This window comes from Mytilus edulis, chromosome 4, assembly GCF_963676685.1.
Source record: "Mytilus edulis chromosome 4, xbMytEdul2.2, whole genome shotgun sequence".
Taxonomy (NCBI): domain Eukaryota; kingdom Metazoa; phylum Mollusca; class Bivalvia; order Mytilida; family Mytilidae; genus Mytilus; species Mytilus edulis.
The window spans coordinates 89,337,756-89,600,609 of NC_092347.1; the positions used below are offsets into that span (position 1 = coordinate 89,337,756).

A 262,854-nucleotide genomic window follows, 5' to 3' on the forward strand; every position below is an offset into this window, starting at 1 on the left:
GTCTATGGTTTTCTCTGGTCACTCCGGCCTCCTCTGCCAATAATAACTGGCCGCCATGAAATAGCCTTAATGCGGTGCTTAAAAGTGGCGTTAAACCACCAAAAATCAAATCAAAACAGATTCTTTTTTAAGGTTCATGTGGACTCTTTCGCTAAAATGACCGCATTTTCACCTTAAAATTTACTCTGAGTGCAGACAAACCAGTGCATCTGGAACAGTTTTAAGGCATAGCATGCCCTAGATGAATAAATTTCAAATAGTTTTATTGTTTAAAAAAAATAAAAACTTGACAGGATTTTGCAGTGCACTTTTTTCATTCCTCCAGAAGGTACCAACAAAAACTAAGTTGGGAAAGAGGTTTGAGATCTTCCCCACAGGTAATAATTGAAGTGAACTGTATTAATTGACATGGACAATAGATGGACTGTGGATACCTGACAATGGTTGGTGATTTAAACTGTGTACTTGAGTGGACCATATCAAGCGAAACTCAACTGTTTGTTTATTTTTTCATCTTCTGAAGTTTTGAAAAAAAGTGAACTGCAAAATCTAGGTTAAGTTTTGAATTTTCTAAATCATACAATGCATTTGAATTTTATTTATCTAGGGTATGCTATGCCTTGAAACTTTTCCAGATGCACATGTTTGTCTGTACTCAGAGTAAATTTTGAGGTAAAAAAGCAGCCATTTTAGCCAAAGAGTCCAAATGAACCTTAATTGTGAACATTCATACGTCTATTACCTTCCTATTTGTGTCACTTCTATAATCCTTTGACTGTCCTTACTCCTATTATCTCCCTTTATTTCTGTAGATCGAGAATGATCATGCTATTATACTCTTCTGATATCACCTCTCGTTTTATTTAAAAAAAAAAAAAGTCACTCATTTCTGATCTGTGAAATCTCTCCCTTGTCCACATGTTAATGCTCTTCAACTTTGTACTTGTTCGGCTTTATAAATATTTTGATTTTAGCGTCTCTGATGAGTCTTATGTAGACGAAACGCCCGTCTGGCGTACTAAATTATAATCCTGGTACCTTTGATAACTATTATGACCCTTTTCCTTGTCTCCTCTTTTATAAACCTGAACACTTCTCTCTTTAATCGTGGTTATACTCATTCTTCTTTTCATAGAGCAAATGTACTACAAGCTTCTTCGTTTAAGGTAGCACAATACAAAGATTTTGCCACTCCTAATCAGACAACTTTAAACTGATGTAATTCATTTTATCCGTCTTTATATTTTATAAATGAGGTACCAAAAGAAGGAAGAAAGATTAATCTTTCAAATTGTGATAATTTCATTATGAAATAATTATTACATAATTAATTATTATGTAATTAGTTGCTATATTGTGATGTCCACACTTGAATGAATTTAGCTTCTTTGTTCTTCATAGCATCCCAAAATATTTTATAGATTCTTGTACAACACAGCTTGACCTCCAAAACTGTGTCTCAGATTTCCAAAAACATCAATAGAACAAATTTTATACCCAATGGAATTTAGTGGTCTCTTATGAATTGCATGTTGCAAACTTCATTGAAGATTTATGAGAGAATGAAATACAATAGGAAAAATCTGAGACACAGTTTTGGAGGTCAAACTGTGTTGTGCAAGAATCTATAAAATATTTTGGGATGCTATGAAAAACAAAGAAGCTAAATTCATTCAAGTATAGACATCACAATATGGCAACTAATTACATAACAATTAATGATGTAATAATTATGTCATAATGAAATTATCACAATTTGAAAGATTAATCCTTCTTCTTTCTTTTGGTACCTCATTTATAAAATTCAAAGAAAGATGAGTGGAATTACATCAGTTTAAAGATGTATGATTGGGGATGAAAAATCTTTGTATTGTGCTACCTTAATATACACTATCACTATTGTTATAAGATAGATTATTAATAATAAGTCCGATTAAAAATGAATAAAAACTTAAATAATGGAATAGTTAAAAAATTTGAAAAATATATACAACACAGGATTCCGGAGTCTCAGTATTAACCAATGTTTTTGGTACCGTTATTGTTATTGTAATACAAAAGAAGAAGCCAGAAATATGAAATATTTTATCACAGGATATTGGTAGATTATTGTAAATTTGCTCTTTCGAATTAAATAGACGCAGATGTATAAACCATGAGACGACTGGTTGCAAAGCAATACTAAATAAATGCTAAGAAAGGATTAAAAAGAATTGAAATGAATCATTTGATTTTGGCAAATTATTACAATTTCATATGAAAAAACGATAATAGACGTTAAAGTTAATTCAATCAATGTTCAGCACTTAAACACCAACGGCCAAACAGTTAACAAAGCATATTGATTGATACTAAACAAAATTTAAAAGCTATTTAAGTTACAGGGCTCATTTAAAGCCATGTTTCACCTTATACAAAAATAAGAATGAAAACAAAAATAATAATACTGACATGATTGGTCAGAAATCAGAAAATATCAGATATTTCTAACAAATACATATAATAATACCGACATGAATGGTCAGAATCAAACAATACCACTGACATGAATGGTCAGATCTTTCTCACAAGATTGGCCAGAAAACAAAATGTCCCATTAAGGATATATACAAATCACCCACTACTGTAAGAACAAAACTGGCACAGAATAAGATTGCTCCTTCTGTTTAACAGTAACACGATGAGACTAAACATCCTCTTCTTTAACAATGAGCCAATACTTGAACAAAAGCAATTGTCAACTATAAATTACCAAAATAATTCAATTGTAACTTGCAGATGGGTGAATAAAGTTCAAAAACTGGCATCCAAAACTAAAGAAATTAAGTATATTAAATTAAAATGAAATCTACAGCGATTTGTGCAAAACTTTGTCAAACAAATAAAACCAAGCTGCATCATGAAAGAATATAGTGTAGAGCAATAAGTTCTCCAATAAATGGTCAAATATTCTGCATAAAACCAGTTGAATATTGATACAAAAGATGAATCTGAGATGACAACACCACTAATGTACCTTTTTGCTTTCATTATCAGATCCCTTTGGGTCCATTTATACCTCTCATTGCAAAGTTTGTACTTTTAAGGCTAATCATTAGTAATGAATCAAAATTTTGGAGTTACTATCACACATTTATAAATGAAATATGACAACAAATGAGTAATTGAATTGTTCTGAAACCTGAAAGCATAAACTATCCATACAGGTATCAAAATTCACGTAAAACTTAAGTTTAGGCAGCATATAAGAGAGGGACAATTTAATAGCACCTGAGATCACCCCTAGTTTTTGGTGAGGTTCGTGTTGCATTATTAGTAAAAAGAAACAGCATTCAACACGGAGCATTGGCTCACACCGAACAGTAAGCTATGAAGGGTTTCAAAAATTAATAGTGTTAAACAGGAAATCAGATGTGGATACTAAAACAAAAATTGAACGGTTTAGGGTAAATTCAATCTAAAGGCTCTGCAATTGTTTTTAAAATTTGACTTTTCTACACTTTACTCAAGTATTTCCCATTGCAAATTGAAGAAGCTAGTAGTTCTGCTTTGTTTCATAAAATTTCGTCTTCAAACAAAACAATTTCTGAAACCTACATTTTCAAGATTCTAGATTTCTTGATAGTGTTACTTTATGTTCTTATGTCGTTCCTATAATCCAGTCCATTTTTCACGAATGTAACCCTCCGAATTAGACTTATTATCGGGTTTGTACTAACATAAGTGACAGGACAAGTGTCATGTGTGGAGCAGGATATGTTAACCCTACAGCTGAGCACATTGTAAATTGTTGGTGGGGTTTGTGTTGCTCAGTCATTTCTATGTTGTGGTTTGTGTACTATTATTTGTCTGTTGGTCTTTATTTTTCTTAGCCATTACATTGTCAATCTTTTTCAACATTTGTGTTTGAATGTCCCTCTGGTATATTTTGCATCTCTTTATGTATTCTTTAACATTTTACACATGTAAGTTGCACTGTAATGAGAGTGAAATTATGATCAGGTTTACAATATACAAGACAATTGCTTATCATGTGACTTTTTATTGCAGTTGTTTTGCAAGGATTCAAAATATGTTGACAATATACATCTGTGCAAGATAATTATATGATCAACAAAATTAATTGCTTTTTGCAGTCTGGGTGGTCTTTGTCAAGACATGAAATGACAAGTCTTAAAGAAAAAATATATGCAAGAAAAAAATATTGAATCATAATTTCCCGCTGATATGCACATCTACATAGTATGTCCTTATCATCTTAAAAGTTTCATGGAATTCTGTTTTGTGGTTTTAGAGGAGTTGCAATGACAATCTGTTGCAGTAGTATATTGGGACAAATAAGTTCGAAAGGACATAACTCTTAGAAAAGATTGTAATCATAAATTCATGTCAATATGCACATATAAAACATCCAAGGCCACCAATGGGTCTTCAACACAGTGAGTCTCTATATATCAGTTTATTGTAATCCTTGAATGTATTAAGCTTGTAGTTTTTTTTATCATGAAGAGAAGAATATTAATTGGCAGTACAATCAGACTGGATAACTAATCTTGTTAGCCATGGTTCAACACATCAACACAAATCAGTGCTTATTTTTTTTTAATAAATAATACCTCCTGAGCTCATGATTAAAATCAATAATGTATAATTGCATCAACAAATGTTTTTTTGCAAAATAGATTCAGAATCAAATTAGACAGATTTGATTATACTTTAAAACAGTTATTGAAAATAAAAACAACATTGTTATTTTATATCATCGTGTCCTGATATAACTGATCTTCTTGATCCTGATTTTGGTAATATAGTTGTTGCTCCAATTTCCCAGTAATCCTGATGAATATTGCCAATTGTTTTTATCAGACATCATATTACTTCTATCAGCTGGGTGTACAATCAACATCTCCATCTTTTGCAGCTTTCATTTTCTTAATTTCTGTCTGAATTTGTTTCTCCATATCAATTATGGCTTTAGGTTTCTTGTACTGTGAAACAATAAACAGTGAGGTTAGATTGTTGAAAATTGTATAAATAAGACATGAAAGAACATTTGTTTCAACATGTTCAAGATGAATCATCAAGCGATCAAAATATCATAATTTTTCAAGATAGAACATTACAAAATTTAAATTATACAAGGACATCTGCTGACAAGACTTACATGTATCACATTGAACTGGAAATAAAACATGGTAAATTTTGATTTGATAATTTTAAACCATCTTATACAGTTGGAGACCAAACAATAACTCCATTTCAAAATGAATAAATGAATCAAACAAGCCAAATTTCGTTTTCTGTGTCTATAACAAGCAAGGCACCTTTGTCATTGGTTGTTTTGTCTTATATTTGTCTTGAATTGTGAGAACAGTACTAGTGCATTTCATAATCTACTATACAGTTAGAGTTTTGCACATTTATAGTGTTTTATAACTCTGTGACCATTCAAGGGTTGGGTTTTGAGGGTTGAAACAACCCAACGCCTTTTAAAATGGCTGTATTTGCGCCTGGTGTTGATGCTGTTCACTCTCTGGTCTATGGAAAGTTGTCTCATTGGCAATCACACAACAATTTGTCTATTTTAATAATTTAACAGTTAGTGAGATGTAATTCAATACTTTCATCCTCATACCACCCCCATTTCAGGAGCAAAAATTTTACAGTCCTGGTTGGCATAGTTTCATATTTGTTTACTGTGAGGTATAAATTATTTTCTGTTATGATTTTTTCCTATTATTGGATGTGATAATTTTCCTTCTTATCATATGTGCCCATGTTCAAATAAACTTGTAATACACCTTATCGTTAATCCCGGCTGAACCAGCCGTTTGAACTTTTGACGCATACAACAATCACTTTTCCATTGTGGCGTCAGACATTTTGTTTTATGACGTCAAAATTTTACGAGAACCTGTGTGATTTTCAGTAATGGCGGACAAATAGCGATAAGGTGTATATCAGCATCCTGAAACAACTCTTGTACTCAAAAATTTTGTTCTTTATCTAGTAATTTTGACCTTGCCCTTAAATATAATGACATTGAAATGGAAAGGGATATTTCTACTACATATCAAAATCGGAGTGGCTATTTGTCCGGCTAGCCAGGGAATTATAGAAAAATCTCTCAACTTTCACTCAAAATATGGATAACTTTATGTCAAGGGGTCGATAATTCTCTTTGACAGCTACAGACATAATAATTTTTTCAGCCAGACAAAATCCTTTATGTTAACTTAAAATGCACGAGTCAATCACTACCCAAGTTTGTTTTACAAGTAATTTCTTCTCTCTCCTGATATTTTTTTTTCTTCTTATATAACATGTATAAAAAATAAGGGATATATATGATTATTTTCTAATTATTCGTTATCCACATTGGACTATATACTAGTATAAAGAAAACAACAATTTCAATCACCAGTAACAACAATTTCAATAACCAGTAAGTATGTGTGTTCTTAAAATGTACACAATAATATACAATGTGTTACTTACTGACACAATTAGTGTATTACATGCAAGTGTGTTCATTAAATGTACACAATAATATACAATGTGTTACTTACTGAGACAATTAGTGTATTGTTTGCATGAGCTACTGATATACTGTTCTGGTCCAAAGGTATCTGTGCCCTCAGCATATCAGGAATGTCAAACTTTTTGTAATATCTACAACAACAAAAAATAAGCACATTCAAATTATTCAAAATTCAGATTTAACAGATAGTCTGAGGTCAAATTAAATATATATAACTAGCTCATATCAACAGACAAAAAAAATTAAAAAATTTTTCTTTATAATTTCTCTCTTTTTAATTTATGACAAGATCTGACTAGAAGCTTTTAGAATCTTGTAATACTCACCTGTGATTTTGATAATTATCACTGTTACAATGCATGCTCAACATTTCTGATACAATGTAGTTACTTGCAAAAAAAGTAAAAAATAAATGGGGAATGTGTCCTTGGGATAAAAATGATGCCCCCACTTGCAATTGCATATCATATAAAGTTATAAAGGGGCATTACTGATGAAAGGTAGAAGAGATGATACTCAAATTTGCACTGGATCTGAGTTTTATTGCTACAAGAATTGTGTATAAGTTAAGTTTCATAACATTTGAGCAAGGCAAACTGTCAAAATGTGGGGTTTTTTTTCAACTGTAGAAGGGCCTATATATTTATGAATACATCATATGACATAAATCACATATGGTGATTGGACCTAAAGATATGGCAAAATATTTGGACTTAATACTTGGACAGCGATATATAGATTCTTTTGCAAGGTTTCTGACTGAAACTATTGGTAGGATTGCATATCTGGACTATGGAAACTACATGTACAATAGCAATAAAAGTTTACACTTGACAAATAGGTAGGAGAACACATTTAGACAATGGGTACTTGGACAGCAATAAATGCTTCACTCGCAACCTAAACATATTGGTATGAATTTAGAATATAATACTTGAACAATGATAAGAATTCAACCTTGACCTATTGATATTGGTACAAATGTACAAATTTAAACTATAAGTAATAGTTAACCCACGAGGAAGTCAGTAAGATCACTCTATAGGCCGGAGGCAAGAGGGTGATCTAACATTGACACACCAAGTCCAAGTGGAATAACTATTTTTCATCCTAGCTGTGTCAGATTAGACCAAAAACAATTTACAATTCATGAAATATAGTTTAGAACGCCACAAAACCATTATGATATACTTTATATATTACTATTTAATGTATACCCTTTTTGACCCCAAAATTCAATGATTACATATGAAATCATGTAAACTGGCCGCACTGTCCAATCGGCCCACACTAGATCACCCCACTCTTGTTAGACTCGCCCCACTTTTACAAAGTGTAAATTGAACAATCAGTCTGACATTTACTCACTCATTTACAAAAAGGATTTAAACCCCACTGAATATAGGTTTGCCAACTCGCCCCACTTACAAAAAAAAATCTTGCTTCCTTTAAGTATGTTAAATTACTGATAGTTGGTATCCAGTCGTCCTGGTGTAGTGGTATGTGTCTGGGGTTTATATGCTAAAGGTCTTCGGTTCAAATCACAGCATAGACACTGGATTTTATGTAAATTTTGATAGAAAGAAAGTCTTTTCTGTATAATTAATTATAAGTTTTATAGTTGATTTGACATTCCCGCCAAAATGTTACAGAACAAAGGAAAGCATGCAAAACAAAGAAACTCAAGCTGGGGTGATCTAGTAGGGGTGATTCGGCTTAATCACCCCTGTTAGAACAAAGGAGCAGGGATGTAAATACTTGAACAGTGGTAAGTGTTCATGACTGGATCACATACTAGGGGTACACATCTGGAATAAATACTAAGACAGTAATGTTGTTTTTCAGATTTGACCTGCAGGTCAAGGTAGCCAGTAAGACTGTACCAACTTACTTTTTATTAGTTGTTCTAATCACAATATTTTTCTTATCTTCATCAACAGTTACCATGTAAGTCTCAATAGGAAAGGGTAGGTTTCTCACTCTGCCTATAAATGCTGTACTACTATCTTTTCTCACAAATATTGGCTGTAAAAAACTAAATGTGTTAAAAAAAAACAAACTTTAAGTTCAGGTACCATTAACCATTATCAAATCAGTTAATTTATCATTTAAAATCATATAAATGGAGACACAGATAATGCCCTTGATTGCATATAACATAATAAAAGGACATAACTTAAGAAAAGTGACAAAGTCTAATTTGATCTGAGTTTTGTGGTGATAAGCATTGTGTATAAGTTTCATAACATTTCAATTTAGTTGACCCAATGAAGCAAAATAAATTTAGAGAAAGAAAACTAACTTTATGATGTACATATACATATAGACACAGATGGCCAAGTATAACACTCAAGGCCCACTCTGCTGTGCAAGACGCTTAAAAATAACATTAATCATATTCATTGAAAATAAGGGGATGTGGTATGATTGCAAAAGATAAACCTATTCCAGTAGAGACCACTTGAGTATATGTAAGTAACTATTGATCACTGTGCAGCTTTCAACAATGAGCAAAACACATACCATATTAGTAAGCTATAAAAGACCAAAACATTACAAAATGTAAAATAATTCAAGAGCAGACGACCTGATTTTAACCAAATTAGAAGAAGAAAAATATGACAGACAGCAGCCTACCACACACACAGAATTACTGGCTGCACTCTTTGAACAGACATATATTTGAAGAAACAAAAACAGTAAAAGATTCCATAAAGGATATACAAATTTTAACTAGGTGAATTTATTTCATAAAAATAACCCGTTGATCTTTTTAAATTAAAAATATATTGCACTGGCTAATATTATTTTCTTATTCTTGTTAAAATTTGTATATCCTTTATGGAATCTTTAACTGGTTTTTTTTTCAAGCAGCAGAATTTCCATTATGACAGGTTTAAAAGAGTTCTATGATCTGCCAGTATTGTTGTTGCAATTTTTTTTTCTTTTTAGTTTTTATCACTTAGTTTTTTTAATCTAATAATTCATGACAGCTATTAATTAATAAAAGTATTAATAATACCAGCAGATAGATTTCTAAAATCAGCTTCATTCTCTCACCTTTAAATGAATTATCTTAAGAGTCCAGCAGATTTAAGAAATTCAACAGCTCAACCTACTTACATTAGAGAGACTTTCCATGAGGCCAGCAGATTCTAGATTCCTTGGAGCTAACTGTTCACCTATTTCATACTCCCATTGTTCAGAGGTCTGTTTAGTGGCAAAACTGTTGTTCAGCTTCTTTCTCCATTTTCTAACTGTTATGGAAAGAAAAGTTTTATTCAGGCTTATTTCTAAGAATTTATAGACATTCTATTATAGGATTAAATGCCTTTTTCAAGGAATTTATTGGTGTATAAACTAAACCAATTCACTCAAAAACAAATAAGTCCAAAGGACTTTTATGATATGTTTGTGAGTGATTTGGTACAGTTTATACACCAATGAATTCCTTTAAAAAGGCATTTTATCCTTATAATTCTTTAAAATTGGAGATAAGGAAATTATATTTACACACTCTTAATCTCAGCTATCATGCGTAAATTGTATTTTTTTGTGTCATTGGTTAGGCCTAGCGATGAATATATTTGTTGGTAAACGCAAAATATGTACTCCATGAAATTTGCAATTTGATACAAAATAAACTACAACCAGATGCTCAGCAGGGCGCAACTGTATACAACCACAGAGGTCGAAACCCTGAACAGTTGGGGCAAGTATGGACACAATATTTAAGCTTGATACAGCTCTGAATTTGGATTGTGATTAAATAGTTGACACAACGTAGGTTTCTGAATGTGGTCCAAGAACTTAAACTTAAAAACTTGAACATTATAAATTGGACATACCTACATTTTGTATTATGGTCCAATATCCAGAATCTAAATACATGGTTAGATTCAGCATATTATAGAACACCAAGAATTCAATTTTTGATGAAATCAAATAATGTTCAATTTTAGACCCTTTAGACCTCAATGTGGACCAATTTGATAACCGGGCCATAATATTAAAAATCTAAATACATGGCTAGATTCAGCATATTGAAGAACCCCATATATTCAATTTTTGTTGAAATCAAACAAAGTTTGATTTTTGACCCTTTGGGCCTTAATGTAGTCCAATCTGAAAATGGGACAATACTGTGCAATTGAATATTTCTTGCTATTGCGCAAAACTGTGCAATTGAAAATTTCTTGCTATTGCTCAATATTGTGCAATTAGATATTTCTTGCTATTGCGCAATACTGTGCAATTGAAGATTTCTTGCTATTGAGCAATACTGTGCAATTGACAATTTCTTGCTATTGCACAATACTGTGCAATTGAAGATTTCTTGCTATTGCGCAATACTGTGCAATAGAAAATTTCTTGCTATTGCACAATACTTAATATAATAATTTTGGACCCCGATTAGGACCAACTTGAAAAACACTGTGTATCATCGTACAGCGGATATAGGTACTAACCAAGCAGGCGTGAGCGGTTTTGATCTTACACGGTAACGAAAATCTTTATTTTGTTGACATAATATCAATGTGTACTTCAATCTAAACATAATTGCTGTTTTCAGAAATGATTTGGTCGTAGGTTGATGATAAGAGATGTCTCATTATTTTCCCAAAACAAGAGGGATTACTAAAACATTGTACAAGCATGTGCAAATACTTGTCAAAGAAGTTGGCCCTCGTCTCATCCAATATAATTCTATATTCATTGCAACTCTTTTTCTGATAGAAGGTCAATGTGTGTGTGTAATAAGAATAGCTGTTTCAAAAATTGGCATTGAAATCTTTCATACCTATGTTATTTTTCGATATCTTATCCCTAAAGAAGCGTTGTGTACGGTGTTTAGATGACCACATAAATCCGTATGTACGGAGCATAGTTAAGTTGTTGTACACCGTACACAAAAACTTTATTTTCATACTCGTTTATTACCCAAAAAGTTTCAAGGAATGAGAAATCACAGGTAGGTTTATGATTGGTACTATTACTTTTGCCCTGTATAATTAGGTTTCTTTCAGATAAAAGATGTAAATGTCTCAACAAACTATTTGCGCATGTTCAAGTTAATTGTTCTTATTAGAATATCAAAGTTGTTTTATGAATAGGAAAAAATCGATGCGAAAATTATTTGGGAGCAGGAATTTCAAATGTTGAGAGATGTACTTTGAATATTGATAAGGAAAAACAAAGATTTTCGTAACCGTGTAAGGTCAAAATCGATCATGCCCGCTTGGTTAGTACCTATATCCGGTGTACTGATGATACACGGTGAAAACTGGGCCCATAATCGAAAATCTAAGTACATTCAGCATATCAAAGAACCCCAAGATTTATTTTTTGTTAAAATCAAGCTAAGTTTAATTTTGGACCCTTTGGACCTCAATGTAGACCAATTTAAAAACAGGACAAGAAAAATGCTTGTTTGGGACCTGTTTTTGGCCCCTAATTCCTAAACTGTTGGGACTAAAACTCCCAAAATCAATCCCAACCTTCCTTTTGTGGTCATAGACCTAATGTTAAAATTTCATAGATTTCAGTTTACTTATACTAAAGTTAGAGTGCAAAAACCAAATGTCTTCGGACAACGACGACAAAGGACGACGCCAACGTGATACCAATATACGACCAAATGCGGTCGTATAAAAACTCTTAAAATCATTCAAACAAATGTTTCAATTAAACGATTAACGCAAAGTTGAAATAAATTTTGTTAGAGTCAATCTGTATTGTGTCATTATTGCCACAATCTTGTTTACCATGCTTACAAAAAGAAGTTTGGTCAACGTCGTCTATTGAAAAATATAAGTCAAGAACAACTTCGGGAAGTCCTTTCGACCAATAATACATGTATCAACACATTTCCTGATATGCAAATTATAAAAGAATTATTGTATGATACACAAAAGTGATAACAGGATTATGTATTTTTCTATAAATCTCCAGAAACAGTAAAACTATGCAAAACTCTTTGTTAAATGGCTATAGTTGCATGCATATAAATGTATGATTCAAATCATGAATAAAAGAAGATGTGGGGTATTTTGTTTCAAAATAACTTGACTCTTATAGTATTTTTTAGATTTTTCAGATGAATTCTAATTGTCATATTTTGTTATTTAGTTATGGGGCATTATGTTGAAGACAGATAGTCAAATTACTATGAAAAAAAACAATTAGGTCTGTGTTTTATGTTGTGGTTCATAAAAAAAATCTTTCTTTTCAATGGCCAACAACAAACATTCATAAACTATTGACACAGAGTTATGTTTGCCTTTATATAATTATTTGATAGTTAATTAATACAAATGCAGAAATTAAAATGGTAATACATTAACATGTAAACAATACAAAACATTCAAAGTCAATGATCCATGACTTAAAACAAATAACTCATTAATACCCATGCATGTGTAGGGATATTGGCTTCATTATTTTGCCAACTTTTGACCTCCAAATGATCGAAAAAAATCCTTACAAGCCAAAATGGTTCAATATAAAATCTGACATAATCATGACAAAAAAGGAAAATTTATTGTAAAGGACTATTAACGCAAGCACTTGGGAACAGGATGTGGATAAAAAAAAATCATTATCATCATGTTCAGTATACATGAACCTTTCTGTCAGAACAGGGGTACAATATAATAAGAAATAAGTTTCATGTTCCCTGCAATACATGTACCTAATAATTCATCTGTTCTGACATCATACTCCTCAGCCATCTCACCACCATCAGGAAATGTAAAATGCACCTTTTTTCTTCCTGAAATAGTTATAAAAGTATGTATACATAAATATCAGTATGCTGAAATTACATTTATATGATGATTATGTTATAAATTGTCATCCAATATTCTTTGTAGTGTAACTATATTTATATACCTTACTATAGATGACTGTACATGTCTTATACAATGTTAAAATTGAGAATGTAGAAATAAAATTGAAAGTCCTCTATTACTTGGAATGAGAAATCAAGTCACAGTGGAACACAACAGCCAAAACAAATTCACCTTTAGAGGCAAATAAAATATAAAATAAACCAATGTGTTCATATTCTTATCTATAGGTACTAACAGTCAAAAATCACGACAGCCTTTTCAGATATCATATGACTTTCAACATGTTTGACAGAAACAAACTACATGTATTTTTTTTCACTTCCCTTCTGAATTCATTTTTTTTTGCATCATAAAGCTTACAATCAACCATTTTAAAAATCAAAGTCCCCTAAAAATAGTTATTTTTTTACAAAAATATGAGTGATAAAAGGAAAAATTAAAAATCATACTCAAATCAGAAAAAATATTTGTAGACTGTAAATGATAGGATAATGTAAAACAAAGAAAGATAACTCTAAATTTTCATGATTTGTGTTCAAAATTAAGAAAATAAAATCTTTTATACATTAGGCAATTTCTGAGTTACATCAAGTCATAAAGATTGCATGATTATTCATTAGATAATATGCTCTTAAGTTGACCATAAATGGTACATGTACACATTGCAGGAGGGTCAATTTGGGTTGATATAACATGGTCCTGAAATATCATGCTCACATGATGGTTGATTCTAAATTTCAGAACGGCTTATAATGGAGTTCCTGAGAAAATGCTACATACATTTCATGTATGACCTTTATGCAAAAGAATAAGTTTTTAGTAAACAGGAAGAGGATGGGAAGGAATCTGAAAATGCATTCCACAGTATTACAACAGTGGTCAACTTTTTTACACTCAAATAAAATAATAATTGTGCTATTTTTAATTAAATAAAAATATATAATTGGCGACTGGAGATATAAGAAATAGAGCTTTATACTGTTCGAATTATTTCAGTTCTTTACATACAGCTAATGATACAACTTGTTATGAATTTTATAACATAACAATGCATTCTGATTGGTTCCTTTATATACTTGTGATTTAAAGAATTTTAAGTTTTTCATTCTACCATCGATAGCCGGAAACTAATGCATACCAATTACTTATAACCAGTTTCAGAATAAACTGAGAGAATTACTTTGTAAAATTGGGTTAAATCCAAAATTATTTTCTTCCCATAGTTTCCGAAGACTAGAGGTGGAGCAACATTGGCATCGAAAGCAGGGGTTTCTCCTAGTTTTATCCAATTGATGGGTGATTGGAAAAGCAATTGCTATACTAAATATGTTGTCAGTTCTTTGTCTGATAAAATCAATGTAGCGGAACAAATTAAAGACTTTGTTTTAAAATAAAATTTGCTCTTTATAGATTTTAGGTCTACTCTGGTGTGCAATTCCATAGCAAAGCATGTTAAAACTATTAGAAGGTGTCACTTGCAAGCCTTTCCTGGAGCAAATATTTGACATGATCAATTTGCTTAATTGTGCAACAATTCATGTAAATTATGATATAATTCTGATGCATGTAAGAACCAACAATGTTGGTACCTATAAGGTTGCTGATTTTGATATAGCCTATAATGTGCTTATATTTATCTCTACAATTGAGAAATTAGTTAAGCCACATACTGTAATAGTTATGTCAGCAATTATTCCATGTTTACTTGATTTTCAGAATACAAGTTATTGTGTCACCACTATTAATTCTAGATTAAGAAGTTTATGCTTTAAACGTGTTCAGTTTGTAGCTACTTATAAACTTTTTTTAAGTTTGGGATGCCAGTTTGTGAACTTTATTCACCCATCTGTAAGTTACATTTGATTTATTTTGTAATTTAAAGTTAACAAATTTTTTTGTTCAAGTATTGTCTAATAATTTGTTAAACAAGATGATGTTAAGTCTCATCTTGTTACTGTAAAACAGAAGGAGCAATTTTATTCTGTGCCTTACAGTAGTGGGTGATTGTATATATCCTTAAGGGAACATTTTGTGTTCTGGTCAATTTTGTGAGAAAGATCTAACCATTCATGTCAGTGGTATTGTTTGATATCTGACCATTCATGTCGGTATTATTAGGTCTTTCCACTTTTCTGTGGAAAGACCTATTGTTTTTCTTCTGATTTTTTTTTCTTTTTTTTTCTGCCTATAAATTTTGTTTTTGCGATAAATATTTGTTTTGCAATATGTCGCTTAGATATTTGGTATATGATATCGAACAGTTTATGCGCTTTTGAAATTTACCCTGCGTAACCAAATACTTTTCTTTGTAGGAGTTATCTCCCCAAACATTGTTTTCCTTGTGTCCACTACTTCTTCGCAACCGTAAAAGATTACGACAAATTTATTTATAAAATTGCTCTTTATTTCCTTCGCATGATTTGTCCTATTTTAACCGAAGCAATATGAACGCTCCATATGAGAGTTATTTCCCCTTATGCATGTGATATAAGTGATATGCATTTCTATCTTGTAAACCATAAGTAATAGAGACCTAGGATCTTTTGATTTGAGGTCCTTGGTCCAAAAAAAATGAAAATGAGGTCAAGGTCAAAGGTCAAGGTCATATTCTAAATTTTGAATTTGGCTTATTTCCACTTATTCCCCAAAACCGTATAAGATATCGACAAATTATTTTTACTAAATTGTTAGTTGCGACATGTCGTAATATGTAAATTTTGATTGCAAGGGTAAGTTGAACCTAAAAGAGTTTTCTCCCCTCTTCAGGGCTTTCCATTGAAGCCGGTAGCCGGCGGAAATCCGCCGCTTACGGTGGCTTCAAGTGCCGGCTACTTTACTGACAAAAATATAAATTCAAAAAGAAAAAAAAAATCTTTTTCAAATGTTTACAGGCAGCCGAGAGACGTATTGTCGCAAAGTCGCGGTCACGATAAACAAGGATGAAAAGTCAGTGTTTACCTTGGGCTAAATATAGTTCACATTCAGGTCCCTGATTGGTTGTCTATTTAAAGTCAGAATGCATCGTTTCTTTTCAAAGATAACAAGAGAGACGTTCCGGTGGTCATTGAATGATAACAATAGAGATGTTCCGATGGTCATTAACTCGTTGGCTTTTTTTTGGCTTGATTAAACGTGAAGACAATCAGATAGGATGACAATCTTATGTTATGGAATAATATTAGTCAAATTAAAGAAAGTGTAGTAGATCATATTGTTCAGAATCTGGAAAACAGTATCTTTTGAAGTTCATTTTTCAAAGCCCACGTGGTGTTCAGAGAATCAAGGTCAAAAACGAAAGTAGAATATTGTCGACTCGACCTCAAATAAATAACATTTCCAAATGATTTATGTATCCGACTTATTGAACAGTTTACAACAACAAAAAAGAGAAAATCAGAGGACATATAAATTTTCTGTCAATGCTTGAGAAATAATTGTATGATTTAAATACGCGTAACAGTCTTTAGAGAGAAAAGGGGGTCGATCATTTGTTTACAAATGCACGTAGTTATGCAAAATAAATCGATCAAGATTTCTAACAAACCGGATGATTATTTAAATAAAACTCCGTTAAAAGTAAATGAATTTTAAGCATAAGGTAATGAAAATAAAAAAACTAACATAAAAAAAAATGAAATTTCTTTGAGTTTTTTTTTTCTTTCTTTAATTTCATACATAAAAAAATGGTCATTTGAAAGATGAAATTAGGTGCCAGGAGATTGCGAGAATGCAGGATTTTGCTCTATTTATGCCAGAGCTTCTGGGGGCCTTGAGCGGCCCCCAGACCCCCTGCCGTAAGGCACCAAGCTTACAGCTTGGTGGGCGTCCGGCTTCGCCGAACGCATGTTACAGCCGCCTATAATTTTAATTGAGCCTTCTACTTCAATTTCAATGGAAAGCCCTGCCTCTTGTATTTTAAAATACGTGTATGGTGATATAGCTCATTAACCAAATATAATTAAGACCTATGGTCTTTTGATTTGAGGTCCTTGGTTTAAGATCTTGAAATTGATCTCACTGTCATAGCTTAATTTGACGTTCTAGATTTTGACCTTTACTTTTACCTCATATGTATACGTCATAAAGCCATGAGACTTTGGGCAAAAGGTATCAAACCATTTAACCTTGAAAAAAAACAACCGGAAGTAGCTATTTTTTGTACTTTATTAATCATGTTAATATAAAAGTATATAGAACCAGATGTTTTTGGAATCAGTGTCAAGAAAATATTCAAATATAATCAGAAGTAACATTTTTTAAACCAGAAGTAACAAATTATCTTCCTTATTTGAAAAATATTGTATAGAAACCATATATTTTTGGAATCAGTGTACAATAAGCTATCATTTGGCGATTGAAATGACATTTTAAACTTAATTTTACAACTTTCATATTAAAATTGAGAATGGAAATGGGGAATGTGTCAAAGAGACAACAACCCTACCAAATAAAAAACAACAACAGAGGGTCACCAACAGGTCTTCAATGTAGCGAGAAATTCCGCCACCCAGAGGCGTCCTTCAGCTGGCCCCTAAACAAATATATACTAGTCCAGTGATAATGAACGCCATACTAATTTCCAAATTGTACACAAGGAACTAAAATTAAAATAATACAAGACTAACAAAGGCCAGAGGCTCCTGACTTGGGACAGGCGCAAAAATGCGGCGGGGTTAAACATGTTTGTGAGATCTCAACCCTCCCCCTATACCTCTAACCAATGTAGCAAAGTAAACGCATAACAATACGCACATTAAAATTCAGTTCAAGAGAAGTCCGAGTCTGATGTCAGAAGATGTAATCAAAGAAAATAAACAAAATGACAATAATACATAAATAACAACAGACTTCTAGCAGTTAACTGACATGCCAGCTCCAGACTTCAATTAAACTGACTGAAAGATTATGATTTCATCATATGAACATCAGGCACAATCCTTCCCGTTAGGGGTTTAGTATCATACCATCATAACATATATGAGAAGAACATAACCCGTGTCATGCCAACAACTGTTTTTAGAATAAATGCGTTTAGTTCCGATGCAAAGACATTATCAGTGACTCAATATTAACGCCAAAATATGCAATCTTTAATGACTTGACAACAGTATCGTAATTATATCCCTTCTTAATAAGTCTATTCAAAGGTTTTGTAAGTTTCTGAGGTGAATACTGACACCTTTGTGCTTTATAAAGAATATTTCCATAAAAAATTGGATGTAAAATACCTGAACGTGTTAGAAGTCTGCATGTTGAGCTATATTTACGAATGATGTCTTTATACCGATGATAAAATTTAGTAAATGTTTTGACTAGTTTGTGATATCGAAAACCCTGGTGTAATAATTTTTCAGTAATACATAAATTTCTTTCGTTAAAATCTAAAACATTGTTAAATACATTGTTTTTGGTGGAAAGACCTTCAATTGTTCTGGATAAGGTTTTTAATTATATTTTGTATTTGTTAGAAATATTTGACCAATCATGTCAGTGATATTTTTTGATTTCTGACCATTCATGTCAGGGATATTTTGTGATTTCTGACCAATCATGTCAGTGATATTTTGTGATTTCTAACCATTCATGTTAGTCCTATAATATAAGACTCTGAAGGTTCATATCATTTACATTCAACGTTTTTTATTGGATATTTTTTTTTTACTATCAATGTTGAACCTCCAATAAAAAATGTTGAATGGAAATGATATGAACCTTCAGAGTCTTATATTATAGGACTACATTCATGTCAGTATTTTCATTATTTTTGTTTTCATTCTTATAAGGGTATATTAATAAAGGTGAAACATGGCTTTAGATGAGCCCTGTAACTTAAATAGCTTTTAAATTTTGTTTAGTATCAATCAATGTGCTTTGGTTACTGTTTGGCCTTTGGGGTTTTGGTGCTGAACATTGATTGAATTAACTTCAACGTCTATTATTAATTTTTCATATGAAATTGTACTAATTTGCCAAAATTAAATTAAATGTTTATTTTAATTCGTTTTAATTCTTACTGAGAATTTATTTAGTGTTGCTTTGCATCCAGTCATCTCATATATGTGTTATATATCTGCATCTATTTACTTCAAAAGATCAAATTGCGCTATTTTTAATTAAATAGACAATAATAGTGCATTGACTTGACATATCAACGATATAAGGATAAGGCTTAGAAACGGGGAAATGCGAGGCTGTGCCGAGTCCTTATATCGTTGACATGTCAAGTCAATGCACTATTATTGTCTTTATACTGCAATCTAAAAAAAAAAAAACATTTTCAATTGTTGTTTATTGTGTTAATGTTATTTTTTTTTATTTTTAAATAAAAATATTGGGAAAAATCCCCCTTTAAAAAGGCCTCATATCACACAGACGGAGAAATATAAAACACGATGAAATATACATCATTACCGCAATCAATGGTGAATGAATTCGTTGCAGACTAAAACATCAACAATAAACATAAAACATAATGATTTATAGGTTGCAAACAAAAAAATATTAAAAAGTGAAATATGTTTTTTCCGAAAATTGCAAAAGAAACAAGTTTGAGTCGTTAAACGCATCGTTGTTTACATTGAAAACAAGAACAGGTTGAAGAGGTCGTATGAATAATTAAACATAATTTCGACAATTTCTATTTAAATATTCATGAGGAAAAGTGATATCAGGTCAGTGACTGTATATGACATAGAAATATACGGTCAACGCATTTTGACTGCTCAAATAGAACGAGTGCAGCATAATTAAAAATATTTAATTGGCGACTGAAGATATAAGAAATAGACTATATACTGTTCAAATTATTTCGTTTTTTTACATACAGCTAATGATACAACTTGTTATGAATTTTATAACATAACAATGCATTTTGATTGGTTCCTTTATAATTATACTTGTGATTTAAAGAATTTTAAGTTTTTCATTCTGCTGTCGATAGCCGACAACTAACCCTCCCATTATTTATCCCACCCAATATTTATAATCAGTAGTTTCAGTCTCATTTTCTATGGAAGTTGTTTTTTTCAGCGTATGTTCCTTGCTGATGTTACCGTGGATATATACGAATTTACAATATAATTGACTGATTAAAGGACGTTGGAGCAACATAGTTTATAACCGATAATTTGGATTCGGATTAATTCACAATGCTGTAGATGTCAGATTTATGGTTACTCGCTGGATATAGACGTGCGATCAAATTGTCGTTGATGAATGGTGCTGAACATTAATTGAATTAACTTTAACATCTATTATTGTTTTTTCATATGAAATTGTAATAATTTGCCAAAATTAAATGTTTTATTTTAATTCTTTTTAATTCTTACTGAGCATTTATTTAGTGTTGCTTTGCATCCAGTCGTCTCATATGTTTTATATATCTGCGTCTTTTTACTTCGAAAGAGCAAATTTTATAATGGAACATTCAATTCTTAAAAAACCCTAAACACCAAATTACTGAAAAATTACCAAAATAAGCATGTCAGACCTTATATTTTTATTGTTGCAAAAGATAGGGCCTGCATTTGTACTTTCATCATGTTCATGAATGATATATGAAATTTTCTAATTTCTGAAGGTAAAACAGGTATAAATTTAATTCAAGACATAGATCAGCATTAAAGTCAATGGGAGAATTTTTTTTACTGAATTTACACTGAGACTTCTATAACTGTTATTACTATAACTGTTATAGTAGTCTCAGATTTACATAGATATAGGAAGATGTGGTGTGTACAGGTGTACATTTGAACACAACTGCAGGTAAACAAAAGCATTATCAAAGTGGGTCATTTCCTTATAAGTTATATTAAAATGTATGTCCTATGATATTCTTCCATGTTGCAAGTTTCCAAGCTTACCATCTTGTAGGAGACAAGTTTTTTGTGCACTTCGAAGTTTCTCGATCCATGTGTTCGCCATATTGTTTATAGTAACACGAAAGACTTATAAACAAGGGAAATAACCTACAATGATAAAATAAAAACACAAAATATTTGACAAAGTATATATATATATGGTCTTTTAACTATGCAATTCTTATTCTGCTCTAAAACTGATTGATAATTACGCATCTAACAGCTAACAGGTAACAGTTTGTTAGAGGTTTAAACATAACATGATAGGTGTTTCACAATGTTCTGTCCTTGGTCCTATACTTTTTTAATATTTTCTTAAATGATCTTTTAATAATGAGACCCACCATTGGGGGGGGGGGGGGACCATGGTGTCAAAGTAATCACATCATCATGGATAAGTTTTTAATCAATATATTCAAGTAATCAAAAACAGACCAAGATGCTTAAATAATCAAATAATCATGAAATATTTTGTCTGATAATCAAATACTAGTCAGTATCACTATAGAAACGGCAAAGTAATTACATAATCAAAAACCCTACAAGGAGGCTCTTAAATTCCGTTTAACTTTATCCAGTTCACTATACAATTATATAATGTTCTATAATGATAAAGATAACCTTGACGAATCTCAGTCTTATGGATATTAATCATAGCTAGTATTTCTAGATCTACACTTGAGATCATTTGGCTTTGATAGACTGATTTTCTTCTAACCGGGGACTATTATACTAATTGGACTGGAAACCGTTACACCAATCAGTGTATTAGTCCCAGTTCTAAACCATACTATGTTTGCACATTTCAGAAAAATAAGCTTTGGCAATTGGCCAAAAAAATAAATAACAATTGATAAAAATCTTACATCTGATAAGGCTGATAAAAGTTATCAAAGGTACCAAGATTATAATTTAGTACGCCAACAAACAAATTATCAAAACAAATGTGAAATGTGGTCAAATAGTTGAAAAGTAAAATAAGAAAAATACAAAACTCCGAGGAAAATTCAAAACGGAAAGTCCGTAAATCAAATGGTAAAATCAAAAGCTCAAACACATCAAACTGGCATATTCCTGACTGCGTACCGGCTTTTTCTTATGTAGGAAATGGAGGACTTAACCTCTCACTTGTATGACAGTCGAATTAAATTTCACAATGTTGACATCGATTTGTGAACAAAAAAAATAAACATAAAAGGTCAAAATGTCAAAAATAAGGGTACTTATGGTGTTATAATGATCATAATCAAATGTAATAAAGAAACACAAAAGGCATATATAGACAAAACACATTTATAGCAAAAACGAAAGACAAGAATACAAAAATTTACTATAGCACAATAACACAATCAATGACGGATGTATAAGTACAGAGCCCTGTCAAATGGATATTACCCAAAACAGACTAACCAGCGAAAGGAATGATTACTTTAATACCCATAAAGACAAATAAAAGAATATAATAATACGTTATTAAGATGATAGACAACGTGGTAATACTTTTAAACCGTTGCCTCTTATCTTTTGTGGTAAATAATAACCTTCCATAATTTTACAAACTCTGCCGCCTCGATCTCTGTTACATTTTAACGTTTAGTATTTTGTATAGTTTGATTATGTCACCTCCGATCCTTTTATAATAAAGGAATGATAGATTAAATTTCTGTATTTTTTCTTCGAAGTGAAGTTATTTAATCTTGGTAGTTGTTTCGTTGCCCGTCAATGCACTTTCTCAATCATATGCATGTAAATATATTTTATTGTATATGGATGCCATACTGAGTTTGCAAACTCTACATGTGTTCTTAGAGTCAAGTGTCTTGTATAGTGGTGCATATATGTATCTGTATCAAAATAAATCTTACTTTCTCTTAAAGAGTTTGTGACCATTGCGTAAAATATGTATTTGCTTAGTGTTCCTTGAAAGGTAGAAATGTCGAAGAAACATAAAATTATATTACGTGAGTGAAAATTTTAGAAACTATAAGTGGATTAAAATAGCAGATAATCATGTTGTGTTGCATGTTTGGTCTCTGATATCACTGCTGCATGGTGGACGCAGCGGGGGTCCACGAGCATATTACTTTTTCAGTTGTCAGTAGTTATCATTGGTATGGATACAATCTGTAAATTTTCTGCTCTTAATTTTCGATTTATGTATAGCAATTACTAAAGAATGTTCTGCAGTAGGCAAGGATGGCTTTGCCAGACACAGACTGTCCGATTTTATGTATGTTGGCATTGGCTTTTGTTGTAGTTCAGTGTTTATGTTGTTCTGTTGTTGTTCTTATAGTGCATGTGTTTCTTTCGGTTTTACTGTTTGTTACCCGGGTTTGTTTTTACTTAATCGAATTAAGACTTTTGGACAGCGATATACTTCTGTTGCCTTTATAAACCGTTTATGGCACATTTTCTTAAGTTTTGACTTGTAATGCTCTCAAACTTCGATTAGACCTTTCAGCTATTTTTATTCGGAGCGTCACTGGTGATGTTTTATGTAGACAAAACGATCGTCTAGAGTAAAACAATAGACCACTTTCGAGTTCATCCGTCACCGGAAAAAACTCGTCAATTATACGCGCCTTTATCATCGTCATTTGTGCGTTTAGGGGCGTCGTCACTTCCTTCCAATGTTGAGCGAGTGGTTTGGAAAACTATAATTCTATATTGTACGAATTATTCGGCAAATTGAATTCTCAAAATTGACAATCAACACTGCTGTCATTAGGGAAATGTCAGTAAGTACCTACAGAGCAACCATTATTTCTAGTTTATCCTGCACAAAGACGATCACTAAGACGCTTGATGAACGTAAATAGTGCAGGGATACAGGCGAGCCCCTCTATCTGGTAAATGACGTCATAAAGGCGTGTATAATTGACGAGTTTTTGCCGGTGACGGATGAACTCGAAAGTGGTCTATTATAAGCCTGGTACTTTTGACGAAATTTTACAACCACTGGGTCGATATCACTAGGTTGGTGTCACAGGCACTCTTCTCAGAAAAAAAAAATTCTATATAAAGGTATATTGGGAAACAAATCTGAGACGAGTGCCTGTGGTTGGTGTACATTTTTCTTCATCCAGTAGTCAGCAATTGGTATTGACATTGATAACCACAGTTAGGGACGTTTTTTGTATATTTTTAGTATTGTTTTGAAAAGTTTTGAAATCCTCCATACTAGACAATTTTTCGACCCACGGCTTGCTTTTGCCTTCATAACTTTATGCTATTCGAGTGGAACTGATGGGTCTTATGAAGACGACACGCGCTTCTAGCATAACAAATTGTAAGTCAAGTTTTCCAAAGGTGCAGTTAAATTCTTGTCTTATTGACGACAGGCCAACATCTCTTTGATGAATTTAGTTTTGTGTTCAGTGAAAAGACGTACTATAAAAAATCTTGAAAAATCTATTGAAGATGCGTCGAGAGATATTCCCATGTGAGTAAATAAAATTTGTCTCGAGAACAAAGCAGAACGCAGAAGAGCTCAAAAACTCGTTCAATGATATAAACGTTTCCCAACAAAGAAAGAAAAAAAATTGATTAATCTACGATGCAAGAGCGGTACAAACACGGTGTTTTAGTTTTAGATATACCTTCGGTTGGTTATTTTGAATGACCATTTTTTGTTGTTGTCTTTATAAATTGTAAAAGACATTAATAATTGACCTTCTATCATATATCATCATTAGATACTATACATTATATACGCAATCAAACGAATTATATAATTCAATGACTTTTTTCCTACCTATACATGACATGTACGAGAATCATGAGTCATTGGTGCAAACAATAAACTCATCATATACACCCTATTTATAATTTTGTACGCAAAATGCGTGGTTCGTCTTAAAAAAAAGTAAAATAACAAAAATACAGAACTCCGAGGAAAATTCGAAACGGCTATTCCGTCATCAAAGGGCTAAATCAAACACTCAAACACATCAAACGAATACTAAAATAAAAAATATCAACTGTCCTATTCCTGACATACATCTGGCGTTCAATATATTATTATAAGTATGGTTTATGTAATGAGTTATTCCATATTGTGCCTTTTGTAAGTCCATGAGGGTCTGGATCGAGGGCCCTATATTCTACACTATAAGCCTTTATATGTAATGCACAATATTCTCTATTCTTTATATTTTTGCACCCAAAACAAATCATTTTCTATTCATTACTACTTTGTCTGTTTTCTCTATTTTTCCTCCTACAAAAGATACAACAATGATACCAGAATAAGTAAAGTTAAAAAGACCGTATACAGTACGAAGCTGGAGAACATCGAGAACCCAGTGTTCCGAAAGATATTGCCAAACTTTTTTCTGGGGAAGAACGTTCTAAGTAATTTTAAATAAGTTGTTTTATGTGTATTATTCTTCGTAGAAATAACGATAATGTAAACTTTTCATTATTGATTTATTTCAGTCACTGCAGCCAAACATTTCACTTAAAACAAAACGTCTAAATTAAGCTTTTCTTCGTGTAAATTTTCATGACAAGGAAGTTAGCATTTTGGATTTGATTGGATATTAAACTGTATCACATGCAAGTTATTGATATACCAACATTTAAGTTTTTGTTAAAAGTGTAGGTATGACCTGACACAAACTTTACCTGTAATGTGATAACAGGTAACAACATTTGTACTTAGATTTAAATTAAACAAAACAGTCCAAGGTATATCGAAATGCTAGGATTTATACTTCCTTATACGAAAAGAATGTGGTTTTTACCCTTTAGTCAATGGTAAGAAATTTATCATTTATTTCGAAGATTTGAGAAGATTTGTTTAAAAGAAATAACTTTTACCATTTCCTTGTTGAACAAAGGTCACATATTTTCAGTCATTTCTTGTTTCTACAGTACCTAAACAAAACTATACCATACGATTTAGTAATGACTATAGGGACTTTAACAAAACAACTGTGATAACACAATGATCATACACTATAAATAGATTATAATTTTTATTTTCAATGATAATAGTAAATAATTTATTAATCTGTTTGAAATTGTATTTTTTGCTTATTTACAATATTTATGCTGGTTATTTCAACAAACAACTTCCTTATCAAGAATTAAATTTTATTTGTTCAACGTAGAAGTTGGATTCAGTCTCTCAAGTACTATTAAGATATAGTCATTAAGTATTGAAGTACTTATGCGCAATTAGTCATCTAGTTATATTTTTAGAACAGTAAAATTTGATGACCAAATGTAGGAGAGATTTACATGTACTTATTAAACAGAAGATGATTGTTGTTTACATGTTTATGTATTATTTGTGTGTATATACATATTTTGTAATTTTAATGTTCATATTTGGCAACCTTTTAAATATTGTATCGACATGATACGATATGAAAGAAGGAAGGATTATGAAAACTGATCTTTCGTCTGTTCTCACGTTTTTTTACATGTACATCCAAAAATATTTTATTCGGTCATTTACATGATTTGCTTATCCTTCTGATACACCTGAGATCATCCCCAGATTTTGATATGATTGGTTATAACCAATCTAAAGTTTCATTGGTAGTTTTTGTTGACTTATCAGTTTTTCTGCCAGTTTCATTGGTAGTTTTTGTTGACTTATCAGTTTTTCTGCCAGTTTCATTGGTAGTTTTTGTTGACTTATCAGTTTTCTGCCAGTTTCTCTTCAATTTTTGTATTCCTTAAGAAGCTCCTGTTTTGTTAACAGTTTTTTTTAATCTTTTTTCTGTGATTTCATAGGATTGACGTCGCTCCTTCTGCAACTATCTGTGTAGTAGTTATGTTATCAGTTGTTTTCTTTTCTCTTAGACTTTTTCGTATTCCCACAGTGTTTCTGATTTTCTAGTTGTGGTTTTCGATAAGCCTTGTTAATTTCAATCTAAGCTAGATACATGTGTGCTTTTGAGATAAAACTAAGTTTCACTTAACTTGATTTTTACTTAAAAAAGGGACGAAAGATACCAAAGGGACAGTCAAACTCATAAATCGAAAATAAACTGATAACGCCATGGCTAAAAATGAAAAAGACAAACAGACAAACAATAGTACACATGACACAACATAGAAAACTTAAGCGTCACTCAACATTGCAAAATATTTGTTTACTAACACAAAGTGAGAAGTTACCATTCGGGCAAACAAAAACACAAAGTCGAATAACATTAGATATAGTTCAGGTTGAAGCTAATTATATAAAATTATAATGAGTTGTCGAAACGATTATTCTTTTTATGTTTATCAATATTTTAATAAAACTTCTACTAAAGGCATGATGTTAGTGTTCTTACAAACAAAATCGTAAAACAAAAAAAAACATTAGAACATTTTAACTAGATACGAAAAAAGTAAAATAACAAAAATAACGAATTTTAAAGGAAATTCAACACAACACGGAAAGTCCTTTAAGAAATGGCATATATTGATGTTCAAAATTAATAATTATTTTTTCAATATATGTATTTGCATTAAGATAAACAATACAACACTGAAAGGAAAAACAATAGTTCAAGAAGGTATAAGTTTTTCCCTTAAATTGGAGTATGTCATGTCATTTCTTAAAACAAGTATTCGCTCTAGTGTTATGCAGGTGTATTAGTCTGTACATAGTTCCTGCATATATTCGCACTTTTCATGTGTTTATACTTTTGAAAAACGTTGGTAGCACATTTTAACCAAGGATAAATCTATTGTAAAAGATGTATAATGGCGCGAAATACCTCCTTAAACATATTTAGAAAATGTCAGTTGAAGTATTATGAAATTATTTTATAGAAGAACTTTTAAAAAACAGATATAAAACAGACACATATTGGCTGAAAAACAAACGGTGTTCTATAAAGCATATTCATCAATGGTCCAATAAAAAATGGTTGAACCCTATTTCATCAACAATTGACATTCACGCTCATTAATCAATTGTGTCTCCAAATTTGTACTTTGTAATGAACACTTTAACAGAATGAAACAAACTAATAATCTTAATATTTAAGATAAGAGTGAACATTTTATACCATACATTTTAATCTAAAAATAAATAATAAATTGAATAGAAAGCTTATCTTCATGTACATATAAAACTTAATGTAAAATAAGTCAATACAATGTCAACATTATGTTCAATTATTACATGTACTACAAAACTGAGATACAACTTTCTTGTATTCTTCACTACAAAGGGTTCCACTGTACCATTCCGTCAAAACCTAAATTATTGTAGTATTTATTCAGTCCTAAAAACAAAAACGTTTTTACTGAATGCCTTTTTTTTTTAGAAAATAAATCATTATATAATTCCTTTGTTTTTGTCTCTCTCTCTCTCTCTCTCTCTCTCTCTCTCTCTCTCTCTCTCTCTCTCTCTCTCTCTCTCTCTCTCTCTCTCTCTCTCTCTCTCTCTCTCTCTCTCTCTCTCTCTCTCTCTCTCTCTCTCTCTCTCTCTCTCTCTCTGTATATGCATGTATGTACATGAATTTGTATAAGGTGTATTTTTCTATCTTGAAGGCTTTTAGTTCTAGCACTGGATCGATACCTCTATCGTTACTTATACTAGTACTTGGTAACCAGTTTTTTAGCACTCTCGTTTGATATATAGAGATTAATACATGGCCTTTTCCATATCAGCCTGGGTATCATCCCGAGACCCCCATATCAGCCCGAGACGGTTTAGTACTTGCACCTGATATGGGTTATCAGCCCGGGTGGGAAGATATGGCTTGTGCACTTCCGCCCATTACACATATGCAAAAGCTATCATATTAATGCTAAGTATATGATAAATGCTTATATTTGCACTGTCACTTGTTAACCAAATTTGATACTCGAACTTCTCTGCATCGGGTATAGATTACATGAGCTGTATTTGGAAAAACTTTTCGGAATTTTGTGTCCTATGCTTTTCAACTTTGTACTTTATTTTGCCTTTGTAACATTCATCATTCGAGCGTCACTGGCAAGTCATTTGTCGACGACAAGCGCGTATGGCACGGATACAAAATATCAATTATGGTATCTGTGATGAGTTTATTATTTGTATATGTTGTGTACAAGTTATCATTTGGTACAAATCATAATTTGAACAAATAAATTGTACAAATTATAATTTGTATTTTGACTTTGTATAAATTATTATTTGTACAAAAAGTGCCTGTACAAATTACAATTTGTACAATATTTGACGAAAATTCACTTATAACTTGTACAACAATTTATAATATTGATTTTGGTGGGAAAAGCATTGATAACCACCACCATAGAACTGTTATTAAGTGACCATACTGTACATCTTATGTATATAGTTCTTTATCATTCATTTAAGCGGGTGAGTGAATGATAGCATCAGGAATTTCATCTTTTGACTTTCACATTTATCTCTTCTTCGACACTTTGCAATGACCAATTACTTTTGATCAATTGCTCTAATAAGTTTCCAAAGGTAAATATCCGAATTATTATTATTTACAGTTTTTCTAGTCATTTACTCAGTTGATGTAATTGTGTAAACATGCCGGCATTGTTGATCAGAGGATGAAATTTGAAACTAATATCTTACCAAGAAAACGATACAATAACTTATAATAAGAACTTGTTGTTTTGGGTTAATATCATTATACATATTCCTCAGTATTATCGTGTCCAAACCAGTTCTCTAAATATCTAAGGCGTAATTGTTGAAACTTGAAATTTGTGTACCACTTATACGAAAAGCTGTGTGAATTGTCAAAGGTTATTTATGTCTTATAGTTAATCTGAAGCTCTTAAAGGCGCATGTTAATTTACAGCATCGGTTCTTGTGCTTCAACTTTTGCTACGTAACAAAATTTAACAGCCTTAACACACAGGTTGTCCAGGGTTTCTTTCGTGTAAATGCATAGGCGGGAACAGCACTTCTGAATGTAAATGTGATTGTCAAATGATATTGTGCAATTCCCGATGCCATAATTAACTCACCTGCTCAAACGAAATCACAAAGAACTACTGAATATCATTTTATAACAATTCTGTTTTGTGTATCGAAGCTTTTTCCACCAAAATACATATAATTTATTGTACAAGCTACAAGTCAATTTTCGTTAAATTTTGTACAAATTGTAATTTGTACAGGTACTTTTTGTACAAATTACAATTTGTATAAATTCAAAATACAAATTATAATTATTTTTTTTTGTACAAATTATAACTTGTACAAAATGATAACTTGTACACAACATATACAACACAACAGAAAAGTACTGAAACTGTAAACATAGCACGAAATGTACATATAACAAATGGTATACAATACACTATGTGTTATTTCCATCACATAGTCATGTTTAGGTGGAAACATGAATACTGTTATAAAAAGTAAACAATTAAGGTCCATCAGAGGAATTGCCAAGGTCAGTTACTAGTATATGAAAATATGCAATCTTTCAAATAAAGTGACACGTTAGTTTACCGATATTCAAATCTCATAAATCTCACAAAGAGTAATACTAGCAGTGCAAGAATAAGTATGATAACGGTGTGATGATAAAAGTGATACACTTATGTGATTTTTAGTGTGCAGTTCTCTGCAATAGGCGTGTGTGCGGCAGTTTCGCATACCACTGTTCCTTCTATCACAGGATGAATACCTCTATGATTTCTGTATGAAGTATTTACTTCTATTGTTGCTGTCACGATGTAGATATCACTTTTTATATTATCACAGGGTGTATACATCTGTTGATACAGTCACTGGGTAGTTACCTCTATTGGTATTTCCACTGGAAAATACCACTATTGGTACTGTCAGAGGGTATGTAACGTGATGGAATACCAATTACATATATTTTGACGTTTTTTGTTTCACTTACGTTTATTTAAATAACAAACAAAAGTTTTCATCCTGTCTTTATTCTTTAGGTTTTCACTATAGAATTCCATATATTTAATTTTGAAATCATACTTTATTATAAAACAATTGTGTTGAGCCGACAAACGTGCGACTCAAGTTTGTTCTGTAATGAGGATTACATGCTTCACTTTACATCTGTTCAATCTAAAAAGTGATGTTTTGTACTATTTCTCAACATTTTGAAGACAATTTGAGAATAGCCCCTGCATACTGTGCATTTTGTAGAAAAATGAAATTCTCTTAGGTTTAATCAAACAAAATTTCTACATAAAAAAATGCCTGTACCAAATCAGGAATATGACAGTTTTTACGCGTTATTGTGATGTGTTTGAGCCTTTAATTTTGCCATTTGATCAGAGACTGTCAATTTTAAATTATCCTCGGTGTTCATTTTTGGGGGGATTTTACATATTTTTACATATATTAAAAATAAGTAGATTATTGTCAATAGGACAACTATTCATAAAAAAAAGTTATATAAGTACGGCTATTAATGGCATGACATGACAAATATGAAACAAATCAATTGAGAAAACTAATTAATCACAAAACAGTTTTCGAAAAACCAAATGTGACAGACATGAACCAATGACAACCACTGTACTACAGGCTCTAGGCTAAAGAGAGGCACATAAAGAATGTGGCAATGTTAAACACGTTTTTAGCGCTAAACAAATATTTGTTATAAATTGCTCAATAATATGATTAAAGGTTGATATTTTGTGGACGTCGCACGAGACTTTTCCGTAGATTATACTTGACTAGCATTTTTGGTGTATATTAAGTTACATGTATTTTGAAAGACGTGCATAATGGCAAATTATAAAAATTATACAAGTTGTTTAATTTTTAAAAGAATCTGTCAGATTTATACTGAGTTTTGTTTCTCAAAATATGTACAAATTCGGTGCTCTGTGCAATTTGGGTAGTGTGCTTATACATTTATTGGTTATATTATATGATAGAAATATTGAAATTATTCAATTATTATCTATTGACTTCTCAGTTTTCATTCAATATGTTTGATCTCAATATTCATGGGATATGCTTCAGTGTTATTAAGGACGAAAGAATGGATTTTGATCATAATTCATTAAAAAAGTAAACAAAAAAAAACTGTCTGATTTCGGTTGCATAATAATGAAAGAAAATTAACATGCTAAGTAAGCTCAAAGACTCATTTCAAGGATAAATGAATACAAATATATGTAAGAGGTATACACCAGTGACGGCACAAAACTGTATAGCTGAATTGCAGTAATTGTAAAAGATCATATGCATAGAAATTAAAGCAGACATCTAATTTGCACTTTTTAAGATGAAAATTTAATAAAAATGTACTTCTTCAGTAATTTTATGGTGAGCTGTATTTCTTGGAGTCGTCGTGATAGATTTTTGTTGATTAAGTCGCAAATTAAAAAGTACTACAATTTATAATCTGCATCTAAAGAAATAATAGGATAAAAAGATCAATATTACAACCAAGATTTAATGCAATACATTATTTTCAAACCTTATATATTGTTCCACCTAATTTGAAAATAATATGATAAAACATTTCTTTAATGCCTGGAAAAAATTTAATTAAGCTCACTCGGTGAATATACTTATCCAGTATTTTTGTAAAAACAAAAAACACTTTGTTATATGACATACTTACACCGGTTAAGTTGGTAAGCTTAACGATAAAGATACACTAAAAGCACAACGACTGTATACGTTTTTGCTGCCTAGAAACATTGTTATTGTGATTCGTTTTCATTCAATTTATTACTGCATGAATAGTTGCAGTGGCTTTTAATTGCTCGGATATTGAGTCCGCAATGCTCTACAATTTCATTCTTTATTAAGCCTTGTTAACTTTTTTTTTATTCGAGCGTCACTGTTGATTCTTTTGTATACAAAATGCGCGTATGGTGTACACAATCTTTATCCTGGTATCTATAATGAGTTTCCTTACAGTAGACATTAAGTCTTTCTTTTATATTTATATATTTATGTTACATCATTCATACAAATGTAACATTGAACTGTAGTCGACAAATTTATTTTTTATTATTGATTCAATCTTTAACGCATTATTGATCACGACTAAGTTTGATTTTTTTTGTAAATATTTTTGTTAGTCTTGAAAAAAAACATATTTACTGCATAATTTCAATGTATAAAATTGTTTTTGAAAGTAAATTTTGAACTTTGAATGTTAAAACTTAAATGATCTTCCGGTTTTTAAGCGATTCAGTGTTTTAAAGGTTGTAAATTTTAGCATCAGATAAGAAACACGATTACAACTCACTATTAAAAGAGAGTAGTTGATAAAGTCATAGAAAGTTTAAATACTCAGTGTACGATCCTTTGAAAATGAACAAAGATGTGAGTGTACCTTGAGGTAGAATGTTTAAGAATAGATGCATGCCAAAAGTGTAATGTGTTTTAATATTGCCAGTAAACGAGTATTGCTATAAAGATTGGAGGCAAATATCGAAAAGAAAGGAAGCAGTTTCAATTGATATTTAAAATAACCTTTTGTTTCAAAAACCTTTCATTATAATATTTTTAAAACGAAAAACCAAATCACGTGAAAGAAAGGAGAAGGCTATAAAAGGGACACTAAAACCAATAAATCGAAAACAAACCGACAAAGACATGGCAAAACAAACCGAAAGGGAAAATAAAATCACAAAATTTCCGGTCCAACGATTTACAGAAAAGGGCGACGACTTACAGAAAAGAACCGAAAAGAACCGAAAAGGACCAAAAAGAACCGAAAATGACCGAAAAGAACCGAAAAGAGCATACATAATTATTGATTATTATTTAAAGTTAAAACAATGTATATATCTAGTTTTATAAATTGACCATAAACCCACTTATTCATGGTATGGTATCAATATTTCTGACCTGACACTACGTACTTATTATTGCTTAATAAATTAGAACTTAATATGCAATGTTTCGGGTTCTTTCGGGAATAATCCAAGGGTTTATGGTCAATTTATAAAACTAGGTCAGAAATATTGATACCATACCATGAATAAGTGGGTTTATGGTCAATTTATAAAACTGTTTTCTATTCCATAAGATAGGCATCTGTATTGTCTATCTTCTGCCAATTTAGGCACACCTCCACAAAAAATCGACCCTACCTATAATTTTTCACATGTACAGTAAGTTATTATATGTAGTCCTGTCGCAGTATAAGGTTTCAAAACCTAAGAATAAACTTTTGTGAAAAATATCTTTTTATTTATAATAGACTTATATAATTTTGCAATTTGCTAATTTTCTTCGATTACAAAAAAAACTTCGATCTCCTTTTCGGTTCTTTTCGGTCCTTTTCGGTTCTTTTTGGTCCTTTTCGGTCCTTTTCGGTTCTTTTCTGTAAATCGTCGCTCTTTTCTGTAAGTCGTCGAACCCCAAAATTTCTGAACCCTGACAGTGGTATGATAATCAACTCATCAAATATTCCATGATTATAATTCAAAGATTATAACAACTAAAAAGTTCGCCACTTTGAGAATACCAAAACCAAAAAATATATGCGTTAAATGTCATGGAGGCAGCAAATAAACATGACTCCTACTGTTAATTATTTAATTATTTCTATTTGTGTTTTAGTTATAAATTCAAACGAACATAAGTTATTTACACAAAAAAAAAACACCAACACCTCTGTATGAGACCATTCGCCTGAAAGTGTTAGAAAAGCTTTTAAATACATTTCATTGATTCCCTTGATTGCTGCTGTAAATTACCGTGTACTGCATGCAATTCTGGTTAGCAATATAGGCTCCTTGGAGACTCTTGATATTATTACAGTCAATGAATTGTAATGTCATATATAGATATAGGAAGATGTGGTATAAGAGCCAATAAGACAACTCTCCATTCAAGTCACAATTTATAGACTGGTCATAGATAGCAGGATTAAAATGTTGTACGCTAGACGGGAGTTTTATTTGCATAATTGATTTTCTTATGTCGTAACTACAACCCCATTCCCTTTTAACGAATGTGACCTACCGAATTAGACTATTTACCAGGTTTGTAATAACATGAGAACCAAGACGGTTGCCACAGGCGGAGCAGGATCTGCTTACCCTTCCAGAGCACCTGAGATCACCCCCAGTTTTTGGTGGGGTTCGTGTTGCTTTGTCTTTAGTTTTCTATGTGTGTCTTGTGTACTGTTGTTTGTCTATTTGTCTTTTCCTTTTCAAGCCATGTAGTTGCCAGTTTGTTTTCAATTTGTGAGTTTGACTGTCCCACTGGTATCTTTTGTCCCTCTTTTATGTAATTTGTATGTATTTGTTAACCTGTGTTTTTACTTTTTTTTCGTCCCAAGTCTAGGTTAGACGCATATTTTCTTCAAACCTCAACTGCAAATAAGATTATTGTATGTTTTTCTTTTTAAGTATTCCTTTTATTTAGATACAATATAACAACATTTTTCACTCAAAGACATTTTCTTTTTTTTTTTTTCAGATAAAATAGTTATACACAACTACATTATGTAAATTCAGGCGATAGCAGTTTACTTAATTGAGCTGAGAATGAGTGATACTTACGCTAAAATCCCACAGCCATTTCAAAATATAGGTAATAAAATTTTATTTACATTTTAAAGTATAGGTAGTGGTAATAAAAATCAAAGATGATAAAGCGAAGAAAATATCTTTCAAATCAACTTTTAACATTCCAGGTTTCAGATTAATATCGTATATGAAAGACAATTGATGAGTTGATTTAAATAACGTTTTGTTCTGAAAAAAAACTTTCATGAACATTTCACTTTTTGTTGGATTTAAATCAAGAAATATTGTGTATTTTGTCTTGTATTATAGGTTGTCAAGACTTGTTGAAGGAAGCCATTTCAAATTGCGGTTGGGTACGAAAACAACATTTTGCCAGTAAACTTAAATTATTCAGATGTAAGTCTACAAATCAGTTGACATATTGGTAGTCATTTTTTTAGAATAAAAATGAACGCAATTTGTGCATTTTTATTTGCAAACTTGACAGTTTGTATGAAATAAAGCCATGTGGTATGAATGCCAGTGATACAACTATTCGATATAGTCTTAATGATTGTTTGCCCTCAGTCACGATAACATTTCAAATAAATAAAGAGTTAGGTTCATCTAAACAGTATCTGTTATAAGAAATTAAAGGATACAAAGTATTTCAAAATATATTCGAAAATACAACAGATCACGCTAATCGTATTAAAAACTTATTGTATGATATTTCTTTTGGGTTCATCACATTCCCATATGTGTCTACAAATTGTCGTTCCTTTATGATTTCCTTATTTAGTTTCTATGACTTTTCATCTAGTTTCTACGTTGTTTTCAACAACTGATTCCTTTACGGTTACATTTAGCTTTGATATGTTTTATAGGTACTTTCCATCTGGTTTCAGTTAGTGTGGATATTTATGATGCTGTATCTTTCTGGATTAATCTAGCTTTAAATATTCTCGTGCAGTTCCTTTCTGGATTCATTCAGCTTTCGAATGTTTGTATGCTGTTCCTTTCTGGACTAATTTAGCTCTAAAATGTTTTTCCTTGAGTACTTTCTGGATAACTCTACATTTAGAATGTTTTGATGCCGTTCCTTTCTGGAACCTATTTATCTTTAAAATTGTTTCATGCAGTTCCTTTCTTGTTAAGTTTAGATTCTGTAGGAGTAATTCTATGTTGATTAGGTTTTTTTTATTCATTCTGCTTGGCTAATTTTGCAAGAATAACTACATGTATATTTGTATTCACTCTAATGTGACATTCCTTCTGTGCTGTTCATTCCAGGGCCTAAAGTATATATGATCCTGAGCAGAGGGTGTATATATTACTTTCGAAATGAATACTGCAAAACTGCTTCAGGAAAGTTTTCTTTATTTGGATTCAATACGTAAGTACTGAGATATTTCTTAAAAGACTTGTAATGAAGCATATCAAACTGAAAGTCTGTATCACCAATATCGACAGAAATTTATGATTTAACTTACACAAATTTTATTATTATTAAATGGCATTCGAACAAAATAACGTAAAATTTATGGTAATACATATTTAAAAGAAATTATCAATTTATAATAATATTGTCTATTCGCCTTTGACTAACGACAGCACATTTATTCTTTGTAATAAAGAAAAGAAATAAATTGAATAATTGTGGTATCTCTGATAAATTTTTCAAATTACAATTCTGTACACGATGGTCTTAAAGTATAGATTCTGGGTACTGACATTGTTTATCATCTTAATAACGTCTTATAGTATTCTTTTATTTGTTTTTATGAATATAATTTTCACTCTTTATTCTGTTTTTGGTGATATCCATTTGACGTGGCTTTGTACTTATGGATACCGTCATTGTTTTATTGTGCTATGGTAAATTTTTGTATTGTTGTCTTTCATTTTTGATTATGTAATGTGGGTATATGCCTTTTGTGTTTCTATTACGTGTTTTTTTTTATAGTGATTAAGACTATAACACAATGTTGACTGCTGTATTCCTTTTTTGGAATTTTTACCTATTATGTTTGTTTGTTTTGTTCACACATCGTTGTCTATATATTGAATTTATGCGACTGTCATAAAAAATAAAGGTTTACCTAGCTGTAAAACCGGGTTTTATTCACCCATATCACCATATTCTACATAAGAAAATGCCTGTACTCGGTCAGGAATATAACAGTTGTTATCCATTCGTTTGATGTGTTTGAGCTTTTGATTTTTGCCATTTCTCTACGGACTTTTCGTGTTGAATTTTCCTCGGAGCTCGGTATTTTTGTTATTTTACTCTTTACACACTATGAAATATCAATTAAAAAGGCATAACTCTAACAAAAAGGAATATTACTGTAAATGTATTGTTTGTGTGAAGTACAACTAGTTAGAAAAAAACAAATTGAGTCTTACCCTGGGCAAAGACGTAGACCATGATTTTTGTTTTTCGATGCTCAACTTCGTGATTGATTTTTTTCCAACTGTTTTTGATTTGTATGTGATTAATGTGTCTTATGTAAATGAGTATTCCGCGACTTTCGAACTGAATTATAGGTCCTGTGTCTTTGTTGTTTGGATTTTTAAAAAACAAATTAGTATATAATTTCTATTTTCCAAGTTTAACTAAATTGAGCTGCAAACAAGAGATACTTACTCTAAAATTTCTCTCACATTTCAAAACATCAGCAACAAAATTGTATATATTGACAAGTAATGGTAGTAGTTATAAAAATTGATATAGCTAAGGGGAGGGTTGGACGCTTACTCGTATGTTTAAAACCGTCAGATTATTAATGGGCGTGTTCTAAATCGCGAGCCTGTAGTGCATTGGTGATCGTAGGTTGCTGTTTGTCTTTTATACTTTTAGACAGTTGTTTTATTACTGATCAGGTCAACGATCGTTTTATTTATTTCGCATTGATTTCAGGGTTGCAAGAGCTACAGAAGTTAGTGATGGGGAGGCAATGTATGCTTTCAAAATAAACCACACCCACCCTGAAGAGTTTAAATCTTACTTATTTGCCTGCTCATCGGAAAAAGAGATGAAGGTAATTATCTTATGACTTATTACTATCAGCATGTTTAGAAGAGAATAAAACAAAGCAATCTGGTAATTTTGTTCAATTAATATACACTATAGCACAGTTGCCTTTAATTGAAGTGCAAAATCATTGACATGTGAATTCGAGTTAAACAAAATTCAAATTAATTTTATTTCCAGCAAAACTTTCAACTTAGCTAATATATTTGTACGTTAAAGTAAACAACACCACTATGGTTATTGTGAGTTGTCAAACTATGCATATTTTTTCATATGCTTTCGATGATCATTTTTTGACTTAATAGTTTTACACTTTTTAACGGTTTCAAACACTTCAAGTTATACAGAAAGGACTATATTCAATATATATTAATTTTCATCAACTAGTTCTGTCAAAAAAGAGGTGGAAGATACAACATGGATGATAAAAAAAACTCATAATTCGGAAGAAAAACCGACAATACTATAGTAAAGAAAAAGAAAAAAAACATGAAAAGACCAAACATAAAGGGGCAAAAGTATACTAAAAAAATTAAAAAAATACTCTAGACTGGCGAAAACCAACTAAAAACTTAAGGGAAACTCTGAGAGTGCACCTCGTGTGGCATCCCGTCGTGTTAGTCATGAACAGATCATATTTGATAACTCGTAATTTAAGTTGCTGTTTTTATTATTTGATTTACCTTCTCTCCTCAGCGAATATTTCAAAATACTACGTTGAAAGATTACCTTTATTATATTGATGTTAATAAATTTAGAAATATTTAACCTTTGATCCAAATTAATCCGGCAAGATTTATTTTCGAAATAAAAAAGCTTTTCAGGTTTGAAATTTCTTGGAGTTCAGTATTTTTAGTTATTTTACTTTTTTTAAGAACTTATATTTGCTTTGCTTTTGAATACAAAAATGAAAAAAAAAACACTTTGTCTTGTAATGTTGTTCCCGAACTTTTTTTGAACCAACCTTTATCAGATTCAACACCTAACATTTGAAAGGCAATGATAAATCAGTGCAGAAACACATTATAAAATTGAGAATGGAAATGGGGAATATGCCAAAGAGACAACAACCCGACCATAGAAAAAAACAACAGCAGAAGGTCACCAACAGGTCTTCAATGTAGCGAGAAATTCCCGCACCCGGAGCCGTCTTTCACCTGGCCCCTAAACAAATATATGCTAGTTCAGTGATAATGAACGCCATACTAATTTCCAAATTGTACACAAGAAACTAAAATTAAAAATAAAATATCTGTATTACAATAAGCATAAAGGATTAGAGATTTAGAAATGTTCATTAGGAAAATTATAACCAAAAACAGCAGTTCGGAAGAACCAGTTTGAAACTTGGAAATTGTACCCTAAGTGTCTTAAAGCTATATATCTTTTTTATTCTTCAGGAATGGATGAAGTGTATCAAAGAAGAATTGAAAATAGCCAACGATTCAGGCAAAAGAGATGGAGATTATTATTATACGGACGGTTTTATGTAAGTTTTTTTTATTTACAACATGATGTATCAATGTTGTTAGATATCCTGCATTTCTCAATCATTGTCTTTAAAAAAAAAAGGTCCGTCTGCGAAAGACGACCCTACAACAAATTATTGAAATTTGTGATATGTCCTATTATAAGATATCATGGTGAAATTACTAATGTTTCTGATACCGGTACTTGAGGTCGATTGTCTACGTTTCTTTTCACATCATGATTTGTCTGATAGCGAATTACTACTTACAAGGAAGATACATACGGACGCATTTATGATTTTGTCAATCCATTGTGGCAAATTATGTTCGCAGTGGAACACGGATATATTACACTTGTCGTAACCACTATTCCGGTCAGTTTTCCAAGATTGTGCCATTACCGAATGCTTCATATCATTATATGTTACTGCAATATCAACGTGAGGGGTGTCATATGTCATATTTATTTTTGTCTTTCTGTCATTTTTATTTTTGATCTTAGTGTTTTCCGTCTTTGATAACCAGTCTATATAATTTTTTTTCTGTTTTCATATTGTTTTCAACAGACGCGAAGCAAACAAAACTTAACAATTAGTATCGAATTACTAATCAAGCATCACAGAAGAATCTGACCCTTTCGGACCATCTGGTTTCGGTTGGAATTGCAACAATTAAATATCACCTTCACGTTCCTATTAACCCTGTGCTTTCATAGTATTTATATTGTAGGCATAAACAAACTCCGGAAGCGCAAGGATCTTCTGCTGATAGTGGATTTGGTCCATCTGCTGATGGTGATACAACCAGTATCTCGTACAAAGATATAGAAGAAAGTATATATGATGATCCAACGTCTTTTCAACCGCCGTCAGACTATGGCTTATATGCTAAAAAGGCGGATGAAGGTAATCCTCATTCCGAACAGATTTGATAACAAGACCACAATTTCACATATTTGTTTGATGATTTATAATGCAGATTTTTTTTATTTACACCATGATGTTCAGTAGTTGTCGTTTGTTGATGTGTTTCATAAGTAATTTTTGTTTCTCATTTTTATATCGTGGAACCATCGATTTTCCCCGTTTGATTGGTTATACTAGTTATGTTTTGGGCCCTTTATAGCTTGAAGTTCGGTCTGAGCCAAGGCTCCTCGTTGAAGACCATACCTATAATGGTTTTTCTTTTATAAATTGTGACTTAGGTGGAGAGTTTTCTCAATGGCACTCATAACACATCTTCGTATATCTATCTCCCAGAAGTTTGGCGTTAACAATCAAACATAAACTTTATGTTAACGGTTTGAAGAAATTTGGTAAAACTCCGTTTTACTAAATATGTACTTAGATTTAAGCAAACAATAAAGAAATAACATTATTCAAAACATACCTTTTTTAATTGTCCAGTTTTAGATTAATACGATATCGAGTAAAGGTTTAAATTGATTTGGGCGAAGTTAAACTTTGATATCTTTTTGTTATAATATTAGATCCTTTTGGTCAAAGAGTTCTTCAACTTGTTCTGTTTTTACACAACCTAGTATTTCTAGAATTTCGGATTTGGGCGTTCTGTATGAAAGTAAATACAGGAAAAAGATTCGGGCGTATATATTTTTTTAAAGGGTCTTTTTATTAATTTATCATTTTATAATCAAATATGTTTTCATATTATACAACCTTAATAGTCAATGTACTGGTTTTACAATCTTTACCTAACCTAAAGCACCTATATGGGATAATTCATATCTTTAATCCTACTTCAATATTTATATGCTTCTTCCTCAATAAAATAATATTTTTTGATAAATAAATATGTGTTCATCCACATGCCCTATACATCAGGTTATAAAAAATCAAATGTATTCTTAGTTTGACACATTAATGATATTGAAGCTTAATGCATAAATAAACAAAATTTCTAAGAGACAGACACAGTTTCGGGGAAAATTCCTGGTAAAGGACAGGGACATATATATATATGACAGGAATAAACTTCTATGTACCGGTCCACTTTATCTGTGAATGAAATAAAACGGCTCAAGTTAGCATACACAATATGTAAATAAAATGCAACTATTAAATGAACTTATTATGTCTATTTAAGCATCCGATGATGAAGATATACCTAATGAACCACCGCCTGTGCCACCAAGATTAGCGAATGCGGAACCAAACCCAAAGACTAAGAGAAAGAAGAAGAGAAAGAAGAAAAAGGAAAAGATGGATGAACTAGACCAATTACCAGGTATAGTAGTTTTTAACCTAACAAACAAAGATAAGTAAACTAAAAATAAGATATCGGGCTATCAGAACTTCAAATTAAAAACATGTTGTTTGGTAAAAACATGGAAAAGGGAAATATTAGGGATGAACAACCATCTTTTATATTACTTAAAGTCATATGACACTTCAAATTAAGAACAAAATTATGAATAGGTTTTTTATAACTATGTGGCTAGTTGTACATATACTTTTTTTCTAAAGAAAATTCTATAATTTGTCCAAATTTTGAAAAACTTTACTTTTTTTAATTGTTTGCTTCGCCGATATGTTTTTCGTATGCAGTGAACTCAACTTGACCTTTATCGTAAAATTCTGGTGATTACAATACGACAATTTATAAGCTGCCACATTTTCACATCATAACAGACCAAGAGAAGAAAAGAATTACTATTATACGATATGGATGCGTAAAATGATAAAATCGTGCACAGAAACTACGTTTGTGATAAATACATGCATTTGTTAAGAATTGAATAAACATTATTTTGCACCAGTCACTCGTTTCATATGACTTTAAATATAAGGAAATACTATAGAAAGCCCACTTTTTGTCTAATCTCTAAAGCTATACGAATTCGTTGTTTTATCGTTAGATTGATACATTGATAAACCTTCAAGCAGGTTTTGCATTATTATGTTTCATTCTTATTTGAAACCTTCACTAAGCTGTTGGGTGCTATGTTCATGAGGAACACCTGATATATTCCATGGTTACTATGGGGCTCATGTTGTTTATCTTAGAATTGTGTAATATGATGTAGAATTCTGTTTATGTTTTCGTCGTTTGTCATAGTTTTTTCTGTCGGTTTTTCTTCAACATTTGAATTTAAATCGTTTATCTAGTTTCCTTTTGTTTTTAATATCACTCACCAAAACTGTGCTGAATAGTATTCAACTATTGAGATGTTTGAGAACCTTTTTATTGCATTAATTTTTACTGAAAATAACTGAAAGTAACAAAAAAAAGTGAAAATCATGCGTTATAAATTTCAGTTGTTCGAAGCACTTTTCTCGATTTACCTCCCTCAGAAACGCTCAAAGTCGAACCTTAAAAAGTCAAGGATTTATAAGATGAAAAAAATGGAGAGCTTTACCAAAAAGGATTTTAAAAATAGCCAAATGCGTCTAAGGTCAACTTTGCCTGAGGAAGTTGAAACCTTAGTATCATATAATTTCAAACTTATCACTGTCGGATTTACATTTTTCTTCAAACTTGCAGATATATCAAAAGTTGCAGTTTCACGCACTGAGAGTGCAGCAAAACTGCAGGCAGATGCCATCTCTGTGAGTATAATCATTATGCACGAAACGCGTTGACTGTCATCAGGTATTCTCGATAGACAGAGCTCGAGTTAGATGATGTCTAAATTTTAAAAAAAAACATCATTATAAAGAAGGACATAAATAAGAAGAAGAAAACTGACGATATATGGTCTAAAAAGAAAATGATGAAGAGAAAATGAATTGTTTAAACAACACTAAATAGACGAATAGCTGACTAAGCAACCACGAAATAAGAAGAAGAAAACTGACGATATATGGTCTAAAAAGAAAAATGATGAAGAGAAAATAAATTGTTTAAACAACACTAAATAGACAAATAGCTGACTAAGCAACCATGACCCAAACCCGACACCATGATTTATATTTTGGGTTGAAAGTGAACCCTACTCCAACTCGCCTGAAATGCCTGGACTTAGCAGCACAACTGCATAGTTTATTAACCAAAATGAAAGTGTATCAAATATATATTAGTGAAACAATGAAATTGGTGTAAAACATAACATCTTTTACGTATTCTTTGGGTATTCTGTTAACATCTAACCTCCTCACAATCCCCCTTAATGGTTACAATATTGACAGTATCAAGTTTAATGCACCAGAATCGTATTTCGACAATCAATGTATCTTCAGTGACTCTCGTGGCCAAAATATGTGAAAATCCATTGAATGGATGACACAAAAATGTAGATGCTTTGATGGGTAAGATATGAAAATAGAAAACGCTGGTCAGTTTTAAGTGAAAAATACAAGTGATATTTGAACTTAGTTACGTTGTATACCGATCGAAACTCTACTTTTACAAAACTTTGAAGGGACATAAGAAAGAGACATTCTTTAAATCACCTAATGCAAAAAACATCTTTAAGTGCAGTCAAGTCTGTCTCTAACTGTAAATGGTCAACTGTTTGGCTTTTAAACTATTTTTGTCTGAACGTCATTGATGAGTCTAATATAGACGAAACGAGCGTCTGACGTATTAATATATAAACCTGATACCTTTGATAACTAGTTAATATATTGAACTTGTCATTTTATTTTTTTAAATTGCAGGCAGAAATGAAGAATATGTTCGGAAAGGAGTAAGTCATTATTATACCTATTCAATTAATCTCCTGTAGCATATTGAATATTTTAACACCTTTTAGTTAAACATAAAATTTAGTCTGAATACTCAAAATAATGTTATCAGAATCATTTCAACAAATCTTTAAAGTGGGAAATTAAAATCAAAATACAAGAGTATGGGTTATGTATATTTATTGTGTTTTTTATTGGTATTGTACTAAATTTAAGGGAAATTGTCAAAAATTGTCCAATTTTGAATAACATCAGCACGCACTTTCGAATAAAAAGAATCTAACAGATAAACGTATAACTAGAATACCAAACTTAAATATAAATTCAAAAGGTGAAAGTCCACAAAAGCAGACAAAATCAAATGTTATTGAGCAACAGAAAAAGAACCGTCATAACACGTCTTGTTTGTTGCCAATAAACATACTTAAATGACCTATGATTTGCATTCCGGAATAAATAAAATAAACTTACAATAGCATAAATCTCAATCTTTTGTACGTTCTGTTGTAAAGTTGTTTCTGTTGCAGTCATTCTCCCTATACAATTACATTAATAATAACTCATATTGAATATCTATTCTCCAATATGTGTGTTATCAAACAAAACCACGAGACTCGTCAATAAGTTTTGACAGTTGAAATGTCAAAAAGGTGTGATTAAGCCACTAATGTAGCATGATGTGCTTATCATTCCGGGAAACAGATATCATATCTTTTGGGTGAGCTTCGTGTTGCTTAGTCTTAAATTTGTTAGGTAGTTTGTGAACTTTTGTCCTTTTTAACCGGATTTTTAGTGACAAAAATGTCGGTTAATGAATTGGGGATGTACGGCAGGCGGGCGGGCGGGCGGGCGGTCGGGCGGGCGGGCGGCAATCAAATGTTGTCCGTGTTTAACTCATGAACCGTTCAACCAAAGCTTTTAAAATTTTAATATGTTGTTACTGACAACTAAATGAAGGTCAAGTTCAATAATGGCGATTTTGACTTTTACCGTTCAGGAGTTATGGTTCTTGAAAGATTGAAAAATGGAGTTTCCAGTCGTGTCCGTGTATTTACGCATGAACTGTTCTACCAAAGCTTCCCTAATTTTAATATGTTGTTACTGATGACAAAATAGAGGTCAATTCCAATAATGACGATTTTGACTTTTACCGTTCAGGAGTTATGGTTCTTGAAAGATTGAAAAATGGTGTTTCCAGTCGTGTCCGTGCATTTTCTCATTAACCATTCAACCAAAGCTTTTAAAATTTTTATATGTTGTTACTGATGACAAAATAGAGGTCAAGTTCAATAATGACGATTTTGACTTTTACCGTTCAGGAGTTATGGTTCTTGAAGGATTGTAAAATGGCGTTTCTATTCACGTTGTTGCATTTACTCATGAACCATTCAATCTAAGCTTTTCAAATTTTAATATGTTGATACTGATGACAAAATGGAGGTCAAATTTGATATTGACGATTTTCCCTTTCACCATTCATCAGTAATGGTTCTTGTGATATTGCCAGGACACAAATAAATGTTAATAAATCCGGTTTGCTGTCGTTGTGACAGCCTCTTGTTCTGGGTTTGTGTTGCCATTTATTTCTCTTTGTTCGAGTTTGGTATGTTTCTTTGATATCTTGTGTCATTTTTAAAAAATAAATGTAGAGTTTATAATTGGTCTAATGCCACAACTAATGAACCTTATTTTCATTGTCGATAAATATAAGTTGTATTGTACTTTTTCGTAACTTTTTTCCTTTTCTCATTAATTTCTTAGTGTTGGTGCGAGTGAAATAGTAGAAGTGATTTTAGATAAATTTATGGATGTTTCATTTTTACTGTTAAGTTGCATGAAGGAGCGGTCAAGTGAGATGCCAAAAATATTTTTTCGAAACACGTCTTGATTTGAACTAACGACAAGGAAGTGTACGGACTGGCAACATTTATAAACTGTAAAACATTTGGTTTTTTTCTAAATAAAAGCAAGAGTAGTGTACCGATGTTCAAAATGTTAGTTAGATTTTGATTTTGTAAAAATAAAATGTGAAGAAAAGTTAAGTGAATTGTGGTTTATGACCAACTATCTTTAAACAAAACAAATTGTATTTAAACAGAAAACAAAAAAGCACAGAATCTGAACCCTCCTCGACGACGAGTCGAAACAAGAAACAGCCGAGTGTAGAACCACCGGAAGTTGAGGATGTTGATGAGGTAATTTTATGTTGTTTATTTACGTGATTAACTTTGGTTACATGAGCTATTTATGCAATCAAATATTTTGACTAAGTCAATTTATGAACAATAAGTGTAAAAGCTTCGTTTGTAGCAATTGTAGGAGATATAGAGCAGAATAATTTTTCAGTTATTGAGTATTCAGTTATGTATTATACAAATTGTGCTCCAATATGATATTCTGCAATATTTCGGACTTAATTAAATGTTTGGCTTTGGTTGTTAACACTACAAGTTTTGTTGTTTCTAACTTGGGTTGTCTGTATTTAAAGGGCTCAGATAGGTTAATTTCCCACAGTATCATATGGACACATATTTTCGGTTACTTTTAATTTAGTATAACTTGATATCAACAGGTCAACTGATTGCAAATAAAACACACTTGTCCGTTATCAAGCAGTTTTATTTGTTGAAAAGATATATCGCAGCCGATGTCGGCTAGGTAGTTTTACTGCATATTGTAAACTCTTCTTAAATAAATTCTTGTTTAGAATCTTTAAGAAAATCGTTAGGTATTATCCAATGAAAATGGAAGAAGTGAGCAAAGCAGACCGATACTAAATGTGAAAAAATATCGAAGTGAAATAAAGGTTAGCTTTAACAAGGTCTACTTCAAATCTGGGTTTATTACTGAATATTGATACATGTCTCAGTTGATACGTAACGTTAGTGCAAGTTCAGATTATTCAACCTTTTTTTACAAGAGGGTGTCTCTGACATAAAATGTGAACGACTGAATTCAACAATTAAGGAATGACTGTAATATGTTTTCTGTCTATGAAGAAATAGCATAAAAAAAATTGGTGCACACTGAATAACGCCCGTAGCGGGTTATTTAACAGTGCGCACCACATTTGTTATGTTATTTCGAATAGACAGAAAAAATATTACAGTCATTTTTTATAATTTAATTCTAAATTCCATTTTAAACCGTAAAAAACCATAACAACCGTTGATGATGACTATAAATTATGTATATATGGGCTGATAACAAAATAACGTCAGCCAATCAGAAGATGCGTTACATCCAAAATAAAATTATTACATATTATTACGGTCACTATCAAGACCAATACTACTACTTCTGGTGTATAACACTAATAGTAGATATACTTGTTGACAATATAAACATTGTCATATTAAAATATTATCTTTGATGATATCGTAAAGAATATTTTATTAACACAATTGTTTTCAAAATTACATTTTGTTTGTTATTTTCAATAAGGAGGAAGAGGAAGAGGATGAAGGAGATAAGTATTGGCAATCAATTCATTTTGAAGGAGAAAAGGAGAAGGCTAGCGAGTAAGTGTTAACTCGCTTTGAAAAGTAGTATGACTAGAATGAATATATGTTTCAAATACATGCAGTCTGTCACTTGTATTGCAGGAACAGCGCAGATTCTTGTTTTGTATGAACAATGATAACACCTGTTTTATTGTTTGAATTAATTACTGTTGGTATCCAAACATTTATAGTACCTACCAATAATAATCTCAGATGATTACATTTCAATGCTTATTTAAACCTTTGCTGCTTATTTCAGTATGCCAAATAAGTACCTTGTACAGATTTTAGTAGGTTAGAGAACAATGTTTAGGAAATCTAACAATTTGTGGTTCATTTCATACGTTTTCTGCATAAATTTACGGCAAGACAACCTATTATCCCAACGTTTAAATGTTCAGCTGTACTATAGATAAGGCAACCAACGATTTAATCAAACATAAGGGGTTACCGATTACGTATGAATCAGGAGTCATACTACCAACGAGATGTTCTTTTTCACTCTACCACATAAATATTTGCACAGGTTATCTTGTATCGTCTATTTTTAGAATTATTCGAGATATTGGCGAAAATGGTGTTTTCTTAGTGCGAAATGGTGATGACGGCGGAAAGGTATTTTATCAGCATTATTTCTTTTTTTGATAGGGGTGACAATCCATCTTCACGATTAAAAATTAAAAAAGGGGGAAAATTACAAAAAATATTTACAATTAATGTATCTACAGTGATGATCAATCGAGGACAAAAAAATTGAAAATTAAATTCCCAAAACAAATTTTCTAAGATTATAAATCTAAGAAGGACCAGAATAATATCCAAATCTAGATAGAATAGGAATAAGAGCTCTACGGTACTTAGGCAGGTTTAAGATTATTGTAATTTTCCAAGAACAAAAAAAAACTTTTTTATCGACCGCATGTTTATAATTGGTTTTTGGTAAATTGATATTTCATTTGACAGTCGGTATTTCGTTTGTCTGATAGCCGACATGTTCCAGTATTTAAATTGATATACAGTATAATATACAAGAAGAAAATTAATATCAAAATTAAACATTATCTGACAAAATCTATTACTTTTCCTATTTTTTTCTTAGAATTTGTTCTTATTGCAACTAAAAACCTATTTTCTATGTAACGTAGATTCTCTAGTCAAATTCCCAACAACTTTTTGCTTCTTTACTCTATTTTTATTTTTATCAAACAACATAAATATTACATTATATGTTAGTCCGTGGAGGTTCTCCACCTACTTAATATTTGTTTGACATTTTCAACACTTTGACACTTTCAGGTATTAGTAGTTTTTGCAGACAATATGCCAAAAAAGTATAAAGTTAATTGTAAGGTAAGTTTTAAAACATTGATATGTGCTAAGTTTTTGTTATTAGAAACAGTTGGTGCTGATTTTAGATTCCTGATTGCATAAAGTCTTCCGCCACAACTTTTACGATTTTCGGATCTACATATTCTTGTTATAAAATTTGATTTACCATAAACATCAGTACAAACATATCAAGCTCCAAGGCATATTCAATAAGGGGAAGTCAATAAAAACTGGAAAAAAAATTAAACGCTATGAATCAACAGATCAAATGAAAAAAATACCATATTCAGGACTCAATACAGTCATTTTTCCAATGCAATGGTGGAATAAGTAGATATAACAAGATGTGGTTTAAGTTCCAGTGAGACAACTCTCCCTCTAATACACAGTGTTTAAAAGTAAACCATAAGTTTAAAGTATGGTCTTGTTCTATAGCTAGCTAAACTTCCCACTTGTATGACAGGTGTTTATAGTTTCATTATATTGACAGCAACCCAATCAGACATACAATGTATTAGGTTAATGTGAAAATATTTGGGTTTAAGCCATATGTATCGCCAATTTTTTTAAAAACGGTAATGCATTAGTAAATCAATCATTTAAACATAAATTTGCCTAAATCATTCATATAACAAAAATTTTGTCGTAAACACTCATGTTACCGTAGATTTTTCAAAGGTCATACGGTGACATATACTTGCTTTCATTCGAATAATTTTACTCTTGTATATAGTTATTTTTATGGTGTCCCATATGTCTGATAACGTTTTAACACGTATATCTAACAAATTATATGCTAAATTCACAAAATAAATGGAACTGTTACAATACCAGATTTTTAGTAAATAAAAATTATGTATTTTCTTTTGAAGGATAATGAGTACTTCATTGCAACAGCAGGACCACATGCAGAAACTTTGGAAGAAATGTTATTTGAATATTTTACGACAGACTTGCCTAACACAACCGTAAAATTAACAACGCCTTTTCAGCTACATCCTAGCCAGCAATGACACAGCTCAGTTTGTATGAGAAAAGATACATAAACCATGTGTTGTATGCAACAAAAAGTATATAACAAACTGTATTATGGGTAGATTGATAAATTGTGCTTTGCTTGACCTAAGTTCTGATAACAGTTATTCAGAAAGATTTCATTTCCTGTCATTTCCCGAGCTTTTTATAAGTTTCTTCACATTTTCTTAGATACGCTTATAACTTGAAAAAAATAAATGAGATATAATTGATATAGTAGATATACTAGAAAGTACTCGATTTTTAAATATTTTAACCAACCTCAACGAGATTCTAAAATACTGAGCTTAGAAAATATCTTTAAAATTTCGATGATATATTTAAAATTTGTTAATGAAATAATCCTCTTATTTCCATAGATGTCATGAACACTATTTTGTAACGTATGTTATTTTAAAATCAACTTTTATCATTTGAGAAAAATATAATTGTCAAAGAGATTTCAACTGAACTACGAAAGTAAACATTAAGATAATGGTGAGCATAGCGTTTACGTCCTATCCCTATAAGTTCTGTGAATTGATACTGCAATGAAACCCTTTTTTATAAACCATTATTATTGCTTGATTTAATTATGGCTTCCTTTTGTATAACGGTCTCCACATATACTTGTAACTAAGCTTGTCATTTTACAAATATCTGTGATCATCCTTTCCATATTTTATTGATATTTGTACAAGCCAGTACATGGATAAGGATTATATGAAACACTTATCTCGTATCATTTAAATTGCAAATTTTTACTTATCTTGTCAATCATTTTAGTGTGTAATACATTTATGCCTTTGTTTATCATGCTATTATGTATTTTGTATGCCAAAGATATTCATGTTTGATAATTACTGCATTGTATATTTCATCTGTCTTATGTTTGTCTTATTTATTTCGTTTTTTGTATAAGTGCAATTGATTATTTACGAGCAGTGAGCACAAGGTACCTGTTTTGTATTACAACATCTAGATTCCGATTAAGTAAAAAATATATTGTACTTTTGTATAGGAAATCTTCACTCATTTTTTTCTATTTAATTTGTAACTTCGAAACATCTACCTTATGTAAAATACCTCTAACCAGGAACGCGGAGGGATGTCAGAAGTACTGAAAACAGCAAAAAGTGATATTGATTTATAGCTTTTGTCTCATTGCTTTGTAATCTTCAGTGCCTGTTGCACTTGTTGTGGCGTAAAATCATTATTATAATTTTTTAAATACATATTATGTACCTAGACTTTGTAATGATTTTTTTTCTTTTGATTAAAGATCCGATGTGATGCTTCAATCACTGCTTTAGCTGTTGCGAAATATTTGATTCCTCATTTTAGATCAGATTGTATCTAGTTGCAAACGTATTCGTACTTTTATACCGGTGATAAGGGGCTGTGAAGTGTTATATCTCACAAGTACCTTCAATGTAGCAGAAATAGCTTACCCTTAGGAAATACCTAAATTAACAACATGGTTGCTCAATTTGTAGGTTTCTATGATATGTTTTTCTATGTTATTTTGTTTTTTCGTGTTGTGTCTTTCTATTTGGCCGTTGCGTTATCTGTTTTTATGCTCCTGTGGGTTTATTCTCATTCGTCAAACACGAAACTCTGGTGAAGTCGTCTTTTATTTTTTAAGGGTGTGGAACGTTAAACAAACTAATATTAGACGATGTAATCACTTAAGGTAGCACAATACAAAGATTTTGTCACTCCCAATCAGACAACTTTAAACTGATGTAATTCATTTTATCCTTCTTCATATTTTATAAATGAGGTACCAAAAGAAAGAAGAAGGATTAATCTTTCAAATTGTGATAATTTCATTATGACATAATTATTACATAATTAATTATTATGTAATTAATTGCTATATTGTGATGTCCACACTTGAATGAATTTAGCTTCTTTGTTCTTCATAGCATTCCAAAATATTTTATATATTTTTGTACAACACAGCTTGACCTCTAAAACTGTGTCTCAGATTTCCAAAAACATCAATAGAACAAATTTTATACCCAATTGAATTTAGTGGTCTCTTATGAATTAATGTTGCAAACTTCATTAAAGATTTGTGAGAGAATGAAATACAATAGGAAAAATCTGAGACACAGTTTTGGAGGTCAAACTGTGTTGTGCAAGAATCTATAAAATATTTTGGGATGCTATGAATAACAAAGAAGCTAAATTCATTCAAGTATAGACATCACAATATGGCAACTATTTACATAATAATTAATGATGTAATAATTATGTTATAATGAAATTATCACAATTTGAAAGATTAATCCTTCTTCTTTCTTTTGGTACCTCAATTATAAAATTTAAAGAAAGATGAGTGGAATTACATTAGTTTAAAGATGTCTGATTGGGGATGAAAAATCTTTGTATTGTGCTACCTTAAAGATATGTGTAACTAAGAATTGCAACATTTATAACTAATTAATCTGCAAGCCCTCGTACAACATCACCAAGAGATGAAAGTAATGTCATATCAGGCCATAGTATACTTACAACTGGTGGTATATTGGTACCATTTATAAAATTATATAAATCCTAATCTGATTCTGGAAAAATCATAGTTCATTATTGTCCTTCATGAAAGGGGGCGGTTTACGAGAATAGCCCTATATGAATATGTCGTTGGGGTGAATTTCTAGGAAATAAATGAAAACGAAAAACATCAGTCTTATTAGACTTATACCGTTTTAATTTCGTTAACATTAACATGATAACACCAGTAGAGGTATTATCAATCAAATTCTTAACAAACACATATTCATTTCGTTAGAATAATCTAGATAACTGTCGGATTTACTCATCACACTACTTGATACTAATCATGACTTAGTGTTGCTTTGGTTGTTTTTTTGTTGGTACACTAATTATGAATACCAAAAGAAATCATCTTTCAATTAATCAAGATTAATCAACAACAAACATTTTCTTCTCACTTCTTTTCTTATGTTACCAGTGAGGACTTGATACCCGTATGTGTATACAATGTATTGATTGTGATAATAACTACTACAATAACATTTGGTGATTATACATATTGGAAATTTATGTTTTCATATTTAGAAAGTTTATATAAATACATATTAACTTTGTAAATACATTATTATGTTTTTTTATATATAAATATGTCAATAAAGTCTACAGATTATTTAATATGCCAAGATAATATTAGTATGTTGCTACTTTATATACTTGAAAAATCAGTTCTTTTCTTTCATAATTAATCTGATCGTTATGTTAAATATGGTAAATAAATACCAAATTTATAGAGACAAGGAATACTAAACCGACACACTCTAAAAACCCCAAGATCATTTCAAAATTGAGCCAATAAAAATGAATTTCTTTGAATATGAACTGAAGGAAATGAATACATTTAGACCTGAACTTCAAGGAGATTTAGTACGTAAATTATGAATTTTACCGGGTATCTTTGATGAATTTTTACGATCACTGTTGAACTCCATTTCATGTGGACGTTTCGATCTCAATGATTGCGTTTACATATCACTTGATCAGTAAAATGGTGAATGTTCACACTATTCTGACTTCATTAACAGCGGTGAGCACCTTAGATAGGAAAACAAGTTAGAACTTTAGTTTCGCATTACGCTATGGTGAATTTTTCAAATATGAAATTGTTTGTACTGTAACAATGAAATCGATTTGTAGATAGCTTACGAACAATATAGCATTCTTAGTTGGTTTGAATCAACATTAAGACTGGTTTTTGCATGTTTTTATAGGTCATCTTTCTGTTTGACAGTCAGTATTTTCTTATTCGTACCGCCCATTGATCTAGACATTATTGCAATGTTTTTCAACAAAGATTTGACGATCGAACTTTTCAAAACAATTTTATGGAAAAATAAGTTGAAATGCAAATGATGTTTTTACCTCTTAATAGATAAATGTCTATGCTTTCAGAAAACGTATCACTCTTATTGATTGAACTTCTCCTTTGGGACAAATTTTGGGGACCTTTTTTTAATGTTTCATCTTTCCTTTTGCAATATTTCGTATCAAATAAATGCAGATTGTTGCCATGTTTCCACACAAAAAAAGAAATAATATTTCACCAATATAGTTATTGGAAATCAAATATAACCTTATTTTTAGAAACCAAGGAAAGGATGGTGGTTAACAATCATGGGTATCAATTTAAAGTTATATTCCTAGCTGTGTATTACAACCTGACACATAAAACTGCTCCAACAGAGTTATAAAGAAAACAACTGAATTCGACTCTACACAAAGTTTAATGTCATCATCACTTATTAGTTGACTGATACGATTTGTTGGTGTCTCATCTCACTAGCGACATGTGTCTGCAGTCTTAACCAGATGCTCTGCAGGGCGCAGCTTAATACGACCGCAGAGTTCGAACCCTGAACAGTTGGGGCTAGTATGGACACAACATTCAAGTCTGATACAGCTCTGAATTTGGATTGTAATTAAATAGTTGACACAGAATGAATGTGCTCTAAGAACTTAAACTTAAAAACTTAAAAATTTTAAATTGGACATTTACCTATTATGGTGCAATATCCAACATCTAAATACATGGTTAGATTCAGCATATCAAAGAACCCCAAGCATTCAATTTTTGATGAAATCAGACAAAGTTTAATTTTGGACACCGATTTGGACCAACTTGAAAACTGGGCCTATAATCAAAACTTTAAATACATGTTTAGATTTAGCATATCAAAGAACCCCATGGATTCAATTTTTGTTAAAATCAAACAAATTTTAATTTGGGACCACGATTTTGACCAACTTGAAAACTGGCCCCATAACCATAAATCCTAATACATGTTTAGATTCAGCATATCAAAGAACCCCAAGGATTCAATTTTTGTTGAAATCAAACAAAGTTTAATTTTGGACCCCGATTGAGACCAACTTGAAAACTGGACTCATAATCAAAAATCTAAGTACATGTTTAGATTCAGCATATCAAAGAACCCCAAGAATTCAATTTTTGTTAAAATCAAACTAAGTTCAATTTTGGACCCTTTGGACCTTAATGTAAACCAATTTGATTATAGTTATCAAAGATACCAGGATTATAGTTTAGTACGCCAGATGCGCGTTTCGTCTACATAAGACTCATCAGTGACGCTCAAATCAGAATATTTATAAAACCAATCAAGTGCAAAGTTGAAGAGCATTGAGGATCCAAAATTCCAAAACGTTGTGCCAAATACGGCTAAGGTAATATATGCCTGGGGTAAGAAAATCCTTAGTCTTTCGAAAAATTCAAACTTTTGAAACAGAAAATTTATATACATGACCACATTATTGATATTCATGTCAACACCGAAGTGTTGACTACTGGGCTGGTGATACCCTCGGGGACGAAACGCCCACCAGCAGTGGCATCGACCAAGTGGTGTTAATAGTTATCAAAGGTACCAGCATTATAATTCAGTACGCCAGACTCGCGTTTCGTCTACATAAGACTCATTAGTGACGCTCAAATCAAAATATCTATAAAGCCAAACAAGTACAAAGTTGAAGAGCATTGAGGATCCAAAATTCCAAAACGTTGTGCCAAATACATACACAGTTAGATTCGGCATATCAAAGAACCCCAATTATTCATTTTTTTATGAAATCAAACAAAGTTTAATTTTGGACCCTTTGGGCCCCTAATTCCTAAACTGTTGGGACCAAAACTCCCATAATCAATCCTAACCTTCCTTTTATGGTCATAAACCTTATGTTTAAATTTCATAGATTTCTATTCACTTATACTAAAGTAATTGTGCGAAAACCGAGAAAAATGCTTATTTGGGCCCTTTTTTGTCCCTAATTCCTAAACTGTTGGGACCAAACCTCCTAAATAAAGGCAACAGTAGTATACCGCTGTTCAAAACTCATAAATCCATGGACAAAAAACAAAATCGGGGTAACAAACTTAAACCGAGGGAAACGCATTAAATATAAGAGGAGAACAACGACACAACACTAAAATGTAACACACACAGAAACGGACCAAGCATCAGACAAAATCCCACGAGAACAACAAATATAACATCAAAACCAAATACATGAATTTGGGATAGACAAGTACCGTGACACGTCTTATCGCAATGTGAAATAACACTCATAAATAAGAGAAAACAAATGACGCAACGTTAAAATGTAACACACACAGAAACGAACAAAAATATAACAATGGCCATATTCCTGACTTGGTACAGGACATTTTTAAAGGAAAAAAATGGTGGGTTGGACCTGGTTTTGTGGCATGCCAAACTTCGCACTTTAATGGCAATGTTAAATATAACATTGAAATGACACCATAATATTACAGGACTACAATGCAAACAAATAGGAGAACGTATTAGACAAAGAAACACAAGATTAATAGATAACAAAAAGCATCAGGTTTAAAATTCAATACGCCAAAAACGCGCCACGTCCACACAAGACTCACCAGTGACGCCCAGATATAAAAGATCGAAAGTTAAAAAAAGTACAAAGTTGTACAGCACTAAGATCAAAAGTTGAAAAAGGTTGTGTCAAATACGGCTATGTTTTTATGCTTGGGATAAGAACATCCTTATTATTTAAAACAATTAATGCTATTGCAAACAGTAAATTTTATCAAATGAATATAAAGATATACATTATGAAACTGAAGTATTAACTTATTACAGAAAACAAAACCCGAATACATAATGCAAAGACCAACACAGAATAGACAAACCCGACTCAGTCCAGGCCTCAACGCAATAAATCATAAAAATGACGTCACATAACCAACCTTCCTTTTGTGGTCATAAACCTTGTGTTTAAATTTCGTAGATTTCTATTCACTTATACTATAGTTCTAGTGCGAAAACCAATGTGTCTTCGGACGCGGACGAAGAGGCCAACGCCATACCAATATACGACCGCAAAATTTTTTTGCGGTCGTATAAAAAGTAAAATCATAAAAATACTGAACTCCGAGGAAAATTCAAAACGGAAAGTCCCTAATGAAATGGAAAAATCAAATGACAAAACATATCAAACGAATTGACAACAACTGTCATATTCCTGACTTGGTACAGACATTTTCAAATGAAGAAAATGGTTGATTAAACCTGGTTTTAAAGCGCTATATATCACTTGTATGACTTAAAATACCGGTCAGTCGTCTGATCTGTAATTTGACCGATTGTGTCCAATAATTGTGACATTTTGACTGAATATTAACTCGTATATCGGGTGATGTATGCATAGCTAGAGACCCTACACCGTTGACGCACCAGACCTCGTTGCTTTCGGAGTTATTTTGTATTGTTATCTTGATGTGTCTCTTCCTACTCGTGATTTGAACATCGGTAAACTTCTGTGTTTTTAGTTTTTGATTTTTTTCTGTGTTCCGTTATTTCGTTGTTTCTGTGTTCTGTTATTTCGTCGTTTTCTTCTTACAGTTGATGTGTTTCCCTCGGTTTTAGTTTGTAACCAAGATATGTTTTCTCTCAATCTATTTATGACTTTTGAACAGCGGTATACTACTGTTGCCTTTATATGTCACCAGCTCATTACTTAGCACTCTTATGTCGCTATGAGAACATTGATAAAGTAATTTTCGAATCATTCACTTGTCATGTAAATGTAAAATATTATTCGAAACAAGAAGTTGTTCTACTACCATCTATTTTTAATTCAATTTCAATAATTATGTTCTAACAGAACAATGCTATGAACAATAACAGGTTTACAAGTTTGGACACTAGACGCACATCTTGTCCTTATAAGACTCTTCATAATTAAGGGTAAAGAAAACAATTAAAATAAACATTATGACATGTGATCAAGATGCAGATATTTCACAAAAATGTGAGAAAAAAAATGTTAAGAAAACATCGATGAAACAAAAATATTTAGTTTTCTTGATGTCATCGAAAACTTAACATTTCAATTTTCTAATAGCATTTGTTTTTCATACTTTATAAACACCAGGTTTCTAATTTGTTACGCTAGACGCGCATTTATTCTACATAAGACTCATTAGATTGTCGAATAAAAAAAAGTTAAAAGGAAACGTTTCGAACATTTGTGCCAAATACCGCTTTTTTCATATGTGCCTGGCGGTAGAAAAACCTTCAGTGCTTCGAGTAATTATTATTTTTATAAACAGAAAATTTACAGAAAATGAACATCTTAAAAATAGTTCATGCCAACACAAAAGTGATAACTACTAGGCTGGTGATATGCATTGGGACGAAACGTGAACTTTCAGTCATATAGCTCCATCTGTTGTTAATACTCAACAAAGATTCCAGGATTGCAATTTGTCAAGCCAGACGCTCCGTTCGTCTACTTGTCACTCATCAGTGGAGCTTGATTAGAAGAGTTGAAAGACCAACTAGGCACGAAGTTGAAGAGTATGTCAATCAAAAATTAAAGTCGTACCGTTAAAGCGTATATGTCGGAGTGTAATAACCTTAATGTTTGGAGTAATCCATTAAAATATAGAGATCATTCTGATAATGATATTTCGTATCTACTCGACAAGTGATTCCAACTCGTACGAAACGTCCACAAGCAGTGGCATCGTGTTAACCTCATCAAGGATATCAGGCTTAAATATGATTTACAGCAGACAATTGTACCTTGTCAATATATTGGAATTTTATGCGACTGTCATACAGGTGAGATATATCTATCTATAAAACCAGGTTTAACATATCATTTTCAACATAAGGAAATGCCTGTACCAAGAAGGGAATATGACATTTGTTATCCATTCGTTTGATGTGTTTGAGCTTTTGATTTTTTCATATATAAAGGACTTCCCGTTTTGAATTTCCTTCGGAGTTCGGTATTTTTGTTATTTATTTTTTCTATCTTCATAATACTAATTAATGGCATTCTAATCAAACAGTGAAGCCCCTCATGGGGGGGGGGGGGGTCCTAGTAATCACATAATCACCATTTTTTGCCAATATAATCACATAATCATTAAATATTTGCTTATCTTTAGTAATCAAATAATCATAAACTAAAAATACAGTCCTAGGTAATCAAATAATCATGAAATATTTGGCTTAATAATCAAATAATCATTAAAAAAACGGCCAAGTAATCACATAATCAAAAACCCCATGAGGGCCCTCAACAGTAGACAGTTCATCAAACATGAACTCGAAAGAAAAAGGTATTCAAGGAATCATATCTGCTTGTCAGAAAACATAATAAAAGGCACGCCTGTGTCTGAATATCTCACCTTGTAAGAAAAAAATCACCAGTTTGCTTGCGACTTACATACACACATAGAAGCTCTTTGTGTGGCTGATCCTTTTGTTATTTAAATGTGTGACCTAGGTCTTATATGTTTTTAATTAAACAGACAAAACAACAAAAACAGTTAAAATTACAATTTAAGGGGCAAAAACTCCAAACGACTTGTCAAAATTAGCGAATATAGATTTTGTCATGCTTATCATTTTTGCAGAGGATACTTTAAACCTAGTTCCTGTAACTTTCAAAACAACAGAAATCTAATGTGATAGACTGAAAAACTATATATTTCAAAAAAATAACTAAAAATAAGTCTTTTTTTCTTAAATTTTCAGGGATGATAGATCTTGTACTGATCAATTTTACATTTAAGGTGGTATGGGTGTCTTCCTCCATCTTGGATTGTAAAAAACAGAGAATCAAAGGTCCAGATTTTCCATCAAGTTAGCAAAATTTGATGCAGGAATGCAGATATTTAATGTACATTTTCATTTAAAAGTACCAATTTATAAGAATATAACTTCTAAATATTGATATTTTTGCAAATGTTAATTATTTATGGTTGTTTTTATTTTGTTTAAAAATTGACATTTTAAGGGGAAACTCTAAAAAAGAGCATTTTCTGAAGGATTCTGTATGGAATTTTCCTATTTTGTATTTTAGCCGGAAAAAACGTACGGTGACCCTATCTTTTCTTTTGATATTCTCAAAGCAGTGTCTGAAAGCTATCTTTTCCTGAAAAATTTAACAATTCTATCATTTTGTTTAGTTTCTAATCACAAAATGGTGTTTTTTCCTGTATAATCCATACAAAATGTGTCATTTTGTCCCGTCCTGTAGCTTGAGAAAATGCACAGTGACCTATCATCTTTATTATATTTTTCAACATGTATCAATAGATACAACGTTTGGCAAAGTATGAAAAAAATTCTATCATTTTTATTTTAGACTCCCATACCACCTTAAACAGCCAAAATCTGCAAAAATGCAGGTTTACATATGTTTCAATAAATTTTCTTTGTATATACATCGTATAGTGCAAAATTTATTTGCAGCTGACACTTAAACCTAGTTCTTATATTTTCAATGACATTTAAAAAAATCTGCAAAAACAATTAGTTCAGGTGCAACAACTCTTAAACAGGTTACAGGTTCTACATTTCCCTTCATTCTATGCAATCAGCTGTAATGAAATAATTTCCTGGCAAAGTAAACACCAACTAATAAGTTTAAAACAATGTAAAACATGCACTCACTGAATCATGCTTACACTTCTAGAATAAGTCCAGAGGATCCCGTTAGGTCAAGGTCATCACCATGCTGAAGGACCTGATAGAAATTTTATCTCCTAACTGTAAATCTCTACTTGATGCGTTTTACCCAACGTTTGCAGGTTGTATATCTGACAAACCCTTGCACATTGACCTAAAAATCAGCTTCAAAAAAGATTTTCCTGTTAAACCTAGTCCAACTATCCAATCATTTCCCAATATTATCATGATTATATTTGAAAAAAATTAGGCCTTGTATGTCGATAGTGATAGAGATGCATAATTGGCTTTAAAGTTTTCTTGTTGACAATTTCACCTAAGCCTTTAAATGAAGATTGTGTGTAAATGTTAACAAACAATAACAGTCATCAAATAATTGCAACAGCGCACAGTGACTCTTAAAACACAGTGACCAAAAGTTCTTAATTTCTGTGTCATTTGGTCTCTGGTGAAGAGTTGTCTCATTGGCAATTGTACCACATCTTGAGTTATAATGAAAAGAGACTAGAAAACTTTTGCTATATTAAATAACAATCTTTACTAATATCAACAACTGGATGGATATACGTCAACTGTATTATTTTAAAAAATGTAAATAAATCATTATATACACACACAATAACAATTCTCTTTAAATCAAGCTAGTTTATCATTCTAAAATATATCTTTGAAATAAAAAAAAAGTTATTATGAATTTAAAGATAGATGTAGTTTCTGAGAGAAAGGAAAGTGTCAATTTTCAGGGTTTTTATTACTACAATATGTATACATTGAAAAAATTAAAGACAAACTGACTTAGCACAAAACTGACTTAGCACAAATTTTTGAGTCAGCAATTGGGATTTCCGAACCTTTCAAGATAACCTGAATTTCCCACTATTTTAATGGGACTCCTATTGTTAGTCTTTAGATTTTCAAGCAGGAAATATTTAGTCATCTTTTCTATTCACATAAGGGATTAAAAAGTACAAAGTAAGGTATGATGTATCCCTTATTTAAAGTTCAATCAGCAATATGTGATGCACAAAATTACCAATCTAATCATTTCAGATGTTTTGAAAAAATATATTTAACTGATTTTTTTTCCCGTAAAAAGTAAGCCATTTATAATGAATGAGTGATGTAAGATAAGTCATCAAACAAACTAAACTTTTACCATTAAAAAATATAACCAACTTAAAAACACTTTAAAAAATGTTCATAAAAAATTTGATAATAATAAAAAAAATAAAATTATTATTCCCCCAAAAAGTAAATATGTCTGTTTTGCAAATGTTAACCACATGGGAGAGCAAACTCAAAAGAGCCTTGAAGTCAAACTTGTTGCACTAGAGACAAAAACATAAAAAAAATATATTGGTCAGATCTTTAGTGTAGTATAAAGTTTAGGTACATTCAGAACAAATATATCAATTAATAAAGGTTCCCTTAATATTTCTCGTTTTACTTTTATTTTTATAAATTCTATATAAATTCTATAAAGTATTGTTTGTGATTTTGACAATCTCACCTTTATGAATTTTGAACCCAAACTATACCTATAAGGCATTCAATCAAAATCATCTTTTTGAAAATACTGTTACAAACAGCATTCTTCAAAGAAATATGAGACAAAACAAAAGTTAGTGTGGATTCAGTATAATTCGTTGGATACCAATTTTCATGTGTTTCTTTGGTACAGATGAACCACAGATTCAAATGTTCAACAAATTTTTAATTTTCTATAGTGTTTATATGCAGAGATTGACAAAACCACGAAATCAAATATCCATGAAAATGCAAGTTTTCCTCAAACCACGAAAATAAATGAATCCACAGAAGATCTCTCTGCAGTATAAACACTAACACATCAACAGAAACTTCATATTTTTCTGCATTTTTCAGCTGAAAAACTGTCCCCCTTCAGATTGGAGACATATCAGAATATAGGATGTAAATGAATGAAAAACCAAAACTAAAACCAAAGAATGACAAAATCAGATGATACAAACTCAGGCATAAAACCAAAGAATGACAAAATCAGATGTTACAAACTCAGGCATATAACTAAAGAATGACAAAATCAGATGGTGCAAACTCAGGCTTAAAAACCAATTCAAAGAGCAGAATGCTCTGAGGGATATGATTGCCATAGTTTTCATTGACACATGTATAGCAGTTCTGCCAACTTTTTATTAAGCAAATGCGTGAGATTTGGCCAAAATTGAAAAGATCAGAGGAAAAAAATAGATTCAAGGATACTGCGGCAAAAAAGCATGAACATGCGTAAGTCTCACGCATTTTTGGCAGCCCTGGTACAGCTGGATAGTATTATTTCAAAACTAATTCAACTCAGGCATAAAGCCAAAGAATGACAAAATCAGATGATACAAACTCAGGCATAAAACCAAAGAATGACAGATTTTTGCGCAATTCATAATTAATTTGTTTGTGCAAAATTCAAACCATATCAGGAATTTCAAATATCATGAATATTCATCTAAATTTGTGTTTGATAGATGGTATAAATTCAATTTTTCACCAAAAAAAACTGTTATGATGTCACAAAAATATTTATTATACCAAAAAGGATCATTATTTATCTTTTTTTTGTTTTTGCATTGCATTGCCTTATCTTTAAAACTGACATAAATGAACATCTGGAATCAAAATTTATATTTTAGCTAAAAGTTAAACAGATCCTGTTCTTTTTAAGTTTATTTTTATAAAAAATGAAAAACATTTGTATTTCATTTGAAATCATAAAAAGATTTTACAGCACTAAAGAGACTGAGTAAAAGTCTTGACAAAGATTGTGTCCAAATATCAAATTATAATAACAATTATATATATCAATAAATCTTACAACATAAATAAATGTTTGTACATGCTGCCTTCACAAGTTACCATAACAATATACATAGCATCAGAAATATCTGTACACTGTACATAACAAAATATGCAGACAAAAATATCTTTGTAAACTACACATAACAAAATAAATATATGAGAAAATCTCTACACATAACAATTTACAGGGAAAATTCCTCAAAATATTAATTCAGATCTTTTATTAGAAATATAATCTCACAGGACAGACCATTTTTAGCACTTTATTTAAGACTTTTATAATGAGAATTTAAATCAAACTGTGACATGTATTATTTGATGATATGATAATATATTTTTATCTCAATAATTTTTAGATAGCAAACAACTCAATTGTTTAATTTTTTATCAGATCAAAGTTTTTTCCACTACTAAACACATAAAAAAACTAAAATACTACTCCTGTTAAAAATAACACTTAACATATTGGTTTCATATCTAGTATGAAACTAAAGCACTATTAGCTATAACATTTTCATGCTCACTGAGCATTGTTTAGTCAACTGATTTCTGCATTTAAGGTGGTACCTAACACTACAGGGAGATAACTCTGTAAGGTCAGCTAAATGTTTTAATTACGTTGTGTTGTAAAAGGAATATTAAGCTTCTCAATGATCAAAATTGGTGTTTGTCAAACTGCTATATAACCAGTGTAATTTTTCTGACAAAACGGTTGGTTCAAAATTTATGATTTTTTTTTATTTTTGTTAAAGGGTCGACAAAATTTTATGAAAATTAAACGAGCCAAATTAATTTTAGTGAAAGTGTTGGGTACCACCTTAAGAAAATGCCTGTACCAAGTCAGGAATAAAGCAGTTGTTTTCCATTATTTTGATGTGTTTGAGTTTTTGATTTAGCCATTATCAAGGGACTTTATGTTTTAAATTTTCATTGGAGTTTGGTACTTTTGTTACTTTACTTTTTTCATACATTAATTGGTTAACTTCATTTTGAATATGTAAAGTAAATTCATGGCTGATGTGACCACAAACTACACTTGACCAAAATTTTAACAAATCTTAAATCAAAACTAAAATCTGATACAGAACTTGGAGAAAGATGGATTATTTAACTGACAGACTAATGGGCCAATGGACACATAGACTGGAATCAGAATTCCCGTCTTCTCTCATGGACAGGGCAATAAAAAGCTATCCACAATACAGATGATTGATATCAATTCAAATCTGAAGAAATTGTCTTATCCAAATGAGTTCAGTTATCAAAATATCATAATATAACAAGATCTGTCTATCCTAAAAATGTTATTATATGATGCCTTTAGCTGCAAGTTCTTCTCTCACCCTGTTCATATAAGTAGAATCTGGATAGCCAAATCTGGAAAAAAATAAAAACATATATAACAAGATGTCACATGGTTAAGTTTGGTGCCATATATTGATGTGATATGATTATTATCTTAATTTACAGTGCCTCAAGATTGGTGTATAAACCTTTACTAGATTAATGTACAGTTTCACTATACATTTGAACATGAAGAAGCTCTGATTTTGAAAAATTCTTCATCAATGTGTTAGGGAGAGACAGATAGAAGGACAGAAAGAGGTGAATCATCCTTTCCAATGTGGAAGATGTAAAAAAAAAGAATGGCAATTTTTTGTAGAATAGGGTTCTCAGTTCCAATAATAGTAAGTACTTGAATACTCAGAAATCTGCTATAAGTGTAAAAAAAAAATAAGTTTTTTTTTTCTTTCTTTATTTGCCATGACATAACTTTTTCCTACTTAATCCTGAATTTTATGAATGCTATCATTTACTTTGTCAGTCCCTAATCTACAAATCAAAACTAGTTTTATTGATGATATAACTTACTTGGTTGGTCCACCATCCACATTGGTTTTATGGTGGATACAACTTAATTGGTTGGTCTCCCTTCCATATTGGTTTTATTGTGGATAAAACTTACTTGGTTTTACCCCCATCCACATTGGTTTTGTGGAAGATATAACTTACTTGGTTGGTCCCCCATCCACATTGGTTTAATGGTGGATAAAATATACTTGGTTGGTCCCCATCCATATTAGTTTTATGGTGGATAAAACTAACTTGATTGGTCCCTTGTTCACATTGGTTTGATGGTGGATATAACTTACTTGGTTGGTCCCCAATCTATATTGTTTTTGTTGTGGATATAACTTACTAGGTTTATTCCCCATTCACATTGGTTTTGTAGGGGATAAAGATTACTTGGTTAGTCCCCCATCCACATTGGTTTTGTGGTGGGTATAACCTACTTTGGGTGGTCCCTCATCCACATTGGTTTTATGGTGGACAAAACTTACTTGGTTGGTCTTCCTTCAACATTGTTTTTGAGGTGGATAAAACGCACTTGGTTGGTCGCTCGTCCACATTGGTTTTATGATGGATATAACTTACTTGATTGGTCCAAATCCACATTGGTTTTGTAGGGGATATAGCTTACTTGGTTGGTCCCCCATCCACATTGGTTTTGTGGTCGATATAACTTACTTGGTTGGTTCCTATCCACATTGGTTTTGTGGTGGATATAACTTACTTGGTTGGTCCCCAATCCACATTGGTTTTGTGGAAGATATATAACCAACTTTGGGTGGTCCCTCATCCACATTGGTTTTATGGTTGACATAACTTACTTGGTTTGTCTTCCTTCCACATTGTTTTTGTGGTGGAAAAAACGTACTTGATTGGTTCCCAATCCACATTGGTTTTGTGGTGGATATAACTTACTTGGTTGGTCCCCAATCCACACTGGTTTTGTGGTGGATATAACTTACTTGGTTGGTCCCTAATCCATATTGGTTTTGTGTTGTATATAACTTCTTGGTTGGTCCCCCATCCATATTGGTTTTATGGTGGATATAACTTACTTGGTTGGTCCAAAATCCACATTGGTTTTATGGTGGATAATACATACTAGGTTGGTTCCCAATCCACATTGGTTTTATGTTGGATAAAACGTACTTGGTTGGTCGTTCGTCCACATTGGTTTTATGGTGGATATAACTTTCTTGGTTGGTCCCCTGTATAAATTGGTTCTGTAGTGGATATAAATTACTTGGTTGGTCCCCCATCATTCATATTATTTTTGTGGTGGATATCACTTACTAGGTTTATTCCCCATCTGCATTGGTTTTGTAGGGATATAGCTTATTTGGTTAGTCCCCCATCCACATTGGTTTTGTGGTGGATATTACCTACTTTGGGTGGTCCCACATACACATTGGTTGTATGGTGGACATAACTTACTTGGTTGGTCTTCCTTCCACATTGTTTTTGTGGTGGATAAAACGTTCTTGGTTGGTCGCCCATCCACATTGGTTTTATGGTGGATATAACTTACTTGGTTGGTCCCCAATCCACATTAGTTTTGTGGTGGATATAGTTTACTTGGTTGGTCCCCAATCTTCATTGGTTTTGTGGTGGATATAATATACTTGGTTGGTCCCCAACCTACATTGGTTTTGTGTTGGATATAACTTACTTGGTTGGTCCCCAATCCACATTTGTTTTGTGGTGGATATAACTTACTTAGTTGGTCCCAAATCCACATTGGTTTAATGGTTGATATAACTTGCTTGGTTGGTCCCCCATCCATATTGGTTTTATGGTGGATGAAAATTACTTGGTTGGTCCCCAATCCACATTGGTTTTATGGTGGATATAACTTACTTGGTTGGTCCCCCATCTACATTAGTTGTGGTGGATATAACTTACCTGGTTGGTCCCCCATCCACATTGGTTGTATGGTGGATATTACTTACTTGGTTGGTCCCCCATCCACATTGGTTGTATGGTGGATATTACTTACTTGGTTGGTCCCCCATCCACATTGGTTTGATGGTGGATATAACTTAGTTGGTTGGTCACCCATCCATATTGTTTTTAAGGTGGATATAACTTACTAGGTTTATTCATCATCCGCATTGGTTTTGTAGGGGATATAGCTTACTTGGTTGGTCCCCCATCCACATTGGTTTTGTGGTGGATATAACCTACTTTGGGTGGTCCCTCATTCACATTGGTTTTATGGTGGACATAACATACTTGATTGGTCTTCCTTTCACATTGTTTTTGTGGTGGATAAAACGTAATTGGTTGGTCGCCCGTCCACATTGGTTTTATGGTGAATATAACTTACTTGGTTGGTCCCCATTCCACATTGGTTTTGAGGTGGATATAACTAACTTGATTGGTCCCCAATCCACATTGGTTTTGTGGTAGATATAACTTACTTGGTTTGTACCCCATTTACACTGGTTTTGTGGTGGATATAACTTACTTGGTTGGTCCCCAATCCACATTGGTTTTGTGTTGGATATAACTTACTTGGTTGGTCCCCCATCCACATTGGTTTTATGGTGGAAATAACTTACTTGGTTGGTCCCCATCCACATTGGTTTTGTGGTGGATATAACTTAGTTGGTTGTGCCCCCATCCACATTTGTTTTATGATGAATATACATAATATAACTTATTTGGTTGGTCCCCATCCACATTGGTTTTATGGTGGATATAACTTACTTGGTTGGTCCCCAATCCACATTGGTTTTGTGTTGGATATAACTTACTTGGTTGGTCCCCTATCCACACAGTGTGTATGGTGGATATAACTTACTTGATTGGTCCCTCATCCACATTGGTTTTATTGTGGATATAACTTACTTGGTTGGTCCCCCATCAACATTGGTTTTGTGGTGGATATAACTTACTTGGTTGACAACCCCCCTTCCCCACATCCACATTGGTTTTTTTGTTGAATATAACTTACTTGGTTGGTCCCCTATCCACACAGTGTGTATGGTGGATATAACTTACTTGATTTGTCCCCCATTCACACAGTTTGTATGGTGGATATAACTTACTTGGTTGGTCCCCCATTCACACAGTTTGTATGGTGGATATAACTTACTTGGTTGGTCCCCCATTCACACAGTTTGTATGGTGGATATAACTTACTTGATTGGTCCCTGATCCACAGTTTGTATGGTGAATATAACTAACTTGATTGGTCCCCCATCCACATAGATTGTATGGTGCAAATAACTTACTTGATTGGTTCCCCATCAAGACAGTTTGTATGGTGGATAAAACTTACTTGATTGGTCCCCCATCCACACAGATTGTATGGTGGAAATAACTTACTCTAGGTGCCCAATCCTCCTTGGATTTAAGCTTGATATAACTTACTTGGTTGGTCCCCCGTCCACACTGGTTTTGTGGTGGATATCATTCCAGGTTAGGACATCTTCCTTCCCTGTTGTCCGTGATGCTCCGATGGTGAAGATCAATTTGTTATCAAATGCTCTCTTTAGAAGTTTGTAGACCTGCTTTCCCTCACTGTTATTTGGTAAATAAGCTGTCCTCTTTAAGGCTTTGTATCTTCTTCCTGGAGTTGGATGATTTCTCTTGTAAAAAGAAAAAAACTTTGATTTGCCAAGAAGTTAGATTAATGACAATAAATTTAAAAACATTGACAAATTGATACACATTGATCTATTTCCCTTGCAGTAGAATTACATGTATATGATAATTGTCACTGTAGGATAGTTTATAGACTGGTTCTAATATTAAAATATATAGTATAACCTTTTCAAGTATGGTTCAATGTCCTAAATAATGATGTTACATACATGTATATTAGGGTTTTTTTTCGGTTACATAGGAAAAAGTTGTGTAGTGCTTTCAAGTTTTGGTGGCTTCATACCACAACATGTTGATAGCAACATCATACTTTGAATGAACATCTGGGACACTTATACTTTACATAAACACTTACATTGTACTGTGACTAATTAAGGCAGCTTTAAAAACTTAACTATTCAATAGTTGCCAAATCTTTACTATTTCAAAGTTTTAAACAAATGAAGGCATTTTTCATCTTGAGGAAAACTTCTACTGCAACCTTTTTTACTTCCTTAAGAATTCAACTCAAGACTATCTCTAACCTAACACAGCTGTTGTATATCAACCAAGCACTCGGATTTCTTCATCATTTGGCTTGGGTCTGGAAATAACTGTTTAAAAAGTGACTAATGTGATTAAAATATAAACCTTACCATTTGTACCCCTGCTGGAATATCATACTGGATAACAATAGCTCCATCACAATCCTCATAACCTGGTATCTTCAACAATCTGTCTATCTTATATGTCATTGAGGCTAATGGTTGATCTCCTCTGACAATTCCATACAGTGTACCACAGGTTGGACAAACAGGTTTACCACTAGCAAAATGTCTGTCGACACACTTCTGACAGAATGAATGGCCACACTTGTCCAGAGTTTTGGGATTTTTCATTCTCTCATAACAGATAGGGCATTCTTCAATGTGATTTTGATAAACTAAATGTGCTGGGAGACTAGCTGTTCCATCAAAATCTCCATTCATTCTTAAATCGCTTGTTAGCTTGTAATCACTGTTCTGTCCATTCTCATCGGTCCTTGACCTTGAGGATTTGATTTTACTTGGTGCTGTCTTTGGTCTCAGTGAAGAGGGGTTGGTCAGAGTTTGTTTAAAAACTGGAGACTTCCCTGGGGATTTAGAACCAATACCAGATGTCTTACTATTGGTCATTCTTGGGGAAGAAAACTTTGGCACTGCAGAAGAATTAACATTACTGGGATTATAAACTGTTGTTTTTAACTCATGTCTGTCTGATTTAGATCTTGGAGTCCGATCCAGTGATGAACTTCGTCGTAAACTCTTTCCCTGGACAGGCAGGGTCTGAGGGCCCCAATCGTCTGTATGAGAATAGTACCTTGGAGTACTTATATCCACCTTCTCCTTCAGTTCTAGGTACTTGACCTTTGCTGTCTGGACGGCCTTTGGTACTCCTCCTTCCAGAAGAGAATGTATGATAACAATTGTTGTAACCACAGCATCTTCATCGTTGTTTACCATGTGAATTTCTCTCAAGTTTTGCCTCAGATTTGACTTGCTCTTGTCATAATATAACAAAACTGCATCTAAAAAGCACTGAACTGAGGTATCCAAAGGGGCACCAAATATACCTGAAAATATATACTAAATATTTAGTATTTATAAAGGTATAAAATGTACCTTAATACAATATTAAACAACATGCCATATTCTAAAACACTTAAAGAACTAAGAAAATATATTTATAAACAGTATCCAAAGAGGCAGCAAACATGTTGTTTGGCTATTGTTGTTGTCGGGTAGCTGTCTCATCCACATATAACCTGTTTCTCCTTTAATAACACTAAAAAATCATATAAAAATAATTACATCTACAGAAACTAAAAGAAATTGTATTGGTCACCTCTCTTGTGTGGTAAGTTTTTTTCTGATCCCAATTGTTAACCTTCTATACATGTTTTGAATGCATTATGAATAATGCACTTTTTCCAGTGCACACTTTTACAACAGCTAACAATACTATTGATATTATACTTTTGTGTTTGTACGTACTTACCTGAGCTTATACAAGGAACGCTGACAGATGATATCTTCAATTTCGAATCAGCATACTCAAAACAATTTATATAAGTCTGTATCAATTCATAAGTACATCTCTCTTGCCTTTGTTCCAGCCAGATCGGGCCAACAGCATGTAGAATATGACAGACCTTCAATCGACCTCCAGCACTTGTGTGCATCACCTGTGACGTACCCATATTCCCATGATTTCTAATGAACTCTTCACACTCTGTTTCCAAACGATAACCAGCAGCTTTAGAGATGGCCCCTGCAACACCAGCACCATTAAACAAACTTCCATTCGCTGCATTCACTAATCCATCTGTTTCAACTGCAGTTATGTTTTGGAGAGTCACAACAACTTTAAGATTTCCTACAGTAAATTCTTGGTAAGATGATAGGGAAAAATCAGTAGAAAACATGGACTGGTTCCCTGGTGGTTTCTCCTCAGGAAACGTTCTCTGTGGACTGGTAGCAGAGAATTCTCTGAATGTGTCATTGGCCTGTCGAGACCTTTCGCTATCAGATGACCCTTTTGAACTTTTAAATATTCTCTGAACTTCATCTTCATCAGTGTCATCAGATAAGTCACCGATGTTGGTTATATGAATTTTTGGCTCAGTAACTTGATATGTCTCACTACCAAGTAAAGTTATTGAATCAGAGGGATGCACATTCCTATAGTCAGGATTTGAGCTCAATGACTTCTTTTGTTGTGATTGGGTTCTATCGCTCTTTTTCAATGTAGCAGATAAATCAGGTTCCAACTCGTCAAAACAGGAAAATTTTGGAATTGTACTATCATTATCTGTATGGTTTGGCTGAGTAATGGTGCCAGTCTTTGGTCGTACCTGAGGATCTGTATGACTAGAGTCATAATGTGATGATAAATAATTTGGCACATTGTCAACTTCCTTTAAGACCGATTCCTTCTTGTGGGAAGATGTTGGTCTCCTGTTGGCAGATTCCTCTACAAATCTAGCTGTAGATCTTTTCTGATAACCATGAGATGTATAAGGGTCAGAATCAAGGTCAGCAAAAGGAATCTCTTGTGATACATTTCTTGCCGTTTTCCCAGGTGTCCGTTCTCTAAACTTGTGAGACAGAGAATCATGACTTATGGTAAAACTAGACTCTCTAGCATCGTTATCTTCATCTGTCCTCAATTTTGACCTTTCTCTGTCTCCATCCTTAGATTCTTGCCTTTGGTAAATTTTAGAATGGATTTTACGTTGTGCTTTGAGAGAATGATTAATAGCATTCCATGCCAGTTCAATCTGAAAAATGTTTCCAATCAACACTAAACAATGATCTTCAGGATTTTCTTCCAATTGTACTTCGATGACATATTCTAAACGATCTTTGATTCTATTGGATACTGCTACTAAAGATGATATTTCTGGATTGAGTTTGGCTGATATTTCAGAGAATATCTGCAAAATTATATTAAATGTCTTTATTCTACCTTGCTAATTCCATAACATAACTTTAGTAATGAACAGGGTTGACATGTCAGTTGACTGCTAGTGGTCTGTTGTTGTTTGTGTATTGTTGTCATTTTGTTTGTTTTCTTTGGTTGCATCTTCTGACATCAGACTCGGATTTCTCTTGAGCTGAATTTTGGTGTGCGTATTGTTATGCGTTTACTTTGCTACATTGGTTGGAGGTATAGGTGGAGGGTTGAGATCTCACGGGCATGTTTGGCCCCGCCGCGTTTTTGCGCCTGTCCCGAGTCGGGAGCCTCTGGCCTTTGTTGGTCTTGTGTTGTTTTAATTTTGGTTTCTTGTGTACAGTTTGGAAGTTGGTATGGCGTTCGTTATCACTGGACTAGTGTATATTTGTTTGGGGGCCAGCTGAAGGACGCCTCCAGGTGCGGGAATTTCTCGCTACATTGAAGACCTGTTGGTGACCCTCTGCTGTTGTTTTTTATTTGGGCGGGTTGTTGTCTCTTTGACACATTCCCCATTTCCATTCTCAATTTTATTGACAACTGACAATGAGAATGACCTATATGTCATTTACCTGTGACGTATGTTGAAGACGTGTCTAAAAACATGTCATTTACCTGTGACGTATGTTGAAGACGTGTCTAAAAACATGTCAATTACCTGTGACGTATGTTGAAGACGTGTCTAAAAACATGTCAATTACCTGTGACGTATGTTGAAGACGTGTCTAAAAACATGTCAATTACCTGTGACGTATGTTGAAGACGTGTCTAAAAACATGTCAATTACCTGTGACGTATGTTGAAGACGTGTCTAAAAACATGTCAATTACCTGTGACGTATGTTGAAGACGTGTCTAAAAACATGTCAATTACCTGTGACGTATGTTGAAGACGTGTCTAAAAACATGTCAATTACCTGTGACGTATGTTGAAGACGTGTCTAAAAACATGTCAATTACCTGTGACGTATGTTGAAGACGTGTCTAAAAACATGTCAATTACCTGTGACGTATGTTGAAGACGTGTCTAAAAACATGTCATTTACCTGTGACGTATGTTGAAGACGTGTCTAAAAACATGTCAATTACCTGTGACGTATGTTGAAGACGTGTCTAAAAACATGTCATTTACCTGTGACGTATGTTGAAGACGTGTCTAAAAACATGTCATTTACCTGTGACGTATGTTGAAGACGTGTCTAAAAACATGTCATTTACCTGTGACGTATGTTGAAGACGTGTCTAAAAACATGTCAATTTTACTCTGTAGTAGACTATATTGCCAGAATTAAGAAAATTACTACATCCACTTATTTTAATGTTTAAATGTTTTTACTTTTTCACCCTTGATTTTAGCATATGATCCATGTATAAAACAATGTGACTTTTGAATAGAGATCAGCATATAAAGTGATGTTCCTTTTAACAAGTGTTTTAAGGGATTTTGTGTCATACATCGATCCCTTCATTTAGTTAACATACTGCGGGTTCATTATTATTCATTTGATACCAATTTTCTTGGACTTAGTGCATAGTGGGTTCAGGTGAACCTCAAAATTAAATATTCAACGAATAACAAATTTTGTATAGGATTGTATGCAGAGTTGCACCACAAAACTAAAAATTCCACTAAAATGTAAGAATTCTTTAAACCATGAAAATTAATACCCACGAGAATAAATGAATCCACAGAAGAAAGTATTTACCATTTGTTCTGTTCTGACAACATGTACATCATGTCCATCAATGTTGTGATCTCTGGATAGAAGTAAGTCAACAACTGAATTATAAACAGATACACATGTAGATTGACAAAAGTAAGTAAACTGATATTACATTCATATACATATACATGTAGTCTTAACTTGCATCATATACATTTACATATTCTAAACTGGAATTATATACATTTGATTTGTACTTAGTATGCTAAACTGGCAAAACATACATGTATTTTTGTTAACTGGCATAATGTCCATGTATTTTTGTTAACTAACATAATGTCCATGTTTTTTTGTTAACTGGCATAATGTCCATGTATTTTTGTTAACTGGCATAATGTCCATGTTTTTTTGTTAACTGGCATAATGTCCATGTTTTTTTGTTAACTGGCATAATGTCCATGTATTTTTGTTAACTGGCATAATGTCCATGTTTTTTTTGTTAACTGGCAGTCTGGCAAAGCATACATAGTCATGTATTTTTCTTAAAACTGGCATAACATACATGTTTATTTTTCAGACACAGTGAGAAATAAATAGAACATTGCAATTATAAATCCTTTTTATTTGTTTGTTTTTTTTAAATTGTATTTTAATTTCTTCCTTTTTAAGAGATTTGTAGTAACAGACCTTTTTATTATCATGATTATGATAATATATAAAATCAGGTAAAAACAAATTACCTTCTTGATTTCGAAAAAATATGACTGCATCATTGTTGAGTAAAGGGAAGTAAATCTTTTCTATTTTTCCACCAGAATGTTTAGAATTGCTAAAGTATATCTTTAGGTCTTCAACATCTAGGTCACGAGATATCTGTGAAACTCTTACTCCTGCCATAGCACATTACTTATCATAGTATGCTAAAGCTGAAAAAAATCAAGGCATAGTATTATACAAGGCTGTTTTTAACTGTTAGACTTTTCCTCAGTATTGAGGCAAGACAGTTTAGCAAGATTTAATAAAGATTTTGTTTTTCAGTTTGAGATGGGCATGTGCAGTTCAGTGTAGTCCAGAGTTTTAATTTGAGTAATATATGATTCAGTATAAACCTTTTCTGTGTTGTAGTCAAGATAAGAAAAACAACGCAAGTTTTCTTGTTTTTCTAATATAGAGCCAATGATAGCTGTCTTTCGATGGTCATGCAGAGCCAATGATAGCTGTCTTTCAATGGTCATGCAGAGCCAATGATAGCTGTCTTTCGATGGTCATGCAATCATTATTAACAACTTTTTATATATAAATACATCAATTTTGACTCACCAAATAATTAGAGATAAATATTTTAGGAATAAACATTATAATACATTATAAGTAAGTCATCAGAATTCCTAAACATTGCAAATTTGATATTGATATTTGTAATATTATAACTAAATCCTTAGATTAGGTGGTTTACTTTTACTTTCAATATTTTATTGTTTTTAATATTTTCATTAACATGATCAGATGATTAACATGATCAGATGATTAACATGATCAGATGATTTACATGATCAGATGATTAACATGATCAGATGATTAACATGATCAGATGATTAACATGATCAGATGATTAACATGATAGGATGATTAACATGATCAGATGATTAACATGATTAAAGCATGTTATGTTATAAATCAATTTTTTTAGGTAAATATCAAATAGAAACTGGCAGACATAAACGATTTATCAATGTATGCGGTAAATATGAAATGTTACCTCGACATTCATGAGAGGATATGATTATATATTGTAATTCAAATTCTATTGAAAATAAAATGCACTTTCTTCTGGAATGCCCTCTTTACAATAACCTCAGAAAAGATATGACTGATTAAATTAAAAAAAATACCCCAGAAAAGTTAATTTAATCAGAAATGATCTTTATACATGGATCATGAGTAATCTGGGTTGGCAAAAGCCCAGGTTTTAAGAGTATTGCCCAGCCCAGGTTTTACCAGGTAATACTGGGCAATACTGGGTAATATGAAATACTGGCCTGAATTTTGAAGAGGATTCAGTCATGTCAGTGATTAAACACAAATGCAATACATTTAAGATATTTATAAACACATTTTGATTTATACAGTAAATAAGTTTCATACTTGTAAATGTTTAAGAGACTTATAATACAAGTGTATATATTTGAGAATGTATCATTCTAGCAACTCAAAGACAAGAAGACACTTTAGACAAATATCAATAGCAAAAAGCCTTTCTCAATAATTATCCTAAGAACAAACAACTGCATGTAAAAAAAATCCTTTTAAATGATATCTATGTACATCACTAATTAGTAAGTAAAAAAAAAAATGTATTCAGATTAGAACACAGATCTGTTTATATAACAATAATTAACTTTCTATAAGTGTTAATGCATGACTCTGTAGGGTGTTTATTTATTTTAGCATGATTGTATATCTATTTTAATTTACCACACTGCAATATAATATATTATTTTTGTAAAATTTGAATTAATGAAACAATGCTGGGAAATTAATAAGGTATCCTAAAATGTCTAAATCTTGTATTCTGCCTACATAGAATTAGAGGAGAAGAGAATGAAATTGAATCTTTAATCTTCTAGTATGACTTTCAATGGTTATCTGTATAAAATGTATATATTTAGCTACAACACTATGAAACTACCACAAGTCTTTACTCTTTTTGTGTTGAAATAAGCTTAAAAAATTATATTGCCCAGTATTGCCCAGTATTACCCATTTCAGGGAGTATTGCCCTGGCAGCCCTGGGTTTTCCCAGGCGGGTAAAACTTTGCCAACCCTGTGAGTAATGAAAATAGCAGTTTTTAATCTATTTTATGTGAATACCTATATAGAACATCAGAAATTAGTTAAATACTCTAATAGATACCAAAATTATCTCCCCTTGACCACTGATCTTTTCCTCATGCATTTGAACTATTATTTTATGTTTCTTTAATCACTCTGTAATGTTTATGTCATGTTGTTATTAATGTTATGCTCTTAATGGGACCTTTGATTTAGAAAAATAAAATATTATATTGTATTAATTGTATTGTATCCAGAGTTCCATATTTCAAAGAGGAAATAAATGAAGTTTGCTGGTTATTGAATTAAAACTCATAATCATGATAATCCTCATGTTATATAAAATACATAATATAGGAAGATGTTGTTTAATAATGAGTGCAAACTTAGACTACTATGTTATAGTAGTCTTGGGTGCCAATGAGACTAGTCCTATAATGTAGGACTTTGGACAATGTTGGAGTTTGATAGATCCATTCAACTTTTTTTATTGGATCTTTTTTTTTACTATCATCGTTCAAACCCAAACAACGATAGTAAAAAAAATATCTGATAAAATATGTTGAATGTAAATCATATCAAACTCTGAAGTCATATATAGACTACAAATGAGACAAGCTCAGACAACTCTTAGATATATTTTTACAAGGTATTGACAATACCACCCATGGACAGTATGGACAAGACAACACATCGTATGGACGTCTCAAAGGCATGAGAGTTTGAATGCATTATTATTTTGAATAAAAGACCCCTAGCTGTAACACTTTCATCATGTTCATGTTTTGTTATCCATGTTTGTTCATTGACATAATTTGTATTGTGAAAAACAATTTAACCTCACAAAGTTATATTTAATTATGTGCTTGATAAATTTTAAAGTTGCTATACCATTTCAATTTGTACTGTAGATATATTAACCTGTTTTCACATTGTGATTAATTTTAAAGAATTTCTGTGGTTTGCATAGTTTCAGTTTCTATACTAAAGTGATACTTTAAGTTCACTCAAAAACATGGACGATTATTTTTCTATTTTGGCTACCACTTATATGTCTAACAATTTCCAATAATAAAATTTAAATGCTCTATCTTATAGACTTTATTGTCGACAGCAGACAATAAACTTGATTGTCATTGTATTAAAATTTGAAAATGAACACTTTACTACAGACAATAAAATAGAAATCCCATCATGCACCATTAAAATGTTAACATAAAGAAGTTTCATTTGCATTGTCTTTAAAAATCAATGATATTAATTAATTTCATTCACGTATATTAGTACAGATATTTTGCTTAGCAGGTAAAGGACCTCACTCTTTATGTTTACCGCAATTGTTTACAATTTAAAGGTCAAATTAACGCAAAAAAGGTGTAATACTGCAGAGCACCTGGCAGCGACATGGTTATCGGATAATCTCTATAAAAAACGAGTCCATATATGTATCAAACTTTTAGGGAAAGTCAAGAATGCAATCGAAGAGTGTCCGTGACCAACATACATGTACACTTGCTTTTGTCATTGGCTGCAAAACATCTCGTCAAAACCTCAGCTCCTCAGCTGGCATCTTTATTTTTTTTGTACCTACAAATGTAGTCCAAATAATTATGACGTCTTGAAAGGCTATTATATTTTTTTCCTTTGACGCCTTACTTCAACGTAAGGCGTCAAAGAAAAAATTTTTAATAGCCTTTCAAGACGTCATAAGAAGTAAGGCGTCGAAGAAAAAAGAAAAAGAAAGATCCCAAGACGTGCACCCTGATCTAGTCCAAATAATTACAAATGAATTATGTCGTCTTGGAAGGCTATTTTAAATTTTTTATTTGACGCCTTCCTGCAACGTCATTAAGCTGAAGCCACCATTTTCGGTCGAACGTTGAGACCATATTTTGAGACCCCATTAACACTTTCTTTACCGGATTGAACTGGATTGAGTGTCTCTATGACATTATCAAAATTGCACACAACCGTCACCCGCCCGAATTGATTTCAATAAAAGTGCATGTTTTTTGTTGTCATTTCGGACATTTCGTAAACTGACGTGTTGATGCTTTTCCTGGAGCTCAGTCGTGCAATTATTGATTAAACATCGATAAGTCATGTAAGTGAATAATATATGAATTGTTCTGTCGTATTTTTTCCGTAAATATGTGTAAAATAAATATATAATTTGAGTAAAGCTATGGAAAAATTAAGTCCATTCGTCAAAAACAGAACTTTTTAGAGAAGTCTCTTTGAAAATAATCATATTCGCGTATTTTGCGCTAAAATACCTTCATCAAACAAATCGGTGATGACTCATTTTATTTATTAAAACAGTTGTGTAAAGGAAAGTGTATGCCGTATGGTCCACGTCTCACGATGATCATAATATTTTGTCAGTGTCCAACATTCATCTGCAGCCATTGTTGACCTTGACTTGATTTGGAATCAGCTTTCCCCAGTTATTTATATAAATAGGTCACGTTTCTAAACACAACAATATCAGTAGCGTAGAAGCAGGTTTTTTTAATATTTCAGCATCAAAATCATCTCATTTTTTTTAGGAGGAAATTACAGAGAAACGGTCCCTTGTCAGTCTTGATTATCTAGAAGTCAGAGTATAAAATCTTTACTTAAACTTTCTTATCATTGGAAACTTGATGATTTATTTATAGTTGCATATGTTTTACACCAGATACTTAAATATTATCTGAACTTTCTAAAACATTTGGAACTGAAATTTCCTAAACAACACCCAGGTTTTTCAAATTATTTTTCTTGAAAATAAAATTTGGAATTGAACTCTTATCAAGTTAAAAGGAATATCAATTTTGTCAGAGTACATTTATACATTATGTCTCTGATTTTGTTACCCCCTTAAAAATCATTAAAAATAAAACACACACACCTGACAAGAGACGGTGAGATACAAAAATGTACAATATATTTAGTTATACTGCCCATGACTTGTTACTTTGAGCATTAAATATAGAATCTAATATTCCCCTTATTCATTATGCCAAACTGATGATTTCTTATAAAACATTAAAGCTATATCTGACACCAGTGAGCTAATACATGTATATATACTAGAGCCTAAATGACATATAGTTTGGAATATTTTTTCTAAAAATTTCTGCTTTTAAGTCAAATACTAACATCCTGGGATCTGCTCAAAATTACCACTGTTAGTAAAAAAAGAAATTTATAAAAGACAGCCAATTTTTAAGTACCAATAATTTTTCCTTCTTTGTATTTGGGACAGGGCAACCGAACAAAATATTTTGTGTTGAATTACACCGAGTAAACATCAATGTAATACATATATGAGTTGTAATGCATGTCTTAAACCTCTCTCTAGGTGACATCTGAATATCTTATTTTTTTGGTGTAGTTGGGTTGCTTGTCTAACAGTTGTTATGTAATACCCTTTCCCAACATTTACCCTCATGTATATTTTCACAAGATATTATTTACATAGTAATATGTATAACTGGCATTTCACATACCTTCAGCTGGTTTATATCTCATGTGAAAACAGTTAATTTGTTTTTCAATTATTGGAAATATAAGAATTGTGTATTATCTGTGGTGTCTCAAATTTGAATTGAAAGTCTTCCTTTATACATTTTATTAGCTTAATTTGTTTCATTATGAAACATCATATAATACATTGTATGTCACTTGAAGTATTATTTTCTATGGTTTGAAAATGAAATTAGAAAAGACTTAATATTTCAGAAGTGCAGTCTCTCATATCACTCCTTTCCTGTAGTTAGTACCTAGGGTATATTAGGTTGGTGTTCAAGTCAATAAATTTAAAAAAAAAACAATGTTTTGCTTTCCCCCAAAGCCCTAGGCCTCCAAAAATAAGACATTAATAAGATAGTTCCCTTTAAATTCTGAGGTATAAATTAAACGGTTCAGCGGCGTTTTGCATTTGCGCCGATCTGCATTTCATTTGCGCCGATTTTTTCTTTCATTTGCGCCGATTTTTTTTTTCATTTGCGCCGATTTTTTTTTACAGGTAAATTACAGGTGAATAGATATAAGAAGATGTGGTATGAGTGCAAATGAGAGAACTCTCCATCCAAGTCATGTTATTTTTCATTTATCATTTAAGACCTCTTCCATTAGCCATTTGTACAAATGTAATGAATTGTCAATCATAACATGTATATAACTGTTGTCCCCTGTTCAATACTGGGAGGTAGAAGAAGGCCCACAAGATACACCTCCAGACTTTTTCTTGACAGTACCCGTAGTTCTTTAACCTCTGTCTTTCGGACATCTGCCACATGTTTATGCTCGATCAGTGTTTTGACAATATAATCCGTGGTGACTCTAGGTTAACACGATTTGTGGTACATTCGTAAGATATGTTCTTATGTTTCAGGACACTAACCTTCCGATATGTACATGTATGGCCCTCGATGATTAAAGAATTGACTCTTCCGCTCGTTTCAGTGTGTAATATGTCCATCATGTTACAACGAAGTTCCAGAACAATATGAATCAAAATAAACTTAAACATAAATGAACAACAATTATAACCAGATTTTATCAATGATATAGTACAGTACATGTACAAGTATTAACTTACCTGTAAATCTAATTAGGAGCAAATATAAAATCAGCGCAAATGAAAAAATGAAATCGGCGCAAATGAAAGAATGAAAATTTTCAAAATCGGCGCAAATGTCATACGCCCAAATTAAAAAATATATATATGTGTCATAAATCTGGAGCTGGAGGTAAACATGTTCTTTTCCATTCACATTAAAGATCATTAAATTATTGTTCTTCTCTATAGCTACATGTCAACATGTACTTTGCAATACCAGCTAACTACAATCTTTATAATTAATTTAATCTGTTAAAATATCAACTCTTTTTCCATTTTATTCTAATATGTATCAAAGCATACAAGTGTATTATTAGCTTGTGTATTTTATAATTTATTTTTATTCATCCTGCTGTGAGTGTGACTGCATGGACTTTTAAAAATTGTGGTCTGCAAACTTGGGAGTGTAAGTTCAAAGACTTGCACATTCTTAAATGTCTGAAGAGATACAATTAGAAAGATTCAATACCTTGTTTAATTCACAAAAAAAATGTTCAGTCTGGTGTATATTTTGTGTTCATAACTTCAAAAAATGCACATTATTTTTACTGCAAGCACATGACATCTCACATGACATTACGACGTAAGAACGTAATCCCCGTTTTAATTGGTCAACTAAAATTTGACAGACCTGAGTTTCCTTAACTTTTGTTTTATATTATATTATCCTCGAAATTTAGGTCCGTCGTATTTTACTGAGTTTGGTTCAAAAATATATTTTATACTCCTAAAATGAAGTTTCTTGAAGAGAAAACAGCTAAATGTTTTAAGAAAACAGTCCAACTGCAAATATGAGTAATGCGCTATGACGTTATAGCCTTTCAAGACATCATAATTATTTGGACTAACCTTGATCATGCAGTATCAAGGTCTTTTCTAGTTTCCAAACAAAAACTTGAGTTTAAATGTATGGATCTCTCTAAAATTGTACTACAAGGTTCCATACTACAAAGGAAAGGATAGGATTGAGTTTAAGGGTAATTGCTTCAAGGGGGGTTTCAATAAGTTTGGGGGGGGGGATTTTTGTTTACAACTTTTTTAAGGGATTCTTTTTTTTCAAACATTTTCAAATTTTTCAAATTTCGAATTTTGAAATGTTTCAAGAAGAAATCTTCAATTGACCACATTTATTTTGTGACAAAAACCTTTACGGTATGTCAAAAATTCGATCACAATCCAAATTCAGACAGTATCAAGCTTGAATATTGTGACCAAATTTGCCCCAACTGTTCAGGATTCGACCACTGCGGTAGCATAAAGCTGCGCCCTGCGGAGCACCTGGTTATTTACATGATTTAGGAAAATATAATTTATTTGGTGTGTACATGTACATATAAAAAAAATGTAGTTCAACCGGAATTTGAATAAAAATGGGATACAAAAAAAAATTGCCATGAAATTGCCTAAAAAGCAGTGCTTAAAAGTGGCCTTAAAACACCAAAAATCAAATGAAAATCAAATCACTTGTTAACAAAATCAGGTCGGTAGATCTGTACACTACATTTGTAACATGACTAACTTATAAAAAATAAAAGACCTAAAAAAATATGTTAACTTACAAATACCAAAATTTAATGTAAACTTGCATGATTTAGAAAACATTTGATAGTTACCGTTACAAAGTGGCTGGGTCTTCAGAATACAATCTACATTAAAATGGCAAGGCACCATATTTTCCTATCAAATACCGCAATACAACTAAAAATGCCTAATCATCCTGTAGGAAATTCTACATGTGTCTAATTAGAAGCACTGGCGGATCTAGAAATTTTCATAAGTGGGGGCCCACTGACTGCATAAGGGGGCCCCACTCCAGTCACCCTTCAGTGATTCCCATATAAGCAACCAAATGTTTATCCAAAAAGGCCCCCCCCCCCCTAAATCTGCCTCTGAGAAGGAAATATTCAGGAAAGAATTTACTAAACAAAATAAAATGAATGAACATCTTTAACTACATTGTAGCCAGGTACCTTGTACAAGTATCATAAGTAGATCTAAGTCTAAAAAAATTGTGAATGAAAATGAATTTTAAAACAGGTGAAATAAACAAAATGCTTAATTGTTTATATTTTTTTGCAGGACATCTACAATTTAGCCATACTGGACAGAGGTCAATTTATCAATCCCAGGATGCCTTCAGGGCAGCCTATGCAGCACCCTATGGACCGGCCAGATCATGGAATGGCGTAAGTTTCAAAAATTTTGAGATTTGAAACTATTATTTGAATTTGATAGATCTTTTTTATTCATGGCAGTTGTTAATTATTTATATATTATCATATTGCACGTGTTACAACAAATAATTTAAACATTCAGAATAGACATAACGTCCAAATGATAAATAGATATACATGCATAAAAATTTTTATGATCAAGATCTTAGATGAACATAAAGGATTAGGGACGTCTCTTCCACATGTTCCAGTAAAGGAAGTTTCAAATCTTGAATTGATGCATGGCAGTACCAATATGCATAAAACCATTTAAAAAGGCCAACATTAAAAATATCTTTGTTTCCCCTCCCCGACTGAGGTTATCAGGGTATGTGTAGGTAGGTAGGCAAATTATTTTATTTTATTTCTTGATATAATTTTTTCTATATTGAATTTTTACAAAATTCAACAGGTAAGATAAGTCAAGAAAGGGGGGGTATTCCCTGATTTCAGTGTACATCCCAGTTTTCTGGTGTTAAAAACTGTATACAGGGACCTCCTTTTTTATTCCTATTTATTTTATGGTATGAAATCTACAAAAGCACACATTCTTCATGTGATAACAATGTTTAATGAAAGCAAGGGTTTAAATAGTTAAAAATCAAGCTTATTTCAAGTCTAATTTGATGCTGACTCACAACAAAACAATTCCTGTGTTCACCAATTCATACCTTGATCAGCAATTATGAGATGACAAAAAGATATGTTAGTGACTTGGGAATTAAAATTCAATGAATAAAAATTTTCAATAGAAGTGAACATAATTTAGTTATGTTCAGTTACACCTGGATCATGCAGCTTGGTCAATTAATTCCTAAACAAAAGATTTGTATGTTTTTTTCGAGTTCTAGAAAAAACAAGGCTTCACTTATTCATGTTTTGTTGTTCCAGAATACTTTGAGTATTTACAAATTCAACTGATGCAGTTATAACGTAAGACGTGCCATAAATTGAAAAATAAAAACACATTTAAACTGGTCTTGTTTACACCAGAAAGCAGGGAATTCACGTATCCAACATTTTCTGACTTGTGCCCAACCTGTTCGAAGTGAAGACAAAGTAGATTGATTTTAAAGCAAGATTCAGACCATTTTTACTCAAAGCTTTTATCCCTTAAACAGGAACAGAGGTAAAAGACAAAGCCAATCAAGGTGCACTCAGTAGGTTGAAAGATTCTTCAGATTTTTTATTTTCAAATATCACCCTTGCACACAACACAAATCGTGTGGCAATGCATATGTTTGTTTTCCTTGATTCCGTATCATATAGATGCTTCATTGCAAAAATGCCTTGATTTAAAACGCTTGTTGACTACAGCGTCGGAAAGGTATGACAAGAAACCAACGCACGTTTACTACAGCATCGGAAAGATATCACCAAAAACCAACATAGCAAAAAAAAATTTTGGACAAGAATGGCCAATAAAATTTTTCGAGTCGCGGCGATTTTACAGGGTCGGTTGGGGGAGGGGAAACAAACAATATTTTATTTTTGGCCAAACATTATCAAATTTTGCTAAAATAATCTCTTTATGCCCCCGCTGTAGCAGAGGGGCATTAAGTTTTACCCTTGTCTGTCTGTACATACGTCCCAAAATTGGTTTCCCTTCTCTAACTAGTGTTTGCCTCAAATGTTTCGGAACTTATATTACACAATCCTTATTACCACAAAACACAGATCAAGTTTGAATTTAAGTGGCAACACAATAACCTATCTAGAGCTTATAATGCCCCTTTATAAATGGAAAAATTACAAAATTTTTAGTTCTCTAACTTCAGTTTGCCTCAATCAAATATTATGAAACTTACATACATGCTAATTACCACAATATACAGATCAAGTTTTTGAATTTTGGTTGGGTCACTTTAACCATTCTCCAGTTATGCCCTTTATAAACAGAATAAAAATGCAAAATATTTAGTTTCTGTTCCCTCACTAAAAATTGCCTCAACCAAATGTTATGAATCTTAAAGACAATGCTTACTGCCACATAACACAGATCAAGTTAAATTTTGGTGACGTAAATTGAACCATTATCAAGTTATGCCCCTTTTGTAAATCGAAATTGCAAAATTTTTAGTTTTCGTTCTGTAACTTCAATTTGCCCCCCTACCAAACATTATGAAACCTATACACTATACTTATTACCACAGAACTCAGATCAAGTACAAATTTGGGTAGCATCACTTTTATCTTTCTTGAGTGACATCCCTTTATAATGTTGTATGCATCTGTGTCCATGGGGACACATTCTCCATTTATTTAAGATATTGTTTGTGTTTGTGAACAAGTTAAAATTTAACTTGTTCACAAACACAAACAATATCTTTAAAAATGAGATTTATTTTAGAAATAGTCCTCGGAAGCCACAGATTGTTAGAAATTAAACATGGCCTTGATAATGAAATTTTATCCTGAACATTTGTGAAGTATAAAATTAACAAATATCACAGCTCAGGCCATGTGTAAATTTACAACAAATCTATGGCTTCCATGGATTATTTCAATTATGGTCATTAAAATCTGAAGAGAGGTTGGATATGCTGTGTTTGTGATTGTTCTATTTTACTCCCTGTTAAATATATATATAAAGCTAGTAAAATATGATAAATCTTATTATCTATAGATTGCACATATTATTTCTTGAATAACCGCTAGAAAAAAATGTGTTAAATCTTTTGATTCTCAACTCCATCATTTGGAATTTTGAATTAACATTTTATTCTTGTAAGCTACAACATGTACAATGTACTGCTAAATCCACTGACTGTTGACATTTCATATTTAAGTAAGGAACTGCCATGTTGACTTGCTGAAATAAGTAAATGTGCAAATAATGGAATAGACAATGAAACAACACCTACACTTTTTGTACCTCAATACTCTATTTTAATGCAATATTTTTTCTGAATTTGGTGGGTTAGCGCATCAGAAAAACCTTCAGTTTTTGGTGTTTCATTGGTATGATGGGACATTATCAAGTTTTAAAATAACTTTCATGCACCAAAAGCATTGTTGGAATATTAATTTTGAAGAAATTTTATTTTAATGTTGTACATTTTTCTCCACTCTAATGCATTAATTTTTTTGCTATGCATCAGAAATGAATAAAAATAATGATGTTTTCAAAGCGAAAGAGGCACGTCATATATGTCAGAGATTATACTTATACATAACGATAAAACTAGAACTAATTAGAAGTCATAAAAACATTGACTTGTCTGAAATTGTCTTCACAGCACTACCAAGCTTTAATTGATTTTATATAATTCCGAACTGCATATATGTATCACATTCCATTGTATATCAGAGCCCAAATTCTTCACCAATATGTGTACAACATGAAACTCTTGTGAACCCTCATAATGTTTAGGTTGTTAAAAGTATCAAATATAAGAATTGCATTGTATCTTTGATTTTGCTATTAATTTTGTTGACATTGAACTTGTAATTGTTGTATCAAAGTGAAGATACAAATGTAGGAGAATTTTGAGTTATCTCCCATTGTATACTTTTTACATCAATAAAAAATTTTAGTATCATTATCTCAGAGCTAAATGTAATGTTTGTATTAATGGGGATAAAAAAAAACTATACAAAGACTCACATATTTTAAAACTGACCTTTTTTTATGAAAATTATTCATATTCCAAACTATATAACTAAAAGATAAACTTCTGGATTGCTACATCATCATCATACCAATAGCTTTGTATTTCAGTCAACTTCTGATGAATTGTAATGAATAATTTCATATCAATCTCTTTGTATTTCCACCCAATTGTTCTACAAAAGTTCCTAAACTTGATACCAGGGTATTTTACCAATCTTTATTTTGTTACTGCAGAACTTATAATTAATGGTAATGAAATATTCAAGTTAGCAAAAATCGAGGGAGGTCTAATCTGATATACATGCAGGATGGTTGTACGACATAAACCATCCATATATCATATAGGGACTTACTCACTGTGTTTCCTTCATATTATTGAATAGTTTAATTAGTGACCTTCTCTTATAAATAACCTTTATTGTAGACCCTGCAACTTATATGTCTGTCAGATCTTGTTTGTGCTCTCACGTGTTCAGTTCTTGACAATTTTTTTAGAAAACGCTCCTATAAGCAATGTCTATGACAAGTTCGTAAATCAGTGACGGATAAAAAAAAAAACATCAAAAGAGTCATAGGCCTTTGGATATTTTAATTATATTGGAAATAGCAATATATTTGCTCTCAAGCCTTCATTTCTTTTTATTATTTACAGACATTATAGCCTGTAATTCAGTGGTTGACATTGGTTTATGTGTTACGTAGTTGTTTTTAGTTAATTTTTTTATATAAATAAGGCCTTTAGTTTTCTCTTTTTTGCCTTTTTTAGCTGACTTAGCAGTATGGGCTTTGCTCATTTTTGAAGGTCGTACGGTGACCTATAGTTGTTAATTTCTGTGTCATTTTGGTCTCTTGTGGACAGTTGTCTCATTGGCAATCATACCACATCTTTTTTATATTATATATTATTATATATATACCCTGGTCAACTCTAAAACTTTTGTATATGCAGAGGTTCAGTATTCTGTTAAGTGTTGTTACTGTGACTGCTAGCAGAATTCTTTGTTTAAGATAAAGATGCATGTGCTGTCATATTTAAAGTGACCTAAAGCTATCAGAAAAAACTGAAGTCTATGTCTTATATTGAGTCAAGGCCAGTGAAGGATTTAATAGGAATGCATGCATGAAGGCCGTATATTGACCTATATTGGTTTACTTTTATAAATTGTTATTTGGATTGAGAGTTGACTCATTGGCACTCACACCACATCTTCCTATATCTATGCCTGTCCCAAATCATGAACCTATATAGCCATTGTTAGTATTGTGTGTTTTGTAATTTTGGTTCATTCTTATGTTTTGATGTTTAGTTTGGTGTCCATTTTGTTGAACTATTATAAATCATTGTTTTTGTGCTCCCTGAACCCCACTCATGTGTGAAGGATTTTAACGCTGCATTGCTGAAGACCCATTGGTGGCCTTGAGCTGTTTTCTGCTTTCTGGTCAGGTTGTTGTCTCTTTGACACATTCCCTGTTTCCATTCTCTATTTTGATAATTGTACATCATTTCCTCTGGATAACTCTCCATTAATGAAGATAAAAGTTGTGAGGAGGGATTCTCTATGAAGGAGGGTGATGGAATGGCCTTAAAAAGAATACTGGGTGGTGACATACACCTTCTATGCCCATACCTGAATTTATTGTTATTATATTAATACATTGCCATAATTATATATTTATACAAAATATTTGAAAGACAAATATGTACAAATGTTATAATAGTAATAAATTGTGGTCCTATATTTTAACATGGTCAAGAATATTACCTCCTATATAATAACCAAATGACCTTTAGAAGTACAAATGTACTTACCATTTACCTCATTGTACAATTTTAGTGTGTTTAAAATGTGGCAAAACATCATATATATCAAAATTTTACTGGGATCCTTAACTAGCCTGATTTTTTAGTTAGCCCTACTCATCTTGTACATCTCCTTGGTTTATGAATTTTATTTTGGTTTGTCATTGAACATTCCATTATAGTATTTAGGTGTGTCAGTAAGAGAAAAAAAATCCAACGTAACTTCTAGTATTTAAAAAATGTTTCCTATCATTTCCATGTACATTTTTCACTGTTTTTATAAGTTTTTCCAGTGTTTGTTGTTTATTTTAATTTTTATAGAATTTTACCACATTTTGCAAAATCTTTTCCACAGAGGCAGATTTTGAGGAACAGGGGATCCCCTCCCCTTTTACTGGAAAAAATATGGTTAATTATATAGGGAATCATTGAAGCATGACCACAGAACGCCCCCCTCTCAGACAGTCAGTGGTCCCCCACTTATGAAAATTTAGGATACACCACTTGCACTGTTCCATATTTTAACATTTCTTGTTTCATGTATTTCTATTTGCACAAAATATTATTTTCAATGACCATGTCTATGTATGTGTCCTGAATAGAAGAACCTCGTGTAGAGCTTCTTTCAATGATATTTTTTACACCTGATTAGAGTACTTTTATTTTCAAATAGAAAACTGTCTGTAAATTAACCATGACTTACATCAAGGGGACTAAATGTTGGAATACAGTTTTTATAGAATGAACATGTGGCCTTTTGTATTGTACCATTGAAGAATATACAAGCTGGAAATAAAGCTTTATAAAAAATTCCTGTAAATTTGTCAGAATATATATATATTTATAATAGAATTCAAAGGTCACATGTTGTTTTCAGGGCCATTACTCAGATAAAGACTTAATTTTGTCAGATAGCAATTCATTATTCAAGGCCCCTTTCACTGAACGTCAGCCATAAATTTGTAAAACCTATATTAATTTCAATTCACAAGTGTCATTCATTACTCAAAGTATAACCACTTTTTTCCCCTCTTTTTACCTGAAACTCAGATACCCCCCCCCCCCCCCCTTTTTTTCTGGTCCATAATTTAGTAACAGGAATCCCTTTTATACAAAAAACAGGAAGTTGTACCCAACATGATCACTATACAGGAATTTGGGTTTTAAAAAAAATATAATCTTTTGTATTGTATTTATATCATAATGTCTTAGTTACCTTATGTTTTTACCATAAAATCAGCTTAATTTATTTCTACAAGAATGATCTTAAAAAATCCCGAATTATAAACACAAGTGTTAATTTAATTGTAGCATTATTTAATTAACTGTTAAAATTACCAAAAAAAATTTCATGTATACATCATGTACATGATAAAAAACAGGGAAAATCATTCTAAAATTACCCATATTAAGATTATTTATCAAATGATAACAAACTATACTACTGTACCCATGTTGTACCTCTGAGGAAATGTAAGATGATTTAGGTCCTGAGCTAGATAAAGTAGGACAATTTCCTATGGACACCCCCTAACAACACTTATTGTTTTATAGTGGGGCACCTGGTGTCCTGATTAAATTATACTACACACATGTGAGAGGAAGATACTACAGATAATTGATATTTACGTGGGAAAGTGGTTTTTTTGACGATGTACATACAATGAATTGTTTAAACTATGATCCTTTCTATTTGTCACCATTTTCTATGTTATATAGGAGACATACTCCGTACATGGGACAGCCAGACTATAGGATTCATGAGCTGAATAAAAGACTACAACAACGAAGTGAGGTAAGATGGATTTATTTCTAGTAACTTGATCCCTTTCAGTAAAAAATTAAGGGGAAAGGTCTCATATAGAGATCCTTTGTTTGAATTGCTTGATATAAAGTGATTATGATTTTCTTAAATGCAAACCAAATGTGGGATTCTGTTGTTTTTTTTAGACATTGGCAATTTGCATTGCAATAATGATTGCATTGGTCTGCCACTCTTCCTGTGCTTTCTGTGAAGATATGATTTAAGCGTTTCATGTATATGATGAACCCAATTTTGTGTTTGTTGAATAATAAAAATTCTCTAAGGAAAAATTTTATAGAAACTTTTATTGAGACCCAGCAGATGCCTGCAATATTATTTACTGAGAACTTTCAGTTACGCATGATAATATTGATAATAATTATATTTTTTTACTAGAAAAGTTAGAATTGTTAGCTAAGTAGTCCATTTAACTTATCAGGCTAGGTGAACTAATTATACACCAAGGATGATCAATTTTAAAATGGACTATTTACTGCCAGAAAAGGTCATGTTTGTTATAATTGACTATTTACTGCACTTTATTATAAGGTCCTATCAAATGTGTAGATATTTTACTGTAAATAAAATCTTGTCAAGTGCTGTAGCTGATTTTTTACTAGTAAATAAAGGCAATAGTAGTATACTGCTGTTCAAAAGTTATAAATCGATTCAGAGTAAAATAAATCTGGGGTACTAACTAAAATCGGTGGAAACACATCTACACGTACAGTAAGAGGAAAACAAAGGAAAAACAGAAACACTGAAATGCTTCAAAAACAAAGGCCAACATACATATAGAAACATACATATAGAAACATACATATAGAAACATACATATAGAAACATACATATAGAAACAAACATATAGAAACATACATATAATAACAAACATATAGAAACATACATATAGAAACAAACATATAGAAACAAACATATAGAAACATACATATAGAAACATACATATAGAAACATACATATAGAAACAAACATATAGAAACAAACATATAGAAACATACATATAGAAACAAACATATAGAAACATACCCCACCGCAATTTTGCGCCTGTCCCAAGTCAGGAGCCTCTGGCCTTTGTTAGTCTTGTATGATTTTAAATTTTAGTTTCTTGTGTATAATTCGGAGTTTAGTATGACGTCCATTATCACTGTACTATTATGCATATTTTAGGGGCCAGCTGAAGGACACCTACGGGTGCGGGAATTCTCGCTACATTGAAGACCCATTGGTTGCCTTCGGCTGTTGTTTGCTCTATGGTCGGGTGGTTGTCGCTTTGACATATTCACCATTTCCTTTCTCAATTTTATATAGAACATACATATAGAAACATACATATAGAAACATACATATAGAAACAAACATATAGAAACATACATATAGAAACATACATATAGAAACATACATATAGAAACATACATATAGAAACATACATATAGAAACATACATATAGATAGGAGCTTTTTAATAATCAAGTAAACCAATGTCCTGTCAACTGCTGTAGTGCCTCTAGTAGACTTTTTACTGAAAAACGAGGACCTGTTATTTATATAAAGGACTATTTACTGGTAACGAGGTCTTGTTAGTTTTAATGGACTTATAATTACAAAATGAGATGCTGATAATTATAGTTAGATTGAGATTGGAAATGGGGAATGTGTCAAAGAGACAACAAACCGACCATAGAGCAGACAACAGCCGAAGGCCACCAATGGATCTTCAATGCAGAGAGAAACCCCCGCACTAGTTTATATAGTGGATTTTTTTTCTCGGAGATAAGGTCCTGTTAGTTGTTGTGAACTACTTACTATATGCTTCCAGGACTTGATATCAGTCATTAAGGACTATTGATAGCTTTGAAGGGACTATTTCTTGTTTTGCTTTCTGTTTTTTTGACTAAATGTAATACAATGTAATAGGAATTTGATTTTGATAAAAGATTATGAAATATCATTTGTTTTAATAAGCCCTTTTTCAAAATTTTAAATATAGTATTTGCATTCAATGTTCAACAAGCTATACATAAGTGTATTGTGTATTTGCGTTTAGTGAATGAACTTAACATATATTTTAATAAAATAAAGTTATGTGAAGTATGATGAAAGGTTACCAGATAACAACAGGAAACCAGACCATGTTTCCTGTTATGTTACATTATAATTATTACCTTCTCTGCTTGTTTCAACACTCTTTATGATTTATTATGACAAGCAACAAAAATTTGTCATCGTTTTTAATTGGCTTTTAAATTTATGTGCTTAAATGCTTTTAAACAATTTTCTTTTTTAAGGTAAATTGATAACTAATTTGTGAAACTAGTTAATTAGGGTGTCGTTACTAAGACAGTTTAGCAATGCTTATGTTGGTTTTTTTTCATAGCAATTATTCTTAGAACTAGATTTGGCTAATAAAGTTTTTTTTTTTAGCCTGTTTTTTTAATGCCCCATTTATGGGCATTATGTTTTCTGGTCTGTGTGTCCGTTAGTCCGTTTGTCCGTCTGTCCCGCTTCTTTTTTTAGTTTTTAGAAGTTGAAGTCCAATCACATGTTCCCTATGATATGATCTTTCTAATTTTAATGCCAAATTAGAGATTTTTCCCCATTTTTATGGTCCACTGAACATAGAAAATGATGGTGCAGTTGTTTCTTCACTCTTCAGAAAGCTATATATATGTTTCACAACTGTTATAAATGTTATTTCTATGAATGAAATAGTTTCACTGAAAATCAACAACATTTGGGTTATCTTGCCTTCCATTTCATGCTTAATTAAGTGACTGAAATTTTTACCTGTTTCATTTATTTATTTCAAAAAGATGATATTTTAAACCATGCAAGAGTGAGTCAGTAATATTAAACACCTCACCTTGCCTAAATTACTGCATAATTTAAATTAAACCAGACTGGACATAAAAAAAGAATTAATGAAGGATCTTTGTAGGATTTTTTTCAGAAAAAAAACACCTAATTCTGGCTTTATGCAATTGATTTCTGATTTGAGTAAAGGATTTGTGTATACTTTAATGAGATAGATCATATAAAATAATTACCAAAACATTTCAAAGACAAGTGTCCATATACCAAATGCTATGCTCTAAACTGACTCAAAACACATCCACAAGAAAAAATTCTTGAATAAAAGAAGTTACAGATTTAGACATCTTAATAATTTGGTTTCACTTTAAAGAGTATGTCTTTGCCAAAGAAAATAAATTTTGAATTTGCTTGCAATGCACATGAAACATATTTCAACAGTTGTCAGTGATTTTCCTGCCTTTTTCAAATGGAGACAATTGTGCAAAAGAAAATGGTATGTCAGTAATAACTTCCATCAGGTATAATCATGCTTTGAGAGCATACAAATCAGAATGACCTAAACAGAACAGCCAAACATATCTACTGCTAATATTGCCCCAAGGTAGTTACATATTTCATTTAATGGGAATTATGACTACAATGTATCATTTTAATCATACTAGAACATTTAATGCAAAAGCACAGACTATCAGCTGGTAAATGGTACCCTTGAAGACTTAAAAGTCCAACAGTAAGGGTTCTGATAAGGTGGTTATAAGGATAGTTCAGGTTTTCTTTGAACATATAAATATCCTGCCTTAAATGAGATAGATTAAAGATGGTTTTGTAGTGTTTTAAAAGTTAGTGTTGAGCATTAACTTATTAACCCCATTATATAATCGATATAGTGATAATTGTTTGAAATAAGGGTTGATTGGAAGTGTCATTGACTTATTCGTCACATCTCACTTTATTTCATAAATTTATTGATCTAGAGATTTAATTGTCTAAGTTTGGCCTTTATGTTAAAATGATGTGTTGTTTGGTAGCTGTCTCATTTACATACATACTTTTTTTTCATATCTGAGGAATGTTTTACAGGATGTAAATCCAAATCTCCTTTGAAGATAATCTCTGGCCACTTAGTAATACAGTATTATGTAATACACCTGAGCATCTACAATTTTTTTACTTACTATGGGGATATTATATACATACATATATTCACTATCTATATAACAACAAAGAAGTTGTTTTGTTTTAAGGTGTTGTGTACAATTAATTATATAAGACAAGATGCTGAAGGAAATACATTAAATTTGATCAAGGTAACTTGATACCATATACAGTGTATTATTTACTGAGGCTCTGTAGGGGCACTCTACAAATTGAGACCAAAGTTTACACTATACAACTTGAGATTATAAAAAAATGCTAATTTAGAGAATCCTAGGTTTTCTTCAAATTTATAAAATGTCATACATTAGAAAAAATCATAATCTGCAGGATGGTAGATTTTATTTGACATTCTTTCTTTCTGTTTATGGACATGTCTACCAATTATTACCCTGCAACTTCAAATTCTCATAATTTACTGCTAAAGTATTTGAAAGGATGTTTGCTGTTTTGCCTAAATTATGCAGCATTCTGATTGATTAGATTTTGCTGCCTTTATAAGTAACTTTAAGTTTCAAAGATAAATTTGACTAAAATACAGTTAGAACTACTAAATGCTAATTGAATTTGTAACTAGTTATTTCCTGTTAACTTATATATTTCCTACACATCAGATATAAAACAAAACTTGACCCAGTTGTTTGTCATTAAGCTTACTTTATATGTGTCTATCCTATTGTTATGCATATCATACCATATTAACAACACCCTTCTATTTCTGACCCATGTATCAAGTGCTAAAAAGAAAGAAAATTTATAAATAGAAACAACCTTAATGTGTTCTGAGATTGTGGGTTTTACAAAATTATTTTTCCTTAACTTTGTTCACAGACCTTGATTCTGCATTTGGACCATTGTGGACTGGGGGACATCAATTATGTGACACATTTTCCTGTAAAATTATGATGTTTATTTTTTGGCCTAAAGTGATTTTATTATGTTGAAAAGGTCTTTTCATTTAAATTTCTATTTCAATCCTGTAGCAGCTGTTAAATTATTTTTCGCATTAAACATGTACTAAAAACTAGCAGCCTAAGTAATGGACAAAAAAAAATAACAAATTAAGTAACACAGCAACAAACAACAATTACTGAATTACAGGCTCTTGACTTGGGACAGGCACACACATAGAGAATGTGGCAGTGTTTAACATGTTTGTGGGATCCCAACCCTCCCCTAACCTGGGACAGTTGTCTAACAGTACAACATAATAACTAAACTTAAAAATCAGTTGAAAAAGGCTTAACTCATCAGATGGATACATATTTAAATAGAAAGACATCTAACAATAACACAGAGTGGTTGTGGCTGGGTACTTGTACATTCCAACAACATGAAGATACTAAGTTCAGATGTTTATGGTGATGAACTTATTTATTTAACTGGTAATGTGATTGTCATGATGGCATCTAGTGAATGTGTTGTTGGCCACCATGTTTAATGACATGCCACTGCATGGTCTGATAAGTTCTGACTGTATATTCCTTATTTTTCAGGAAAGTGATATCTTATGGTGGGAATCGTTTGCCACAGAGTTCTTTGAAGATGACGCCAGTATGACTCTGTCATTTTATTTAGAAGATGGACCTAAACGTTACAGTTAGTATTTTCTCTCTTTGGGTTGTAAAAATATGTTTCTCTAATTCTTCCTCAATTTATCCCTTTCTGCACCCATTGTATAAAAAAAATAATCAACGTGTGGTTCGTTTGATCTCAGTACTTCATTGTTTAAAATCTGATTATGACGTCGAATTTTCTTCTGAATTTCATATTGTGACGGCATGAAAAAAGGCGACCATGCCTGATGACGTCACATAGAAAGAACACATCGTTTTGCAGATTATTCGAAAAGAAGGAATAAGATTGCCTGCTTAATGTTAGAAAATCATTAGAGAAACAGATTCCACCACCACATCTCGTGTAATACGATATTTATCCACTCTCGACAGTTAAATTTTAAATATTTAAAACGCTCCGGCAAGCCTCGTGTTAAAAATTTGAAAATTTAACTGTCTCGAGTGGATAAATATTGTATTTCACTCAATGCAGTGGTAAAATCTATATATATTTATAAAATAAAATTATATACATGTATATGTTAAAATAGGGGGTGGACCAAGAATTCAAGGTTCACTGAATATGGAAATAGGACAGTTCTTGCAGGAATGGTGTTCAGCTGTATAAGTGTAATATATAATGTATAAGTATACGTATACACAATGAATTTTCTGAACTTAATACAGATTTAAGTCTTTGGTAATATCAGTAATTCTGATGAACATTATATCTGATCAGCCTCAGTTTTTGTCTGATTATTTGTTTGGCTAGACAAAGGTGTTGCTATTATGGCGGAGACCACGGTAATTGTTAAGTTTTCTGTTTAAGTCAGTTGGATAGGATATACTTGTGAAAGGTCAATGATATTTCCTTGAAAGTTGCATTACTATCAGTACTTTTTAGATTGATGACTATTTGGAGGTTCTGCTCTATGGTCACGGTTTAATTACTTTCAATTTTAAATGTTAGGTTTTCTGCTTATTATAAGTTAATGAAAAACTCTGTCTCTAACTTGTGCAGCAAGTGTACTGTACCTTATGTATAAATAACTGGAGCATGACTCATAGAAAAACTTTATTATCTGGATATAAAAAAAAAGATGTGGTTTGATTGCCAATGAGAAAAAATCTCTACAAGAGACCAAAATGACATAGAAATTAACAACTATAAGTCACCATACAGCTTTCAACAATGAGCAAAGCCCATGCACATAGTCGGCTATTAAAGGCCCAGAATTGACAATGTAAAACAATGGAGTCAGTTTAACAACAAAAAAGTTACAATCAAGATTTATAGCTGAGTCATGAACAATTCAGTATACTCACGATCAGTCAAATAAGAAAATATTTTTGTGTAATTGACTCCTGGTACAATGTATATCTAGATTATATTTGAATAAAGCTATGTATTATAATTGTGATATTTCTATTACAGCGATTGGAAGAACACTGATACCTCGGTATTTCAGAAGTATATTTGAGGGAGGAGTTACAGATCTCTACTACATATTGAAGCATACTAAAGAATCATTTCATAATACATCAATCACCTTAGACTGTGACCATGCTACTATGGTAACACATCATGGCAAACCAATGTTTACTAAGGTAAGTGACCTTCACAGGTCAAAGCCATTGTCGCTTATAAAACATCCATTACCCTCTAGTGTGGTCATCATACACAAAATTAAACATAACAAATAAGCTTTAAATGAATATTTATTTAGTTCTTCATCATACAAACATTCTTATAAAATTATAAGAAAACATATATGTCAGCAGTCCAGCAGTCTTTTCTGCTGAGAATACTCTCCCTTATGTTACGTCAACCGTTTTATTCTAAACATCAAGGAACATCTCAGATTCTTGAGGTTGTCTTGCTATAAATGGTATAAAAAACTAAAGGATTTAATAGAAACAACTGTCCTATAATGTTCTTCTCATAATCTTCATGTTTCGATATTTCCCTTGACATATATGCGTGTTTTTAACAACACGGAAAATCAGAATTAAGCAGTATTTATATTTAGGAGATAACTGTATTGTATTTTAAGCTCCGACGGCATCAATTGGGGATTTGATGGTCGCAAATTAAGTTTACTGGCGACGCGTTAGCGGAGACAGTAAACGGGTATTTGCGACCATCAAATCCCCAATTGATGCCGTCGGAGCTTAAAATACAATATTGTTATCTCCATTCTAATGAAACTGACAGAAAAACAACGTTAAAACATGTATTTAAAATCTGTCATATACCGTCTGCGCTTGCGCGTACGTCCCATAGCATCAACTGTCAATTGATGCCATGTAAGAAAGTGACGTTATCCAATCAAAATGAACGTTACAAACGTTGTTGCATTAGAATAAGTGTTTTTATAAATTTAGAAACATGCCAGAGGGAATTCCCCAGTTTTGATAACATGCGAGAGTTCTCTGAATTCTGATCGATAAATCTATTTCTGTCATATAAGAACTGAAGTGGAGTTTTCATAGATGTCACCATTGTGAAACTGATATTTGATATTGTACTTCCATAAAGAAATGGAGGTCGTTTAATTAACATTTAATATACGTCCTTGCTACAAATCACAAGTCTAGGGTTTGTTTAGGTAATTATGTGCATGCATATAGTTTTCTTGACTTGAAGGGGTATCAGATTGAATGGTTGCTCTGGATTCCCCATTCCATTGATTAATTTGAAACTCACGAGATCCTTTCTATGCCTGTCTGCTATTGAGGGTTATTGTTGTTGTAAATTTTAAATCATATGCATCATTTTAATTAAAATAAATGTAGTCCACAACGTAAAGGTGTAACTAGAACACCCCTTCAGCCAATATGGAGTCTTCCACATTATCGCTTCGAATTGTCTCCCTTCCGTAAGTAATTTCGTTAAATGATGATACATCGAGAAAAATTAACTTGTTATGTCGATAGAAGTCATATTAGATTAAAACCGTTCGCAATTTAAACAGAGGAATGTGTACGGAAAGGAGTCATGCCCACTGACCAAAAGGAAATTAAATATTTAAAGAGTTAGGAATGGGGTTCCACCTAGAATTCACGTAGGAAAATAGGTGATAAGGTACGAATTGAAATACCTTCTCTCACTCTCAGTGACTGCTGTGGAAAGTGGACTTGGAATTGATAGTACAAAAATAAAACACAATAAGTACATTGTTCATATACTTGTATTCCGGATTGGCCTTTTTTTAAAGTTGAATAACTATTTAGATTACGTAAATTACATTTTACAATTATTTTACAGGTGCAGTTGAATTTTTTTTGAAAATAATACGAATACATGTATTAATGAAAACAATGGCAATTGTATCCCTCAGAGCAATCTGCTCTTTGATTTATCAAAGGATGATTTTAATTGATAAACAAATATGGCCCCTGTTGCTCAACCAAAAGAGTAAAACAGAGAAAATCTACACAAGTAAAAATTATTTCCAGGTCAAACATCCAAATGCAAGCTATCTAAAAAAAATTAAAATAAATCAGACAATATGAGAAAATTCCATGCTAGGGATACATGCTATTTTGAGTCTATAGTTTAGGATATTTAGATACATGACACATTTACTAGGATGTTGATATATATAGTTTATGTTTTGTAGGTTGTAACAGAAGGCAGATTGATATTAGAATTTACGTTTGACGATTTGATGAGAATTAGATCATGGCATTTTCAAGTTCGCCAACACAGAGAGCTTATCCCACGGAGTGTTATAGCAATGCAGGTAATTAAAGCACATTCTATCTAGTGTCATAACAATGTACTTAATAAGAACTAAACATCAAGATCTCATCCAAAGTAATGCCATGGCAATGTTTTTATAGAATATATTTCAAATGTCAGCAGTATAGGTAAATAGAGCTACCCAGCATAGTGTCATAACTATGTAGGTGTTTACAACTAAATAAAAAGAGCTACTCCCTCATTAGTGCTGATAATTTAAGCTCCTCCCTCATTAATGCTGATAATTAAAGCTCCTCCCTCATTAATGCTGATAATCAAAGCTCTTCCCTCATTAATGCTGATAATCAAAGCTCCTCCCTCATTAGTGCTGATAATTAAAGCTCCTCCCTCATTAATGCTGATAATTAAAGCTCCTCCCTCATTAATGCTGATAATTAAAGCTCCTCCCTCATTAATGCTGATAATTAAAGCTCCTCCCTCATTAATGCTGACAATTAAAGCTCCTCCCTCATTAGTGCTGATAATTAAAGCTCCTCCCTCATTAATGCTGATAATTGAAGCTCCTCCCTCATTAATGCTGATAATTAAAGCTCCTCCCTCATTAGTGCTGATAATTAAAGCTCCTCCCTCATTAATGCTGATAATTAAAGCTCCTCCCACAAATGTGTGACACTAATATCCATGTTGGTGTGAGAATTCTTTTTATGACCCTGATCTTGTCAGACCCAAATTGAACATGATACCCACCCATTAAAAAAAAGTATAATTAATTAATAAGACACACAAAGCAATATGATAATGTGAATCTTTTAATGTTATTTTTTTTCCCAGGATCCTTCAATGGTTGAACAGTTATCAAAAAATATAACAAGACAGGGACTAACTAACTACACGCTCAACTTCTTACGGGTAAGTTACAATATTGTTAAAATTTCAAATTTCTTTATATGAAGTAGATGAATTTGTCTCAATCAGATTATCAACTTTATATCACACTTTTGAAAACACAAACATAAATTTCCAATGCCGCAAAGCAACAGTGATTTGTATCACATCAATAGGTCAAAGGTTGCTAAATCTTGGGGTCAATTGACAGAGAATCCAAACTGAAAATTCTATTGTCAAATAGATAACTACTCTACAGCTTATTTACGTGATGATTGTATTCCACTTTTGTCTGTTCAGAGTTGTCTAGGAAGTTTCTTTTATTTTACATGCTTAATGAATATCTTCCTACACAGCTATTTCTCATTTGTATTTTCATGAGCAAAATCATGTCCCTGTTATTTATTTTGATAATGGCAGTCATCAAACCAAATTGGAAGACAAGAGATTATGAATGGTATCATAATGGATCAAAAGGGTTTACATATCATTTGTGTATGCCAAAGTTGAAGGAAAATAATAGATTACCTGTTTTCTGAAACATTTATTTTGAAGATTTTTCAGTGGTTAGGTCTGCTTTAATATTAACATTTTTTTATTATCATGAGTTTCTTGGGGTTTTTCAATGAAATAGCATTTTAAAAAGATGCTCTCAAATCCCCACTTTTCTTTCATAATTTCATTACATATATCTTCAACTGCATTGCTGAAAAATCTATTTTAATTCTCATGAAACCTTATGTTTTGACAGTGAAAATATCTCTTTACATGACAAATGGAAAAAAATTAAAAGAGCTCAGTTTGTAATGAAATCTTTAAAAAAAAAACACATAGAGAAATATTTTTTTTTTTACTTTATATAACTCCTTGATTTAAGTGAATATATTTCAAAATATATCAACAATTATTGAACTTTCCTTATTTTGAAATTCATCAGCAAACTTCATATTTCAGCTTTGTGTGATCTTGGAACCAATGCAGGAGTTAATGTCTAGACATAAAGCATACGGGTTAAATCCAAGGGATTGTCTCAAAACAACATTGTTCCAAAAATGGCAGAGAATGGTAGCTCCTCCTGGCAAAGGCAAGCAAGGTGAGTACTTGATTAATTACTATATGTTTAATTATAGAATACTGTATAATTAATGTTACAACCATATGCCTTTGCTTAATGTTAGAATAATATATGCCTAAGTCTTGTTTAAATGATACTGATATTGTTGGGAGCATCTACAAAAACATTTCAAAATTATCAAAATTTCAAGGTGTTTACAGTAAAACCTGTATTTAAAGGTCATCCTTGAGACCAAAAAAATGACCTTATTGGAGATGTGACCTTTTTGAAAATGAAGGTTTGCCATGTTGATAAGTGGTATCAGACCTTTATAGAAGATATAACTAAATATTAAAAAAAAACAGTTTTCCTACACATTCCCACTAAAGTTAATAATTTTTAACCTTCACGTAGGAGTTCTGAAAAGAGATATAGAGCTTTCTCATTGTAAAATTCTACATATATGTATAATGTATATGTGCTTTGCTGAGTTCTAGTCTTTTTGCTTCTGGCAAGATTTTTTTTAAAGAACAAGAAAAATAAAACCTGTTGTATTGTTCTGTTGTTAAAGCTGGAATGTTTGCTGATTTTACAGAACCAACGAGACAACCAGGTAAAAGGCGGAAAAGGAAATCTTCAACAGGAAATGCTGCTGGAAATCTGAATAGTGGCGGAGGTCCAACAAAGAAACGATCCCCTGGACCTCAAGGCATTGGGAGCTCTGTCCCTGGGGTAAGTTTAATAAGTAGAGTTATATGTCGTAATCTCCTGGAGTTAAACATATTACAAGCCTTTTCTTTGGGAAAGTTCATCAGCTATGGTAGAGGACTGGCAGTACAACAGCAAAAATCTCCTTGACTTCTAGGCAGATGGACCGCTTTGAGATAGTTCAATAAACAGTGATGAATTTCCTGATTCAATTCTTTCATTAAGCCACTTAAAATCTTAAGCAATGGATGTTTACACAATTGACAATATACTGAACCATTACATATTTTTCTGGAGTTTTCAATAATGTTCTGTCATAAACTAAGCAATAACTGAAAATTGAAATGGGGATAATGTCAAAGAGACAAGAACCCAATAAAAGAGCATAAAACAGCTCAAGGCTGATATAATGTATCAAAATTAAAATGATAATTTTTATTTAGCAAAAAACCTGTCCCTTGCATGAATAAGAACATCACAAAAAATTTAGAATTTGCAGTGAGTTATTTCTTTCCGGTGTATGCATACTACATAAGAATAACAAATGATTCTCTTCCTCTTCTTCATTTTGTTATTGAACATTTGATACAAATATTGTTATGAATATTAAAATTTGACCAGATGTTTACACTTTTACATTATCTTTTGATTAACAGGATGTAATGGTTGTTGGAGAACCTACTTTGATGGGAGGGGAGTTTGGTGATGAAGATGAAAGGTTAATTACACGATTGGAAAATTCACAGTTTGAAACCAACAATCCAGAAGAAGATAGCAAAGACTTTCAGAATTCACCTTCTGTAGCTCATAGTCCCTGGGGTCAGGACAAGAAAACCCCCACAGGCAGCAGCACCCCAGGGGCTAGTATTCCTCCCCCTGTCACGAGTCAACCAGAAGAAGGAAAAATCGAGTAAATTTAAATTATAAAGAAGAAGGATCATATTCAAATTTGATTATTATTTTTAAAAAAGGCTTTTTATAGACTAAAATTTGCAGGAACAAATATAAATCACTTTTATTATAATTATTATATTTAGGAAAAAAATCTGTTTATGAGATAAAATTTGTAGGAACGAATATGAATTGAAGAGTTTCTTTTGATAATAGAAAATTAAGATTTTTTTATATTTGAATACTGACCAACAGGGTATTTTGTAGACTTGAATTATTTATAGCTTTTGTAAAATAATAAATTGCATGGAATAAAGAAAGATTTGATGATCAAAACATTAGGATTTTTGCTATTATTATTAAGAAGTTATTATTTTTAAAAAGTTATAAATGATCTTTTTTTCATGAAAGTTTTTTCGCTCTTATATAAATATACTTTTTTGTATCAAACAAGTCAGTAGTGACATACATGTATATGTAGATTTTCTAAAGGAACAACAGCAAAATGTTCAAATTAACGACAAGATTTTCACATATTTGTAGATAATATCATAGATTACAGTGTAAAATTATAATAGAGTTTGATGTCTCCTCTAAATATTTTATTATGTTATTGTTCTCCAACTGTTTTTGCTCAACAGTTAAATCTTTGAGAAGAATACATTTCAAATCTTTGTTGAAATATTATATACATCAGTTACCCTAGTTGAATCAATCAGTCTGATTGTATGGATTTGAATAGAATTCCAGACCTCAGGCATTTTAATTACTACATCTAGCTTTTTGACTATCCTGTTTGTTCCTAGGACTAGTTTTGTACAGAAATTATTATTAGTGAAACCTTGTAACTCAGTTTGAATTTTGTAAATGATTGTTGAAATGAAGAGTTAAAATGTTTGTTAAATACATCTACTTAACTGTAAAACAAGTTTTTAGTGATTGAATTGTGGATTTTATTGATGATAAAAAGCAGGTTGTGCAATGGGGGATAACTCTAGATATTTTGATTAAGCAAGTTATCATTATAAACACATAATTTATCCCCACTTATTTTTTTTTCACATATAAAACATGGAATTTATCAGTTATTGTACATTTGTCATGGCTAAAATGAGACTGATTAAACTGAATCATACTTAGTTCTCATACTAAATCAAGATAAAAAAAAAATGTTATTTGAAGTTTTCATTATTTCTGCATTTTGACATTGACATCCTCTAAAATCTTCATCTTGATAGAATATGAAGTTAACTTTATTTGAGTGGTAAAATGTTGTACAAATTTGACAAAATGTTTATATTTTGAGTATTATGAGATGGTACTTAGGTTGTATGTCTTACATTGGTTATCAATTTAGTTTGGAAGTACAGGTTCTGGGTGTGGATTCAAGCTTCTTTTTTTTTCATCCTTTTTTTTCCTTTTTTCCTTGATTTTTTTGTATTAAAAAAAATAAGACAAACCCAAAGAGGAAGTGACACTACTAGAGCCACCTTTATATCCAAAGAGGAAGTGCCACTACTAGAGCCACCTTTATATCCCACTGATTTGAATGTATATGTTTCAGTTATTGTCTATATTAGACATATTCATGGTGAAAAAAGGATTTGTTTATCTATTCATGTCCAGCAATATTGTATATTGAAATGTCTTAACCATATCATATTTTGTTGGAAATTGTTTTGCTGATAGCTAACTATTATATAAAATATTCCTCTCCTGTCTGTACCTTAGATATAACATTGGTTGTATACCCACCTTTACTGTGAATTCTTTGTTTTTTAAGAACTTTGGGGTTTTCACCAGTAGTAAGATTTGTATACAGTGAACTGGATCCAACATGCTAATTTTTTAGTTGCATTTAAAACTTGAGTTTATAAATAAAGTGACTTTTCTCCTGTATTTTTGTATATGATGTCATTTAGATTGCAAAAGAAAGCTATGAAGAATATATAACGAGTACCAGTAATAATAATAAAAAACAGGTTTCTCTTTTGACGATTCTTATTCTTAAACAATCATATGAAATAGTGAAGTAAAATGTTGGACCATTTTGCCCAGATCTGATCTATGTATAAAGTTGTATCAACATTCTATATAAAGATCTGAATCAATCATTTATTTAATGTGTATTTTATATTGTAATCATTATTGTGTAGAGGTAGTCGGTCATATTCTGTTTTGTAATCATAAAAGTTTAGTATTGTCAACAAAATTTGAAATGTCATTTTTTTAAGAAAATAAATGTCATTTTTATGAACAAAACATTCTGTGTCTTTAAGCTATTTACTCTGCCACTTCTTTTTAGTGCATTTATATACCTAGTCAAACTCACAGAAAGCTGATTTTGGGAGTATAAATTACTCATGGTCACTGGCTACTTATTTATATATCAACCATTGTCTTTCCATGTGTCTGTTAGCCATAGAGATGGCTCCTTAAAGCCTGATCCAGAGAATTGTGTTTAAAAATTCTGATTAATATTACATCTTGCATTCAAATGTTCAAACAATTATGATTAGGATCATTTCTTACACCACTAAACAGAACAATTACACCCAAGGTTCTAATAATTATAAGCCAAGACTGTTAGGTTACTTCCTATATAATTTATCAGTGGACAACTTCCCAAGGTTTATGTATATTAAGTTAGTTGCAAATTCCCATCAATTGACCCCTTCTTTAGAGGATAACTTCTCTGTTGATAATTCTAAGTAAAGTTATCTGAGGTTTCAAAATAATAGAGTATTACTTCTAAAGGTTAATTTAGTTGCTAGATAGATTAGTAGCTATTTATAACAGAATACAAATAATAAAACAATTTACATAAGGCACAACCAATGATCAGTAAGCCTTTGATTAACAATTTACATAAGGCACAACCAATGATCAGTAAGCCTTTGATTGACAATTTACATAAGGCACAACCAATGATCAGTAAGCCTTTGATTGACAATTTACATAAGGCACAACCAATGATCAGTAAGCCTTTGATTGACAATTTACATAAGGCACAACCAATGATCAGTAAGCCTTTGATTGACAATTTACATAAGGCACAACCAATGATCAGTAAGCCTTTGATTGACAATTTACATAAGGCACAACCAATGATCAGTAAGCCTTTGATTGACAATTTACATAAGGCACAACCAATGATCAGTAAGCCATTGATTGACTGGTCAGACACATAATCATAATCAAATCAAATTAAATTTGGTGTATTCCCTATTTTTTATCCATCAGACACCTTTTAACTTTATTTGTTAAAAAGAATCCATTAAAAGCAATTAAGTTTTCTTACGGTTCTGACTGTAATGGCCACAAATCGCTATCATCAACCAATGGTCTGCGGTAATATTTATAACTGAAAACTATTAGTATATGTAGTAAAACTATTGGATAATAAAAGAGGCAATCTTGGTCTTACAAAATTTTTGTACTAATATCAGTCACAAAACCACAATTAAAAACCAATGAGAATATAACTGATACTCAGAGATCACAGCTAATTAGAAGAGATAACAAGGTCAGAGGAACAAACTGTCCCCATAAATATAGGTTACAAATCAAGGGATGCAGTGTGATCCATCTAAACTAGGGGTTTAAATTGCCCCACACTGTTTTATAAAGGGCCATTCTAGGTCTTATACGTTATCATGGTTCTTATTTGTCTCTGAACACTTGAACAACAATCAACAACCAATTTGCATGTGCATGTTGTAATAATTATAATTAAAACCCAAGAGACAGCAGTTTTATTACAAGTGAGAACCAGGTCAAAGGGACAAACTGTCCCCATAAATGTACGCTCCATCTCAGAGCTGCAACTTTTAATTTCTTTACTAGTAGTAGGCTATAAGAAGACTCAGTAGGGGTCATACACAAAACCTTATAGAATCAACAGTTTTAAGAGATTTTAGGACAGGTGCACTGCTTTATCTCAATCATATGTTTCTCAAATTGGAGTTTAGACATCTAAAGAAAAGTTCTAGCCACAACATTAATAGTCGATCATGACTGTCAAAGATCGAGTTTTCGACCATCTTGCATGTATGTCACATCATGCCAGTTAAAGTCTAAAAGGCTTTTTGTTAGGTAAACTGGCTCAAATCACCATCTTAGCTATTACAATAACTGGGTGTCCATCATTGTCGTAAATTTCTTTATAAAAAATCTCTCAAACTACTGGGGAAAATGTAACCACACTTTACCTGAATGTTTCTCAGGGAATCTACTTTGAATATCGTATCCAGGTATTTGAGTCATCAATAACAAGGTTTTGGTTGCTAAATAAGAACATAGAAGTAAATTACAAAAACAATGATAAATAGAGAAACTGTAAACAGCAAAACATGTGCAGAACAACAAGACCTACAAATACCGGTAAGTCAACATGGCATAAATCGTCTATCAAAGTTTCATGACTACTATAAGTATATTTCACAGTGAATACAGTTAGTATGATAGCTCTTATTATGAATGCAGAAGTGTGCTGCAAACAAACAAAAATCCTCTGGAAACTTTATTATAAACAGTGCTATGATAAAATTGAGAAAGGAAATGGCGACAACAACCCGACCATAGAGCAGACAACAGCCGAAGGCCACCAATGGGTCTTCAATGTAGCGAGAAACTCCCGTACCCGTAGGCGTCCTTCAGCTGGCCCCTTAAAAAATATGTATAGTTCCATTTTGCGTAGCTCACTATTTTATACAGTCCAAACAATACAGACAATTTTTACTGGAGTAACGGAATTTTTTTTTTAGAGTTTTGTAATTGTGTCACTTTGTGAACACAAATACTCTTGAGACCGTTTTACAGAAACCACTCATATTTGTTAGCAATGGTTGCCATCATATGTAGGTGACCTATTATAATACCTTTGTTGTAAGACTTTGACCATTCGTTGGATTTTGTAAATATGTCACCTTATGAATGCAACTCCTCTGAGACAACTTTACAACAAGTTCTCATACTTGTTGATGTTTGCCATGATGTGTAGTTGACCATATGATACCATCATTTTGATCCGACCATTCTTACCGGAGGAGTGGTGAAACTTTGACATTTTAAGAGTAAGTTGCAATTGTGTCACCTTTTAAAAGCAACCCCTTTCTGATACAATTTTACAGAAAATATTGTAATAGTGTATACTTTGTGATAACAAATCCTTGATAATAGAGTTTTTCTTTTTATTGTAACGTTGTTTTGATTTGACCATTTTTACGGGAGTCGGAAGATTTTAATCATAGTTGTAATATCACAGCAATGATACTGACTTTGAGGCTCGCAATTAAACCTCTCATTTATACAGCGCCTGAGGGTTATTTCGCTACGGTGAAGAAATCTTTCTGTTTTCAATTTTTTATGTTTCCAAAAGTAGTTCCCTTGCGTAAATTTCTGCATTTTGATTAGATAATGATTGCTTACTTTAAGGAACAAATCTATCATGGTAACGATAAGCGGTTTTTTTAATTTATCAGTAAGTACAAATTTATACTGATCTTTAGTGAGTTTAATCATAAACTGATGAGTTAAACAGATATCAAGATTGCTGTTAAAGGAGCACCATGTGTGCCAATATGAATATCTACAACATGTCGATGAACTTATTTGCCTAAACGTCGATAGATGTACATATAAAAATAAATTCCTTTAAAAAGGCGTTTAATCCTAAAATATCAAGAGTGTTTACCTTTTTCATAGCATAAGAAGACTTTATATGAGTTCACACGTAATTCGAATTCGATTCGCATTAACTAATTCGAATTAGTTTAATTCGCATTCGATTCGAATTCAATTCGAATTGAATGTAGGTGTGAACGAGGCATAAGTTGCGGAAAATAAATCTGCTTTACGATTTCTTGTTTGTCCTGTTGTTGAAAAAAAAACCCAATGTTGTATATTGGGGTTATATGGAAGTGAGGAACAGAGAGTCGACAGTCACAACTGTTAACCAAATAAAACGGCCCACGAAAAACATGCATCTAAATAGCTCATTACACTAAAAAATAAGCAAATCTTATGCTAAATTACAGAAAACTATCATGTAGTATAGGTTGCACATGCATGATTGGGATTTCCAATTTTTCTGAGAAGGCCTTAGGCTGAAATGTAGCAATGATATGATTGTCTACTTTTGAATTGTGTTGAGGTGCGCACGGCTTTGGCAGTAGAAAATATATAAAACTTCCGAGTAGTCATACCACCACCACCACCACCACCACCTTGTTAAATGTTTTGTCTGCAAGTGCAAACACAAAACGCTTTGCGAGAACTAGCATGTTATATCCGTTCTTAAAAATAGACGTATTAGTTATCCTTTTATTAATATCTAAATTATTATCGAAACGTGATATTCGAATATACATAACATCCATACATTTAATTAAATAAGAAATAAGTGGAATTTTATGAATAGTGTGTTCACGTTTTTCTGAATACTGCTAAATTAAACTTTTGATTTTTGTTAGGTCTGTGAAATGGTATAGATGGTATTCGTTCAAAAAAATCATTTACACTAAGTACTAGGTCAACTATATTGTTTATATCGACTAAGCAGGCAAGACGAAGGGAAATTTCATTTCTGAGCTAGTTAACACATACAGCCGTTAATGCATTTATGAAACATGATCACATCAACTTGGTCCTATATTTCCAGTTCATATGTACTAACTTTTAATTTCATAATGCGGTCACTCAACATGCACGTGACTCCCTAAAAAAAGTTATATAAGCTAATCAATGGCATCTACACCACCATATAGACTGGCAATAACCTCACGTGAAAGGTTAATACAATTTCAATATTAAGCTAATTTCTATTATAATTTGTCAGTTTTTACTATAACCATACAATTCTCTCTCAAACGCATAGGTTGATGTTCTACGCGCATACAAAGAGAGTCATGAACGTTTTTAAATAGTTTCCCATATATTCATTGAATCATTTTACAAATTCGAAGTTCTATATTTTGTCCTCAGAAGTACTATGTATACTGAAACTGTTAATTGCTGTAACACAGTTCTACTAGTATGTTTAATGTTAACAGAATATCTTTGTCTTAGATGTCAGTATAATCGTGACTTCTTTTTATATGCATAATTGTAAATTCTGTATTGCACCCTCATCAATCACATTTAAAGTGGAATTTAACAGTGCTACACAATTTTTATTTTTTTAAATCACATTTCTGATGCTTTTAATTTCGCTCAGTATAATACTTGAACTGAAACGGTCATGTGAGTTAATTTGTTAAAGATTAAATACATAAATAGTATCGGCATACTTAATATGCATTGTATTTTGTCACGACTTTTCAAATGTATGTGTTCTCTGTTTTCTTTTAAATTCCGCCGAAATGAGGTAATGTTCCAATTAATGACAAAAATAGGGCAGTTTTTAAAAAATACAGGAAAGAAAAAATTAGAAATTTTAGCTTTTGCATTAGATGTTACATGTCTATGCTGAATATATTGATATCTTAACTGAGCTCCTGTCGGAATTCCACTTTTTGGGGGCATTTGTCTATCAGACGTTCGGTTGTCACATGGATTGGACGTTTGTCAATTGTGGCCGGATGACGTATGGATTAGGCGTTTGTCCATTATGGCCAGTTGTATTAGGAACAAAAGTATATTTTGTGGGTTTTTTTTAGCTGATTTATGAAAAAAAAAATAATCACATTTATTTTTACAAATACAAAAAAAAAGATTTATATTATATATTTTGACTGACTCCTATAGAACTTAAGTAATTCTTAGTTCTTTTTAATTGTCGTTTGCATGCAATGACACTTTTTTTCACTAGAAACTAGAAATTTATTTGGTTAAAAATGCGCAACCTGTTATGACATAAACACTTATATATTCACAGAGTTTGTCTCTCGTGTTCTGTGTAGGCCGTAGCATGATGTTTCCCAGTGCCTGAGTTGTATGCTGTTAAGTTTTTAAGTTATGATATATTTGTTCTGGAGATAACTTCCCTTATGTGTGCCACATCATTTTGTCAACTTTAGGCCATTTTGTTTGCGGTGCATGTACTGATGCTTGTGTCATGGATGTATATCCCATATCTATTGGTTTTCCCTATTACAAATCGCTAAAAATCTAATACTTATGGCTTGTATTGTTCTTGGATCATGAGGCAGACATTTAATAAAACCAAGACAAAGGAATTTTAACATCTTTAAATATGCGATATGAGTATCTGATTTGTTCTATGACTCAAAAGATACGTATAGGTTTCACTGGGCCGGGTTAATAACTAGAAGTAAGCAACATTTGTACATGTTGACAAATCATGTTGGACTAATTTTTATTTATTCATTTTTTATTTTTTTATAAGTTTTTCGTTTGTTTTGTTTATTTGCTGTCGATAAAGAGAATACAGATTGACAAACGTGTTTCAGAAATAAGTTCAAATAACTAATAATATCATGTGTGCTAAAGACAGAGCATTGCCGCAAAACCAAAAGGATCATAAGCAAAACAGTTAAACCTTTCAAGATCAATTTTCTATTGTGTGGTTAAAGCTTTGATTAACCATCTATTCAATTTACAGCTAAAACCCTGTTTTTGCCATCAAAGCTTGAGTTGCAATGTTCTAAATGCATATAAAAATTTCATAAAAATTTGAAATATCGTCAAAATTTATGACATTATGACGACGGATATATTCAAATTTTCGTCCATATAATCCGAGTCCCTCTTCCCAGAATGTGACCCACCGAATAATACGTATAACCAGGTTTGTACATGAATGGACAACACCATGTGCAGCTCCCCTCATTCAGGAGCAACTTAGATCCTCCCAGTTTTTGGCGGGGGTGAGTGTTGCTCAGCCTTTAGGTATCTATGCTGTGTTTTTGTACTGCTGTTTGTCTGTTTGTCTCTTTCGTTTTCAGTTATGGCGTTGTCAGTTTATTTTTGACTTATGAGTTTAAATGTCCCTTTGGTATCTTTCGCCTATATTTAAGTGATGACAACTATTTTCTGTCAGCTTAGAGAGGAACAGATGCCCTGGTTGCAGTCGTCTAGATCATACATCAAATTAAATGCAATGTCGACTGAGTCTTCATCTTTCTTACGATAAACCTATGGTCCAAAGCTAATAAAATGTAAGAAAGAATCTGTATCATAGACTATCTGATAAATTGTCCATCGTATGTATCTCATACTGTTCGACTTTGTCCGGACACAAAATGAATGTCAACTATATTTTGCACCGAAACCTTGCAACTAAAGACTCCGTCTTTAATGTTTGTTTTTTTTCTTCGGATTTGTTTAAATTTGTGTTAACTAATGTATACACGTATGATGATATTAACAAGAGTGCACACACTGAAATGTCTCGCCTTCTTTACTAATCATTGATATTATGTTGATAATCCTAAATACAAAGCTTTATTACGACTGTCACATAAACTTAACATGAACCATGAAAATGAGGTCAAGGTCAGTTGAACCATATGCCAGGCAGACATGTACAGCTAACAATGCTTCCATACAACAAATATAGTTGACCTATTGCTTATAGTTTAAGAAAATAGACCAAAACACAAAAACTTTACACTGAGCAATGAACCGTGAAAACCAGGTCAAGGTCAAATAAAACCTGCACGACTGACATATAGATCATAAAATATTTCCCTACACCAAATATAGTTGACCTATGACAAATAGTATTAGATAAAAAGACCAAAACTCAAAAACTTAACTTTGACCACTGAACCATGAAAATGAGGTCAAGGTCAGATGACATCTGCCCGCTAGACATGTACACCTTACAATCATTCCATACAACAAATATAGTAAACCTATTGCATAAAGTATGAGAAAAACAGACCAAAACACAAAAACTTAACTATAACCACTGAACCATGAAAATGAGGTCAAGGTTAGATGACACCTGCCAGTTGGACATGTACACCTTACAGTCCTTCCATACAACGAATATACTAGACCTATTGCTTATAGTATCTGAGATATGGACTTGACCACCAAAACTTAACCTTGTTCACTGATCCATGAAATGAGGTGGAGGTCAAGTGAAAACTGTCTGACGGGCATGAGGACCTTGCAAGGTACGCACATACTAAATATAGTTATCCTATTACTTACAGTAAGAGAGAATTTAACATTACAAAAAATTTGAACTTTTTTTTCAAGTGGTCACTGAACCATGAAAATGAGGTCAAGGACAATGGACATGTGACTGACGGAAACTTCGTAACATGAGGCATCTATATACAAAATATGAAGCATCCAGGTCTTCCACCTTCTAAAATATATCGCTTTTAAGAAGTGAGCTAACACCGCCGCCGCCGCCGTAGCCGCCGCCGCCGTAGCCGCCGCCGGAACACTATCCCTATGTCGAGCTTTCTGCAACAAAAGTTGCAGGCTCGACAAAAACTATATAAAGCACGTGTCTTCATTTTCCGGATTAGTTTTGCTTAACAGTTCTCTTAAACTTTAAATGTGCCACTGTACGAATCTTCAGAATATTGTTTTTATTTAAATTGAACAGTGTTACTGTAAATCTCAATCGCAAATTCCTATGATATCAAATTATTGTCGTACTAGCTTCCATATGAACTCTATCCACCCACAGTTCACAGACTCCATTGCAATTTTGTAACACCAATGTCGTTCTAGCTTCTTTATGAACTATATCCACCAAATTTGTCGCCTCCAATTATGCAAAATAATTTTATCTAAGGATACAAAACCATTTTTGTGCATACTATATTTATTATATGTCGTTCTAGTTATTTGTGACCCGTAACTCTCATTTGTTCCTTTCGTTTTGTTTATGTACACCCCCTCTTGTATTCATAATGTCTGCAGATACTAACTACAAACAAAAGGATTTCACCCAAAAACTGTTAGAACACATTCCATTCGTTATATTTATTTATTAACCTTACCCATTGTTTCCGGCCCCTATACCCCATGCTTTCACTTAAAAGTCGTCGAATAAGCAACTATTTTACGGTTAAGTTAGCACCTTTCGTTCTAGCTATGCGATGATCCGCAACCAGTGGCTGAAATACAAATTATATTGATTGAAAATCATGACAGTGTAAATATAGAAAATTTAAACTCCCGTGTAAATATATCTTATGACTATATAACGGGTTTGTTCGGCTATTTAAAACCCAGTGCCGTTGATTTCACTAAGACAGACAGGCACATTTCCATCATGGGGACACATCAACCCCAATATCATACTCTTTGGACTTTTATACTGTTGTGCTGTTTTATTATTCCTGTTCGGACTGATGCACATGGGAACGAAGTGTCTGAAATTAAGGAACAATTTACGAACAAGCTTAATGAGCTCATCTACACCGCCAACAAAAGTTGTAAGTATTATAGATTACTGGTAATTAGCGGGATCAATTGAAATTTGTTTCCTGCAAAACAATATAACTTTAATAGTGATCAATGCATCAAAAATTAAATTAAATATTATATTGACTCTGTTTAACATACAAATATAATTCAACTGATCCGGTTAAAAGGTCAGATTAAGTTACTTTATAACAATATGTATACGTCTTATTAGAGCTTTTTTACAAATTGACGAAAGGTACGTAAGTAAGTAAGTAATTAAGTAAGTATTTTTTATTGTTTTAAAATCCAAAATTACAGGATTGATACCAAGACAATACAAATTTGTTATACACAAACATACAAACATATATATATCATACCAATTTCATAAACATTATATGAGGAGGTGGTACCACAAAGTTATTTAGTGCTTAATAAAGCATTTCTAGAAATGTACATGTTGCTTATAAATTTAACAATAATTCTAATTATATCAGTCTCAACACACGTATATAAAAATTTAAATCTTGCTTCATTAGTCATATTTAAAAAAGAGGGAACTATTTCACTAATTTTGGAAAACAGTTCAGTGGTCTCTAATTATATTTAGTTAACTTTTGTACATTTTAAAGTGAAATGAAATTCATCTTCAACTTCTAAGAGGCACAAATGACAAATTCTTTCTTCTACAGGGGTTTTAGTGTGACGCCCTTGTTCCATTCTAAGAACACTATTACTAATACGAATTTTAGCAAAATGCCCTATTACTTTTCTGTCTATATTTAACAATAAATAGGTTTCCAATTTATAATTTTCTTTAAGCTGTCTATATGTTCTCAGCTTATTACCATGTACTGATTTATTATCACAAAATATATTTTCTTTCCAATAATTAAGATATCTATCATTAAGTTTGGTATGCTTGACGAATTATACGTAAGACTCGTTTTAGGAATCCTTTATTTTGACATATTTAAATAATAGTCGTGGAACTTCGGACAATTATCGTGCATGCAACGACACTTATTAAATTGGATTTTTCTTGAGATATATTTTGGATTTCGGGACGTACGATAGGTTAGAATATAATTATTGATACCAACAGGTCGGAGGAGATAACACTACAAAATATTCTAAATATAGAGAAGTCAGACGAAAAAAATGCCCCTAAATATGAAAAAATAAAGGTTGGCAGGTAGGTGAAACTTACATAAATGAAAAGATAAATGAAAAATGAACAGATTGATGCCCGATTATATAATTCCAAGGCCGTCAGTCGGCACCAGAAGCGACGAAGCAGCGCATCTATTTTGGACGGGCAAATATCCACTTTTTGATATGGGACGAGCTCTGACGTCCCACGGCCCTAGCTTGTCTGGCAAAACAGCCGTTGGACGTCAGAGTAATCTCGGACTAAATTTAAACATCAATACAAATCTATGTACTTTTAACATTACCATCATATTTGTACTGTAATGCCATATCATAATTGTTTATTGTATTTTAAATTGCATATAATCTTTATTCATCATTATTATTGATGCCTTGTTTATTTTTCATGTAATTATTATTGTATTAAGAGAGCCTTATTGAAAATTGGTGTAATCCAAATGAGTTACTCTCTCTAAATAAAGATATTATTATTATCATTATTATGCTATTGTGATAATCTGCTCGAAAATAAGGCCCAGCCTTAAAACGTACATTTCGTACCTTATCTCTATAAAGCGACGAACGGCCCTAAACAAGACATGATAGCCCTATATCTAACATTCCGTAAATTACCCTCTAAATCGACGAACGGCTCAATGCCAGGACATATCTGGGAACCAGTAGGTAAACCAAACAAAATCATTATGCATATTGTACAACTTGATTTCCCCGAAATAGGCGTGGTTTGTGAAATAACTGTTTTACAAAGTGCAACCTATTAGCTATAAACAGTTCCATGAGAAGACATGTCCCTATGTTCAAACATTTCTTTACTTCTCACTTTATAGCGATATACGGTTTTATACCCAATATCTCATATATCGCTTATTCAACTATATACATAATTACCTTCCCTTCAGTAGCATTTAAAATGATACTTTACGCGTAGTATCGCCATATAAATCGAACCCTGAGGATGCTCAATGAACTTTTGACTATTATGCCAATAAACCACATAATACTGACGAACAACACTGTTATATGTAGTCTTCATTTGAGAAATTGTAACTAAAATGTAATAAGCCTGAAATGTATATTTGTGTCGTTTGGTTGCTGCGTTTATTGTCCCAGACATATACTCCACATTTTACAGTTGTAGTTTTGATGAATAATCATAACTCAAACTCGAGTTGTTTGTAGAAATCATTATATCTTCAAGGTGTTATGAATTTCTATAATAATAAGATCATTCATCACTGTGATTTGGTGAAAAGAAAGGAGTTAAGTAGCCATGCATTTTAACGGGGTACGTGTTGCTAAACGGTTAAAGGGGGGGGGGGGGGGTATAAAGAACTATGACAATCAACAGATCTTGTCTTGCTGGTAATTTTTGCTATTAAAAGTTGCTATCTATTTATCATATATTTCAATATACATGTAACAGGCGAACATGCAAGTGAGAAAATTCGTCATATAAGGTCGATAACTCCTATAAGAAATCATTTGACCGTTTTGACGTGAATGGACATTAGGTAAGGCTCAACATTCTAATAAAATCGAGAATGAACTGACCAAAGAGCAGACAACATCCGAATGCCAACAATAAGTCTTCAACGCAGTGAGAAAATCTCTCACCCGGAGGTGGTATCAGCTGGTCCCTAAATAACATTGTGTACTAGTTCAGTGAAAATAGGCGTCACACTGTACTCCAAAACATATAAATGAGATTAAATTAAAAAAAATATACAAGACAAATAACAAAGACCAGAGGTTCCTGACTTGGAACAGGCGCAAAAATGCGGCGGAGGTTAGACATGTTTTGTGAGATCGTACCCCCATCACCTCTACTCAATGTAGAATAAAGAAACACATATGAAGCAATACACACAGTAAACCTAATTTTAAAAGAAGTCCGACGTTCCGATGTCAGATTAAACATGTTTTTCACATCAGGTTTTCGTTATTCATAGCGTTTTTTAATAGACAGCACTTGCATTTTATCCCTATGTTTTAATTTTAGCCATGTTGGCTAACTTGGCTGACAGGCAGGGTTATCATGCCATCACAGTTTTTAAACTAGATACACTAATAATAATTGAGCGACGTACACATAACCTTATCAAATATTTCAAAAACATAGTCTCATCATCTCCTGGCCAGTAATTATTTCAGTACTTTATACTTTAAAATCTTTTATTTTAAATTCATTCCTTTGGGTTTGTTTCTTGTGAACATGTGTAATACTAAATAAAACATGCCTTTGTAGATAAAATAACCAAAAAAGGAAAGAGTGTGAATTCTTTTTGTTTCCATTTTCCGTTTCCGTTCCGTATTCCGTTCCGTTTTCCGTTTCCGCCGTTCATCAGCAACACCCATTTTAACGAAGTGAACCATCAACTTACATTAGATGTCCCAATCCAATCGCGAATAATTTACGTCAATTGTGCATAGTACGCATAAAAAGGAGATATGGGGTATCCGACAGCAATTCAACGACACAGAGAAACAAATAGATATCTTTAAGTCAACATACTGTTGTTAAAAGCTCAAAAACGTCCCGTGCCTAATCAAATATGAATACATTTAACATCACTAACACTGCATTTCCCAAAATTAAAAAAATATCTAAGAACGAGACCTACTGAATAAGAATTATCAGAGGAGTTATACAGTTATACTCATATGAGCAACACTCGTGGAGCATGTTCTGCTTACCCTGCTGATGGAGCACCTGAGTTGACTCGGATTTTGGTGGGGATCATGTTGTTAAATCTTTAGTTTTCTATGCTGTATTGTGTTATGTTGTTTTTTTCCCTGTTGTTTTTCGTTTTCGTTGATGACATTGTACGCTTGTTTCTCTCCTTTAAATCTCAATCCATGAATTTCATAAGAAAAATATAAAAGTGTAAATAAATTGTAAACCCCCATTAACATGGACTTATTATACCGATCTTAGCGCTGAGTTGGGAAAAAATGCACGGCTTTATTAAATATGGTACTACTACTCTTACTAAGGTTTATACATTGAAACACTTGCAATGTTACATGAAATAGATAAATATCTGCAGGAATGAAACTTTTGGTCTGACATAACTGGGATCAAGTTCTAATAATGACCCTATCCTTGTGATATATCTTATCCCTATCTTTTTTGATAGAATTAAGTGTTACGGAGTGCTTTTGGCTATTGTGTCCGTGTCTTTCATAATGAATATAGTGGCTTGACCATTGTCCCGGTGTCTTTCATAACCGAAACTATATAATAGTGGATTGATGGGGGTTCTCGGCTTTCATAATCAAAGTTATTTAGTGGATGACCAGTGCCCTTTTCTTTCATAATCAAAGTTATATGTAGTGGATGACCAGTGTCCTTTTCTTTCATAATCAAAGTTATATGTAGTGGATGACCAGTGCCCTTTTCTTTCATAATGTATATCAGAATCAACATTGAAGTCCTTCAAACAAATTATCTTTAAATATGCCAGTTTTATTAATCCCTATGGTAAATATATTAGGTTTATACAGTAAAATTGCTTTGAACGATCAATTAAATCTGAACACAAATTCTAAAGACTTTTTTCACACAATGTAGACGTTCACTAGTTTACATTAAAAGTATTATTTTGAGAAAAGGTTGTTTAATTATGTACACAATTCAGTTAAATGGACATAACAAGTCCAAAAGATTAAGCAACACCTCAGAGTCACGGGAACGTCAAAATGTGGGACGTGATTACACAATGTAATAACTACTTTTCATTGACACTTATTCTTTCAATGGGTGTGGTGAATCTATAACCCGTTAACTTTGATGGATGGTGTTAAAGTTTACTGACCTTTAGTGGCTTACCACTCTGCTTATTTTTCACGGTTTATTAAGAACTAGTATATTGTATTCTGCTTTCTTAATTCGCAATATATAATGTCTTGGTACTTATTGTAACAGTTCTATTGAAATATTGGTAATATATGATCTTGTATCAAATATCACATTCAAATATGATATAAAACTTTAAATAAAATAAGAATATTTTTTACTGAGACAACTATCAACCAGAAATAAACGAAATAGATTGTAACAAGCATACATAGATATAAGAAGATATGGTATGAGTACCAACGAGACAACTCTCAAAAGTTGTAAAGTAAACCATTATAGTTCAAAGTACGGTCTTCAATGCGGAGCCTTGGCTCACACCGAACAGTTAACTATGTAAAGGGCCCCACTTTTTTGGTCTTTTGGAAAATGTTGTTTGTGCTGTATTTAGACCCTTCTATAACGAAATTTGTTTTACATGCACACGTATAAAAATTGCGGTTTTTATCCAACGCAATCATAGGTTTGAACGTAGTTTTCAATTTAGACTCATATATACAACCCGTCTAAACATCAACCCAACAATGTTAGATCTGTAAATTTGCTTTCGCAAATTTTTTGTTCTTCCCTCGCCGGGATTCGAACCCATGCTACTGAGATATCGTGACACCAAATCGCCTGCACTGTAGCCGTCCCGCTAGACCACACGACCACCTGGGCTTCACAATAATACAGCTTTCGGTGGCCGTGTGTTACCTTTCCTCGTCAGTTTTAATCTAGCGTCGTACTACAGTACATGATATATAAGGCATGGAGATGTTATTGTTACAGATCAGCTAAATTATCTACAGTAAAGGATCCTACAAATTAATGCAATATACAGTCACAGAAAATAATTATATTCATAAATAAAAAGAAACGAGAAACGAGAAACATATATGAAGCACATCAACAAACGACAACCACTGAACATCAGGTTCCTGACTTAGGACAGGTACACACAAATGCAGTGGGTTTACATGTTTTATTAGGTACCAACCTTCACCCTTACCTAAAACAATAGTGTTTCATCACAACATTAAAAGACACATAGTTTCACTTTGGCAAATGTCGAAAAAAAAACATATAGTAAGCTTTGAAGTACTTTTGTACTTTTATTTTTTTTCGTCGTTTTGATTTACCTTACCATGAAATCACACAAAATTGGAACACTGCGATTAAAACAACAATATCTTTAAAACCCAACAACAATCACTGCACTGGTCCTTTGTTGTGTATCTGCATGTTGTACGGTTGATCTCACTTTGTCTTATCTTCGATTTATTTTTCTTTGTTAACAACTCTCCCCTCGATCAAGGTTGTCGCCTTTTTCTACAAACTCCTTCTTTGAAGAAACGCCATAGTATGTCAATAAAATGCGGAATGCAATGCACCACTGAATACTTAAAGAAATTGGACATTGATTGAAATGTCCTCTTATGTCAACCCCTGTTTTAGAAGAAAAGCGGCAATAAATTATGGAGATGCTGAATGATATAGTTGAGTGAATAATTTCAAAAGAAGTTCAATTATTTTAAATATTAGTGAAACGTCAATCCACGAACACAAGTTCTTAAAAAGGTAGACATGCAGAATTAAAAAGATGAACAAATATCCACCACATATATGCCCTTTCAATTCGACAAGTTCTTTCTATAGTGTCAATAATGAATTTTGTTTTTATTTTTCCATGTGACCGTGGTATAATATATTTCTACAGTGCAATGCTAAATCAATTATATAAGTATATACAATCCCTATTATATTTCTATATCATAGTTCAATATTTACAACACTAAAATTATCAAAATTCGGCCACCTCAGTCCGTCAGTGGCACAATGCAATATTGTGTTTCTCAAATCCCCAAATGAGTCAACGGCGCCGTCAAATATTTATAATCTCAACTGTATTTCTCAGCTGCACGGTGCCATAAGGTACGATAAGTACCAACATGTGTTGTAGTTTTTTTAAACTATATATTCGTTTTTCTTTCAGCGCCACAATGCAATTTTTACAATGCCAGAATGTGTTTCATGAAGATGGCAAATGCGACTATGGACGCCGTCACAAAAGAAGACGAAAAGGACGACTACTGTCGGTAAGTGGGATTTATTTTTTGACGATTTGACAATTCAATAATTAAAGTTGATTTATATATATATCCACCAAGTACGTGATAAAGACATAACAGAGACACAACGAGGATGTGTTCAGAGCAGAAACGGACAAGATAAAAACATATTGAAAATGATATATACATATATAAAAGTGAGGTGTAGGGTTGCCGCCACATTTGTTTTTCGTTTATTATTTTGTTTATAAATTAGGCCGTTAGATTTTTCGTTTGAATTGTTAAATAGTTTTCATTTCGGGACCTTTTATAGCTGACTATGCGGTATGGACTTTGTTCGTCGTTGAAGGTCGTACGGTGACCTATATTTAGTAATGTCTATGTCATTTGGTCTCTTGTGGGGAGTTGTATCATTTGCAATCATACCACATATTATCTTTTTATATGTACTTGTTTAATAATTAAATCGAAATAATGAGGAAATTTGAAGGAAATGACCAAAACAAAAAGGCCATTATAACTAACATATGTTTTTTTCTTCAGCGAAGTTGATAGAATGTCGTCTTGTGTAGAATGGAGTATGTCCGACTGTCCATCAGAATATTCATGGCCAGGTCTACGAGTCGTCCATCCATTTGTCAGTTTACTGAAGGCAATAAAATCAACTGTATGTTCACCGGGTATGTACAGTACACTTCTCAGTTTTTGTGATCCGTTAACATAAATGCGCATCAATTTGTTCTTATCTAGAATTGTGTACATTGTTTTTATAGGAATGATACTCTCAAATGAGACTAATATAAGTACCAATTTACGTTGTTGTTTCATCTGGGGACAGTATATCTGTCAATATATAGGTTCCTGGTTTCATATACTGGTCATGATAGCCCTTTCGTAATATCCCATTTGTTAGGGAAGTGAGCATCTATTATTTGGATGGTATATAATGTGAATTATAAATATATATGTATAGTTGAATCTGCAATAGAATTTACTAGATGAAAATTTACATCAAAAGACGCACCGGTTGGTATAAACCTTGTTCTGTATTAATGTAGTGAGCATATATGGAGAAAAATAGAAAGAAATGACAAATCAGATTTGAAGTGATGAAAATCAATAAGAAATTTCAATATCAGGGTGCAATAATACTCTACAGAAAAATATGTGTTTCATAAACGTCGTCGGCATTTTTTTATATAAATTTGTCATATGTGTATATACCTCTCAGGTTTGGTCATGTTAATCCAATATTGACAGCTTATTTTTCTATTTAAAATCGAGTGTTTACTTTTTCATTGTAAATAAAAACCATGTGCAAACACCATCTATTCATAACCGGTATATAGAAATATGTTAAAAACATTTGACCTGTTAAAAGTCTATAACTTGATCTTTAAACTATCTTTCTTTCCTTCTTGTGAGACGGGATTAAACTGCTATGAGTTTTTACCGACTCGATACGGCGATTATGGCTTCAAAGTGGTGCAATTAGGGAACAATCAATCTTCAAAAAATTAAAAAAAATTCTTTCGGATTCTTCCTTTCCACTTCTCGAACCAGTAACTTCTCTGCTTAAAGATCTTAAACTTAAAGCTTCAAATTTTCATCTAGTTAAGTGACAGACCATCAGTATTGTGGCCTCTAATCGGTCAAATATGTTATTTGGTTGATGTCGCACTGACTTTTTTACCCCTCACATCCTTTTATTTCCACGACTGGTGTAACTTTTCAACATATTAAATAGACATAGGAAGATGTGGTGTGAGTGCCAATGAGACAACTCTCCATACAAATAACAATTTAAAAAGTAAACCATTAAAAGCTATACTTATTGGCCAGATTGGCCAACCCGTTGATGACAACTCACTTTTGATAAATATTTGTATAAATTATTAAAACCATGTATACATTTTCTTTGGGTATTGCACATGATTATGTTTTCCTACAAGACTCATGCTGTAGCTGTATGACATAGACTTTTTAAAGTCTTCGGCAATAGACAACTGTATATACAACATCTCAAGCTTTATACACAATCTACCATGTCTACCATAGAACTTGCTTTCAACAACTTTGGACACTTTTTCCAACGGCATCATTTTGCATAATTTCATTAATTTGTATTTATAAGCTCTGTTTTGTTTATCAAAATAAAAAAAAATGGGGATAACTGTTCAAAATTTATCTAATTCCGCAGGATTCTCGTGTGACCGTTTAATCAAAGGCTCGGCATATTGTTGAGCCATCCAACATAAACCATGAAGCAATAATAAACATTTTTGAAACTTTGTGATCACTGTGCTCTAAAGAAAAAACATTCCGAGCTTTTGTTTTAATTAAATTCAGTTTCAAATTTTGTACAAGATAAAACCATTTTTGGGCAAACTTTTGTACATCTTACAACATGAATCTTTTAAATTGTGCATGTGTGCATTTTTTTTTGGTATAGTACAACTGAGTCAAGTTATAACATGCATGTATAATATATATTTACATGTTAAAAGATCTGTTAAATATGTACGAAATCGCCACTTGTACACGACGACTTAAGATGGATCTGAAATTTTATCAGATTGACCGTTAGATATATAAAAAAGAAGATATGATATGATTGCCAATGAGACAACTTACAGTCTTCACAAGAGACCAAATGACACAGAAATTAACAACTATAGATCACCGTACGGTCTTCGACAATGAACAAAGCCGTAAGATGTCTTTTTGTGCTTTTGTTTTGTTTTTTGTCTGTTTTAATCTCAATGAAGGAAACCCAAGCAAATCAGTTATTCAAATAAATTCATCTTAGATTTCTTCAAACTGATTAGGCACTGAGCATGTACTGTAAGCTATTTTCAGAGAAGCTATTCAGCCTACACTTGAACTGCACTTCTACAAAAAATGGAAAAAAATTAATACCAGTGTTTGAAATAAATAAAATCTTTTAAAGACGTTAAAAATTTCAATAGTTTATAATAATATATATAAGCGAAGTGATAGAACAAAAATTTCGTCTGGTGAGAAATTAAAAGATCTTACGAAACGTATTAATCATGCTATTTAGTCAATTATTAGCCAAAAAATACATAATTTCATAACATAATGGGATATGTAATGACAACATGTATTCTACAATTTCTAAGGTAACTGTGAAACTACATTATGAATATAATGACACTGTATTGAGTATAGAATTGAGCTATTAATACTTTTCCGATGAGAAGTACGATATATATGTGTCAAACATTTAAAAAAAAACGGTATCGGGTTCTATATTACAAAGTTTAAATAGTAGACCGTGAAGGAAAACATGCGAAGGCCAGAGCGAATCTCAGTGCAGTAGTTATTTAAATTTTGTAGATGTCAAATCTAGATACTGATTCATATTCATAAAATCACAGCGTATTAAAAAAAGAATATGTATAATAGGATTGAAAGTCTGTTGTCTCAATCCCTTTTTACCCACAATTACCACAATCATTCTTGTCTCAAATTCTATTTAAAAGATCCGAAAAGGATGTTATTTTTGTTTAGTTATATTCAATTCTTATAAAAGCAGTATGATTTTAAAAGTGAAACCACCTTTGTAAAACCCTAGCTGCGGAACTTTAGCTCTTATGTCCTCATGATATGTTTTGACTAATTGCGGACCATATAGTCTTCAAATAGTGTAACAATTGTGTCTGTTGGGACAACAGAGGCGGATTAATTGGTGCATGAGGTGCCCGACCCCCTAATTAACTTAGGGGGGTATGGGGGTTGGAACCCCCCTATTTTTTGGCCGATCAATGCATTTGAATGGGAGTATATATATAGCTGGACCCCCCCCTTTTTACTCTGGGTTGGGACCCCCCCTTTTTTAAAAATGGCTGGATCCGCCCCTGGATCCCAAACATTCTGATCAGGTAGACACAATCCAAATTTCCCCCAAACCTTGTACGGTGTAAAATTAAAAAAAAAATGATTCTGACTCAGAAAAAAATACCCCTCCCCCTTTTTTTTAAAAAGTTTAATCGGTTGCTTCCTAAATTAATAGTATTTAATAAAGGAAATTTTCAGTTCATAAGAAAAGCAAACAATGATTTATGCTATTAGAATCCGCTTTGGTCAAGAAATGTACCAGCTTGAAGGACGGGAATATATATGCGAAAGCTTCGGAAGATGGAAAAAATATAGTTTTGGTACCAGCTCAAGTACCAGGAGATGATATAGATGGCTAAAACTGTTCGACTTGACACTGTGTGTATGGTTGTAGTCTCCTTTGATAGACTGGTAGATAGTATTGGTTGATTCTGTTATATAGTAGTAAGCATTAAAGAGAAGCCAGAGTAATGAAAATAAAAATAATATTTCGCTCACATTCTCCCAAAATTTGATAGCAAAGAAAGATAACTCCATTTTTTTTTATACTTTGGGGCTTATTTTGGTGTTTACTGATAACATGGTTTTACCAAGTTATATTGGATGATAAGGCAATTAAGATTTCTTAAACTTGTATTTAAAAGTTATAAATAAATAATAAACATTTCAAATTAGATGCACACTGCTACAGTTCTAAATAAAAGTACACCATGAAAGTGTTATGACAACCTGATAAAATGGAAAGGGATTACAGCTTTTACATTAATGCTAGCAAGACAATTCTTTGTTTCGCTTGCTTGCTTTGAGTGTATCAATGTTTGCTCAAGGATAGCAATTAAGATAGGCGGGGCTTCAGCTTGTATACATCATACTTAAATTTTATTGGACGTTACGTTTGAGGTTAAGAACACTTAATTTTAAAACATCACATTACAAATATTCTCATATGTTTCCTCACCTGTAAAAATACAATAATTGGTCAATGAAAGAAAAATATAAACTTTTTCTTGTATGAGGATGGGAAACTGGCCTTCGGCCACAGTTTTGCGCCGAGTACAAAAAAAGTTTATATTTTTATGACATTGACCTAATATTGTTTTTTATAACATATCAATCTATTAGTTCGGTTGTATCCGTGCCTGCCCTTTCATTATGTAACTCAAGAACAATTCCAATAAATGGGTAACAATTTTATTGAAAAGAGAAAATCGAGTGCGCCTTTTTTATGTAAGGGTGTGTTTTAGATGAATATGTTGTCTTGAAAACGTACAAAGGAAGAGTATTTGATACATCATCTCGCTTCAGATTCTATAATTTTTATATAGCAAAGCTACAGGTTGTACTAAAAGATGAAACTTAGGGGTCAAGTGAAATACCTATCCAATGAATCACAAAATCAGAGTAGGTGTGTTTCGAATAGCTATTTTACTAAAAGTACTTGACGACAGTCTTTAAGTTGGATGATGAAAATGCATATCTTCGAGAAAAAAAAATTTCGGCTTCCATTTCTACGATTGTGAAAATGAACTGCCGTAATGGGGAGATAAGTTCGACGAAGTAGAATCCTGTCTGTATTGTATATTTACTGATAAAGAAACATGTGAGAATATATGTCATGTGATGTTTTAAAATTAACCTCAAACATAACGTCCAATAAAATTTAAGTATGATGTATACAAGCTGAAACCCCGCCTATCTTAATTGCCATGCTTGAGCAAACATTGATACAAGCAAAGCAAGCAAGCCAAACAAAGATTTGACTTGCTAGCATTAATGTAAAAGCTGTAATATAAGTTGCAAAACTTGTTTCCCAATCCACTTTAAATAAATATGTTTAAACTAACATGATAAAACCAGAATTTTAATGCAACTTCATTTTGATATAATTTAATTTTGGATGTAACTCATCTTCTGATTGGCTGACTGAGTTTTGTTTATCAGCTCATAGACATAATTTTGTCACGTGACAGTGACGTCGTCAACATTTTTTAATGGTTTACTCCGGTTTAGAATGAAATTTAGAATAAATTATAAGAAATGACTGTAATTTTTTTTCTGTCTATTCGAAATAACATTTTAAAGTAACATTACCTACGCGGGTTATTCAGTGTACACCACATTTTTTTATGTTATTTCTTCATACTAAGATAGAAAAAATATATTAGTTTAAAGGATAACGCCACCATTTTTTTTACCGGTATATAATTCCCCTTTTAAAAACCCTCTTTAGAATCTTATGATGTGTGATGGATACTTTTCACTGGACCCGCATTCAAAAACCTTGTGAAATTCTGTTGGTGGATAAAAACTAGGAATTTTCATCCTCCGACTAAAGGAAGTACTGGTGATTGGATGGTTGCAAATACCTGTTTACAGGCTTCGCTAACTTGTCACCAATTGATTCAGGCAGAGCTTAACATACTCTACAATTATTTCCTAAATGATCAGAAATTGAATGTAAATGCACATTTTAAAAGAATAAGATTATACTGAATTTGAAAAAAAGCTAAGTAAAATCTTGAGAGTGAAAATAATTTTCTAGTAAAATGCAAAACTTAAACCAAAATCATCAAATATTTAAAAACTACTGAAGATATGGCTTATATACATGAATTAAAAAAAGCAAGTAATACTTAACATGCTTAAGATAAAATTCCATGTGTATAAAAATAGATGCATTTGATAAATATAAATCCATTCAGAATATTAAAAATCTAACCACGGATGTATTCATATCTGTGAGTAAAAAAATTATTCACTAATTGCAATAATTTCTGTGTTTATGATCATCTCACTTTTTATTCCCTATCTGAAGACCTATAAGTATACAAACTAGAGTAGGGTACGCATAGCCTGGGAAGACCAGCTTGGCTACTTGTCTCTGCATGAGGGTGGCATAGGGGGTACCTTCATGACCAATATTCACTTTCTTTTAGACGATAAAAAAAGTATACAGATTTTGACAAATCACGTTATTTTTTTCCAAAATATATAGATAAAGATAATTATTTTCGACTTTGACGAATCACAGTAAAATTTTAATCAATTTGACGCTAATGGTAGCCAAAAATTATCGTTTGAAGCCTGACAATAAAGGCATTCATACCCTCCTACATGCAGAGCAGGGCAGACACTGCTTTGAGTTTGAAAGTTTAGAGTTCAACCTTTACTTATGTGTATTTCAGTAAGGTCTACAGTTCCATAAATTGATTGACTTTTTATTCAATTATTTATATTTTTTGAAGGTTTTCGAAATGACAAAGAGGACGATGATGAAAAGTGTAACATGGGTACCATATCCCAATGCATTGTGGGATTTGTGTACATTGCTGCTGACACCTCTACAGTTAACACTTGCTGGTAAGTTTATAAACCTCAACTGTCAACAATATAATCATTCTGAACATGCATAAAATATTTGCGACTGGACAGTCACATTTAACAACCAACAATCAATCAATCAACAATGTAATGGTTAATCTGTGAGCTTCAACACAAGATGGCAAGTCTGTTAACTAATGGTTGAATTAGTCTATCAACCTAGATTTAACACAAGGTAGCAAGTCTTCAATGATTAAAAACAGAAAGATAACCAAATGAAAAAAAAAAGAAAAGACAAAAAGTAGTCCACAAAATATGAGACAGAAAACTAAATGAATGCCATAAATAACTAGTGTTGAATTCTTGGTCTTCTGAGAAGAAGGGTAATCAATTCTGCTCCATTTGTGACACCAGTTGTGTTGTTCAGTTCAGATAAAAATCCAGTGGTACAATAAAAGGTACAATTATTGTTTATTATTAATTTATTTGAATTATTGAATTTAACTTCAAATATATATTTATATATTATACATATATTATTTTCAAAGTTGCAAAAGCCCTATAATGAAAAAGGAAAGAAAATGTCATACAATCGAAGCAATCTGTCAATCAAATGATGGAAACTACTACACACAGCCATTGGCCATGATGACAAATTTAACATTTTTATCTTACAAAAAACTTTCTTCAAGCAGAATATATTGGATGATAACCATTGTACTATAAAACAGTATCCATGATAAACCACAATTCTACGGCATAGGCTAGTAAAAATGTTGTGAGGCCCAAAAGATTTTCCTGAAATGTTGCCTCACAAGTCATATAAGCTGAAGAAAATTAATAACATGAATAAATGACTGAAATATATCATACATGTATATTTTAGGCAAGCAAAGCAGACCCACAAATGTCTGTCTACAGCCACACAACATTGTGAAAGTCTACAGATTAAAAATATGGTATCCATGGTGAATGGACTTTTGTCACAAACAGCGAGAGAATCGTGTGTTGATTCAGGATGTAATGTTCCAATAGCCAAAGAATGTTTTGAGGCAACAAAAGCCATTTTACTTTCTCCTGTCGGTGGTTTTGAAAAATCTCCAGTTCTATGTGGGTACGTATGTTTAATACAGGGGAAATCTTGTTTGATTTGATAAAGACTAAAGAAATGGTTAAATATTAGTTATGATAATAACAAAATAAGTTGTATTTTTATAAAGAGATTTTAGCCAATCAAAATGTTTTTTTGGGCTGTTTAAGCCTGTTATGAAACTATAAAAAGCATAAAATGTTTTAAGACATAAATTTACTGTTCCATAATATGTCTCATTTCTCATTTAATGTTTAAGCTTTGCAAATATTTCATGGTTACCTTTTTAGCTCACCTGGCCCAAAGGGCCAAGTGAGCTTTTCCCATCACTATGCATTCCGTCGTCCTTCATCCGTTATTGTTAACTTTTACAAAAATCTCCTCTGAAACTACTGGGCCAAATTAAACCAAACTTGGCAACAATCATCATTGGGGTATCTAGTTTAAAAAATGTGTCCGGTCACCTGGCCAACCAACCAAGATGGCCGCCATGGCTAAAAATAGAACATAGGGGTAAAATGCAGTTTTTGGCTTATAACTCAAAAACCAAAGCATTTAGAACAAATCTGACATGTGGTAAAATTGTTTATCAGGTCAAGATCTATCTGCCCTAAAATTTTCAGATGAATCGCCAACCCGTTGTTGGGTTGCTGCCCCTGAATTGATAATTTTAAGGAAATTTTGTGGTTTTTGGTTATTATCTTGAATATTATTATAGATAGAGATAAACTGTAAACAGCAGTAATGTTCAGCAAAGTAAGATTTACAAATAAGTCAACATGACCGAAATGGTCAATTGACCCCCTAAGGAGTTATTGTCCTCTATAGTCAATTTTTAACAATTTTCATAAAATTTGTAAATTTTTATTAACATTTTCCACTGAAACTACTGGGCCAAGTTCATTATAGATAGAGATAATTGTAAGCAGCAAGACTGTTTAGTAAAATAAGATGTACAAACACATCACCATCACCAAAACATAATTTTGTCATGAATCCATCTGCTTCCTATGTTTAATATTCACATAGACCAAGGTGAGCGACACAGGCTCTTTAGAGCCTTTAGTTTTTAAAAAGTCTTTGAAGTTTTTTTTCACACTTTATGTATTATTTCTGAAATTACCCTTTACTGCTATCACAATCATAAATCTAATAATAAAATAGAGATAATGTCAATGAGTAGAAAATTACACAGATAGAACTCTTTATTAAGATTGATACTATTTAAATATTAAGTCATTTGGAAAAAACATAATTAAGTTTTCAACATCAAAAACCCATTAGAAATATTTTATTATATATTTTAGGTATCTTTTAATCATTTAGTAAAGGAAACATGTTTACTTAAGGGTTAAACATATTGTATTTATTTAAAGTGCTAAAAATTGTATGAAATTCATTTAAAATACTTAATAGCTTGGGGCTACCAAGTTAATATGGACTTTTGTTGAATATGTATTATATTTGAATAAATAAAATGTTTAATGGTTTTACCTATACAAATATGCAAGTTCAAATGTACTGCAAAAGTGTTAGAGGTTACCTTATGGTCAAGGTTGTGAAAAATCATGATTCAGTTAGAATTCAAAAACTTTTCCTGCTAAAGTTTTTCCCAATGAATTGAAAAACAACTAAATAAAACTATAATAAGTGGTGTTTAAATAACAAAACGCAAAAATATTCAAAAATAAATTACTAAATTTACAGTTGTAAAATGAAATGTATTCATATTTAGATTATATATATCGTTATACACTTGTTGCAGTGTAGGAATCTATATATATCATATAAATATTTCCTTGTTGTATAATAAAACTTAACATGTTTCAGTCTCACTATCAATTGTTTATTGTATTTATTTTTCAGAGCAATGATGGATATGATGTCCTGCGTATCAAAGAACACTATGAACTGTGAATATGAAGTTTATCAAGAATGGGGAGATCATATGATACATTTACATGAAATTACCAACAAAACCTGCCAAAACAACACTATAACTTTGTCCATGACTCAGCCATTTGTTGGGCATATTGCCTCATTTTATGCTGTGGCAACTAGTCCATTTGCAAATAAAGAAATAGTTTGCCCGTATGTATTATAAATGTTGAACACATTTATTTTAGGTGCCTGGTTTTGAAAAGTACAGTGTAACCAATAAAAAATGCAATGTTATTTGCTCTGGTGTCCAAAATGCCTAGATTTAATAGGCATACAGTGTAAAGAATTATAATGCAAAGTATTTATACTATTAAGACAAGACAAGTAAGTTGTCAAAAACTGCAGACAAGGTTTCAAAACTCAATAATATTTACTACATAAACACTTATTTTTTAAGACTCCTAGAAAAAGTAACAATTTAGATTTACTGGTATGTCTTGTCTGGATTTGAAGATAAAATATATATTTTTCACATTTTGACAATTTTCAGTTTTTGAAAGATCTTTATCTTCTCATTTAAGCAATTTGTTAGAGTTAAAGGTAGGCTGGAGCAGACAATCCTTGATGAAGGAGAGAAAAATTAGAAGGCTTCAGTACGTCTTAAAAGGCCCTTACTAGAAGAAGATGTTTAGGCTTATACTTTAATTGAAGCTTCTGAAGAACATGATAACTGACTAAAGCATATTATATTTTCCATGAGTTAAGATGCAAAATAAGTGATACATTTTACTGTTATTTTACAGGTTGTATTACAGCTCAGTTCACAAAATGATGGGTATGTTGAGAGAAGGGGAAGGAAACGCAATGGATATATGGTATGCCATAAGTATGGCACATCTCACTACTGGAGGAATGTGTGACGATAAAAGAATGTGTGGAGATATGAACATGAAGATGATGATGGAGTCACGTTGTGAGACACAGATGGCTGAAGATTGTGTAAAATATGGTGACATTATGTCACTAGTAGCCAGCGTAGATGTACTTGGATGGGAAGTGGTCTGCCAGTATGTACATTAACAAATAATTTGGTGTTACAACATTACATTTGAGCATCTTAACTTTTTAAATTGTAAAATAAGTGAAATATATATCGTCATTTGATTATGTTAAAGAACTAATTGATTTCCCATTCGAATGTCTACTTACTTTCAAATTTGAAGACAATTTTGCATAAATATGTTATATTTAGAAGATCAACTTTTTATTTTTTGTTTGCAGTGAGACATTGAAGATGATGGAGTGCGTTACTCATAGTACTTCTGGTTGTGACATGTCTGCTATGAGAGAGATGGAGGAAACCAATAAAACCATCCACCGTACTTTAATGATGGTAGCTAGCCATTGTCCAGTGGAACCAATCCTGGCCAAAATAAACTGTTTACAACCAAAATGTGATGCCACAGCAGCGATGAGTAATTGCTTTAAGATGCCAAATGTAACAACGCTTGCTGCAGGTCAAGCTCCCGTGTAAGTCTGTATTCATGTATTGTTTTAAGAAATCTAATGAAAAGGCGCTGGTTTTAGGACCATATGAGTACAAAGAAACATTATTTAACTATCATAATGAATATGATAAAAGAACTTAAGCAGTAAGCAAGAATGAGAAACAATACTATTTATTGTAAATGGATAGTGAATTCTAGGTACAGACACTGTATTCTTTCATTATCTCTGCTAATGATTTAATTACTAGTCTTTGGTTAAAAGAGTTTTTATGATAGTCTAACTGATGAATTTCAACTATAAATTTTTCATAACACAACATTGTTTAAAGACTTTTTAATCTTTTATATTTTACTTTTTCTTCAACATCTGCAAGTTGTATTTGTATTTCCAGGATGGTTAATGAAACTTTACACTGTATAAAACAACATACTGCAGGGTGTCCAATGTCACCCTCTCTGTTACCTCTGGGTTACAGTAAGAAGAAATATCTTGATTACTTGAGACCATATGCCTACACTCCCCCCATGGAAATGGACGGAAAGGACGTGCTGTCACGTATGACAAGATGTTGGTTTAAGTTTATGGGTGGATTTGAGACTATAATGTCTCGTGGTAAGAACTTCAGTCAAGCCATGTGCCATCTGTATATGAGTATGGACAAGGAGTGTGGCAAGATGGATGATCTACCTTCAGTATTACAGCCAGGAATGAAACATCAAGAAATGATTTGGACTGGAATGGTTGAGTACCACTGTTCTCAAATGGAAGGTATGTTTTGATATTTATAACTATAAACTGAAATAACAGTTTGAATGATGATGTATATCATTTTATGTAGTAGAAATTCGATTTCAAGAATAAAACTGGAAGAAAACATGAAATGATATACCTATAGCTATATCCCCACATAATCAATTGTATCTACGTAGCTGCAGAATTGTATCCCCTGGAAAAAGAATGTTTAAAAAAAAAATTAAATATTTTGAAGAAGCAGAATAACAAATGACCCATAAAGATTATTGTGACATTACTTCATTTACTTGTAACCACTTGCTACATGTATTTGTATTATGAAATATATGTTAAAAATACAAAGTTAAGCATTTGTTTGCATTTCATAGTGAATATTTATTAACATAGTCAATACTTTTAGAAATACCAAATCTAAACACTGATTAAATAAAAGCAATATGAAATCGCAATGACAATGTTATGTTTTATAGACATGTAATACAAATTCTCATTCACAATTGAAGTTACATGTATTTGCAAGTAGATGTTAAGCAAGCAATGGATTGTTTTCTTAACACACATGGTGCCATATTAATTGTGCAGTGGCTCTATCTGTCAAGAGAAAGCTACTATAAATCAATAAATGTATTTAGAAGTTTTTAATGTATTGCACAGAATTGCCTGGTAATTGTCCAGAGATAGCTAAAGACCAGGCTGGAACATGTGTTGAGCAGTGTTCTGCAATGAAAAAATGTCCCGAAGGAAAGAAATGCTGCAGTAATGGATGTGGTCATACATGTGTGGAGCCAGTCGTTGGTATGTAGCAATATCTATGTTTTAGATTATTCATTCTGAAAATTGGAAGATTTCAAACAGCATCATTGTTCAGTTTTTGTTGGAAATATTAATGTTTCTTGTAATATTAGGAAAAAGGTCTTATCAAAACATTGAAACACATTACTTCTAAAAAGAACAAGATCATTCTAAAATATTCATAGGATTATACAGGAAATTTAAATGATAGTTTATATTAAACTACATGGCTGATAGGTTAATAGAAAAGAAGATGTGGTATGATTTCCAATTAGACAACTCTTCAAAACAGACCAAATATACAGAAATTAACAACTGTAGGTCACTATAAAGCCTTCAAGAATGAGCAAAGCCCATATTGCATAGTCAGCAATAGAAGACCTCGAAATTACAATTGTAAAACAATTAGCATGTTTGAATATAATAAATATAACTTTTGAAAAAGAAATTGAGTAACTTTTTAAAATTTTTCTATATTAGTTGTTTCATTTAACACCATATCTAGAAAATGAATTTGAGATTTGAGATGTGGTAAGTAGCATATAGAATACCGGTAATGGTTGTCATGAAGTTGATCAATTTTTATTTATTTGAACTCTGTTTTAGATATGGATTCATTGAAAGAACTTATGTCCACAGTGCAAGGTAGGACATTTATTAAATCGGAAATTATGGATATTCTTCTTTGAATTAGATTTTTTTTAGAATATTAAAAATTCATCTGAAGGACTAAACATTACATGGATTTATGTAAATTAGAAAAATCCATGTTTGTGTAATTTAGAAAACTTTTTTGTTTAACTAGAAGAATTATATTTCTATGTTATTTAAATTAACAAATGTATGAAACTGTTTTGTGTTAATAAGTGATTTTAATTTTGTGTTATTAATAAAATTTCAGAAAGTGCATCCTGCAAAGCAGATGAAGTTGCCAGCTATTTCAGTAACTATTGGTTACGACTGATGCAAATAGCTTTTACACCAATAAATGAAATGGATGAATTATGCGGGTATATATCTTTATTTTTTATATCTACCGGTATTATTATAGTCACTAGAAAATATATGCTTTAAGATAACAAAATTTTTTAGTTAATTGATTTTAAAGAAAAAGGCAAAACTAAATAGCCACCTCTTGGTTGACTATCTGAGTTGTTTAGTGGTGAACTGAATTATCTTTAAAAGAGAATATCCATAGTAAAGTGATTGATTTGGTCATTATTTACATGTGAAGTGCTGTGCATTATTTAAGAGTAATAAACAATGGCTGGTCAATCTGAAGTTAGAACAATGTATTAGGGTGACATGTCTTCCTGCAGACTGTCCCCTTGTGAACTAGCATACATGTAATAAACCTGGGGTTCATATTCATATCACATCAACATACTCTAGTCCTGAATATGCATTTAATTTGTCTTTGGAATTTTAGCAATTGTCAATAAATCTTGTGTAGCTATGTTTGTATTTAAAAGTTTTCTTTTGCTTTTTGTCCATGTCATTCTTTGACCTCTGGTCATTGGTTATTCCCTGCCTATCCTTATTTCCATTTATTTATAATACTGTATATTTCAGATCTTTAAGTTGGTTCCAAGAGTATGCAAAGGCAAATTTGATTGGATGTTCAACAGAGAGAGAGATGGCATTTAATGAAACCTGGGGAATGATCGAAAAAATCCATAAAAATGTGTGTCCAGTTAAGATGATTATAACCTATAATAACCAGGAAATGGACCAACCTATGTGTAACTTGGAAGCTGCAGATATGTGTCATGATCACTTTATGGATGTTCTGCTGAAGACCAATGCTTACCATACAGATCAGACATGCATGTAAGACAGAAATAAAAACACAAAAAAACAACAAAAAAACCCAACACTTTATAGGTCTATGGATTCTTTAAAGTAAAGAGGAAATCAATACAGGGTAGTATTTGATGAAAACAATAAGGACAAAATAAGGTTCATACTTTGTCAAATGTAGTTTATATAAAACAAGTCTTCAAAAATGTAAGAGAATAATGTTGCTCTTAATTAAAATTGCAATCTGCTTATCATTAAAAAGATGGGCTGTTTGTTTGCTTTTATTTCTTATACACAAGACTCCCATACTAACAGTAATAATAATGTTGTTTAAAGCAAGATCATTGTATAAAAAAATGTCTTTATTCTGTTTAAAAAAGACAAAATTCTGAAGAAAACATAGAATAATAATAAAAATAAAACAATAACTGTGATTGTCTAATTTGTTTTCAAAAAGCAGCTCATTTTCTTATGACATTGCAATTAATCGGCTTTGAGTGCCTCTAAGTACATATTTTATAGCATGTTGAAGTAAAAAAAAAACATTTGAATTTTAAAAAACAAAAAGTTTCATTGTTCTTATAAATATTTTTTTTTTGGCCATGTAAATATATTTATATACTGGTAATACGATATTTTCAGGGAACTTGTAAAAACCTTTAAATGTATGGAGAATGCAGTCGGTAACTGTTCCATGGATATACCTGAAATGGATTACATTAAGATAGAACTTCCATTCCTTAAATCTATGATTGGAAATCAATGCAGGAAACACTTCCATGGAGAAAAATTCTGTGCCATGAGAGAAAATAATGTTGTTAAAATGATGAACGACATAGTGTGTAATAAAACAGAAGCAGAAAGGTGTTACAATCTATTCACCACAGCTAAACCCATGCTAGAACATGATGGAAAAGCATTATGCAGGTAAGATAAGATACAGGGTTATTGTTGCTAGTTATGACTGTCAGTCTGTTCACCAAACTTAACCCATGCTAGAACTTAGTGAAAAAGCTTTATGCAGGCTAGTTTATGAACAAGGCTATTGTTGACAGTTATGTCTGTCGGTCTGTTCACCACAACTAAACCTATGCTAGAACATAGTGGAAAAAATTTATGCAGGTAATTTAAGATACAAGGCTATTGTTGAGGCTATGTCTGTCAGTCTGTTCACTAAAACTAAACTCATGCTAGAACATAGTGAAAAAGATTTATGCAGACTAGTTTTGATACAAGGCTACTATATCAGGTATGTCTGTCAGTCTGTTCACCAAAACTAAATCAATGCTGGAACATAGTGAATAAGCTTTATGATGGTTAATTTAGATGAGTTATTATTGACAGTTATGTCTGTTTGTCTGTTCACCACAACTAAACTCATGCTTGAACATAGTGGAAAAGTTTTATGCTGGCTGATTTAGATACAGGGCTAGTATTGACATTAATATCTGTCAGTCTGTTCACCACAACTAAACCCATGCTAGAACATAGTCAATAAGCTTTATGATGATTAGTTTAGATACAGGGCTATTGTTGACAGATATATATCTTTTGGTGTGTTTATTAAGTGTGGTGTTTGTCTCATTTATGCTTATTCTCCACTTTTTAGCTCACCTGTCCCGAAGGGACAAGTGAGCTTATGCCATCACTTGGCGTCCGTCGTCGTCCGTCGTCTGTCGTCTGTCGTCGTCTGTCGTCGTAAACTATTTCAAGAATCTTCTCCTCTGAAACTACTGGGCCAAATACTTCCAAACTTTAATTGAATGTTCCTTAGGGTATCTAGTTTGTAAATTGTATCCGAAGTTATGATCTATCAACAAACATGGTCGCCATTGCTAAAAATAGAACATAGGGGTCAAATGCAGTTTTTGGCTTATAACTCAAAAACCAAAGCATTTAGAGCAAATCTGACAGGGGCAATATTGTTTATCAGGTCAAGATCTATCTGCCCTGAAATTTTCAGATGAATCAGACAACCGGTTGTTGGGTTGCTGCCCCTGAATTGGTAATTTTAAGGAAATTTTGCTGTTTTTGGTTATTATCTTGAATATAATTATAGATAGAGATAAACTGTAAACAGGAATAATGTTCAGCAAAGTAAGATTTACAAATAAGTCAACATGACGGAAATGGTCAGTTGACCCCTTTAGGAGTTATTGCCCTTTATAGTCAATTTTTAACCATTTTTCGTAAATCTTAGTAATCTTTTACAAAAATCTTCTCCTCTGAAACTACTGGGCCAAATACTTCCAAACTTTAACTGAATGTTCCTTAGGGTATCTAGTTTGTAAATTGTATCCGAAGTTGTGATCTATCAACAAACATGGTCGCCATTGCTAAAATAGAACATAGGGGTCAACTTATAACTCAAAAACCAAAGCATTTAGAGCAAATGTGACATGGGATAATATTGTTTATCAGGTCAAGATCTATCTGCCCTGAAATTTTCAGATGAATCAGAAAACCTGTTGTTGGGTTGCTGCCCCTGAATTGATAATTTTAAAGAAATTTTGCTGTTTTTGGTTATTATCTTGAATATAATTATAGATAGAAATAAACTGTAAACAGCAATAATGTTCAGCTAAGTAAGATCTTCAATTAAGTCAATTTGACCAAAATTGTCAATTGACCCCTTAAGGAGTTATTGCCCTTTAAAGACTTTTTTCACAATTTGTTAATCATGTTGACTTACTTTAAAAAATCTTCTCCTTTGAAACTGCTGTATCAATTTCAGCCAAACTTAGGCTAAATGAGTTTCAGAGTATCTAGTATAAATTTTATATTTTATTTGCTTGTATGTCAAGAAACATAGCTCCTATGGCTAAAATAGAACATAGGAGAAAATGATTATTTTTTTTGGCTTTTGAAGAAAATAGGACGATCCAAAAAACATTTAAATAAATTGAAAAGCCAAAATAATCATTGATGAGAGATTTAACCAAAAGAATTAAGGTGAGCGATTCAGGCTCTTGAGAGCCTCTTGTTTTTTATCCATTTGCAGTAGCAGGTTATTTCTATTTTACAATTTTGTATTTGTATTTTTTCAGAGCTGCTAAGGGAACCACAATGTGTGTAATGGCTAAAACAAATAACTGTACCAATTTAGACAACATCTCTGGAGGCAAAAATGTCAGTCAGATTATGGATGAAATGAGTGCTTACTGTCCCGACATGGAGGACTCTGGCATGGAGGAAATGGAAGACAGAGAAGAAATGAAACGCCCAACAGAAAAAGAATGCCACCTTTTGGAACCCATGGCTCAATGTACCACTGTCATTGCACCATGCTTCAATAATTCTTTCACACCATCATCTTTATGCAGGTTTGTAGATTAAGCTACTTCAAATTAAAATTAGTTTCTTGGTAGGATCTCTGGCCTACAGATAAGGAAGGATGCATCATTAAGCTTCAAAGCATTATTGAAAAAAAAAAAAAATATTTATAAAATACTTGTTTTAAATCAGTTATTATTATAAACTAAGTATTTTATACTGTAGCAGAAAGCATAATATTAAAGAAAATCTGTAGAAACTATGATGACTCACTAATATTTTTTTATAAATTATTTTTAGTAATGCTGATGCTATCAAAGCTTGTATGAACCTGGCTATGGTTGGCTGTAATGATGATATATTGACTGTAGTACGAAAGTCTGTACAAGAAATTGAATTTTTAGAGAGCTTGTCATGTGATATTTTACCAGATCTGCCATCAACCTATAAAGCACCTGGTGTCATGTTACCTGTTGAATGCTTGAACTCAAATATAACAGGTAATTTTAAATGTTCTGATTGGTGGATGAGCTCTAAAGTAGCAGGCATGATTTAATTTTATCTTAAGAGCATACTTTTAATATATCAGTTTTAAAAGTATACTATTAATGTTTCAGTCTTAAGAGAATAATTTAAATGTTTCAGTCTTAAGGGGGTTCGCGGGTCTAAATCATTTATATAGGATTTCTCTATATTTTTCTATAAATGAACTTTATATTAAAGTTAATAGAAAAATAAAATAAAAAAGTGGGGTCACCGTTCATTTGCGCTCACAATCTGCCTTCGAAAGAAGCATACATTTTTGTAAAAGTGTTTTTTTTCTGTTGAAGTAATAAGAGAAATAAAGTTAACATCGAAATAAAAAAAGAAATTTATTAAAGAAATCGCTCAAATTTTACAATGATTTAGTTTAAGTACAGCTTATTTGGAAATTATATTAAAAAATATAGGTCACCGATGAGTTGAAAAAGATATTTCAATTTTATAGCTAAAAAATGACATTTTTCCACCAAAGGGAGATAATTTCTGAAATTTTTATACCCTCGAGCCTCCTTAAGAGTATATACTTTGAACATTTCAGTGTTAAGAGCATACTTTTAACATTTCAGTCTTAAAAGCATACTTGAAATGTTTCAGTCTTAAGAGCATACTTTTATCATTTCAGTCTTTAGAGCATACTTTGAATATTTCAGTCTTAAAGCAAAGCATACTTTTAAAATTTCAGTCTTAAGAACTTTGAATATTGCAGTCTTTAAGAGCATACTTTGAAAGAGTGTACTTTACATGTTTCAGTCTTATAAGAATACTGTGATAATTTCAGTCTTAAAAGCATACTTTAAATATTTCAGTGTTAAGAGAATACTTTAAAGATCCAGTAATGAAGGATGATAAAAAAGAAGCCTGTGAAATGCTTCCAGTAACGGCTGACTGCTTGGTAGAAGGGGTTAAAGGTTCTATGAAAGCTGTTACATTTATGGCACACAGAATAGCTAATACTATTAGACAACACACATTCATTAAATGTGCTGCTGAAGGTATGCTACTATTGTTTATATGTTGTCATGGTAATAATAAAGTGTCTTGACACAAACACTGGCCTGAACATAAGACATAAGTTCAGATGTCCTCCTGGAAAATGTGTTAGCTTTATTTTTTAAATGTAGTCTGTTCTAATGTGCAATGGGAAATCTTAATTTGTAAACTATAAAAAAGCTTAGACAAAAACATAAGTGGTATACATCACTACTGTGGATTTTATTATTATTTGTTGGGTACCAATTATTGAGGATTCTTTGATACAAGATTCAATCATGTTCAGTCAATTACAAAATTTTATGTAGTCAATGGCAAAACAAGGAAATCTAATATCAATGAAAATGCAACTTTTCCTCAATCCATGAAAAATTTGTGCTCGTGAAAATAAACAAAATCATACTAGTCTTGAACATAGTAATTTGATGTAATTATTACAATTAATCATTTTGGTAATTTTTTTTGTCATCTAAGTATTTTAAGTCATTGTAATATTAAGATGGAGGTGAAAATCTGATGTAAATGATAAAAAAGGAGCATATTGATAATGAGTAGTATTATATAAGAAGATGAAGGGCATCAGGTAAACGACAATGCAATGACTGAGGGAAAAAAAACATGTCCAAATATTTAAGTATGGACTGTGGACTTTATAATAAAATTGAGAATGGAAATGGGGAATATGTCAAAGAGACAACAACCCGACCATAGAAAAAACAATAGCAGAAGGTCACCAACAGGTCTTCAATGCAGCAAATAACATTGATATAGGAGGGACGCTTAAAGAACTAGTCTTATTAATTGTTTTTTACCAGATTTTATTTCCACCACAGAAGTTATCAATGATCTCATTTATTTTACAGATAAAATTCTTAACAAAATGGAAATGTTGAATGGTAAGTAAATTTATGCTATAGTAGCTTTTGTATTTGTCTTCTATTTTTGATTTTGCTAATGAATAAAAAGACTGATTGATGTTATTTTCTGATATCCAGCAATGAATATTATGTGCTTACAATGAAATAGCCACTAAACAATACAAAGCAGACAAAAACAACAACCTACTAGTCACTAGATGTGATATAATATAACTGTAATTAACACATGTACTGTATGGAATTATAGTTGCCAACTACTTTTTTTTCAGGCTTACATCTTTTAAAAGCCTTTTTACACTTAGGATAATTAAATAACACCGTTTGAAAGTAATTCCATTAAGAAAAAAAAACTTAGCTAAATAAACCATTAACCCCCCCCCCCCCCCCCCCCAAAAAAAAAAAGGTTCTTTTGTCAATATTATAAAAGGCTGTATTACTGTATTATTATATTCAGAAATGTATAAAGGACTCCAAAAATGGTTTTTGCTATTGCTTTCTAAATAATTTGTATTATTACGGCTCACCAGGTTAATTTTAATGGTTAGCAGCTAGGCGAACAAAAGTTAAGACTTATGTCAGGAACAGCTTATGTTATTTATGTAGAAAGTTATTTTTTAACAACTGAATATTTGCTATATTTGTTAACAGATACTGCAACAGGATATTGTAACATAGACTTTGCTGCCACGTGTATGCAGGGTGTTAGTGATTATAATTATTTCGGTTTATCTTCACCACTTGCTGACAGAGAAATGATATGCAGGTACGCTATATAAATCAGTCACAAATACCTCAAGGGTTCCTTTATATAAATCAGTTACAAATATCCCAAGGGTACCTCTTTCACAATTACTGCCAATACAAAACACTCACTGTAATAAAACATTTACACAAAAAGATCTTATTGGTCTTCCTTCTGAATGAATTGCTTAGCTCTTCATAAAATGGCATTTTCTGATTTGTGACGTCGAATAAGTTGTTCGGGTTTTATCATCAAAGTAAAAGCGTTAAAATCAGCTTTGATAATCTTGATATTTTTTGGTTACATTTAAGTCCAAGTCAACTATTTTTTTTTTACTCTTGATCTGCAGGGATCTAGGCCAGAATTCATTAAAATTGAATCTCTCTTTATATATTAAAGAATAGAATTATCTTAGTGATCTGCAATGGTTAAAGCAAAAACATTATTTGCCAATTTTAATTGGTTTCTTATATTTAACAATTAATAGATAAAATTAAGAATGGAAATTTGGAATATGTCAAGACAAGACAACAACCCAACCAAAGAGCAGATGACAGTTGAAGGCCAATATTAGGTCATCAATGCAGCGAGAAAATCCTGTGACCAGAGCTGGTTCTAAGCTGGCCCCTAAATAAAAATGTGAACTACCTTTCATTCGTAGAAAGAGTTGTGGATTTTAACAGAATTTGACTTAATTGATAATATGTTTATATTACAGCAATAGATTAACCTCCCTGCAGTGTGTCCAGAGTCAAGTTTCGGGCTGCTCTGAAGTAGTGAAAGCCAGATTCTTGCATGAATTAGACTGGGTTGAAGGCATGATGCAAACCATTGGTGTATGTTCTGAAGAGAAACCATTTGTATGTGATCCTAAGGGTGCACTGGATTGCATCAGTCAACTCTCAGCAGGTCATGTGTTGAGCAGTGGGACAGAAATGGAACCAGCTATATGCGCGTAAGTATTATTTGTCTAAGCAGTGTTGATTTCAGTTGTATGTTGGATAAATGCCTTCATTTAATTAAAACAGATACAAATACTGTAAAAGTAGAAATTTTGTTGGAGGTTTTAATTTCATTTATTTTGTGGAAAGAATTAATACACGAAATTAAAAAAAATTAAAAAAATATAACCTTTATAAAACATCTTTTCCATGTACTGGAAACCACAAAATTAAATCTCCATGAAACCATTTATAGAGACAAAACCATGAAATTTTAACTCTACGAAAATTAAAGTTTCTACAGTATATAGGAGATATGATTTAACTCATGTTAAAGATGTAGCCGTGTTGATGTTCTTGTTTTTTTGTACAGAGCTATTGCACCAGTAGAGAAATGTGTTGTAGAAAAGGCTTCATCTTGTCCTATGAATATCAGAGCAAACATTGAACAGTCATTAGTACAAGTTTCCTCAATGGCACGAAGTGTATGTCCTGAAATGAAATCAGATATGGAAGAAGAAGATAAGAAGAAAGGTAATTTTCTACGATAATCTTGTTTTATGTTGTTTGTTTACACTGCATTTCTTGTTTTAACTACTAGTTTTTATTGCTGATTGTCATGAAGATATGAACCTTTAAGCAAAGTTCACAATATTACAACAGAAGTATTAGTAGACTTAGTTTTGATATACATAAAAAAAACCAAAAAACTATTGTTAGCTTATTTTCTCATGTTTTCATTGTTGATTAGAATTGTTCTGTAGTATCACAGATTCATAAAATCTTGCATTGCAATATTTCAATGAATTATTTATCTCTACGTATAAGCCCTTGTTCTACATTTTTGTCCTGGAGTATTGAAAAGTTGCCTGGGCAAAGAGGTATAGAATAAGGCAATTGTTTGCTTTCATTAAGTGAGTGACAATTTTCTCTCTTATAGGTGAATGTAATATGGAGAAGGCTGGTTGGTGTACTTCACAGCTTCTCAACAGAACATCAATGATGTTGGAAGGCAAAGGGAACAAACAAAGAACTTGTGGGTAAGTTTGTTATGTAGAGAGTCAAGGTTGTTAAAAGGTCAAGGGAACAAAACAAGATCTTGTGGGTAAGTTTGCTATGTAGACAACCGTTGTCCCGTAGATAGTTAAGTTTGGAAGATGTATATGTATTGCACTGGTTTAAACAATGAATTATATGCTTTTGTTATTACATGTACAAATACAATTTTCAAAATTTTATTTTTTCTTTTGATGCCTAAAAAATGAAAGGTTTTTTATGCACAAGTGTTAATTTTGTAGATTTAATATTTGAGAAGTGTACTATTGATATTTACCCCTTTTAAAAATCCTGAAAGTTTTAACAGTACAAAATAGAATTGAGGGAGGAATATTTATATAACTTGATAGTGATGAATTTTATTCTTCCTTATATTAAATGTATAATTGATAATGCATGTAGAGAATGCACATGATTGATAGAGAAAAAAATATTTATATAAATTTTTATATAATAAAGATTTTTTTCTATTTACAGTGAGATGGCAGAATTATTAGAATGTGCAGATATGATGTCTATGAACTGCCCCGGAGACCAAGGAAAAAAGATAGATGCTAATAGACCTCTGCTTAAATTACTGGTAGAGGGCGCTTGTTCTCCAGGTAAAACTTTTTATTTAGAAACAGATTATTTGATCATGATTCATGGATGTGTTTGGCCAGCTCTTTATCTCACATTCTATTTTCCTTCATCGACAAAATTCTGAATTCTTCAAGGACATATTATCTCACATAAAAGTAATTATAGAAGCAAATGAGAAAACTCTGACAAAATAGCATTTGGAGAGAAATTGGTGGAAGTTTTGTGCCTTTTTTTTGCAAAACAGTTTTTAAACTTGACTGCAGCTGCAGAATAAATATTATCTTTTATATCTTTTTCTGGGTAAGTTAAATCTTTGCTAGAGATAGAGGTTGAGTTAATAATATTTATTCATATTGCTTACATAGAATCTCATGTAAACTAATAAATATGTTATCAGTTAAGAACAATCTCTACAGGAAAATTATTCTATTAAACCATTTTTTGTAAGGACATTCATTTATAAAATATAAAATATTTTTCTATTTTTCAGATATGGAAGAAAACAGTAAAGGTAATGTCATTAATAAAATCTTTCTTTGTGCATAATTTTTATAAAGTAAACGTTGCAGATTATGATATTTCAAGTTTGCTTTGAATTTTTTTACAAAAAGCGTTTTTTTTTTTTTTTACCAAGAATTGGGATATAAGGTTATTTAACAGTCATAGGGTTTTACCAGTGTATTTAAGAGAGACTACATCAACACTTATGAACTAAATACATGTTGTGTATTTTATCTGTTTTGATGTGTAGCTTTGTAGCATGACCAATATCTCTGATTAGCTATGGGATCATATAATGTTTTGACACTGTATTTTATCTCTTTAGAAATGGAGACTTGTAGCATGATGGCCGGTGCTTGTTTGACACAATATCTCTATCTCGCTATGGGATCATATACTGGGATGTGCAGGTAAATAAGATGTTTGTTTTTGTTCTACTTTTTTATATGAATGAAAAGAGATTTCCCCTTCATCTGAACACTTTTGTAAATTGTATTTTACATACATTAAAAGTGGACTGTCAGATTTGTTATCTAAATGATTTGGAAATATTTAACACTTTTATAGTGTAAAGTAAATTGAAATTATGGTTTAAACATATTCAATGAATAAATGATATAAAGTTTGTATAAAATTAAATATATTTTATGCTTTAAATCTCTAAGGATTCAAAACTTTTGATATTTTTTTATTCAGCCAAGCAATACCATCTCTAGCATGTTTGAGAACAGCTACAGAAATATGTCCTTCACCTTATAAATATGTTGTTGCCAAAGCAACAAAGCACCTAGCAACTGTCTCCATGGAGATGTGTGGATCAAGGGGATGTAATTCAGATATGGCATGGCACTGTATTGAGGATGCAGACAAGTACATCAAAGCAGCTGGTTCTAAAATGTTGGAATCTCCTATGACTTGTGGGTAAGTAAAGTCTTCTACGCTTAATATTAACTGAACTAACATGCAGTCTAGCAATTCAATTTACCAATAGCGATAAGAAAAAGAGATATAAATCAAAATGATAAAAAAATAAGCATTGAGATGGAACACGGCAATGAATGTGCTTTTCATGGATAATTTTATTTAAAGACATACAATTATGGTTTGATAGTTTATAAAGGTTTGATAAGGTAAACATTATATCATATTAAATATAGATTTAGTTAGGTATAATTTCCAAAACATTTACATTTCAGAGCTGTGATGGGATCTCTGATGTGTGCAGTGAACCATACTGTCCATTGTGAGAAGGGAGACAACCCTTTCCTTGAAATGAGTATCTGGAGTTTAAAGGTTATGATGGACATGTGCCCCAAAAGTAAATACAATGAAGCTATTAGTGCTGGACAAAACACTACAGCTGTTGAGGCTATATTACCTATACAAATTCTTCTTGGACTACCCCAAATCAATAAGGAAACTCTTTGTCCGTAAGTATGATTTGTAACATAAGCATACTGGTCTCATGGGTTTCCGTCTTAAAAATGCATTGTGATGTCACATGTTCTTTTGAAAAAGCAAGCATAGTATGAATTCATATGACATCAGATAACATATGATCTGACCATATAATTGTCATTCCTTTGTAATTTTTTTTTAGATTGCTGCATTTTTAAATTACATTGGTACATATGTTATTTATTTGTCTCTCATGCATATAAGCTTATTTGAATTATTGATAAAAAAAATGTTACAAATGAAAAAAGAATTATATTCAATAAAATAATTAAGTCTCACTCAAACAGTGGGTGTTGAACATTTTTTTATATCCTGATAATTTATTTATTTATAGCTGTCATAATTCTTAAAACATTTTCTTGGAATGACAAAGAAAATTCTGATAACTTTTGTGTTAATATTTTTAAAACATAGATGGAATATTTATCCCTCAAGTACCAGAGATTATGATTATTTATGTCTGTTTATCATTATTGATATTATTCTTTCAGACAAGCCAAGATTGCCATGGGAAGATTTGCCGAGATGATGTTGTATATGAATGTATCTCAGTTAGCACATGCTCGAGTCAATTCCTATGTCATGGAGAAAATTGTTGGCACTTACTGTAATGATGACGACATGTGGAAAGATCAAACAGGGCACCAGTCTTGTAATGTTTCCATGGTGATGGCTTGTGCCAAGGAAGTTGATATCCCAAGTAAAATATCAACATCAGTTTTCAATGGTTGGAAACCAGTTTGTGAGTAAGTAGTCAAGTTAAAGAAAGTCTTTATGGTCCAATGGATTTTACTTACTTTCAAAAATGAATGATTTTCCGTAACTACAAACTCTATTAACTAGATTTAGATTCAGCAGCCTGTTAAATAATCAAATAATGTTTTTAAATGTCGATTATAATTGTGCTTAGTAAGAAAACATGCTAAATGTCTTCCAAACCTGTAAAACAAACCTTGTACACACTGTATTTTTTTTATGACTTTTCAACAGAGCCACAGAGAAACTTCTTTGCTGCATGCACAACATGTCCAGTTCATGTTTTGACCACAAAGACGTGTATGCCATGATCCAACTTGGTGCTGATGTGATGGCTATGGTTGGTGACCATTGTCCACTAAAGGAGATGCAAGCCAGATCCATGAAGTGTACACCCCGTCCACAACCTTGCAACACACATCAAGCTTTAGCAGAGTGTTATATGCCACTCAAAACTAGGAGTGATGTTACACAACTTTGTCAGTAAGTTCATAGAACTTTTATATGTATTGCCAAGTTCTGACCAAACAAAAAATAAATCAGCTTCAAATTTCTTTGATCATGTTTAAAAATGTTACATTTAATTGTATCTACTGCCTTAATAAAAATGTTGGTTAACTAATATTATATTCAATTTCAATTTGACAGAAATATTTCAAAACAGTTCAACTGGACAAAATTGATCCACTCAATTCAGCACTCTAAAATATAAAATAGCCAAAACAGTTGATATGTATAAACTTATGTAGATCTTTTTATTTGATAAAAAAACAAAGGATATGGGGTATCCATCCATGACACAAAATCAGTACATGCACAGCAAAAAACACACAAAAAACAAAGGAACACTGCTATGTAAAGCTGATAAAGAAGTTTGCTGACCCTTTAAGACTAATCTCCCTTATATACACTCTTTTTACCTGTGGGAAAGAAATATCCCATCTTATTAAAAAAAAAATTCACCTGGAATTGTACACATGCAATGTTGCAGTTTCTGATTTGTTTTTCCTTTTCCAATAAATCTTTCCCAATGTTATAAGCACCCAGCATGGACTATCTGTAACTTTTTAATTGATAATAATTGAACTTACTTAAGCTTGCAGCAAATATCTTTAAACTTTTTTTTAACAGGAATTTGACAGATATAGATCACTGTTTCCAAAGACATCTCAGAGGCTGCATGTCCTCACAGGTGGCGCCACATGCTAATATCCTGAAGACCTATCACTCCATGTGTAATTCCCAAGCTGACACCAGTAGTTTTGTACATGAAGACCAAGTTGTTGGCTCCACCAAGTGTTTGATAGGAATGATGGAAGACATGAGCCAGGGTTTCCTGAAGGAAACATCGGCTAGTAAGACTGTGTGTCAAGCTGTATCCTCTTTCTCAGCCTGTAAAGCCCGATGGGATAACCCACCACCCATGTATACATATATGACCAGTACAGGAAGTCAAAATTATCAACATTTCAACAAAACTTTCTGTAGTAAAGGTGAGTTAATGTATAGCTATTTTAAAACATAAAGAATATCTATTTAAAAAGTAAAATAACAAAAATACAGACCTCAAATGAAAATAGAAAGTCCTTTATCAAATGTCACAAACAAAAGCTTATATATATACATCAAATGAGTGGAAAACAACTTTCATACCCTACATTGGTTTTTGCTTTCATAAAGTTAAAACAGAGTTTCTAGTTATATTTATTTTTTTGCAATTGAATAACTAGGGTTTATATTTACAGGTTACAAAATAAAATGAGTCATAAATTTTGAAATTTTATATTAAAGACAAAAGTTTTATTTTTATTTTAGAATATTTGCAATGCCCATTCTTCAATAAGCATATTTATGAAATACATTGAATTATGAAATTTGAATTGTGGCAAAATCTGATTAAAGAAGAAGCTATGGGGCACCAGTAAAACTACATTTGCGACTGTAAAATTGTTAATTGACAGTCCGACAATACTTAATTGTATGTTTCAGATGAACCATCCACTGTACCTGTGGCAGAGCAGTATTTTTGTATGACAGAGGTAGCCTCTATGTGTGCTACATCATACTTTACCAGACTGACTACATGGATGGTCACTCCTGTGCAAGATAGAGAAAATGTTTGCATGTAAGAAATTGTTTTACTTTTAATATTATTCATAATAGATTGTGTTTGTTAAGGATGTAGTCAGGTTATATTTAGGATATTTTGTCAAATGTTTAGACTCCTTGTGTTTTTTCCTACAATGCAGGGAGAAATTTTTTGCTCCATCACACGCACGTTTCTTTTAACAGAATACTTCAACAGGTCATAAAAGGTCATTACCACAATTAATTCTAGATTTTTTTTACAATTTTTACAATATGAGAGCCAAATTATGCCAATGCTAACTAAATGGTAAAAGTTAGAGTCAGCCTTTTGAAGACTGTCTCATGGTCCATTTGTCAGAAGGTTCTGGATAGTCAAACATGATTGTATATGTTGTATCCGTTATATCTTGTTTTCAGTGCTATGAGTTCATGTCTTAACAGATAATGAATTATATTTGTATTATTATGTTATTACAGGGAACTGGTAACTGTTGAAACTTGCGTTAAAGATGCATTAGCATCCTGTTCTACGGGAAGACAACAAATGTACCGTAACGTAATGGAAATGATTTATTTCTACCATGAAAAAGCTTGTCCCACAATGCCATATCAACAACTTTTATTACACCAGGAAGATGTCTGCTATGAAGAAACAGCGTCTATGTGTGCTGAGGGATTTGGAAAATATCTCTCTACTACTTCTGGACATAATAAACAAGAATCCTGCAGGTGAAAATTATTCATTTTATTAGGGAGTGTGAGGAGATAGGACACAGAAGCTATAGAATTTTTACACTTTTTCTAAGTGGAATCTAACATTAGTTTCAAAGTTTGAGATCAAGTAGAAGTAATCCTCAAGTTTGTTTGAATGAAAAAGACAAAGATCATCTCTTTTCTATTCTCTTTAAGTTAGATCTTACCATTGAATATCTTAAAAAGAAAACTGATAGGAATCACTGTTAAATTGAGAAACTGGAAATCTTAAAGAAGGTAAATTTTACAAACTACCTTTACTGCTATTATTGTATCAGAATATCATTAGAACATTAAACAAAACAGAAATGTATGACTTAATTGTAGGTCTATGATATTTAATTTTAATATTTTTTCGGGAATGTAAAAACAAATTTCTATATTTCAGACATTTTGGTGAAATGATGAAATGCCTCCACTACAGTACTAAGAACTGTACATATAGTGATGCTGCTTATGACAATGTGGTGTCCATTGTTAACTCGGCCAACAGCATTATGGGTAATACATGTCCATTGATGACAGCTGTAGCCTGTGATACTAAAAACTGGAGAGAAATTGTACAAAGAATGTCATGTGACCCTAAGGCTGCTGAGAAATGCATGATGGGATTCAGTATGTCTCTTCCTGAGAACATGGACAATGATACAGCTATGTGCAGGTAAGGTGATAATTTCAGAAATTTGTAGAGTTATCGGAGAAAAATAAGTTCAAAATAAGTGGAAAATCTCTTTTAGCAATTTATTTTCCAACAATGGCAGGAATAATAAGAATTTAGCAATGGTAAAAAATGTGAAAATATTACATACTTATTTTTGTGATTGCTAGAAAAATCATATGGCTGAAACATTCTGTTGTACTAATAAGGTCCGCTTTCACCCCATGTTGTGAAGTTTCTTTATGTCAGTTAGTCATTCCTTTTTTTGCCAGTAAGACACCATATTCATTTTTTGTTAGATCTTCATCAAATTTAGATGAAGGTTTACACTTTCAAACAAAACATTATATGAGTTCAACAATCTAAAAATCTAGACTGAGTTTACATTATTTTGAAAGGAGAATTGTAAAATTATCCCATGTTTGTTCTTGTCATAGGTATAAAAAAAAATATCTTTTTTTAATAAGAAATTCATGAAAATTGTATGAAGCTTATATTGTTTAAAACCTTTTTGATATTGATATTCTAAAATTGGTGACCATTTTCCGGGGGCACATTTACAGGGAGAATTTTCTGTTGGTCAAATATTCAAATTATATCTTCTTCAGGTTTTTAAAATTTTATTTACCTTTGCAGATCTTTGTTGTTATATGATAATGTTCATTTTGTTTTATTTTGAAGTATGTACAAAAAAGCAACAGAATGTGCTGCTCTCCATACCTTATCATGTGACCATAGCAACCCACAAGCTGCAATGGTAAATCAATCAATGTATGTCGCCATGGCAACCTATGGAGCACGTTGCATGGAAAAATATGGAATGACAGAGGAAGAGAAATGTTGGATGAAAGAACCTTGTACAATGTGGATTGAAAACTGTATTCCAGAGAAACCTGATGAAATCTGCAGGTATGAAGTCTATCAAACATTATCCTTTATGAAAAAAGTATTCATATCAATTATTTTACAGTTTGACTTAGTTCTTAAAAATTGTTTGAATTGCATGAAATGCACTAGTTTGTATTTTTTCAATCATTCAAAAAAATAAGTGAAATGTTTTCTCATAATTTTTCAATACGATATAACATTAAACACTGGACATCCACAAAAGTTATTGTTTTTCTAACTTAATTTATTAATAAGCTAAAATTTAAGGTCAGTCGTAAAGTCCCTAATTGCTATATTGCTTGCTGTTGATTATGCAAGGAATGATTGGATTTTTAGGGTTATTTTGATATTACATATATTTCAGCAATGTAACAAAGATAGAAGCATGTTTGTCAAAACAAGAGGAAAGTTGTAACCATGATTTCAAACTTATTAGAGCTGGTCTAATCAGAGATTTCCTTACAATGAGAAATGTGTCATGTGATGTCATGAATGTGAAAGGAAATCCACCAACTGCAAGTCCAAACATTATCGGACAATGTTATCTTGATCTGAAAAATCTGACTGACATGTATTTCATGATGGAAAATCCAGGTCACGTGGATATTTGTTATGGATTAGAGAATTACCATCACTGTGTGGAGACAAGTTCAGAGAATTTACCTCCACTGTGGAAAGGTATTTGGAGACAGACATCAACCATGATGAAGCAGGCTACTATGACTAACTGTAAATTTTATGGTGAGTTTAGTCTTTGCTACTAGCACCAACTTCAGCTTAATTAAAAACAAAAATTGTGATTTGTCTTTTGGTTTCATGTCAAAGTTGATATCAAATTCTAAGAAATATCAAGTCTGATTTCTATTCAAGGGAATTTCATAAGAGTTAAATCCCTTAGCTCCAGAGAAAACAGAAATTATATGTGATGTGATGTAAACTTTGAATTTTGGTTAAAGATATACAGCTTGATAGGACAGGTTTTTGCCTAAGTATAGAGTGGACTTTTATTATAGATTTGACCAAATTTTAATCACTTGTACAATTGAGAAAAAATGGCATCCCCTTTTTTATTGAAAGAGTTAGTAAATTATCATAAGAAAAACACATTTGTGTTCTGATTTTCAGGATATCCATCTTGAAGTTTTGTTTATCTTTAGACTTTACAATATTCAGATAAAATATTTGTTTTCTTTGTTTCAGAACGTATGATGATGGAGATGATGAGAAATGATACTGATGAAAACAATGGTGATGACAGCGGTGAGATGAGAGATAATGGGGACATGGGAGATAACTCTAGAATGATGGCAATGAATTATACAGGTACGAATTACATAGGAAATTTTGTTTATACTCATAAATAGATAGTCTGCTCATATCAAAATAAAATGCAGGTACTAACTTGTCCATATCTATTATAAATTAAATATGAAAATGTGTTGATCATCTTTTTATGATTAATAAGTCACTTGCCATGCCAAAAATGGATTAATGTGAAGATAATATTAATTTACATTTTTCCAAAAAAAATATAAATTTCAACACACAAAATTTGAAGCCATGGTATTTTTTACATTTAAAAAATTTCCGGTAGACTATGTTTAGATTTATCTAAATTGACAATTCATTGTCCACCTTTGCGCTCAATGAAAGCTACTTCTGAAAAACTAATAATGAGTTCGTGGTACATTTATTTATATTATGAATAGGTTAGACCCTATTAATCACTAATCATTTGTATTGTTTAACAGAACCAGAAGACTGTAAACCTATGGAAGCAGCCAAGTGTATGTTTGAATATATTGGAATGACAGCATTTTCCAGTTATATACCGTTGATGGACAGACCAGGAACTTGTTGGTAGGTATTCAGCTTCTAAATGTTAAAAAAAAGGGGGATGAGAATGTAATAAGGAGGCAATTAAAAATAAAAGGTCAATAAAAATTAGAAAACACCATGGCCATGACCATGCCTTGTTAAGATATTTGTTCATGACCTTATCTGAATATAAGCTGTGAATTTTTGGTTATTTCTGTTTATTTAAATCATTTATATTAGACACAGATAATTGCATGCTGGATGGACATATTTTATAGAAACTTATTTCTTGACGAAGACTGTCTATTTTCCTTAAGATGCCTTGTAATTGTTTGCATCATTGAGCTGCTGTCCTATTACCTTATACCACACATCTAATATTGTTCATATGGCAATTTAAAACATGGGTTATTGTTTATATGAGGTTTTGTTAGCTATTTTAAAATTAGTTAATGAAATTTAATCCTTTAATTTGCAGGTGGAAAAAGCATGTGACTTTACCCTGTGTTTCTAATCATACAATGTCATGTTCAGCTCGTACCCGCCAAAAGTTCATTAAAATGTATGAGGTTACCCGTAGAATGGAGCTCGCCATTGGAATGTGCCCAGAAAAAGAACAAATGGAAAAAGAAATGGACAATGATATGATGGGTAAATGTCAGCCACAGGAAGCTGCTAAATGTATGGGCATGCTCAGTGGTGCTATCATTGGAAATGTTGGGAAGGAGACTTCTGCATTAATTTGTTCGTAAGTTATTTTTTTTCATTTTATGAAGGATACTTTCCTGAATATATTACAATTGCTGAAAAAATCTGTTTCATGGCAGATTTTAATTGAATACTCATATAGAGAGTTGTAGCAGACTTGAAAGACCTTTATTTTTGCTTATAGCACAAGACTTTTGTAGTAAAAGATGAAATGACATAAATAGTAAAATTATTCCTATGTTTTTATGATTTAAATTTGCCAATGGTTTTGCACAAGTGAAAATTTGCATTAAAAAAAAATTATGCAGCATTTCCTAAAATTGAAATATTTAATCTTGCATTTTTGTCACTTTTTTAACTACAGTGACTTATGTATAACAAACATGCATATTTTCTTTAATTTAACCTTTTAATATTATTTTAATATACATATTATTGGTTAAAATTAAACATTGTATTCAAAATTTCAGATCTATTGGGCCTGTTCTTTCTTGTGTAGTGGAACAAACATGGACCTGTGAAAAAGAAAAACGTGAAACTATCGAAAGACAGTGGAATGATCTGTATCCTGTTGCCATGACAACATGCATGATGGGAACACACAAGGAATCACCAAAAATGTCTTGTGATGCAATGAACCCTAAGGTTAAATGGTCATGTGATATGCCACAGGCTTTGATGTGTATCACATCTTTACAATCAAAGATGATGAAAGGGGATGATGATTTGTGCAGGTTAGTAAGGACAGACAACCTTAAATTGTCTTTTAGGATTCTTTTGATCTACTTTTTCAGCAAATGCCTTTAGTGTGTAGGTAAAGGTACTATCTTTGGTTAGCTTGCTTGCTAAGTTAGGTATAACTACCCTCCTTTACGAGTAGACAAGTCCAACAGATAACCAATCTATCTGTCTGTAAGGCTAGACACCACCGAAAGCAGGGTAGTATAACTAACCTTATAATGCTTTCTTGATTCAGCTGACAAGCAAGATAACCAGAGATACCTTTACCTACACTCTCAAGGCATTTTGCTGCAAATGCTTCTTTAAAAGTTGAAAGTTGATTAATACAGATTTTTTTCATTTTGAAAATTTCACTTTTTTAATGTACATTTTTCCTTCACCGATAGAATAATATTGTGATACTGAAGTGGGCCTTTTATAGCTGACTATGCGATATGGGCTTTGCTCATTGTTGAAAGCCATACGGTGACCTATAGTTGTTTATGTTTGTGTCATTTTGGTCTTTTGTGGATAGTTGTCTCATTGGCAATCATACCACATCTTCTTTTTTATATTTAGAATAAAACATTATTGACGTTTGCATCATACTTCTTACTTGACTGATATTTCATTGTTACTCTGTTTACAGTGGGGTACCAGATTTCAGATCTTGTATATATAAATCTTTGTCTGGTTGTGAACCAACTCACCAGGAGGCTATGAAAGTCATAGTTGCTAAAGTACACAAGAGAATATCTGACCGTTGTTCTAAAGCCAATTGTGATATTTGTGGAGCACGCCAATGTCTAATGATGTTTAATGCTACAAAGGAAGACATGACTTGTTTGTAAGTAAATTAAATATGATTCTTTGTGTTACTAAAAAGTGAAATTCACATGGCAGAGTTGTAAAATCATCAGAGTTCATGGAACTTTGAAAAAAAATGCACTCAAAATAAGAAATAATATAAATTAATTCACAACACAAAATTTACAGAGATCTTTCAAAATCTGACGCTAAAGAAATAAACTGTTTTTTGATGGTAGTCTCAAACATCTTTGAAAAAAATGTTAAGGATTATAAATCATAGATATTTTAAAGTATACCAGACATAATGTAGATTGACATTTGTGAGGCCAGATATAGTATATGAATATTATTTGATATAACTAAAACAATTTAAAATCTGAAATGTACCCATGCAATAAAAAAATCAAACAGGATATTGATCATACATTAAGTTCAGTGAAACAGCAACCAAGCAATACAAGGAATACGTCTATAAAGTATAAAAAAATTACTGTAGGAAATAACATAAATATTGTTTTCTATCTAATGTTTTATATTTATTAGAATTATACACTGTTTTAACAGTTAATTTGATTTTGTATCCCTTTATTGTTGTCTTCAAATCCAGTTTTAACTGTATATTTGTATCCTTGACCTTTAGGAAAGTGTAATGATTTTATTGTTATTTTCAGCGATGGATGGAAAGTCAAAGAATGTGTGAATAATCATGTGACATCTTGTGGCGAGGAAGAGAAAAATCATATGATGTCAGAAATGATGGAAAAATTCAAAAATATACCAGAAACATGTAAAGACAAAAAGGCCTTGGACATGTGTGCTCTAGAGTTCAAGGACATAACCAAGAAATTATTGGGTCTAGATATGAAATTGGATTGGGGAATGGAAGGTTTGTATTATATAGATATAGGAAGATGTGGTGTGAGTGCCAATGAGACTCTCCATCCAAATAACAATTTAAATAAAAGTAGACCATTATAAGTCAATGTACTGCCTTCAACACAGAGCCTTGTATTATGTTCTGTTTACAGATTAAAATGAGAAATTATTCTCTCTTAAAAGAATTTAAATTTTCATTCACCTGTCGGTACATGTTTGTTCTATTGAGTTCAGTCTATAAGTTAGCATCGAGTACTTGCTTCACTTAGGACTTGATTTTTAAGACACATTCAACTGTCCATTCATCAATTGAATATATGTGAACATTATTATTGTTTAAAGTGTATAAGAGGGACCTCATTGAAATAAGTAATTTTAACAAGCTGTGTTACTCCCTTTCAATATATTAATAATAATTTGCCATTCTAGTCACTTTCAATGATATAATAGTTTAAAATACTGACATATCATATTTTGTACTATAATAAATTTGAATGCAGTTTTCAGTAGAATAAAGAATGTCTTCATACTTACGAAATTTAGTTTAATTTTTTTATTACTTTTATAGAAGATGATGACATGGATGACAACATGCATAAAGACCGAAACATGACCTCTGATAAAAACATGAGTGACCCTGACAATACCATGATGGGCAATCTTACCGTTGATATGGTAATTAAGCACCTTCTATCAAACAAGAGCCAGTGCCTTGGACCCCTAATGGGAGATGACAAAGAGACCTTATGTAAACGTGCTACATTGTCATGGCGATGTGTTGAGAGGATGGTAAATGGTCTTCCCATGAATTCCCGAGACTTAGCCATGGGAGTGATGAAGATTGTTGGAATGGCTGTAGAAAGTGCATGTTATGGTATGTTAAAGAAATCTAGGGGGACAGATAATACTTTATTGGTTCATTTAAGGACATTTACTCTTTTATCAAGAAATAAAGGACAACATGACTACTTAAATTCTCTTTAATGAATATATTATAACCAGATAATTCTGAAGGTTAAGAGATTCTCCCTTTCTGAAATTTTCTTTAGTAAAAATTATTTTCAATATTAATGTAAACTTCATATTGGGAATGAAAGAAATATTTTATATCATTGTTAATTATATATATAGGAAATGTGACATTTTGTTAAATGCTATGTCCGATTTGGAGGTCTTGATAAGAGAAGAAATCTGACAAAAGCGATTCTGAATTTTTAGTTGCTTCAGTCAGATGACTGATTCTTTATTAACATAAACCACTCCATGATAAAAGTGAAGTTCTGATGCAATATATGTTTGAAATCTTTGATATTTAGTCAAAGATCTAATTTATAATATATATTTTTGTAGAGAAAGATTTAAGCTGCTTCAAATGTAGAAATGCAAAGTCTGATGAAGAATGTAACATGTTACCCCAGCAACATTGTGATAGACATTCACAGGTTAGTTAAGAAATTACCTTTTTTGAAGCACTAATTTGACTTGTTATTGATATGAAAGAAGGCAGCTATGGATAAAAATGAATCTAACAACAAATTACATATTTTTTACCATCAATAGAAAAGTTTAAAATTTCAATTTTATGAATGAACTACCCTAGTTTTTAACAACTACAATAATTTATTCTCTTAAAACCTATACAATTTTAAAAAGGTACAGAGACTTACATGCAAAAAGAGATACACAAATAACACATAATATGGTGGTTGTGAGTTAACATTGGGCATTAGTGGGATAACACGTCATGGGACATTGGGCCATTCCAGTTAATTTCTGACAGGTGGGGATGGATTGGGAGATCTTTTTTTATACGTATCAGATATAAAATCATGAAAAACTACCTATCAGATCTAAAAAAAATAAGACCTATCAGATGTAGAGTTTCTGTTCATTTTGGATGGATGGGCTTTTATGTGAAAAAATGACCCATCAGAATTTTGTGAAGTGAAGACAATTGCTTTGTAACGTCAAATTTTCTCAGAAAGAAGTACCTGTTGAGTTGGATACCAGATATTAAACAAAGGTTTGTCACTATGTGAATCTTTACATTGTCATGTAATGAATAAAGCAAGGATAAGTAGTAGTGCTTTGGTAATGAAAAACAAATCCTCATATTAAAATATATTTTCAGATGTGCTACACAATGGTGGATGAGGGTATGATCACTAAAGGGTGTGGACCTAAAATACCATATGTGGAACAACAACAGTGTGTCAAAAATGGTACCAAGTGTGTGTACATGTGTCATACAAATGACTGTAACATGATGAAACACAAACCTGTCGTAGGTGAGTAAAAAGAACAAATTGTAATTATTCATGCAGGATTATTTAGGGCTAGCTTTGTCTTATCCTATACACCTGGAGTCCGTTTTACAAGAAAAACTTGCAACTAAGATTGATCATAAATCATGAATAATTCATTGTTGTTACGATCAATCTTAGTTGTAAGTTTTTTTGTGATCCCTACTTCTGGATCCATTTCTTGAAAAAATCTGGATAATTTCCATGTTTTGCCGCATTTTTGCGCCTGTCCCAAGTCAGGAGCCTCTGGCCTTTGTTAGTCTTGTATTATTTAAATTTTAGTTTCTTGTGTACAATTTGGAAATTAGTATGGCGTTCATTATCACTGAACTAGTATATATTTGTTTAGGGGCCAGCTGAAGGACGCTTCCGGGTGCGGGAATTTCTCGCTACATTGAAGACCTGTTGGTGACCTTCTGCTGTTGTTTTTTTATTTGGTCGGGTTGTTGTCTCTTTGACACATTCCCCATTTCCATTCTCAATTTTATTTGATCAGGATAACTTGTACATATTGTATATTGCTTATAGCATGGATTCTAATGTATGATTAAATGATGTGCAGTAAATTAAAGAAAAAGACTTGATTAGCGGGTAATTTAGTTTCTGTAGTCTGAGATCTCAATCTCAATTATACCTGTTAACCTCTCTCTTACATTCCCTTGTAGATATAAATTGAACTATCAGGTTATTGTCTTGGATTGAATTTTAACTTTTTTAAATCAATATCAATGCTTGAAAATATCAATTTAAATATTTTAGTATAAAGCTAGTGCTTAAATATCACTAATATTTAAATTTCATTACAGATCCACCATCTTGTGACAGAAAAGCTGCAATGACTTGTGGGATGCATATGATACATAATATGGTTACCATGGAAGAGCCAGACTGCAGGTGATTATAATAATTCTTTGTTTTTTTGTATTTCATGAATTTCTATATGATATCATATATAATGGAGTTTTGTTGTTAAATAAACTATATTTATGTATTTATGAATTATGAAGGATTTCAGCAGAACTTTAGATTTTTTCTAATCTTAATTTCATTCTTAAATTCTGTATGTAAATACAACAAGATTAATGGTAAAAAAGTCTATCTTCTTGCAGCTAGTTTATATCATAATTCATATTCTTTATCTATAGTAGTAATCATATTTTATTTTTTTGTAATGAGAATTTTTATTTTATAGCACTCTTGGTGAAGGACTGATGTGTATGCATAAACACACTAAAGAATGTATGTCACACAAAGATGACGAGATGTCAAAGATGGTGGCTGGCTTGTTCCTCACCCCAATGATGATGAAATGTCACGTTAAGCCACACTACTGTAACTGTGGTAGATGTGACGCTGTGGCTCTTGGAAAAGTCATGTACAGTCCATTTACATCTGCCAGTGATGTCTGCAGGTATATAGACATTAATTTATTTGACTGATATGAATATCTTACCTCTAAAGTAAATATCTATAATAGACCATTATGTTGTCTTTGTGCAAAATAGAACACAAATTGTCCATTCCTTCTGCTTATTGATATGGACTTTTTCCTCAGTTTTTTTTTCATTGAGTTATGTACCTTTATTGTGTAATTTCGACAAAATCTAATTTTTGTTTTTGCTGACAAATTAATCTATTAAATTTGTCATGCCAAGTAGAACAATTATAGTAAATTGAAATATATCTCTACCAGAATGGCAGAAACCACACAGAAGTCTGTCATTAGTGCTGCTCTCACAGACCAGTGTACTATGGGGGAACTAAAAGACTTGTCAGAATCTGTCATGTTTGCTAAGACTGTACTTGGAGATGCCTGCAACAGTGAATTTGAAAGGATGGTACCTGTGAAATACGATGAAAACTGTGACCTAGAAAAAGCCAGGATGTGTATAAAAGCAGTAGACCTCCGCTGGATGTTGGAGCATCGTGAGAAATTAGGCAAACAGGCAATCTGTGGGTGAGTGTCTGTCATTTTTATTTCCATGGCTATATTGACTTTATTTTTCGATTACTGTATATTCAGAAATTATTGCAAGGTTTTTATTATTGTGAATAATGCGACAGAGTTGCAAAAACAATAATTTAAACTTGCAATTTGTAATATTTTATCTGAATTAAGCAGGACTTTTCTCAAAATCGTAAAATTTAAATTGCATTTAAGTTAAAAATGACAAAATCACAATAATAAATGCATGCAATAATTTCTGAATTTACAGTACTAGCAATGTTACTTCAGAAGCATATTTTGGGTATGGATTATATAAAGGGTATGATAAAAAGTAAAGTTGGGTAAACATAAATAAGACAGCAAACCAAGAAAGAAAAAGAAGATACCAAGGGGCAGTTGTAAGTCATATAAAAACTGACAACAATATGGCCAATGCTTTAATTTATTTGTGTTGTCAATTTATTCTGTTTTATTAAAATGTTTTCTTAATTTTTCACAGCTCGGTGTACAAGATGATGGGTTGTGTTCAAGTTTCCACGGAAAATTGTGCTTCAATGGCAATGGACACTTTAAATGGCACTATATTTTCCACACTAAGCAATGTATCCAGTATGTGTAATATGTCATTAGTCAAAGAACTAATGAATCCAGCAGTTTTATCCCAGGAAGAAACTGATGCCATCCGAGGACGTATGTTGGAGGCTATTGGAGGTTAGTAACTCTTCACAAAGAAACAAAATATTATTACATTTAAGAAGTGGTGTTGATGATGTGTAAAATGTATTGGCTTTATTAATTTAAACTAAATAGGTTATATTATAATTAGGTATTGTTATAGATTTTACAAATAATGGTTTTTCTTATTTTGACAATTTTGTATTAATTTTGGTACTGAATTTGAGAAAAAATTACTACTGATTCTCAATTGTTTTATAGTACACATTAATTCTATAGATCAATGTAAGTGAATTTCATTATCCCATTCTTCTTCCGAATATGGGAGTACACTAGGTAGGAGTGTAAAACCTCACAGGACTTGTGTGCTATGTAAATATGAACTTAATTTTAAATTGATATGACAAAGAAAAATAGTTAACAATAACATATATACATTATGTACTATAAATCTTAAGATGATTTGTATTTGTAGATAAACAAGAGATGTTGTCACTGAAAATGAGTGTTATCAATAGTGTAATGAAGAGTGGAGTGAAGGGTGACCAGGCTAATTGTAAACCAAGTATAGCACTCAATAACTGCTTCATAGATATGTTCATGACTGCTGGTACTGATCCAAACTTCTGTAGGTAAGTAGGGTGAGGGTGAACAGATCCAAATATTGTAGATAAATTATAGGAATACAGATATAGCATTGTTTTTTTTTTTATTTCTCTACATCATCTTTAACCCTGAGCTGGGATACTATCTTTATATGTAATGTAATAGTAAACAAGTTTACCAAACGTAAACTGCTTTTCCCAACCCACCCTGGTAAAAGCATGGTGTTGGTTGGACCATATGCTACTTTAGAGATATCAGTTGTTTAAAAGTGAAAATATAAGACAAAACTTTCAGATTTTAAGTTTACATGTTAGAATTTTTGCATCACTCATAATAATTGGTTCAAAGAAATCTTATTTAAACATTTCAGTATTTCAAGCAAGAAAGGCTCTAATTACATACATAAATACTATTTTTAAATTTCTTTTTAATTTCAGTATTGCTAAGAAAGCATGGGACTGCCAAGCTGTGATGACAAGTCAGTGTACACCACTTCAGCACTATCCAGTCATGCATGCTTTTTATAGCTTTGCTGCCAAGGACAGTAAATATTGTGGATATCCATTAGAACCAACCAAGGACCAGCTTGAGTACCTAATGATGTCACCATACTACAATTTATCAGTCTGTGTTGGAGAGGTCATAAAGGCTCAACATGAGGCCTGGCTCAATCCAACACCAGAAAATTTTGCTAAAGACTGCAAGGCAGCTGTAGAACTTGATAATTGTGTTTTCCACCAAGCTGATTGGTCCCCCATGGCTAAAGTGGCACGACAGCAGCTTGCTGAAATGACAGCAGAAGTGAAACGAGTAGCCTGCATGGCAATACCAGCAAGTATGTAGAAAAACATTATTTTCATCAGATTTAAAAGAGTGATTATTTTAAGACACTTCAAATTGTCAGTACCAAGCTAAGCTCATGCAAGTAAACATAGCAAATATTCTTCTTATATTATATTTTTTTCAATCATTTAAATTGTGTTTTCCTGTGTTTTCCTATTTTTAACTTACATATTTCAATGCTAACTTTTATATCATTAGCTTATTGTGTGATTGTAAAAGATAAGAAATGATATTGTAACAGATTTTTCAGTATTTGAATCCTATTTGCATTGACAGATACGTCTGATGTTAAATGTGAGAAAGAGGACGTTTTGTGTCAGATGTTACTGAACATGAGCAAGAATATGCAGCCTGCCAGTAGTACACCTGCAGTAGATCCACCAACCTGTAACAAAGATCTGGCAGCTTTCTGCATGGCTAATTATATGTCTCGTATGTTTGTCTCACCATTTATGCCCATCCATGATCACCAGTATACATGCAGGTATGTTCTAAATGTAAACCATAATTTTTAATTTTGTACTTGTTCTTTCTTTCTTACTTATTTTATGAATTCTTTGATCGATTCATCTTAACGGTTTTTTTTGGTCTAAGTTGTAACTTCTTTTTAGATTTTTTAATAATTCATCGAGCAGTGGTCATATTCATATTTAATCAAAATTTTCAGAATTTAAAATGCATGTGATATTTGCCACTGGTAAAACACAAATCCATCTATTCCTGAAAAAGATTGTACTATTTGCTGATGTATTTTAACATATACAAATTTGCATTCCAATAAACTTCCTGATTTTTACTAATTGAACAAGACTGAAGTATCTATGCTCAACAAAGAATACTTATGCCTCACATATATGTGTTTTATTTGATTTCAGAGATCTGAATTCTATAAAGATGTGTATAGATTCATCTGTGCTGACATGTTCAGAACCTACAAAACAGATGTTTCAGATGGGTTACGCTTGGATAGATTACATGGTTCGCCCTGCTTGCTCTGCACTCTTTGACCTTTCAGAATCTTCATGTATGAAAGCTGGCCAATGTTTAGAGAAGTTTGGACAGTATAGCATGAGAGCTGAAAAATTGGAACAGAAAGATTTCTGCAGGTATGCTAGCATTAAACTAAATGTTTTTTTGGGAAAAATTGGTTACTTATGTTTAGTGGAGAAAATTGTGCTGATTTGGCAGATGTAGAGAAAGTTTTTGTTACCATTTCACTATCATCTTGATGGTGGTTTTGAACTGTTTATCTAAATCAATGATGCTTATCAAATCATGAAATTGTCTAATTTTGTAGAAATCTTTAATTTTACTGTAAAATCTTCATTAGAGATTGGTATACTCTGAGAGATTAAAAGCAGACCATCTCCTCAGTTTTAATTTATTTACCAGACAAATTTATAGTACAGTAGAAATTTAACCTTATTTAAAAAACCTACTTCAATATTCATTTATCACATTAACTTCAGATGAAAAAAAACCAGTCTAAATCATTGACAAATCTTTTTTTTCTAGACAACTGAGTAAGACTGTAGAATGTGTAGATCATCATGTGTATAACTGTACAGCTCCTGAGATGTCATATATACAGAAATCTATGTATTTACTGGGTAATGGATCCCATGATTGGTGTCCCGAACAAGAAGAGAGGATCTGTGAAATAACCAGAAGGGAAGCAAGGGACATAACCAAGGCATGTGATGAGGCTACCATGTTAACATGTATTCAAACTTACTATGACACAACCTATGGAATGGAATTACAAGAAAACACTTACTGCAGGTAAACTTTCTATCTTATACCAACACTGACAGCAGGTAAACTTTCTATCTTAGACAACACTTACGGCAGGTAAACTTTCTATCTTGCACAGCACTTACGGCAGGTAGTCTTTCTATTTTAGACAACACTTGATGCAAATCATGTATCCCATTTACAAATATGTGTCAAACTATTCATTTTGTCTTTTTTTTCAAAGAAATTTAGTAAATACCATGTCCCATCTTTCAAATCAGAATATTTGAAAGAGTATCAGATTTAAATTCACACATATCTATGGATCGTTTATCAAATTTGTATTACATTGCTATTATATGTCTTAGATAAATATGTCTACATTGTATAATTCTTCATTCCTAATATTTATTTTCAGCCAACTCATGACAGTTTCTAAATGTATTTTTGAAAATGTCAAGAATTGTCCATCACAAAAAGTAAGAGAAATAAATGAGCTAATTCTGCCTGGATTGAGGTCACACTATGTAAACTGTACCAGCGTGAATGCCTATGCCCTGTCACAGATGCCACGTTGTGAAGTGAAGCAGTGTAACGTACAGTATATTATGTATGGTATTATGGAACTAAAGGAGAATGTCACAAGGATGACAGAGGAACAAAAATCTACATTAGAGATCTGCAAGTAAGTGCCAAAAAAATATTATTTCTATCACTAGGTTGATACCACTGCTTGTGGACTTCTTCAGGTCAATAGTGAGTGTGTCTGTACTGACATGATTTATAACATACTAATTTTGATCCACTGTTGATCAGTTTAGAAATTATTTAGAAATTAGGTTCCAACTGACTCAGGCAAGTTGATATAAGATTAATTTGGCTATGCATTTTTGTTCCCTTTTGTTCATAAAGATCCTTATGTGTTCAAATATTTTCACAATCTGGTCTTTTAATTTGTTTAGGTCACACCATTCCTGATAAAAGTAAAAACAGAAAAGTACTGAGATGTTTAATACATTTATGGTTCAGATTTTGGTAAAGATTGAATATGATGAAGGTATATTGGGCTAGAAGAAAGGAAAATAGCTTGAATTTTGGTATATCCCTAAAGGATGCTTATATATTAGAGTCTAAGTTACCATTTCAGTATATCGCTATAGGGTGCTTATGTTAGAGTCGAAGCTACCATTTCAGTATATCGCTATAGGGTGCTTAGAGTAAGGGTCAAAGCTACCCTTTTGATATATCCTTATATGTTGCTGCATTTAGGGTATGACTTATAGGTCAAGATTTATAACCAATACCCTATATGGTCTGATATCCTATGAGTATCAAAACACATTAACTCTGATAAACTAATTTTATTTTATTTCAGCTATGTTTCTGGTGTAATAACATCACATCTAGAAATGGTTGCAGGATGTAACAGTCTACAATCCTATCTCTTACAAAATATTAAGGACAAAGCTCTTGACCAGTACTTAGTTAATTGTCCAGAGAACATTGTGGTTGACCTTCCAGCACCAGCTGTTGACGATGTTACAAAACTTCAAACATGCTTTAGTGACCTGGATACTAGTATGGGAACAGCTATCAAATCTCCTAAGTATGGATTTTTGGATGTTTGTCAAGTAATGTATGGCATGCACAGATGTCTTGACGGAGCCTATGCTGACATGGGTACCAGTCCTGTATTAGACACTGCATTGATTATGTTAAACCACACAGCTAATTCCATTACAGAATTTCTAGTTGACCAGTGTAGTTCTTTTAGTAAGTTATAGCATCCTGCTTTGATTGATAGGACTGCATTAAATCAGGGTCAATAAATAGCTATCAAAATCTATCCCATTATTAACAATCACTTTTATGTCTTATAGATGATAAAAGTAACAAATAATTTATTACAGATCAATAACTTAAGATGGAAAATTTACTCATAACTTTCCATGTTTATATATTTTCATTAAGATTTGCTACAATGTGTTTCCATTCATAAAACTAAGAAATTGGTTTTGTCTAGTGATAGATCATATACTGTTTACAAACTTTTTTGTTGAAGTGATTTATTTATGGCACTTTTGAAGGAAGAAAAGTCATGTGTTAATAAATTGTCGCTAATAAAAGTACAAGATTTTCACTTATATGAATACAGCAACGAAGTGAGAAATTCAAGATAATAAATGGCAGTTATATGTTGGCTAGAAAATGCTTAAAATACAAAAAAGATTTTTCATTAAATATAACTTTTTAATTTCTTTTTACCTTCTTTTTTAACAGATGTCAGCATGATGGTGGAGTTAACAGGTTTACCTGCAGGTAAGTGTACTTTGGTTGTCATAGGAACATGAATTGAAAAAAACACGTTTAATAATTTCATGTGTCCAAGCGCTTTTCTGGATTTAACTTCATCGGGAACTCTCCAAGCCAAACATTTGAAATCCGAAGATGTATAAGTATAAAAAAACTTTGAATTTAATAATTTGGTTAAATATTTAGATTTTCCTCAGATTTAGATACATTCTAAAGGTAAACAATTGACCCCTTTGCAGTAATGATTATTATTAAGAATTGTATGGTAGAATAGAGACGAAGGATACCAAAGGGACATTCAAACTTAGTTGGAAAAACTGTCAAGGCCATGGTAAAAAAAACTGTCAAGGCCATGGTAAAAAAAAACAAAAAAACAAAAGGTCGCAAACAACAGTATACAATATAGAAAAATAAAGACTGAGGAACACAAAGTCACCAGAAACTTGAGTAGCTCCAGAAGGGGAGGCAGATCCTGCTCCACCAATGGCACCCATCATGTTATGGCATTTCATTTAAGAAAATATTGACTGGACATTGGCTTATAGAATGTGTATGAAAAGCAATTATTTAGTAATCATTCTAAATGACTCAAGAAAAATATATTCTACAAACTATGCAACATCGTAAAGTTTTGGATACATCTTTATGTGTCTTAGAAAGAAAAATAGATAAACAACAAACAGAAGAATAAGTAAAAAAATATTCACATTGTATACATGTACATGTATTGAAAAATAGGAAAACAGCTAGCTCATGAATATATGAACCAATACTTTATTACTTTCAGAATCAGCTGAGTGTAAGGTAGACACAGCAATGAATTGTGTTAAACTGCTGACCGTTAAAAATTTAGCAGCTCCAGTGTTGATGGAAAACAAAGACATGTTCTGCAGGTAAGATGGTGTTAGATATCAAAGATTGATGATAGTGGCCATTAACAATGTACTAGGAACTCATCATATGATCAAAGAAACAAAAGATTTTATGATTACAATTTTAAAAAAAGTGCATTTCTTTTTACTTAATTTAATATTGCAAAACTGCTTTTGAAAGAAATACTGCTCTGTATGATTCGACAGTTTCCTATGATATATTATTCTTAGGAAATATTCTCCAAGCATTCAGTCATGATTAATTATTATTGAACAAAAAGTAGCGTATTTTAAAACTGTCATGGACATTGATTTTGATATTTTAGGGATGTGCAGATGTTGCATGAGTGTGTTGAAGACAATATACAAGCCTGTTCCCCTGTTCTGAAGTCACAACTGGTATCCGTATTTAGTCTCAATCTCCAGATGATTGGAGATAAATGCAGACTAAACATAACAGACGAAACTCCCAAGGACAAGGCCAGAGAAATGTACAGTAAACTTGTAGAGATCATGTTGATGGGAGAAAACAGAATGGGTATGTTACACTTCCCCCTTTCAAAACTATTTTTGTCCTCTAACAGTCCTGTTAAAAATTCTGTTACTTTCCTTTTTAGTTTATTCTACAATATTGATCAAAAATATAATCCAAATAATTACAAAACCAGAAATTTTTTTATTTTATTATCAACCACAGAACTTGTAGAGTTATTGCTGTACAAAGTAATAAACTTTGTATAGCCATTGCTGTACAAAGTAATAAACTTTTCTATTTATAAGATTAAGAATGGAATATGTATTTATTACAGATGAATCAGACAAAAAAGATATGGACATGGAAAGGAATAATATGATGAATGATGATGAAAGTAACGAGGACAGAATGAATGAAGATGACGATGAAAGTGGTGAAGATGATTCAGATGAAAGCGATGAAGATGATTCAGGTGAAAGTAGCGAAGAAGACGATTCAGGTGAAAGTAGCGAAGAAGAGGATGATGACGATGATGAAGAAGATAATATGGAGAGAAGAAATGATATGGACAAACCAATGTGTAATATCTTCATGGCTAACGAGTGTTTGATGTCTGCCTTAGCTCACTTTGATATGTATGCCCCTAAACTTTGTAGGTAAGTTGTGTTCAAGTGTCTTACAGGCTCATCTATCCATGATATTTGACATTTCAAAAGATGCTTTACAAAAATATAGAATAGTTTAGATTTTAATGAATTTTATATATTTCTATGTCTGTTTATCCCTTGAGAGGGGTGTCTGCAATGGGGGTATTTTCACTTGTATGCAAATTTGTCTGCCATTATGCTAAATCTAACAAGTTCCTTAAAAACTTGACATCACGATTCAAAAATTTGATGTACCAGTTAAAAAGTAATTGTTGCTTGATGTCAGAAGGTTATGATGAGTAGATGTATGGTCAGTTGGAGACAAAATTCAGCAAAATACCAAAAGTGTAAATACATTTATTTATCTTTTATGTGAGATATTTGATGTGTTTCACATCAAGCAAATAATTAACAAACATAACGAATCATTTATTGTTTTTTCCATTTTCAGACAGAACAGCAAACACTTACAGGAATGTATTCAACCACATGTAGAACCATGTGATGACACGACAAAGATGATGGTCCATTACAGTGTAGACAGAATGATGGTTCTATTCAGAAAATCTTGTCAGACCTATATGTGGTGGGCCAATTACCTTGGAGGAGACAACATGATGATGGAAAACGATATGGAAGTAGAGAGGAGAAATGCAATGGAAATGTCCATGGAAAGAGAAATGAGCTCCGATGAAATGAAGCAGAAACGTCAATCTGAGGTTGATGAGATATTCTCAAAGATGAACAAAATTCGTCAGATCGTCAACTTTATACGAGCAGCCGACAATCCATTTGAAATGATGAATTCAGAATCAGCTGATCTGATGGAGATGATTAAGAAAATTAGTCAAATGTCAACAAATGACATGGATTGTATTAAGGAAGGTTCATTGGAAGGTCAAGGTCACTGTAGTCCATCTATGGCCCTTGAATGTGCAAGAGCAGTAGAAGAGGAATTGATGTCACCATGGGCAACTAAACATAGAATTTGTTTGTAAGTATTTAATTTAAATCAGTACTAGTGATTTGCCATTCTGTTAAACCTTAAATAATAAATTTATTCAAGGAATGACTGTAATATTTTTACTTTATATGAAGAATTAACATAAAAAATTTGGTGCACACTGAATAATGCGTGTAGCATGTTATTTAACAGTATGCACCATATTTTTTATGTTATTTAGAATAGACAGAAAAAATAATACAGTCATTTCTTATAATTTAATTCTAAATTCCATTTTAAACCAAAGAAAACCATGAAAAAACGTTGATGATGTCATGGTCACATGACTGAATTATGTCTATGGGCTAATAACAAAATAACGTCAGCCATTCACAAGACATGTTACATAAAAATATTAATCAAAATTAAATTATTGTCATTTAAAACTTATGATATTTAATTCTGTACTCTTGTTAAGATGGAGGTCAAATAAAAACCATCAAGAACAGGCATAATACCAGGATTATTTGATTCATAAGACAATATTTAAAAGTTCTAATCCATTGACAGATGCAAGCATCCTTATCTATTTGCTTTATCTTTTCTTGTGTTTATTTTTAAAAGATTTCATACAAACAATTTTTGTTAAGTAAAATATTTTGATAACATTATAATGTGATTTTTTAGGAAATTTTCTCTGGCCGTAAGGTGTGCCATGATGACATCACAGGGCTGTGATCACATGACCACATCACATCTGCATATGAGGTTCCATGAGGTGATGGGACATGTGGGTAATATGTGCCCAACTGTTGTCAAGGAGTCGTGTGAAGTAAAGACAGAATGTAAAGCCAAGGAACTGCCATCTTGTATTACACCCCTTCACAGTAAGATAATGGCGTCCTTACAATTGCCTACAACTTCTACAGTACAACTTTGTAGGTAAGATATATCATCAAAGTTAAACCAGTGTCGAAGGAAGAAAAAGGGGGTAGAAGAAACATAATATATTGTTTTTCCCTTTTATTGCAATATTTATTGTATATTATAGAATTTGGCGTAATATCATGGACACATCACTTATTCAGTTCAATATTATCTGTAGTTCTCGAAATTTGAAATGTGTCAGACAAAAGTAGAACTTAAATATAAATTTTATGAAATAAGAAAATAAGCAGCAACAGACAAAGTATCTAGATTAAACATTGGAAAAGAAACATACTTTAAATATTTTTGAGTATCAAAAGAAAATTGAACATGCTGTAAAATATCCATTACCTTTTCCTTTTAGCTACATTGAAATTGCTGCAGAATGTATTATGGAGAAAGTAGAGAAATGTCCAGAACAAGTCATATTTAAAGTACATGAATCCTTGAAACCATCACTTGGTATGCTTGGGTCAATGTGTATGACCCTTCCAGGCCAAGCATGCTTCACCTCAATGGTATGGAACCTAGGGTCATTGGTACTTCTGGATGCAAACATACACAAAACTGGTGCTATGCATACAATGTTAGAGGTCGCCAAAATGTATAACAAGACCATTGACATGTCCGGTTGGATGACAAAGACAAACCAGGTCAATGTCAGTGAAGAATATCTGAAAACCATAACATTACTTCATAAAATGATGGAGATGAACAAGAACAATTGTAGTTGGGCTGAATTGAAGGGAGACAAAGAAAGGAAAGACGACATGATGATGGACATGGGTAAGATGGAAGGATCTCTCATGGATGGCTTGTTACAGATGGTTAAATATGCCATGATGAACGATGATGTCATTGAGAAGGACGAACAAATGATCAAAATGATGAGAATTATGATGTTGAATTTGGATAAAGATCAAAGCATGAAAGACTTATTAGATCAGTCAGCTCATATTATTAAAGAAATCCATGAAAGGTATGACGACAAAACTATGAAGAAAATGAATGTTTCTGTTGTCGAGGTGATGAATGAAGTTATTAAGATCATCGTTGGAATGGGTAACGGGCATGAAATTGTGTCCTCTGCCTATCACACCATGGCTTATATGAAAATTGGTGAAATGATGGACGAGATAAATGCTATGGTGATGAAAGAAGATGAGATGGAATACTTCAACCGTTGGGACTACTTAAACAAAGGTCTAGTCGAAAATATGAAGGAGAGGTCACAGAAGGAATTAACAAAAGCAGCAATGGGCTTGATGGACATTTATATGGAGCCAAATAACTCACAAAACTTGGAAGGGTTAATGATGATGATGAAGGTGAAGAAATTGACAACCTGTGCTGATATGATGGAGGTCGCTCAATGTGCCATGGCTCATTTACCATTGCTACCCAAGGATAAAAGGTTCCTGATGAATGCCACACTACAAGCTCTGGCTGATGTAGCTACAGAAGTTTGTATGGGTAAGTTTAAATTAGCCTTACAAGATTATATTGCCCTATTTGTAATTGTCATAGAGAAAAGCTGACAAAACAAAACAAAACATATAAAAAAGAAGATGTGGTATGATTTCCAATGAGACAACTATCCACAAAAGACCAAACAACACAGAAATTAACAACTAAAGGTCACCCTACCGCCTTCAACAATGAGCAAAGCCCATACCCCATAGTCAGCTATAAAACTGCTGATTTATTATAGGATTAAACACATTTTGTCTAGAGGTTATTGATGTGTAAACCGGGGCGATTAACTCACAAACTGAATAAAAGTCTGAAGGACTTTTATGTTGAGTTTGTGAGTAAGAGCCCCGGTTTACACATCAATAACCTCTAGACAAAATGTGTTTAATCCTATAATAAATCAGCAGTTTTATAGCTGACTAGACAAATAACCTCTAGACAAAATGTGTTTAATCCTTATAATTCTTCAGCCAAACATTTTTTTTTGTTGATGGCTACTATATATATTTACCATCAAAAGCACAATGGCAAGTCGTAACTTAGGAGTACGCCGCCATCTTGAATTTCTAAAAACCATAAATGTCCGATAAATACAACGGAATCTTAAATGAATAAGCACCTACCTCAAAAACTTCATTTTAATTAAATTTTATCTGAATTTGAAGCGTACACATAACGAAATAATCTTTCCCTTGAAAATTTCCATTCGTATGACGTCGTGTTTTGCCATGACGTAAATTCGCCAAATCCTTCATGAAATTTCGCGGAATTTTATTAAATTTAATTTTTGTACATTTTCGAAGCTTTAGTGCAATAAATTTCTTTCTTTTTTTTGTTATATATGCACTAGAATAGTCACAACTGTTATGTAATTGTTTTTTAATCTCAATTTGCTGAAAATCCCGGGATCACTGCAAGCTTGTGTATCGCGCATGAATAGATTACAAAAGTAGTTTCGGAAACATGGTTTATCGAAGTGTAAACTTAGAGAAAATTTCTAATTGACCAATTCAATTCAAGTATTTATAGATATGCAAATCATATAAGAATTATCATTTTATATGTCAATTAAGTGGTAACAGGTTTTTAAGTGACTTCTTCATCATCCAATTTAATTTTCACAGACTTGTATGTAATTTTGGATTTTCATTTTTACTCACCCAAAAAAGGGACCTGCATGATTTATATAAACATGGGATTTATATATATAGACAAGCAGTAAAAAATGTTTTATTTTTTTCTCTCATTGAAAAAAATCATTTAAATATCACATATTCAAAAGAATATATCTAATCACACGAAGAATTATTTCAACTTGAAAAAAAATGTAATGGATTCACCAAAAAGTATATTCTTAGGGTGGAATTACCAGATGGTAAGCTCTCCACTGAAACCTATAATCGTAACTTTTATCATGATGATAAGGACTTTTGTTTTGATTTAGACAAGGCCAGCTGAAGGACGCCTCCGGGTGCGGGAATTTCTCGCTACATTGAAGACCTGTTGGTGACCTTCTGCTGTTGTTTTTTTATGGTCGGGTTGTTGTCTCTTTAACACATTCCCTATTTTCATTCTCAATTTTACTGATAGATAAATAAAGATTACATTGGGTTACTGTATATAGTAATTTTTGTTATTTCTTTCAGGTCAAAAGTGTTATGAGTGCAAAGGTGTTTTTTTTTTTTTTTTTTTTTTTTTTTTTTTTTTTTTTTTTTAAATTGATACTTGTTTATTCCAAATATTTCCTGTTTACAATTTCCTCAGTTGCCCAGGATGCAAATTGTGGATTCCTGTTTACATTTAAGCCAACTGTCCGGGAAGCAGAAGGTTGAAAAATGTGCACTATATTATCCGAAAAAAATAGTATACATGTAATAATACTTATATTCTTTTATATGACAATGAGTGAAAAAGGAATATCTTTATAGAATGTACTACTAGTGGTAAATAATATAACATTATAAAAACATAAACGAGTGCACCTATAAACCAGACTCACATAATATTTTAACATAATCGAGTGCATCTTTAAACCATGGATTACCGTAATCAATATAAATTAAAGAGATATAAATAAAACCAGACAACATGACTGCTATCTCCTGCAAGGTATGTACTTATAGTATGAAATTAATTAATGTGTTTATTTTCTCTTTGTCTAATGTATTAATTGATAAGTAACAGGGGACAGATTTCAGATGTGTTACCATGTATGATTTCCAAAGATTTAAAATATATGTAGAGGACATTTTTATCCCAACATTGGGTTACTGTATATAGTAATTTTTGTTATTTCTTTCAGGTCAAAAGTGTTATGAGTGCAAAGGTGTTAAAGATAACATGGAATGTAACAAACAAGGGGTCAAGATGTGTGAGGCTGGACAGGTAAGGCATTTTAGAATAAGTGGTCAATAATTGCTGGGCTGGACAAGTAGGTTATTGAAAAACAAGAGGTCAAGACTTGTGAGTTTTTTTAAAGTACAGATCTTTAAATTTACAATATAGTGGGTATAAAATGTTGAATTTATAAAAACCAGGGTTTTTTTTAAACGATAGTCTTTTCCTTTATCAGTAACTAATATAAAGTCCATGCGATCAAGATGAACAAAATGTCAGGACAAACATTAATGACTTTGGTAAAGCTTTTAATACAAAACATTAACAAATTACTATACTAATAATGATGTCAAATATTTTGGGAACATGCTTGGACATCAGAAACAGAATCATATGTGCATGGATTCATTTTTTTTTGGGATGAATAAAGGAGTAGGTTCGGTAAGGACAGATTTTGGCCTCAAATTTCAGGTTCATCTGACGAAAGATTTTTACCACTTTTTAAACACTTAAGTGTCTATTTTATTTGAATCAATTAGTTTATGTATAAGATTTTAACTGATTTAATCATAAAAAACACACCGATTCAAGCTGAAATATGAAAAATCTACCAAATATTTCAAAACATGTCACTTTTCAGATTGTTTTTCTCAAAAATGAAAGTGGCCGCATCCATGTTCATCCTCAACCTTTATATATGTTATGTATTATCATAAAATACAACTTACATTTTAATATTAAGGATGAACATGAATGCGGCCACTTTCGTTTTACACGAAAACCGTCTAAAATTTAACTAAAATGCAAGAATTGTGAAGATTTCAGTAATTTAGCATGACTTTATCATGCTAGTACCCGATATGTGTGCATTGCATTGTCAAAAACAGCCCATATTTATATAGCAGAAGCATTCTACTGTCCAATTAAAAACTAAAAGTTTACATTTTAACAATTTTGTAAAACTGCTATATTTTGGGGCCAAAAAGGGGTCTTACTGGACCTACTCCTTTTGTGGATTAAAGATAAGAATTGTAATTAGTAATGAAACAGCAGTGTATGATTGTTAAATTATCAAACACGACTTGTTGGAAAACTGAAGCTTAAGAAAATTAACCAAAAAAGCAATCAATTCATTTATAATAGTTTTTTTTTAAATTTTGATCTTTTTTTATATCTATTGTGTCATTTGTTTTCAGGGATGTTTCACTTTACTGAAGGATGACAAAGTTCACAAGGGCTGTATGTACCCATTGTATGGTTATACATTTGGAGAAGATTGGAAATTCTGTCAGGGATCTATGTGTAATAAACACAAATACATGGTAGAAGAAGGTTAGTTTATGATTAGGTCTTCAAATGTAAACAAGTCTTCACACTTTATTGCTAGCACTACGTTAAAAAATTAAAAATGAATATATAATATGTAGAAAAGACTGGTGCCCCACACATTCTTAACTGGGTATAGTTATAGCATTTGCACAAAATAGTAGTGTGTTTTGTTATATAGAATTTTGTAACAAAAGACTTAGGTCATTATTAACATTTCAATATAAAAAGTCTTCAAAAATATGCATACATAGCACAAACTTTATAAGGAACTATTAGTTGACTTTTTGACTTCCATAGCCATTGATAAAAAATGAAATATTTTATATTGTTTAGAAAAAGATATGAATTGCAAACCTATGGCTGCTTTGATGTGTCTAGCAGGAATGGTGCCTATTATTGCTGCAGAAGGTCCACTTGATGAAAGGTAACAATTGTATTGACCTTTGATGCCCTTGGTATTAATGCTGTATCTTGTTATTGCTGTTGAGTTGTCATGTTCAAGGAATATTTATTGTATACCAGTATTGCATAACTTTAAAAGTTCAAAAAAATTATGTTGGATATATTTGGTTAAGCTGAATTTTATGGCAAAATATTTAAATCTGAAAAATGTCATTCACAGAAAGTTGATTCTTTTTCCCATTACAATATGAAAAAGATAATCAAAACTTATTATTTATTTTTATGAACAAATTGATAAATCTGAATTGAGAAACTTAGTTTGACAAGTTGTTCAATAGTTCCCACCTTAAAACTTCAACTGGTACCCATGACTTATTACTTTTTGTTAACAGAATGATCTATTCCAAGTTTGCCTGCATTGAGAAACACACATCAACATGTAGTATGTCAAATACCCGTATGATGGCAGATCTGGTTCCCATGCTCAAACATGGTCTGTATGAGAGCCAATGCTCAGGAGATAAAGCAGGATACGAGTGTGGTAGTAGAAGTATTATAGGATTAGGAATGACTGTTATGGACCCTGCTGCAGATCGTATGGGTGTTTGCAGGTCAGTCATTATATCTATACCAAAATTAATCATGACTTTTGTTTGCAGGTCAATATATTAATTAAATTTAACATGAAATTTGTCAATAATTGCTTTGTAAAATGAGTAGTTTCATATATATAATAAGGAAATGGTTTCTCTTGTATTTCAATACATCTATATTTAATTTAAAATGCATGTCTTCTTTAATTAAGGTGATAAAAACATATACAGTAACTACTAGATCGTAGTTATAAGAAAATCTTGATTTTCAATTAAATCTTTACTAATCTGTTACTAAAGCAATTTTAATTATAATTGTTTCTTACAAATGTAAAAGAATTTTAAATATTTGTTTTCCAGCCAACTGAACGATACTTTCCATATGTTAGACAAGGCTGTAGAACACAAAATGTGTTCAGACTATGAAAAAGCAGCTGCCTTTAAAGGAATTAAATCTATCATGCAGACTATTGGGCCAGACTATTGTCCAGGTGTGATGCCAAGCAGAAAGATCTTCTGTGAGAACGTCACCTCTACTGTTTGTAATAAAACTGCTGCACTACAATGTTTCACTAAATACAAGGTCATGGGTCATGTGAAGGACATGATGACTGACATGGAAAACACAAATCTATGCTGGTAAGTCAAGGTCAAGAAGGTCATTGTTAATAAAACCTTGTAATAATTACTTTTGCACATATTTGTAATTTACTTTTACAATATTTTACAAACAATATGATAAATTTAAAACCATTTATCTTTCAAACTGATACCAATCTTTTTATTTATTTTGATATAAGAACAATAGAAATACTGAATGTTTAATAAAAAGTCTTTATTATTATTTAAGTGAACATGATTGGTAACATGTAACTCTAATAACTAACACTTGTTTAGTCAACAAACTGGATGATAAATATGAATGAGAAACAGTATGATGCAATTTCTTTTACATTTTTCATCTTATTTTAGATATATTTTTCTTCTTTACAATAATGTATAATTCTGTTGACAGGAAAATGACAGAATTATTGGTATGTATGGGTGAGGCCACAGCCGGATGTAAAGCCACTGATGATGTGTCTGAAGTCTTCAATGCATTCAAAGACAATGTTGGCTATGCTATTAGCCATTGTCCTATTCTACAGATGAATTTAGACATTTGTTATCCAGAGCTGAAGAAACCCTCTGTATGTCAGCCAGCTCTTGTGTATACCATGTGTATTCAACCACTCACAGATGATGGGTGCAGGTTAGTAGTACACTTTGGCATGAGTTAAATGTATCACATTATTTGGTCACTGATTGTCTGCGTAATATACATGAGTAGATTTTCAAATGTTTCTGTTGTTTTATCTTTTGATTTGTTATTTTGTCTTATTTATGAAAAAACAATGTTATTATGTCTTATTTATTTTATATGGGAAAGGGGTGGGTTCGGACCCCCCTTGAAAACAAATAAGCACTGTTAAAGTCCATGTTCTGTTCGAATTGTGACTGTTAAAGTCTAGTTCAAATAGACTCCGCTTGAAAATTCCTGGCTACAGGCCTGTAAGGTTGTATATTTTTAAAGTACTTTTAAGAAATAAGGATTTAGTCTCCAAAAGGACAACTATCTGAAAGAATTCTGATAACGTTGAGTTAAACAATTTTATGTTACTAATCTTGTTTTGTATTGTTTTAATCAACTTTTTCTTTTTTTTTTCTAACTATAGTGCTTTAGAAGATGATAAGAAAAGGCAAACAATGGTGAACTGTATCTCTGATCTGACAACAGGCTGCTCTCACATGCAAAATTTACCAGTCTACAACTCAATACACTTTGCAGTAACAGAATACCTAATGGGTTGTGGAAACCATTCAGTAACTGAAGTACTGATGACAAACAGGGCAACACGTGTAGATCATGCCATGGCTAGAATGGCAGCCTTAGTAATGACAAGGTCAATGATTATGAATGTGGAAGAACCAACCAGTGAGATGGCCGTGTCCAGTATGTTTCAAAAACTGTTGACATTACGTTTGAATGTTACTGGTGCAATGGGACCTTTAAGTAACATGAGCAGTAACATATACATGAAATCTAAGACACTCTTCAAAGAATTGACTGAGAAAAGGTAGGCATAGTGTGACAGCTATTTTGTGAAAATATCAGAGGATAACATGGCTTTAATAGCTATAGGTTGTGAAATTAGTTGATCAAAAAGATTTGTGTTTTTGAAACGTTTTCAAGCTTTTTCAAGGATTACTTGTGATATTCAATTAAAAATTAGTCATTCTTTTATGATTTAAAAAATGCTCTTTTAACTATGATACAGTGTGTTACTTTTAATATTGGAACTAAGACGGATAAACTAACAGAAGTCAGAATTTTTTTTATTTCTTTTATTTAGTTTCTATCTTAAGTCTTGATCTCTTGTAATGCCACAGCAACTTTAGTTATTCTGTTCCTGATTCATGAGTGCATGTAATGTTATTTAAGAGGTTTATGACATCATCTGTTAGAAATTGTACAAGTAATAATATTTTAAAAATGAACTTCTATTAAACATTCACTCTTGTGTATTATGTGCTAAGGTGGTGTTAAGCAAACAACAATCAATAACATTGAATATTTACAGAATGGGTATCCAGGACGACACAGGGGAGATAACTATGTGTGCTTTACAGTTTGAGACACAAGCAACAGTTGCCATGGCATTCCCATCCATGTTTGATGCTATTTATTGTGAAAGTCTCCATCAATTTGTAAAATGTCTGAGTAAATCTGAAGGTCAAACTGTTCCCATGATGTTTGCTATGTCTATGAAAGACCAGTTTGCTGGGTACATGGAAGGAGTATGCCATAACTATATGGATAAAATGGTAGACATTAGTCAGACCATTATGGGAACTCTTGGTTACAATGAAAATACAACAATGATGGATATGTCCATGATTTCTGATGGTCAGTGGAAAGAACTCCTCGGACATCTTCAGAAAGGTAGGAATTAATATAGAGGAATGAAGATGTTTTTGTATTATCTATCTATTTCCTCCTTATAACCTTGCTCTTCAATTTGTTAATTATTTTTATAACTCAATTCTCCCTTAACTGTTTTTCCCAAAACATGTAGGTAACAGAATTAAATCAAAAGTTTCCTCAAATAAAGATATGTAGGAATAACAAACACTAGTTAAATTATTTTAATCCTTTTTGATTTGAAACAAAAAAATAATGGTCAATTTAGATTTGAAATGTTTTTATATTACAGAAGGTGACCAGTGTGACACATGGTACATTGCTGCTTATTTGTCTAATGTTGCTTCTTACGCTCTCTCTGGACCATTCAAGACTAAGGATACCTACGCTATAATGTGTTTGTAAGTATATAGTATGACTAATGTAACCAACTATCCTAATGTACTACAAAGGGTCTTCGTGGCCAAAAAGTCTTAAGTATTTCATCAACTGTGCATCTCTAGCATTTCAACACTCAGGTTGTGATTTGAACCCTGCACTCACCCCTAATCTTAATTGACTAGGGTTGTCTAAATAACATCTGTAAAAGTGACATGCAAGTAAATAGAAAGGATAAATCTTCACATTCCAGTAAGATTGAGTAAGTTTAAATGCAAAACGATAAATACTTTTAAATCTGTTATATTTGTTTTACCCATAAAAACTGCAATTATTGAAATATATACAACTTCATAAAAAGTACTACATGTTTATCAAAGGAAAATAGGATAAATGTTTATAGTTATTGTTTTTATTATATTAACAGAATAATGGACAATCTGAATGCCACTTTGAAAGATAAGATTGACCAATGTTCTGAGGACCACAGAATGGTATATTATAGTATTATAGAAGGACTAAAAATGACCAATCCTGTCTGTCACAACCCTGTTATGAACATCACCAAACCAACAACATGTCAACTTGAAAATGCAGGATATTGTGTAGCTTCTGCCATGCCATGGCTTTCATCACAGGCTACCCCAGACTATCAGCTCTGCTGGTATGTATAGTCAAATTGGGTTACAATCATTGATACATAATTTTCAAATTCCTTTTACTAAATGGGGAGATAATGATATATAATGCAATACTTTTGCTTTCTTTATTAAGCAACACCAGAATATAAGCATCATGTTATTGTATGTAACAACACAACACTGTAGCCTTATTCATTGTCATAACATGCTAATCCACTGTTTTCTTGTTGTAGGCATCTGTCAAGAGCTGTTACATGTGTACATCACTCTACCGAGCACTGCTCTGATGGAGAAAAGACTTACTTTAACGGACTATTGTCCTATATCCAGACAATTGTTGGAAACAGGTGCCCCCTACTGACCTCTTTGGTGGCATGTGGTGACTCAACTTCTATGGTTGGAGCTAAGTGTAGTGTCAAGGATGTTCATATGTGTGTTGATGCATGGGAATCTTGCAGGTAGGTAACCTTGATAGAGGTCAAGGCCAAAAGTAAATTCTGAATATAAGAACTTCTCTGCTGAAGACCATTTTATTGTCCTCATTTTAAATGTCAGGAGTTTATACATGTCAATAGAAAAAAATCTATTATAAAACCCTCCCTGTTGAATTTTAAAACCTGCCATCAGAAAAATAAAGGGTATATTCAATTTCTACTATTGTTTGTCTGGCTTATTGTTATATTTGTACTTTATATGATGAATTTAGATATTATGACATTGTTTGTAACAAAGTTTCGAGTAGAACTTTTATTAGGTGGTACAAATACACATTGACAGATCAGGAAGTTACTTGATTGTGGTTGTAAATTTTCACAGCTGATCTGCATATGAGCTTAACAGAGAGTCAGCAGTAAAGAAAAATATGTGTGTTCATGATTTGTTCATTAATAATTATGTCTTTGTCTGTTATAATGATGTGATATATGTGTGTCCATGTTTGTATGTATTAAAAATTTTGTCATGGTTTGTTTTAGTGATGTGATATATGTGTGTTCATGTTTGTATTTATTAATAATTTTGTCATGGTTTGTTTTAGTGATGTGAGAACCACAACTGAGTGTGTCAATAGAAATTCCTACAACTGTTCTGCCTATGAAATGAAGCAGATTACAGGTTTTATGGAGATGACTTGGATGAACGTATTAAAGGTGTGTCCAGAGAAAGATATTGTAGCAGAGGCTTACTCCAAGGGATCCTGCTCCGCACCTCCAACCTGTTCACTGACTGAAGCTTACAACTGCTCCTTGAGATATGACAGCTCTGATTGCAGGTTAGTGGCAAATTTTATTGATTTATTTATAGTTGATCTGACCAAGATAAATTCAGGTTTTAGTTTTAATTGAACATTTTGTGTTTTTTACCAACTAAATATTTGGTACTCAATATGAAAAATAAAATGTTACTGAATTTGTTTGATGAATTTTAAACCTGCATTCCTGTCTATTTTAACATCATTTGAACAATAAGTGCATGCAGTAATTCTTTATGCTTGAGTTTAATTTATATATTTAATTTGACTTGAGTGTGATGGCTGCTTCCATAATTTTATGAGGGTTTCTTATCGTCGAGTTGCAAGTTGCGAGTTAAGAAAGTCGAGTTGCGAGTTAAAAAAGTCGAGTTGCGAGTTACAAAAGTCGAGTTGCGAGTTAGGAAAGTCGAGTTGCGAGTTACGAAAGTCGAGTTGCGAGTTACGAAAGTCGAGTTGCGAGTTACGAAAGTCGAGTTGCGAGTTACAAAAGTCGAGTTGCGAGTTACAAAAGTCGAATTGCGAGTTAGGAAAGTCGAGTTGCGAGTTACAAAAGTCGAGTTGCGAGTTACAAAAGTCGAGTTGCGAGTTATAAAAGTCGAGTTGCGAGTTACAAAAATATTGTTTACCCCGAATTTTCAGGTTTGATTCACATTTGATAAACAAAACATGCATGTACCCGAACTTAGTTATTCCCGTGATTGTGGGATTTGAAACAGTTATATGTGATACTTATTTATAAGAGTCTAATATAAGTTTAGTTTTGGAAGCATTTAAAAAAAATAATGTATCCTTAATGGACGAGATCGATCTTATTTTATAATCCAATACGTTTACACTACCGAACATAAAAAGAACCGATCTGACCCTAAATTTATAAATTACCTTTCGTAAACAAATAATTCTTAAAATAGAATAGTAAAGGAAATTCTTCACCTCGCGCGAACTATAACACATTGCAAAATCATTGAGAAAATATGTGTGTAGACCATCGCTAAATAACGAACGGCCAATGCGTTTGAAGATGAGGATTTGCAGCAAACAAATAGAACTTATTGATTTAGAAGATAATAAAAAAATAGCCGAATCTATGTTCACTTTTCGTATTCCATCCATCATTTTTAAACATGCCGAACATTCACCTGAAAAAAGCGATCGATCTAAGCATTTACACTTGAAAAAAGATCGATTCAAATAAGATTGATCTTTTTAAAACTACATCGATATCTGGAAGTAGACTTTTTTAGACCGATTGAAGATCGATCTTTTCCGTTTTCATTATTCCATCCATCGTTTTGAAAAACGTGTGTTTTTGCCGCCAAACATAGGTAGTAATTTCCATGCAATCGTGAGAGATATGTACAATAAAAGGGAATTATGTGCTAAAATAGACAATGTGCTTACTTCTAATTTGTATTCCCAAATTGGTGTAAACTAAGGGGATATTTTGAATCCCAACCTTTTCAAGATTTTTATAAATGAATTTTACCGGAAGCATTTAATGAAACCCCAGATGCTGTTGATATAAATGACCGCAGAATTGACAGCCTCATGTATGCAGAGGATCTTGTTATTTTTTGTCTAGTTCCAAGGCAAGTCTTTCAAAAAACGAATTGATAGTTTATCCTGTACTTTAAAATGTTGTTTAGAGGTGAATCTATCTAAAACCAAAGTTAATATGTTTAACAAACCTGGAAAACTTTTAAAAGAATATTTGTATTGCGAAAAAGATATAATAGAATGTGTTTACAATTACAAGTATCTAGGTTTAAAATGTATATTGACTTTTTAAGCATGGAAAGGGAGAGTTATACAAAAAATCACTATAAGCAATATTCAAATTGCGAACTTCATCATCTTACAATCCAAGTAATTTTACTCTATAACATATATATATATATATATATGACCATACAATAAAACCTATTTTAATGAATGGCAGTGAAATTACAGGAATGTTCAAAACTATCTCTGCAGCATGCCAGAAAGAAAGTGACTATTTTTGACAGCACCTTTACCTATGAACGATTTTTTTTTAGATGAATCCAATTTAAAATATATGAAATATATTTTAGGTTAAACAAATAGTCTTCTAACTTTATAGCTGTGCTAGGAGAGCTTGATATATTCCCTTTATATTTTTCAGTTGTATTATCAATTATGAAAAATCGGTTTAGAATTAAAAAAAAAAACAATATGAAAGATGGTTTATTATATGATACCTTTATGTGTAACAAAAACATGTTCACTGATAATATTGAATGCTTTAATTCATCCATACACATACATTATTTTTTTCAAAAAGCTGAAATATTCATAATTTGGAAGTAAAGCGTGACTTTGTTATCAAGTCAGTTAAGCAAAAACTTTGTTATAGTTTGGTAAAATTTTGGAACACAAAAAGAATAGATACAAAGAGTAGTAAATTAGATTTTTATTTCAAATTAAAAACTTGTTTTTCTAAAGAAATGTATCTACATGAATCTTTAAACAATTTTTTGATGAAGTGTCGTCATATGTAAAATCAGAATCAGTGCCCACGATCTCAAAATAGAAAGAGACAAGATATAAAACTTTGTATATAGCAAGAGACCATTTTAAAGGATTTGTAAGAAATGTAGTTGAAGATGAACATTTCATTACAAGTTGTCCAGCATGTACAAAGATGATCTTTAGGGAGATGTTTTTCAAGGAGATATTTTTCAGTATTTTTGCTAATTTTTCATATTTCTCAAATGAGACAAAAATTTGATTTGTTATGTATATTTGAGAATGTGTCTTTACATAAATATTTAGGGAACTACATTTGTATATTATTACAGTGGCGGATCCAGGGGGGGGGGGGTTCCGGGGGTGCGCACCCCCCCTTTATTTTTGCCGATCAATGCATTTGTATCGGGACATATGTTTTGCACCCCCCTGCACCCCCCCCCCCCCCCCCCCCCTTTGCCCTGGGTTAGCACCCCCCCTTTCGAAAATTCCTGCATCCGCCCCTGTTATTACAAGTCTAGATGTTAAACGAAATGTAAATGAATATATGTTACTTAACAATGATATTTGTTATGATTTTATAGTTCAGGTCCTGTCTTGAATTAAATGTATGTGACTTATTTAGAATAATATTTCGTTTCAACGTATAAAATATGGCAGTGGCTGTTTTGTCGGCTCCCTTCGGGGCTATTTTACCAGCTCCAGCAGAATAGCGATTTATATAGAGTTTTGCTATTTTGCCGGTTTTAATTAAGTTAAAAATAACTTATAATTGACAATATCAAACATGTGAACACTATATAACTCAAGTTTAAACCTAAGTGACTCAGTTTAATAAGTTACCCAATACTTTAAAAAAAAATACTTATGAAATCACGATGTAGCAATAATCATTTTATACTTTCCAATTAAATCTTACCTGTAAAATGGCGCAAATGTAGTTTTTACAATAGTATCTTTGACAGCTGCATTTATAAAATAAAGAATAAAAACGGGGAATGAGTCAAAGAGACAGCAACCAAATCAAAATATACAATTCAACCAAAGGTCATTGGGTCTACAACACAGCGAAAAATCACTCACCTAGAGGGAGCCCTGAGCCGCGAAACACAATATTAGATAGATCAAGAATATAGACGCCATTCTATGCTGCTAAATATAAAGATGAACCAAAATTAAAACATATACAAGAGCAACAAAGGCTAAAGGTTCCTGACATAGGTCAGACACAAAAATGCGGCGGGTTTAAACTGGTTTTATTCACGCCCATCATATCCCCTTCATCTCTAGCCAATGTATAAGACATATATAATTTTAACATCCTCAATTTTGAGTGTCACTAAATTTTGCGGTCCCTAACGAATATTGCCCGGCTCTGCAGCTGCCCCAAAGCCCACTTTAAACGAAATCTGCAGAAGGGGTGTTTTACATATATGAACTATAGTTTAGTTGCTATCTCCCTTTACGTTTAATACGACGGTGCTATGTATGAAATTTAAAAATAATTAAACTGCAAGCCATCTTCTCATCTGTATTTCAAAAGGCTATCTGCTTCTACAGAAAATACTATACGTAGTTATTATCTAGTCCATTTTATTTTTACAAGCGACTCAGATAAAGTCAAAACCACAAAAATAATCAACAACACTATGTACACCAAAAATTAAAATATTTTAGTTTCCTCATTTTTATGCAATTCGACTTTTGTAACTCGCAACTCGACTTTCTCAACTCGCAACTCGACTTTTGTAACTCGCAACTCGACTTTCTTAACTCGCAACTCGACTTTTGTAACTCGCAACTCGACTTTCGTTACTCGCAACTCGACTTTTGTAACTCGCAACTCGACTTTCTTAACTCGCAACTCGACTTTTGTAACTCGCAACTCGACTTTCGTTACTCGCAACTCGACTTTCGTAACTCGCAACTCGACTTTTGTAACTCGCAACTCGACTTTCCTAACTCGCAACTCGACTTTCCTAACTCGCAACTCGACTTTCCTAACTCGCAACTCGACTTTTGTAACTCGCAACTCGACTTTTGTAACTCGCAACTCGACTTTCGTAACTCGCAACTCGACTTTCGTAACTCGCAACTCGACTTTCGTAACTCGCAACTCGACTTTTGTAACTCGCAACTCGACTTTCGTAACTCGCAACTCGACTTTCTTAACTTGCAACTCGATTTTCTTAACTCGCAACTCGCAACTCGACAACAAGTGAATCTCTAATTTTATATTTGTCCAATATTTTTATTGACTATTTTAAGTTTTGTTTTCTTGAATTAAACCAATTACATAATCTAACTCTATTTTGTAGTCATATGGCTAATATAAAAACATGCTTTGAACAACACACAAGAGGATGCAGTAATCTACAGTTCATGATGGGCAAGGCAACTCTGGATTTCTACCAGAGAACAAAATACCCACTATGCACTGCGATTACCCCAACAGTTCCTGCTTATGCTGGAGATGTAACTGATTTCAACCGTATTTACCAATGTGTAGACAAGTATGTGAAAGGTTCACCAGTTGCTATGATGTCAGACATGCCCTTCACAAATGGTTGTGATGCATTCTGGGAGTTCCTTACCTGCATGGGTACTGGTGTGACTGCAGATGAAGCTGCCTGGGCTGGAATATTTGCTGGTCAAGCATTTAACACCACTGTTGAGTTCATGATGAGATTCTGTGCTCTACCAATAATGGATGAAGCAGATGTCGCTGACCCAGGTAATAATCACGTAGTCACGGTAACATCTTTGATTTACAGCAGTTTCAAAGAAAATTATTTCTTTTAATTTGTTACCAAAACATTCATTTTAGTAAGTTTTCAAAGATAGGATTTTTATTTGGAAAAAAAACAATGGTTTTATTTAATGTGAAATTTTTAAATTATTTTTAAAGAACATTGGGATACATTTAGTAATAATGTATACCAATTAATTGTCATTTAGAAATATTTTAAAATTGCATATGTGCACATGAAAAACTAAAATTATTTGCTAAATTATTAGTGATGATATTATAATACAAAAACTCTCTGATATACTTGTGTAATAAAATCATATTATATCTATTTGCAGCTGATAAATGTGACAGGAACATGGCTGGTCAGTGCTTGACCATGTCTAACTTACATCTTATGCTGTCCAGTGTAATGACCATTTCAGATAAGAAAGCTCTCTGTTCAAAGTAAGTATATTCTCCTGGTCAGTCAGTATTGCTCTGAAAATGTACAGTTTACATTTAATGCTTTCCGGTGTTCATTTCATAACTTTAGAATAGTTGAAAATCTTGGATCAAAACATTGTGAAAAAAGTAATTTATTTTCGTTTATAGTGGTAATTGAAACAACAACAAAACTAGTACACTATTGTATTTCTTTTTCCAATATTGTCTTTATCTTTAATTTCATAAAAGACTTTTTTTTGGGTGAGTTCCTTAATTTAATATCAAGATAATTTTCTAGATATAAAAAAAACCATATTTAAATATTGAGTTGACTATTTATTTTTCAGGTCCAACAGTCCAATGGTAAACTGTGCACCTACATTAATGGGTTGTGCAAATACTACAAGTAATGCTGTCAGATCAGCACATGCTATTCAGGACTATGTCAGAATGTTTTCTGGTGTCTGTTCAGATGAACTTTGGATATGTTCCCCTGAAGATGCAATGTTTTGTGGGACATACATGAATGAGAGAATTGCCATGATGGCTGAGATGTCACCTAGAGGAATGAATTCCACTATGAATTCCACAGACATGGTTGATGAAAAAATGCATGAGGAACTCTGCAGGTAAAAACAACATTAGGTGTGAGATTCTTTGCAGGAATGCGCAAAGGTAAAACGTGGAACAAGTTTGCACAAATGTGTGGCACTAAAATAAACAAATAATGTATATATAAGTTGTCACAGAGCTCAAACATGAGTAGTGAAACTTGAAATATCTTGTTGTAAATCATTAAAGTTATTTCAAACACCTGAATAGTTTTAAAAATATTGTTTGAAGAATAATTGATGGAACTGCATCTTTCATTTTGGTTTAAAGTGATGTATTTCAGTCATGAACAAGGTTGTCAGATTTGGAAGAGGAATGGCATCAAATCATTAATTGTAATAGAGTTTGGAATAACAACAAAAGAAACTACTAGGAAATTCCTTGTATTGCTTATGTTTAAACCATGACAAATTTGGAAGATAATTATTTCTATTTTGAAATTCAACAGTGTCAAAATATAAGTTCTGCTACTTTACTTTCGTTCATATTGCTTTAAACTTGCAACACAGTTTTCCATTTAATTATCAAATACAGTAATTTTGGTTCGCTTAAAATAAGTGTTGCAATTTTGAAGACTGGACAACCATTTGAGATTATTGAATGCAAAATTAGTAAAGGCTGCATGCAAACTCTAATAATAATTTTTTTAATGTGATGCTTATTCCATCGCAAAAATGTCTAAATTTACATTAATCAAAACATATGTATCCTAACAATTATGGTTGTTTATTTTCAGAATATTCGATGAAACTTTGCACTGTACACAGCGTTTTACATTTGCCTGCAGTTCAGAAGTGGCTTCACATGTAAAACAGAGTGTAGCAACCTCTGTTTGTCTTGGTTACGACCTTTTCAAATACTGCCCATCTGTAACAAAGGTAACATCAGTTGACCTTCCAAAGTGCATGAGTGAAGATAAGGAAATGGATGATGACAGAAAGGATGAGATGAAAGAGAAAGACACCACTAAAGCAGATGACAAAGATACTCACATGATGGAAATGGAAGACGACCATTCAATGTGTTCATTAGACAGAGCCATGGAATGCGTTGGAATGATGTATTATGAATTACTTGGTCCATTCTTAGATTGTAGCAGATTCCATAGGTACGTTAACATGCTTGAAAACATTCTCTCAGATGTCCCTCGACCCAGACACATTCTCCAAAATATCCCCCAACATTTGTTGTATGTTAGCCAATGCCTTTATGTCAAGCTCAAACTTATTTTTCTAGTAAGATTATCTAAGATTTAAATTTTACCAAGATTATCATACCTAAGCTGACTACCATTGATCTTGTTTCCACTATCCATGTGATAAAACATTTTTGTTTTTATTAATTTTGTAGAACCTATGTGAAGACCATGAAGTGTGTACATGAGAGTACAAAAGATTGTATGAAGATGAATCCATCAGCTGCCATGTTAGCCCATGCTATCAGTAACATGACCATACAACAAGTCTACATGAAGTGTCCCAATGTTGTCATGACACCCTGCAGGGAACCAGATAATTGTGCCTTTGAGAAAGCTGGTGTCTGTTACTGGAGGTTCCAGCAACACTTCAATAACACACAAATAGGAGGGGAAGAATTATGTTTGTAAGTAGACAGATAAATAAGGGAGAAAACTCATAAGGCATTGATATTGCAATCTTGAAGAAATTGATCTACAAATGTAAACTTTTCTGCTAGACTTTATATAATGTTTAACATATGTATGGAAAAATGGATAAATATTTGATTTATTATGTGTGTAATCAGTCACCAAAGCAATCAAGCAGCTATATATTTGAAATGAAAAAAAGGAACATATGGTATGGATGATATCCTAAGAACACAAAAATAATTCAGAAATCCCTATGGTAATGTATAGAATAATTAACATTTGGAAAGCTGGTTAAATGATATAGTTTTGTTTAGAAATAGTCAAATTCATTCATGCACAATTATTTTTCTTTGCAGATCTAGTGAAGTTGCCAAGTATTGTTCCATGGAACATACAAAACAATGTTCTATTTTCTCTCAGAGTACATTCCCACAAATGATCGACGAACACTTAAAATCAAGACATATAGACTGTAGTCCAAGTGCTGAAACATGTCTACACAAATATCAAATCACAGCTATGGGCATTATCCATGGTGACCTTACAATGGCTGCAATGGCAAAGAAGAAGGAGCAGATGACCTTGAGAATTGCTGACATGATGATGAACAAAGAAAATATGGGTGAAATGATGGACAATGCTACTAGAATGATGTCCATTGATGAGAAAACAATGGCAGAAGCTTTCTTTAACTTCAGCACACTGTCCAAATATGCAGACAATAAAACGCTTCAATTGATGAAGAGTCACATTGAAAGTCTTGCTAGTTTGTCAGAGATGGATGATCCAATGGCTATGTACACTAAAGTCAAGATGTTACAGTGTGTTTCCTTTAACGAGGCTTGGTCATGTTTAATGGACAAGGGTGACGAGGCTGGTTTGTCACCAGAGGTTGTACATGTGTTGAATGAAACCATGGGAATGTTTTACAATATGGTCAGTGGCATGTGTAGCAGAGTTTCTGTTCTATACTTGATGGAAGGTAAGTAGTGATGACAAAAACGTAGGTGTGAAATAGCCATTTTAGGTCAAGTACATTGGTTTCAACATTTCCTGATAGTGACATTAAATAATTGCTCTTATGATTTTCCCCTTTTATTTTTCTCAAAAGCTATCAATATGTAAAATAAACATATTTTTTTTACTTGCAACAAATAAATATTATATCAATTACATTTATTTCTAATACCATTCTGGTATCAACTTATCAATTATAAACTTTTATCCCCAAAAGATGAGACTTGATAATCTGCAAAAGACCAAATGATATATCTTGTTTACAAGATTATTTAATTGTATTGCATAGGATTTGTTTGTGATTGATGAAAATTTGAATTTTATGATATTTTAGAACCAGAAACTTGTCAGATCTTGCCTGCCGCTATGACATTCATGAATCAGATCCAAAAATTGACCATTCCAGATTACGGACTGCCTCTTTTCTGTTCGTAAGTATAACTGAATATCCTTGAGGAAAAATAATATTAGAATAGATTCTTTAACTGTTCTTTCCACAACTGTGATTTCTTTTGTTTGAAAGGATAGAATATCCTGGGGTTAGGTTTGATTTTCTTTTATAACCAGTATGTTGGGAATTTGAATATGTGTCCTATGGATGGATTAATAAAAAAGAAATAATCAATGATTTTATGAATTTTGTATGCTTTAATGTTCTTCTTCTTCTTCTTCCATATAAGAGTTGGGTTCCTTGAATGAAACGTTTAAACTCTGTCAGGGTTTGGGATACCTTTACTTTAACAAAGATTCTGATATCTTTGACTTATTGAATATTATTCTACAATTATATAAGAATAAAAAGATGTGATGTAATTGTCAACCAGACATCTTTCCTCCAGAGACCAAGTGATGTAAAAATTTTAAACTATAGGTCACAGTACCTTCAGTAATGATCAAAACCAGTATAACATACAAAGCTATATAAGATTAAAACCCCATCTTCACCCATACTCATAATCAGAACTTATTCTACAGACTTAAAATTGAACATTAAGATTTTCTGTTTTCAGAACCAATGAATTGTCAGCAGCTATAGATAAAGTGAAGGAATACTCAGGTTCATGCTCTGAAGGGATTAGAGGACAATTTGATAAATTGAACGCTGATGTTGAAGTTGCCAGGGACACACTTTGTAGAGCCAAAGGAGACTGTATGTCTAGCCAAGCTCAGCAATGTGTTAACACATTGAAATCACAAACAGATTGCAGGTACAGGACATCATTTTGTATTGTATTAGACCCGGTAGATATAATGTCCTCTGACAGGAATTTTAATCTTTCTTTAGAAAAAATGAAATCTTTTGGAATAATTAAAATGTTGGAAATATATTGTAATCAACACTTCTGTAGACTAAATGGATTCCTTCTATAAAATTTGTTCTAATATATCTGTTTCTATGAAATTTTAACACATTCTTTTTTTCGAAATGAAGTGGTGTTTTATTATTTATTTGGAAATAGTAAGTTTTGTAAGTCTGTTTACCATCTAAATGTTTTAACTAAATAAACCTCACTCTTTAAAAGGATCTATAAAGAATCAAATCATTTTGTTTTTATATATTTCAGTACATATGAGACAACCCAAGCTTGTGTTGAAGTAGAGCTGAAGTTTTGTAATGCTAGTGTGTCTGATCCCATAAGACAAGAACTCCAGCAGTTGTATACAACACTGTCCTGTGAGAAACTCCCAGCTATCAAGGTTGGTCTTAAAGAAATATACTTACTCTTTCTGACCTAATAAATGTACTATTTTTGTTATATATTTATGTTGGATAATTTTTTGTATACTCCAGAAATATAGGTTGTTCTGTTAAGTGTGTCTCTCTTGGTAATTGACGATATATTTTTATACCCCCGCTTTAAAAAAGTGAGGGTATACTGTTTTTTTACTTCAGAATAGAATTTATGTAAAAAAGTATTGCCTTTTATCTCATTAATTTGTAATTTGTTACTCCTAAATGGAATCTAAATATATTTTGTAATAGATAAATTATAAGGGTATAAATGGTATGCTGAATGATAAGTGTTTAGATATCTATACTGAAGGAGATTTATGTTAAAGGAAAACAAACCTGGGAACAATAAATATATATTTTCCTGAATAAACTGAACTGCCCCCCCTCCCCCCCCCCCCCCCATTTTATTAAAACTTATTTGCAGGTGTAAATCATTATGTTTTATGGGTTTTTTTCAGGTACCAACAACAGTATTACGTTTATTAGAAGGAGGAGCACCAACAACCTTAGATATTACTGTAGAAGAAGATCCAGCACTTTGGTGTGCTAATGGACAGACATGTGAAATTAAGTTTGACCTTGACATTGAGTCTGGCAATGACAAGTAAGTCATCATACAGGCATACAGTGTTCATCAACATGCATAGTATTCTTTATTTTAAATCTTTTTATTTTTATTCTCTGAATTTGGGCATAATACATATGAAGATTGATTTTATAATTTCTACTGACAAAATTGTGGAGACAAATTTTTGTAGAATAATCCTGTAACGTGACAAGTCCAAACTTTTATAAAATGATACATCATAATTTTTTTTAAGAATTATGGTTGAATACCATAGTCATCTAGTTTTTTTTAAAGAACCCTATTTCTGTGAAATAATGGTACCTTCATTTGAATTTTTTCTTAATCATTTGCAAACATATAATTTAGAGAAAAAATAAATTATATTTTTATTTTGAATTGAGGCTCTAATACACTTCATACCCTCTTATAGCAAGGTAATTTTCATCTTGTATTTTTACAGATGTAAAGATGGCAGCAACATACCACAAATAGTGGTAGCAGACGACACTGGATTATGTCAGAGAACTATCACCACTCAGAACTGGAACACACCAGTTTCATACACACTGTTTGCTAGAGTAGATAATAGATATGACGACTCACATAACCTGAAAATCAACATAACTGCTCATAAGTTTGTTGATGGAATAAAAGTGTTGACCAGAATTATCTCACGATTAGAGGTAAAAAAAATGTTCAATTTATAAGAAATTAAAGGAGGAAAACTTAGAAATAATTGTATGAAAATCAGATTCCAGTTTTGATTAAATCTTTCTTATGAACTTAAAGTGTTTTAAAGCCTTCTTTTCAAGGATTTTTATATAAAACTGATTTTTGTACATATGCAAAGACTAATAGAATTCAATTGTTTTGTGTTCTGAAAATAAAAATGTTCTTTGTGGACATATGTGTAATAAATAACTTATGATTGTTTAAAGGTTCAGCTGTTATTCTAAATCATATTGATGTTAAGAGACAAAGTTGAAAAATCATAAAGGATTTATTAAAGTTATAGTCAAATTTATAAAATGTTAATGGATGACCTGAACATATAAAAAGTATATGTATTTTGTAGGTTGTTGTTGTAAATACTGACCAGCAAGCTATGTGCACATCAATGGGTGGAAATCAGCTGTCATCATTTGATGGACTGTAAGTATAAACAATCAAATACACAGGATAAGGTTTTGGAAAAAAACATGACATCTCATTTCTTTATAACAATTATGAGGTTTGGTCCTCCAAAGTCTTAAGAGAAGTGGATGTTAGGCCACGGTTTTTTAATTTGTTGGTTTACGGATTTTCCCCATGAAAAAGTCGTGTCGGTCGGTCGGGAAAAAAAAGAAAAAAAAATATCTTTCAAGACAGAAAAAAAAAATGCAAAATAAATATACATTTCACCTTTCTAACAAAATGTTTTTATGCTATTTTGTCATCATTTCAAATTTTAGTTTGATGAAATATTCTTGCTCAGCTGTCATAAATATCGCATGACATTGTCTAATGATTTGCCGTAAAAAAAAAAGGGGGGGTGTTCACAGACAAAGACGAAATTAAATCGTCTTTTCACAAACAAGAAAAATCAATTCCAGAAAACTTGGTGAGTAATGATCTTCAAAAACGAAAACTGATAAAGAAAAAAAAGTAAAAATTGTCGTACGAAAATAAGTTTCAACACACGTGTCAAAAACGTAATAGACTTGTCCACGGAAAAAACGAGAATATCGGGTTAATATAGTGTCATGCATTCCCGTTTTTAATCCAAAAGGACGATATTTTTTTTTTTATTATCCATGAAACAAGAAAATTCTAAATGACTTGTTGATATTCAGAACTTTTACTTCCAAGGTGCTCTACACCTGTCCACATTTGGACAAGTCTATTTCTATGAGATTATGCATCTTACAGACTGATGACAAATAAGGGAAACAAACTTATTGTGTAATGGGTTTTAAACACAGATTTCGTTCCGCAAAATTATTTGCGTAAACGACATTTCAAGGTCAGTTATAATTAATTTGTCTATTTTTAGAAACGTATACTGGAAGTTTTATTTTTTCACAACAGAGAGTGTTATCAATTTTGTTAGTGATTCATGCATTTCATTTCATAAAAAAAAAGAATTTAATTATTTTTCAGGGATAATGTATCTGTTTGGGTCTGCGGGAATAAAAAAGCATGAAAAGTCAATTTTATTTTTATTCTAGGAATCGGCAAAATCGGGTCGGCGGATCCGTAAACCAACAAATTAAAAAATCCTGGCCTTAGCAATTATAGTCCACCATATGACCTTCATAAATAAGTACATTCTATGATGTGTATGAAAAAGTATGTAGTAAGGGCATTTTCATTCATGTCATATTGGTTTGTAAGAATCAAGTAAGCAATTAAAGGCAAACTTACCATACCTCTTTTAAAATATGATGGGGGATGGTTATTGAAGAATGATATCATGAAAAGTTATAGGGTATAATCAATTGAAAAATATAATGCATGATTGGATAGAATAAAAAGTGCCTTTCAATCCCAATCCCTTACATTTATTGTCCTGAATATTCATGAAATATTTTCCACAGGATGTTAAACAACCAACAATCAATCAAACATTATTTATTTCTGCTTCTGCCCTCAGCCAGGCATTGTAGTTTCCTAACAGTTGTAACTACATTTTATTTTTTATATTTACAGGTTTGAGACTGTCAGATACCAGGGAGAATTTATTGTATACAAAAACAAGGAATTCCCACAAGAGGTAATTTTTAAGGGAGAATACTAAAACAGTACAGCTTGCAGTTAATGTTCTCTTAGGAAATGATATTTTATGCCTTGAAAATAATTATGTATATAAGAAAAAAATATATTAAACTAAGAAAATGTATGTTAAGTATAAACAGAGTTCAGTCCCATTAAGGGCAGGGATATGACAACTCAGCTAATTAACATATTCATACACATGTGATCGCTATGTTAAATTTTTAATGCAAGGTTTACCAAACATCTCGCTATTGTGAAATGATAAATAGTCAACAGCTGGGTAAAGAAGAATTTGTTACTCAAATGATATATTGAAAAATTGAATTTTATTTTCTGTGCCTATATATATTTAATTTTGAATACAAATTGTGTTTGTAATTGTGCCGTAATGATGAGATTGGTTGACGAATCTCTCAACATTTATCTTTCAGGTTCACACATTGTACCAGACTTGTTCACCATCTGATTCTAACTTGTGTATATGTGCTGTAATGGTGAGAGTTGGTGACGATTCTCTCACCATTGACAAGTGTAGACGATCGGGTCAGACAGGTGCTGTAGCTCCATCTGCTTTATTCTACAAATCAGGACAAATAGCAGAAGGATTCAGGATCTATGTAGCCAATGATGGACAAATTGTCAGAGTAAGCACATTTGACATATTATTTCCTATTTCTATAAAAGTTGCATATGCTATTGGTGCCTCTTTAAAAAATATCAGAAAATTTTAATTTCAATTTCAAAAATAGAAGTATTTATTGTTTTGCAATGTTTGAATGATTGAAAATATGAGAAAATTTTAATTTCAATTTTAAAAATAGAAGTATTTATTGTTAAACCATGTTTGAATGAATGTTAGTTATGAAAATTGTGGAACAGAATTTAAAGAAGATTCAGAGTTCAACCATTGTTATTTTATATATAGAATTTTTTTACATAATAGGATATTTCCTTTTCAGCTTATGTTGCCAACAGGAACAATTGTTAGTGTTGACATTAGCGACATGCAGCTATCTATTTTACCTTCTTCATTGGATTGGCTCAGATCAGAAGGTAATAGTTTAACCTTAACTTTACTTTTACAACAAGATAGATGATGTTGTAACCAACTATTTAATTTGTAATACAAAAATTATTGAGTTTTCAACTCTTAATTGAATTTTATGGAAATTATTTTTTGAAAGAAAAAAATGATATCCTAATTATCTTATAATAAAAGAGCATATTAAATATGTTGATCAGTACCAGACACTGTATCTGTCAATTTTAGAGCTTAGAATAATTGCAGGGACAATATTGTATAACATGATAAAAGAAAATATTTGATCAGATATTATGGGCTAAAATTTCAGCAAATGAAGAGTAACTCTCTTATGCAATATTCTAAAACATGACTGCATTTTACTGTAATTTTAACATTTTACAGGTTTGTGTGGAAGTTATGATGCCAATAAATTTAACGATGCCATGTCTAAAGACGGAACTATTATGAGTCTGGTTGATAATGCTGCTCCTGACCAATTTGCTTCATCTTGGAGGTAATATAAATATATGTGACAAAATTGGTATTTACTTCTGTCAATGAATCTTAACAGTTTTAAAATTTCTTTCCTGAATTGATGAATGTCATGTACAGATTAATATGAAGATTCAATTTAGTTGTAATTATCTTAAAATTTAGATTTCAAGATAAATTAATGTATCAATTTAGTAATACATGTACCATAAACTTTTTTTATACGACCGCAAATTTTGAAAAAATTTTCGTCGTATATTGCTATCACGTTGGCGTCGTCGTCGTCGTCGTCCGAATACTTTTAGTTTTCGCACTCTAACTTTAGTAAAAGTGAATAGAAATCTATGAAATTTAAACACAAGGTTTATGACCACAAAAGGAAGGTTGGTATTAATTTTGGGAGTTTTGGTCCCAACATTTTAGGAATTAGGGGCCAAAAAGGGCCCAAATAAGCATTTTCTTGGTTTTCGCACTATAACTTTAGTTTAAGTTAATAGAAATCTATGAAATTTTGACACAAGGTTTATGACCACAAAAGAAAGGTTGGGATTGATTTTGGGAGTTTTGGTTTCAACAGTTTAGGAATTAGGGGCCAAAAAAGGGTCAAAATAAGCATTATTCTTGGTTTTCGCACCATAACGTTAGTATAAGTAAATAGAAATCTATGAAATTTAAACACAAAGTTTATGACCATATAAGGAAGGTTGGTATTGATTTTGGGAGTTTTGGTCCCAACAGTTTAGGAAAAAAGGGCCCAAAGGGTCCAAAATTAAACTTTGTTTGATTTCATCAAAATTGAATAATTGGGGTTCTTTGATATGCCGAATCTAACTGTGTATGTAGATTCTTAACTTTTGGTTATGTTTTCAAATTGGTCTACATTAAGGTCCAAAGGGTCCAAAATTAAACTTAGTTTGATTTTGACAAAAAATGAATCGGTTGGGTTCTTTGATATGTTGAATCTAAAAATGTACTTAGATTCTTGATTATTGGCCCAGTTTTCAAGTTGGTCCAAATCTGGGTCCAAAATTAAACTTTATTTGATTTCATCAAAAATTGAATAAATGGGGTTCTTTGATATGCCAAATCTAACTGTGTATGTAGATTCTTCATTTTTGGTCCCGTTTTCAAATTGGCCTACATTAAGGTCCAAAGGGTCCAAAATTAAACTAAGTTTGATTTTAACAAAAATTAAATTCTTGGGCCTCTTTGATATGCTGAATCTAAACATGTACTTAGATTTTTGATTATGGGCCCAGTTTTCAAGTTGGTCTAAATCAGGATCTAAAATTATTATATTAAGTATTGTGCAATAGCAAGTCTTTTCAATTGCACAGTATTGTGCAATGGCAAGAAATATCTAATTTCACAATATTGTGAAATAGCATTTTTTTTTTTAATTAGAGTTATCTTTCTTTGTCCAGAATAGTAAGCAAGAAATATCTTATTGCAAGATTTTTTTTTAATTGGAGTTATCTTTCTTTGTCCAGAATCAACTTAATTCTTTGTTACAATATACAATGTATATTCACTTTTTACTACCAACTGATAAATTTAAATAATCTTTACCATTCAGTGAAAACAAGCAGTTTTTTTACATCTTAATATTTTATGATGTATTTAAATGAGTAGTTATTGTTGCAAACTCCATTAGAATATTTTAATTGAGATTAGTTTTGGAATAAGGGAAAGGAGGATGTGATTAAAAAATTGGGTTCAATTTTTCTCATTTGAAATTTCATAAATAAAAAGAAAATTTCTTCAAACATTTTTTTGAGAGGATTAATATTCAACAGCATAGTGAATTACTCTAAGAGAAAACAAAAATTTTAAGTTCATTAGAACACATTCATTCTGTGTCAGAAACCTATGCTGTGTCAACTATTAAATCACAATCCAAATTTAGAGCTGAATCCAGCTTGAATGTTGTGTCCATACTTGCTCCAACCGTTCAGGGTTCAACCTCTGCGGTCGTATAAAGCTACGCCCTGCGGAGCATCTGGTTTTCTTTTGATTTCTTTTTAACTTGATGAATACCTAGCTGCCACATACATTTTCTTTTCATAAATGTAAAACAAGAGTTACAAGCATGATATATACATTTATGATGTTGTTTTGAATATACACATTTGCTTCAACAGAGTTTCAGTATATGAAAGTTTGTTTTCTGGAGTAAGAACTGTTTCTACATCAGCCTACAAGAGTTACTGCACCTGCCCAGCAGATAGTTCTGCACCTGTTTGTAAAGAAATGAGGATAGTTGAGTCATGTGACCTGGTCTCAGGTATGTATCTTATTCTGCAGAACATTTAAGAATAAGATTCCCATTATTTGAATCTGTGAACAAAAGCAGGAAAAGTTGTCCTAGTGGCAATGCTATTTAGGACAGTGTAATTATTTTTGTATGTCTATGAACAGAAGCTGGAATTATTGTCCCTAAGTGGCACTGTCATTTAGGTGAATTGTAACAGTTTGTCTATTTGTCTGTGAAACCTAAATGCGTTGTGAACACAGTGCTGTTCTGAGACCATTTGTCCAAGTGTTTTCTTACTCCATTGTTGAACATGCTATATTGCCATAATAAGTTGATCTATATGAGTGGCATACATAGAGAATATTGAACATTCTTTTGTCATTGTATGTTGTTTAGTACAATGTAGTGGAAAAACTTACAACCTCTCAAAAAGTAAAAGACGTTCACTTTGAAATATAAAATCACTACACAAATGAAAGATACTAGAAATTCTAAGAAAGAAAAAGTTGAATCAATAAAAGGTACATGACAGTGGCGGATCCAGGGGGTGGTCCCACGGCGCACCAGACCACCCCCTTTTTCTCTAAAATCAATGACCATTAGGCTAGCTTTTAGTTTAATACGATGAATAAGTTAACATATTACAAAATTTAACCAAAACAAATAAACCATTTAGATTCAAAAGTATGTTGCCATCAATGATTTTTTACTGACAAGAATCATTATGGTATCTTATTTTCGATAGCTTTCGAGGGCTTCGTCCCTTTCGAACCCACTACCAGCAGGTGCTTTAACATTGAGCGGTTGGCACCCCTCATATCCCTCACCAAGGTTCGGGTGTACACGTAAATATGACCCAGCTACGTCACTGTTAAAGGCAAAATTTGGAACATTTTAGCTAAACTTTTTTTTACAGCTTGCCTAATTCAGATGACAGTTGTATGTTTTGCTGTTTTAGATTGCAAGATATTGTATATTAAATAAAAATCAGTTTTAAATGTCTTTAAATTCCTAGGAATATGTGCATTGCATGGTGTTGTCCAAATTCATGATCTTCCATAATGTCGAAGGTATTTTTTAACCTTTTTCATACAATTCAATATTCATTTGGGACCACCCCCAAATTTTTTTCTGGATCCGCCACTGCATGAATACATAATCCTTAACACCCAACTGTGCAAGACCCTAATGGGTAGTCATGGTCGTTTAAAACCACCCTTGTCATCAATCACATATAAAGATCTGTGTTTAATGAAGGACATTTAATATTTCAGGTGTCGATGTAACATCCACTATTGAAGGAACAGCCGTGAATCAAGACAACTCTCAGACAAGGAAGAAAAGACAAACTGTTGACCCGTTGTCAGGTCTAGATGTTGATTATACTTACATTGTTCCAGAGGTTAGTATCTAAAGTTTATAAAGATATCTTTATCATTGGCTTAATTCAATAGACAACTTATAAGTTTAATGCATTTCTGTCAAAAACTCTGGTTCTAGTGAACAACTTTGTGTGTTTAGGGGTGTCGTCACTTCCGTTCCCATGTTGAGGTAGTGGTTGGAAAACTATAATGCTATATTGAAAGAAACATTCAGCAAATTAAATTCTCATAATTGACAATCAGCACTGCTGTCATTAGGGAATTGTGATTAAGTACTTACAAAACAAACATTATTTCTAGTTTATCCTTCACAATGACGATCGCTAAGATGCTTGATGAACTTTAATAGTGCAAGGATACAGGCGAGCCCCTCTATCTGGTAAATGACGTCACAAAGGCACGTATAATTGAGGAGTTTTTTCCGGTGACGGATGAACTCAAAAGTGGTCTATTAAATATTCTTACATGGTTGGTTAGTCACATCATTGATAGAGTGAATATTATGATTGTAATGCCTTTTGAACTAAAAAGACGGGTGTATATTTTATCTGATATACTCTCATGCACTATATAATAGTCTATATAACTGTTGAAAATACCTTCCACAAAATATTTGAAGACATATATTCCACATACAAGGTTATAAATATAGAATCAAAATTTATTCTATTTTTAGGCTACATGGTCTAACAACTGGAATGAGACTTCAGCGAGACAGCATTGTGCCAACCTATTGACCGGGTCAGATCTTGGACAGCTCTGTACTGCTGCCACAGGATACACCTTCCAAGCTGAAGTTGAGGCTTGTACTCAAAATATCAAGGTAATATTCTATTCATATGTAACTGAAAGTACAGTTAGAGTGATATATTTTCAAATGTATTATTTTTGCTCTTTTATGGTATTAATGATAGAAAAGAAAAGTAAGCAATATTTTAAAGTATAAAGATGAGAACATAACTGCAAAAACTATTTGCCAGAAATTGAATACTTTTACACAGTCTATTTATGTCATTTTATTTTTTTTAATTCTCAAATTACTTCTTTAATTTGACAGATGAATTATAGTTCAATGTATAATTATTTACAGATAAATGGCCACACCAATTCCTTAGGGTCATATGTAGAAGCCATGAAATCTAAATGTGTAGCTGAGGTTGATAAGAACCTACCAAGTCTGTCAACAGATCCAGCACTACTAGCTACAATTCTCAGTCATACCTGTCCAAATGATTGTTCAACTCAGGGAACATGTACAGACCAAGGTATGTTGTTATAGAGGGAGGGTTACTAGGATGGGAATGTTTTAAAACTAGTTGTTCTGGCCTCGATGTCAGTTGAACCTGTCAAAATGGAAGATGATGTTACATTACATTGTCTAAATAAATTTGGGATTCCAAAAGAGAAATCATTATGAAATTATTCTTGATGCACTTTTTAAAAAATTATTTAAATAAAAATAGAATTTTGGGGAATACATAACTCAAGTTGAAACTCTATTGATAAAACATTCTAACTACAAATTCTCTCTCTTTAGAAACTTTTATACCTGCTACAATGATTGGATAACAGCAGACTGTTTAGTTAATGGAAATGCTAAACCATGAGTTATCTCCTTTTTTTCTTTTTAGGAACTTGTACCTGCTATGGTGATTGGGTATCAGCAGATTGTTCAGTCAGTAGATATGCTGAACCAACACTTATCTCCCTTAGAGATGGGGATGTATGTGATTCCAATTCTTGCAACAGTGTATTTGTACTGGGACAAAATTTCATTGAGCAGGCTTCACTGTCTTGTCATTACCAGGTATGATGAGGAATTATCTCCCTTTGTATTTATTGTTTATTCAAAATGAGTGAAAAAAAAAAGGTTTTGCTTAATATGATAGCTTTTTAGTTTTAAAATATGCCGCATTTATATAAATTTCTAAGGCAATCATATATAGAGTTACATGTATTACAATTTACATTAATACATTTGTTTCGAAATCAGACAGCTAGTCTGAACTATTTATACTTCATCTACTGTTTGACATGTTGTTAGCATAGAGAATTAAATTAAATTGTCTTTTTCATTTTGCTTTCAGTCACAAGGTGATCAACCAATAAAAGTTTCGGCCCAGTTTATAACCAGTTCTATGGTACAGTGTCAAGCTTTGCCAGTAGTGTCAGCATACAAGCAAATGACCATCTCTGTAACCAACAGTGGTGACCTTCAGAAAGCTTCTGGTACCCTTGGACTAGCTGTGTATCATCCAGGATGTTACAGCTGTGCTAGCTATTCAACTTGTCAACAATTGGTAGGTTTCTGCTCACCTTGACATAGGGTATTCAAAGGAGCTTGCTCATCCTTGTAATGGTCACATTTTTCGCTGGAGTGGACACTAGTAATTTTGGGGCCCTTTATAGCTTGTCGTTCGGTGTGAGCCAAGGCTCCGTGTTGAAGGCCGTACTTTAACCTATAATGGTTTACTTTTTAAATTGTTATTTGTATGGAGAGTTGTCTCATTGGCACTCACACCACATCTTCCTATATCTCCTTACTATATATTTATTAGTGTTGTCAATGATAAACCGGTTAACCGGTTAACCGGTCGAACGACCGAATACCGAATACCAAAACACTAACCGGTTAACCGGACATTTTTTTCAATTTTAATAGATTTGATATAAATTTGTATCGAAATCATTAAATAGTTATGTTTTATTTAAAAATTGTCGTCGCGGTAATTAATTTGACAGATCAATTGTCCAGTCTATTGATTGCTATTGTTAATCCGAAAAACATAAAATTAATTAGAACTTGTCGCTCAGCTTGGGGCAAGATCTTAATGAAACATAATTAGTATACTTTTTATTTTAACAGTAACTTTAAATCAGTAATACGATTAAATTTTACGATTTACTTCATTATTTTATTTTTGATCTAATAGCGTGTAGACCTACTTCTAAATGTGCAACCTCCGTCGTGTAAGGCTTTGATATACTTTAAACGAAATGTTAACTAAAATATTGTGAAATGCAAACCAATGTGAATGTACTAAATGCATACGTGATAGTACGAGTAACATGCTTAATCATTTCAAATTGAAACAGTCCACATTAATATCAGAAACAAGAGAAAAGGAAAAAATAATCGGTTTCAGAAAAATTCGCTTCTACGAGATCAAGAAGTTTTTTTTCTATTTTTCAATCTGAAGTTGATACAAACGCCATAGTTGATACGGTGTATCTGAATATTGAAAGTCAAACTTCGCAAGGAATCCTCACAAACAAGCCTTATAATGCTTAAGGACAAAAAGCGTAAATGTATGACTTGGATGGAAGGTTGTTACCACATCTTATAGCTATGTGTAGGGTACTAAAGATATAAGGCTTTCAAACACCAACTTAAACTACCGGTTAACCGGTTAATCGGTCAAACGATTATCCGAGTTACCGGTTAGGTAATAGTGTACGATTTGACAACACTAATATTTATATATTTTTGTTGTTCCTATCTCTAAAAATCTAAAAGAAAAAAAAATCTACTTTTTAAATGAATTTTCTTTAAAGCTTGATTGATTAGAATAAATGAGAACCTCAGAACAGTGATATGTGTAGAGAGGTCAGATAGCTCTGGCACGGATGAAGAAAATAAACAATGTTTTTATAATTCAATTGTGAATTTATGTTGAAAAATACATTTGGGGGTACTTTTGGCAATGATGAGATGAGAATGACAAAGCAGACGTGTTTGTCCAAAAGATAATTATTGATTTTGACCTCCCACTCGATATTTTTTGTCTCCAGTGGGAGATGACTTTGTCTCCAGTAAAAAAAAATATTGATTCAGGGGGGGGGGGGGGGGGAAGTTCTGTTAAAAAAATATATATTGTATCTGATTTTTCTCTCAGTTAAATCAGATTTTAAAAGTAAATGCAACTAAAAATACAGAAGATTCTAAAGAATATGCAAAATGTCTTTTTTCATAATTCATGAACTGCTCCTGAAAACAAAATTACCAGCCCTTTGATTGATTAAAGTAATTTACATAATTTGAATTTGCAGACTACTGGTTGTATGCTAGGTGGTGTCTGTTATCATGGAAATTCTGTGAATCCAGGGAACTCTTGTCAGAGATGTATACCAGAAATATCCGTTAACGCATGGACAAATGTTATAGGTAAATTTCATACATTTAAGAATCGTGTCAGCTTCTCTGTTAAAGTTTCCTGAACAATAAGAAGAAAAGAATTATTTAGAACATTAATTGTGAAGAAATATATTTTGAGTTTATTAAAGGGAAATAATTTCTTATAATATAGGTGTCAATGTTTATTTTATAATAGACATTTAACATTTCCATTTGATTCATTATTATTCCTATGGTATCAATTTTCTTTGTTTTTGGTAAAGAAAAAACCACAAATTTACATGTTTAAGGAATATCAATTTTCTTTAATTTGTTTATAAATATGTGCAAAACCATGAAATCATATATCCACAAAAAATGACATTTTCCTCATACCATTAAAATTGGTACCCACTAAAATAAATGAATCCCCAGTACAAAATGAATGATTACAATAAGAGTAAAGACTTGCATTTCCGTATACAATGTTTGCTATTTTTTTGGTAAAAGCACAGATAATTACTATTAAATCGGTGTTATGATATTTAAATTTTAGAATATACATCTACATCAAAATGTGATCAAGTGTATGGACTTGATGTTGACCACTTGATTTCTTTGCTTGTTTTTGTTTGTGGGTTGCTATCTCATTATTTGTGTAAACCTTACATCTCTATTTTCTAAGGTTTCATTCCTGTGTGTTCAGACAAATTTCTGATGATGATTTTTAAGGTAGACAATAACTGTAGTATGTATGTTGAAACACTGACCTGTTGCAAGTATAACTGTCAAACTTAATTATAGAGGACATAATATATTCATTGTATATTGTAGGCGGTAGCTGTGTAGGTTACCTTAGTACACCAGAACCTCCAACTACACCACCAACTACACCTTCAGCTGGAGGTAGTACCCAGGCCCCAGCAGGTAATAAGGAGGAAGATACAGCTGATGATGAGAATGACAGAGTGGTATACATTGTACTTGGTTGTCTAGCCGGAGGATTTGCTCTCATCTCACTCTTCCTAGCCTGTAAAGTCTGTACCAGTAAAGAGTAAGTATTAAGCAACTTGTCTTGACAAAACATTTATTTTCATATTATAGATCAGAGTCAGAGCTATGAATCAGGATGTTTCTTCTACATTTTTTGCTTTCATTTTGGCTTTAAGCATTGGCTTAAATCATTGTTTAATTTCTGAAGTCCAATAGATCATATGGAGGACTACAAATGTCACCTTTTTTCACAATTTCTCTCACAATACAGTATATAACATTGAGAATGGAAATGGGGAATGTGTCAAAGGGACAACAATCCAATCATAGAGCAGACAACAGCCGAAGTCCACCAATGGATCTTCAATGCAGTGAGAAACTCCCACACCCAGAGGAGTTCTTTGGCTGGCCCCTAAACAAATATGTTACTAGTTCAATGATAATGGACGTCATACTAAACTTTGAATTATATTTATTTTGAATTAGTTAGTGAAAAAAGATTAACTTAGTGTACTGAACAGACAAGTTTTGCCAACTCCTATCAGCTAATATTGTCAAGGTTTTGGTTTGGGAAACCCCAAGTATCACATAAAAGAAAAATTTAAATTTGCAGGTGTGTATCTTCATGTCCAGTTGAATTATCTTTGTAAGTTTGGTTGAAAGCTGTTTTCAAGAAGTTTCAAATAAACAAACAGAAATTGTTTTGTCCATGCTTAGTATGGGAATCTTTAATCTACTAAACCTTGATCAAATGAGGCTTAAATAAATCGTTGTTTGGAGTACTCTTACAAAATGGTGCACGATAGTTTCCTTTAATTATTGCTGTTTTACATTTGTTCAAATTGAGTCATATTTATACCAACCGTACAGGCCCTTTTAAAACTGTAGTTTGTTTATTGTTGAAGAAGTTCAAATCAAATGAAAAATTATATCAAAAGTATAGTCTTTTCTTCTGATTCATGATTTAAGGTAAGGTAAAACACATATATCTTGTGATAATATTATAATGTTGTTATGCATGACTTGAAATATGTAATAAAACCTATAAAACTTATGTATTTAAATATATATATATATATTATTATTTTCCGTAATATACCATTATTTATGCTTTATTATCCCCTGGATATTTATCAAAAGGCTTATAATTTATGTTTAGAAATAAGGAGATGTGTTTTAATTGCCAATTCACCATTTCAGAATCTAATGCATTCTGGGTAATATTTTCAAAACCGTACATGAGATTGGTTTAAAACGTCACAACATATTTTTCATTTTGGTGTTAGAACAATGAAATTACCAACATTCCTTTAGATTCTGAAAAGGTGAATTAGACAACTATCCAACTATCCACAAAAGATTGAAAGACCTGATGATATGAAAGGACACTATACTGCCATTTAAAATAAGCAGAATTGTCGGACACTCCATTTACATGTAGTGGAGATGATGACTGAACTTTGATCAATATTATAAGAGAACAGGATGAAAGTCATAGTTTAATGACAAATACAATTTTTTACCATACCACATCAAAATTGTCAATTCTTTTTCATAAGTGAATAGAAAATATAGAAAGAGCCAAGGATACTTTTCAGAGCAAAGAACAAGTTGCCTGTTTTAGAAACTAAATTATGAAAACAGAAACTTGAACATGCACACACACACATACATCTAAACAGAATATAATGAAATTCTGGTTTTATCAAAAATATTGATATCGATAAGATTTACGGTTCTTATTAAATGTTTGTATGAATATTAATATGTTGTATATATAGATTCTTACATTGGTACCAGTGGATTATCGGATTTATCCAATCGAGATAGTTAAATTATCAATTTTAAAGTCCGAGCCGCCTCGGCGAGGACTTTAAAATTTATAATTTAACTATCGAGATTGGATAAATCCGATAATTCACGAGTAACTATGTAAGAATCTGTTTCTCTAATGATTAAAAAATACATTTTCTTTTTTTGTTAACCAAAAATCCCCTTCGAGTGCCTTTCACATTGCACGAAGTTGTCAATTTCATTAACACCTGTTAGCATATTTTGATTCATTCAGTTAGCTAAAAAGGTCATGACCCTTAAAATCATCCAATGATGTTCTGAGATCACCGGCAACCACACGTTGATTAAATTTTTTTATACAATGGGTTCGGAAAGCGATAAATTTCCATAGAGTTAGAGAAATATAATTATAGAATTGCATGACTAAACAAACAATATTTGATTAAAATTGCATGATTGGTGAATGATATTAACATATGTTACATAGGTTATTTACTTTCACACTACATTAACATATGGCAGACAATCATTGCATTATATTTATTTATAGCAGAAAAAAATCCTGTTATACTGCAGAAAATCAAATTTATCAATAGTCAGCACAAACAGAGCTTTTTTATGAGGGATTCATGCACTCATATCATATACACATGTACATTGCCATTTTACTTGACAGAAATTTGTGCGGCTAATTTGTTTTTCTTGGAGCTTATGTTGATTTCCTTTTATGAAATTAAATCTGATCAATGATAGTTATCTCCCCTAGTGTCAATGTCAGATCTTTAATCCGCAGTTCAATTAAAAGTTGTTTTATAACTTTGTGTTTTCTCCATAAAAAAATGCATTCAATGAAACTTCTAGATGTCTATTTCTTAGGGGAAATTTATTGGTTGTCCAAAAAACTTTTAAAAACGCATTCAATGAAACCTTTAGATGTCTATTTCTTTGGGGAAATTTATTGGTTGTCCAAAAAACTATTATAGCGAACCCTATGATAGTTTTCCATAGATTCACCTGCAAGTTACCTGTCGATTTAAACTTTTTAGCAGTTCTATTGTCCCATCTAACAAATTCAACAGGTATTGTTCTCTGTATAGTTTATTCACCAGGACCTTTAAATTTCTTCTAGGAGAAATATATCACTCATTGATTAATATACCTGAACAAAAAATGGAACTGTCAATGATGAAAAAATACTTATACCAATACTAAGAAAGGACTCACAAAACTGCATGTGGTGTTGTATTTATTCAATACCAAAAACTCGTTTTTAATGTGTTCAATATTAATAATGATTTAAAAATTAAAAGTTGATTTCTGATCAAATATTCAATAAATATTTTTGTGTGTTTGATAAATAAAAATTTGAATATTATTATTTTTAAATTAAGGTCTTCATAAACATAGTCTATAAATTAACAACAACAAAAAACATGCAAATTCATTGGAAAATACTAAAAAATGTGTCTAAAATAAACTTTTTATTATTAAATCAGATTTTATATTGAACAGATTGAAAATATATTAATGATATATTGAATAAATACAATATTGCATACAGTTTATGTGAGTTTATAGAAGTATTTCAATAAAAAAACAGATAATTTTTTGGTCAGGTAAATTAATCAATGAGTGATATATTTCTTCTAGAAGAAATTTAAAGGTCCTGGTGAATGAACTATACAGAGAACAATACCTGTTGTATTTGTTAGATGGGACAATAGAACTTACAAAAGTTTAAATCGACAGGTAACTTGCAGGTGAATCTATGGAAAACTATCATAGGGTTCGCAATAAAAGCGCATTCAATGAAACCTTTAGATGTCTATTTCTTGGTTGTCCAAAAAACTATTAAAAACCCATTCAATGAAACCTTTAGATGACTATTTCTTGGGGGAAATTTATTGGTTGTCCAAAAAACTATAAAAAACACATTCAATGAAACCTTTAGATGTCTATTTCTTGGGGGAAATTTATTGGTTGTCCAAAAAACTATAAAAAACACATTCAATGAAACCTTTAGATGTCTATTTCTTGGGGGAAATTTATTGGTTGTCCAAAAAACTATTAAAAACGCATTCAATGAAATCTTTAGATGTCTATTTCTTGGGGGAAATTTATTGGTTGTCCAAAAAACTATTAAAAACGCATTCAATGAAACCTTTAGATGTCTATTTCTTGGGGGAAATTTATTGGTTGTCCAAAAAACTATTAAAAACGCATTCAATGAAACCTTTAGATGTCTATTTCTTGGGGGAAATTTGTTAGTTGTCCAAAAAACCACAAAGTACCCTAGGATAAACTTATGCTAGTACATTTGCTTTGATTACAAAACTATATACTTACCAATTGCTTTTTAATAGCTTCATAGAAGGGAGGTGCACCAATGGTCCTTTATAAAATTTGATATATTACAAAATCATGTAATGGCTTTTTAATTTATCACTGTGGGCAGAGCTTTAACAGTATTATAATAGTAAAATGGCATGTCATACATGTGTGCTTCATTATCTCTATACCCTCTCTCTCTTTGCGTGCTTCACTTCATATTTATTATATTACTTTTTATAATTTCAAAATTGCGCCTTTTTCTGTATTATCTTATTTTTTTCTAGGGCAGAAATTAAGAGAAAATCTCCGAGCTACTCACCTTCTGCCTCCGATTCTGCTAGTAACAAAGACTATGACAATGCTCGTGCTTTTGATAACCTGGGGTACAGTTACTCTCAGCCTTACGCTGAGAAACAACCAGCAGTAGACGATTTACCGCCACCCACTAATATCATTGTCGATGAAGAACGGTCACATTTATAAAATGTAAATAAATTATTACGTCATATATTCTTATATTCCAGAATCAAGTATTTATTTCTGACCCTCATTTTGATGTCTTTCCATGAACAAACTAATAGGTTTAGTGCACATGAAGAAAAAAATGGAACTTAAGCAATCTTGTATCTCACTAGCATATCATACTTGCATAATAACAAGTATAATTTTTTTTTCCTTTTATTTTTAAGATGAAATATTAAATTGAAATTATGGAAATAAAACATTATGATAATTTTCAAGAGCACCTGTTCAATGTTGGCAAGAAAGTCATGATATAATTAAATTATCAGAATTCTTCCCCACTGGAGTGGTTTTTGCAAGCAAACATTTTATTTAGTTGCTGAATTAGTTACCATCGCAAAAAAATAATTTTAAACATCTTCAAATAAAAAAAAAAGAATCTTAAAAAAGCAAATTGTAAAATTTAATGGAACTATAAAACCTTCATCATTTAATTTCCCGATCTGTTTTCTGTAGATATACTTGATTTTGGGTGTAGGTTTATTTGTATAGACTACATATATATTTGTATCAAAATTTAGAAATATAACACTGTCTTAATGGAAAAAAATGTAAAAACAACAATAAATACAATGTATATTAAATAGAAAACCAATCTGGAAAAACAAACCAAGAAAATTCTGCTTTCCCTCTTATTGTATTACTGCCACTTTGTTCTAGTATTCACTGTAGTCACTTTGTATATATGCCTGAACACTCTCATAGTTGTGCACTCCCTATCATTGCTCATTAGTATAATAATTGACCCTTGTCATGTTAATGTTGTACTATAGAATACACACACCTTCATTGCTCATCAATATATTACCATGGACCATTATTAAGATTTTGTACATAGATGGAGCCACTGATTCACCATTTGCATGAAATTTAATGTTTCACGACCCATTTGTAGTTTGACACCAAGTAACATACACAACAAGGTAATAGAAAATTTACATGTAAAAAAACTGAAATTGAAAAATTTAATTTACAGAAAACATACTTTTTTTTGGACAAAACAGAGTTGTATATGCATGAAATAAAGATATGGTGTAATTTGTATATTTTTTCATTCAAATTCATTTATTTTTGCTTTTTTAGAAATTCAGACATCAACAGTTTAACAAAATCAAACAGATCAAGTGATTCATATCCAACTTCTACATCTAAATATGGAGACGATGACTATACATTTGTTGATCCAGCTGCAAAACGTGTGGACAGATTGGATCAGGCTTTCTCTCCTACAGATATAAATCAAGGGGCAGCTGTCAAGGACACGACCTTCACAGGAGAGAATGTTAAATCTTCTGACCTGAAAACAGTTGATGTCAACAAAGATGTTTCCATAGTGATCGATGATACTAAACCAGAATCTACTTAATAATTGTATATACAAGAAAATGAATACTTTTCTATATTTTCCAGTGTTTAATTAATGTTCATTATTTATGTTTTTTTGTTGATTTACAGACATATTGTGGATTGCTATCCAATAACTGCTGAATACTTACATATTCAAATGAATGACATATTTGATTAAAATTTAACCAATTAAATTTTAAATCTTATTTTTACAGCAGACGTTGTGTTGCCCCATGAAGCAAATGATTGTATTATTACATTTCTTGTCAAAAAATAATTAAATGTCTTTCGAGAGGATCTTTTAAGTCTTATCCACTAAGGCTTACAAAATTTTTAGCCCTAAATTTAAATAAAGATTTGATTTGTATACTGTATATAATACATAATATTAATAATGAATAATTAAGAATAATTACAGTTTTATTTGTTTGTAAAACTAAAAGTATTTGTAAATCAACATGAAAAAATGTTATTTATGAGTTGGGTAAATATTTGTATATTTTGTTAAACTGTTAAGTTTTGTATAAATGACTTGACATTATATTTATATTATATAAATCAAAAACAAGAAAATCCCTAAAGAAAATCAAAGAAAAATATTCATTTTCCATAATGCTTTATATGTACCATAGAATATATATCCATGCATAATACTATTATATTCATGTTCATTTTACCAAATTTTAAAACATGTACATTCCTCCTGCTGAGCAGGGTTTGTCTCCCCTTACAAGACATTTGTTTATATAAGTAATGTCTCTAACTTGTAATCCCTGAATGATATTTTCTGTACTTCAATCCTCAGGTCAGCTTATATATATCACATCATTTTTTACTTGCTTTCTTTATATGGAATTGAAAAATTAGAAAAAGGTTATGAGATTGTAAAAGGCAAAATTTTCAATAAACTTCGTATATCATATATTTGTACATCAAATTGGTGCTTTCTAATTGAAGTTTTTTTTTTTTTTTTAAAAGGGTAAATATTGTTTCAAATTTTCTCATTTTATAAAATGTATTTTGTTTTTTTTCTTTTGAAGAAAAATGATATATAAAGTCATTTTATGTTTTTATTTATCTTGCAGTCATGTGGAATTCAAAACATTTAAACAGGGTCTGTTTTATAGTTGTTTTTTATATCTGTTTTCATACTTTTATATTTATATATCTACACTCATTAATAAAAGAACATCATTAGAAATGATTTCCTTCTTCCACTGTAATTGCTAACAGTATGAATTACTACAAGTATCAAAAAACTTAACTTGATCCAAGAAAATTACTTTTAGTAAGTCAACGTCAGTTTTAACCAAACAAGAAATGCATAATAAAATTGAGAATGGAAATGGGGAATGTGCCAAAGAGACAACAACCCGACCATAGAGCAGACAACGGCAGAAGGTCACCAACAGGTCTTCAATGCAACGAGAAATTCTCGCACCTGGAGGTGTCCTTCAGCTGGCCCCTAAACAAATATATACTGGTTCAGTGATAATGAACACCATACTAAACTCCGAATTGTACACAAGAAACTAAAAGTTAAAATAATACAAGACTAACAAAGGCCAGAGGCTTCTGACTTGGGACAGGTGCAAAATTGCGTCGGGGTTAAACATGTTTGTGAGATCTCAACCCTCTCCCTATACCTCTATCCAATGCAGAAAAGTACACATTACAATCATTCAATACACTGAATATATTTGGCCTATTGCTTATAGTATCTAAGAAAAAAACTTAAACATGAAAACTAAAGATTGGCCTATCAACCATGAAGGTCAGTTGATACCTGCCAGACAGACATTTACACCTAACAATCCTGCCATACAACATATATAGTTGACCTTTTGCTTATAGTTAGAGAAACAGACAAAAACACCAAAACTTAACACTGAGCCAAAAACCGTGAAAATGAGGTCCAGGTCAAATAAAACCTGTGAGACTGACATGTACATCATAAAATATTTCTATACACCAAATATATTTGACCTATTGCATAAAGTACTAAAACTGAATCAGAATAATTCAGTCCCTACTTGTAATCAAACTCTCCTACTTGCGAGGGCCTGAATTCCATACACTATAAAAATCATCATGAATCCTGTATTTTAATTGGTGCCCTGAGTAGACGAGGTGACCAATTAGATCAATTTTATTGAGATTGATTGATTAATGATTTTATACTGTCAATGCATTTAGGTGACTAAATTGTAAATCAGCACAATATAACATTCAGGTTTAATACAGTATTAGAAAAAAAGACCAAAACACAAAAACTCAACTTTGACCACTGAACCATGAAAACGAGGCCAAGTTCAGATGACACCTGCCAGTTGTCCATGTACACCTTACAATCATTACATACACCAAATTTAGTAGACCTATTGCTTATAGAATCTGATATATGGACTTAACCAAGTTCGCTGGTCCATGCAATGAGGTCAAGGTCAAATGAAAACCATCTTGATGGGCATGAGGACCTTGCCAGTCACTACCTAAATATTGTTATCCTATTACTCATAATAAGAAAAATTAATACTACAAAAATTTTTAAACTTTTTTCGAAGTAGTCATTGAACCATGAAAATGAGGTTAAGGACAATGGACATATGACAGGAACAGAAACTTCATAACATAAGTCATCCATATACAAAGTATGAAGCATACAGGTCTTCCAACTTCTAAAATAGAATTTAGCTAACACCACCACTGGATCCCTATTCCTATGTTGAGCTTTCTGCGACAAAAGTCAAAGGCTTGACAAAAACTAGTTTAAAATTGACCAGGAGCACACAAGTAGCCTTTCTAATGTATAAGAAATTGTTGTAGAATAAAATAAACTTTAAGAAGGTTTTTAATAAGAATCAAATAAATAAAATTGTCCTTCAAAAAAAAATACATGTCATATAAATATTGCCTAAAATATGGCTTATAAAATTCCGAAAGATTTAGTACATTTAAACCTGATTTTATTCCAAATGAAAGGTACTTTACAAGTAATTCACTGTAGACAATTCCAGGAACTGTGTCAAGGTAACTTTCAAGTACCTCACTTTTACCAATTCATACTCTCAAATTAGTGAACAACCTTTGAAAAATGAATTTTAATTTGACTGTTTAAGTCTTGTAACTCTAAAAAGACAAACAAAAAAGAAAGTTTGAAATCAGGAGGCAGCAGTTTGACAAATTTGTGTAGAGTCCAATTTGAAGAATTTACTGATAAAATAGCAACTGTTTTTTTTTACTTTAGTTTTTTTTGGACTTTGATGTTCATGTACAGTAGGTTTTTTGTGTCATGATCAATACACTGTATCCTTTCTTTTCCACTTCCTAAATAGTGGTGGATCAATTTTTCATAAGTAGGTGCCCACTGACTGCCTAAGGGGGGGGCCGGATCAGGTCATGCTTCAGTGATTTCCTATATAATCAACCAAATATTTCCCAGAGGCCTGGGCCTCCCCCTTAATCCACCTGTGCTAAATATTAGGCAGTTACATGCATTTAGCACTGATGTGAAATCTTATGGATGATAAAGTTTGGCTGACATTTGTATAGTTGTTTCGAGGATGATTGTGTAAAAGTTTTATGTTGACAAACGTCAGTATTGTTACTTTTTTTTAAAGATAAATATACCTTAAATAATAGGAGAGCTAGTAATAAATATAAAACTGTCAAGATGTATCATCACATTTTCCTCTAAACAAAAGAATAACAAAATGTACAAGCTTTATTTTACATTTATAATGAATATATAGTATTATTTATCATATCTTCGTGGTCTAAATTTAGCCGTTTGATTTCCCTTTAGAACATTGCCACTGCGGTCAATAGAATATTCATAGTCCATTCGCACATCTAATATTTTTTCTATTTCTTCATCGAGATTCTCCATGGTTATAAATGTCTGTTTCTGTAATGACAAAATAAAAATAATATAGTGAAACCCTGAGTAAAAGAATAATACTGTATGATTTAAAATTGCACATCACATGACAAAAAGAAAATTAAGATTAATTCAAACTTAGATTCATTTCAAAAGTTCCTAGCAAATGATAACGAATTGAGAGGGTTTCTTTACTTTGTTCAAGATGTAGAATTTAATGTTCAATAAAATAGAACTTTCGGTTAAAATGTATTCTTTGATTAAATTTATACAGCAATTACACAATACCAGTTCATGTGCTTAATTGTAAAAAAATATATACAAATAAACATATATATCACAAAAATTGTGGTAAAATACTGACTTTTTTTACTTTTTCAAATTTTTTTTTTGAGAAACATATTTTTTTGCTAGAATTTCAACATGTTAAACAAATATAGAGTTACAAATTAAATACTCCAAACAAAACATAAAGAACCTTCTTTTGATAGGAATTAACACATTGCATACAAATTTTGGATATCAGTATAGGCAATATTGACTTAATCTAGGATATAAAAGTGTTGATGGATTTACAGACATACTGATTATCTTATGACATCCTTATAAGAAAATACAAGGGGACTAGTAAATTAAATATTGTAAGATTGTAGTATTTTATCAAACCTTTTCAAACTGTAGTCTCTGTTCTGCTTTTGTCAGCATTTTCATCATTTCTTCTTCTTTTTCCTTTTCTATTTGTTTTTGGGTTTCTAACTCTATCAAATCTTCTTCAGCCTGACGTTTTTCTCTGCAGAACAAGATTTTAAAATCACATAATGAAAACCAGGAATATCTTCTAGGGCAGAAATGTGCATTGTGTTATAAGCCTTAAAATCACATAATGAAAACCAGGAACACATTCTATGGTAGGATTGTGCATTGTGTTATAAGCCTTAAAATCACATAATCAAATATGTGGAAAATCAACAACGGCAGAACTGTACATTGTGCTACATGTGTTAACAAGCCTTAAGATAACTATCTTTATTAAGGGGGCTTGTGGGGTTAAAACATTTTTTTTAATTTAATATAGGATTTCGCTATATTTTTCTATAAAAGAACTTTATCTTATACTTAATAGAAAAATGAAATAAAAAATGGGGTCACCGTTCATTTACGCTCACAATCTGCCTTCGAAAGAAGCATCATATATTTTTGTAAAAGTACTTATTTTCTGTTGAACTGATAGGAGAAAAAGAGGTAATATCGAAATAAAAAAAGAACTAAATTACAGAAATCACTAAAATTTTCCAATTATTTAGTTTATGTACAGCTTATTCGAAAACAACAATAAAAAATATAGGTCACCGATGAGTTAAAAAAGATATTTCAATTTAATGCCAAAAAATGGCATTTTTGCACTAAAGGGAGATAATTTGGAGCTTTTTCAATGATATCTACATTTTAAAAGTCACAGGGGGCAATCACGAATTGATTTTTTGGAATGATTTTTGTACCATATGATAAAGTAACAACTACTAAAGGTTATTAATAAAATTTGTAATGAAAAATAAATGTTTGATTTTTTTCTAAAAATCTTATACCCGCAAGCCTCCTTAAATATACCAAAATGGTCAATAGCAACATGTGTAAAAACTCTTGCCTCATTTGCAAAACCTCAAGTTTGTGTTTAAGTGTACCACAGTGAGTATGAGTCAGGAACCTGATGTTCAGAGGTTAATGTTTGTTGATGTGGTTCATAAGTGTTTCTCGTTGCTTTATATGGATTAGACCCTCAGTTTTTCCTGTTTGAATGGTTTAACACTAGTCAATTTTTGGGCCCTTTATATCTTGCTGTTCAGTGAAGACCATACTTTTGCAAATTGTGGCTTGGATGGAGAGTTGTCTCATTGGCACTCATACCACATCTTCTTATAGCTACATGTACTAGCTTTAGTAAATGAAAATTAATTAGTAGACTAGTCACTAGGTAAACTCAAGAGTATGTGATCATGAGTTTCCATCTCTAAAGTGTTTTATAAGTTTTATTTTGAAATGAGAAAGACAGGACCAAGGTGTAAATTGTATGAGAAAGACAGGACCAAGGTGTAAATTGTATGAGAACGACAGGACCAAGGTGTAAATTGTATGAGAACGACAGGACCAAGGTGTAAATTGTATGAGAAAGACAGGACCAAGGTGTAAATTGTATGAGAACGACAGGACCAAGGTGTAAATTGTATGAGAACGACAGGACCAAGGTGTAAATTGTATGAGAACGACAGGACCAAGGTGTAAATTGTATGAGAACGACAGGACCAAGGTGTAAATTGTATGAGAACGACAGGACCAAGGTGTAAATTGTATGAGAACGACAGGACCAAGGTGTAAATTGTATGAGAACGACAGGACCAAGGTGTAAATTGTATGAGAAAGACAGGACCAAGGTGTAAATTGTATGAGAAAGACAGGACCAAGGTGTAAATTGTATGAGAACGACAGGACCAAGGTGTAAATTGTATGAGAACGACAGGACCAAGGTGTAAATTGTATGCCATTTACAGATTACATTAAAGTTTCAACTTACTAACAGATCTTTAGAATGTTGAGCATGATAGAGTTAGTAGGTCAAGCTCCAACTTACTAACAGATCTTTAGAATGTTGAGCATGATAGAGTTAGTAGGTCAAGCTCCAACTTACTAACAGATCTTTAGAACGTTGAGCATGATAGAGTTAGTAGGTCAAGCTCCAACTTACTAACAGATCTTTAGAATGTTGAGCATGATAGAGTTAGTAGGTCAAGCTCCAACTTACTAACAGATCTTTAGAATGTTGAGCATGATAGAGTTAGTAGGTCAAGCTCCAACTTACTAACAGATCTTTAGAACGTTGAGCATGATAGAGTTAGTAGGTCAAGCTCCAACTTACTAACAGATCTTTAGAACGTTGAGCATGATAGAGTTAGTAGGTCAAGCTCCAACTTACTAACAGATCTTTAGAACGTTGAGCATGATAGAGTTAGTAGGTCAAGCTCCAAGTTGCACCAGCCTGAATAAAGTTGTCATCAATTGCTTTGAACTCAGATAAAATGGTAGAATTTATCACTTATTGTACAAATGTAATATTAATACTGCTACCTTTTAACAGCTGTCTCTTTATTCCACTCTTCTGTCAATTCAACCATCTTGTCCCATCCTGCTTCTGTGTCTACTTGCTTAGACATTTCTACAGCTTCTTTCTTGTCAATCTCAGCTGCCAAGTGCATTCTGAAATATGTAAAATGCAATTATTACAATTATTGCCTTTAACTTTGAGAACTTTAAAGAACATTCAAGAAACTAAATATCATTTTTGGAAGTCAGGGATAGCTAAGTGACAGATTGGAAAGCAATTTCTTCCACAAACATAATTGCCCATGGCCAGTAGCATGACCCCTAATATGTGTTGACAGAAAAATGCTATTATAACAAGATGATGCAGGCAAGCAAGTAACAGGTAAACATGGTAAACAAATTTATAACATAAATATTAAATTAATGACGATCACACACAAACCCAATATGAATATTTATCTTACCTCCCATACATTTCTAGGAATATGGTTGGTTAAAAGCAACCTCGTGGAGACCCTGTTTATTCCATATTAGGTTAGTAGGGAGGCAGGGCTTATTTCAATACACAGTTAATAGTGGATTTACGACTTAGGCACTATTTGCTTATTTAAAAGTATTGAAAGTTCTGTTTAATAATAATATTGCTATATCAGGGTTGTATTAAATATTTATCATTTACTTTAGTTTTTTAGTGCAGACAAATTGAAGAGGTTCTTAAAATTGAACACTTCAACACTTTAATACAGAAATAAGAAGATTTGTTATGATCGCAAATAAGACAACTTTAGTTTAAATTCAACAAATAAAGATAGTCGGCAAGATAAATTCGTTAGTGTTCGCTCTCACCCCATATGGAATATACTGACCCTGTATATATCATATTAGGTCACTAACACACTATGTACATTTAACTAATAATCTTCTTTTGTATTGTCCTACATGCTGAGTCAAAATATAAGGTCACTTGAAGGTGGTCTTAAGGTAGAAAGTCATTCTTCCAAGACCAAAGCATATTTTGACTCGAACATAACTGAGCTAACCAGCAAAAAACAATTTTAAGTCAATATTACAGGGACTTCAATGGCTGAAAATCTAGCCATGTAGAAACTTTCACCAGGACAAGTCCCAATATCTGAATGCAATGATCAGAATTGCAAATGTAATTTTATTTTATAGGCTGTCAGATGTACATGTACATGATATATTGTTTTTTTTCTAATATAAGCCTTCTTCAAACTCTGTGAGTACACATCATGGTTATATGAATTGTTTTGCTAATAAAAGAAGTCAATAATACATTGCTATCAGCGGGGAAATATTTAGCATAGAGGCCCAATCTGTGGTACTTGATTAAATACATGTAATAGATAATGTACAGATGATCATTATAAAACAGGTCATAGTCTGCACATACACTGTACATCCTTCTGTACACAAGACATATACAGTAATATGATGCCACCTGCATGGGGGTTTTACAGATAATTGATCAGTGGCAGATCCAGGAGGAGGGTTCCCGGGGTTGCACCCCCCCCTTTTTTTTATGATCAATGCATTTGGGGGACATATAGTTGGAACCCCCCCCCCCCTTTTTAAATGGCTGGATCCGCCCCTGATTGATTGATGTTTACTAAATGTCCAGCGACACATATTTCATGCATGTTCAGGACAACCTCACAGTTGAAAGACAAACAAAGAATATGAAATAACCTTATCGCTTCAACAGTGTTTCTATATTCTTGGTATCTCCATTTCAGTTCTTCATATTCAACTGGATCTATGGGCGTTGGTTCTCTAACATAAAACTCTTTGCTAGCTGCTTTCGGTACCCATCTTGGTTTTCTAAAACGAACGGAATTTAAACAAGGCAGAACACTTGCTGTTGGTTTTATAGTCATCAGCTTCAGTATTTGAGACTGAGCAAGCTTTAAAACTGCCATATTTTGCTATTCTAAAGGTCGAAAGGATTTTTTTCACATTTCCATGGGGGCCGCCATTAAGGACATTATAAATTAGTGAGCATAATCCCGTGTATGTCTTGGAGAAATCTGCGATCCGTGCAAAGGTGATTAGTTGCATATGGTATATATATCCTAAATTTTCTGATGATATTTATTCTGAAATTTAAATAATTGTCCCTTTCTAGATTTTAAAATTTCAGTTTCACATGTAAAAAATAAACAGCTGCGCCATGAGCGCATGATACGTCCGACGTCTTGTGTGGAATTGATTGATTGTTGGTTGTTTGTCTTGTGTGGAAGTTTAATGCAATAATCATAAATAGTTTCTGAGAAAGTTTTAAGCAATATCCATATATTGTTTTTTTAGACACGGGGGACATGTGAAACCCCCAACCTGGTTTTTTTTTTACAAAAAAAGCTAAATATCACTAAAATAAATTTTTTAATCAAAACCAAAAAGTATACAGATCTTGAGATTAATATAACAAAAAAGTGTGTAAAGTTTTAAGCAAAAATCATAAATTATTTTTGAGATACGGCACATGTAAAAAAACAACCTCTCCATTTTTTTTACAAAATACTCAATAACTCAAAAATGAAATTTTGAATCATCACCAAAAAGTATACAGATCTTGAGATTAATATAACAAAGACATCATGTGTAACGTTTTAAGCAATAATCATAAATCGTTTTTTAGATATGGTGCGACATGTAAAAAAAACAACCTTTTTTTACAAAATACTCAATAACTCAAAAATAAAATTTTGAATCATCACCAAAAAGTATACAGATATTAAGATTAATATAACTAAGAAGTCTTTAAAGTTTTAAGCCATAATCAAGAATCGTTTTTGAGATACGGTGCGACATGTGAAAAAAAACACACCCCTAATTTAGTTACAAATTAAGTGCCGTAACTCAAAAAGTTTAAATCTTATTTTCACCTAAAAGTATACTGATCATTTGACCACCATAAGAAACAACTATTTTAAGTTTCATGAAATTTGGATAAGTCGTTCTCAAGTTACGGTGCGACATGTTTACGCCAGACAGACCGGGAGACGGATAGACGGACACTGGACATTTGTATACCATAATACGTCCCGTCAAAACTTTGACGGGCGTATAAAAACTCGATATAAAATTTTACTACTCTAAGAGATCCCTATTGTTAATTTTCCATATTATACAATGACATAAGTTCTAATGTTTTGTTTTCGGTTCACATGATATAACAGTACAAACGTTAACTCACGAGATCGCAAATATGTTATAAATAACATACAAATGACATAAAGCCTGAGCATGCAGAGAACGGATATTTATGCAGAATATCATGAAAATCTGAGACTACTATAACACATAGTAGTCTCAGTGAAATATATATCAAAATGCGTAATTTGAACTGACACAGCAAACTAAACTTTGAATAGTTAAGAAGTCAGAAAGTCCCAGGACATGAAGAGAGTAACAACCTTGATAGGAGGGAGCGGCCGAGACACTGGACAAACATTTACAAATAATTTGATAATTATTGCCCATGTATTTTAACTTACTGTCCAAGTTATATAAAATTTTGACAACTTTGCTTCTGGTTCTGGACCATTTTGGATCGTTTTCTCTGTTGTATGCTCTTAAAGCAATAAAATTGAGAATGGAAATGGGAACATACAACCCGACCAAAGACTAGATATTTGATTTTTTTTTTACTTTTGTTTTTTTTACATAATATTCATTTCACAGTTTAGGAAATTGTTTTACAATGTAATGTCTGTGACCAATTTGTTGTGTGAAATTCTGTCTAACATTCCGATGTAAATTAAAGCATAACGAAAAATTAAGCAAAAGTCGTAATTTGAAGAATAACTAAATTTAACTTAAAGCACACGAGGAAAGTTAAACGCATACTGCAAAAATAAGCATATAGGTTTAAATGAAAAGACTATAACAAAAAATATCATTATGTGGACTGGTAACCTCTTGGATTCAGCCGTGGAATGGTAAAATCTACAGTCAGTCAACAAAACAGCAGCTGCAAATCTATAACTTTTCTTACCAAACGTTGATTTTTAAATAGTGAATTTTCAGTATCTCCAGTGATTATATCTGAAAGAAAATCTACATTTTTTTTTTAATTTAATATATCATGAAAAACAGAAAATGCTCATTATATTAAAGATTACAACGATGTTTAAAGTTTCAATTGCCATTGATCTTTGTCTTTACAGCGGCATAAATTACTATTGTTATGGTGTAGAGATGGGTAAGACATCACTGCATATATTAATCTACGACATCTACACCATAGCCATAACAATACTAATGTTTTAATACTATAACAAGTTGAAAGAGAGTTAGATTTTATCAAGGATTTGTATACAAATCTTTGATTTTATGTACTCCAAGATATCTTTTGAATTTACGAGTATCTACATCAGACTCGCGCAACCTCTAGAATACTAGTAGGTAGTTTCACAATAACTTTCGGAATACAGCATTTTCACTAAACCAGTACATTTTTATTTAGTGCCAGCTCGTAAGGCCCACCCCTGGGTGCGGGATTATTTTTCGCTGTTTTGAAGACCCATTGGTGGCCCTCGGCTGTTATGTGCTATTTGGTCGGGTTGCAGATTGTCTCTTTGACATATTCCCCTTTTCCATTCTCAATTTTAACTACAGTGGTTTAGGTATCCAATGAAGTGATGGAAGTTTCAGTTCTTCATTTTTTTTTCGAAATTCCAAAGGCCAAACATAGAACATAATTATGATTATCCAGGATTTCCTCTCTAGTAAGAGTCTTGGGGGGATATATGTAGAGTTTCCAAGTGAATTGTCAATACCTAATTCATTTATCAAGCAGTGTATGCAATGTGATTTACACATAATCGATGTTGTTTGCGGAGACAAGTGCTTTGGAACGTTTGGGACTGTAATCTAAGCTCTTATAAGGTCTAAACCATCTCCACACCAAATTATTATCAATGTTAATCTATGCCCTGAGTTGTTAACCATCTCTACGCCAAAATCTTAACAATATTAATCTATGCCCTGAGTTGTTAACCATCTCTACATCAAATTATTGACACTATTAATCTATGCTCGGAGCCTCCGAGACAGTGTTTATCATCTCTATACACCATCATCACAATATTAATCTCTGCTCTTAAGAGTTAACCACTTCTACAATATAAATCTTTGCTCTGAGGTGTTAACCATCTCTACACAATAATCTTAACAATATTAATCTATACTCTTGTGTATTAACAATCTCTACATCCTAATCTTAACAATATTAATCTATGCTCTGAAGAGTTAACCACCTCTACAATATTAATCTATGCTCTTCTGTGTTAACCCATCTCTACACCATAATTTTAACAGTATTAATCTATGCTCTTCTGTGTTAACCCATCTCTACACCATAATTTTAACAGTATTAATCTATGCTCTTGTGAAGTAACCATCTCTACACCATAATTTTAGCAATGTCAATATATGCTCTTGTGTATTAACCATCTCTACAGCATAATTTTAACAATATTAATCTATGCTCTGAAGAGTTAACCACCTCTACAATATATATCTATGCTCTGAGGTGTTAACCATATTGACATCATACTTTTAATAATATTAATCTATACTCTGGGGGTGTTAACCATCTCTATATCATAATTTAAAAAATATTAATCTATGCTCTTGGGTTTTAACCATCTATACACCAGAAACTTGACAATATTAATCTCTGCTCTGAAGAGTAAACCACCTCTACAATATTAATCTATGCTCTGAGGTGTTAACCATGTCGACATAATAATTTAAAAAATATTAATCTATACTCTGGGGGTGTTAACCGTCTCTACATCATAATTTTAATAATATAAATCTTTGCTCTGAGGAGTTAACCATCTCTATACCAATATCTCAACAATATCAATCTATGCTCTGAGGAGTTGACCATCTCTTCACAATAATCTTCACAATAGTAATTTATACTATGAGGTGTTAACCATTCCTACATCACAATCTTAACAATATTAATCTATGCTCTGAGGAGTAAACCATTTCTACACCAAAACCATAACAAATTAATCTTTGCTCTGAGGAGTAAACCATCTTCACACCAACATCTTAACAATATTAATCTGTGCTCTGAGGAGTAAACTATCTCTACACCAAGATCATAACAATATTTATCTATGCTTTGATGTATTAACCATCTCTTTACCATAATAATAACAATATCAATGTATAGTCTGAGGACATAACCTTCACTACATCATGATCTAAACAATACATTTATTACTATATCACTTAGGTGTTAACTATCTATACACCATAATCTTAACAATATCAATCTATGTTCTGAGGAGTTAAACATATCTGCATCATGATCTTAACAATATTAATCTATGCTCTGAGGTGTTAATCATCTCTTCACCAACATATGTCTTAACAATATAAATCCATGCTCTGGAATGTTTACCATATCTACACCATAATCCTATTAATATTAATACATGTTTATGCTCTGAGGTGTAAATAATCTCTACACCATAATCCTAACAATGATGATCTATGCTCTAAGGTGTTAACCATCTCTTCGTCATTATCATCACAATATTAATCTATGCTCTTGGGTGTTTTCCATCTCTACACCATAATCATCACAATATCAATCTATGCTCTGATGTGTTAACAATCTCTACACCATAATCTTAACAATAATAATCTATGCTATGAGGTATCAAATATCTTTACACCATAATCTTAACAATAATAATCTATACTCTGAGATGTTAACCATTTCTAAACCATAATCTTAACAATAATAATCTATACTCTGAGGTGTTAACCATTTCTAAACCATAATCTTAACAATATCACTTTCTATGCTTGAAGGTGTTAACTGTCTCTTCACCATAATCTGAATCTATGCCCTGATGTGTTAACCATAATCATAAGAATATCAATTTATGCTCTGAGATGTTAACAATCTTTACACAATCATTCTAACAACATCAATCTATAACCTGAGGAGTTAACCATCTCTACATCATGATCTAAACAATATCAATCTATGCACTTAGGTGTTATTTATCTATAAACCATAATCTTAACAATATAAATATATGCTCTGATGTGTAAACCATTTCTACATCATATTTATAACAATATGAATATATATGCTCTGATGTGTAAACCATTTCTACATCATATTTATAACAATATAAATATATATGCTCTGATGTGTAAACCATTTCTACATCATATTTATAACAATATAAATATATATGCTCTGATGTGCTCTGATGTGTACACCATAATAATTACATCAATCAATGCTCTGAGGTTTCTGCATCATAATCCTAAAATCAAATCTATGATCTGATGTGTTAATATACTCCACACTATATCAAATGTATATCTTAAACAAGAAAGCTCTCATTCTTCTAAGGATAGTTTGTCAGAATGTACAAAACAATTATAAACCCTCATTTTAATCTGAGAATTCTTGTGGGAATAAAGAGACAGTTGTAACACTGTGACACAAGTCCTCTGAAACAATGTACTCAAAAGCACTCATACAAGAAAAGAGTGATCCCAATTTAGAGGAGGTAAATTGTATACAGCAAAACTAACTAAATTTTAAAGTTTTTTTCACATGTTGTGCTGTAATACCTGTTCCATGTAAAACGGAAGCAGAATGCTTACAAACATGATAATACCACCCCTAACATTCTTTTTCTGCCTGCACCAAGTCATTGGTTCATGTCTGTCATATCTGTTTTTCATTAGTTTCTTATTCAGATTGTTTCACATTTCTTCATGTTGGGGCCTTTTATACCCGACTATATGGTATGGAATTTTTTCATTGTTGAAGGCCTTAAAGGTGACCTATAAGGCTATAAACTTTTTAATCTTCATCCTTTGAACTCTGTTGTCTAATTGGCAATCCTACCGCATCTCTTTACTTTTATATAAATCATGTTGTATGAATGCTTTCCAGTGGTACAATATGTGTGTACTACTTGAAAGAAGCTAAGATGGGAAATTGAGCCACCATGTAAATGAATTGAATAAGTAATACAATATATATATTTATCTCAGTTAATAGACAGCAGTCTACAAGGTCATGGGAAACAGCAGAAACAAGTACATGTTTTCAACATGCTTTTTGTGCCACGGAGAACAGTGAATTAAACAAAATAAAAAATGAAACTTGTCTAATTCTATAGAATATTCATTCAGATTGTATTTTATGGGACTTTGTACAAAAAGTCTCCTTGTTCATCATAAACAGTTTTTCCTTTCTGGTAAAATGATGTTTGACGTCTCCTTGAAATTCTGCCTGGTAACATTTCCTCATTTGACTCAGTGAAATTTCTGTTAGTATAAGGAACTTTTTCAGTCACAACTTTCCCAAAGGAATCTTGACTGTATTGTTCTAACTTTGGATTCCATTTTTGAAAACTTTTTTTACCATGGTAATTGTCAGCAAATTTAATATTTTCTTTCTGCAAATTTTTTAACTCTGAATTAACAGGTTCAGATTTATTGCTCTGTTGTAAACTTTCACCTGCAAATTTATTTTTTGGCTTTATATCAAAGTTAAAATTGAACGACGAGTCATCTTTTGGTTGTTTATTAAATCTGTTCTGACGCTCTTTATATTCTGGCTGTGTATCAAAATTGAAATTTGAAAAACTATCATCAGTTTTTTGTTTTCTATACTTGTTGATTGTGTTAGTTTTCACATTATTTTTTTCTTGAAATTCCTCAAACGAATCTGCAGCCCTATTCTGTCTTGCTTGACTCAGTTTATTGTTTTTATTGACAAATAAATCATCTTTAGAATTAGATATCAATCTAGGCTTCTGTTCTTTCTTATAGGACGTTTTTTGATCTGACAAATTTAATTCAATATTGCCACTTTGATCAACAACTTTCTCAACTTGTTCATTTACTTGACCCTTCACTTCCATACTTTGTCTGTCTTCAGCATTGACTGGTTCAGGCAATAACACATATTTGTGATCTTGAATCTGGGTATCACCATCTACCACTCTATCATAATACATTAACATGGATGTGAATGGTCCAATTTTTTTAGGAGGTTTCAACAGTTTACTCTCTGCAGCTATTGTTCTTCTGGTCACTACCTTTGTCAATGGTAGGTCTTTAATCCCAGCAGCACTTCCAATTTTTAAGATTTTGTCTTCCAATTCCTCTCTTTCTTCACTATCTATTGTTTCAGTGTCGACTGCTAACATTTTCTTTATATCATTAATATTCAAAATGGCTTTATCATCATGCTTCCTTATCTCCCTTTCATCTGAAGGAATATATGTTGATTTTAAGATGCCAATGACTCCTTCCCTACTCACAGGGAAACTCTCAATGAGTTTGTCAACTGTCCACTCCTCTGGATACTCCTGGTTTAGATATCTCATTTGTTCTTTAGCTTGCCATGTTAGTACATTTTTCTCTGGAGTCTTTTTAAAGTATTTCCTTTCTATGATTTTTTTCTTCAGTTTATTCCTCTCCAATTTTTCTAATCTGTGGAATATAAAAATACTGCATTGATATCATTTCTCTAAGTCTTAAAAAAGATAAGATTGTCATGAAATTTTGTCTCATGAAGGGGAGATTATCAACATATATCATGTTAGATAATGATACCACTTAAGTGTATTATTTGAATGATAAGTATTATATATATCACGCTATTTACAAATAACTTATTTAAACGATGAATCCACAGGATGAGTTCGTTTAAATATGTTAATGAGTAAGGGGTGGTGTATATGTTTTGTAACATCATTCAAAAGTGGCCTGGTGATTTTTTATCCAATAAAAAACCAGTGGGAGAGTCGTTTTAGCCCGCTGTTTAGCTCATGCACGAGAAAATCGATCGAGTTAGGAATACGGCACACCAGACATGACAAAAAGTTCTTTTTCTGAATTGAGCGACTCGGGCTCCTCTTGTCAATGTGAATTTGTTCCTGAGGGAAACAATATTATAATAATATTTGTTCTGCGGAAATTGTGTCATGGAATACTTTTTCCTTCTGTTTATATTTATATGGTATTTGGAACTTATCGTATATGTTGATGAGTATAATAAATGTTCCTATATTATGCTGAAGTTTAGTTTACACCTGATTGATTATTATATAAATCAAAACAGATTTTAAATGCTGATTATATTCTAAATCAAAACAGGTAACTGAATATGTTAACAATATATAATCAAAGAGCTGATAGCTCTGAAGTGGAAGAAGGTGAATAAAAGGTAACTTGAATTACCATAAAAGCAGCCCCACTTACCCAGGCTGCTTTGTTCCATTATCGTTAAAATGTATTTTTTTTCTTCAAACAAGAAAAGGTCATAAGTACATGGATTTCCCATCCGTACAATCATTTTCTATGTTCAGTTGACTATGAAAATTAGGTAAAATCTTTAATTTGGCAGTAAAATTAAGAAGATCATATCAAGAGGAACACATGTGTACTAAGTTTCAAGTTGATTAGATTTCAACTTCATCAAAAACTACCTTGACCATAAACTTTATTACCAGAAGCAGGACGGACGGACAGACTAGAAAACATATTGCCCATAAATGGAGCATAAAAATAGTAAGACTTGTTACATACCCGCCAACTTTTGAAAGTTCCCATATGGGTTTTTACTGCACAACAACAATTTTAAAGGTTGCAATTTTTAGCGACGTATTTTGCAAGATCTGGATTGTCTAGAAAAAGTGTCATATTTGTATGATGAACTTACATGCCTTTTCCTTAAGTCTGTTTGCATGATTCTAGTTATATATTAAATCGGTAGAAAAAATATACATGAAGCTAGCAGACCAGGGTTTATTTTCCAGATTAAGAATATTAGATGCTTGTTGAAATTTCCAATTTTGAATTATGCACAAAGATGGACCTTTAACAGGTTGGGAACAACACTCCAAATGAGGGTAACCTAACTGGAAGATCATCACAACCCACTGTAAAAAATGAGCACAAAAAAAGTCATTTATATTCATATTATTTGATGAAACTTTTCCCCAAGAACTATGCATCTATTAAGTACTGAATGGTCAAAACATCATGTTTTTTTATCGACATAAATTTTGTCGTAAATGTAACCAAATGATGTAGACATTGTGTTTTTTCTTCAAATTTCCATCAAATTGTAATGTTTATAGTTCCCTTATTGCCTCTCTATTTGAATAAAATAAAATAATAAGAAGAATCTGTTTCTTGTTTTGTTTTGTTTTGTTTTTGACAAATGATTGTTCACTGCTTGCAAATGAATCATTATATTTATATATCTTATCTGTATATATTTTTGTTCATGTCTCACTCTCCTTATCATTTGTAAATGTTTAGACAAATAAGAAAGAAATAAGCTCCACATGTATATTTGCAACATCGTAAATTAATTAAAATAATAACATACACTAACACTAGTACTGCATGGATTTTAAGCATTATGAAAGTCCTATTTGTAGAAAGCTTTAAAAGACTTAAAAACAGTGTAAAATGTCTTGCTAGTTCTTAGCTTACACAATAAAATCTAATATATACGGACATTTACAAATTTAAATTTCAAGATTTTACTAGGAATTAATCTAACTACTAGACCTTTTATTAGTCTTTTTTTTTTATCTTTATTCTAGTTGCACAAATTGTATGTTGAGTTCCAATCAGTTATAAACAAATTTCTCATATAAACTTCAATTTAATCCTTGAAAGGAGGTCTAGATTGCTAAAATAATTTAGAAATTTTAATTTTTTTATTTGTCCAAAATCATTTAAATTCATTTAATCAACATCATTTTATGATTATTTGATTAAAATATTAATCATTTATAGTCTTTTTACAATTTACATTTTTAAAAGCAAAATAACTGAAAACAGGATAAAACAAAGGGAAGTAACAAAAAAGTATTTCAATATTCCCAATACACATCGTTTTGATAACACAACGGCAGTTAGCCGGAGGTAAACATCGTTGATTACCAGTATGTTTGACACCCAAGCTGTCAAGTGAAGCCATATTATTATACATCTTCTTTGATATTCAGGTAAAATTTAACACAGGTGTCAATTACACCCGTACAGTAGTAAGAAATGATCAAATATGGCGTCTGAAAAATTTTCATTCATGAAATATTTCATACACGGGAGTTTTTTCTCCTAAACGGGAGGACGGGAGGAGACCCCTGAAAACGGGAGTTTTGTACTCCCGTCGGGAGGTTCACATGTATGTTACGAAGGGCATCTAATTCACATGACAAAGGAAAACCATGAATAAAGACAACACTTTATATATCCTTTTTATTTATATAAAAACAAAATCTTCTTGTCTGCAGGATTGCAAATTCGTAACTTCAAGGGCGAACTTGTAAACAGGGCGAGTTGTCCCGATACCAAATTCACACATGCGTAATACAAATATCTACACAAGTAAACAAATAACGTTCATGTGGATGAGATGAAATCTAATAATTTACATAAATAAAAGGGTCATATTTACGATAGTGATTGTTTTACAATCATGATTTACAAATTAAATGATTCAGATGCCTAATCATGTGTAAAAATCGGTGTCAGGAATCTAAGTTGTTTTGAAATTGTAATACACAAAATGAATGCGGCATACGGAGACTCCATGCCAATGGTCAGCCCCTTAAGTCTTCAGAAGACTTGACGTCTTCTTCCACTAAAAAAAAGAAGATGTCGTATGATTGCCAATGAGACAACTATCCACAAAAGATTAAAATGACACAGACATTAACAACTATAGGTCACCATATGGCCTTTAACAATGAGCAAAGCCCATACCGCATAGTCAGCTATAAAAGGCCCTGATAAGACAATGTAAAACAATTCAAACTAACGGCCTTAATTATGTAAAAAAAAAAAAAAAAAAAATGAACGAAAAACAAATAATTGTTACACATAAACAAACGACAACCACTGAATTACAGGCTCCTGACTTGTCTACAAGAATATAATAATATTTTTGGGTCGGAAAAAAGATATTATATAATATTTTTTCCAATCGGAATAACTATTACATCAGATTTTTTCCATTTTTTTCATTTTAATGAGTGATATGTCAAAATGATAAAAGTCAAAATGTTATACCAGTCATAAGATAAAATTTCTACCATAATGTTTATTCCAAAGATCATTTATTATGTAATAAAACATCCTATTGGAATTTGTTTTATGTGATAAAAATTCTGAGGCATCGGTCCTTTTATTATGCTGATGGAATAAATATCACATAACAATAATTCCAATTGGAACTTTTGTTACATAATAAATTATCTTTGGAATAAATATTATGACGGAACTTATATTCTGTGACACTCTAAGGCACATACAATTTGATTTTTTTGGGTCCTGTGAATTTTTAGAACAAAATATTCTGTTTCTTTCTTGCCATAAAAAAAATCTTTAAAAAAAAAAGATTATCCCAACAAAATCGTATTGCAACAAAATTTTATTGCATTTATGAAATGCATTGGCAAAAATAATCCGGTTCAGGTAAAAACACTCAAGAATATTCATTTTTCTCTAAATCTGGAAATTTATCCCTTCCCGAACCCATTGTATAAAAAAATATAATCAACGTGTGGTTGCCGGTGATCTCAAAAGATCATTGGATGATTTTAAGGGTCATAACCTTTTAAGCTAACTGAATCAATCAAAATATGCTAACAGGTGTTAATGAAATGGACAACTTCATGGAATGTGACAGGCACTCAAAGTGATTTTCGTTTAACAAAACAGAAAATTTGTTTTTTTAATCATTAGAGAAACAGATTCTTACATAGTTACTCTTGCATTATCGGATTTATCCAATCTCGATAGTTAAATTATGAATTTTAAAGTCCTCGCCAAGGCTCAGACTTTAAAATTGATAATTTAACTTATCGAGATTGGATAAATCCGTAAATCCACTGGTATCATTGTAAGATCTATATTTCACATGGGCTTTGCCTGAGGGAAATATGATTTTTACAAGGGTCAGCAAATCTTCATATCTCCCATGCAATCAAGCAATAGGAAATGAATGTTTTATTCAACTCACGCCTATGCTTTCCTTACATAAAACATATGAACGTAAAATATTACTTTTCATTTTTTTCTTATCCAGCTTGTTTTCATAACTTATAATACACGACATTCGCTTTGATAAACAGGACAGATCAAAAGTTAATTTAGTATCAGTCTTTTTGTTCAACTGACAATATCAAAATAAAGTTGAACACGATCATGATTTTTGCTATCACTATTTATACAAGCATTCTGTGAGTATTGCATAGCAATTTAAAGTCCCCTACCGGTTAAATATTCATTGTAATGGAATGCAATTCTAACTTGATCTATATAACTTCATGAACTTGTCATGGTGTTAACTTCATGAAATAACAAACAAACCTACCACTAAATTCTTCAAATAATTTTCTAAAGAAAAGGAAAAAATCCACAATGCCATTTATCTTAATAAAATGTCTTCTACAAATCTTTTAAAAAATAAAGTTATTTTTCTTTGAACAAATATCTAGTAATTAATAAGTACAAAAAAAATGACATGTATTTCATAAAAAATATAATTTTTGGGAAAGGGCTTTGACTAAACAAGGAGAAAAGCTAAACTCGTGAAAATCGAACTTGACCTAGGCTATAACCACTCATGATAAAACAATACACTAAATATCAAATCAGATCTTCATGCATGAAGAAAAAAAGTCTGGAAAACTGATTTGCCAGATACACAGACAGATGGACAGAGTGCAAACTTAAAAGTCCCCTTCGACTTCGTAGGTAGGAGACTAAAAAAAAGAAGTTTGAAATGTTATATACCGTTAACCACTCAACGTCACATGATGCAGTCCTGACATTTTAGAAGGGAATATGATACTCAGAGGGGAATATGAAGATTTGTTCAATGACCATGATGACACTTGGGATAGATTTCACCAATCAAATATTTATTAAACTAGACAAAATTCTTCTGTCCCTATAATGCATATATTTTCTAATATACATTTGCTTTTTATTGCTTTTCCTATTTTTGTATTTAAAAAAATTAAATTGTATGCAATATAGAGACAGAAAGGTCATTGATCAAAATAAAATAAGGAAATATATTCTCTTGTGTAGAGTTCTCTCATTGGCAATAATATTTTTTATATTATAGGGACAGAAGAATCTGGTGTATGATAAAACTATCAATATGTATAAACAGTGGAATAATATTCTATGTTACACATGTAAACTATACTATGATACTAAACCCCTAACGGGAAGGATTGTTCCTGATATTCATATGATGAAATCATAATCTTTCAGTCAGTTTAATTGAAGTCTGGAGCTGGCATGTCAGTTAACTGCTAGTAGTCTGTTGTTATTTATGTATTATTGTCATTTTGTTTATTTTCTTTGGTTACATCTTCTGACATCAGACTCGGACTTCTCTTGAATTGAATTTTAAATGTGTGTATTGTTATGCATTTACTTTTCTACATTGGCTAGAGGTATAGGGGGAGGGTTGAGATCTCATAAACATGTTTAACCCCGCCGCATTTTTGCGCCTGTCCCAAGTCAGGAGTCTCTGGCCTTTGTTAGTCTTGTATTTTTTTAATTTTAGTTTCTTGTGTACAATTTGGAAATTAGTATGGCGTTCATTATCACTGAACTAGTATATATTTGTTTAGGGGCCAGCTGAAGGACGCCTTTGGGTGCGGGAATGTCTCGCTACATTGAAGACCTGTTGGTGACCTTCTGCTGTTGTTTTTTCTATGGTCGGGTTGTTGTCTCTTTGACACATTCCCCATTTCCATTCTCAATTTTATAAAATATTGTCTCCCATAAAATATTGTTACAGCAACCTGAGACTACTATCATGACTATAACACGGTATCAGGTCCATTTGCCCTGATTGCATTGACCCTTTGGCTGTTCCCCCGGAGTTTGTTCACCCTAAGAGTCTGTACACCCTAGGTTGGTTCTCCCTTCTTTTATTAAAAAATATTGATATTAAGGGAATTAAAGTTATAAACTTATTCAAATAGTTATGGTTTAAACTATATCATTTCATGAAAAGCTTGGAATAATTAAAAGTTAATGACATGTTTTGGAGCATTTAAAATTGATCAATGACATAATAATAATTCTCACCAATAGTTGTCATGGTTGTTATACTTGTCTTTGGTCATGTTGGTGATTAATAATATAAACAATGTTTTGTTTTGATAAACTAGTCTTGCAATTTGAGTAAAAACAATGATGTACATATACATGATATACGAATTGTAAAACACAAAAATTAAAAGGATTCAGGGGGTTGGAACCCCCCCCCCCCCTTTTTTTTGGACGATCAATGCATTTGAATGGGAGCATATAGTTGGAACCCCACCTTTACTCTGGGTTGGGACCCCCCCTTTTTAAAATGGCTGGATCCGCCCATGGGCTTTGCTCATTGTTGAAGACCATATAATGACCTACAATGTATTAAAGTTGTTAATTTCTGTGTAATTTTGGTCTCATTGGCACTCATACCAAATCTTCTTTTTTTATATTTATAGATCCTTTTTTTTTACGATATTGTTTTGCAATTTTATTGTAGATCAATATGTGGCACTTGAATAAACCATTATTTATCTTATTTTAACTATCTAAAACAAAATTAAATGGAAAATAATTTTTCATTTGCAGCATATTCATGATATTAGTCAAATTTTTCAACATACTTTACCATCTGCATGATCTGTTCAAATAATAAACATTATGCAAGTAGACAGCATATACATGATATATATTAACAAATAAACATCAGGGCGAATGGACCCTGGGCGAACGGGTATCAGTGCAAACAGGTACTTGGGAGAAAGTGTGAATGAGCTCGAACGAACCCGGATTCTTATAACTGGAGCAACATACAAATGTAATGGACTTTTCCTCTTCATGTAAATTTGGCACCCTATCTATACCTTTCTAAATCTCTCCTTATATCTGGATCCCTGAAATCTACATTGGTGATAAATTCTTCAAAATGTCTTCTGTCTGATCCTCCAACAAGATCATCAAGTGAGACATCCTCTGTAGGGTCTTCATCATCAACATCCAAAAACTCTTTGAACTCTGTGGCTGAAAGACTTGGTCTTTTTGAGTTTCCTCTGTTTCTAAGATGTCTCACACTAAATGACAAAAAGGATGGTCTATAAATAGCTGTCACTGCAAACTTTGTTGCTTTGCAGAGTGTTTGTAAAGTCATACTTAAATGACAGCATGTCAATGTTTATAATTTACAATAAAGTGCTGATTTAATGTACATGTATATGAATTTCTTTATATAATTATTGTAAGTTGTGAACAGAAAAATATAAAAATAAGAACATATTTAAATCATTAAGAGATAAATATGCTCATTTTAAAGAAATACATATCACAATGAACTGATTAAATATGGAGATGATAATATGAAATCCGCACTTTACTACAACAATTGTTCACTTCCGGAATTTGATGCAGACTGAGATGGAAAATCAAACAGCTCTTAGTAACACTCCAATAATTAGTTCTTGTCCGATTCCAGAATATGTTCTTGACGACCTGTGTAGGTCAGTCATCAAGCTAGATTTTTCCAAGAGTAAAAATAGAAATCACATTCTTATTATTCGGCGAAAAGCTAAGCATATGTCCATGTTTGCATTCCAAAAAAAAATGATTAAAATAAACACAGGCACTTGTTTGAGTTTCTATCCATGGGAAGATTAACTATCCATTCATTAGCAGTATATATGGTAAGTCGACCTTCCCATGGAATGAAAAAAGTGCCTGTGCTATATATACTTAAATTGGCAGATCCAAATCATTGTTGATATTAAGATAATTCAGGGGGTTATGCAATAATTCTCAGAAAATATTCATGTACAGTTAGCTAAGCATATAAACCAAAACAGAGTACCAAATTAAATACATTGTATGTAAGGTTGAATTTGACCCTGTCCTGTCTGATTGATAATGTGGCCATGGGTAATAATTATTTAAGACACTTTGGCACCTTGTTTTTAGTCCCAGATTACTCTGACGTCTAACAGCTGTTTTGCCAGACAAGCTGGGGCCATGGGACGTCAGAGCTCATCCCATATCACAAAGTGGATATTGGCCCGTCCAAAATAGATGGGCTGCTTCGTCGCTTCTGGTGCCAATGTCCTAACCTTGGAATTATATGAATTGGCTATCAATTTGTTCATTTTTCATATATCTCTTCATTTATGTAAGTTTCACCTACCTGCCACTCTTTATTTTCTCGTATTTAGACAGTTTTCACAGTGACCCATATTTATATAATTCCAAGGCCGTCCGTTGGCATCAGAAGGGACGAAGCAGCGCATCTATTTTGGAAGGGCCAATATCCACTTTTTGATATGGGACAAGCTCTGACGTCCCACGGCCCCAGATTGTCTGGCAAAACAGCCAATGGACGTCGGAGTAATCTCGGACTACTTGTTTTAAGAGAAAACAACACCATTTTGGCATCAGGACAAAAGTTTAGGGACCAAGTCAAATAAGATCCTAGTTTTGGATCTCTATATTTGTCTGCCATAATATTTACTTGACATCAAGTAAGTTCCTATAACTAGCTAGCAAGCTGTCAAATTAAGAGAAAACATGGAAAATGTCTAACGTTACAAAAAGAAAAGTGATTGTTGCATGACATAAATTGTTCAAGTTGCAAATTCACAGGTCAAGTGTATCAGAGCTCTAAATAGTGACAAGGTCTATTTAATGTGAAGAAGAAAATAATAAGAAAAAATGAGCAAGGACTACATGTATTACATTTTGTTAATGGTTAGCAAAAATTGCCAGCTGCCATTTTGTTTTGAAAACTTGGGAGCCAACTTTAGAGCCAGCTAGAGTCTTGATTCTCTGTCAAAATTGAAACCATGTTCAATTTGAATTTCTTGTGCACTACAATCATATAACATGATACACTAAGGTAGTTAATATGCACATATTGCATATATGGTTTATATGCATGGACATCATTGTACATGAACAAAACATGTCATGATGTATACTTTTATTTTTCTTTGTCAGTATTTCATTGTACAGATTAAAACAAAGCAGCTGTATTTCCACAAAACAGCATATTGTATGAGTTTATTTGAATGTTTATGTCTCCAAATAGTGTCTAATTAAAGGGAAATTCAGCGATTTTTTACTTATCATCTAATTATGTTCATCTTAACATAAAAAACACATTTGCAAAGTTTTAAATTTATAGTCCTTCTAATAACGGAGAAAATCAAGTATTTGTAACTTTTTTGGTTGAATTCTCGAGTGGGTCGTGACGTATTAGCCCGATTTATTGAATTCTGGGAAAAAATAAAATCTGTTTAACTCTTATAGCTTATCGACAATATACGTAATTAAAAGCGCACAGCTGACGAATGGTCGAAGTTATTAACCACAATTTAAGAATGAACGAAAGTGAATATGCATATATATATCGTTTTGTATTGATTGAATTAAACTCCTATAAAATTATCTCTAGTAAATGTTTTTGAATAAATTTAATTAATTATTGTTGAGATTTTTTTCATAAAATATTTATTGAACATTTTTACTGATATTGAACTGAAAATATTTCAATTCTTTTTACCGTTATTGTTTTGATAATCATTTCAATGCAACTAATGTGTGAGCAGAGTGTGTATATTATTTTGTAAAGGTCACTGTATATTTCTCGGCTTGAGGTCAATTCGTTTACCTTATAGCTATTTAGCCGCAGGTGTGAGTTCAAGCGTACACAGGTATAAATGTTGTTATTTGGAAAGGATAAACAGAAAGAATTAGAAAGAGTATATGCTGCCATGATGTTAATACACTAAGATTTAATACACGATGAGAATAAAGATACAATAATTAAATTGTGTAAATTAATTGAAAATAAAATTCTGATTCGTAATTCCGAAAGTGTATAAAAATAAAAGGAAACAATTTTTGATTACTTTCTTAGCGGCAATTGGCGTGAAGATTCAAATATGAAGCAAAAAATAGTAGTTTTAATCTTTAATAAAAACTAAATGCAATATTACCCAATTTGATATACCATTGTACATCTGTTTGATATCTTGTACAGATAAACGACAGAATTACCATACAAGCATTTATAGTCAACACAATCAGAAAGAGTTCCCATCGTTAGACGGGGAATATGAAGGCTTCCAAGAATGAACAAGTGACATGTCTAACTCTGAACAGTTAGAAAACAGACTATCGACATCGACCGCTTGTTCTTGATATTTGAAACTGTATGCATATATATACGTATACGTTTATGATATAGTGATGAGTTCTTGCGTCTGACAAAAACTAAATTCCTTCATGGTTATATCTTGCCATACGTTTATATTGGTTTGTAAGGTGATTACTCAAAATCGTTATTTGAAAATCCTGTTTGTGAGATGTAGATTCATTTCAATACAGAAATTTCGTCTATATATTTCACAAGTGTATAACACGGAGAAGCTCTGAAGGTTCATTACTCCCATTTTGTTTGGGTGTGAACCATCGATGTTTACAGCAATATCAAAGAATAAGGTGAAGATGGTAGAAAGAACTATGGGCGTCATGTGGCAAATATTACATGCATATCGGACAATGAGTTGTCAATCTGTATGAAAAGATTTCCAATACAACTATATTATTGAGAAGGAATGTTTACATGCTATACTCTCGTACTAGTATTACAGGGTTCTTGTGGCGTTCACCTTAGACACACATCGTTTTAACGATGTTTAAAAAAAGACAGAACCAATTTAATGTCATATTTCCCTATTTTTTAAATATAACTAAATTCTTTTTTCTGACAAGAATATCCCTATTCAGCGAACAAGTAATTTATTCTTTTTTCTGTTATTGAATACCAAGAAAGAAAATAAATCCCGAAATTAATTTGAAACTTTGATACTCAAAAGTTTCCCAGCAAAATATTCACATCCCCTGGGGATAATTAGTGTTCGTCCAGTGGCATATATAACAATTGTGATGACGAACTCCTTCCTTTGTTTGAGAACAATCTTATTGAAATATAAATCTGTGATTTTCCTAGGTCCACAGCTTCAATGAACCAAAGCAAAAGTTATACATCGACCTGTATTTAAATCAAATTGGTTCTCTTCTTCTTTTGGTATACAACTGTAGTCTATCGACATTCGATGATTACATACTGTTGGCATACGTGGACTAGTCTATTTTCAACACTTTTACCCCTTTTTATTCAAAATATATGTTTTTTTCTTATGTTCAATGTATACACGTATATATTTTAAATTGCGCTATAGTTCCGTAACTTTCTATCCAGTCGTATAAACGAATCGTCGGCAAGTGCATACATTTTTTTAAATCAATATTTCTGGTCTGTTCCAATCTGTCCTTCACTATTGACAATGACTATATATTACATTTTCCCAAATTCACTCTTGGAAAAAATATTTAAATAGATTTTAATTTCATCAAATCTTATTTTTTGGGTATTATTTATATTTTTATGAATTATATTCTTTACACCAGAAATGTTATTTATAAACAAGCGTTTGAGTTTAGTAATGACAAGTAAGACAGAGTTGTATATTATACATCTGATAGTTCAAAATGGAAAGTTATAAGTTATAAGTTATCAGCCGTGTACACTGATCAATACCTGCAGAAGTGAAACGATGCATGAACTTGCAAGCCCGACAGGAAATGGCTTGAATACCTGGACGTGTCACCTCACACCCCTCACAATACCTTTGGAAGTAATACCTTTAGCCATGCTGGTGATCAAATGAGGGAAGATCAAAATATATTTGAAAAAAGTTTATTACTTTAAAGAATTATGAACAAATTTGATTTTCGAAAACAATTTTCACGGAACACTTAATTATGATTTCAACTTTGACTTTTCACCTAATTCCAATATCAACAGTTTAAAAACGACAGACCATGGTATTTAAAAAAAAAGTAAGAATATTTTCCGTATCAAGTTAGTTAGTCGGATTAAACAACCGTACGATTGACAAGATATCGACACGCAATTACGACTACATCGGTTACTGTAGTTTTGTTTCTTTGTGGTTTATAGACATATCGTTTTTATTCATCGGGAAAGAAGACAAGATGGCGGATCTCGGAGAATTGATACTCTAAATTTAAAATCGATGGTGATCGCTTATCTAGCGGAATAAAACTTTAATATCTATGAATTTGAGCATTTTTATAAAGAATGAACATAATATCAATTTTTGATTTTTTTGCGAAGTTTCCCTTTAATGAGACTTATACATGTTATATAAAATCTGATTTAACATTATGGAAAGAAAAAAAAACAGATATCAATATTAAAATCCTTACTTCATGTACTTAAAATATGCCACTCTGTGGTTAACATGGTTTAAGTTTCAAAAAACTATAATAACTTTCTTAAACCATGTAAACTATTCTGGATTTGTACCAAACTTGGACAGAAGCTTGTTTATGATCAAAAGCTGGTACAAAAATGTATCTATTAGGAAATTTTGTAAAAATTTATTTCCTGTTTTCCATTTATATAATACTTATAAATGGACTTAGTTTTCTTCCAGTTAAACATTACATACAGTCTGCAATTGAAGTTTTTAAAACATTTATTAAATTCATTAATTACAATTCATAATCTATAGATTTGTTTCCATACTGTATTCATTTTTTTCAAGCACAACTTTTTTCATACATTTCAAACGTTTTATTTCATTAATTGAAAATCTTTAATGCACATTCCCCTATCACACTGAAAATATAGACAACAGCAAAAGTAGGTGAGACACAGGGGTCCATGGAACCCTTACACATTTTTGATTGTTAATCATGCCTACTGATCAGAATCACTAGACTAGATATATACTGATGTAGTATCTTCATACATAGATTTATTTATGTACACCTTAGGCCAAATAAAAATATATGTGTGGTTCCAGTAACCCTACCATCCCTACTTTTTCGGCTTAAAAATAGCCTACCCTAAAGATTTTATTGTCATTTTTCATTAAGCACTGTTAAAGTTAGAATGTTGCTTCCATAGACTCAATATAATAAAAACCCATAAAATAAAAAAAAAATCCCTACCTACCTACCCTAACTTTTTTTCAGATGTAACTAGAACCACACATACTTTTTTATTTGGCCTTATGTACGTATAGAGAGTGAATACAGTCAATCAATAACTGATGATTTAGACAAAGATGTTTACAAAAATAATCATTATATACATGATATATATTTCTTGTTATAAAATAATCATAATTTTTCTTTTTTTCAGTCGTTTCATCATCAACATACCAGAAGAAGAAAGACAGGATTTAATTCGTATTTTCTTCCAGATTGAGTTAGCTCATTGGTTTTACTTAGACTTCTACTGTGCTGAGAATTCTGAACTTAAAACTTGTGGAATCAAAGATTTCTCATCTCAAGATATCCTTATACTAAGTTTCAGAAAATAACATCTTAAACTAGAAACAAGTCTGATTATAGTGTATTTATTGTATACATGTATGTAATAGTATATGAAATATTCATTTAAAAAAAAAGAACAGTGAAAAACAAATACCTTCAAGATTTGTTAGGAGAATTTTTTGAAAACCACAAAATCTTATAAACACAACAATACAAGTTTTCCTGAATTCATTTAAATTGGTCTATTGAAAATAAAAGAATCAGAAGTAGTTGGCTAATTGTTTATTCAGTGAATTAGCAACAGCACAGGTACAACTGTTACAAATATGACACTGAGGTCTGTCAAAAAGTCTGCTGTTATATATATAACATAATAAGGCCTGCATATTCATGATATTTGTACAATGGTATTGTTAGAAAGAAAAAAAAGCTAATCTTACAAATACTTTATACTTGATAATTTTAAACATTCAAACACACTTATTTAATACAGAACAACTCAGTTACACAATTTAGATATGAAATTCTTGTTAACTTTCTATAAACATTTATATTAAAGTGTAAATTGTGATGCTTTATATCTTCTTTAACTACCCGCACTATTTAATCACTGTCCTTTTCTGAGTGGACATGCTGGAGAAGTGGATAAGATTTTGGAGAACTGGAAATCCTACAAGATGAGTGTGCCAACCTATGGAGCCATTATCTTAGACCCAGAAATAAAGCATGTAAGTATCACATAGTCACATTATATACAAATTATTATCCTACAAGATGAGTGTGTTAACTTATGGAGCCATTATCTTGGCAAGAGTTATTGAGTTAAGAGCTTTCAAGTACTTTGTAGGAAGCCACTCAGTGGTTGAGGTGTCAGCTGTTGGTCATAGAATGTGCTCGGTAATGTTTGTAGGAACTTTTCAAACAGTTACTTGGAGATAGAGTTGTTGGTTGCTCATAGAACTTATTCGATAATTGAGTTTGTCAGAACTTTGCAGAAAGTTACTCATAGATAAAGTTGTCAGTCATATATATAACTCACTCAGTACATATAATAGAGTTTGTCAAGATCTTTTCAAAAATTTACTCAGAGATGAACTTGTCAACTATTCATCATGCTCATAAAACTTAATCAGTAAAAGAGTTTGTCAAACACTTTTCAGAAAATTACTCAACGATAAAGGGTGAAGTCATTCATTAAAACTTATTCAGTAATAGAATTGGTCAGTTACTCACTAAAATATAACCATGATGATAACTTCGCTTTGTTCTTGCATTAGACATGTTAGAAATATATAAATACAGTCCACAAGCAAATACTTGTTCAATTTCATTATTTGTTCATTTAAATCTCTGTACATCTAATTCTATACACTACATTTTTACAAAGTTGACAACTAATCAGTATTAAGAACTAGTATTTAATATATGTATTATCTCTCAGAAACAATTTTACTTTTTTAGCTTTTATTAGTACAAGGATTTTGGACCAAATCAAGTTGGGGATTTCCTAAAGGCAAAGTAAATGAGAATGAACCACCATATGATTGTGCTTGTAGAGAGGTATGTATAAATACCTAAAGCCAAGGTAATCAAGAATGACCACCATACGATGGGCTTGTAGAGAGGTATGTATAAATACCTAAAGCCAAGGTAATCAAGAATGACCACCATACGATTGGGCTTGTAGGGAGGTATGTATAACTCCCTAAAGGTTGCACTTCTGTGCCACTTTAACTATGAAATTTAATTTAAAAAAAACAGAAAGTTGATCTGTACTACTATTTTATTCAAAGGTCAAATCATAGGGCTGTGCAGCACATTTTCAACATTTATTTGCCCTGAAATTCTAAACTAAAATTTTTTACTACCCCTATCTACATTTTGGGCCTTACTTAGAATTCATTTGTCAACACTACCATGTGTTTTCATACTGATAACATTCCCAAGTGATGTCTTTGTGAGATAAACATAGAGATCAAATCTGGGAACCAGTATGTAAACAAAAGAAAATATCTATGAATATTATATATATCCCCAAAAGAGGCATGGCCTGTGAAACAGCTGTATTTACATAATGCAACCTATAGACAATTGCAAGGTAAACAAAAATGAACCACCATATGATAGGAGTGTTCCAAATTATATTTGTTTCAATCTAGAGAATCATCTAAAAATCAGATATAAGAAAAACTGGTAAAACAAATTATATGTGAACACATAAATGACAAAAGACATTTAAATATATATACCAGGTTAAATATAGATACTATTGTAGTCTGGGGTAGTCTACAGCAAATGTAATTTATTATAACAAACAATGATTTGGATTAAATACAAAAACATACAATTTTAGTTTCTTGTGTACAATTTGGAAATTAGTTTGGCGTTCATTATCACTGGACTAGTATATATTTGTTTAGGGGCCAGCTGAAGGACGCTTCCGCCAGTCCGGGTGCGGGAATTTCTCGCTACATTGAAGACCTGTTGGTGACCCTCTGCTGTTGTTTTTTATTTGGTCGGGTTGTTGTCTCTTTGACACATTCCCCATTTCCATTCTCAATTTTGATAAAATAAAATAAAATTGTCCAGTTTTTGTGATGATGGGAATGAAACTTTTCAAAACTTTAAACTAAGCATGTAATAGTTATATCCATTCTGGTACACATGTTCATATAGCATGCAGCTGTGAAATACTTTCTACATATAATCAACTGTGGTTCTGTAATATTCAGGGGATTGTTGATACAAATCAGTCATCAATAGATAAGGTGTAGTATGAGTGCCAATGAGACAACCTTCCATCCATGTCACAATGTATAAAAGTTAACCATTATAGGTCAAAGTACAATCTTGAAAACTCTTCAACACAGAGCCTTGTCTCATACTGAACAGTAAGCTATAAAGGGACTTAAAAAATACTAGTGTAAAACCATTAAAACAGGAAACACAATTGTCTAATCTATATAAAAAATACGATCAACAAGAAACACTTATGAACCACATCAACAATTGACTGAACATCAGGTTCCATAGCCTTAAGATTTATTTTTTATTTTTCAGGTGTTAGAGGAAACAGGGTTTGACATCACCAAATTGATAGACAGAAATGAATATTTAGAAAATCATTTCAACGATCAGCTGAGCAGACTATATATAGTACCAGGAGTTCCCCTTGATACCAAATTTAAACCAAAGACCAGGAAGGAAATAAAGGTGAGTGTAGTTTACTCTATAACCTATTTTTGTGATTAAGCTTCGTAATTGTTTTACGCCAGTTAGTCACAAGCTTTTACTTTTTGCCCTTTTCTTGTCTATGTTTTAAAACTTCTATTTATAGAAAATTAACATGAGGGGATATTTTCTCAATTTTATCTGAATTCCAAAATTTTCAAAAAAGCCTGTTGTGGAAATTTCTACAGTTAAAGTAGAGTTTGCAGTGGTTCTCTTTAGAAGTTGTAAACAAAGACAACAGTAGTATGCCCCTGTTCAATAGTCATATTTCAATGTAACGGAAACAAAACTGGGTCACAAACCAAACCTAGAGAAACACATCAACTATGCAAGGAAAAAAACAACAACAGAACACTGAATTGTTACAAAAACAAATGCCAACATATATAAAAACAAACTATTTGATAACAGCTGAAATATTCCTGACTTGGTACAGGACATTTTAAGTAACTCCCGCTTATATGGCAATGTTAAAAATACTGCAAATATGACATCATTGTAAAGGTAAACATTGAACATATTAGTATTTAAGGCTTTACAGTGAATTTGTAAACATTAAATGGGTTGACATTTCAGACTTTCAGCGGTTCTTAAAAGAATTTGTTAACATTGAACATGTTTATATTTCAGAGTTTCCACTGGTTCCCTATATACTAACATTGAACATGTTTATATTTCAGAGTTTCCACTGGTTCCCTATATACTAACATTAAACATGTTTATATTTTAGAGTTTACAGTGGTTCCCTATATACTAACATTGAACATGTTTATATTTCAGAGTTTCCACTGGTTCCCTATATACTTACATTGAACATGTTTATATTTCAGAGTTTCCACTGGTTCCCTATATACTTACATTGAACATGTTTATATTTCAGAGTTTCCACTGGTTCCCTATATACTTACATTGAACATGTTTATATTTCAGAGTTTCCACTGGTTCCCTATATACTAACATTGAACATGTTTATATTTCAGAGTTTACAGTGGTTCCCTATATACTAACATTGAACATGTTTATATTTCAGAGTTTACAGTGGTTCCCTATATACTAACATTGAACATGTTTATATTTCAGAGTTTCCACTGGTTCCCTATATACTAACATTGAACATGTTTATATTTCAGAGTTTACAGTGGTTCCCTATATACTAACATTGAACATGTTTATATTTCAGAGTTTACACTGGTTCCCTATATACTAACATTGAACATGTTTATATTTCAGAGTTTACAGTGGTTCCCTATATACTAACATTGAACATGTTTATATTTCAGAGTTTACAGTGGTTCCCTATATACTTACAATGAACATGTTTATATTTCAGAGTTTACAGTGGTTCCCTATATACTTACAATGAACATGTTTATATTTCAGAGTTTACAGTGGTTCCCTATATACTAACATTGAACATGTTTATATTTCAGAGTTTACACTGGTTCCCTATATACTAACATTGAACATGTTTATATTTCAGAGTTTACAATGGTTCCCTATATACTAACATTGAACATGTTTATATTTCAGAGTTTACAGTGGTTCCCTATATACTAACATTGAACATGTTTATATTTCAGAGTTTACAGTGGTTCCCTATATTCTAACATTGAACATGTTTATATTTCAGAGTTTACAGTGGTTCCCTATATTCTAACATTGAACATGTTTATATTTCAGAGTTTACAGTGGTTCCCTATATCCTAACATTGAACATGTTTATATTTCAGAGTTTACAGTGGTTCCCTATATTCTAACATTAAACATGTTTATATTTCAGAGTTTACAGTGGTTCCCTATATACTAACATTGAACATGTTTATATTTCAGAGTTTACAATGGTTCCCTATATACTCACATGTTTATATTTCAGAGTTTACAGTGGTTCCCTATATACTAACATTGAACATGTTTATATTTCAGAGTTTACAATGGTTCCCTATGTACTTACATTGAACATGTTTATATTTCAGAGTTTACAGTGGTTCCCTATATACTAACATTGAACATGTTTATATTTCAGAGTTTACAATGGTTCCCTATATACTAACATTGAACATGTTTATATTTCAGAGTTTACAATGGTTCCCTATATACTTACATTGAACATGTTTATATTTCAGAGTTTACAGTGGTTCCCTATATACTAACATTGAACATGTTTATATTTCAGAGTTTACAATGGTTCCCTATATACTTACATTGAACATGTTTATATTTCAGAGTTTACAGTGGTTCCCTATATACTAACATTGAACATGTTTATATTTCAGAGTTTACAATGGTTCCCTATATACTAACATTGAACATGTTTATATTTCAGAGTTTACAATGGTTCCCTATATACTTACATTGAACATGTTTATATTTCAGAGTTTACACTGGTTCCCTATATACTAACATTGAACATGTTTATATTTCAGAGTTTACAATGGTTCCCTATATACTTACATTGAACATGTTTATATTTCAGAGTTTACAGTGGTTCCCTATATACTAACATTGAACATGTTTATATTTCAGAGTTTACAGTGGTTCCCTATATACTTACATTGAACATGTTTATATTTCAGAGTTTACAGTGGTTCCCTATGTACTAACATTGAACATGTTTATATTTCAGAGTTTACAATGGTTCCCTATGTACTAACATTGAACATGTTTATATTTCAGAGTTTACAATGGTTCCCTATATACTAACATTGAACATGTTTATATTTCAGAGTTTACAGTGGTTCCCTATATACTAACATTGAACATGTTTATATTTCAGAGTTTACAGTGGTTCCCTATATACTAACATTGAACATGTTTATATTTCAGAGTTTACAATGGTTCCCTATATACTAACATTGAACATGGTTATATTTCAGAGTTTACAGTGGTTCCCTATGTACTAACATTGAACATGTTTATATTTCAGAGTTTACAATGGTTCCCTATGTACTAACATTGAACATGTTTATATTTCAGAGTTTACAATGGTTCCCTATGTACTAACATTGAACATGTTTATATTTCAGAGTTTACAGTGGTTCCCTATATACTAACATTGAACATGTTTATATTTCAGAGTTTACAATGGTTCCCTATATACTTACATTGAACATGTTTATATTTCAGAGTTTACAATGGTTCCCTATGTACTAACATTGAACATGTTTATATTTCAGAGTTTACAATGGTTCCCTATGTACTAACATTGAACATGTTTATATTTCAGAGTTTACAGTGGTTCCCTATATACTAACATTGAACATGTTTATATTTCAGAGTTTACAGTGGTTCCCTATATACTAACATTGAACATGTTTATATTTCAGAGTTTACAGTGGTTCCCTATATACTTACATTGAACATGTTTATATTTCAGAGTTTACAATGGTTCCCTATGTACTAACATTGAACATGTTTATATTTCAGAGTTTCCCCTGGTTCCCTATATACTAACATTGAACATGGTTATATTTCAGAGTTTACAGTGGTTCCCTATATTCTAACATTGAACATGTTTATATTTCAGAGTTTACAGTGGTTCCCTATGTACTAACATTGAACATGTTTATATTTCAGAGTTTCCACTGGTTCCCTATATACTAACATTGAACATGGTTATATTTCAGAGTTTCCACTGGTTCCCTATATACTAACATTGAACATGTTTATATTTCAGAGTTTACAGTGGTTCCCTATATACTTACATTGAACATGTTTATATTTCAGAGTTTACAATGGTTCCCTATGTACTAACATTGAACATGTTTATATTTCAGAGTTTCCACTGGTTCCCTATATACTAACATTGAACATGGTTATATTTCAGAGTTTACAGTGGTTCCCTATATTCTAACATTGAACATGTTTATATTTCAGAGTTTACAGTGGTTCCCTATATTCTAACATTGAACATGTTTATATTTCAGAGTTTACAGTGGTTCCCTATGGATGCATTACCTGCACATAAAAGAGACATGACACCAAAGATGTTAAACATGACACCAAATAATTTCTTTATGGTTATTCCTTTTGTAAAGTAAGTTTTGATAGCTTAATAGATGGAGATTCTTGTGGTCTTTTATCAATGTACATTATGAACATGATAAATGATCAAATTCAAAATACTCGTGAATATGTCATCCACTTTCATGCATAGTGAAAGGTATATATACTAGAAACAATTCTTTTAGAGTGATTGAACTACAATGTATATGAAATAAATGACAAATGTATAATCTCTTGCATTTCATTTATAATGTAATTAATCATTTGGATCTGACATATAGTTGTACTTTAATTTGTTAATTTTGTAAAGATAGACCTGATTTTAAATGAAAATGAACAGCATTTTGTAAAACAGATAAAACCATGAACCCTAAGAAATAGAACAAATATTTTGGGTACTGTAAAGGTTTATATCTCTTTCAGATATAATACTTATTATTATTTTATCAATCAACAAAGCTTAAATGTATATTATTTACAGGTACATGTTTTATGAAGAGAAATTTTGATGTGATACTTTAAGACCATATTGTTTGCCTCATTTATTTCAATAACTTTTTTAATTTTTATATATTTCCCTCCACCAGAAATATTAGGAAATGGATCAGAAATAAAGTGTACCCACAAGAAACAGATTCAGATCCACAAGGCCATATCAATCTACAAAAACAGATGAAAAACAAAGAAAGAGAGAATAAAAAACTTAAACTACAGCAGTATTTTGCTCAGCAGTGCCAACAGGAATACCAAGAATTATATCCCCTGAAAGAGGGTCCACAGAACAGCACAAGATCAGTATCTCCTAGGAAAGATACATTTTATAAATCTAGGCAACAACTGTCACCTGTTCAACAGAAAACACCTAAATTATTGGTTAGTATCAGGGCTTCCAAAATGGTCATATATTCCGGTCATTTGTATAATGTCCGGTAAAAGTCCGGCTGGGCAAAGCATGAAACGGTCATATACTTTTTAGTTTTCAAGGATTTTTCGGTCATTTTTACATAATTCACGATCTTTTTGACCCAACCTTTTGCCTTTAACATCAACACATTTCCGGTCATAAATGTGACAAGATGATTAATTACTATCAAAACAACACCTACTTCAATACTTTCTAAATTTAATCAAGGCTAATTAGTAGTTGGACAGCTGAAATCTACCTGTTCAGGTGACAGGTGAACTATGTTCAGTACCGGACATCGTATAAATTGATTGGTTTATTCACAATTATTTTCTTACATTTCAGAGGTTTTTGTCTAATTGATTTAGTCCAAAAGATTAAAATTATTAGAAATTAGTATATTAATATGATTTGATGAAAAATTTAAAAAGGTTTTAAATAAAAAAAATCGTCAGAACTACATCGTATGAACTAGAACACGTGTGCGCATGTGCACAGGTGGGAAATTTAATAATGCATCCTACATTTCTTTAAAAATGCTAAAATTATCAATGAGACCTGTATCTAACGTTCAAATCAAGTATTTTGTTGAAGAAATAACGTGGAAAGAGCTTCTTCTCTCAGTCGTGCTTTGTAAAACGTACACGGATTTTACGTATCCGTTTATGGTCCATGTTTTACCATTGTCAAGTCAACTTCCGGTTGAAAACGAAAGTAAAGTTTTTGACAATGTCATTTTGCACAAATAAAAAGTCTACGGCAGATATGATCACGCTGATGTGCACACTTTGAATGATGCACTGCCAATTTAACAGTAACATCCTAACATCAAATTCATATCATATCAAAGTAAAGTTTAAGATCGTTTTTTTTTAATGTAATGTCAATCATTGGAATGGCCATCTGATTACCATAATTGCCTTTTGTGACTAAGTCTTAAGGGATTAAAATCGGGATCAGATATGAAATGTCCGGCTGGCTCAAATATTTTTTGGAAGCCCTGGTTAGTATACAGAGTAACATCTCTCTTAAAGATTGTTTACAGAGTAAGACAGAAACAGAAAACAATTGAATTATAAGTAAGAATATAGAGTTAAATCTTCTAAAAAATAGTATGAGGAAAGATAAATTGGATTAATCTAGACAGTAAGGGTCACCTGGGCAACACAAACACCATAAATTATTGGGAAGTATATAATAGAGTTATATCCCTTGAAAGATGGTTAACATGGAAGATAAATTCTATAAATCCAGAGAGCAAGGGTCACCTTTTCAACTGAAAACACCTTAGTTATTGGTTAGTATATGAAATTATATTTGGGAAGTATATAATAGAGTTATATCCCCTAAAAGATTGTCAGCATGAAAGATTTTTGGGACAAATTTCAGTCATTATAGCATACATTCTGTAGAACCCTCAATAAATAGAACAGTTGTGATTTTTTGGACATCTTCTAGTCCCTATGTGTAAGTTCTATTTTATGGAACCATGATTATATAGACCACCATTGAATGATGTTGGGATCTATGTTAGTCCCTGTAGTGTGGTTCTTTACTATGAAACCCTCAATGAATAGAGAATCATTGATGCATGGAAAACATTTTATCCCTGTTGTGTAGTTCTATAAGATAGAACCATAATGTAAATAACATAATTTTAACCTCGTCAAAAGGAGGTGGTTGTACTAATTTGCCCGTCTCTATTTGTCCAATGAAATTTATGTTACATTTTTCTCAGAGATTCCTGAAATTGGAACCAAACTATTCAGTGTGATACACCTGTATCAACTTCATATTCACTAAATACTTATATATTTCTAAAATATTATATAATATTGTATGAGATTTTCAATGTAATTTTTCTAGGTAAAGAATAATCAGAATTCTGTTATCATGCTTGCTTTATGTGAACACCATTTTATATTTGAAGCAAATTTTCCATTGCTCTTCAACCACCTGTTAACTGAGGTTCTAATAATTCAGTGGTATTATTAGTAAACAGTATTTCACAATTGTTCTTGTTAAGTCCATCTAGTGTACCGTAGTTCTATACTACAAAATCCTAATTGAATTGAAGATTAGTGATTCATGGGACAACCTTTAGTCTATTTATTGTAAATTGTATACTATGGAACCCTCAAAAGATAACCATTGATTTTTGAGTCTCGTAAAATAATATTTTTTTTCCAGAACCGAGATGGTACAATATCAGGAGGAGGAGGTACACCAAGAAGAAGTTTAGCAAGTCAGTTTGATAATCAGGGTAGGTATCAACTATAAAGCTTGAAAAGAAATGTGTTGAATAAACAGCATGACTTTTAATATTTTGAAAGAAACTTTGGCTATAAACACAAGGCACTATATTACATACAATTTAGTTGGTTGTCTGTTCATGAATATTTATGACATGCAACCATTTGTTTGCACTTTAAAACCATGGGTTCATCCTTTCGACTATCAAGAAGCCTTAAGACTAGACACTTTTATTCACAGATAATTTAATGTAGTGAGTGAGAATATAAGCAAATAAATATTATCCCAGATAATTTGAAATACTATTGAGGTAACTAAAAATGTTTGTTATATTTGCATCACCTGCTTTTAAAATAAAGTAACAACTATTAAAACAGATATCTGTTTTAATGTCCATGCAAAATTAAGATGAACAAAGATGTGATGGCACAATATTCCTTTTACTGGGTGAATTTATTGGATTAAAGATTAATAAAAAACCATTTACCAGGTTTGTTTTAAAGTGTAATTTTGAGTTACATGTATATTTACAGGTTCAACTTCCAAAGAAAGACCAGACTATAGACAGCCACAAGAAAAATCTGACTTTTTTAACAGAATGTCAGGGAATCCTGATACTCCTTTAGAAGCTCAGGACAGAACAGAATTCTCAAACCGTCCTACAAAGGATAATCAAAAACGTTATGACAGAGCTAACCAGAACAGACCAACATATAACAAACAATTATATGAAAAGACAGGGAATCCCTTACAGGATAGACAGAGACAATCCCACAATAGTCCCAGGGTGAAACCCCATCATACAGATAAAAATAGAACATCTTTTACAAAGCCCTATGTTCAAGATAAGAAATTTGTCCCAATAACTGACCCAGATGGGCTTGGTTCAGAATCGTGGCTGAACTTTAAACTTGATATTGATGCTGTTATGTCTTGTTTAGCATAATTTGAAGTAATACTTGAGTTAACTTGTGCCATCTGCCATGATTAGAAATGTGGATGAATTCTTGTGTTAAACTTCATATTGATGGAGTTGTCTTGACAAGCTGCGTAGTATTTGTATCTTTGTAACTAATAGTGTAATAAAATGTAAAGTACTAGTTATTGATACTGTTATTGTATTAAAAATAGACGAAATGCACACATATTTTTAATGTCATAATTCTACTGTTGCTATGGTTCCCTTTTTTCAAAATTTGAATTCATTTGATGTTATATTTTATGAACTGTAGACAGGTTTGTGCTATACTCTACATTAATGCAGTACCACACATTGTTTGCAAATAAATAACATGATAAGAATCTAATTTAATTAAATATATGTACTATGGACTTCTTAGATATACACACATCCATTATATGTTAAAGGTTATATGACAGTAGTCAAAATATTATGAAATTAGAATAAATGCTAAAATTAGGTGCATTTTGGCTGCTGGATTCTAATCATGTCTGTTTGGGTTGCCCATACAATATAGTAAATATAACAAAACAATATGAAATTGTCATACTAGTCATAGGCTTAGCCAGCTATAAAACCAGATTTAACTCACATTTATCAGCATAAAGTGTAACAACAAGCCGGGAATATAACACTTTTTAGCTCACCTGGCCCGAAGGGCCAAGTGAGCTTTTCTCACCACTTGGCGTCCGTCGTCCGTCGTCGTCGTCCGTCGTCCGTCGTCCGTCGTCGTCGTCGTTAACAATTTACATTTTGAACTTCTTCTAGAGAACCACTGAATGGAATGGAACCAAACATGGCATGAATGTTCCTTATGAGGTGCTGACCAAGTGTTGTTACTTTGTAGCCGATCCATCATCCAAGATGGCCGCCAGCGGGGGACTTAGTTTAACATAGGACCCTATGGGAAATGCATACAAATGACTTCTTTTAGAGAACCACTGAATGGAATAAAACCAAACATAGCATGAATGTTCCTTATGGGGTGCTGACCAAGTGTTGTTACTTTGTAGCCGATCCATCATCCAAGATGGCCGCCAGCGGGGGACTTAGTTTAACATAGGACCCTATGGGAAATGCATACAAATGACTTCTTTTAGAGAACCACTGAATGGAATGAAATCAAACTTGGCATGAATGTTCCTAATGTGGTGCTGACCAAGTGTTGTTACTTTGTAGCCAATCCATCATCCAAGATGGCCGCCAGCGGGGGACTTAGTTTAACATAGGACCCTATGGGAAATGCATACAAATGACTTCTTTTAGAGAACCACTGAATGGAATGAAATCAAACATGGCATGAATGTTCCTAATGTGGTGCTGACCAAGTGTTGTTACTTTGTAGCCGATCCATTATCCAAGATGGCCGCCAGCAGGGACTTAGTTTAACATAGGACCCTATACAAATGACTTCTTTTAGAGAACCACTGAATGGAATAAAACTAAACATTGCATGAATGTTCCTTATGAGGTGCTGACCAAGTGTTGTTACTTTGTAGCAGATCCATCATCCAAGATGGCCGCCAGCAGGGGACTTAGTTTAACATAGGACCCTATGGGAAATGCATACAAATGACTTCTTTTAGAGAACCACTGAATGGAATAAAACCAAACATGGCATGAATGTTCCTTATGAGGCGCTGACCAAGTGTTGTTACTTTGTAGCCGATCCGCCATCCAAGATGGCCGCCAGTGGGGGACTTTTGAATGAAATTAAACATGTTCCTTTCCTTATCAATAAGGTTGTGTTGTCACTTTTAGCCAAATTTTATATTTTTTCATATGATTTCAAAAACCCAAGTAGAATCAGGTGAGCGATACAGGCTCTTGAGAGCCTCTAGTTTTTATGGAATTCCCCTTCGGGCCAGGTGAGCTTTTCTCATCACTTGTCGTCATTAACTTTAAAAAAATCTTTTCCTCTAAAACTACTGGGCCAAATTTAACCAAACTTGGCCACAATCTTCATTGGGGTATCTAGTTTAAAAATCAGGTGACCCGCCCAACCAACCAAGATGGCTGCAATAGCTAAAAGAACATATTGGTAAAATGTAGATTTTGGCTTAAATCTCGGAAACCAAACCATTTGGAGCAAATCTGACATGGGGTTAAAAAAATTATCAGGTCAAAATCTATCTGCCCTGAAATATTCAGATGAATCAGACAACCTGTTGTTGGGTTGTTGCCCTTGAATTGGTAATTTTAAGGAAATTTTGCCGTTTTTGGTAATTATCTTGAATATTATTATAGATAGAGATAAACTGTGAACAGCATTAATATTCAGCAAAGTAAGATCTACAAATAAGTTGACATGACCAAAATGGTCAGATGACCCCTTAAGGAATTATTGCCCTTTATAGTCAATTTTTAACAATTTTTCATAAATTTTTGTAATCTTTTACAAAAATATTCTCTGAAACTACAGAGACAAATTTAACCTAACTTGGCCACAATCATTATTAGGGTATCTAGTTTTAAAATTGTGTCAGATGACCCTGCCAGCGAACCAAGATGGCTGAGATGGGTAAAATAGAACAAAGGGTAAAATGTTATTTTGATATATATCTCTGAAACCAATGAATTTAGAGCAAATCTGACAGGATAAAATTGTTCATTAGGTCAAAATCTATCTGCCCTGAAATTTTCAGACTATTCAGGCACTCTGTTGTTGGGTTGCTACCCCTGAATTGGTAATTTTAAGAAAATTTTTCAGCTTTTGGTTATTATCTTGAATATTATTATAGACAAAGATAAACTGTAAACAGCAATAATGTACAGCAATAATGTACAGGAAAGTTAGACCTAAAAATAAGTCAACATGAACAAAATGGTCAATTGACCCCTTAAGGAGTTATTGCCCTTTATAGTCAATTTTTTACAATTTTTCATAAATTTTGTAAATTATTACAAAATATTTTCCACTGTAACTGCTGGGCAAAGTTCATTATAAAATACAGATAATTGTAAGCAGCCAGAATGTTCAGTAAAGTAAGATCTACAAACACATTACCATCACCATTGCCGAAACACAATTTTGTCATGAATACATCTGTGTCCATTGTTTAATATGCACATAGACCAAGGTGAGCGACACAGGCTCTTTAGAGCCTCTAGTTTGATTTACATTTGAAGTACAGAAATTTTATAAATACTATTTTGAGATAACATGTTATAAAATACTTTATGTTTGCTGTTGTAATATAAAAGAACAACTTACAGTGTAGTAAACTTCATGCCCAGACTTATGGATGTGGAATATTTGTCTACTTTTGTCATATGTACATTTCATTTTTGTACATAAATGTATATCAAGAAGCTATAAAGTGTCATGCTGTTGCCCATAAAAATATAAATACTTGTACTTATTGAGGATCCATTCTTTCATCTTCAGTATTTAACCCACTGTAAGTTTTACATGCATTTATAAAAGGTTTTGTTTTATTTAAGTTCTGAAATAGCTGTCAAATTCATGTAAACCTATTTGATTGAAATTCTCATATTTGATTTATAACATACTAAAATGGTAATCCAAAGTCTAAAATAAACAATTCATGATGCATGGAATTGATAATATGCTTCATTATTTTGGATGTATTTTAGACTATACACCATCTAATTAACCATCAATGTGACATCTGAAGACTACCAACGTTCATAAAACTTGATATAAACACTAATATAGTAAGTAATAAATAGATAGGGAACATGTGCATTTAGATTTTTGTAGGTCTGTTTGATTTAATGTATCAAATTAAAGGATGTGTTAGTCATGTATTTTACCTGTATAAGCAGAGGCCACTGTGTATAAGAATGAGTTTTTTGCAGATCGAATCAGTCTACTAAATGTAAACTCTTTTTTCACTTCAATGTTAACATTCTTTTCCTTTTAACATGATTAATTAATGCGTAACCCATCTCTAGATACGGGTTTAAATTGAAGGTCACATGAATACAGATTCATTGACAAACAAAAACAAAAACATGAGATAAAAAGAAGCATTGAATTTATTTTGGCTAACAAAATTTAAAAGAAAATAAAAATATAAAATTATTATGATAAATGATAATTTGTATAAAGAAGTAACCTCTGTGATTTTATACTTGATAGTGTCTACGTTCTGTGGCCCAGATCTTAAATAGCCTCAACCCTTACCTTGTAAGTAATTTCAAAATTAGAATTATCAAATTTGTAGAAAATACTGCCAGAAAACTTTGTGCGCATTGGGTTATATAGTTAACACCACTTTATATAGTCTCAATCTTCTTAATTTTGTACCAATGAGTATGGAGTCCTAAGGGTTAATTAGGGTTAAGTAGATATATCTACTGAGATTTTCTTGAGCCAGTGCTGTGCAGTCCATAATTATTTAGAGAATCAATTTCTGATGTCCTTGGAATATGTTAGCCCATTTGTTGTATACTTCTAAATGTATGATGAGGTTTTTTTTGCTCTGGATAATTTTTTGCCTTTTTTCATATAGAACTCTGCACCTGAGTAAAAAGTGTCCTAATTCCAGGTGACACAGAGTACAGTTTGTTCTTTCTTTTAAATTTCTGTTTGTCACATTCTAAAAATATTTTACCATTGAGAAATCAAGCTTTGATTTGTGACTTGTTTTACCTTGTTTGTAAATGACGGTAAGGAGTTCTATACTTGGTGAGTTGGATGTATGTTGAACTGTTTTACATTATAGTTTAAGAATGTTTTTTTCTCTCTGTCTCATTTTGACTTGTACATGTAGATTACTTGTCCATTTATCGGCTATTGATGTGTTAATTTGTTTCTTTTTTTGAAAAAGTGGAGGGTTTTATTCGCTAAATAATTGGCATTCGGTTATGATATTGTAGAATTTCTTGTACTCTTGGGGAAGAAACCTAACAATCATACAACTGTTTCTGCATTAACTTTCTTCATGTATTATTTTCAGTAAAGAGGATGGAATACAGCAAGTTAAGTTGTCCCTTATGAAGTTCTACTTCAATTGGTATGGTGCCAATAAACCTACACGACAGCTGTTAAGTTCTTATTGAAAGTGATTGAAAATATTTAATAATAGTATGATGTGGATTTCTATTTGTGTTTAATTCAGTGGTATTATTTCTAGGCCATACAATAGCCTTGGAAGAACGTCCGCTTGATAGATCTTGTATGCTGTTTTTTTTGTTAAGTCCTCCTTTCCCATTTAGTCCCACTGGAATTAAAGAATGCAGAGTCTTTCTTGCAATACTTATATATGTCTAAGATGTAGGAAGATGTGGTATGAGTTCCAATGAGATAACTCTCCAGTCAAGTCACAATTTATAAAAGTAAACCATTATAGGTCAATGTACGGACTTCAACACAGAAACTTGGCTCACACCAAAAAGCAAGCTATAAAAGGCCTCAAAAATTACTAGTGTAAACCTATTCAAACAGGAAAAACAACGGTCTAATCAATATAAAAAAACAAGAAACGAGAAACACTTTAGGACCACATAAACAAATACTGAACATCAGATTCCTGACTTAAAAGATTTGGCAAAAGATCCTACACTTATTATCTGTCTTCAAGAACATTGGCTGTGGGGTTCCGAAAAGGACTTTTTACAGAAACATTTTCCATTTTATTCTATATTAATTCGCTCAAAAGATGATACTGATCCAGTTCTCAATTTCAATAGTGGAAAAGCAGGAGATGAATATGGCTTGTTTTTAGAACATCTTAAATTGGAAGGCTCAGAAATTACTCCGGTATTGAAATTGGTCTTCAACTGAATAATTAAAGAACAATGAAGAAAGCAGAACTCCCGGACAATTCAAAACAGGAATTATCACCCCGGTATACAAAAAAGGAAAAGACAGCTATAGAGGAATAACAGTCTCCTCAATATTAGGGAAAACATTTGAACATGCATTACTCAATAAAATTATTAACAAACTTGATAACCACTTATCTCAACAATTTGACTTTTCGCAACGATTATCTCCATCTACGGCAGCTCTACTAATTTCGAAAGCACACATGAATTCAAATCAGATGAAAGAAATATAATATTTGGCAACTCTCGATACTTAAAAGGCATTTGATGTAGAAAACCACGATATTCTCATTAACAAATTATTTCAAAGGGACATCCCACTAGACATCTGTTAAACAATTTACGAAATGTATCATGATCTAACATCAAGAATCAACTGCAAAGGTAAATACAGTACCAGTAACTCATTGTTTTATGGCATATATTGAAGATCTCGTAATACAATTGTAGGAATTAAATGTAGGGCTACATTTGGGAACGAATTATTCTGGCTGTCCAACTTGTGCCGATGACATACTTTTACTGTCAAGCTCAGATGATGATATGCAGGTTATGTTAAACACCGTTAACAGTACTCCAAGGATCAATATACAATCCACCCGACAAAGAGTGTTTTATTAAAACAGAATCAAACATCGTATAATAGTGGAAAAGAGACGCTATCGGCATGGGAACTAGGGAAAGGGGAA

General features: G+C 31.9%; 8 protein-coding genes and 2 long non-coding RNA genes across 14 annotated transcripts; 4 read left to right on the top strand and 6 right to left on the bottom strand.

The window, feature by feature from the left end:
• Positions 1 to 4,585: 4,585 nt before the first annotated feature.
• On the bottom strand, positions 4,586 to 21,387 carry LOC139520944 (protein DPCD-like). The gene is made up of 6 exons (XM_071314049.1): positions 21,255 to 21,387; positions 13,233 to 13,313; positions 9,665 to 9,798; positions 8,433 to 8,566; positions 6,570 to 6,672; positions 4,586 to 4,988 (listed from the first exon to the last, which is right to left on the bottom strand). The coding sequence occupies exons 1-6, from the start codon at positions 21,313 to 21,315 to the stop codon at positions 4,884 to 4,886; spliced, it is 618 nt and encodes a 205-aa protein (XP_071170150.1). The 5' UTR covers positions 21,316 to 21,387; the 3' UTR covers positions 4,586 to 4,883.
• A 4,303-nt stretch (positions 21,388 to 25,690) lies between these two features.
• On the top strand, positions 25,691 to 51,887 carry LOC139520945 (uncharacterized). Of its 2 annotated transcripts, none has more exons than XM_071314051.1 (15): positions 25,691 to 25,894; positions 35,614 to 35,727; positions 35,973 to 36,059; positions 36,936 to 37,038; positions 38,566 to 38,686; positions 40,080 to 40,168; positions 40,878 to 41,053; positions 42,252 to 42,392; positions 43,650 to 43,714; positions 44,765 to 44,793; positions 46,890 to 46,986; positions 48,236 to 48,312; positions 48,846 to 48,909; positions 49,591 to 49,644; positions 50,496 to 51,887. In XM_071314051.1, the coding sequence occupies exons 2-15, from the start codon at positions 35,682 to 35,684 to the stop codon at positions 50,634 to 50,636; spliced, it is 1,290 nt and encodes a 429-aa protein (XP_071170152.1). In that variant the 5' UTR covers positions 25,691 to 25,894; positions 35,614 to 35,681; the 3' UTR covers positions 50,637 to 51,887. The 2 variants fall into 2 exon arrangements, with proteins under 2 accessions (XP_071170152.1, XP_071170151.1); XM_071314050.1 differs by having other exon boundaries at positions 25,745 to 26,009.
• Positions 51,888 to 51,895: 8 nt separating this feature from the next.
• LOC139520946 (uncharacterized) lies at positions 51,896 to 53,797 on the bottom strand. The gene is made up of 2 exons (XR_011663980.1): positions 53,043 to 53,797; positions 51,896 to 52,324 (listed from the first exon to the last, which is right to left on the bottom strand). It is a non-coding gene; the product is annotated as an uncharacterized lncRNA (long non-coding RNA).
• Positions 53,798 to 64,191: 10,394 nt separating this feature from the next.
• LOC139520969 (uncharacterized) lies at positions 64,192 to 78,421 on the bottom strand. 3 transcript variants are annotated; one of them, XM_071314084.1, is made up of 8 exons: positions 78,322 to 78,421; positions 75,339 to 75,524; positions 74,641 to 74,714; positions 71,481 to 72,918; positions 70,100 to 71,055; positions 69,231 to 69,448; positions 64,819 to 65,381; positions 64,192 to 64,553 (listed from the first exon to the last, which is right to left on the bottom strand). In XM_071314084.1, exons 2-7 carry the CDS (start codon positions 75,493 to 75,495, stop codon positions 65,312 to 65,314), a joined length of 2,913 nt encoding a protein of 970 aa, XP_071170185.1. In that variant the 5' UTR covers positions 75,496 to 75,524; positions 78,322 to 78,421; the 3' UTR covers positions 64,192 to 64,553; positions 64,819 to 65,311. The 3 variants fall into 3 exon arrangements, with proteins under 3 accessions (XP_071170185.1, XP_071170188.1, XP_071170187.1); XM_071314087.1 differs by having other exon boundaries at positions 75,339 to 75,567; positions 78,275 to 78,421; XM_071314086.1 differs by having other exon boundaries at positions 78,352 to 78,419.
• Positions 78,422 to 78,598: 177 nt separating this feature from the next.
• LOC139520970 (LIM domain-binding protein 2-like) lies at positions 78,599 to 106,515 on the top strand. Of its 2 annotated transcripts, none has more exons than XM_071314089.1 (10): positions 78,599 to 78,735; positions 84,119 to 84,225; positions 91,386 to 91,461; positions 96,950 to 97,052; positions 98,445 to 98,617; positions 100,633 to 100,755; positions 101,547 to 101,624; positions 102,555 to 102,693; positions 103,250 to 103,386; positions 104,019 to 106,515. In XM_071314089.1, exons 2-10 carry the CDS (start codon positions 84,170 to 84,172, stop codon positions 104,274 to 104,276), a joined length of 1,143 nt encoding a protein of 380 aa, XP_071170190.1. In that variant the 5' UTR covers positions 78,599 to 78,735; positions 84,119 to 84,169; the 3' UTR covers positions 104,277 to 106,515. The 2 variants fall into 2 exon arrangements, with proteins under 2 accessions (XP_071170190.1, XP_071170189.1); XM_071314088.1 differs by having other exon boundaries at positions 78,612 to 78,735; positions 103,226 to 103,386.
• LOC139520971 (uncharacterized) lies at positions 105,714 to 107,389 on the bottom strand. The gene is made up of 2 exons (XR_011663981.1): positions 105,782 to 107,389; positions 105,714 to 105,743 (listed from the first exon to the last, which is right to left on the bottom strand). It is a non-coding gene; the product is annotated as an uncharacterized lncRNA (long non-coding RNA).
• Positions 107,390 to 115,393: 8,004 nt separating this feature from the next.
• On the top strand, positions 115,394 to 215,777 carry LOC139520972 (uncharacterized). Its single transcript, XM_071314090.1, has 99 exons — positions 115,394 to 115,619; positions 122,595 to 122,697; positions 123,214 to 123,350; positions 129,777 to 129,891; positions 130,739 to 130,966; positions 132,809 to 133,033; positions 133,627 to 133,890; positions 134,105 to 134,353; positions 134,724 to 135,100; positions 135,740 to 135,880; positions 136,484 to 136,522; positions 136,779 to 136,887; positions 137,450 to 137,707; positions 138,320 to 138,604; positions 140,725 to 141,000; positions 141,251 to 141,450; positions 142,300 to 142,485; positions 143,347 to 143,379; positions 144,010 to 144,124; positions 144,822 to 145,058; positions 145,418 to 145,578; positions 145,985 to 146,084; positions 146,578 to 146,702; positions 147,173 to 147,193; positions 147,509 to 147,593; positions 147,880 to 148,104; positions 148,380 to 148,613; positions 149,133 to 149,387; positions 149,632 to 149,880; positions 150,529 to 150,890; positions 151,387 to 151,522; positions 151,963 to 152,214; positions 152,627 to 152,899; positions 153,578 to 153,805; positions 154,149 to 154,525; positions 154,985 to 155,107; positions 155,536 to 155,644; positions 156,081 to 156,350; positions 156,781 to 157,044; positions 157,680 to 157,877; positions 158,512 to 158,726; positions 159,285 to 159,590; positions 160,067 to 160,158; positions 160,848 to 161,004; positions 161,826 to 161,913; positions 162,212 to 162,430; positions 162,713 to 162,976; positions 163,467 to 163,678; positions 164,118 to 164,274; positions 164,686 to 165,083; positions 165,368 to 165,575; positions 165,967 to 166,197; positions 166,607 to 166,873; positions 167,244 to 167,510; positions 168,201 to 168,598; positions 169,106 to 169,144; positions 169,926 to 170,031; positions 170,337 to 170,548; positions 170,820 to 171,141; positions 171,584 to 172,126; positions 172,763 to 173,017; positions 173,367 to 174,475; positions 176,778 to 176,860; positions 178,009 to 178,144; positions 178,475 to 178,565; positions 178,936 to 179,154; positions 179,497 to 179,775; positions 180,152 to 180,388; positions 180,852 to 181,253; positions 181,758 to 182,119; positions 182,391 to 182,499; positions 182,904 to 183,140; positions 183,351 to 183,575; positions 184,154 to 184,387; positions 189,172 to 189,587; positions 189,941 to 190,049; positions 190,376 to 190,657; positions 191,377 to 191,748; positions 191,991 to 192,242; positions 192,606 to 193,231; positions 193,601 to 193,697; positions 194,277 to 194,474; positions 194,832 to 194,964; positions 195,460 to 195,605; positions 196,030 to 196,252; positions 196,645 to 196,721; positions 198,258 to 198,321; positions 198,755 to 198,967; positions 199,283 to 199,376; positions 199,750 to 199,861; positions 201,981 to 202,123; positions 203,368 to 203,495; positions 204,152 to 204,298; positions 204,566 to 204,740; positions 205,107 to 205,282; positions 205,563 to 205,775; positions 207,526 to 207,640; positions 208,424 to 208,643; positions 214,313 to 215,777. Exons 1-99 carry the CDS (start codon positions 115,457 to 115,459, stop codon positions 214,593 to 214,595), a joined length of 21,480 nt encoding a protein of 7,159 aa, XP_071170191.1. The 5' UTR covers positions 115,394 to 115,456; the 3' UTR covers positions 214,596 to 215,777.
• A 2,510-nt stretch (positions 215,778 to 218,287) lies between these two features.
• On the bottom strand, positions 218,288 to 223,565 carry LOC139520947 (small ribosomal subunit protein mS26-like). The gene is made up of 4 exons (XM_071314052.1): positions 223,263 to 223,565; positions 221,577 to 221,705; positions 219,123 to 219,246; positions 218,288 to 218,483 (listed from the first exon to the last, which is right to left on the bottom strand). The coding sequence occupies exons 1-4, from the start codon at positions 223,490 to 223,492 to the stop codon at positions 218,331 to 218,333; spliced, it is 636 nt and encodes a 211-aa protein (XP_071170153.1). The 5' UTR covers positions 223,493 to 223,565; the 3' UTR covers positions 218,288 to 218,330.
• A 6,034-nt stretch (positions 223,566 to 229,599) lies between these two features.
• LOC139520948 (uncharacterized) lies at positions 229,600 to 238,856 on the bottom strand. The gene is made up of 2 exons (XM_071314053.1): positions 238,529 to 238,856; positions 229,600 to 231,071 (listed from the first exon to the last, which is right to left on the bottom strand). The coding sequence occupies exons 1-2, from the start codon at positions 238,810 to 238,812 to the stop codon at positions 229,772 to 229,774; spliced, it is 1,584 nt and encodes a 527-aa protein (XP_071170154.1). The 5' UTR covers positions 238,813 to 238,856; the 3' UTR covers positions 229,600 to 229,771.
• Positions 238,857 to 239,043: 187 nt separating this feature from the next.
• Positions 239,044 to 256,549, top strand: LOC139520949 (m7GpppN-mRNA hydrolase-like). Its single transcript, XM_071314054.1, has 9 exons — positions 239,044 to 239,158; positions 244,885 to 245,036; positions 245,619 to 245,746; positions 246,480 to 246,578; positions 248,079 to 248,231; positions 252,173 to 252,282; positions 252,839 to 253,124; positions 255,346 to 255,418; positions 255,942 to 256,549. The coding sequence occupies exons 1-9, from the start codon at positions 239,064 to 239,066 to the stop codon at positions 256,352 to 256,354; spliced, it is 1,509 nt and encodes a 502-aa protein (XP_071170155.1). The 5' UTR covers positions 239,044 to 239,063; the 3' UTR covers positions 256,355 to 256,549.
• Positions 256,550 to 262,854: the final 6,305 nt, after the last annotated feature.

What these genes read in the sequence shown, in the direction of transcription:
- LOC139520944 (XM_071314049.1), bottom strand. Translation starts at nt 21,315, where the DNA reads ATGGCGAACACATGGATCGAGAAACTTCGAAGTGCACAAAAAACTTGT. An exon ending in CAGAACAGATGAATTATTAG is followed by an intron (nt 9,799 to 13,232) that starts GTACATGTATTG and finishes TTTCCATAACAG; the next exon opens with TTAGAAAATGGAGAAAGAAG. An exon ending in TCATGGAAAGTCTCTCTAAT is followed by an intron (nt 8,567 to 9,664) that starts GTAAGTAGGTTG and finishes AGTTTTTTACAG; the next exon opens with CCAATATTTGTGAGAAAAGA.
- LOC139520972 (XM_071314090.1), top strand. Translation starts at nt 115,457, where the DNA reads ATGGGGACACATCAACCCCAATATCATACTCTTTGGACTTTTATACTG. An exon ending in GATTGTAGCAGATTCCATAG is followed by an intron (nt 191,749 to 191,990) that starts GTACGTTAACAT and finishes TTAATTTTGTAG; the next exon opens with AACCTATGTGAAGACCATGA. An exon ending in ATTCAACTTGTCAACAATTG is followed by an intron (nt 205,776 to 207,525) that starts GTAGGTTTCTGC and finishes TTGAATTTGCAG; the next exon opens with ACTACTGGTTGTATGCTAGG.
- LOC139520969 (XM_071314084.1), bottom strand. Translation starts at nt 75,495, where the DNA reads ATGGCAGGAGTAAGAGTTTCACAGATATCTCGTGACCTAGATGTTGAA. An exon ending in TTCCAGCAGGGGTACAAATG is followed by an intron (nt 69,449 to 70,099) that starts GTAAGGTTTATA and finishes TCTTTTTACAAG; the next exon opens with AGAAATCATCCAACTCCAGG. An exon ending in GTGGACGGGGGACCAACCAA is followed by an intron (nt 65,382 to 69,230) that starts GTAAGTTATATC and finishes ATTTTTTTCCAG; the next exon opens with ATTTGGCTATCCAGATTCTA.
- LOC139520945 (XM_071314051.1), top strand. Translation starts at nt 35,682, where the DNA reads ATGAGTGATACTTACGCTAAAATCCCACAGCCATTTCAAAATATAG. An exon ending in CATCGGAAAAAGAGATGAAG is followed by an intron (nt 38,687 to 40,079) that starts GTAATTATCTTA and finishes TTTATTCTTCAG; the next exon opens with GAATGGATGAAGTGTATCAA. An exon ending in TGCAGGCAGATGCCATCTCT is followed by an intron (nt 43,715 to 44,764) that starts GTGAGTATAATC and finishes TTTAAATTGCAG; the next exon opens with GCAGAAATGAAGAATATGTT.
- LOC139520947 (XM_071314052.1), bottom strand. Translation starts at nt 223,492, where the DNA reads ATGGCAGTTTTAAAGCTTGCTCAGTCTCAAATACTGAAGCTGATGACT. An exon ending in AACACTGTTGAAGCGATAAG is followed by an intron (nt 221,706 to 223,262) that starts GTTATTTCATAT and finishes TACATATTTCAG; the next exon opens with AATGCACTTGGCAGCTGAGA. An exon ending in AGAGACTACAGTTTGAAAAG is followed by an intron (nt 218,484 to 219,122) that starts GTTTGATAAAAT and finishes TTGTCATTACAG; the next exon opens with AAACAGACATTTATAACCAT.
- LOC139520948 (XM_071314053.1), bottom strand. Translation starts at nt 238,812, where the DNA reads ATGACTTTACAAACACTCTGCAAAGCAACAAAGTTTGCAGTGACAGCT. An exon ending in ATAAGGAGAGATTTAGAAAG is followed by an intron (nt 231,072 to 238,528) that starts GTATAGATAGGG and finishes TATATTCCACAG; the next exon opens with ATTAGAAAAATTGGAGAGGA.
- LOC139520970 (XM_071314088.1), top strand. Translation starts at nt 84,170, where the DNA reads ATGCCTTCAGGGCAGCCTATGCAGCACCCTATGGACCGGCCAGATCAT. An exon ending in GACTACAACAACGAAGTGAG is followed by an intron (nt 91,462 to 96,949) that starts GTAAGATGGATT and finishes CTTATTTTTCAG; the next exon opens with GAAAGTGATATCTTATGGTG. An exon ending in ACACGCTCAACTTCTTACGG is followed by an intron (nt 101,625 to 102,554) that starts GTAAGTTACAAT and finishes TTCATATTTCAG; the next exon opens with CTTTGTGTGATCTTGGAACC.
- LOC139520949 (XM_071314054.1), top strand. Translation starts at nt 239,064, where the DNA reads ATGCAGACTGAGATGGAAAATCAAACAGCTCTTAGTAACACTCCAATA. An exon ending in ATGGTTATTCCTTTTGTAAA is followed by an intron (nt 252,283 to 252,838) that starts GTAAGTTTTGAT and finishes TCCCTCCACCAG; the next exon opens with AAATATTAGGAAATGGATCA. An exon ending in AGAAAACACCTAAATTATTG is followed by an intron (nt 253,125 to 255,345) that starts GTTAGTATCAGG and finishes TTTTTTTTCCAG; the next exon opens with AACCGAGATGGTACAATATC.